This window comes from Lissotriton helveticus, chromosome 11 (assembly GCF_964261635.1).
Source record: "Lissotriton helveticus chromosome 11, aLisHel1.1, whole genome shotgun sequence".
Classification (NCBI taxonomy): Eukaryota; Metazoa; Chordata; class Amphibia; order Caudata; family Salamandridae; genus Lissotriton; species Lissotriton helveticus.
In genome coordinates this window covers 159,772,306-160,060,663 of record NC_136072.1, presented here as the reverse complement: position 1 = coordinate 160,060,663, position 288,358 = coordinate 159,772,306, and the positions used below count along the sequence as shown (strand labels likewise).

General features: G+C 44.7%; 1 protein-coding gene across 1 annotated transcript; it reads right to left on the bottom strand.

The window, feature by feature from the left end:
- Positions 1 to 98,247: 98,247 nt before the first annotated feature.
- SEC62 (SEC62 preprotein translocation factor) lies at positions 98,248 to 234,232 on the bottom strand. The gene is made up of 8 exons (XM_078666083.1): positions 234,080 to 234,232; positions 195,692 to 195,800; positions 156,819 to 156,924; positions 153,600 to 153,810; positions 146,469 to 146,567; positions 119,472 to 119,532; positions 113,969 to 114,088; positions 98,248 to 101,355 (listed from the first exon to the last, which is right to left on the bottom strand). The coding sequence occupies exons 1-8, from the start codon at positions 234,113 to 234,115 to the stop codon at positions 100,868 to 100,870; spliced, it is 1,230 nt and encodes a 409-aa protein (XP_078522209.1). The 5' UTR covers positions 234,116 to 234,232; the 3' UTR covers positions 98,248 to 100,867.
- Positions 234,233 to 288,358: the final 54,126 nt, after the last annotated feature.

Here is a 288,358-nt window from a genome sequence, read left to right as displayed (position 1 = left end):
TGGGCTAGTAAGCTAATGCATGTTGCAAGTGGTGTCCTTGAGCAAGAGTTGTGTAACAAGCTGTTTAGTTTATCAAGGTTTAGCAGGGTACATTAGTTTACACAAGATCATTCTACTTCAGCGCATATCATTCAGGCCTTGTCATCATTGAATTTCACAAAGCATGGCCAAGACAAAATGGGTTCCACATAAAATAAAACACACTTCGGGCCCGATTCACAGAACTAACTTAAGCCAAAATCCTAAACTTACTACCATTTTCGTATTCACAGAAGGCACTTACTCACCTTGGCATTCAGAGAAGACACTTACTCATTTCGGTATTCACAGAAGTTAGGAGTCCTAACTTTAGGACTCCTAAATGCCTTTTGTGAATACCGAAAGTCTTAAAGTTAGGATTTTTCTCAGTTTAGTAGTAGTAAAGTTAGGACTCCTAACTTTAGGACTCCTAAATGTCTTATGTGAATACTGAAAGTCTTAAAATTAGGATTTTTCTCAGTTTAATAGTAGTAAAATTGAGAAAAATCCTAATTTTAAGACTTTTCGGTATTGACAGAAGGCATTTAGGAGTCCTAAAGATAGGAGTCCTAACTTTACTACTACTAAATTGAGAAAAATCCTAACTTTAAGACTTTCGGTATTCACAGAAGGCATTTAGGAGTCCTAAAGTTAGGAGTCCTAACTTCTGTGAATACCGAAATGAGCAAGTGCCTTCTGTGAATACCAAAATGAGTAAGTGCCTTCTGTGAATACCAAAATGATAGTAAGTTTAGAATTTTGTCTTAAGTTAGTTCTGTGAATCAGGCCCTTCCACATTACCTACATTGCTGACACCCTGGCACCATGGTGCAAGGAAGCCTGCGTTAGTAAATGCAAACAATTGTGCACCAGCTCCGTGGAAGAGGAGATGAATACACAATAGCTTGTAGATACAGCACATTCTTGCCCTTTTCTTTTGGTGTCCGGCAGAGCAGCAAATAGGCTTGCAGCACGGACCTAAACAAAAATCTTGTAAATGTGCCCCATGGTCATCTGATGTGCATCATTTTTATTCACCCCCACACCCAGTGAGATTTAGTAGCTGAGTGGAGTTCATGTGGTCCCAATCTGAGCATTTGAAACCTGTGTGCTCTGACCCTGCATGCCAGGACATCTGTATGCAATGTACATTAATGCAGGTTACTATGCACGTGGCTCTTGAAATGTCCCTATGTATGTACATCCCATGGCCCAGACATGCCCCCCCCCCGCCCCCTCTCAGGTGGGTAGTTTCTCCTCTGACAAGCCCATTCCATGCCATGGATTTGCAGACTAGATTACAGTGCATGGGCCCAGGGGAGACAGAATTGCTTCATGATGCAAGTTAGAATGCATTGTCACAGTAAGGTAGGGCAGGGTTGAAGTATGCATACATGAAGTGTTGTTCCATTCCATGTTTTTTGCTTTGTACTCTGAGACTTGTAGTTCTAATGAGTGACTGTTGTACATTCCACTGCAAGTGCCAGTATGCAGAGAATGGTGAATGGGGGCTGGTGCTGCACTTCACACATGGAATAGTTATTGGTGGCGGAGCTGGACTGAGCTGTGCAAAGTGTAACTAGGCAGTGAGTTTTCCATTTATGTTATGTTTAACCATAGATGAGCCAGCATACTACCCTTTGGCCTGCAGACAGTGCCCTGGAGTCCTGTAACATAGCTGGTAGTGGCGGAGGAACGGGGGTGCAGTGGGTGCGGGCCGCCCCGGGTGTCATCCTTGAGGGGGGTGACAAAATGGCAAAATTCCATTCCCCCAGCTCTCTCCTGCCGTCTTCAGTGTGGCACCGTGCGGGTGGCAATTTGTGGATTCACCAGCAAGCCCCCCTTCAAGGAGTCCCGCCGCAGGGCGGCAAACGTAGGTACCGCCCTGGGCTGTCCCAGGTCTAGCTACGCTACTGATAGCTGGCTGCATTGCATGACATTACCTAGTTGCCCACATTGCCCCTTGTTGCAACGTACCCTGAAAGTGAAGCTTTCGTCTCTTTACCAGACGCAATTCAGCCCAACCTCAATTTTGCAGCAGTAGCATCAGATTTCCTTATGACATGGAGCACAAAATGCATCAGTATGTACAACGTCGGCTACCTCTTTACGCTATGGTGCGTCGTATTGTAAGTATGATGCATCTATGGCATAGGAATCTTTTTCATACGGCGGCGTTAGTGTTTTTTTGACGCATCGCTGCTTCAATGCAGCGATCACCATTTCTTATTAACATGCCCCCTGATGTGTGGGGAGTGTTAGACGTTATGGAGATGGAGCAATTCTCCTCAACTTTGGTGCTTGTGTACATGTTGGGATCTTCAGGAGTAAGTGTGTTGAGTTAGTTGTAAAGGGGAGGGAGTTAGGAGCACGGTTCCTGGAATGGGGAGGAGGGTGCTTGTGTAAGAGAGGGGGACGGAACGGTTTGCAGAATTTGTTTCACCTCCTGCTGGTCATCAAGCTTCAGTGTGATGTCACATTTCATTTTGCAGAGTGGATAAGAGAGTTTTGCTCTGGTAAGTAGTTGTAATAAAGTATGAGGTGAGCAATCATGTGAATCACATCTATGAATGGCTGTGATCCCTCAGTGGAGATGCCATTTTTGTAATATTGTTTTGCTAATGGTGGACTGGAAGGTTAGTTGACAGAGAAAGACTGTGTCTATGGGCATTGGTGGCTACAAAGAGGGTTGTGGTATGGTCCCTGTAGGTACTTTGATCTGTGTAAGTGTAAGAGCAGCTTTGTTCCATATTATGGTCCAGGCTACATATATTTATGGTGGCATTATGCTGTCTGATTCATGCCACAAGGGAGATGGGGTTAGTAGAGGAGTGTAAGCATGTGATTTCATGGCTATTAGTGTCAGTAGGCATGGAAGAAACTTTAAGGGCCTTCAGGGTATCAAAGCATATATTGATGAAGGAAGTTGATATCCACAGTACTGGATCATGAGCTCCTCATTTCCATACAAGATGATGTGGTGTGCACATTTCTGGGTATATTAAATTTAGACAGTAAGGGACTGATTTGGAGTTTGATGGATGGGCTACTCCATCAAAATCATGACGGATCTCCAGGTCACCTTACTACAAGGGCCATAGCATATAATGCACTTGTAATAAGCCGGGTGGCATATCCTTTGTGACGGAGTAGCCCATCTGCCAAAGTCTGAATCAGACCCTATAATTCTTCCTGTGAAGTGTTCTTGTTTTCTTTGATATTAAGAAGAAATCTCCTAGGCCCAGATGTAGGTAAATCTGATTTACCGACTCTAGAATACCGAATCTTACCGATTCGGTATTCTAGATTCGGTAAATCAGATGTAGGTAAAAAATCGGTAATTTTTACCGAATCTGTATGATTCGGTAATTACCGAATCGGTATTTACCGACTCGGTAATTGCCATTGATTCCTATGGGCCTACAGGCCCATAGGAATCAATGTCAATTACCGAATCGGTAAATACCGATTCGGTAAAATTACCAATTTTGCAAGGGGAACAGGGTGTCACTTTGACACCCTGTTGCACCCCTGATTTTGGCTTGTGTGCCATGTGACACACTTACACGCCCTTAGGGCATGTATGTGTGCCACATGGCACAGGTGCACGTGCACAGATGTGCATGTACACTGGGATTCGTTATTTACCATGCAATAGTATTACATGGTAAATAACGAATCAGTAATGGCCTGTGGCACTGTTTGAAGTGCCACCTACATCTGGATTTACAGATTCGGTATATTTACCGATTCGGTATTTTACAGAAACGGTAAATGTACCGAATTGGTAAATATACTGATTCTGTAAATCTAAGGCCCCCTACATGTCAAACACCAAATACCGATCGGTAACGGCCGAAATCGGCCGTTACCGACCGGTATTTGGTGTCCTACATCTGGCCCTTAGTGCACTGGCCCAGGAGGTAATTCCTTAAGTAAAAAGAGTAGGCCAGTTCTAGTGGATCCAAGTCTGATACTACAGTGCTTGTCACTTGGTTGGCCAACATGTCTCCTGTTGATTGTATCACTTTTTGATCTTGAGAAACAGGCTCAGTTATGAGATCGCCACTATTTGCAGCCATGAGATATCTCTCAATACAGAGAGCAGTTGAGGTAGTAAGATGTCACATTAGGTGTAAAAGGGTTGCTTCTGCATAACCTTCCATTCAGTTGACAGTATATTGAGGTGTAAAAATCACTTTTGATGCAACAACAGAATGAGTGTGGAAAATCTTTAGGAACACAAATCATATTTTAGGTATAAATATCACACTTTAGAACCAAAATCACCTTTAGGTTCAAATTCATCCCAGGGCAAGGTAGTAAGATTGTGCTATCACATTTTGGTAAAATCACATAATCAGGAGTATGGAAACTCTTTTAGGAGCACACAGCATATTCAGGAGGAATAAAACATTTAGATACAAAATCATATTTATGTGCAAAATCATCCTTGGTGAAATCTCAAAAGGAGTGTGAAGAGAAACTTGTGGCCAAACACATTTGCATACACAATTTCTTTTAGGTGCAAAATCAACCTTGGTGCAACATCAATAAGAATGTGGAAACACCTTTATAGGAGCATAAACACATTTAAGTCCAAAATTACCTTTGGGACATTATGAACAGGGCTATGAAAACACCTGTGGAAGCAAAAATCACATTTAGGTACCACATCAGTTTCAGGTCCAGGGAAACATGGCGGCGGCAGGTTGAGCCGCGGCAGCACTCGCTCCGCTCTTGTAATATGCGGTGAATTGGAGGATTAGACCTTACCTTTGAAGAGGAATTACCACTACCCACTACACATCTCGGATGAGCTAGCGTTTTTTGTGTACCTGCCGATCTTTTGCAGGTTTACCTCGGGTTTACCTCGACAAACAGCGGTGTCTCTCCGCCATTTCATTCCCTCCTATGTGTTTGGGGGAGGAGACTATCGCAGCAGCTTCTGCAGCAGCAACAGCGGAGCTCACCGGTGTCAGACGCCTCACAGCAGCGGCGATTTCAATACCGGCAGGTGATTCTGGGCAGCCGGTGCAGGAGCCCCCGCATTTGCCAGCGGGGGGGTTGATTTGGTTTCGAGCCGCCCTGGAGCTCAGGAGAGGCCGTCGAGTACGCGAAGCTCTGCCGGGGCGATATGACTCTACGGTAGCATCTTTGGAGCAGGCTGACCGACGCGAAGAGGAGATTCTGGAGGAGGAATTGCCCCAAGCCAAACAGCGATCCCAGCACATGCAATACAGTCGGCAGTGTAAAAAATGTCTCAGCGGTATCTGCGGTAACAGTGGGGAAGGGGCCAGTGGGTGCAATTCAGCTTCTTTGATTTTTGAAGGGGCGTCAGCCAACACGAGGGAAACCACCTGGGGGGGCAGAGGGAGGGGGAAAGGGAAGGTGAAAGAGGGTTTGAGGAAGAAATGTGCTTCTACCATTAGTAAAGAAGTAAATAAAACACCCATTTCCCAAAAACCGGAATCAAAAGGTACTCCCCCCTGCTTCTGAAGTCGACACAGTTACTAATATTACCGATTCTGGGGAGTTAGACTGCACAATTAATGGAGTGAGAGGTCCGGGCTTAAAGGGATTAAAATCTTATACTAGCACTGTTAAAAATATCGTTGCTGATACTGACACTGTTACTATTTCTGCCACTAACATAACCGCTGGAATAGATGATAAAAAACTATCAACTTTCTTAACGGGTCAGGTTAAGGCAAAGCGTTCATATACCCCTAAGGCAGCCAAAACGAAATCAAAGACCTTGGTCACTACCTCAAAAATAACTCCCTTAATGCGCTCCTATTTTAAAGTGGTCCCCCAAGTGGTGCGGTTAGGTAATAGCCCCCCCTCCCCCTTGCAGGGACGGAAAGAAGGAGATACCGTTCTTGAACCACGGAAGGCTTCTAAAGTGGTGTTAGGTTCTCCTACGGAGGATATGGAGGCTGTGGCGAGCACAAACGCCCTTACAAATGCCCTTACTACTGCTCCAGATGGCCCAGAAGGGTTGGAATTGCAAAACGAAACCGCTATCGCAACCGCTAGGCCCAGTGAAATTAGTAATATGGGGATCCATAATAACAGTGATAAGGGCATGGAAGTTAATGATGACCAATTGCTCTCCCCTACATTAGGAGAGGTTAGTCAAGGGGGTCTAGTCGATTGTCAGACCCCTATTAATTTGGAGCAGTCTATGTCTTCTGTGTCTTCACTGGTTTTGTTCAACCCTTTAGCCCCACCACTGCCTCTCGCTCCTCCGAGCATAGCAGCAGGGCTAGGGCTAGGCCTGCAGTCAGTCCTTCAAGAGGTAGGCTCAATAGCTCCTACTAGGGATCAGGAAGATCCTAGCTCTATCCATGATACCACCCAAGCCTTGAATATTGATCTGGTGTCCACACTGCAGGCCTCTTTCCAGACAATGTTTACAACTTTGGCGGCAGATATTAAAAAGGGGTTTGAGACTTCCGCATCCAATCAAGCTGATATTCGGTGTTACTGTCAATCGCTTGACAGTAATCTAGGTGCTCTTACCACTAGAACAGAAACGCTTGAAGATTCTGTCGCGGAAGTGAATATTAACCTGAGTGCCACAAAAACTGAACTAACTAACAAACCTCAGACAAGAAAATCAGAGCTTGTCCGATAGGATGGAGACTTTGGAAAATCATGCACGGAGGAACAATTTGCGAATTTTGAATATTCCGGAGGAGAAAGAGGGCTCAGACATTAAACAATTTGTGGTCTCCCTGTTAAAGGAAGCGTTAAGATTGGACATGTCTGAGCAAGAAATAGCTTTGTACATCCAGCGCATTCACAGAGAGCCTTTTCGAAAGAACCCTCAGAGAACAAAACCCAGAAAAGTTTTGGTCAACTTTCTTACCTACTCCCTTAAAGAAACCATTCTGAATATTGCATTAAAACAGAAGGTGGTAAATGCTAAGGGGTTTAACTTCCAGATCAGATCAGACCTGTCTAGGATAATGCTTGATAGACAGTGGGAGCTTGGTAAGAGGTTGGAAGCTTTCAGGAGTCAGGGGGCCGTAGCCCAGTTGGTCTTCCCTGCGGCACTAAGAGTAATGTATAAGAACACTATGCACAACATAAGAACAGTGCAGGCCGCAGACGAATTCCTCTTAAGTATGGGTAGAGGGTCGGAGTCTCCTAAGTAGTTTCGGTCTACTTCCTATACTATCTGCTTCTATGTTTATACTAGTTATTTCTCTATTTCTCTATTTCTCTATTTCCCTTCTCTGATCTTTTTTTGAGGCTCGGTTAAAATATCTCTTAAAGGGTTTAAGAATCTACACCTTGTATTGAGATAAAGAGATTAAATATTTTAAATACAATAATACAATAAATGTGAGTTTTATAGTACACCGTGAAATGCATATGTGCAAAGAATTTTTTTTTTTTTTATAAAGGGATGGAAAGGGGGGAAGAAGGAGGAAGGGAAAGAAAAGGAGACATAAAAAAAAAATTTAAAAAAATGTACACCTTATCACCTGTTAATATATTTCTGCTAAACTGGGTAATAATAATATATTCACTCATGATCCACTTTTTCACTCTAATTCACTTTAGGTCTTTCCTCTAAATGTTGGCACTTTGTTGGTGGTGGCGGGGGTTCATAGTGGAGTGCTATCTCTCTGGTAATCCAGATAGATAGAGTAGGGGTTTCCCATGGGTGGGGGGTCTGGGGGGGGAGGGTGGTTAGGGGGGGGGGGGAAGTAAAATTTGTCCTCTTAAATGTCCTTTAAAACAGTCCTTGGAGGGGAAAGTTATGAATATATACAATTCATTATCCATAGATTGGCAGTATTGGCCCTCGGTCCTGGTAATTCATTTTCAGTATAATGCATAATATACGCATTTTATCCTGGAACACTAATGGTCTTCGCACTACCCTAAGAAGAAACATTATCATGCAATACTTACGAGATTCCGTTGCACAAGTACTAGTGCTCCAGGAGACACATTTGGCAGAGGATGAAATGCAAAATTTGTTGTGTAAGAACAAATGGATAGACTTTGGGGTCATTACATCACAAACTTCGCACATTAGGGGGGTGGCCATTCTTTTTAAAAAATCTATCAAGGCAAGGCTAATTTCTAAACAGGTAGATCCTTATGGTCGATGGGCAATAGCTTCTGTTATTGTCTCGGGTTCAGCGTTCACGATAGTAGGGTACTATGGCCCAAACCAGGACGATCCATCTGTTTTAACCACACTTCTTTCGCAATTGTACCTATTCCCAGAGCCTGTTATCTTGGCAGGCGATTATAACATAGTATTGGACCCAGTATTGGATAAGTCACCCTCTAATAGGGCTAAAACATTATCCAAAACTAGGATGTATTTACTAAATAACATGAAAGCATTGAATTACATAGATATTTGGAGGAAACTCCATGGCTCTCAAAGGGGGGGTGACATTTAAGAACTATAATTTTCATCACCAGTCTCGGATAGACTTTATTTTGATTAGCCATATCTTGGTTAAACAGGTAAAATCAATCTCTCATTTACCTTTTCATCTTTCTGACCACACAGCCATCCTTCTTGAGCTTGACGCTGCTCCTAGGCCCTCTCTAAGAAATTGGTCTTTTGATAGATCAATTCTAGCTTCATCCAATATCATAGAAGCATTAATACAGGAAACCAAGTCCTTTTGGGAGATTAATCAGGGGTCTGCTTCATCTGGGATCACCTGGGATGCTTTTAAAGCCACACTAAGGGGTTATTTAACCGACTTATCCTCATATAAAAATAAGACCTACAGGGATGCAGTAGCCTCGCTTGAATTAGAGATCGCAGGCCTTCAAGAAGAGATTGATCTAAACCTAGGGTCCCCCTTAGTGGAGGTGCAAGACAGATTAAAGGTCTTGAAAGGAGACCTCTCCTCAGTTCTAAATGCTCGGGTCTTAGAGAGATGGGAGGCTAGTAAGTTGGCCCACTTTGAATATGGGGAAGGTGCCGGGAAGCTCCTGGCCTGGAAGGCTAAGACAGATAGGGTCCGAAACAATGTTAGTTCCATTTGTAAGGATGGAGTACTATACTCTGCAGATGAGGAAATCAGTGGAGCTTTTAAAAGGTTCTTCACGGAAATATATCAAGAGGATAAGAGGGTACAACCTAGTCAAGCAAGGGACTGGCTAACTGGTATATTTCTTCCGACCTTAAATTTAGAACAAAGGAATGCCTTAAATCGCCCTTTTACACAGGAGGAAGTAAACTTTGCCATCTCTAAAAGTAAAAAAAATAAAACTGCAGGTCCCGATGGGCTACCCTCCGAATTATATAAAATATTGTGCCCCATAATTCTTTCCCATCTAACAGACCTGTTTAACAGTATCCTAGTCGATGGTGCCTTACCTCCTGCATCTTGGGATAGGGCCTCCATAACTTTGATTTTAAAACCGGGTAAACCTACAACTAGCTGTGGGTCATACAGGCCGATCTCAATTCTTAGCATAGATTATAAACTCTTCACATCGGTCCTCGCAAAAAGATTGGGGGGAGTTGCAAACAACATTCTCCATGTGGACCAGAAGGGATTTGTAAAGGGAAGACAACTCTACCAATTGACTTACGACCTTATCGGAGCAATAGATATGGCCACAGTAGCATCTCTCCCCTTAGCAGTTTTTACCCTTGATGCTACAAAAGCTTTCGATAGGGTAAACTGGGTATATCTAGTAGGAAGTGTTGAGAAAGTTTAATTTAGGTGATAACTTTAGGCGAGCTATTAAATTACTATATAAAAGTCCTTCTGCTTCACTACTGGTTAACGGTGAACTTACTGAGCCATTTAACATCACGCGAGGAACCCGTCAGGGGTGTCCTCTCTCACCACTTTTGTTTGATTTATATATTGAACCTTTTGCTCAGTTAATTCGGGATAACTCTAATATAAAACCTTTTATTTTTGAAGGATGGGAGAAGAAGGTTGCATTGTATGCGGATGATGTTCTTATTTTTTCATCCGAGCTGAGCTCGTCCTTTCCTACCGTTATATCTATTGCGGAAGAATTCGGGGCAATATCCGGATATGAAGTGAATGCATCCAAAACTGATATTATGGTTTGGAATCATCCCGTACCGATTGTAGGGGTACAGCCCAGCTCTACCCTCAGATATCTCAGGTTAAACATCTATACTGACATCAATAAGATTGTCCCCTTAAACTTTGCTGAAGTAGCTAAGGAGGCTCGAAGATCGATGAGATTATGGTCTGCTCTCCCTATTTCCCTAATAGGCAGGTCTAACCTGGTTAAAATGACCATTTTGCCCAAGATTACATATCTATTCAATACAATCCCTCTTTTTTTGACCCATCTTTGATTGCCAAACTTCAAACTGAAATAAATAGATTCATATGGAATAGTCATACGCCTAGACTATCTTGGAAGAAGATTAGACGACGTCGAGAAAAAGGGGGCCTTGCAGCACCAGACTTGCAATTTTATGGATGGGCCTTCCAACTCTCACATATCAGGATGCTCTTAAAGGCCCCTAATAATGCTGGCTGCGGGAAACTATTTTCTGCACTTCTAAGGGGGGGAAAAATTGGGCCGACTAAGTTTTTATTAAAATTTGGCGACCCTAAGTATTTCAAGAAGGTTAAACTAAAGGTTTTAAGAGACCTGGCTAGAACATGGGCTAGTCTAAGACGAACACTCAAAGTGGATTACTATTCTGGTAGGGCCCCACTTTGGGATTCCCCAGGAGCGCCGTCTTGGCTTTTAGATAGCTTAGCTCTCCCAGTCAGAGAAGCCGGACTCACATCATGGGGGGAACTATTTGTTGAAGGAACTTTACTCTCATGGGAGACTCTGAGCTTAATTATAGGAACTCGTTTTTCACGATTTAAATATCTCCAAATTCAGAGTTGGTCACAGGCCTATAGCCAAGGAAGGGGTAGGTTTAAAATAGGTATCGATAGTAATTTAGTAACCCACCTGATGGATAAATCACCTTTCAAAAAAGAGATTACATTTTTGGTACAATCTTATTCTCGATGAGACCGATGGTGAGTTTCTGTTACCCCTCTCGCTTTGGGAAACCTATATCACCGACACCGATGTGGAAGGCCTGTGGCTAAAATCATTTAGGATTTTGGGTGAGATTGTTAAACCATCTTGGCTCCGCCGCAACCACTTGTATACACTGCATAGAGTGTATTACTCTCCATTGCGTCTATCCAAGTTCCCCAATAATGATCAGGTGGCATGCCCTAGATGTGGCTTGGTAGCTGCATCAGATATTCATATGTTTTTTGAGTGTCCGTTTATATCAATATTTTGGAATGAAATCTGTGCTTCTCTTTCGTTAGCAATAGGTTCGCAAGTTAGCCCTAGTCCTATGTTAATCTTCTTTGGTATTATACCAGAGCTTGACGGTATGTGTAAAAAACTGGTCTTCTATAGCTGTTTCCTAGCTAGAAGAGAAATATGCAGACGATGGAAAGATAAGACACCCCCTCTCTTTACCGATTGGCGTGCAGCAATGCTTCAGATGTCTAAACTAGACATGGCTAGAGAAGGTAACCAACACAAGAGAAGATTTTGGCTACTTTTGAATTGGTAATCTTAGAATAGGGGACCAAGGGTTTTTTTTTTTTTTTTTTCCATGTCCTATGATTTTGCTGCTCGTTGGATCGTTTATTCGATCCTCGTCTTTTATACACACCCAACAAGGGCGACGTCGGTTACAATCTGGGTTGTATTGAGCAGTATGCTAGTCCAGTTGGTACCATTCAACGATCATTGAGGTGTCGATGCTTGGCACTGCGGGAAAACCCGGTAGGATCCATGAAAGTCCCCCCCAGTTAATCTGGGTCAGTGTCTTAGGGCCATATGTATCATACTTCCGTTTTGCGAATTCCAAATAGCGAATTTTAAGGAATCGCTATTTGGAATTCGCAAAACGGTATGTATGTACAAAATCGCTATTTAATAGCGATTTCTTACCATTCCTAATTTGCGTTTAGCAAATTGCTAATCGCAAATTACCCAATCATTTCTATGGGCCAGGAGGCCCATAGGAATGAAGGGGCAATTTGCGATTAGCAATTAGCTAATCGCAAATTAGGAATCTTTTCAAGGGTGCAGGGGTGTCTCAAGAACACCCTGCTGCACCCCTGAAAAAGACATTTGGGTGCATATGGCGCACATACATGCCCTAAGGGCATGTATGGGCGTCATATGGCACCTTTTGTTTTTTGGAAAAATGATTTTTGAAAAGAATTCGCAAATTACCACCAACTAGAAGTTGGTGGTAATTTGCGAATCCTTAATGGCATTTTATGAATATTTTTTGTTTGATACATTGCATTTAAGGAATCGCAAAATTTGCGATTCCTTAAGTGCAATCGCAAAATAAGGAATTGCAAATTTTGCTATTCCTTATTTTGCACCAAATATGTTTGATACATACCATTTGTCAAATTAGCATTCGCAAAGGCCGAAATTCGCAGAATTTCGGCCTTTGCGAATGCTAATTAGCTTGATACATATGGCCCATAGTCATCCCCTCTATTTGTTCGTTATTGTTTGGTTTCCAAGGGCAAATATGAGGACAAAAAAAAAAAAAAGAATGTGGAAACACCTTTATAGGAGCATAAACACATTTAAGTCCAAAATTACCTTTGGGACATTATGAACAGGGCTATGAAAACACCTGTGGAAGCAAAAATCACATTTAGGTACCACATCAGTTTCAGGTCCAAACACCAATTCAACAGAAGCATGGAAATAGTTTAATTCCCAAAAGCATTAAGGCCCAGATTTTCAAAGATTTTGCATCGATTTGCGTCGCTTTTTGATGCATTGCAATATTTTGTTGGATATTTACAAAGCAACACAAATGTCAATCTGAATTGATTGACATTTCACAGCACATTGCGCTCCCTTGCATTAATTTGTGTCAGGGAGATGTTCCATGGGTGGTGCATAGGCGTACCCATGCGTCTACCGATGGATTTTGACCCAAACCCATATTTACAAAGAGCTGTAGACATGGGTTTGCATGAAAATGGTGCACCTGCCTAAGGCTGGCGTAAACAGGAATAATATTTGTATTTCTCCTTGTTATTTCCTTTTTGAGTGTGTGCTGCATTTTGAGGCACACATACAAAAAGGCAAAAGCCCACAAGTATAGTTTTTTGTGTGCAGAAGATACCCCTTCTGGTACAAAAACGATCCTGACCACAATGCAAGCACCATTGCACTCAGGCGCAAGGGTGCCTGCGTTGGTGTTATATATTTACAACAAGGGGTGGTGATGGACAGAGTCTCTGAATTAAGCAGAATACTCTCACCCAGTCAAGAGATCAGGGCTAAATCCAACACCGTTTTTTAGCTCATTGCACCATCCCAGTTTCAGAACCTGGCTGTATGCAAATTAGTCTGTCCCTGGCCCAGTGCATCATGGGAACAGGGCAGACCAGACTACAAAAGCCAATTCTTACACTGGGAAGGAAACAAGCTTCCGGGGACCGGTTTCTGGCATTTCAGCCTTCTTCGGCCCTGCTTGCTTGAATCCTGATGGTGCAATGAGCAAGGGACTCACATCTGAGTATACCCTTCCACGCTTAGGGTGGACAAAAATATTTACAACAAGGGGTGGTGATGGACAGAGTCTCTGAATTAAGCAGAATACTCTCACCCAGTCAAGAGATCAGGGCTAAATCCAACACCGTTTTTTAGCTCATTGCACCATCCCAGTTTCAGAACCTGGCTGTATGCAAATTAGTCTGTCCCTGGCCCAGTGCATCATGGGAACAGGGCAGACCAGACTACAAAAGCCAATTCTTACACTGGGAAGGAAACAAGCTTCCGGGGACCGGTTTCTGGCATTTCAGCCGTCTTCGGCCCGGCTTGCTTGAATCCTGATGGTGCAATGAGCAAGGGACTCACATCTGAGTATACCCTTCCACGCTTAGGGTGGACAAAAATATTTACAACAAGGGGTGGTGATGGACAGAGTCTCTGAATTAAGCAGAATACTCTCACCCAGTCAAGAGATCAGGGCTAAACCCAACACCGTTTTTTAGCTCATTGCACCATCCCAGTTTCAGAACCTGGCTGTATGCAAATTAGTCTGTCCCTGGCCCAGTGCATCATGGGAACAGGGCAGACCAGACTACAAAAGCCAATTCTTACACTGGGAAGGAAACAAGCTTCCGGGGACCGGTTTCTGGCATTTCAGCCGTCTTCGGCCCGGCTTGCTTGAATCCTGATGGTGCAATGAGCAAGGGACTCACATCTGAGTATACCCTTCCACGCTTAGGGTGGACAAAAATATTTACAACAAGGGGTGGTGATGGACAGAGTCTCTGAATTAAGCAGAATACTCTCACCCAGTCAAGAGATCAGGGCTAAATCCAACACCGTTTTTTAGCTCATTGCACCATCCCAGTTTCAGAACCTGGCTGTATGCAAATTAGTCTGTCCCTGGCCCAGTGCATCATGGGAACAGGGCAGACCAGACTACAAAAGCCAATTCTTACACTGGGAAGGAAACAAGCTTCCGGGGACCGGTTTCTGGCATTTCAGCCGTCTTCGGCCCGGCTTGCTTGAATCCTGATGGTGCAATGAGCAAGGGACTCACATCTGAGTATACCCTTCCACGCTTAGGGTGGACAAAAATATTTACAACAAGGGGTGGTGATGGACAGAGTCTCTGAATTAAGCAGAATACTCTCACCCAGTCAAGAGATCAGGGCTAAATCCAACACCGTTTTTTAGCTCATTGCACCATCCCAGTTTCAGAACCTGGCTGTATGCAAATTAGTCTGTCCCTGGCCCAGTGCATCATGGGAACAGGGCAGACCAGACTACAAAAGCCAATTCTTACACTGGGAAGGAAACAAGCTTCCCAGCTTTTCGGACGAAAATCGGCGATAATGTTATCGGCGATAATGTTATCGCTTTATCAGCAAGGTCACACTATCGCATGAATCATTGCCTTAGGGCCCATTCCTGTAACGCCCACCTTTGCATCTCTAATGAGATGCAAAGTGGGCGTTCCGTCCCAAAATAACTGGAGAAATGTCGCTAACCAACATTTCTCCAATTATCAAGAGAATCTCTAACCTGCTTAGCAATTCGAAAAGAAGCGCTAACCGCGCTTAATACAGCTTTCTTTACGCCTGCCGCCAATCTGACTTAGCCATGTAATCCAATGGGAGGTGGACTACATGGCTAAGTCCACCCTGCCCTATCAGCAAGGTATCACCTGTCACAGTGCAATTATCGCTGGATTTCCAGCGATAATCGCACTGTTTTGTGGCTAACAAATTATCGCAGGCTAACGCATGGATTTCTATCGCTTGGGAGGTATGCGTTGCTGATAGCACGCTATCTCCGCGATAGAATCCAGCTAAGAGCGCCGAGCAATAATTATCGCAGGCCCTTGCTGATATGCCCCTGAGTGAGTGTTTTGTTTTTTTGAGAATTTTTTAATGGCGGAGGAGAAAGGAATAACATTCTCTTGAGCATGGAGCTTAAATAGTATTCGACCTCTGATCCTCTGATTCTAAGACTTGTTGTTATCATAAATTTGTCTATAATATTCTAAACAATATTCTGCAGAATTATTAATTTGCTCCCATGTTTGCAAGGAAGGGCTCTATAGAGGGCGCAGATTTGTGAACAGTCGTAGGTAGGGATTAAGCCAGTGCAATATAGTTGATATGTTCACGTTGCATTAAAAATACATGTTTAGCATTTTCTCGATTGCAAATGCAATGCATGGCTAGAATGTTTTTGCACATGATAAGCATTTACGTTAATTTACTTATTCAGTTACACACAGCCTCCTGACACACATCTGCCTTCTGTTTAAAAATAGAACAGTCTTCAATTTCAGCCCATGGATAACCTTACACAATGTGTATTTCCGCTGTTTCAGGGTTTCCTTCGTAGTCTTGCTTTAACAGGTAGAGTCAATTGAAAATCAGCTTACTCGCAGACTGCAGTGCTTGATTTGTGCCGGTGTTTTTTCTGGTGCTCGCCACTGGCACTTATTTGTAAATATCAGAGGAAGAAAGGGGGAAAGAGGTCCCAATCTCTTAGTAACCATATTATTGAGTTGAATGTAGGTGAGGTGTTTGCCCTTAACAGTGGAAAACCCCCCATCCCACTGGTGATAAGAGAGTTACAAGGGGATGCCCACGATCAGTCTGTCTTTGCGGTCGGCAATATTGCCCTTTATTGCAAGTTACTAGAAACAAAACACTTTCCAACTGATACCAGGGGAATAAATTCATGTCCCTCAATATTATGGTACGCCCTGAGGAACCCCAAGGTCGGATGGCCATGTAAAAGGGGCGAAACACGTGTTGGCTGTAACTTGGTGTTGCTCACCCAAGAGAAAGTCTCATAAAAACTGTATAAAACACTTTTGCAAAAGATGAAACTGCCCTCTGGATTTTAACTAACTAAGATTTGCCCTGACACCCCTTTGGAACTCACTTATTTGTAAATTACCTGTACATATTGTCTATTAGACACCACCACATGGTGGTGCTGTGTGTGTATTTTAAAGAAGTGTTCATTAGTGGAGCATTAAACTATTTAATATAGCTTTAAAAAGTTATACATTTTGAACTTAAACCTACAGTTAAAAAGTGATGTGAATTGTGCCTGCTGCAATGGACTAGTGAGTAATACCTTGGGCCCTGGCACTTATTTTTTTTTTTTACAAATTAAGCACTGCAGCAGAGCATAAAATCTGGTGCATTTGAAAATAAGCACAGCACTTTGCAAGTTTCATCAGGTAGAGTGGAACCAGCTGAGTATGGTTGGGCATGGAGCGAGTACTGGTTTAGTATGCCCAGAGATGACGTTGCCTCCCTGCAAACACGGTTGTCGTCTCCTATCATTTCAGGTAGAAGGCCGCCTCACAGATATACAAAGATGCCGACAAGGGACTGTGGGGCATATTATCAAGCAGAGTGATAGGCAATTATCGCCGCTTTAGCGGACGTTTTCGGCCGCTAAGCGGTGATAATTCTATCGCCCTATGAGCAAGCTGTCGCTAACTGATGTTAGTGACAGCTTTTCAGCGACAGCGAGCGGTTTGCGGCCCGCTTTGCAAGTCAGCGATGTTTATCGCTAATGACATGCAAAGTGGGCATACCCAACCAGTTAGCGACTAAAAGCAGTCGTAACGTCGCTATCGCCTATTAGCAAGGCAGGCGTAGCGATGGAAATGTTCGCGCTAAGCCCGAATATCTCCAAATACTAACACCTGCCCAGACCAGTTCTTAGCCATGTTATCCAATGGGAGGTGGATAACATGGCTAAGAGCATTTCGTCGCTAATGCGTGAATATCGCTGTATTCTCAGCGATATTCACGCATTTCGCCGCTATCGCTGGATATTTTAGCACAATGGAGAAAAACGTTGCTAATAGCATGTTTTCTCCGCTAACATACCCAGCGATAGTCAGCGATAAAAAAATGCGCTAAGCGCATTTTGTGATAAATATCGCTATTCCTTGGTAATATGCCCCTGTCTTAGTAGCTGGAATATCCCTGCACCTCAGGCCTTTGGAGACATAGATACAATCAGAAACCAGCATTGGTTAGGCTGGTAGGTCTGCGTTGAATGTGCCACCACGTGCAGTATTAACACGTTACAGTGAGACACATGGAAGAGAGCTAGTGTGAAGGCACGGAGAGGTCTACTTTTGTAAAATAGTACCTCGTGCAGATCATTGGCTGCATTTGAATAGAGCCCCAAGGTTACAGTTAAACAGCCAATAGCAATAGGTGAGATGTTAGTACTCCAGTTCCCTGACAACGTGATTGGCAGTCTCATCCTACCAATGGGTGAACGAGGCTGGGTGAGGAAAGCCATGGATGAATCTTAGTGCAGTTTAAGCTGTAGGTCAATTCGGCAGTTGTGCTGTCAGAAGTCGGGCCTAAAATTGTGGAGACATTGTAAGCTATTTAGCACCCCTGCAGACACCTATTCTATGATGCTAGTGATGAGACTTTCCACCCCCCATTTTTCCACAGACCACACCCACGAAAATATTGACAATGAACACAACCTCCTGTAATGGTTCCAAACTAGCTACGAAAATGCAGGGCACCTATTGAAAATGGTATTTGGCAACATTAATTCAGTGTTTTCTTAGGTGAGGAAAGATGAGAAAAAGTACACATAGTCAATAAAGCATAACGAGAGTAAGTACGACCAAAACCTTGCTTGAAGGATGTACTCCTGGGTTTTATTTTGTTTAGCTATAGGGATAAGCAAAAAGGCAGACCCCGGTTGGGTTTTCTTTTTTACAATAACCCAGTGCTTAATTTGTAAAACAATAAGTGCTAGGGCCCTCGTCAGTAGGCGACCCCAACTCGCGCTACACATTGCTCTTGCCAGTGTTGCCAACGACAGTACCAACACAACTACTAACCATCACACTTCTATAAGTGTGATATTTCCGACTATTCCAGGAACCCAGAGCTATAGCTTGGGAGCAGGTTTTAGTAATTTTTAATGTATTTTGAATTAACAAACAACTGCTATTGTGTTCAGGACTAAATCAGACAAACAGCGCCACCAAGTGGCAGACAGCCATAAGTCCCGGTGTTGACAATTAAGTGCCAGTGCTGAGCACTGGAAACCACTGGCACAAATTAAGCAAGCACTGAAATAACCAGTAACCAGTCTCTTAAATCTTGTTTCACTCTCATCCCAAGGGACATCATAAGCCCCGTCTTGGTCCGATCCAGTGGTCGGGTGTACGTTGCCCTTGGGGCTTAGAAACAAGCACAGAGTGCCTATTGTTGCTTTCTTTGCCTGGTTACCAGTTTATCCGTTACCTTTTTGCTCAAGTTTCAACACCTTAACCGGGACCCAAGTGAGTGTTTGTACCAAGAAAGAACTTGTGGCAAGGTGTTCCTACTTTACCCAACCTAACCCGCCTCCCTCCTCCTAGCCCTCAGTTCCTCCCCGAGCTCTAGTCTCCGGTACAAAACTCCCCAACGTGGGACTTGCCTGTGGCCAGGACCCAGAGGTACAGCCGTGGCTTCCTGTATTTTTTGGAGAAAACATTTTATTGAGTTTATGTCTGACAATGGTATCAAGGACAACGCACGATGATGAAAAGAAATAGGACTTGTTATTCTAGAATAGTATAATTTATTAAGTCTTGTCTTGGAATATTTGGGTAAAAGTAAATTATTGGTGTATTTACTGCAGTCTTGGCAAGTAGGGTGTCTAAAAAGACAGGCATGTTAGCACACACGCATTCAATGCACATGCACGCTCAATTTGACAGGCGGCTTCAACATGTGAAACACCTGGCCCCTCCCCCACTATCCGTGCCTCTGGAAGGAGGAGGAGTTTTCTCTGACGTCATTTCCGTGCACCTGCACGAGGGTCCTGGATGCTATGGACAAACCCTGTCGGCAGGGCTTTAAGTGGATGAAAAAACTGGGGGGTCTCTCAAAGGGGTGTGGCCAATGAAATTAAGGATGCGGTTTAAACACTTATACCCTGAACATCTGTGCTTAGCATAGAGTGCCACCCGATTTGTAGTTTGCTGTTTCTGTCATTGCATTCAGATACATGATACAACAAGTAACAGCATACCTACAACAAGTCAGGACTATTGGCCTTGTCAATGGTTGTTAGTTGCATAAGATAAATAAGCAGAAACTATGGTTTGTATATAATATTGAAAAAGCTTCCACTTAAAGCCCTGGTGACACCACACAATGTTGCTGCGCCCGAATTTCGAAAAGAAGGGAAATCCAGAGAAAAAATGGCTCTCTTTAAAGGATTTCCCCTCCCCTACAAGGCGAACCTGGCATGATGTCATGCCATAACTTCTCCACTAGTGAGAAGTGAGCAGTGTGAGCAGGCGCACAGCAATGTGCCCGCTGTCACTGCAGTCCGGCAAAAGCGGACCGCCTGTGCCAGGGCACAAAACAGAGCCTGAAGGAGACCCGTTTCGAAGCCTTCTTTAACCCCTTGGCCGTGGCGGAATTACTGGGGCGCTAGGGGGCAGGGGGGGGGGCGCGCGGCGCCACCATGCTCGTGACAGAACCACTCCGTCACGAGCCGCGGTGGCAATGTGCTTGTGACGGAATGGTTCCGTCACGGCCCCGCCCGCTCAATGGAACGCTCAGCGCATGCGCGGAATCAGTGCCGCACAGGCGCAGCGGCCGGGCCGTGACAGAACCATTCCGTCACCAGCACAGCCCCACCGTTGCTCGTGACGGAATGCACGCAAGGGGTTAAAAAACTGCTGGTGCTCACCACTGGTGAGACCCGGCCCACTTAAAGCCCTGCCTGTCGGGTGTAAGGAGATTCACATTCTTGTTTTCCTGCACATGGCTTCCCTGGACCTCCACACTGATAATCTGCTGTGTTTAGACAAGTATGAGAGCTCCTCCTGCTGCCTAGCTGAAAGCATGCCTGGTCAACCACAGAAGTAGAGAAAATAACTGTTTATTTTTCTCTACTTTGGCGGTTGATCAGGCTTGCTTTATGCGCGGCAACACGTGGAGCTGACATTCAGTAGCATGGAAGAGAGAGTAGTTTATCTTTTTGTAGCATCACCTGGCTGAGAAACAGAAGCTGTGCAGAAAACAAAAGACAGTCTCTTTCAACAATGTCCCACCGTGAATTACGGTAACTTAGCACTCCAGAGAAGGTATTTTAAATATAATGCAACTCTATTATTAGCGTAGATCAAATGTCCAAGTTTCCATATAATACAATGAGCAAGTCACATTATTGTTCACTTCTTTATTGTTGATCTTCTTGTAGAAAAGTTTTTGATTGTGGCCATAGCCAACGCGTTTTGCCCCCCTTGGGACTTCTTCAGGGCTTAATTCAGTTCAATTTGTAGATGTCTGTTGGGCTTATGGTCCTCAAATAACGTGTAGAGATTGACCTTTAAGGTCCTGTGAACAATGTTGTTCCTGTTTGGCATTCTGTGCAGCATGCACATATTGTATAAAGTGACAGGGCTCAAGTGGCACAGCAGAGTGAAGTTGGTAGCTGGCAGCTAAGGAATATTCACTGAGCAGGTTTATAGTGGCAGATATGTGCCACAAAGGGAGCATTCTGATTGGATATCCGGCTCCCTAAGTTCGATTCCAGGTACTAACAACATTTATGGTGTGGAGAGTTTCCTGTCATCCTGGAGTCTGTGTGTCATTTTGGATGGCGCTGGGTCCTTCATCCTCAGTTCCTGACTTGAGAAACTGCCAGACTTTAACAAGTCAGCTTGGTGTCACTGTTGCTTACATTGGAGCATTACTCTCATTTCAGTGGAAGCCACTTTTGTTGTAAATTTTCAAGGCTGATGGAGTAAATCCTATCATGCAGTTAATGGTTGATAAACTGCTATATAATGACTAAGCAAATCTGGATCAATGTATGGGGAGCATCTTAAATTATAGCCTTATAGCCCGCCGTAGCGGGCTATACCGGCTATTAAAGGCCCGCTGCAGCGTTAAAGGCCCGAGCTGAAGGCGAGGGACTTTAGCAGGGCAGCGGGACTTTAATAGCCGGTATAGCCCGCTACGGCGGGCTATAAGGCTATTAGAACATTCTGCCACTAGCGGGCAGAATGTTCTAACAAATAACACAAAGCCTTCAGGGAGCGCTAGGGGATTGAAATCCCCTAAGGCTCCCTGAAGCCTTTGTTCACAGCCAGAGCTATGAACAAAGAAACATTGGAATGTTGGAGCTCCGGGCTTATACCAGCCATTATAAGCCCGGAGCACTCCATTGTTTTCAATGGAGCTACCAACATTCCAATGTTCTAATCAGATTTAATACAGGCATTTGTTGTTATAGTTCTCTAATAAAGTATACATAACAGTGGGAAAATTCCATGATGCATACATTTTTTTCCTGATTGTCAGGATAACGACTGCTTTTCTTTAACAATAGGGTTACAAATGTTGCTACTCTGTCTCATATTCTTAAAACAGGTGTCGCATGACTTGATTCTGGACAGTCATTCATGACGTTTTGCTCTGGTGTGTGTCTGTATATATATGTAGCATAGCTTATACATCATCTTACATTTCCTGATCAAAAGTGATGCTACTCCAGCAATAGTTCATTACAAATGGGCAAGTCCCAATGTTAAAGGCTCCTGCGTCAGTCTTACACCGGTTGTGAGGCAGGCGCAACATTTTGATGCAGTGGCATCCTAGAAGTGGCGTAGAGAAATCTCATAGATTTCACTTCACCACTTCAATGACCCTTTTTTGCGGGGGAACGCCCACCCTGCATACATTATACCTGATGCAGGAATAATGTAACGCAAGGCTTTACAAAGTGACACATCTTCTTTTTCACCTTTACAAAAAATGAAGCAACGGCGGCGCAAAAGGCTCATAATTAAGCCCCCAGATGTTTTAAGGAGTATCCATTTTGAAATGCAGATTTCTAGACATCTTCCTCCTCATCTCAAGTAATAATTGTATTCACAATCCCCATAGACCAGTATATATTCTCCCATGGGGGTTTGCAGGGTATAACAGATGATGTTACTTCTTGGGAGGATACATCTTTCTTTAGGGCCCATTCAGACGGGAGCTTCAGCATCTAAAGCTTGCTCCGTTGGGGCCAAACTGAAAGAGCCCTTTAAGTTGGCTCACCGGTGCGCGCAGTATACATTCCAAAATATTTTTGTAGACTAGAGGTAACAACTTCTATAACTGTTGCCAATATCCTTTAAGTTTTTAAAAATACTTTTTAAATACCAAGTTGAACAGAGGAATTCATAACAGAAGTTGTGCATGAACTGTTATAGTGAAAAATAGACTTCAGCAAACAATTAAAGTATTTTATCATTTTCAGGAGGGGTAAAGAGAGAGGGAGGGTGGAATAATAAGGAAAGACAATACTTAAATACAATATTTCGTCCTTGGAATTTGAAACCCAATATAAATAATCGAAATGGATTACAATATTGAAGTAATAATAGCAATGAAAATTAATAATCTTTTAAATAAGAAACAACGGAGACATAAGATAATTATGGTGATTGGAAGCTTTTTGACAATGTAAAATGTATAGATGGCATACAATTAGTAAAATGATTAAGAAATTAGGTTAGGAGTAACCATAACAGTTGGGCATTATGAGAATTAGAGCACTGATACATATATATATATATATAGTATTTATCTTCTGGTGGAAACAAACACAGTTCCACCAAGTCTTATATGATTATTTAAACAAACATTTCCAATTAATTGCAATTTTTTGGAAGGCAATTGCTAAGAAAATATCTAATAGTTTGCAATCCGGGAAGGTAGGAGAAAATTCATTAGTTAAAGTTCTTTAAAAAAATGTAGGATGATAAGGGAGTGCTGTAAATGGAATATTTGTTTGACTTGTGACCAAACTTTATGCCAAAATGTAAGCATATTGGGACACCAAAAAAAAAACATTTGCATGATATCACTGTTGGGAAATTTACAAGGCCAGCATTAAGATGAGGAGGTTAGTGAAAATGTTGAAGAATGTGTGAGGGTAAAATAAGGTCTGTGGTAAGTAAAGAAGAGGGTTTGAGTACTATTAGATGTTCTAGAAACGTTATTGTTAGATTTGGGGGTCTCTAGTTGGCACAGGTAGGTACCTTTGACAAATAGGGACCCTTGCCTCTAGTCAGGGTAAGGGGGTACACTCCTAAAATAACCCCTGCTCACCCCTTGGTAGCTTGACACGAGCAGACAGGCTTATCTCAGAGGCAGTGTGTGAAGCATTTGTGAACACATACAGTAATCAAGTGACAACACTACCGATGGACACCACACAGTTGTATATTAAAAATAAGTATTCTTTATATAGATTTAACACAAGATCACAAACAACAAAAATCCACAATACTGTACTTAAAGTGGTAGAATTAGCTTAGTTCTCTTTAGATCTTGAAATGTGACACTTTGAGTCAATGTACCGCGTTGCACTATTAGACAATATTTGCTGTTATTTACGAACCTAAGTGTGTTGCACTGTCACTTTAGTTCACATCTGATAAATTTGCTGCTACTTACGAACCCTGGGGGTATATTAGCAGAACCTCGTTAAATTATCGCCGTTTTAGCGGCAGGAAACTGCCGCTAAAACGGCAATAATGGGCTTGCTAATATGCGTTATAGAATTCCAATATAACCCCAGGTTAGATGTCCTGCACATCTAACCTGGGCTTCTATTGGAATTCTATAACGCATATTAGCAAGCCCATTATCGCAGTTTAAGCGTCAGTTTCCTGCCGCTAAAACTGCAATCATTTTAACAAGATTCTTGCTAATATACCTAAACCCCCAAGTGTTTTGCACGGCCACTTTAGTTTTGAGAAAAAGTACTGTATTTGTGAGCTGTTGTATTCTTTTTAAATGGAAAATGAGTTTGTATTTGCCGCGACAAGATGGATTTTATATGATGTATATATCTATAGGTATCTTTTATGTCCTGTCTTTGGAAGGACGAATAAAGAAAGAATTGAATTGATTAGGAGAGTCACAAGGCCAATTGTATGTTTTACCCACACATGTCTCAGATAAAAAGTAGAAAAGTATTAAGGCAGAATATGAATAACACCGGATTGAAAAAACTGTGATTTGATTTTATTTTCTTCTAAACCCTTTTCAAGTAACTCGACAGACAATTTGAGGAATATTTACAATGAAGTTGCGGAACGCGGTGATAGCCTCCTTGGCTTAACGCCACACTCCGCCACTTCAGAAACGCAGTGCTGCACCATATTTACAACAATATGGTGTAACCCTGCGTTTCCCTCGGCACTGGTGCTAAACTTATCATCCTAGCGACAAAGCAGGCACCCTTGCACCATAGTGCAAAGGTGTTTGCGTTGAGGGAAAGATTGTTCATGTGCAGGATGGTCTGCCTTCCTGCACATAAACAATCTTTAAATGGAGTTTTGTAACTTTAATGTGTGCTGCTTAATGCAGCACACATAGAAATTGCAAAACATCATTTTTTTAAATGATTCTTTATGTGCAGGAAGGGTCCCTGCTTGTTGTTACATGGTCCCCCACCCCTGGGACGCCGAGGGGAGACCTTGTGAGTTCCTAATATGTAAAAATACAAACAACAAAAAGGTAGATTATCACTTTTAAAGTGCACATACCACCAAGGTCGAGTTACCACCAAGTTTGCACACAATTCACTTTTAAAGACAGTCTGCAAAGCCAGGCTGCCTTTAATATGACAACAGGCACTCAACAGTGCCCACATGCAAGTGCAGGAAATTAGTCGGGCCTTTAAACTTCCATGCCCTACTGCATACTAGGGATTTATAGGTAGTTTGAACCCCCTACCCAAATTATATACTAGAGACTTATAAGATCTGTCAATACTAATTATGAGAATTTACTTTTAAAGACAGGCTACAAGGCAGGACTGCTTTAGACCAGCAAGCACATAGCTGCACACACATGTAAGGGCAGGAAATCTACTGGTCCCCTAAACCTCAGTGCTCCATTATATACTAGGGATTTATAGGTAGATTGCACCCCCTGGCATTGTTATCGATTAGGGACATATAGGGTCTGTCCTTGCCAATTGTAAGTGTACCCTATTAGACGCACCTTTTTACACATAACACTGGCCCTGGGCTTGTTTAGCAGAGGCCAGGGTACAGTCAGAGTCAGAATGCAAAGGCCTAATGCACACAACCAAAAAGTATAATAAATGAGTAGTAGTCTCTTGCACTATTCTGTGTCGAGTGGACACAATTATACGCAGTAATACATATGTTGCCAACAGAGAAACCAAAGTGTCTTTAGAAACAAGTCTTCTTTAATGTTCTTAAAGCCAGCCGACACGTGTTTCGTCGCATAACAATGCGACTCCTCAGGTATCCAAGCGGGATCCCGTGTTTTCAATGCCACTGGAAACATGGGATCCCGCTTGGATACTTGCAGCGCACTGTCATTGCTTATCACCTAGAAATCGGAACCTCACTACAAGGGAGCTCACACGCTCATTGATCAAACTGCAGCGGCTGCTGGTGGAACCCCAGGGGCGGAATCACCCTTTTCGAGCCTTACAGAGCTGCTTTCTCACCCGCCGCCCATACTGAGTGACCCACTCACGTTCAAATCAGGAACGATCCAGCAGAAACTCACACACAAGTTTTAGATCGGATCTTGGAGTCCGTGACTGTGACTCCTTTCTTCACCTGGTCTTGAGCCCGGCCGGGTTGGAAATATCACTGGCTTAGCGACCTTCTATTCTTCACCTAAATACCACAGCCCTTTGCATTTTGTTTTATATAAGTGTGCTCTTTGAACACACTCTTCAGAGGGGTTAGAGGGCTTATCCCCCCACCTGTGTGCACCAACACTTACTACCTACATCCCTTTTACAAGTTTTGCATCCACTTCAGTAGAGCGCCCATTCCTTCCACTAAAAACCCTTTCCTAAAAATTACAGTCAGAGTCAGCTACCACTAGTATCATTCAACAAAAAAAATGGGGGTGAATAGGGCAAAAGTATGACTATCTAACACATTCTTTTTATTAGAAGTTGGAGACACAAACACTGAGCCCACCCAGCCATGTTTGAGTTTTAAAGTTTCAGATTCAGTAAGGTAAGTTTCTTGAAGTAGGACTAAATGTTGATATGATTAGATAACACTCTCTTTCATTTGACAGGGTTAATAAATCCTTTTATATTCCATGTGAACTTCTCTGAAGGGTATAAGAATAACTACACATATAAACCATGAGGACTAACTTTTTTTTCACTTGTTTTTATTAATCACTGCTTCCAGCATATCCAGAACAAGGACATACATGTACACTTTCAGGATCTATAGCCAATATACATCCAGTGCTGTTAAGATGACATCCCATGGTTGTGCACGGACTCCCTACTCATGAGCCCAGTGACTCTCATTCATAGTAGCAGTACAATTTTGTTAACAATAGAACCAGCATCCTAAACGACATAGGAACAACAATAATCACAACAGAGAATCTAGATTCCCCAATGAATTCAACCCCTACCCCCCCTCCCTCCGCCCTCATGGCAGCGACAGATAGGCGGCACAGTAAATTCTTCAGCCACCCCCCTCTCCCGCAGGTCATCCCTCCATTATTTCCACGCAGGCGGTCCTGAGTGTATCCAGTGGATTGCTATCCACCATTTCGACTGGACCAGTCTTAGTAGCGCAAAAAGACCCTAACGAGCTCCCATATTTTGGAAGTGTCGGCGAAAGCTGAGGAGAAATCTTTTCTTCTGTTGGCCATGGCATTTGATATATCCTGCGAAATAAAGATCTTTCGTCCAGACCACATAAATTGTTTCTTAGCTTTGGCCCCTGCAAAACTTTCAAAAAGTCAGTGAATTTCGAAAAGAAGATGATAACTCCTCGAGGTTTAGTAGATTACGCAGAAGTTGAGCGACAAGGGCATAGTCTATGGGCCAGCTGAATATTGAGATTTGTGGAAGGATGTAAATCCAATAATTGTTGAACGAAAGATACCAAAATGAAACAGGATTATCAGCCTTTGTGCCCTCAGGGAGACCATAAATATTACATTATTGCATCTGTTCCTGTTTTCCAAGTCTTATGAATGTTTCTTTAACTGAAGAATCTCTTTTTCCAAAACTGCAATTATATTAGTTTCCAATGTAAGTCACTTGTTGCTCCACCAAAGATACATGTGTCTCCATAATTGACCTTTTATCATTGAGACTTTGGATGCGTTTGTTGGTCTTCTTAAAAAAAGGACCGAGAGATAGAATTTCTTCCAATAAGATCTCTAATGAAATCTGAGCTGTTGACTTTTTGGGTGATGGGGGATACTGTTTAAGTCTCTTATTCATGGAAGAGGGTGAATGAGCTTTGACTTAGGTTGTAGATGTAGACGTAGAATGAGAAGTAGCTGAGTGCACCATTTCAATGAAAGAAACCAAAGAATCCATCAAAGGACCTCTGAAAGAGGAGTCAGAGTCTGATGCTGGAATAAACTGTAGTTTGGAATGAAAATGCATTTATTTTAGTCTGCCCATTCACCAGCTGCACAAAAGGTCTCGTAATGCACTGATACCTAGTTGAAACACCAAATCTAAAATATGTTGAGTAAAAGTGCAAAATTTTTCCTACGAGGGATAGAACGAGCATCAATTCACAGCACAGTGTTGGACCAGTTAAGCTGTTAACTTAAAGATTTTATAATATTGTAAAGTTGCTTGCCAAATAGGCATAGTTGTTATAAAAGGGTGCCATCATTTACCTGGTATTATGAGAAGCATTAAACATGTTATTGATCTTGTGGGAGAATAGTAATATTGCACTCACACTTCATGAAAAATACCAAGCAGAGTTTATATTAGAAAGAGGTATCTAACTTGCAAATTTGTTGATGAAAAAGCACCATATTTTATAATAAATGCTGCAGGAAGGGGCAAACATTAAGAAAAACTATGTGGGTGTGCATTCGAAAGCACGTATGCAAGTTCATCATGGCTGCAAAAAATGGAGGGGGTACAAAATGGTGCCCGCGATCCCTCAGGCGGCAGCGCCGACAGTAAGAAAGGTGTGTAAAAGAGTTCACTGCACATATGCTTGGCCATGGTGCATCCTTTTATGATCCCCAAGTTAGGGAAATGGGTTTCCCAAGTTTAGTGTGCCGTTGGTCTCATAATCCGAAACAAAGTTTCTGATGTGGCGAGGAACCTGACGACCAGGCGGCCATCTTAGGTGGAGTCCAAGCCACGCCCCAATATCCTTTGAAAAGCATAAATGATTACTTTTATCTCACCATTAAAAAACGCCATTTTCAGGAAAACGGTTTATTGTATTAAAACCATGGAGGTGAGGTTTACCTACTGTTTTACCTACTCCCCACTCTCTGTTTATTGAAATTGTCTAGTACCACTTCAGGATAAGCCGGCGTTTAGATGTTTGGAAGTTGCTTAAAAGTTACTGACTGTTTTCCTGCTGATGGTTTCTCTTACAAGGACCTGCTGATTACAGAAGCAAGATTTGTTAGGGGTAAAATGGTCTTGAATCCAGCCGCAGCTGCTGCAGGTAAGTGCGGTGAGGCCATGTGGCCGGCTTGGGGGGGGGGGGATTTTGAGAGACAACAACAAGGGAAAATTAAATATATAATGAATTTTCCCTCGTGATCGTCTCTCGAAATCCCCTCCAGCCGGACCCACTGCTCTTACCTGCATAGCCGCGGCTGTTTGAATCGTTACTTTCTCATTGGCTCTGCTTGGCTCTCTGAAAGGTGTAGTATTTCCTTGTTTTTTAAGGTTTCCATAAAATGATTGAAAGACCGCAAAGCACAACACATCTTTAATAATATCAGGTACATCCTGAAAGATTACAAGCATAAACAAAATGGTTGAAGTAAATTATATGACACAAGGTCATTTCTAGGATAACTGTTTAGATGCGATCATTGTACTTACTGGTGCTAGAACGGGCCTCCAAAAAATCTCTAACTGCAGCAATCAATCAATCAATCAATGGTTTGTAAAAAGCGACTACTCACCCATTAGGGTCTCAAGGTGCTGGTGGGGGGTACTGCTGGTTCTTCTGTGTATGGAGGATCATTCAAAGAGCAAGGTCTTAAGGTCCTTCTTGATTTGGGTCAGCAAAACGGATTGCCTGAGGTGGAGGGGCAGGGTGTTCCAGGTCTTGAGGGCAAGGTAGGAGAAGGAACTTCCTCCAGTTCTGGGGTCTTGTGGATCCTGGAGACAGAGGCTAGGGTCCGATGGGCAGAATTGTCTGGTGGGTATGTGGAATGCGAGGCAGTGGTTCAGGTATGCTCGTCCTATGTTGTGGTGAGCTTTTTAGGCATGTGTCAGGAGCTTGAAGGTGTTTCTCTTGTTGACCGGGAGCCAATGGAGTTGTCAGAGGTGTTGCATGATGTGGTTGCAGCGGGGGATGTCGAGGATCAGTCTGGCGGCTGCATTTTGAACGTACTGTAGTTTCTTGTGCTGTTTCTGGGTGACGCCCGCATAGAGTGCATTGTCGTAGTCGAGTTTGCTTGTGGTGAGTGCATAGGTGACAGTCTTTCTGGATTCTGTGGGGATCCATCTGAATGTCTTTCGAAGCAGGCGGAGTGTGTAGAAGAAGGCTGAGGAGACTGAATTAATTTAGGAGTTCATTGAGAGGGATGAGTCCAGTAGGATGACATGGTGGCCTGCGTAATCTGTAGGGGTGGGAGGTGGTCCCTGATCGGCTGGCCACCAGTAGCCCCAGGCTGAAGGGGTGGGACCCAGAACGAGTACTTCGGTCTTGTCCGAGTTGAGCTTGAGGCAGCTGTCTTTCATTCAGGTGGCAACTGCTTTCATTCAGCTGTGGAAGTTGGTTCTGGCCGTTGTGGGTTCATTGGTGAGGGAGAGGATCAGCTGGGTGTTGTCGGCGTAGGGGCCGCAGCTGATCTCTGTAGATTCTGAGAGTGACGGGTGTAGTCTGAACCGCTGTGTCTGGCCGGTGAGAAAGGAGTGGATCGAGTCCAGTGCCTTGTGGTGGATGCCGATGTCATAGAATCTCGTGATTAGGGTGCAGAGGGAGACGGTGTCAAAAGCAGCCAAGGTCCAGTAGGATGATGGGTGGGGTCTCGCCTTGCTCAAGAAGGGGACATATGTCATTGGTGGTGGCGAGGAGTGTGGTCTCCATGCCGTGGCTGCTTCAGAAGCAGGATTGGCAGGAGTCCGCGACATTGTTTACTTCGATGGACTCGGAGAGTTGGGTGTTGATGGCCTTCTCGATGACTTTGGATGGGAAGCGCGGAGGGAGATAGGTCTGAAGTTCTTGAGGTCTGTCGGGTCTGAGGACGGCTTCTTCAGTAAAGGGTTGATCTTAGCGTGTTTCCATTTGTCGGGGAAGGTGGAGATTTCAATGGAGCAGTTGATGGTGCGGCAAAGCTGGGGGCCAATGGAGGCGACTTATCTGTGAAAGATGTGGTACGAGCAAGGATCTGACGGGGCTCCTGAGTGGGTGCTCTACATGCTCTTGAGCATGTCCTCTGTTCTGAGCGGGGTCCAGGTGAGCATGGACTGTTGGGGTGTGGCATTGTTGTGTGCGGTGGTGGCGGGCATGATCGCTGGGTCTAGGACATCGAAGCTGTCGTAGATCTGCCTGACCTTGTGGTGAAGGAAGGTGCTGAGTTTGTTGCAGAGGTCTTGGGAGGGTGGGAGGTCTATGGTCTTGCTGTTAGGCCAGGCAAACTCCTTGATGATGGCAAAGAGTTATTTGCTGTTGTGTGTGTTAGCGTTGATTCTGTCTTTAAAGTCTGTTTTCTTTGTGGTTTTGAGGAGGCGTTGGTGTGCATTGACGGCGGATTTGAAGGTTGCGTGGGTTTTCGGGGTTTTGTTGTTCCTCCATCTCTTCTTGAGTTGGCGGCAGGTACTGCTGGACTCGTGGAGGGCAGGAGTGAACCAGCTGGCTTTCTAGGTGTATTGCTTGCCTGGTCTCTTTTTGAGGGGTGCCAGAAGGTCGGCGCAGTTGGAGAACCATTAGTGGAGGTTGCGTGCTACGGTTTTGGCATTCGTTGGCGTTGGCGGAGTAGTTGTGCTGAGGGAGTCGATGAGAAGTTCTTCGTGGCTTTGCCCCAGCTGTGACGGGGGCAATAAGTGCGGTGGAGTACGGTGGGCATGGAGAAGGCAAGATGCACGCAGTGGTGGTTGGTCCAGGAGAGTTTGGTGGTGTGGCTGTAGCTGATGTTGCCGCTGGCAGAAAAAACTCGGTTGAGTGTATGTCCAGCTGTGTGGATTGGTGCTGTGACCAGCTGCTAGAGACAGATGCTGGCAAGGTTCTCCAATAGGGAGGCGGTGTTCTGGTTGCTGGGGTAGTCAACGTGGAAGTTTAGGTCTCCGAGTGGGATTTAGTCGGTGGAGGCAAGAGTATGGGGTGCGATGAGGTCTAAGATGGCATCGGTGAAGGGCGATCATGGTCCGGGGGGGCTTGTAGATGAAGGTCCTGCTGAGGGGGGTATTGGGGTTGTTCTGGATCTGGAAGTGGAGGTGTTCCATGGTCGATGTTTGGTCGTTAGAGTGCGTGGTTAGTCAGATGTTGTTCTTGTGGGCAATGGCGATGCCTCCTCCTGGGCAGCTGGGCGGTCTTTGTGGGTGATTTTAAAGCTGTCGGGGATGGTGATGGCGATGTCCAGAGCATGGGTTGGTCCAGGTTTCCATGAAGAGAGCGATGTAGGGAGTGATGGCGTCAAGGAGGTCCCAGATTTCCGTGGCGTGTTTGTGGAGGGATTGCACATTAAGGAGGATACAATTGACTCGGTTGGGTGCGCTGTTGGTCGACGAGAAATGCTGATGTGTTGGCGTGGGTGAAGGTGTGGTCGCAGTTCCAGCAGACGAAGGGTTCATGGGTCTTCTTCAGTGATGCTAGGTGGCAGGCGGCATGGCCTCCAGGGTTGAGGGCGAGGAGGGAGCTGGCGTCATAGCGGTGGATGTTTCGAGAACCAGGGTCCCTGGCCCTGGGCACGGTCCTGGCATGGATGAAGTTGCCTTTGTCACACCTTCGGAGTGCCAGCAGCACACCCGCTGTGCGTAGCTGTGCAGTGGCCACCATGAAGTAGTGCCGTGGGGGCTAGACAGCTGGGAGGCAGGAAAACATGAGAAGGGATACAGGAGGGGAGGCGGGCCATGGGGGGTTACAGCGCGACGAAAGCAGGGGGGAAAAAGTAGGAAAAGTGAAAAGAGGGCACAAAAGCAAAGCCCAGAGGGCAGAGGCAGTCAAGTAAAGGAGAGAGAAAAAGAAAAGAGCACAAAGAGAGACAGAACGATCATAGAGAGCAACAGAAGGGCAATGTCTCTGGTGGATACTCTGTCTACATGCAGATTCCTCACCTGTAGAACAATTGCCCAGAGGTCAGGCTGGATCCAGAAAACATTAAAGCCTGGATGCCATCAGTAGAGGGTGCTGGGCTCAGTCCGCACCGGAAGTGACATCAGGCGACGTACCTGACTTCATACAACACCCACTCCAGTGCATCAATGTCAGTGTCCCTCCATTTTTTCTAAGACTTTCAGGTGAGAGGGAGTGAAAATTTGTTAGAGTTTGTAGTACCAATATATATAGAAACAGTATGGAACCTTATTAACTGCACCCTAAGTTATCCATCAAAACGGGGACGCAGGCAGGTCTGTGAGGACTCTGCAGGCAGATTGAGCATCCAGCAGAAACATTGTTCTCATAGGTAAGTAACTTTCCTTCTGATGGATACTTCTACCTGCAGATTCCTCACCTGTAGAACAAATTTAACAGCAAGGCCATGCCAGCAGAGGGGTTGAAGAATGATTCATACCAGGAAATTCTGCAAGACAGTTCTAGCGAAGTACCTGTCTCTGTGTACCTCTGCATCAAGGCAGTAATGATTCGTAAAGGTGTACAAAGAAGCCCACACCGCCTCTCTACATATTTCCGCAAAATAGGCTCCTCGAGCCAGTGCAAATTGGTGGACTCAGCCCTTGTGGAATGGGACCGGATCCCTTCAGGAGGTTCCTTCTCTGCAAGTGCGTAGCAGATTTGAATGCAGAGTATGATTCTGTTCTGTTCTGAAATGACCTCTCCTTCTTGGCTCTACTATAGCCCACAAAAGACTGGTCATCAGAACAATATTCCCTGGTGCAGTCCAGGTAGTAATTAACCGCTTTCCTCGGATTCAATTGCTGCCACTGTGCCTCCTCCTTGGTAGGATGAGGTGGAGGGTGGAAGGTTGGGAGGATAATGGATTGGGCTAGGTGAAAGGCAGTGATGACCTTGGGAAGGAAAGAAGACCTGGTTTGTAACATTAACATGTCTGGGAAGAAGGTAGTGAACGGGGACCTCCAGCTCAGGGCCTGTAACTCACTGGCCTATCTAGCAGATGAGGTTTCCTCCTCCTAATCATCATCCTCATCCTCCTCCTTATCCCCCTGCCACCAAACTCTTCTTGTTTTATGGCTGTCTGGAAAATATGCACAAAGGTTGCTGTCGCCTAGGCCCAGTCGTGGATTGGCTGCAAAGCATACAGAGTCATAAGCCAAGAGAAATTACCACTTTCTGAAAGTGTCATTTCTAAAATAGTAACGGATCAGGAATTACTACTTATACACATAGGGAAATTCCCAATACTAGCCTAGGAGAGGATTAGGACTCAAAGTAGTGAGAAACAAAATAGGCTGTTTGTCACTACCATGACATGGCACACGATAAAGGCATATGTCCTACCTTTTACCTACACAGCACCCTGCCCATGGGGCTAACTAGGGCCTATCTTAGGGGTGACCTACGTGTAGTAAAAGGAGAGTTTAAGGCTTGGCAAGTAGCTGAAAATGCAAAGTCAATGTGGCAATCAACTGCTCATGCAAGCAAGGCAGTGGCACAAGCAGTACTTTAATTTACAGGCCCTGCGTATATGGGATACCACTTTAGAAGGGACGTATAAGTAAATCAAATATGGCAAATAGGTGTAAACCAATCATACTATGTTTTAGGGGAGAGAGCACATGCACTTGTCACTGATTAACAGTGGTAAAGTGCCCAGAGTCCTAAAGACAACAAAAAGAGGGTCAGTAAAATAGGAGGAAGAAGGCATAAAGTTTGGTGATACCCCGGCAAAAAGGGCCAGGTCTAACAAGCTGAAAGTTTGACCTCCAAATGCGTCCTCCAAGGCTCCATTCGATAGATTCTGGAGGGTGCAAAATTGCTGGCACTGAGCATTTTCTAAAGAGACGAATAAGTCCACCTGAGGATTGCCCAACTGGGAGAACATTTCCCGGACTATCTCCAGTAGGAGAGGCAACTCATGATCAGCAAGATAATGCCAGCTCAGGCTGTCGGTTCAGATGTTCAGAGACCTCTTTAGGTGACTGGAGGTGAGCCAGATCCTGTAGCGGTGTGCCCAAGACCACAATCTCAGAGCCTCCAGACTAAGGAGGTGAGACCCTTCTACTCCCTCCTTTCTTGTTGACATACCACATCGCAGTCATGTTGTCTGTCAAAATCTGGAAAGACTGACCTATGATGGAGAGGAGGAAGGCCTTGAGCACCACCCAAATTGCTCGCAATTCCAGCAGGTTGATATGAAGAACCTGCTTTTCCAGAGACCAGAGCCCTCTGATCTTCCAGATGAGCTTCCCATCCCAGGATAGAGGCATCCCTCAGTACCATAGTCACAGTCTGAGGAGGAGTAAAGGCCATCTCATAGGTCAGGTTTGCCTTATTGCCCGACCAAGTCACATCCACTGCAGCACTGGGGGATATCACAATGGAACCAGGCAGGTCTCCCCTGTACTTTAGCCATTGCCTGTGGAGGCAACACTGCAGGGTCATCATGTTCCAATGTGCGAGTGTGACTCAGAGAATGTTGGAAGCCAGCAGACCTAGGAATCACAAGACTCTCAGGACTGGAATTCTCACACCTGACTGGAAGAATGGAATCATCTCTTGAAAGTCTATTAACCTTTGTAGAGGAGGAAAGGTGAGGAGAAGGGTGGTGTTCAGTACCGACACTATGAACTGGATGTTTTCGGAGGGTTGCAGGAAATGTTCCCTCTAATTATTTTTGTCTTTGTGCAGAAGCAAAATGTTTGTGAGCGCGCTTTATCCAGCTGTGTGCGGGATCAAGATTCTAACATAAATACCTGCTTTGAGTTGTACGGCTCCCAGTAGAGATCACAAATCGGGATACCTACTGGGTTTCCCATCAATACAGTATATAGTGGTACAGAAGAGTAACATTTCTAAGCACACATATTTTTGGTGTTACTTTTTATTATTAGTATCCTTTACTTTAAATTACAGTGGGAAATAATATTGGTTAAAACCTAGATAACATTTTATAGAGTTTGCTCTCCTTCGGAATTAGGACTTCGTAATTATGACATCTGTGACAAAGCATACTATTAAAAGCACACAGGAATAATAACCTTTGGTCAAACGTAATGAGATTTAAATAACTTCACAGGGACGTTTTGGGGTCTTGTTTGTGGAGTTTTGGGGAAAATAAGAGGAACAAGTTGAAGTATGTTTGGTCAGTACATTGCGTGAAAAATTAAAGGCATTTAAATACAGTGGGACTTCACCTTGGTTCTGGGACTATTTCTGAGATCATTATTGAAAAATATATAGGACATTTAGCTGGAAACATGATCTTATATGGGTACAATGCCAACTTAGAAGCACTGCTTAATTTGGGAAAGAACATGTGCTGTGCCCACCTTTTCCACAGAAGCCTACCAGTACCACTGTTGAATGTTGGAGTTGCTGAATCCATAGGTTCTCTTCTCTCGATTCACCTCATGCTTCCTTCATCCACCACAGTTCTCTCCCCGCCCCTTTGTCTCGCTCTTGAAGGTTATCCTTCATCCCTTCTTTCTCCCTTTGTTACCTTTTTGATAATTCTGACAATTAACTTTTTTTTTTATTGTTTTATTGGAAGAAAGAAAGCAAAAGTTAACGTCGTACAGCTGCATCATCAAGATAAAAGCAAAAATAGTAGAGAAAAATAAAAAATACACCAACAAGTAAAATGCTAAAAGACATAGCTAATTGCCATGATGCACCAATATTAACTCTTCCACCTCCACTCATAATCACTTTTTATGACTGATTTGTAATATCTTTAGTCATACATTCTCCTCTACACCACACTGTGTGATTCTAGGCAAGTCACTTTACTTCACTGTGTCTCAGTTACCATATCATCTAAAGTATAAGTTCATAGACAAAGATTATCAAAGACATGAGGGGTTATATAAATTGACATGGACATATATTAAGTTTCTTTTCCGTGTAGAACTGAGCTGAATCTGACCCCAGTAGTAGGTTCTAATACCTTCTCATAGTATACTATGTGTCTGTGCCTGTGTATCAATAGTCAGGATTCAGCTGTCCTCCTGGTCAGTACGGATTTACATTGGCAGAATAGCATATGTTATTTGTGCTGGGAAAGATGGATTTGCTACAGGTCCGGACTGAGGTAGCAGCGAAGAGTCTTGAGCACTACTTAGCACCAGCATAATAATAACCATGGGGCATATTATCAAGTAAGGGTGTTACATTATCGCCGCTTTTATTGGCAGGAAACTGCCGATAAAGCGGCGATAATGGCCTTGATAATATGCTCTATGAATTCCAATCGAAGCCCATGTTAGATGTCTTCACATCTAACATGGGCTTCGATTGGAATTCATAGAGCATATTATCAAGCCCATTATCGCTGCTTTATCGGCAGTTTCCTGCCGATAAAAGCGGCGATAATGTAACGCCCTTATTTGATAATATGCCCCCATGTTTTTTGGGACATCGAACCTATATATCCACATATCTCTCTGCCTATCTACCCGAGGCAAAACAAATCTCCTTATCTTCTGTTTATTTCGAAAGCTTAAATAAACTTTACTTAAAACATTAAAAAGGAGTGAACAAAGCTTCTTTCAGAAGGGAAGAAATGAGAATGCATGTTCGTTTTACAGAGAAGCTTATTTAATGAGAAATATCACCATTCCAAAGAAACACCCGAAATCTCTCTCATGCATTTAGAAATGAAAACGTTACTTTGCAACTTTTTAGAAACTAGCCATGATGCTTTTCCTTTCTGACCTTTGAAACCTTTACAGTTTAAATAAAAGGAAAGCCTGCCAAATGTGGAACTGTTAACCAGCTCGCACACACAAATAACAGAATGCTGACGAAGACGCAATTATCAGTCATCTGCCACATGAAAAGTGCGCGCGCTGTAAATTAATCTCTGCGCGGCATCAAGAATGAAGGTGAGCGGCCGCGCAGGTGCGCACCTTAGAGGGAACTGTGGTTGCAGGTGAGATATGAGTTCGTTAATCATAAAGCTTAGGTAGAACAACAGAGACGTCATCAACTGCAGGTGGCACAACATAATCTCTGGCAAGTTGTCTTTGAGGAGCCAGTCATCCAGGTATGGGAAGATCTGAACACCCGACAGTCTAATATGTTCTGCAACAACTGCCACCAACTTAGCGAAGGCTTAGGGTGCCATTGTAAATCCAAAGGGTAGTACTGCAAATTGGTAGTTTGCATAACTCACCACAAAGCGCAAGTACTTCCAATGGGATACTTCTGATGGGACACTTCTGATGGGACTTCAGCATAGGGATGTGGAAGTATGCATCCTGCAAGTCCAATGAAACCACCCAGTCTCCAAGCTCTAACACCAGTAGAACTTGAGCTAGGGTCAGCATCTTGAGCTTCTCTTTTTTGAGACAGAAATTCTGTCTACTGAGATCTAGAATGGGGCAAAAGCCGACATTCTTCTTGGGCACCAAGAAGCAAAGTGCGTTGCAACCTTGGCCTATATCCAGGTCTGCTGTTACCTCCACCGCTCCTTTCAGAAGGAGAGCGGGCACTTCTTGCTGTAGAGTAGTCAAATGGTCAGGAGGGGGTGGGGAAAGAGGTAGGAGGTGGGATGGAAGGCAGAACTTGATGGAAAGGAAGGATATAACCCTTTTCTATCATTTGAAGGACCCACTGGTCTAAATTAATGGCCTTCCAGGCTAGAAGAAAATGGGACACCCAGCCTCCAATAGGCTCTGTGTGGGGTTGGAGTGACAAACTAGGCCTTCTGTCCTTGAGACACAGGGGAAAAAGAGGAGAAGGGTTGTAAGATGGATCCACAGCCTCATCTCCTACAATGACCCCTGTATTGACCAACAAGGCAGTTAGATTGTTGCTGGGAGAGATGGGTGCTCTCCCAAAGCCATGGAAGCGTCAAAAGGACTGAAATTCCTTAGTTGTTTGTGGCAAATGAAGGCACAGTAAACATGCTGTGGACCTTGATGCTTTGAACCTTTTCACCCTCAAATCTGCCTTATCACATTAAAAAAGGCATACTCCGTCGAAGGGAAGATCCATCAAATTGGACTGGACCTCAGAATAGAAAATATATATCCGAAGCCAAGCGACAAATAAAGAAAGAGGTAATCATGGCTTGAGAGACAGAGTCACTGATGTCAAGACCTGACTTAATAATGCGTCTGAAAGCATTTTATCATCGGTGATGACCTGCTGGAAATAGTCTTATATGCCCGGAGGGATTTGCAGCAGCATCATGGGCCATGTCCTACAATGCATGGTTATATTTGGACAGAAGACGATTGGGATGTAACAGCTTCAAAGCTATACTTACGGCAGAAAAGGACTTCTTGCCCAAGCCTATAGTCTTTTTCACTCCCTGTCCATTGGTACTGTGGGAAAAGCTCGGCCTATCTGCATACTGAAGCAGGGTGCCTGTATCACCAGGCTCTCCAGTGGTGGAGGGGTTGAAATGAATGGTGGGTCGCCTGGTGATAGCTTCTCTCAAGCCATCAAGACAGGGGGCAGTAATACCTCATTAAAAGGCAACAAGGTCTCCGATGTAGCTGAGGAGGACAGCAAGACCTCAATGAGGACATTAGTTTTAGCCGATGGGAACTGTAGATCCACAGCCTCTGCAGCCTTCAGCATAATTTTATGGAGAAACATCGCCTTACTTGTGGGAGGACCAGCAAGGTACTCCATGGTTAATTCTGGGGAAGTATCCAGGCCGCTAGCTGATGATAGGCCCGGAAAATCCTGCAAGGTATCATGTTCTTGGTCTTCATAGAGGAGACCTTCCACATGGTCCAAATCCGTACCATAAATTTCATGAAGGCATGCTCGGTAAGCCTTCTCTTCCAGTACTCTCTGTGCCTCTCTACAGGATTTAAGTCATGGTTCAACGTTGGTCTGTGGCGCCGGTGACTTACAATCCAGAGCCGGTGGTGGTGGAGGTGCATTGCTGGCCGGGAAGGCAGTTGCGGCACAGAGAACTGGAGCGCTGGATAAAAGCAGAGCAAGGGAGCAGGATTCAAAAGGGGGGCCCTGAATGGTATTGGCTGAAATGACATGAACAGTGGGAGCCATGCAGGAGCTATTGAGCCATGGGGCTCCACACGGTGTCAACACCTTTACAAAGGTGTTATACATGGCATTAAGGAATGTCGATTGATCCAAGCTTGTCATTGGGAATTCAGGTAATTGCTGTGTCGAAGGCTTAGACGTGGGAGCCAGCGCTGAAGTTTCCGGGTGTAGTGGGTTCTGTCCAGAGCCGGTCCTAGTGAAGGAGCGGGGCTGCATGGAGGATCCTCAGCTGGGGATTTGACCAACTCCAGATCCAAGGACAATGTCCCGTGGGAGTCAGGGAACGTCTGGGAGACTTACCTTTTGATTTTTTGTATTTCTTGTAGGGTCTCCTCCGCTTGGTGGATGAGGAGGATGGATTACTGAAATGGCTTTGAAGACTTTTCCAGCGCTGGTGGTTGTCCCTGGTCGGATAAAGCAGGAGAAGTACCTGTGTGTGGGGAGCACTGTTCCTAATACCAATAAATGCTTTTTAACAATTTACATCAAAAGTAGACACAAGACATCAATTAATAACTGGTTCAATAATGTCTATATTTGTTTCGCAACCTTGAAAAATAAATGCAAACTTTTTACGTTTGACAATGAACAATTGTTATGCAACCATTGCATACAACAATATCACATGAAATTTTCAAAACATAAATACATAGTCTTTTATGAGACATATGAGTATCTTCCCATTGATGACAAGATCTTGTAATTAAGCCCTAAGCATTTCGGGACTCTGGGGTCCCTTTCTCAGGGGCATATCTGTGGACAAACAAATACAAGCAATGTGTTTTATTTACATTTATACATGGAGGAATTTTACTCGTCAACAAATAGTTATGACAAGAGATCAAATCCGGATCGTGTGATATTGTAAGTACAAAACAAGCTAGGAATAAAGGGGCATATTATCAAGATAGGCGATAAAATTATCACTGCTTTATCGGCAGAAAACCGCCGATAAAGCGGTGATAATGGGCTTGATAATATGCTCTATGCAATTCCAATTGAAGCCCATGTTAGATGTGAAGACATCTAACATGGGCTTCGATTGGAATTCCATAGAGCATATTATCAAGCCCATTATCACCGCTTTATCTGCAGTTTTCTGCCGATAAAGCGGCGATAATGTTATCGCCTGTCTTGATAATATGCCCCAAAGTTGATGCACTGAATAATAAGTGAAAATTCCCAGAGAAAAGTGAACCCTGGTGGAGTGTAGTGCCTCATTGTTAATACAATACAAACTTGAGTGATGCTGGTGGCTCGTAGGAGCGAGGGGAAAGTAGCCATAAAGAGCTTCCTCTCCCGCTCCTTGATGGCCTTAGGGGTTCATAGTGAAGCAGGAAGAGCAAGATTTTAGATTTAGTGTCATGGGCAGAGCCCAAGCTCCACAAACCCTACAGGGTTTAAAACCAGATTTCTTAGGTGGAGACACGGGTACAGCGTTTAGAAATTTTGTATGATGAAAACTCCTCAGATTGAAGCTCGAGATCCGCTCCAAAGATGCAGAAAAATGGGAACTGGAAAGGGCACTTTATGGCCTTGGGGATGTCACCGAATGTCATTTCCGGCACCGACTGAGTCCAGCGCCCTTTACTGGTGCCATCAAGGCTTTGAAGTTTTCCAGATCCTGTCTGACACTTAGGGGACAGTTCTAAAGGTAAGGAATCTGCAGGTAGAAGTATCCATCAGGACAGTTTTTACTCCAGTATTCCAGTTCCAGGGAGTGGTCGATCAGGGGACCACAGCCTGATCTACTTTCCCAGATGATATGGTGCAGAAGCCAACAGGATTCTCGGGAAAGGATGGTTTCAAAATATGTCAGCATGTGACTGCATAGATCCGCAGCCTTGTAGATTAAGCTAAAGAGAACGCCCCAGGCCTGGTTTTTGTAGTTTCTCAAAATCCAAGATGGCTGCTGGTAGCAAAGTCTTGCGAGATAGTGTGTGCCATTCTTCTTCATATTGATGTATTTGATGTGGGCCTATCCTGGCATAACTTAGCTCACAGAAACTGGTGGAAGCGGCAAAGTCACTTACATTCCATCTTTACCTATTGGTGGCACCGCGGTGTACGTGGGCGAATTCGTTGTCTTGTCTGAGACCAAAAACACGACTGTCATGAAAATTAGTTTAAATATAAGCTGGTCTGCATTCGTAATATACAGGTAGAAACGCATTATAGCTTGGTTTGTATACATTATATATTGGTTCACTCTGGTAGTGTACTGGTTTGTGTGTAGTATATCCGTAGTAATGTACAACCTATATATTTTGAAAGCATTACATTGTGGTTAGCTGCTGTGGTTCAGTGGTTCACATGCACTGGTTTGCGTGAATACCACATTGATTTGCATGCATACATTTCATATACATAATATATTGATTCATTCTTCTAATGCACTGCTTTATATGTGTAATACGTTAGTTTAAATGCACAACCCATTGTTTTGAAAGCAATACTTACTGGTTTGCATAAACTGTTGGCTTGCTTGTTCGCGATACTGATTTGCATCCATAAAATATTCGTTGACGTGAACAATTGTATTGATCCCATGAATAATGTGTTATTTTGCAAATTCACTACACATTTTTTGATGCAACATGTTTTGTTTTCTAAACATTAATATACGGGTATATATTTTGGTATGCTCATTGCACGGTTTTATTTTCTCAATCACACTGGTTAAGGAACCACAAGCACATTGGTTTGAATGGGTTTTACATTTGAGCTTGTGCTTCTTGCATGGTTTGACAAAACACATTTTAGGGGGACATTATAGTTTGTCTAAGCATATTTTAGGAAGGAAATGACAGGACTAGCAATGTCTCTAAAGGATCAGTTTTCTTTTAGTCCTGGTGGAAGCCACTTCCTGTTAGCTATCAGAGACAAATTACTTGGATATTTTACCCATGATAATTGTTCACAAGCTGTAGAGTTGTTTTTTTAATAAAAGTACACATTTCTATTTGAGGATATCCACATAAGATTAAGTCATGTAGGATACGTAATTTTGTATAGATGATGTTACATGCAGGTATATCCCGTTACATATTGCTAGCCCACTTGATTTTGCTTCGTTTTATTTGGCAAACTGATTAGACACAAAGCTAGGTCAAGCTATTTCAAACGATCTGGTTTTGTGCCACATTCGATGGGGTTTTCACATTTCCGCCCCTTAGCAACTCATTTGCATATAAAATATAATAATAATAATTACTTTATTCGGCGGTATTCACAGCCATAAAAGATATACAGACAAAGAGTAAAAACCTATTACAAATCCATTAAAACAATATAAAATCACGGTGCAAGGTCGTGGAAGTCCCTCCAAACATTAATCCTGTCTCGAATTTCTTGATTTTAACACTGCTCTTAAAAAGTTTGGGGCATATTAGCAAGGGCATTATCGCCGCTTTAGTGGCACTTTTTGCCGCTAAAGCAGCAATATCTTTATCACCCTATGAGCAATCTGTCGCTAACAGCAGTTAGCGACAGCTTTCAGGCGATAGCGACCGGTTTGGGGCTATAATTATCGCTAATGACATGCAAAGTGGGCATACCCAAACTGTTTGTCGCTAACAGAGCTATTGCCTATTAGCAAGGCAGACGAAGCAATAAAAAAAGTCGCGCTAAGCGTGATTATCGCTAGAATCTAACACCTGGTAAAAGCATTACTTACATGTTTCTTCAATGGGAGGTGGATTGTCAGGTTAAGTCCCCATTGGCGTTAATGCGTGAATATCGCTGGATTTCCAGCGATATTCAGGCATTTTGCTGCTATCGCTGGCTATATTAGCACAATGGAGATAAACGTTGCTAATAGCATGTTTTCTCCGCTAACATATCCAGCGATAGGCAGCGATAACAATAAACGCGCTAAGCGTGTTTTGCGAAAAAGAGCGCATTTCCTTGCTTTTATGCCCCTTTGTGACAATAAAAAGCATGGAAACATTAGGCATGAGTTGTAAGTGCAAAAGGGCTACACGAGCCTGCCTGAACCCCACTTCTTTTAAGTAGGGTTTAAGATACAATTGCCTGGGATGGGTAAAAGATTTACATAAAAATACAAAATGTACGGTGTCCTGTGCAGACCTATTGTCGCGCCACAGGAACCTCTATCTTCTGTACGCAGAATCCTACTGGAGATGCCCCTAAATGATTAAACAGATTTAGTCGAAAACGGGTGATTAAAAATCTATCACTGGCACTGGTTAAAATGGAGAGATAAGTCTCCATGCCCTGTACTGATTTAACTAGGGCAAGTCATCTAACCGTGGGTTTACTGAATTCCATGCCCTCTCAATCTGTAATGGCTTTTTTAGAAAACAGATCATTGACCACATTTTTGTCCTGTTGCCTTACTTTGTCATACTTCGTAAACATGTCAACTCTTGCCAGGGCTGAGAGAGTTTCCTTGACATACCTTAGCCACAGGATTTAAAAAACTTAGTCAAGTGAGAGGCAATCCAAAATTACTGCACAGTTAAAAGATGCTTCCTCATTAGACCAAACACTCACCCATCACAACAGGAGCTTAACAGCAACTAGGTTGGATATATACTTAATGCGTAGCTCTTCATGTACAGTGTAAGCCGGGGTGCATCGCGGGACTTTCAGCATCCGTCTTAGAAATTCATTTTGCGACGTCTGTAATTTGTCAGGCACCATGTAGCCACAAACCTCACCGCTGTACAAGACCCTGGAGGTACAAAAAGACTGATATAATTTTAAAATCACCCATGGACTATCAAGTATCAACCACAATTTGTTACGATTTACCTGATCGAATGCCGCAGTGAGGTCCATAAAACCCAGGAAAAGGGATCCCTCTTTGGCGACCGTATATTTGGAAATTTAAAGATAAAGATTCAGGCACTGATCTGCTGTAGAATTTGCCTATACGAAAGACATATTGCACCTCCGATATAATTTGTTTGTTATATGCCCCCTCAGAAATCGGGTTTAATAACACCCTCCCTAGAACCTTAACCGTAGAATCAATAAAGGAAATGAGGCAATAGCAGTAAGGATTATCCCCATCTCCCTTTTTCAAGATCGGGACAATAGTGGCGTTAGACCATGTAGCTGGCATAACCACCGAAGCTTTGGCATATAATACTCTTGTAAGAACCGAAGCCCACATCTCAATATTGTTCAGGAACAAATCTGGGGGCATCCCATCAGGTCCTGGGGCCTTGTTCTGCGACAGTCCCTCTATTCGTATCGTAACCTCATCAAGGAGGAAGTTAATAGGCACCTCACAAGGCAAGGGCTGTAGATCATTAATGACTCCCTCCTCCTGACCATAGTTGTAAACAGTCTGGAAGTGAGCCTTCCATTGGTCTGGGGTAATATGATGACATAAGTTCTGCTTGTCCGGTTCAGAAAAACAGGGACTATTAATGACCTTCCAGAAAAGAGTGCTATCTTTTAAGTCGCTTGCTTGAAGCAACTCCACCCAAACTTGTTTTTGTAGCAGTTTCCTCAATTCCTTGATGGCTCTTTAATAATTACTCTGACAACTAGCCACCCAGGATCTATTACGTGGGGTCTGTTTCAGGGCCCATTTAATGTTCCTGTGCACCTTGGAACACTCACTATCAAACCATCTTGGGTTTCCCGAGCAGGTAGAAGCTACTGGGGTGGTTAGCAAACTTAAATCTGGCCCATAGGCCTTCAAATCAGCAAAGTAATAGAAGGTTGATTTGTAAAGTGATTGATGTAGTCGGGATACAAGCAAATCGTTTATGTATTTTTATAATACCAGTATTTGAACATTAACATGTTGAAAGAGGGATCTTTTGGGTCAGAAAAGGATTCATAGCATTATTCCCCAATAGAAATGCAGTCAGAAGAATTATTTGTGAGAAACTTATTATTTTCTACTTCAAGGTTTTCAAGTGGCAATAGGGGTTATATTGCTAGCACAGGTGAATGGGGTCACATCACCGACACATCGCACTGCCCTACTCTGTGCTGTGGCGCACCGATTAGTGTGTGATGGAAGCAGAGTGCAAAAATGTGCCATAACATAGCAAATATTCTGTTCTCAATGCAGGCATGAACTTACATCGGTACCGGGAACAAGGAATAAGTTAAATGTGGATCAGCTGCTTGAAGCCACTGATCACCTTTGTAGGTTTCGCCTGGCCGTAGCACTGCGCAGCAGTGCTCGCGCAGGTGAAATTTTATGATCCTACAGTGTGGGGCTTTCTCCCGCCTTCTCTTCCATTGGCTAGCTCCATAAATGGAGGCTAGCCATTGGAAGAGATTGGCTGTCAATCACTCTTTCCCCGTCAGACCGCGATTTGGGGCGTTTCCGTGTCTTTTTTTAAGTCCCACCCTCTCCTCTTCCCATTGGCTGGAATTTTACCTTCCAGCCAATGGGAAGGGGAGAGCAGGAAAAACACGCCCTTTAATAGACTCTTGCTCCAGCTGTAATAAGACATGTGACACACATTGTTTCGAAAATAAAATGTTGGTTATTTACCGTGGTATTAATTTTATTATCATCTTAGGCATTAGGCTGACATTGGTGCTTTCCTTCTCGGTGGCTGCTGTGACTTACTCTCACCTCTTACTAGTGTATTGAAACAGAAGACAGGCCACCGGAAACGCCTCATCTAACAAGTCCTCGGAAACATTTTTGTTTTGACAATGCTTCTTGGATGAGTTAATTTATGATTAAATTCAACTATTTTTTTTTTTTATTTCACAAAATTTTTATTAAATTCAACTATTTTAAGTTGTTTATTAAATGATTGTCTAACAAATAAAAATCTGTATATTGTGTCGTGACTCCAACTTTATTCTTGATAGGATATGTAATATTACCGTTTATACTCTTATTAATTGTGCAACTTGTAGCATGGCCGCTTACACGTTATTCCGCAAATCTGTCCCCACTATGAATGGGACGCGCCTACGGACAAGGGGTCCGTCGTACATTAATAGCCATACGAATGACGGACATCTGACGAAAAGGCAGTCAATAGGAAAATCGGACTCTTTCTTCTTTCCTCCAAATGGGCGTGCCTAATTCCCTTCAAGCAACGTAAAGACGCCGACAGGGGCGTTGCAGCGGGGAATCAACCAATCAGTATGCATGCTGTGGACAAAGGCTAGCACCTACATCACAATTATTAAAATAATTTTGCATGACGCAACGGCTGAGTGCTGTGTTTTTTTTCAACTTGCGACCGCCATCTTGTCCGGCGGTGAACGATCGGGGCCGCGGCAGAGCTGAGTGGAGGAAGGTGGCGTTTCCGACTTTGCCCCGCAATGCAGTAGGGGAAAGGAATGTCCGCTTGGGCTATCCGCAGGACTGTCCCTGAGGGGGCGGTGGGTCATTTAGTGGCCTTCCTGCAGTACCGGCGCGGCCGCCGACGGGAGAAGATGGGGGCCGAGGATGCGTGCCGGGACTACCAGTCGTCGCTGGAGGACCTGACCTTCAACAGCAAGCCGCACATAAACATGCTGACCATCCTGGCAGAAGAGAACCTGCCCTTCGCCAGGGATATCGTCGCTCTTATCGAAGCTCAGATCGCCAAGGTTTTTATATTAAAATAATTTTATTTTACTCTTATCTAATGAGCCCCCCTCCCCCTGTCAATGTGGGATATATCTGGTCGCGGGTCCACAGGGCCAAACAACATGGCGGTAGAAGAGCATGGCGCAATAGGCTCACCCCGTGCGCAGTTCTGGGGTAACACTGATGGGTCCTGAGATATGAGTAGAGGGATGCGCCCCTTCAGCCACGGAGAACTAGTCCGTCCTTCGGTGGTTCCTAACGTGGCTTTCACTCGCTAAGTAACACAGCTTGTGACATGATTCTGGTGGCTAACTCGTAATGTCTCTACCCCTTCTTCTGACATCTGAAGGCAGACGCCCCGCCCCCAGCTCTTTGAACTGCAGTTTTACAGTCCATCTCATTAGCAAGGGGTTTGGGGCCAGCTAAGTGTTAGTGACACCCCGTCCGTTGCATGTGTACTTATTTTGTCTGGTCCCCTGGAAAGAATGTGGGCTCTCGTATAAGCAACTATTTAGTTTAACGTGATGTTTCCATTTGCTTATGTTGTCTGTCCCTTCCGGGCAGTTCCTTATCGCCTTCCATTTTTAAAAGGTCTTGTTCACGAGGTTAGTCGCCACCTGTTGACAAGCTATTCTCTTACAACATCGTAAGATCCTTCCCGCTGTAGTAGGACCTCAGCGCCCACTGGCGTGAGACACTTATCTATGTAGTACGTTTTTATACATGCCTGGCAGCTGTCAACAAGTCATCTTCTAAATCTTGGGACTCTTCAAGAGGCACGGTACCTGGGGTTGTACCTTTTTGCTGAGCACTCGTCAGAAGCCTCTCCTTAAAGGTGTCACTACCCGTATCTTTAACCAGCTATCCCCAAACCTCTGCTGCCTCTTACTGGGTTTCATTCAGTCCTAAAATCGGGGTTTCCGGGGTTGCTGCTATCACTTACCCGTCATGTATGCACATGCTTCTCTGTTCCTAGTGTATCTCATGAATAATGGTTTTAAAATGTGACTTGTATTTAATCTGTTAATAAAGCCTATCAACTGTGTATTTGTCTTTTTTTATTTACTACGATGCACAGTGTGTGGGGGGGGGGGTGGTTTTCAAATCGCGTATGGCACAAAGTATTTCAACTGTTGTAATTCATGGTGCTTCTTTCGTAGGTGAGGAGGAGAGGTATCAACCTATGGACAGCAGGTAAAGGGTGGGAGATTCAGGGACCTTCCCTCCTAGTTTTGAGGAGGGGACGTGTTCAGAGGGCAGCAGACATGCATTATGCTTCTCTCAGAGTTTAGTGGAGGAGAAGACGTATACAGGACCTTTCCTGATGTTATAGGGAAGGAAGATAAGTGTTCAGAGGACTGCACTTTGGAGAGCCGAATAGATGCAATGGCTTCTCAAAGAGAGCACAGGATGCAAGCTTTTTAAGGTTCTTCTCTGATAGAGACTGGGAGGAGGAGCACGATTCTTCCCATTAATACGGCAGAGAAGGAGCATTGTTTAGGGATCCTCACTTATGCTGTGTTAGGGATTCGTGGACCTTATATTCTAGAGGTAGCAGAGGAGGAGAGGAGTTTTCTTGGAGAGCTGTGGGGTGCAGGGGCTTTCGGTCACAGAGATGGCTGAGGAGAGACAACGGAGGAGATTGTGAACGAAAAATGCAGGAGGCTTCTCTGTAGAGATTATGGAAGACAGAGCAAGAATTCCGTTTTCGCCTCAGTGGAGTCGACACATAGACTTTTCATTTGTAATGTTTTCTCTGCAGATTTTCTTTTGTCTTAGTTGCCAGGCCGGTTCCCCCAAAAACATTTCAGACGCTGTCACTGTGTCGGCTGTGTGTGTCTATGTGTGGGGCTGTGTGTGTGTGGGGGGCTCTGTGTGTGGGGGGTCTGTGTGTGGCTCTGTGTGTGTGTGTGTGTGTGTGTGCGGCTCTGTGTGTGTGTCTCTCTGTGTGGCTCTGGCTTTGTCTGTGTGTGGGGGGCTCTGTGTGTGTGTGTGTGTGTGTGTGTGTGGGGCTCTTTGTGTGTGTGTGGCATTTGCGAGAGACTAAGCTATTGGCATTGTAAATGACAATGCCATTTATTTATCTGTTTTTTAAAACCAACACTAAATAAAAATGTTGTCATTTAAAATGCCAATAGCTCTAACTTTTGCAATGGCGAGACCGTTGCATTGTAAATGCTTGTTTTTTAATTGCAGGTGGCAAACCAGCCTGCATTTCAAATGGGAATCCCTGAGTAACTCTAGTGCCTCCCACCCATGTAACTACCTCGAGAATGACTGAATGTGCACCACCTCTATGTGGTGCACATTCAGCCTCCTCATGGCCTGCGTCTAATATTTAAGTATACAAAAAGTGATGGATGGAACGCTTGAATTAATCTCAGACACTGGTAAGTACTCGGGCCACAAACCAGTCCATCATTATTTTACACACCATGCCACCTCAGTTAGGACCCAGCTATCTGCAAATCAAACTTGACCATGATCCAGTGGGAACAGTCCAGCCCGAACTACCAAACCAGGTCTTCTCTGATCCGCTACCCAGGACCGGTTTTGCCCTTATGGGCTCTTCGGCTGGGTATAGCTTGGTTCCAGTGGCTGGGCTCTTCGGCTGGGTATAGCTTGGTTCCAGTGGCACAGTGGGCACGGGACCAACATCTGGGCATATCCATCCCACTTACAGTGACATGTAAATCAGTCTTGATCGTGCTCCAATGGGAACAGTTCAGCGATGGATTGGGATGCGGCCCGAGCAATTGCCAATGGCTGAGATTAATTCCAGCATTCCATCCATTATATTGCTCTTTTTGTTTCTGTAATATAGCACAGGTACAACGGCAAGGGATTTTCTCATATGCCTGTCATCACACCTCATTTAAATCAGGCAAATCCCCATTGAAATTACATTGGCACACATTTACTGCAAGAATGATCTGTAAAATAGAAGGGGTCAAGTAAACATCTGCAGTCTCTACTTTAATACCAGAAAAGTGCAAATTGCAGGCACATAGGGTACTTTCTACAATTCTGCCCCAGATAAACTTTTCTCTAAACTACAATTGATAGTCATCTATCAGGGCATGGGCGTAGTGGCCTAGAAGATAGCTGGTGTTTACTGAACGCAGATCAATGCTTGAGTTTGCCAAATGTTTCTATTCTCTTAGACTCCAGCTCAGGTGGCATGGTATGGAAGGCATTGGGATTTACCTTACGGGAGAATTCCAGTGCCACCAAACTCTGCAGTGTGGGATGTTGTATGAAAAAAGCAGGATTGCCTGGTGCTGGGTGAAGGCATCGAGCAACCTTCATAGGCCTTAGGCCACTAGAAAGTGTGGAAACATGTTGGTGTCTAGCTTAGGGTCATAGGACCATCACAGCCTCAATACCCTACTATAGTGTTTTTACTCTTCTCTCCCACTCCAACAATAAAGGCTACTTTAGGAGTGGGTGAGGAATTTTATCTTTACAGTTACGCCCCATATACCTTTTTCATAAGTGCTCCCTGAAATATGGTTGAGCCCACATGGACCTTTAGGAGTTGGGGTGAGCCTGATAATGAAGCATGTCACTATCAGAGTGAGTGAGGGCTATATAAAGAAAATGGGTTTTCTCCCTTCTCTCCCATAGCTATGGGTTGGTTCCAGAGTTGTTATAGGAATTCTCAGTGCATCTCACTGGAGAAAGAACCATTATGTACAAAAAGACCTACGTTTTTCCCCTCACTTGTTCTTAAACCCTTCGACGCTCATGACGAGTTCAGCTCGTCATGAGGTACACCTCTCGTACGCTCATGACGAGCTGAGCTCGTCATGAACCGCGGGTTTTTTAAAACTTCAGCGCACAGCGGGAAAATGCGCCGCGCCGATGGTGTTAAGAAACGCTTAGCGTTCCTCCGAAGGGACACCCATTACATTTTGAATGTATTGAATAGGGAGGACATGTCCCTTCCTACCTCTTGTTTGAGGACCTCTCTACTCTTTTAGGGCCCCGGTGGGCCCCTCTCAGTATGGTATAGAAAGTTCAAATTCTCCAAGTATTTTTAGGAGGGGTTGAAAATAGTAACATTGAATTTCAGAAAGTGCTGCCTATTGGGTGTTCTGGCTCATGGTTTATAAGGTGACCCGAAGCCCCCCCCCCACGCACACAAAGGCAATACTGGACCATAAAACATGGTTACCCATTGTGTATCCTCTAAATATGCATTGATAAGGACAGCAAGCACATTATTGGCGTCAACAGCAAATAAGTCTCTCACACATACAGATTAGCTATAGCACATACAGCAGAAGTGTACACCCCCAAATATGGCATCAGAAGTACAAGCATCTTTGGCAATCACAGAACAAGTACAACCTGGACAGCAGCAGTGCCCTTTGCATGTAATGAACAGATACAATATGGGGATCAGAAGTGCAGGCTTGCAGGGACACACCCTTACAGGCACAACATGGGCCTCAGCAGTCAAACGTTTTCAAAGGCACACAGAGAAGGGATGTTACATGGGCTTAGAGAAGGTTTTATTTACTCCCACAGAGAGCAAATACCACCTTGGCATAATAAGTCTAAGCTTACCCCACACACATACACATCACATCGCATTAGGTGACTTGAATAAAGAAGGCTGTTCGGGAAAACGTTGAAAGGCAAATAAGCAACCTTTAGCAGTGTCTACGGCAAACCCCTGCTGGGTCAGAATCCAAAAAAACAGAAGCCTGTTAGACAACTTACCCTAAGGAGGGTCAAGGCATCAGTCCTTGCACTAAGCCACAAATTTGGCCCCACGACCAGAATCGATGGACTTGGTGGAAGTGCAGTCGACCACTTCAAATGGCAGATCAAATCCACTTAGTCGGCTCCATTTCATCTCCATGTATGGAGCAGAGAACATATGCTTAGATTCAGTATTTTGGAGTATGAAACTCCCCAAACCCAATCTGGTGTTACCACAATGCGCCGAGTTTGGTCCTGCCTGATCATCTTCAGGACTTATTAAATCAACAACAGAAATTCAGATTGCTGAAATGTTGCAACAAGGCCTTTTCAGTTCTGAGCCTTAGCTACTTTTCTATGAGGCTCTTGTGGAGGCATGGATCAAACCTCACTTAGAAACATTAGTGAACCATCTGACCAGCCTATGCCGCAGACCAGTTCTTGGGGATCCAGCCTGCTTGATGCAGCATCTGACTGCAGAGAACCTGGACGTTCAGGCATCTGCAAGTAAGGTGAACCGCAGCAACTTTCCTACTGATAGACTATCATTGAATTGATGATCTTAGCAAAAGTATTTTTCTCTCGGATAGTTTGGCCCATACGTCTTTGGGTCTTTTGTGTCATTATACACAAGCGCTGTGGGACATGGCGAGCAGGATCTTGCCCACTCATCCTCAAGAGTTTTGTAACACCTCCAAATAGTTGGTTCATGACGTTCAGCACTTGGCCTAATATATCTTCCTCCTATTTACACAAGTTAAACTATAAATAAGATAACATTTACAAATGAACCTAATGTCAGCACATATTAATACTATATCACAACTTTAACCTTAAACGGGGCATCAAATGCAAATGTCGATCGACAAAATCCTGTGTATATCTTAATTGATTAATTAATAAGCCTACAATTTGTACTATGTCGGTAGTAAGAGCATCCAGGTATTATTTAAATAATTCCCATCTGAAATAATCAAAGCTTAGTGTTAGTTAAGGCCTTGTTCCTTTGGTTCTATGCAAAATAGGGGAACCGTGATACCGCAAAAACTATGCTCTCTTCAGTCACGTTTCAATAGCCTTGCCGCTTCCCAATAGCCCCTCACTCCCATAAGGCTGCAGATGGCAATTATCCATTTCTCTTGCGTGCTATCTTATAAAAAGAACAAAAAATATAAAACATGCACTTCCATTTCAGCAGTTTGTGGGTAACTTGGGCAGTATTGTGAGTTGGTGGATATATTACACCATTTTGAGGTAGGAACTCTCAGCGAAAGGCCACCACATCTATATTGCACATATAGACATTTAGCTTGGAAAGGTTGAATTCTATCCATATAGGGCTCCAACCTCGGAACACATTTGATTCAAGAACAGACCGCATATGCTTCCCTCCTGATTGACTCTCCATGTTTGCTGTGTCACTTCCTCACAGTATAAGTGCTTTACTTTCTGTGCATCTGCTTTAGCAATCTGCGTGGGTGAAGTCCACAGTTCACTCATTCCTATTCTATTTGACAGTTCCCTTATTGCATTTAGGCAGGGAAAACATACATCCTTATCAAGAGCTAACAATTCCTTTACAGAATCCCTATAAATTGCTAACTCTTGGGTAGACCGAAGTCTAATCCAGTACAGCAAGGAATTAAGCACATCTATTGCCACATTCCCACTGTATGATCGGTGGGGAGTTATAGTCATAAATGTGGATTAGTTGGATTCAGTTCTAAACCTCTTTCCTCACAGCAAAGGCGTTTAATTTGGATTGGAGCCCCATTGGCGTTCCCGATATTAGCAGTGTGTCATCCGTGAACATTAATAACGGGATGGATGCTCCCGCTAGTTTAGGGGCATCATGCCTACATTCAGCCAGCTGTTTTACAGCTCCACTGATGTATATGCTAAAAAGTGTGGGAGTGAGAATGCAGCCTTGTCTCACCCCTTGATTACTATTAATTCTGTTTGTTATATCTCTTGCCATATTTCATCTCACCTTGGCATAGGATTTTGCTTGGAGAGCCCTCAGAATCCATAATAGGTCTCTTGGTATTCCATAGCCGAACAGGACTTCCCATAGGTTTTCCCTCGGAATCAGTTTGAATGCCGCTCTCAGGTCAAAGAAAGTGACATATAGGTTGTCTCGCCTCAAGGTGACATATTTCCAAGATACCTTGAAATGTAGGACCTGGTCCAAGGTACTAATCTTAGTCCTGAAAAATGTTTGTGCGTCTTCAAGGATATTATTCTCTTCTATCCAATCATTCGCCCTTAGCGACACCTGCCTGCAAAAAATGTTTTGTATGTTATCCAAGAGGCTTATAGGCCTGTAGTTTATGGGGTCATCTCTTTCCCCTTTTTGATATATGGGGATGATAACAGCTCCATGCCATGTGAAGGGGATTGGGTCACACTTTAAAATACCGTTACATACTGCATTTAAGTATAGGGACAAGATCTCTGGTTAAGATAAAAACAAGTCACTAGGTATTTCATCCAACTCAGGAGCCATGTCTTTTTTCATCTGTTTTAATGCTCAATCAGTTTCAGGTAAAGTAGTTGAGCCTCAGTTGGATTAGGTACTTTGATTTCCCCAAGGGTGGGTTGCCCCTCAGTCCCATCCAGTTCTCCTACTGGGGATCTGTTAGAAGTTTTTACATGATCCATTTCCTTGTACAAACTTCCAAAATGGGCTACCCATCTGGTTTTATTACTGCTTTTAGGTGATTGACAGTTCATGAGTTGACTGCGGTTAATATCCAGAAAGCCTTTTGATCCCCCGTTTCTAGAGCTTCTGTAATTGCCATCCATTGTTTTGCATCTCATTCTTCTTTACCTCTGAATAGGGCAATCTGGTACCTATTCCTCACCTTAACAATTTCTAATCTGTTGCCCTTTTTTAAGAATCTTAAAAGAGTGTGTTTCTCTAAGCGACAACTTTTCATATGCCAAGGAGGTGGAGTTTTTCGACAAGAACCTCTCCTCTGCTCCTTCACAAAGTATGGCCTTAATAAGTCCATTAGTTCATAGTGGATGCTAGCAAAATTAACCTTCTGAATATAAGAGAGATTAACCAGAGAGAGTTTTTGCACGAAAGATCATATAAATGTGTCAAATCCTCAGTGTTCATTAGAAATGCTTCCCATTTTACGTTTGTTAATTTATTAGTCATTTCCAACGGATACGTTATTATAGCAGGAACCAATTTTACATCTCTAACTAGGCCCTTAAAGATATTTGCACTTAATGCCTGGTGGTCACTGTCAGATCTTGGAATTACCTTCATGTCATGTAAGTCTGGCCATATATCATTATCCAATTGTATACCATATATTCTTGAGGTACCTATACCTCTTTTAAAAGGTGGACAATTAGATTGTGTATTACCATTTACAATTTTCAGGTCATGATCTATAATTAGGTCTACAAGCTGAGCTCTCACTTTTGATGTTTTCTTATTAGCAGACAAGACTACCCCCTGGGTGTTTTTGTTACAATGAGGATTGGTTTCTAAGGCATTACAATAAAGGGCAGCAGGTATTCATGAATTGCAGTCACACACTACAATCCGTAGGGCTCTTGGATTGACCTGCCCCATCAGATCATCTATTTTATCCACCAGGGGTGATCAAATGTTTGGAGGAACTGATCTAATGTACATATTAGCTAGAGCTATGTATTTTAGTTATGTTGAGGTAGTGATTTTAATTTCAAGGGCTTACAAATCTCTTGAGTTAGATGGAACTGATCTCACCTCTGAGGAAAAGTCTAAACTTAACCAGATCAAGAGTCCACCTGAAGGACGCTCTGCCAGGAATGGGGTTGCATCTTCACTAAACATCAGGAAGCCTGATATACGTATTGGGTTATTAGCCAATGTATCCTGGAAGAATTCAATGTGACGATTATCAATATAGGACCTGAAAGTTTTGATTTAATTCCTGCAACACTCCAAGAAAGCATATTTATATAGTCGCCCTTTGATAAGTCCAGCTCTCGATGTCAGTACAATTTCCGCAAGGGTGAGTCCCCATGTGTGAGTATATGCCCTTCAGGGTTTAGGGGTGCTTTACCTTCAGGCCTTGCAATAAGATTTGTATCTAAAAATATGTTATGCAATGTCCCTTCAGCTAAAGGGGAGAAGTTTATATTCCTGTTGTAAAGGGGTTTAAAGTCATGCTCCACCTTAGCATCTCTAAATCAATCTATATCTGGTAGGTACAAGAACTCCCTAGTTTAGGAATGATCAGTACATATCAGTGTTTTTGTTCCTTTGCACTAGTTAGGCCTGCTGATTAGCCCGGGGAATTCAGCGGTAGTCTTATCTGTAGATTACTATTGGGTCTAAAACACAGTTCAAGTGCAATTAACCCTTCTACAAGAACCTTGTTTCTGAGATTCACACCTATATAAGGTCCTCAGTAACAAAACATTCTACATGGACCATGTCCTCCCTTATCGATCTACATACCTCTTATACCTTATCCAATGGATTTACTTGTTTGCCAGTGCAGTTTTGCAAGTGCCACCTGCATTTTAGGGACGTTAATCATGTAGCCATCATACGGTTGATCAATATTGTTATTAGAGTTAGCATTTCTCTTACCTTCTTTACTACTTCGTAAGTAGTTATCACTCGATGGAATATCCAGCGTTAGGGACTTTACATTTTTGCAGTATGTGGAGGAGCTCAGACCTGCCTGGGAATATCATGGGCCAGTATCTTTTTTGCCCCACATACTTTTTATTCACATGTTTACCCCGATCTATATGTGAATTTCAGACTACAATATAGGTTGGTTGGGCTAAAAAGATCCCAGCATTGCCACCTTCCCTTAGTTGGATTGTCTCCATAACTAGGTCAGAGAGGCTGTCCAGCTTGCCATTTAATACTTAGGCCATTCTGCCCATGCTATCCCTTAGGCTTATTATTACAACCCTTATCACATTCAGTTGTTCATCTAGGCCCACAGTCTCTTTATCTTCATTTTTCTTTCTGTGGTTGTCCCCTTTGATTACACAAGAGTAGTTTCCTCTAGGTTCTCCAAAACTACATATTGGGTAGAGCACTCCACGTTAACTACTGTTCAGTTTGCTTCAGGGCCTACAGTTTCAGTTTCATAGGTCTTTATTTCGATTTTTGCATCTTAAAAGACAGTTTACATAAAAAAAATTAAACCAGGACGTATATACATAATTAAGAACAACATATTTCATACAGATTCCATCATTTTAAGACAAGAATTAAACCTTTGTTTTTAAAGACCTAATATTAATAGAATTTATTTTTAATAAAATCTATTTAGATTCTATGTGCTTGAAGGTGTCTAGCCCTAATGACCCAGGCCCATCCTAGGTACTTAGCAACAGATATGACCACAATCTCTGAGGTATTTGATCTTAGAGCCCACAATGCCTCCACACTCCCACCACAATTCAGCTTACGGCAAATGGGCCTGATCCATTTGTTCCTAGGAGCTGAGTAGGCCGGGCAGGCAAAGAAAAAATGACCCACACTCTCCTTTTGGTCATTACACCAAGGGCAGTACTCTGTAGAAGATCCGTTCCAATTCTTAGTAAAAGACCTCACTGGTAAAGACCCCACTCTAAACTGATGGTACAATTTTTTGTCCAGACTCCTGGTTATAACATCCCAATAGTTATCAAATAGGGGATCCAATTTTTGCATCAGAAATCGACCTGTTAGGGAGATGGTATCAGATAGTGCAACAAGTTGGGATCTAACAGAAGCCCAGAACAAATTTTTAAATTCTTTTTTAGAGGGAAACACCGTGGATCCCGGATTAGCCCACAATTGACTAAGTCCCGTACAATCTAGGATTGTTTTCACCTCCCGGAGCCAAGGGATATTGCCAGAGCCCATAATTGATCTCACTTCTCTCAATTCATTTGCAAAGAGATTTAGGTCCGGCGACGTCCAAATACGTCTCCACAGAGCTACAAGCCGATACCGTGCCATCTCATTGATCGGCTTACAACCCATATCTAACAGGAGGGATTTAATTGGTGTGGATTGAGGTAAACCCACCAATTTACGCAAAAATTTATTTCGAGCCCTTACTAGAGGGCTTAAATCCATATGACCCCATAAGTCAGCCCCATACAAAATTGCAGAACTGATTTTAGCTTCATAAATCTTTAGTGCGGGCAAGACCCTTTTGGTCAGGGACATTCTTTGCTCCTGGATTAAGCAACCCATCAAGCGTGCGGATTTTAAGTGTAGAGCATCGACCTGTTGATTCCAACGTAAACGATAGTCTAAGGTCACTCCGAGATAGGTCATAACATCTACTTGTTCAAGGGAAACTCCATTCATGCTAACATGACTTTTTAAAGGACGATTTTTTGTTAAAACCATAAATTTAGTTTTACTCACATTTATTTGCAGATCATTTAATTTACAAAAATCCTCAAATCTATTGATCGCCATTTGGAGACCTCTACGTGTCTTAGAGAGGATTCAAGTATCATCTGCAAAGATGAGCAATGGGAACTTTGTCCCACCTAAAATGGGTGCATCAGTTGGGGTGTCTGTAAAAAATTTCACCACCTGATTGATAAATAATAAAAAGAGAGTTGGTACCAAGACGCACCCTTGGCGGACACCCCTCATAACGGGAAAACTGTCTGTTACCTGGCCCTGTCTCCCCCATCTTACCCTCGCAAAGTTGCCCTCATGCAAACTTACCAGTAGGTCAAGAAGTTCAGATGGCAGCCCTAGTTTATCCAAAACAGCCCACAATTTTGCTCTGGGCACAAGATCAAAGGCGGACTTAAGGTCCACAAAGGCGGCGTAGATAGTCCCTCCGCCCAACAGCACCACCTTCCAGTAAATCAGGACAAATCGAAGTACCTGATCGATGGTGCTGGTGCCTGACCTAAATCCAGCTTGTAAAGGAGAGAGAATACTCTCCGTCTCCATCCACCCTTGAACCCTGGCAAGAACCATCCTGTCAAAAAATTTCTGCGTGGAATCTATGAGGCTAATGGGGCGATAATTACTGGGAATCGAACGGTCCCCTTTTTTAAAGATGGGAAGGAGTTCAGCTCCTTTCCAAGACTCTGGGATCCTTGCCCCCTGGACAATAGCATTAGCAACCTGAGTAATATAAGGCACCCAAAGTTGGGGATCAGATTTAAATAAATCAGCCGGGATGCAATCCATCCCGGGAGCTTTCCCTGCTTGGACCAACGGAGTGCAGACTCAGTGTCCTCATTTGTAAACACCAAGGGGGGACTAATAGATGAATACAATGAGACCTGATCCACCAAGGCATCACAAGTATCAGATTCCAGGACTTTAAACTGAGATGAAAAAAAGGCCACCCATGCTTCCGCCGACACATAATTAACAGGGGACTGTGTATCAGGGTGTCTACCCCATTTGACTACTTCCCAGAACTTAGTCTGGTTGGAGGAGAGGCTAGCCTCATATAAATCGGACCAATGGCACTCGTTCCACTCTTTTTTTGCATCCCATTGTACCTTTTTGTATAATTGTCGTGCCTTTTTAATATCATCAGTAACCCGTAATTTAATGGCTTTTTTAAGCCCACTAAATGCCTCCCTGCATTTTTTATTGTACCAATTCTTCTTTGCTGGACAGAGTGTCTTCTCTTTCCCATTCTTTGATGGTAAAGTGAGGAGTGCCTTCAATTTAATAAAACACTGATCGTGTAAGTCACCGATCAGGTGGGCATTTTCCCTACTGGGAGGCAAATCCAAAATGGCACTCAAAGTTAATGAGACTTCCGAGAATATGTCCTCCAACATGACGGGATCTGCCAGGATCCTACACCATCTAACTCTCCTTCTATCATTTGTCAAGACAGCCTCAGCGGTGACACAATTAGCTACAGAGGATCTACCTAGGCCACCAGGAAGTTTCAAGCTTAAGGACAACGGGTTGTGGTCGCTCTCAGGACGAACCACAACTACCATGTCTTCCAGAAGGGACCAATACTCCATTTTTAACAGAATATAATCAATTCTACTCCTGCTAACCCCGTAATCAAAAGTAGAAAGACCAACTCTGTCTGAAGTCGTGCGGCCATTGGCTGCTCGCAAACCCCATTCTAGGCACAGCCCGAGCCAGTGCAAAGCAGCCTCGGAACCCTTTTTTATAGGTTTCAGTGTCAGGCTCGGAACGTTCCATATAAGATCTTCCTCTGAACACGGATCCTCACCCACTCTCTTCAGGGGTTCAAAGGTGCAGTTTATGTCCCCAGCTACAAGTATTAACTTATCTCTCCCAATCGAATCTAGGTAACAGTCCAACTCATTAATAATGCCCGGGCTTCTCCCACCAGGGAGGCCACGAGCATATATATTAATAAGAAAAATATCCTGGTGGTTTTCCCTGCTTAATTTAATCCCCAAAATATCGGGGGTTTTTACTGGGATTTCCACCGGACTATAACCAATGGACTGCCTAACCCAAATTACTAGGCCTCCTGAAGCTCTACCTTTTGTGCCCTTGATAGCCGTTTTGTGAAAATTAAGAAAACCAGCTCGAAAAATTGGTTCGGGTGCCCAGCTCTCTTGGAATAATAGAACATCAGAGGGATCAACAAAATCTACCCAGTCATCAGAAGCTAACCGCCCCTTGAGTCCTGCAACATTCCATGATGCTATCTTAAGTACCGTATCCTGAGCAAAAGAAGCATCATGATTTAAAACCACCAACTTCCGACCTGAATCCCCCCATCAATAGACGATATGTTGTTCTGGGAGTTTTCCATCAGAATACTCCCATTAACATCATCCATCTTCAAGTTTCCCCCTTTCTGCCTATCTACACATATTATACTAAATGGTTCTACCACCCCTTGTTCATAATTACAAGAAGGACTCCCTCCACCAATACCAGGGCGGAGTCAATCAATACCCTCCAAACCAGAGTGTGCATCATAGCGATTATACAATAGTGGAAAAGATGGTATACATAAATCTCTATCTATTGGAAATTTCCCATGAATTCGTCTAGGCATCTCAGGATTAAAATGAGGAGTATAGGTTCTTTTGGGGTAAAAGTAGCTGAGACCCAATGTCTGCACATCTCCCATCCTCCCAAATCTAGCTTCTCTACGTATAAAATTCCCCACCCATGGTTCTCTAAAGTTAATAATGATACAGTCGCCTTCCAAGTCCTTCGGGCAGCGTCCCACCCAGTCTACTCGTCTTACACACAATATCTCCGGAGTAGAGGAAGGTGGAAGGGGTCTGTTTTTGTTTAACCAAAATATAACTTTATTCCTAAGGTCCCCATGGGATTCGGATGTTTCTTCCCTGAGAGTCGATACTCCTGTTAAAACAATTGTATAAGGTGTGGCCTCTGGGGGAAGATCAATACAGGGGAGACCCTGTTTATGGGCTTTCCGGGCCAAGCCAACAAAGTCATCAACTTGATTCACCAATGTTCTACTGTTTGAAGTACCCTTTGGAGACGAATTAGAACTACCCCTAACAATATTCGAAGTTTGGGCAGCATTAGAGGATTTTTATTATGTGTAGTGTCGACTTTCGTACTCTCACCCTTCGAGGTTACAATAGCAGGGTCATTTGGACGAATAATCGGTTGTTTAGCGGGAACCTTAGGTGGCCTCTTAGTTGTAACTGCCACAGCCTGGGGGTTTAATACACTAATTGCAGTAGACGGGGTTGGATGATCACTAGCTAGCTTTTTTAATGTATTGGTATTCTCTTTTACCAGATTTTCCAGAAGGTCCAGCTTTGAATTCATAAGTCTGGTACGTTCCAGTAAGGGGAACATAAGAGTTTTTATTATGATTTCCATTTTACTTAACAAACTATCATCTCTACAGGAACCATCAGAGCTCGTACTTCAAATTCCCGGTGCAATTTGAGAGGGGGGCGAGGGACTAGTTAAACCCAGAGGAGGCGGAGAGCAAGTAAGTATTTCGGGGTCAAGAGTCAACTGGTGGATACTATTTGTTTTAGATAATTTAGATGTACCCCCCATCTGAAGACCATTACCTCTCTTCCTTTTACAGGGCATATTCCGTTGAGACTCTCCTAAATTAAAATCAGGTTGAAATGTGCTAGTGTCTAGCACACTATCCCCGCCACTACTTTCAAAGGTAACACTAGGTTGTGAGCCACCCGCAGTTGAATTCAATCCCTCCCCCTCATGATGAACATCCACCGATACACACTCCACGATCCGTATGGGAGTAGTAGAGGGTGCCTGCAGGCAAGGTGGCCTAAAGAAGAACGCTTCCCCGTAACTAAATCAAGAGATAACCTTTTCTCGGCAAAGGCTATCTCCTTTTCCAAGATGAACGTAGCCCTAGTTAGGAAAGCGTCAAGGGGGCCAGTTATTACCCCATTTCCTGGCGCCCGAACAGGGACTTGCCCTTTCCCCACGCGCCGGTGAAGCCACGCAAGCCCCCTGATCCTCTGCAGCCGTGACGGAACCATACCGTGCACGTGCAGATATTTCTGCTTCAAGTATCCCTCAGGCCCACGGAGGAGACGGAGGTTGCGGTCCAGCATCCAGACGAGGCGGTGGAGGAACGCGGCGAGTCCCGACCAGAGCCCAAGCCGAGAGTCCAAGGTCCGAGGTATCCGGAGGCCCACCCGTAACAGAAGTCCGAAGTTCGTCCGTCCGTCGTCGTTGCAGTCCAGTCCAGTCCGAGGCCTTCCGTTCTTGCTGCCCGGTGAGTACCGTTGCTGGGGTAGTATCTAGATAGGGTCAATTGCATTGTCTCTGGTCCGTGGGTTTGGGTACACAGATCCAACACGAAGTGTTCACTTAGGTGGATGCGGGTCCTGACGTGTCTCTGTATGAGACCGGTAAGTTTCGTACTGTTTTAGCAGTGCATCTAGTTTCTGTTCTAGTCCGTTCTGTTCTCGAGAAATTCATGTATTCTGTTTTCAGTATTCCAGGTAGTATTTTGTCCGAACTGTTATCTTAAATGTCATTCATGTATTTCAATGTCGTGGTATGAATGTGTTGTTCAGTAATCATCGTGTTCATTGTGTATTGTATTGTGTGTAGACTCCAGCCCAGTCATGCCTCTATTTTCCAAGTTACGTCAGTTAAAAACTAGAAAAGGTCTGTTAGAAGAGGCAGTTCCTGTCCCGTCTAGGGACAGTCCAGGTCATTTTATGTATCAAAAGCATGGCATAAGTGCCATATTGTATCTAGATTTATGGGTGGAGTACACCAAACAGTTAGAAGAAAAGTATAGATGGCCCGTATCGGGTACATGGGATGCCGAGTGCATCATGCGAGTAGAAGAAGCATTATGGAAAAAGAAAGCCAGACAGTCACAGAAAGATGCCATCGAGTTATGGCGCAAAGAATCTCATAAAAGAACCGAAAAAGAAATCAGAAAGTCAGAATTAAGTCGAGAATCCTTAGAAAAAGCCCAAGAAAGGGAACTAATCGAAATAGGTGAACGAGTTAAAACCGAACAATCAGACAGACAGAGAAATGCCCTCATTAAGGGTATGTATCCTCTTCTTGCTGAGGGCTTGCCAAAAGCAACCCCGGAAGCACCATGTAATTTTCCGCCGCCATTAGTTCCGACCAAGCTACGTCACAAACCGGCCGCAGCTGATATTTTTCTCTCGTCCTATTTGGACGACACAGTCCCAGAATATGCAAATCCTGTTCCACCAGATCCTGTAAATAATGTAATTCACGGTCCTCCAGCCACCGGGGCACCTGTTACAGCACCTGTTACGGTACCCCCGGTCCAGCCCGTAGTACAAATTCCCGCTACATCAGTCACTCTGCCAGCACGAAGAGTATCAGTCGACGATTCCAGTTTAGGGGCCGCGGGAGGAGGTCCTCCTGGTACCCCGCCGCCAAATAGACGTCTAGGGGCAGTCGAGTTACATGAACGCGCGTTACAGCGTACGCCTAAATATCAGTTCATTGCAGAAATCAGGCGAGCTCTTACTGAATGCTGTTATGATCCAGTCCCAGGCGAGGATAGTATGGTTATATATTCCGTACGTATAAGACAGGTGTCCGAGTATTTGGTCACCCTACCGAATATGAAAGAGGATCTAGACAGAATGTATCGTTTCATTCGTACAGGACAAGATCCAGAAAGTATTGGTGAAGTCATGTCTCTCAGGAAATCTGAGATCCAGTTCATGTTATTAAAGTTTCTGATCAATTGTTTAATTAGGGAACAAGATTCCCCGACTAAAGATCCGAACGAAATGAAAATTCTGACAAGGTGGAGTGATAATTTAGCCGAGGGTAAGCACAAGACACTCAATAGTATAGAGAGTATGTACAAGAAAATTCGTAAAGAAATAATAAGGTTACACGAACAACGCAAAGAAGCTCTAGGAAGCGAGAAAGAAAATAACTCTTCTACTGAAGAGGTAGACGACGAGAATACCGCCAGAATAGCGTATGTAGGTAAACCTAGATTTCCAGACCGACAGTCACGCCTAGAACGCAAGGAAGTCTTTCATCTTCCAGCACCAGAACAAGGTTCTCTAGAACAAGTATTTCAAGCTACCGATCAAATTCTGAAATCACGAATCGGTTATAATGAGTTAAGTACCATGCATGAACAAGAACTAGCCCGATCAGCAGTCCGATGGATTACTGATTCTACCACTTTTCCAGACGAAATAGTGGCACAAATGTTTCTGAAACTACCCCCAGCCGAGCAGCGACTGGTGGGTATGTATATGATTCAGCACCTCATTACATTGTATGAGGGTCAACATTCTGATCCAGGTCCGTTACATGATGTCCTGAACGAGTTACTCCAGTATAGATGGAAAGGTTTAGGTACCGATTTAATTAGTGTCATTCTAGAACAGCGCCACAAATATAGAACGTTTTTGAACCCACATTTTGTTCATGTCTCACCTCCAGAAAGTAAACCGTTTTACATAGACAGACAGCATCCGTTACGAGAAGTACACCCAGTAAGGACAGCGGGTGGTGAAATGCAACGAGTATTTGTTTACACCCCAGTTACCAAGATGGAACTCTTAGAAATGAAGAAATTAATTCCCTGTCACGACAAAGATCCAGCAGGGTTCCACCGAGAATTAAAAGACATGCTCCGTATGGGAGAATACACGTATCCAGATATTATTAAAATGCTAAAAGTCCTGTTGCCTGCAGGCATATATGAAAAACTCAAGGAAAAGGATTGGGAGGTGGGAGAGAAAAAGATCGATTGGACAGCTCTAGAAGCTGAAGATAAGATACGAGTACCAGGTACCGGTCTTGGAGATAAATGTAAAGAATTACCTGAACTGTTAATACAAGTTTTGCCTAGATTATTAGCCACTAAAAAGGAAGACTGGGATGCAATCTCAGCCTGTAAACAGAAACAAGACGAAGACACTAGTGATTTTTATTCTAGATTTGAGAAATGTTTTATAATAAACAGTGGTTTAAAGACGAGTAGTGAGTCATACCCTCATCTTTTTGTTACTAAATTAGTCGAGAATTCAAGCCCACAAGTTAAGAATCGAGTTTTGAAAGTCGAAAGTACATGGCAAGCTAGTACCCCGTCCCAGATGTTACAGATGCTTCAGTACCACCAGAATAGAATCAGAGAAGAGCAAGAACACGAGAGAAGACGTATGAAAGACACGAAAATGAAAGTACTAGTTGCACAATCTGTTCCTCAAGACAGTCAGAAGAGGGGTCCGAATCAAGCCAGTCATCCTGTAGCTCCCGTTAAAGGGACATGCAATTATTGTAAACAGCCAGGTCATTTTATAAACGAGTGTGCAGTTCTGAAACACAATATAGCCACTGGTAAAACCAAAGAAAGACCACGTCCGCCTAGACAAGAACAAGTTTCACAGACTTCCCAGTTACCACAGAATACACCACAGACAGTTACAGCACCGCAGCCTATAGCTGCAACACAGCATGTTACACAGCAGATGTACCAGTATGCACAGTCCGAGTATCCAGAGTATCAAGCGTATTCATGAAACAGCCTAGAGAGGGAGGTAGGCTTGCCTCTCATCGAGATTCCTGTAGATCAAGAAGGTCCCTATGTACATAGTCAAGTATTAGGGAAAGACAGAAAGTTTTTGATTGATACAGGGGCAAGTAGGACTACTATCAGTCATGACGAGGTTCCAGGGGCTCCGCTCTCAGGCTCTAGAAATGTTTCCCTTGGATTTTCAGGAAAGCCAATTGTAAACGAGATATCAAAGCCAGTTACTCTAGAAGTTGGTCCATTGTCCCGAACTACTGATCTATTGCTTACGAAGTCATGTCCAGAAAATATGTTGGGTATTAAGACATTGAAAGAATTAGGTGCAGTTATATGTTGTTCCCCAGAGGGAATACGTTTGTTTTTGCGTGACTTCAAGGGTCACTATGTATTACGTGATTTTGATCCAAGATTACTGAATGTCCCGCAGCATCTATGGGCACAAGGTCCAACTGATGTTGGTTTTATGCAAATCACACCCCATCGTGTGACTCTCAAGCAAGGTATAGTCCTGCCACGAATCAGACAGTACAGATTGCCACCTGAGGCTGTAGCAGCCTTATCCAAAATTATTGACGAGCTCATTGTTCAAGGAGTGGTTGTAGAAACTGACTCCAATGTATGTAATTCTCCTATCATTCCAGTCATGAAACGTACTGATCCAAATGCACCCCCAGTATATCGATTAGTGATTGACCTTCGAGAACTCAATAAATTTATTATTCCCCAGTACCCAGTTGTTCCAGATATTTCTTCCCTATTGACAGCTATTGATTCTGAAGCTGTATTTTTTACTGTAATCGACCTTAAGAATGCATTTTTCAGTGTTCCAATTCATCCAGACAGCCAGTACCTTTTCGGTTTTTGTTTAAATGGAAGGAGCTATAAATTCACACGAGCTCCTCAAGGTTTCACAGAAAGTCCTAGTATTTACAGTCAAGCACTTAAGAGACAACTAGACAATATTCACATGCCAACTGACACTGCCCTGCTCCAGTATGTCGATGATCTACTGATCACAGCCCGTTCTGAACGTGATTGTGAGCGAGCGTCACTTACAGTTCTGTATTTCCTAGCCGAGATGGGGCACAAGGTGTCCCCTTCGAAGCTTCAATTCTGTGTCCAGCAAGTGATCTACTTAGGCCACTTACTGTCCAAGTGGGGTAGGCAGTTGACACCCGATCGTATCCAGTTAATAGCGAGTCTTCCACAGCCCAAGACACAGAAGGAGGTACGAGCTTTTATTGGCCTTACTTCTTATTGTAGACAATGGATTCCTCAGTATGCATTTCTAGCCAAGCCACTGATACAGTTAACGACACAGGAGGCAGCCGTATCGACTGTTCTCCCTTGGACATCTGAACATACACTTAGTTTTAATGAATTAAAGAAAGCTTTATGCCAAGCTCCTGTTCTAGCTACACCGAACTACAGTAAGCCTTTTACACTTTTTGTCACAGAACGTGATGGTACAGCATTATCTGTTCTTACACAAGATCAAGCAGGACAATACAAGCCCTGTGCTTATTTTTCGAGCACACTAGATCCAGTAGCCCAGGCGCTGCCTGCGTGCCTCAAGTCAGTTGCAGCCACAGCACTAGCTATCAGACAAAGTGATTCCATAGTATTAGGACACTCCTTGACAGTACAAGTTCCACACTCCGTGGAAGTTCTTTTAAACCGAACACAGACTCAGCACTTGACAATTGCACGTTTGACAGGTTATGAACTGACACTGTTCCAGCCACACATAGAAATCAGACGCTGCAACGTTCTTAATCCTGCTACACTGTTACCGTCAGTTACTTCACATCCTGCCACACATGACTGTGTGGAAGTAGTTAACACCATGACAAAGCCAAGACAAGATCTGACAGATATTCCATTACCAGATCCCGACCTGACACTTTATGTGGATGGTTCTGTATGAGAACGAGTACAGGAGAACTAGTAGCCGCGTATGCAGTGACTACTGACACTGAAGTTATTGAAACACACCGTATTGACACCCTGTCTGCTCAAGCAGCAGAGCTAGTCGCTCTGACACAAGCCTGTATACACGCCAAGAACCTGAAAGTTAATATTTACACAGATTCACGCTACGCATTCGGAGTCGTACACGACTTCGGAGTGCTCTGGCAGGAGAGAGGTTTCATGACTTCTCATGGAACCAAGATTCAGCATGGTCTCCTTATTCAAGCTCTGTTAGATGCAATACATTTACCGACATCTATCGCTATCATGAAGTGCAAAGACACCGACATCCGCTCTAGAACAGACTACTTGTATGACAGTTAAGGACCCTACTCAAGATGTCATAGATATCCAGTCACATGCTACTCCTGAAGAAATCAAGAAATGGTCCGAACAAGGAGGGGTCCAGACAGATCAGGGATGGTTGACGAAGGGTAGAGCCACATGGTTTCTCCCCGACTCAATGGTTCAAGTCATTATCAATACTGCACATAGTCCAGTACACTTAGGAGAAAAAGCCATGTTAGACAGTATCCAGAACATTTGGTTCAACAAGCATTTACGAGCTGCAGCCAAGCAGAAAGTCCGTACCTGTATGATATGTTGCCAGTTCAATCCAGGTAAAAGTGTCCCGGTGGAACAAGGTGGATTCCAGCCTCCTGACCACCCTTTTGAAGTCCTCCAGATGGATTATATTCAGATGGAGCGATGTCGAGGTTTCAAGTATGTCCTTGTAGTTGTATGCGCTTTGTCCAGGTGGACAGAAGCATATCCAGTCCCAGATTACACAGCCGCGACCACTGCCAAGCAGTTGGTTCGTGAATTTTTCCCTCGTTATGGACTCCCTAGGGTCGTGTATTCAGACAACGGTCAGCCATTCTCATCTGAACTCATGAAGCACGTTTCACTTTTGTTAGGGTACCAGTGGAAGTTCCATTGTGTACGCCATCCAGAAGCAGCCGGTCTCGTAGAGAGACATAATCAAACCTTGAAAATCCGCATCGCCAAAGTTTGTAAAGAGAAAGGTGTAGACTGGCTAGTAGCTCTGCCAGTCGCCCTATTCTATATGCGCATGGTCGCACATTCCAGATCAGGTCTGTCCCCTTATGAGGTCGTATTCGGCCGCCCCCCGAACATGTGGGGTACACCCAGACCCCGAAGTATTACAGATGTTTCCAGTAATATGCTGACAGATTACCTAGCTTCCTTGATGTCTGCCCTACACTCTTGTCGTTCACAGGTTGCCGCTGCATTTCCCGACAATACTGAAGTCAAGCCACACGAGGTCCTTCCCGGCACCCTGGTTTTAATCCGGAATTTTGATCGTTCAAGTCCGCTGGAGCCTCGCTGGAAGGAGCCGAAGTTAGTCCTTCTGACCACCCGTACGGCCGTGAAGTTGGAAGGCAGAAAAGGCTGGGTGCATCTGTCTCATGTCAAGAAATTTCACGGACTAAGAACTAAAACGTTTATTGACACTTCTACAGACACTTCCGAGTCCAAACATTGCCCTATTATCAAGGACTGTCCCGCTATGGACTTTGACTCAAAGCCCTCCCTGTTAGAGAAAACTCCGCAGCAGGAGTATAAAAGTAAGCTCCGGTCTAGTAAAATAAGTCAGCCAGTTTAATTGTCTAAGTCCCCCTCGGGTGAAACGGTTAGACAGGTATCTGACATGTATGAGATAGACCCCCATAGTGAGAGAGTTAGTCAAAACTCAATCCGATGTATCGTCTTTCTAAGTTTTATATTGTTTTTGAGTTTGATGATTACCTGCACAAGTTATGCATTTCATTTATGTTTTCCAATTTCTCATGTTAAATTTTCTAATGCTACAGTAGAGCACACGTTTAGTGATCTGCCTCCTCACGAACTATCCTATCGTCTTGCTATGCGCAACAATACATTTATCCGTATGTTACATTATTCACACCAGACCAGCAATGCCACTAATTGTTGGGTGTGTGGTCGACTCCCCCCTTTCCAGACACCGAAGGGAGTTCTGCCACTGTTTCCTTATCCGTTTTCACATAATGGTTCATGTGGAGCCTGGTCCATGTTAACGTCATCTTCAAATGATATGTCCCTTCTGAATTGTACATGTTTTCCAGACAAGCAAGGTCTTCCCCACAGAACAGGGTTAGATCTAGAAAATGAAGTTTACAATTTGGGTAATTATTCTTCGAATTTCATGGTCCTGAATGTTCAGTCTGATCCTACTCCAGACTTACCTGCAATTTCAGTACTACCAGTCAAGGGCGAATTATGTGTCCGAAAGAATGGTTCCGCACATGTAGGACATAGTGATTGTACTACTATTGTCAAGTATAGTGACAGTGGGAAATCTATTTTCAAAGCTTCACGTCATTCTTATTTTGTTTGTGGCCAGACCGCATATGTTCGTCTGCCCCTCGATTGGGATGGAACATGTTACATTGCCTTCCTACTGCCACCAGTTTTCCTAGCCCCATCCGATTATCATAGAGACACACATCTAGTACACATTAGACATAGAAGGGAGATCGAGTCCCCGATTGTCGATCAAACTGAAACTACTCTAGAACAGTATACAGATTTCAATAAAGGTTTCTTCTTCTTTATAGGACCTATCCAGAATAGTAAGTTAATACGTAGATTGACCAGAACCCTTGAAGCAGTAGTGAATGAGACTGCCTCTGCCCTAGGTAACTTAACGGAAGAGCAATCTGCTATGAGATTTGTCGTGCTCCAAAATCGTCTCGTTCTTGACGTCATACTGGCCGATAGAGGAGGAGCATGTAGAGTCATCGGATCTAGTTGCTGCATTTTCATTCCTAATAACGCGCCGTCTGTTTATTCAGCTATAACCAGACTTCATAAAATTGCCCATCAGTTACACCAGAATCCAGGCACCTGGACATGGTCCGGTTGGTTTTGGAGTATAATTTCTGCCTGGGGATGGAAAGTATTGTCATTTCTAGGTATTGCAGTAGCGATCATATTCAGTTGCTGCCTCTGTATACAATGTGGCCCTGCGATTTGCGGCATTTGTGCTACCTCTTGTATTCCTAGTCCTAAATCCCGTTCCAAGACAATTCGAGACGAGCAAATGATACTGTATGAAATGATAGATGGTATCATGAATATTGATGTTTCCTGATGGAAACGTAGTGACAAGGAGGGAATGTGGAAAAGTAAATTTTGCCATGTTCTGTGTCCCTACGTGTTCCCCATCTTATGTTATATGTGCATGATTAATATGCATATATATCCCTTATGATCGATTAAAGACGCAATTACAGTTGTGTCCAACTCTAGTATGCCAGTTTCCAGTTCTCGTGAAAGCTACGAGTATTAGGCCTATGTAAAGTTACGTTGCCACGTTTCTCAGTGTACAGGTTAATTCATTGTAAAATCCCCGTTTCTAGGCCTCAAAAGGGCCTGGACTTAGATTCAGCTCCTGTCTCCTGAACCCTCGCTGAGGAGCGATACAGCCCCCACCTGTATCCCTGACCATTCACTTACTTCCTGCCTCACAGTGCTCGGCTCGGCCTGGCTCTGCCTGCCAGTCTGCCAAGAGTATGTTATGATTCTAGTTATCAGTCCAGCCCTCCTTCTCTGCATTCCTAAGCTACTGAATCGCATCAATAGTTTCCGTCATGGTCTAGCCTTTACGTCTCCATGTAAGAGAAATACTGTATTAATGGTCATTTAATATTCCTCAACACGCACTACATGTAGAATAATGCATGCACCAGTCTTAGAGTCTGTTAGCCTTTACCCTGATAACTTTTGGATTCTATCAACATGTTCTCTAAACATCAGATACTAGATAGTGTTTAGGTACATGTCGCTCTGACTCTCCAGACTTCAGTCTCTTCTTCTAGCGCAGAAGTCATAGCCCCCAGCTTCTACCTAGTAACACGTCATTGTCAGTTTGCGCGCACCACTAGGTTAGAGGTCCCGGCTCCTTAGGTAGCCCCCTCCCTCCATGTTTCCGCCCCATTTATGACATATTCTGTTACGTTTACATCACATGTCTATGTACACGCCTCTTGTTACACCCACTTTATGCCTTATCTTTCGCGACTGCTACAAACCCCGCCCACTGCTACGCCTACTGTATGAACTGTAATGCAATTGTTTTAGTATATATATGTTGTGCACTGTTATTATAGTTAGCGCGCTCATCCCAGATCCTGCCCCGGCAGCTGCCGGGCCCTGCCATCCTATTCCCGTGCAGGTTGTCCTGTTCATGTCCTTTATGCTGTATTAAACCTGCAAACTCAAGATACCTCGAATCCTGACTCTTATTTATTGAGCTATCTGTTAATTAATTATTCCGAAAAATAGATCAGGTATTTAATTATTTATTTACCACATGATGTGGTAAATAAATAATTAAATACCTGATCTATTTTTGCCGGGGCAGGATCTGGGATGAGCGCGCTAACTATAATAACAGTGCACAACATATATATACTAAAACAATTGCATTACAGTTCATACAGTAGGCGTAGCAGTGGGCGGGGTTTGTAGCAGTCGCGAAAGATAAGGCATAAAGTGGGTGTAACAAGAGGCGTGTACATAGACATGTGATGTAAACGTAACAGAATATGTCATAAATGGGGCGGAAACATGGAGGGAGGGGGCTACCTAAGGAGCCGGGACCTCTAACCTAGTGGTGCGCGCAAACTGACAATGACGTGTTACTAGGTAGAAGCTGGGGGCTATGACTTCTGCGCTAGAAGAAGAGACTGAAGTCTGGAGAGTCAGAGCGACATGTACCTAAACACTATCTAGTATCTGATGTTTAGAGAACATGTTGATAGAATCCAAAAGTTATCAGGGTAAAGGCTAACAGACTCTAAGACTGGTGCATGCATTATTCTACATGTAGTGCGTGTTGAGGAATATTAAATGACCATTAATACAGTATTTCTCTTACATGGAGACGTAAAGGCTAGACCATGACGGAAACTATTGATGCGATTCAGTAGCTTAGGAATGCAGAGAAGGAGGGCTGGACTGATAACTAGAATCATAACATACTCTTGGCAGACTGGCAGGCAGAGCCAGGCCGAGCCGAGCACTGTGAGGCAGGAAGTAAGTGAATGGTCAGGGATACAGGTGGGGGCTGTATCGCTCCTCAGCGAGGGTTCAGGAGACAGGAGCTGAATCTAAGTCCAGGCCCTTTTGAGGCCTAGAAACGGGGATTTTACAATGAATTAACCTGTACACTGAGAAACGTGGCAACGTAACTTTACATAGGCCTAATACTCGTAGCTTTCACGAGAACTGGAAACTGGCATACTGGAGTTGGACACAACTGTAATTGCGTCTTTAATCGATCATAAGGGATATATATGCATATTAATCATGCACATATAACATAAGATGGGGAACACGTAGGGACACAGAACATGGCAAAATTTACTTTTCCACATTCCCTCCTTGTCACTACGTTTCCATCAGGAAACATCAATATTCATGATACCATCTATCATTTCATACAGTATCATTTGCTCGTCTCGAATTGTCTTGGAACGGGATTTAGGACTAGGAATACAAGAGGTAGCACAAATGCCGCAAATCGCAGGGCCACATTGTATACAGAGGCAGCAACTGAATATGATCGCTACTGCAATACCTAGAAATGACAATACTTTCCATCCCCAGGCAGAAATTATACTCCAAAACCAACCGGACCATGTCCAGGTGCCTGGATTCTGGTGTAACTGATGGGCAATTTTATGAAGTCTGGTTATAGCTGAATAAACAGACGGCGCGTTATTAGGAATGAAAATGCAGCAACTAGATCCGATGACTCTACATGCTCCTCCTCTATCGGCCAGTATGACGTCAAGAACGAGACGATTTTGGAGCACGACAAATCTCATAGCAGATTGCTCTTCCGTTAAGTTACCTAGGGCAGAGGCAGTCTCATTCACTACTGCTTCAAGGGTTCTGGTCAATCTACGTATTAACTTACTATTCTGGATAGGTCCTATAAAGAAGAAGAAACCTTTATTGAAATCTGTATACTGTTCTAGAGTAGTTTCAGTTTGATCGACAATCGGGGACTCGATCTCCCTTCTATGTCTAATGTGTACTAGATGTGTGTCTCTATGATAATCGGATGGGGCTAGGAAAACTGGTGGCAGTAGGAAGGCAATGTAACATGTTCCATCCCAATCGAGGGGCAGACGAACATATGCGGTCTGGCCACAAACAAAATAAGAATGACGTGAAGCTTTGAAAATAGATTTCCCACTGTCACTATACTTGACAATAGTAGTACAATCACTATGTCCTACATGTGCGGAACCATTCTTTCGGACACATAATTCGCCCTTGACTGGTAGTACTGAAATTGCAGGTAAGTCTGGAGTAGGATCAGACTGAACATTCAGGACCATGAAATTCGAAGAATAATTACCCAAATTGTAAACTTCATTTTCTAGATCTAACCCTGTTCTGTGGGGAAGACCTTGCTTGTCTGGAAAACATGTACTATTCAGAAGGGACATATCATTTGAAGATGACGTTAACATGGACCAGGCTCCACATGAACCATTATGTGAAAACGGATAAGGAAACAGTGGCAGAACTCCCTTCGGTGTCTGGAAAGGGGGGAGTCGACCACACACCCAACAATTAGTGGCATTGCTGGTCTGGTGTGAATAATGTAACATACGGATAAATGTATTGTTGCGCATAGCAAGACGATAGGATAGTTCGTGAGGAGGCAGATCACTAAACGTGTGCTCTACTGTAGCATTAGAAAATTTAACATGAGAAATTGGAAAACATAAATGAAATGCATAACTTGTGCAGGTAATCATCAAACTCAAAAACAATATAAAACTTAGAAAGACGATACATCGGATTGAGTTTTGACTAACTCTCTCACTATGGGGGTCTATCTCATACATGTCAGATACCTGTCTAACCGTTTCACCCGAGGGGGACTTAGACAATTAAACTGGCTGACTTATTTTACTAGACCGGAGCTTACTTTTATACTCCTGCTGCGGAGTTTTCTCTAACAGGGAGGGCTTTGAGTCAAAGTCAATAGCGGGACAGTCCTTGATAATAGGGCAATGTTTGGACTCGGAAGTGTCTGTAGAAGTGTCAATAAACGTTTTAGTTCTTAGTCCGTGAAATTTCTTGACATGAGACAGATGCACCCAGCCTTTTCTGCCTTCCAACTTCACGGCCGTACGGGTGGTCAGAAGGACTAACTTCGGCTCCTTCCAGCGAGGCTCCAGCGGACTTGAACGATCAAAATTCCGGATTAAAACCAGGGTGCCGGGAAGGACCTCGTGTGGCTTGACTTCAGTATTGTCGGGAAATGCAGCGGCAACCTGTGAACGACAAGAGTGTAGGGCAGACATCAAGGAAGCTAGGTAATCTGTCAGCATATTACTGGAAACATCTGTAATACTTCGGGGTCTGGGTGTACCCCACATGTTCGGGGGGCGGCCGAATACGACCTCATAAGGGGACAGACCTGATCTGGAATGTGTGACCATGCGCATATAGAATAGGGCGACTGGCAGAGCTACTAGCCAGTCTACACCTTTCTCTTTACAAACTTTGGCGATGCGGATTTTCAAGGTTTGATTATGTCTCTCTACGAGACCGGCTGCTTCTGGATGGCGTACACAATGGAACTTCCACTGGTACCCTAACAAAAGTGAAACGTGCTTCATGAGTTCAGATGAGAATGGCTGACCGTTGTCTGAATACACGACCCTAGGGAGTCCATAACGAGGGAAAAATTCACGAACCAACTGCTTGGCAGTGGTCGCGGCTGTGTAATCTGGGACTGGATATGCTTCTGTCCACCTGGAGAAAGCGCATACAACTACAAGGACATACTTGAAACCTCGACATCGCTCCATCTGAATATAATCCATCTGGAGGACTTCAAAAGGGTGGTCAGGAGGCTGGAATCCACCTTGTTCCACCGGGACACTTTTACCTGGATTGAACTGGCAACATATCATACAGGTATGGACTTTCTGCTTGGCTGCAGCTCGTAAATGCTTGTTGAACCAAATGTTCTGGATACTGTCTAACATGGCTTTTTCTCCTAAGTGTACTGGACTATGTGCAGTATTGATAATGACTTGAACCATTGAGTCGGGGAGAAACCATGTGGCTCTACCCTTCGTCAACCATCCCTGATCTGTCTGGACCCCTCCTTGTTCGGACCATTTCTTGATTTCTTCAGGAGTAGCATGTGACTGGATATCTATGACATCTTGAGTAGGGTCCTTAACTGTCATACAAGTAGTCTGTTCTAGAGCGGATGTCGGTGTCTTGTTAACTGGTATGTCTGGTGTCTGTGCTGTAAGCTTGGCTGTTCGATCTGCTAGATCATTACCTTGGGAAATAATGTCAGTAACTTTAGTGTGTGCTTTGCACTTCATGATAGCGATAGATGTCGGTAAATGTATTGCATCTAACAGAGCTTGAATAAGGAGACCATGCTGAATCTTGGTTCCATGAGAAGTCATGAAACCTCTCTCCTGCCAGAGCACTCCGAAGTCGTGTACGACTCCGAATGCGTAGCGTGAATCTGTGTAAATATTAACTTTCAGGTTCTTGGCGTGTATACAGGCTTGTGTCAGAGCGACTAGCTCTGCTGCTTGAGCAGACAGGGTGTCAATACGGTGTGTTTCAATAACTTCAGTGTCAGTAGTCACTGCATACGCGGCTACTAGTTCTCCTGTACTCGTTCTCATACATGAACCATCCACATAAAGTGTCAGGTCGGGATCTGGTAATGGAATATCTGTCAGATCTTGTCTTGGCTTTGTCATGGTGTTAACTACTTCCACACAGTCATGTGTGGCAGGATGTGAAGTAACTGACGGTAACAGTGTAGCAGGATTAAGAACGTTGCAGCGTCTGATTTCTATGTGTGGCTGGAACAGTGTCAGTTCATAACCTGTCAAACGTGCAATTGTCAAGTGCTGAGTCTGTGTTCGGTTTAAAAGAACTTCCACGGAGTGTGGAACTTGTACTGTCAAGGAGTGTCCTAATACTATGGAATCACTTTGTCTGATAGCTAGTGCTGTGGCTGCAACTGACTTGAGGCACGCAGGCAGCGCCTGGGCTACTGGATCTAGTGTGCTCAAAAAATAAGCACAGGGCTTGTATTGTCCTGGTTGATCTTGTGTAAGAACAGATAATGCTGTACCATCACGTTCTGTGACAAAAAGTGTAAAAGGCTTACTGTAGTTCGGTGTAGCTAGAACAGGAGCTTGGCATAAAGCTTTCTTTAATTCATTAAAACTAAGTGTATGTTCAGATGTCCAAGGGAGAACAGTCGATACAGCTGCCTCCTGTGTCGTTAACTGTATCAGTGGCTTGGCTAGAAATGCATACTGAGGAATCCATTGTCTACAATAAGAAGTAAGGCCAATAAAAGCTCGTACCTCCTTCTGTGTCTTGGGCTGTGGAAGACTCGCTATTAACTGGATACGATCGGGTGTCAACTGCCTACCCCACTTGGACAGTAAGTGGCCTAAGTAGATCACTTGCTGGACACAGAATTGAAGCTTCGAAGGGGACACCTTGTGCCCCATCTCGGCTAGGAAATACAGAACTGTAAGTGACGCTCGCTCACAATCACGTTCAGAACGGGCTGTGATCAGTAGATCATCGACATACTGGAGCAGGGCAGTGTCAGTTGGCATGTGAATATTGTCTAGTTGTCTCTTAAGTGCTTGACTGTAAATACTAGGACTTTCTGTGAAACCTTGAGGAGCTCGTGTGAATTTATAGCTCCTTCCATTTAAACAAAAACCGAAAAGGTACTGGCTGTCTGGATGAATTGGAACACTGAAAAATGCATTCTTGAGGTCGATTACAGTAAAAAATACAGCTTCAGAATCAATAGCTGTCAATAGGGAAGAAATATCTGGAACAACTGGGTACTGGGGAATAATAAATTTATTGAGTTCTCGAAGGTCAATCACTAATCGATATACTGGGGGTGCATTTGGATCAGTACGTTTCATGACTGGAATGATAGGAGAATTACATACATTGGAGTCAGTTTCTACAACCACTCCTTGAACAATGAGCTCGTCAATAATTTTGGATAAGGCTGCTACAGCCTCAGGTGGCAATCTGTACTGTCTGATTCGTGGCAGGACTATACCTTGCTTGAGAGTCACACGATGGGGTGTGATTTGCATAAAACCAACATCAGTTGGACCTTGTGCCCATAGATGCTGCGGGACATTCAGTAATCTTGGATCAAAATCACGTAATACATAGTGACCCTTGAAGTCACGCAAAAACAAACGTATTCCCTCTGGGGAACAACATATAACTGCACCTAATTCTTTCAATGTCTTAATACCCAACAAATTTTCTGGACATGACTTCGTAAGCAATAGATCAGTAGTTCGGGACAATGGACCAACTTCTAGAGTAACTGGCTTTGATATCTCGTTTACAATTGGCTTTCCTGAAAATCCAAGGGAAACATTTCTAGAGCCTGAGAGCGGAGCCCCTGGAACCTCGTCATGACTGATAGTAGTCCTACTTGCCCCTGTATCAATCAAAAACTTTCTGTCTTTCCCTAATACTTGACTATGTACATAGGGACCTTCTTGATCTACAGGAATCTCGATGAGAGGCAAGCCTACCTCCCTCTCTAGGCTGTTTCATGAATACGCTTGATACTCTGGATACTCGGACTGTGCATACTGGTACATCTGCTGTGTAACATGCTGTGTTGCAGCTATAGGCTGCGGTGCTGTAACTGTCTGTGGTGTATTCTGTGGTAACTGGGAAGTCTGTGAAACTTGTTCTTGTCTAGGCGGACGTGGTCTTTCTTTGGTTTTACCAGTGGCTATATTGTGTTTCAGAACTGCACACTCGTTTATAAAATGACCTGGCTGTTTACAATAATTGCATGTCCCTTTAACGGGAGCTACAGGATGACTGGCTTGATTCGGACCCCTCTTCTGACTGTCTTGAGGAACAGATTGTGCAACTAGTACTTTCATTTTCGTGTCTTTCATACGTCTTCTCTCGTGTTCTTGCTCTTCTCTGATTCTATTCTGGTGGTACTGAAGCATCTGTAACATCTGGGACGGGGTACTAGCTTGCCATGTACTTTCGACTTTCAAAACTCGATTCTTAACTTGTGGGCTTGAATTCTCGACTAATTTAGTAACAAAAAGATGAGGGTATGACTCACTACTCGTCTTTAAACCACTGTTTATTATAAAACATTTCTCAAATCTAGAATAAAAATCACTAGTGTCTTCGTCTTGTTTCTGTTTACAGGCTGAGATTGCATCCCAGTCTTCCTTTTTAGTGGCTAATAATCTAGGCACAACTTGTATTAACAGTTCAGGTAATTCTTTACATTTATCTCCAAGACCGGTACCTGGTACTCGTATCTTATCTTCAGCTTCTAGAGCTGTCCAATCGATCTTTTTCTCTCCCACCTCCCAATCCTTTTCCTTGAGTTTTTCATATATGCCTGCAGGCAACAGGACTTTTAGCATTTTAATAATATCTGGATACGTGTATTCTCCCATACGGAGCATGTCTTTTAATTCTCGGTGGAACCCTGCTGGATCTTTGTCGTGACAGGGAATTAATTTCTTCATTTCTAAGAGTTCCATCTTGGTAACTGGGGTGTAAACAAATACTCGTTGCATTTCACCACCCGCTGTCCTTACTGGGTGTACTTCTCGTAACGGATGCTGTCTGTCTATGTAAAACGGTTTACTTTCTGGAGGTGAGACATGAACAAAATGTGGGTTCAAAAACGTTCTATATTTGTGGCGCTGTTCTAGAATGACACTAATTAAATCGGTACCTAAACCTTTCCATCTATACTGGAGTAACTCGTTCAGGACATCATGTAACGGACCTGGATCAGAATGTTGACCCTCATACAATGTAATGAGGTGCTGAATCATATACATACCCACCAGTCGCTGCTCGGCTGGGGGTAGTTTCAGAAACATTTGTGCCACTATTTCGTCTGGAAAAGTGGTAGAATCAGTAATCCATCGGACTGCTGATCGGGCTAGTTCTTGTTCATGCATGGTACTTAACTCATTATAACCGATTCGTGATTTCAGAATTTGATCGGTAGCTTGAAATACTTGTTCTAGAGAACCTTGTTCTGGTGCTGGAAGATGAAAGACTTCCTTGCGTTCTAGGCGTGACTGTCGGTCTGGAAATCTAGGTTTACCTACATACGCTATTCTGGCGGTATTCTCGTCGTCTACCTCTTCAGTAGAAGAGTCATTTTCTTTCTCGCTTCCTAGAGCTTCTTTGCGTTGTTCGTGTAACCTTATTATTTCTTTATGAATTTTCTTGTACATACTCTCTATACTATTGAGTGTCTTGTGCTTACCCTCGGCTATATTATCACTCCACCTTGTCAGAATTTTCATTTCGTTCGGATCTTTAGTCGGGGAATCTTGTTCCCTAATTAAACAATTGATCAGAAACTTTAATAACATGAACTGGATCTCAGATTTCCTGAGAGACATGACTTCACCAATACTTTCTGGATCTTGTCCTGTACGAATGAAACGATACATTCTGTCTAGATCCTCTTTCATATTCGGTAGGGTGACCAAATACTCGGACACCTGTCTTATACGTACGGAATATATAACCATACTATCCTCGCCTGGGACTGGATCATAACAGCATTCAGTAAGAGCTCGCCTGATTTCTGCAATGGACTGATATTTAGGCGTACGCTGTAACGCACGTTCATGTAACTCGACTGCCCCTAGACGTCTATTTGGCGGCGGGGTACCAGGAGGACCTCCTCCCGCGGCCCCTAAACTGGAATCGTCGACTGATACTCTTCGTGCTGGCAGAGTGACTGATGTAGCGGGAATTTGTACTACGGGCTGGACCGGGGGTACCGTAACAGGTGCTGTAACAGGTGCCCCGGTGGCTGGAGGACCGTGAATTACATTATTTACAGGATCTGGTGGAACAGGATTTGCATATTCTGGGACTGTGTCGTCCAAATAGGACGAGAGAAAAATATCAGCTGCGGTCGGTTTGTGACGTAGCTTGGTCGGAACTAATGGCGGCGGAAAATTACATGGTGCTTCCGGGGTTGCTTTTGGCAAGCCCTCAGCAAGAAGAGGATACATACCCTTAATGAGGGCATTTCTCTGTCTGTCTGATTGTTCGGTTTTAACTCGTTCACCTATTTCGATTAGTTCCCTTTCTTGGGCTTTTTCTAAGGATTCTCGACTTAATTCTGACTTTCTGATTTCTTTTTCGGTTCTTTTATGAGATTCTTTGCGCCATAACTCGATGGCATCTTTCTGTGACTGTCTGGCTTTCTTTTTCCATAATGCTTCTTCTATTCGCATGATGCACTCGGCATCCCATGTACCCGATACGGGCCATCTATACTTTTCTTCTAACTGTTTGGTGTACTCCACCCATAAATCTAGATACAATATGGCACTTATGCCATGCTTTTGATACATAAAATGACCTGGACTGTCCCTAGACGGGACAGGAACTGCCTCTTCTAACAGACCTTTTCTAGTTTTTAACTGACGTAACTTGGAAAATAGAGGCATGACTGGGCTGGAGTCTAGACACAATACAATACACAATGAACACGATGATTACTGAACAACACATTCATACCACGACATTGAAATACATGAATGACATTTAAGATAACAGTTCGGACAAAATACTACCTGGAATACTGAAAACAGAATACATGAATTTCTCGAGAACAGAACGGACTAGAACAGAAACTAGATGCACTGCTAAAACAGTACGAAACTTACCGGTCTCATACAGAGACACGTCAGGACCCGCATCCACCTAAGTGAACACTTCGTGTTGGATCTGTGTACCCAAACCCACGGACCAGAGACAATGCAATTGACCCTATCTAGATACTACCCCAGCAACGGTACTCACCGGGCAGCAAGAACGGAAGGCCTCGGACTGGACTGGACTGCAACGACGACGGACGGACGAACTTCGGACTTCTGTTACGGGTGGGCCTCCGGATACCTCGGACCTTGGACTCTCGGCTTGGGCTCTGGTCGGGACTCGCCGCGTTCCTCCACCGCCTCGTCTGGATGCTGGACCGCAACCTCCGTCTCCTCCGTGGGCCTGAGGGATACTTGAAGCAGAAATATCTGCACGTGCACGGTATGGTTCCGTCACGGCTGCAGAGGATCAGGGGGCTTGCGTGGCTTCACCGGCGCGTGGGGAAAGGGCAAGTCCCTGTTCGGGCGCCATTATGTGGTAAATAAATAATTAAATACCTGATCTATTTTTCGGAATAATTAATTAACAGATAGCTCAATAAATAAGAGTCAGGATTCGAGGTATCTTGAGTTTGCAGGTTTAATACAGCATAAAGGACAGGAACAGGACAACCTGCACGGGAATAGGATGGCAGGGCCCGGCAGCTGCCGGGGCAGGATCTGGGATGAGCGCGCTAACTTTAATAACAGTGCACAACATATATATACTAAAACAATTGCATTAGAGTTCATACAGTAGGCGTAGCAGTGGGCGGGGTTTGTAGCAGTCGCGAAAGATAAGGCATAAAGTGGGTGTAACAAGAGGCGTGTACATAGACATGTGATGTAAACGTAACAGAATATGTCATAAATGGGGCGGAAACATGGAGGGGGCTACCTAAGGAGCCGGGACCTCTAACCTAGTGGTGCGCGCAAACTGACAATGACGTGTTACTAGGGAGAAGCTGGGGGCTATGACTTCTGCGCTAGAAGAAGAGACTGAAGTCTGGAGAGTCAGAGCGACATGTACCTAAACACTATCTAGTATCTGATGTTTAGAGAACATGTTGATAGAATCCAAAAGTTATCAGGGTAAAGGCTAACAGACTCTAAGACTGGTGCATGCATTATTCTACATGTAGTGCGTGTTGAGGAATATTAAATGACCATTAATACAGTATTTCTCTTACATGGAGACGTAAAGGCTAGACCATGACAGAAACTATTGATGCGATTCAGTAGCTTAGGAATGCAGAGAAGGAGGGCTGGACTGATAACTAGAATCATAACATACTCTTGGCAGACTGGCAGGCAGAGCCAGGCCGAGCCGAGCACTGTGAGGCAGGAAGTAAGTGAAGGGTCAGGGATACAGGTGGGGGCTGTATCGCTCCTCAGCGAACGTTCAGGAGACAGGAGCTGAATCTAAGTCCGGGCCCTTTTGAGGCCTAGAAACGGGGATTTTACAATGAATTAACGTGTACACTGAGAAACGTGGCAACGTAACTTTACATAGGCCTAATACTCGTAGCTTTCACGAGAACTGAAAACTGGCATACTAGAGTTGGACACAACTGTAATTGCGTCTTTAATCGATCATAAGGGATATATATGCATATTAATCATGCACATATAACATAAGATGGGGAACACGTAGGGACACAGAACATGGCAAAATTTACTTTTCCACACTTGCACAGATCTTTCTTTACCAGAACGTAAGGGCATGGTTCTCAATTACAACAGGGCCCCACAAGTAAAACAAACTAGGTTCAAAAAGTGAACTACAATGCCTACAAAAGAATTACATGCATTAAATAAAATGCAAGGGGAATAGCCCAGCCTAACCCAACCTCTGCCAACCTCGGACGGCCTCAGATGGGCCGCCCTTTGCCCGGGCTTAGCCCCGCGCTCAGTCCCGCACGCGTCCCGCGTACGCGTTGTAGTTAGTCCTATTATAGGGTGAGGCGCCGGCGGGGGCGGGAAGAGGACCAGCTGCGGCCGATCAGCGCCGCTGGGCAGGCTGGTCCTCGCAGTCCCGCCTCTGTCCGTGGTGGTGCAGGGAGAGTCAGCAAAGTCCTCTGAATCCCAGGCAGGACGTAGGCAACAAAGTTCCTGGGCCAACGAGTGGCTCCCGCGGAGCGGGGGCCGCGAGAAGTGGCGAAGTGGCCGGAATAACAGGAGAGGAAAGCAAAGTCCGTTACAACAGCAGCCCTCCAGCTAACACCAAAGGCACCCCTCCAGGGCCTACATTATTTAGTAATTCCTGCTGAGAATATACGGAGGGAAGTGGGGATCTACCAGTATGAGAAACCTCTAACTCACTGTCTTCTGATGGATTATCGAAGTAGGTTGCAATGCTCTTCTGTGTTTTAACATTGTTCCCGACTTCTCTTTTTCTCCTTCCTCCCTTTGTCCTTGATTTTGGGGGATAATAATCCCTCAACTTCCACAATAAGATCTATAACAAAATAAGTTAGTTTAACGTTTCAATAACTACACTACTAGGTGGAAACACTACACACAATGTGGCTCTACCACTTGGTGGTCCTACCTCCCTGTAGAAAGCACACTTTGAGGATCACAATGAGCCCTAGGCCCTTTTCCCACCGACTATTACAAGATAGTAACGGTCTTAAGGTCAGATCCCAGGGGGGTTGCCCTAGCTCTTAATATCCCTGACGGGTGCAGGACGGGTGGCCCTTGGCATGTGCTTTGCCTCGGCTCGTCCTGCACAGCAGGAAAGCGAAGAGCACTTTATAGCGCTGATGTTCCTGCCCCCTCTGCAATGTCAGCGCCTCTTGGCGCGATGTTTCCTGGGGCTTCCAGTCCCCGCAACAAGGAAAACAACCAGTGGTTATTTGATGCCATGCTTGGATGAGTACCTCCAGATGTTTCAGAGACATTCAGGCATCCTTGATGGGCATGCTGTTTTCCAGTACATGGCTCATAGGAGAGAATACAGACTTCTCCCTGGATCACTTTAAGGATAGCTAGACCACAGACTGTTCTCTTGAGCTGCTCTCTTCTGCCCATCAATTCCTCTAGAATGTACCTAAATGATTTGGGGGCTATTCTCTGGGCTACTCCTACAGATACAGATAGCACTCCTAACCTCTCCAGCAGCCTACACAACTCTTTCATGGCCCCAAATCCAGACAGATGCGGGCATACATCACGGACAACTGCAGATTCAGCAGTCTTTCTCTTCTTTGCTAGCTGGAGCTGCCACAAATTTGCTTTAGTTCCCTTTCTAATGATCTCTGGGTCTAGTAGAAGGCAGAATTGGATTTTTAACTGGCTAGCTCAATTGCCTCGAGAAAATGGGTCCTGCTGCTTTTTTAATTTGGTTACACCCTCTTCTTTTTGCACACACCCCTTATGAGTCCCGGTTTGTGGTTATGTGTCAGGGAGATATGCCCTACACCGACTAAACATATTCAGACACTCCTTGGCAGAAGGGTGATAGAGTTCTAGAGACTGAGAATGGCAGGGGTACAACTCTAGATACTTCTGAGTACAGGAGACTGAGACCAAGCTTAGATCTCATGTTTCTGAAAGTCTTTCTTTGGAAGGACAAGTTCAAGATACTGACTTTGTCCCAAGTCTTGTCTGCCCTGGGTCCTATAGCTTGGATTGTGTCTGTGTCCTTGGGTTTACAGAATGTCTAAATCCATGTGCCTGTCCTAAGTCCCCCAGTTTTCTTTTGGTTTATTGTAGGGTCAGAACACTACCAACTAACCATCTGGGCGTTTCTCTTCAATTCTGGACCCTGGGTGTTCACAAAGGTGATGTCGGTGATCACGGCTCATCTTCTAGGACGGGGGTACACATATTCCTTACCTCGACGATTGACTGCTGAAGGCAGGCTCACCTCAGTCATCTGTGAAGCATCTGTAGATGATAGCTTTGTGGCTGTTCACATCTGGGTTCTCCATCAATAAGTCAAAATCACATATTTAGATTGTGCACAATTCTCTTTATTGCAACTATCATTAACATGGTGGGTTTAAAGACCTTTCTCTCTCTGCAATGAGCCTGGGAAATTCAGACTATGATCCTGATGTTTCAGATTTGTACCCTGGTTCAGGCCCCAAGGGTTTTGAGGCTTCATGGTATCCTGTCCATGTGCATCCTGCTGGTGCCCCATTCCCAGTGACATGTGCAGGCTCTGCAGTGGAACCTTATCCTCCAATGGGGTCAACTCAGGAGGTAGTTCTCTAATAACCTCAGTTTCGGACAAGGCATCCAGAGTCCTTCAGTTGTGGGTGATGGCCGTCAACTGCTGGAGACAGTTTTCCTTGCCCCATGCAGAGCTCATGGCGGATATGGAAACAATATCTCTTTCTAGACGTGTCTAGACGATGCAGTGCTTAGTGGTCTAGGGTCTCAGGTGGTGCTGAAATACAGTATGAATCTCTGGAGCTGCATGCCATTCAGCTGGCCCTCAAAGACTTTGTGCCTTCCTTAAGGGTACGTTATGATGGGCAACACATCATGTGGTACTGCAACTGACTGGGTGGCATGGGGTCTTGTGTGCTGTGTCTAGAAGTGCAGAGGCTCTGGCGAACACAAGACCTTAATGGGATAGCCTTGACAGTCGATCACCTGCAAGGTTCTCTCAACAATAGTGCTGACAATCTCCACAGGCATCATCTTGCCGCTCACAAGTGTCATCTGCACTTAGCGGTGGTTTGAGACATCTTTGCCAAGTGGGTGTCGCTTGTGGAGATCTTTCTGCTTTCACAGAGAACATTTAGTGTCACACCTTTTGTGGCATAAAGTTTCCTCTCACCTGCAAACCTCAACCAGGACTCATGAATGCATTTAAACTTCACTGGGATTCCTGTTTCCTTCCTCTGTTCCCAAGTAAGGTATGTAGGCCACTGGCAATTCGAAGGTCCAGCATCAGTATTGAAGGCGGTGGCGCAAATTGTCTACCTTCTCTTTGTCATCCTTGATGTGGGGAACATGTTTGACTCTCGGCAGTGGTACAAGCCTTGTGGCATAGGAAGCATTGCAGAATCTTCCCAGGCCATAGGTTGTGCATCAGTGATCTCAGTGCAGCCTAGGCCAAGAACTAGCTGAACACAGCTCTGTAGTTTGGATCGGAACTTGAGCCTCTGGCACAGAGACTGGTGCTGAACAATCAGCCTGAGGCAAGGGTGTGGAGAAACAGCTGGTCGCCTGTAAGAAATTGGGCATATGTAGAGCAGGGCCAGTAAGTGCTGAGGAAGGTCCCAGGCAGATGCCAGATGGATACAAGAGTCACATAGGCATACCAGAACCAGCCAGAATAGCTTCTGCTTTGCATCTTTGAAGGCCACAATTTACAGCCGAGTCGATGATGGCATTGCAAATTTAGTGTGCATCGGGTCTATAATCAAAAGACAGAATGAAAACGGGTGTATGCCGACTGCGCTGCTTTTACTTGTAATGGCAACAGCAAGGAGTGAAATCCTGCTTGAATTTTTGTGAGATACATCGTGACTTGTCTTTCGAATTTGTCCAGCATTTATCCGAAGACAGGGACACTGAATGAACCTTGGGCTGCAACAGAGACTGATCCCACTACTTGTGTTCAGCGAAATACCTCTTCATGCTCCTAGATGGCCTTCAGATGCATCAGGGAGCATTTCTCACAGAACACGTCATGCTTGAGGGCCCACCATCAAAGATAGACATCATGTGTCTGTGACTTACATCTGCTAACTGCAGGCGCGGCACGGTTTAAATCCTGTCACCTTTGGGGAAGACATATTTCTCACACACTATTGTGTTGGGGATAGAGCTCAGGATTTGCATCAAAGAACGCCAAAAATAAGGCACTGGTCACTTTGCAAATGTGGCACCTATATGGCACGCTGCATCCTTTCTTCCAGACACAGGACGGATTAACTGCAGACCTCAGTAATAAGGATTTGGACCGCTTAAAATCTTAGTGGCATTCAAAACAAGCTGGCCCTGGGTTGCCGGAGTTGCAGTAATGAATGACAATACTTATGCTTGGGTGTACACATAGCTGTCCCAGCAAGACAGCTGAGCTGCCAACATATCTAAAAGAAAAGATTGAGTAGTGCACAGGTACTGATGGGATACCGAGAACTGTTGAACATTTCAGCAGTTCACACATATGGTTCACGCATCCTGTTCATTTAACTCTAATAGGCAGTTGCCCCTCTTTGAAGCGAATACCCATACAGAAACCATAGTAGTAATCCAGTACTTACCTAGCAAAATACTTCTAGTCTTTGAGGTCTGACATGGTTAGATCATACAGACTCAACATAATCTACGCAGACGATACTTAACTGATCCTCTCGCTCACCGAGAACCCCTCAGACAAAACTGAAGTACTGATTTTTGGGGGAAAAACCATAGCATGGAAACACAGCTGGTGGCCTCCAGAATTCTGACCTACACGCACCAACCATGCACCCACCCTCTGCATCATCCTCGGCTGCCAACTGACCATGAAATGACAAATCAATGCAGACACCTCCTCCTACTTTCACACACTTCACATGCTCTGCCGAATCTTCAGATGGATCCCAAACATCACCAGAAAGACAGTCACTCGGGCACTTGTCATCAGCTGCTTCGCCTATAGCAAAGCCCTCTACACTGGCATCTCTACCCAGCTCCTCCGAAGACTCCAAACCATACAGGACACAGCAGCCAGACTCACCCTGGACCTCCCCAAATGAACCTCCCCCCCCCCCCACCTGAAAAACCTCCTCTGGCTTCCCATTCAGAAGAGATGCCAGATTCTCACATATGCTTACAAAGCCCTCCACGATTTAGGACCTGTCTACATCAACCATCGACTGAACTTCCACCAAACCTATAGACACCTACCCTCCTCTTCACTCGCCCTCGCACACACGCCCTGCATTCATCACACCCGCATCGGGGTGTCTGCTTTTCCTACATCGGTACCAAGACATGGAACGACCTTCTCCTTCAGCTCCATTAAGCCCCCCTCGCTAGCTGACTTCAGAAACACTGAAGACTTGGCTCTTCGACGAAGATTCAGCACCCAGATACTCCTAGGGGTGTCAGTGCTGCGCTTTACAAATGCTGTAGGGTTGATTGACTGACATCTCAGCTTTCTTACATTTTATATGATCATAAACAACAAGTTACTTACCTTCGGTAATGATGTATCAGTAATAGACATAAGTAGTTATAGATTCCTTACCTTTAGAATTACCCCTAGCCGTCAGACTAGATCCGGAGACTTTTTCTTAAGTAGTACCCCTGAGCGTCAGCAGGTGGCGTCGGTCGACTCTATATCCGTCGTTGGCGTCATGGTCGTCGGAATGACGTTGCGGTGTCTACTTACAAGGTTGTATGATGGAACAACGCAGGGAAATGCATTTACAATGTATTTTTTAGCCCACATTTCTTTTTAGAACGCATCTGCTTCTATAATGCATGCTATTACCAGCCTGTGTGTGTGTGTATATATATATATATGTATATATATATATATGTATATATAAACATTTAATTGTGGGGGAGACCACCCACATCCCTCAATTTACCTTAAATGTATCAAATGCACAACTTGGTAAAAACCTCGTTCTACAGGCTGTTTCCCCAATTCTATGGCAGGACCAGAGGCTCGGATTCTGCTTTTCTCTTCCATTTTTATTGCTCAGCAGCCTTAAACAGTAAGATAAAGTAAAAGACAACAAATCCCATGAGGCATTTCAAAAACAAGAGACCATAGAGGCAGTCCTATACAAACAGAATCCGTGAAAAGCACTTCCTCTTTCTTCGCCGGTCAGCAGCCAGATAAGTGCCTTTCCTTGATTATGTGTATGTGTTGAGCATACTGGGTGGCATTGTGGATATAATTTAACGTGGCGGGTATCATTTAACACTTGTGCTATCAGCGCTTACTGTGTGACATTGCGGGTCTCCGCATTGCCCGCAAGGGTTCGGTGAGCCAGCGATCCGGAGAGTTTTCTTTCAGTAGCCATTTTGGATTTAGGCGAATGCGTGAGTTCATCGCGTCACTCAAGAGGCCGCTTATGTGGCCTTTCGCGCCCTGTCAGGCTCCTTCGTAGGCAGCTTTAAGGGGGTTCGGCCAGCGCGGTTGGGCTGTTCGGCCAGCGCGGTTGGGCTGTTCTGACAGCTCTTCGTGTCCTGTGATACGTCCTCACACTGTACGCGGTTGCTCTCACCCAGCGAGAGGGCGTGGCATGCGCACACTTGCCGAAGGTGGGAGGAGACGCTCCTCCACATTCCTGTCATTCCTCTGCGCGTGATGACAGATTCCTGCTGAAGAGCGGAGACAGTTTCCTCGCACCAGAGAGTGATTCAGTTAGTCATCGTAAGCTCTTCTTGGCTGTTCTTTCCTGTTAGGCCTGGCAGTTCTCGTAATTTTGTTCCAGTAGTGCAGTTTTCCCATGGAGCCTTGTACTTAGGTTGATTGTGCTTAACAAGCATTGGCACAACCAACTGCCCTCAAGGACAGTTTTTGTTTTTTTATTTTAAAATATAAACAAGCAAGGCAAAAAAAATGTTATACAAAGTACCAGTTCAAACGAGGAAGGAAAAGACAGTACAACAAAATCAGCAATCGGTATAAAGAAAGGGAGTAGTCAGAATGTGGGGTCAGGGGGAAAGTGGGACATCAGTGTTATCTACTACAGGCGGTGTACATATGTCCCCACGATAACTATTCCAAGGTCCCCACACTCTATGCCATTTCGGGGCCCGGGCCAAATACACCATTTTTTCCCGAACATACACCAGTCCATGTTTTCCTTCCATAATACGACTGTAGGAGGCCTCTGGGACCCCCACAACTGAGCAATATCTCGCTTGGCAATCATGGCCCCCAGGGTCGCCCATTGAGTCTGGGCTACATTATAATCCGTGGGTTCCCAGACATTTAACAAGCAGCGCCTGGCCTGCGGCAAGAGAACAACACCCGTCACTTCCTTCATTACCTCATGCACCCCGCTCCAGAAAGCAGCAACTTTATGACATTCCCAAATAATATGGAGAAATGTCCCTATCTGCCCACACCCCCGCTTGCACAGACCCTCCTCAGAAAAGCCCATTCGAACCAAACGGGGGCCCGTGACGTATATCCTATGGAGGATCTTAAGTTGTACCAGTCGGAGTCGAGCTGGAATCGCGACCTCCTTGGGAGAGGAGATCCCAGACTGCCAGTCCTCGTCATCTAACTCGAGGCCGTCACGGGTCCACAAGTCCCGAAGATGCAGTAGGAGGTTCGACCTATCGTTAATTAATTTTTTGCAGACAAGGGAGATAGCACTGTCAGGCACATGACCGTTCAACAATCTATCTTCAAGCGGGGACGACTCCGGAATTATCTCCCCCACTGGGAAAACTGACATCAAGGCATGGCGAACTTGAACATAGCGGAAGTACTCTGCGTCACCCACTTCAAACTCCGTCTTTAACATCTCAAACGATTACACCTGACCCTTAACCCAGAGGCCTCCCACCTTACTAATACCAATGAGGTCCCACTTATCGAAGCCCTTGGTCTTCCACAGTTTACCAAGCTTATCCGAGCCGAAAAGCGGGGTCATTAGAGTCAAGCGATCTTTCCATCCCATTGAACTAGTTGCGTCCTGCCACATACGTACTGCCGTCTTCGTCGGCCCCGACAAAGCCTTAACCACCGACTGAGTAGAGCGCCCTATAGTAATTACCCCCAGGCAACAGCAATCTATCCATAGCAAAAGCAGGGTTCAATTCAGGACCATACATACCATGATTAATGGCCCCCAATTGAGGCGCCCAATAATAACGTTTGATGTCAGGGAGAGCAATACCCCTGTCATACCACGGGAGCGTCAGTTTGGCAAGTGCAATACGAGGTCTACCGTCCCATATCAACTTCCTTTGAAGACCTTCAACTGCACAGAAATAGCTAGCAGGAACTATATCAAGAGTGCTCTGGAGAGCATAAAGAAAACGAGGCAGAGACATCATTTTAAAGAGGGCCGCACGACCAAGCGGCGAAAGCGGAAGCTTACGCCAACCCCCGACGTCCTGCTTCAATCTAGTCAAGGGTGGGAGAAGATTCCGTTCATACAGAGCCGCAGGGTCCAATGACACATAGATACAGAGATATTTAAACCCCGTCTGTGTCACCTGAATGGGACAGTTACGTGGAAGAAGAGGGACGTCACCAGAAAGAACGTATAGGTAGGATTTCGTCCAATTATTAATCAGGCCCGAGTTCCTACCAAAAGAGGTCAAAACATCGCACAGAACTATCAGTGACTTCCGGGGCGAGGTCAGATACAGTAAGATGTCATCTGCATAAAGCGAGATGCGATCTTCAAACTCAGAGGACCACTGAATACCCTTCATCGAGGGCTCCTACCGGATCCACGCAGCGAGGGGCTCGAGGGCTAGGGCAAACAGGAGCGGCGACAAGGGACAACCCTTACGAGTACCTTTCCCAAGACCAAATGGAATAGAGACACGACCATTCACAACAATTTGCGCGAGGGGGTCCTTATAGAGAAGCCGCACCCAGCCAATAAAACCAGGTCCAAACCCAAACTTAGCCAACACCGCCCATAAATATGGCCATTCCACGGTATCAAAAGCCATCGTGGCATCAAACGATGCCAAGATGGCCGGCTCACGCAACGTCGCAGCCCTCGCGAGAACGCCATGCAGACGCCTAAGATTCAGGGCAGTGTTTCTATGCGGGATAAAACCGGATTGATCCGGATGTCTCAGGGACAGTTTAAGTCATCCCAGAGATCTAGTACTTTCTTTTTTCCCCTATTGGGCATTTGATTAAAAAGTCGACTATGGCAGGTGAATTTCATACCTAGGAGGAGGCGGACCAGTCACTAATCCCCATTTACTTGGGGCTGGTGGATGCAATAAATGCATCACTGGAAAGGGTGGTTTCATCATCCCTCGAACCCCTGACCCGCCATATTATTGAACATACGGTCTGGCGCAGGGTGGTTTTTTCTACTGAGGGTGACTGGTCGGAGGCCTTTCCTCCCAATACTAGGGAGCCCACCAAGGGTAAGGGCAAGGCTAAAGCCCTGGATGAAGCTACCAAGGGTCGCATCTCACCTGACGCCGTTGAGAGGTTGCGCCAGGCTTACCTTACGAGACACCTGGAGGCTTTGGATCAGACTGAGGATTCCCAACTGGAGGGGACCCCCGAAGACGATTCCTGCCACCCTGTTGGGGAGAGGGAGGATGATTCAGATGCTCCTAGAGGAGTCTGATGAAGAACCGGGTCCGAGCAGACCTTGGCGTCCGGAAGGGGGCGCAAAATAATCCCGGTTGGAGGTATCTCACACTCAGGACTCGATAGATATCTCAGGTTTTCCGACCCGGAGGATACATACCACTCCCGCTCTGCGGACTGGATTCCCGCGCCCTTGGTGGCGTCATATGTTGCTAGCCGGATTCTGAAGCCGATGGACTAGGAGGTCCGAGGCTGCTTAAAAGGCGAATGTCCCCAGGCTTTCCTCCCTGGTAAGGTGGCGTGTACTCCTGAAATTGATGCCAAGATGGCCACCTTCATTGGCAAGTTTATTAAAGGACCCTAAAAAGGGTCTGGATTGATCCTGGCGTTCCCGCCAGGATAAGGTCCCGCTTACCAAGATCATGGATATGGCGGAGGATGCCAAAGAAACAGGGCACATGATAGATCCCGAGATCCTCTCAGGCTGGGCACAGAGCGCCAATTGTTTTCTGGGCAACGCCAATTGTGCATTATCGACGTTCGTTGCTCATTAAAATCGAATCAAGACTGGGCGAGCTAGCTTCTACCGAGGCCGGAGCTGTTACCAATGGGGGTCTTTTTGGAGAACCTTTTTTTAAAGCGTTATCAAGTTTTGTCAACATTTTTTCTTCGCTGGATAAAGCTCAACAGTCTATCAAAAAGGTGTTCAGCTAGCAGATTTTTGGAGGGGCCGGAAGAGGCAGGGGGCGCTCCTCCAGCGATCTGTATACCAACAACCCCCATAAGCTCCAGACTAAAAGATCCATGCAGTGGCAGGACCAGAAGAAGTTTGGCGGGTTCTATCCCTCAATAGGATGAGGCAAAGGCCGTGGGGGGAAAGGCTACCCCCGAGGAGCACACAACGCACCTGGTGGCCCCATCGGTAAGGCCTATCCCTTTTTTCCAACCAGAGGTGGGGGGAAGGTTGCAATGGTTTCGTCATAACTGGGCGGCAATTACAGGGGACGCTTGGGTGTTGCAAACGGTGGGGTATTTCCACATTGAGTGCCACGGGGTTCCCCAGCAACTCTCTTGTCCCAGACCACTGACCTTCTCTCACAAGAGTACCTATGGTAGTAAATGCGGAGGTTCGCAAACTCCTAAAGAAAAAGGCCTTGTCCAAACTTCTCTTCATCCCCACAGGTTCTTGAGCAATATCTTCCTTGGTGAAAAGAAAAACCAAGGGTTTCCGTCCCGTGATCAATCTCCAAGATTTCAATCAATGGGAGGTGTATCGCCACTTCACGATGGAGGGCATCCATCTTCTCAGAGACGTGTTACTCCCCAATGATTGGCTCGTACGGCTCGACCTAAAGGATGCCTACCTTACCATACCCATCTTTCCGCTCCACAGACTGTTCCTACAACTCCAGTGGGGCGGCCTCAGCTACAAGTATACGTGCCTGCCGTTCGGGCCTTCTTTAGCTCCTCTGTGTTTTACCAAGGTCTTACATCCAGCCATGGAATGGCTCCATGCGCAAGTGGTCCGGGTCATCGGGTACTTGGACGACATCCTTTTAATGCACCAGGAGAAACACACCCTGATATCGCAACTTTGTATGGCCCAGAACCTTCTGCAGAATCTGGGGTTCGTCTTGAACGATCAGAAATCGGTGTATACTCCAGCCCCCAAGAAAATTTTGGGGTTTGAGGTCGATACGGTCCGGCAGTGCCTCCGCTTACTCCAACAGAAAATACAATTGATACGCAGAGAACTTTGCCGGACTTTAGAGAGAGAGAGAGAGGTTCTTATAACGTCATTTAGCCTGGATCATTGTGCTTCTTTCCTACTCGATACAGGTGATCTTCCCAGTCCCATTGCATCATCGGGCTTTACAACGCTTGAAGATGCAGCATCTGCATTGCAGTCTCTCGTATTTGCAGGCGATTTCCCTCTCGCAAGAGGTGCGCAAGGAGCTCCTTTGGTGGCTCGAACACATGCAAGCCTGGAATGAGAGGGCCAAATTCGGATCAGCTCCAGACTTGGTGATCGAGTCAGACGCCAGTCGTCTTGGTTGGGGCGCCCACTGTGGAGACGTTAAAACAGGCGGGCATTGGTCCGAGCACGAGCAATCATTGCACATCAATTGCTTAGAGCTCCTGGCCGGACCCTTCGCGATTCGCAGCCTAGCGGCTGACAAGGTCTTGTGTGCCATCCTTCTAAAGATGGACAATATCTCGGCGGTACGATATATCAAATGTCTAGGGGCACTCCAAACTCTTGGCGGACTTGGCCAAAGAATTCTGAGAACATTGCCTGACTCACAATTTGTTGGTCACGACAGAATACCTCCCGGGTTCCCTCAACCAGACGGCTGACTTGTTTTCCAGGCAGCTACATGACTACAGTGCTTGTAAGCTGGATCTGGCCTTCTTCCGCAGGCTGATGGCTCGGTGGAGCCCGTGTCAAGTGTATCTTTTTGCATCATGTCTCAACTTTCAGATTCTTTGCTTCTTTAGCTGGCGCCCAGACCCTCTGGTGGAGGCGATGGATGCCATCTTACAGGATTGGACCCTGTTCCGTTGCTATGCCTTTCCCCCATTCACCATGATCTCCAGACTCACAGCTTTAATATGGAGGCGGAAGTAATTCTAGTGACACCACACTGGAGATCTCAAGTCTGGAACCAGTTCTTCTGGAACTTTCTATGGATTCTCCAATCCTACTTCCCCAGACACCTCTTCTCCTGACAGATGCTCAGGGCAACTTGCACCCTCTAGTTGGGAGGGCAGCCTTCATCTCATGGGCTGGAGGATTACAGAGGAAGTTGGAAGGTCCCGGGCCTTTCAGCAAGAGCTTTGACCCTTATCAGAAAGGCATGGGCAGAATCTATAGACAAGCGCTATTGATCCTCTTGGAAAAAGTAGTTTCGCTGGTGTGTGCGATAGGGTTTGGATCCTGTGGGGGCTGATGTGATTCACGTGGTAAACTATCAGAGTTAGTGGTTCAAGGCTTAGCCTACCGCTCAATTAATGCGAGTAGATCCGCCAACACCCCTTAGTTTGCAGGTTGCTGAGAGGCATATGCCTGTTGTTTCTCTTCGTCCAAAGTATTATACTTTGTCCAAAGTATTATTCTTTGTGGGATGTTAATAAGGTACTCCGTTTCGTGCAATCTTGGCAGGACAATCAATATCCTTCCCGTAAGGAACTGACAGGTAAGTTGGCGATGTTGCTCTGCCTGATCTCTTGTATGCGAGTATCAGATGTCCGAGCTTTGGAGGTATCGGCTCGCGTGTTCACACCGGATCGGGTCTCGATCATGGTCGCTTAGCGTACTAAGTCTAACACCAGACAGAGTGGTTAATTATCCGGCCATCCCAAGTTGTGTGTCATGCGATGCCTGAGGGCATATGAGATGACGATGTAGGAATACAGACCTCCCGGAATATCACAACTTTTTCTGACTCTCAGAAACCTTACAAAGCTGTGACAGCCACCACAATTGCCCGTTGGGTAAGGTGGGTGCTCCAGGAAGCAGGAGTCGATACCTTGGCTTTTGGAGCACATTCAGCAAGGGGAGCCATGGCGTTACATTTTTTTTTCCTTGGTGGGCACTTGGAGAACACCCTTAGAGCTGCAGATTGGTCCTCAAACTCCACCTTCAATAATGTTAGTTTTCACTGTTCCTTTTATTTCAGGATCGTATCAGAAACAAGAATATTAATGCACGTTGAATCTTGTGGTTAGCCAGAAGAAAGAGGAAGTGCTGTTCCCGGATTATGTTTATATGGGACTGCCTCTATGGTCACTTGTTTATGAAAACACTCATGGGATTTGTAGTCTTTTACTTTATCTTACTGTTTAAGGCTGCTGAGCAATAAAAATGGAAGAGAAAAGCATAATCCTCGCCTCCACGTCTTTAATAGAATTGAAACTTTCCTTCACGGTGGCTAGGAAATTTTATATTCAGTAATCCAGAGTGAAACCCCAGACTTCCACAGACATATTACAACCAAATTATGTTCCACTATTGCTCTTTCTCCAAGCGGAGAAAACACTGATTTAGATTGCAATTAGAATCTTTTCAAAATCTTTAATAGGGCAACGGACTGCTTCTATCATTCACAGATGAAGGATTTGGTAGAAATACTATCAACTTCAAATGAAGCAAGACCAGCACACAGGGATTTGAAAGGATCCTGGTGAACCCTATTCAAGGATTTGGCACAGCACCTGTTATAGCCTGGGAGAGTGCATGCAACAAATATGGTGACAGGAGAATGCTTTTCGATTCTGTGATTTTAACCCTGAATATACAAGCTTAACAGATATTTGCCAAGGATAGCTTTCATGTGATGGAAGAAGGCTCAAAGCTGAAAGGGAGAGGTCTCTACGGCAACATTAGATACTGGCTGACACATACATTTCCACTTACCTAATCTGGTCTTCAGAGGAGCCCATAATAAACCCTGTGTCCCCCGAGAATCTCCTTTCCCCATTCATAGCTAATCAGGGCAGAGTTGTGCGCAGGTCCTCCTTCAATGGACAGTCAAAGGGTACTGCCAGTGACACTATGAACTCCATTATGATGGACTAAAGCAGCATGTGGCAGATCACCCAAAACATATAAGGATAAAGAACAATCATGTGCTTGATAGACAAAAAAAACACAACCACAAAGTATGAGACTGAAAGCCATCAGGAAATGTCAAGGTACTGACCAGAGGGGTATCTGATAATTCCAACTGTCTAGAAAAAAGGAGAATTAAACGTTAGACAGGTCAGCATGAATGGGTCTGGGGCCACACAGGAGCAACATGAATGAATGGTCCGTTGGCCTCAAACATTTTACATGCTATTAGCACAGAATACTAACTAATGATAATTGTGGGAAATATACATCAATGGTCAGAGGAGTTTGCAACCATTATATTCTCATATTACTGACATCATTTGGAGATGTTGCAGGAAAAAAAAAACCTGGCAATCATGATTTTCGATAATACACATATACCACATTCCCACCAACATCAAGTACGCCTGTGAAGAAAGGGCATTTTCCCTATATTTCCAACTCTTGCTGAAGGCTGTTTGCTGCATCTCTATCACTAATGCCAATGAACCAGTGTTACAAAGATCACACAAATTTAGGACTTTACATATATATATTTTTCAAATAAAACCAAGAGACGTATTCTTTCTTTATTTACTGTGGCAGCCCAAACATAGAACCTTGCTGAATTACTACATTTGCCTGACATGACAAAAGCAGTGTATACTACGCTCTCCATATCACACTAACAAAGAAGAATGAGTTGCTACATTGTGGGCACTTTCATTGCTTAAACATGTGAATTTATATATATATTTTTCTGTAACGCAATAATACACTTCGGCTATTTCTAGGAATAATTCATGTATCAGATAAGGAATCCGTTGTTCATATAATATTATAGATTATCAGATGCGAGAACAATCAAGCCTTGATTTCATGTTTTCTTTTGTAAGAGGCCAAAGAAGGGAAACGTTTATAAATCCTAGGCATGTTCAAATTCAAAGAGAACAGTGAAATAGTTTTATATAAAGGCATTCAAAGTCCAAGTGGAAAGAGTACATTGTTGATTTTGTGCTTTCAAAGCATTTGTATTTGTTGCTTAACGCACAAATAATGATGGTGAGAGAGCTAGACCGTGACCTCTATGGCAGACAAGCAATGCTCTTATTTCTATACAAAAAGTGGTGAAGGAAAGGGGCTGTACATGATCGGTCCTTTACAAGGGTGTTTTGCCTTTAAAGAAACGTTTGCATCAAAAATGGTTCCTATCATACAGATGTCAGACCACAACAGTGAACAACAGTACTAGCCAACACGTAAAGCCGAAGGAGCCCAATTTTGAGGTTTAACATGAAATTTTTGAATCCGAAACAGATTCCTACAATTACTTAAAAATGTGCAAAACATAACTGTCATTTGTAACTAACAAACAATAAATATTCTGAAAAGCTCTGGCAAATAATTTTCTATTTTTAGAGATTTTATGAAATGTATTCAACCACACATAATACACACAAGTCCGCAAAGTTAAGAAAACGAACGTCTTCCTAGACAATTTTTGTGGCAGATTAGGCAAATCACAGATTTTGTTATTAACTATTCGTAAGACAGTATTCACTGTTACCGATTTCTGCTTCAGTTGGGAACACTTGATTAGAGTTCCCAATTAGATAAAATCGATGGAATTCGATATGAACGGTTTCAAACTAAGCATTGCTTTACAGTGACAGTTTTTTCAAATTACATTATATATATATCTACAATACAGGAAATGTATTGATAATTTGAGCTAGTTAAAAAAGCTTATTTTAGATCCCAAAAATAATTTTTAAAATGAGTCAGTGGCCCCTTCCAGGGAAACAGATTTTTGAGTTATCTGTGTTTGACAAAAGTCCTAGATTTCCGATTTGGGTGCCACAAACGCACACATTGCTTAAACTTCTGACAGAAGAAAATGAGGGACACTTAAGCCTGCTACTCATTCACATTTTTCTTAACTACATGGAATGTTGGCACAAAACAACAGCTGAGGTGAAAACATTTTCATGTTACACACAGATGCTTTCTGGGGTTCGAGACTAGACACACTCTAGCATGTATTCAATTATACAAATTTAGATTTTGATAAACAGGTTTCTAAATAATAACTAATAAAATAAAATGTTTGTTTTATTTGTAAATTATGTACACAATACATCTGTAATATGGTAAAACAGCCATCATTTGAAACTTAGGCTGTTGACTATATATTCTGTGGATGACACATTTTCTTTGCCCATGATGTGCAAACTAGCTTGGATTTAATAGGTTGGTATAAATGAGCTTACATCATGAACTGTCAAAGTCAACTTGTCACCAGCATGAACGTCTTCGGCAAAAGATCTGTTATTTTTGGGAGCATCTCACAATATTGGCTTAAAAACACTGCTAATAGAATTTTATTCATACGTAAATGTTGCAACACAAAACTGAAGAAAGTGCTTATGTTCAAAATGATAGTTTTGGTCAAAGATACAAACGTAAATGTTTTTACAAGTCCATCAGCAAAACTATATAAGTATTTTGAGATTACAAAATACTATCTGCTTTCAAAGCAGATCTAACAATCATCACAAATTTTTAGGATGTACTACTAATTTAATGTCAAATAGTAAAAGATAACCCTTCTAAATTGTTTTAAGAAGTGAGATTTACAGACACTACGGCTAAAAAAGCAACGATGGTAATTAGAAACGTAGGTGACAGCTTGAATGTGTACACTTAAATACAAAGGCTGATCATCTGATCCTAATACACAGATATTTCAACAGGAATAGAAAAAAAGGTTCCTCATGACCACAAAGCTAAGGGCCTTCAAAAGGACGATGGTAAAAGAAACAAAAAAAAGACACTATCTTTCTGTTAAGCGGGCCTATCTGAATTTGTATTTTATAGTGACTCAGGGAGAACAAGCAAATCAGAACTCTCAAAATAATCAATAACATAGGAGGGGGATATATGGTGACCAATAAAAATATATGTGGACAATCTCAATAACACTGAAAATATACTTTATGTTACCATGTTGCCTCATTTTAAAATTACTGTAAACTTGCATAAATTATTGGGAGCTTGGTCGACAATGAAAAGGTTTATACTTCTTAAATTTACTGAATTTTAAAGAAACATAACAATTCACAAATGTTGTGTGTACAAGTACATTTCCAAGATCAGCCAACTTAGAAAATCCAACCATTGCACATATTAAAGTCCCAAACCTATTGTGTAGGATTTTCATCAGGAGGTTTTGTTTCTTGTTCATCCTCCTCCTCCTCATCATCATCACAGTCCTCCTCGTCTGTTGGCTGATAAAGTTCCTCTTTTGTTATCATTTCAAAATCATTTCCATTTCCGCTACTGTGCTGGGAACCCTCATCCTCCCGCCTGTCACTATCCGTGTCTGACTGCCTCTCTCCAGCTGAGCCATCTGTCCCAGATCCTTCTCCTTCTGCTGCTTCTAACCTTTTCTCCTCCTCCTCCTCTCTTTTCTCGGTGTCAGACTTTTCTTCACCATCAGGTTTCTGTTGGTTTTTGGTCTCTGGTTTCTCTTCTTTCTTTAGGTCGGTTTTTGGTCCTTTGTATTCATGTGTGTACAGGGGTCTGAATGAGTCAATGAATCCCACATCTGCAGTCAGATTTGGCAAGAACCAGAAGTGATGCCGTCCTCCAGTTATGAGCCAAATTATGAGGAAGAGTATACATCGAGCTAAAAGGAATAAAATCCAAAGAAAAAGGAAATATGAATTTTTATGTAAAACTGCTAACATGATCAGACATATTAAAGGCCAATATACTTTGAAATCAAATAGGATTTACTCATTACACTGTCTCTTGTACTCCAAGTTCAATTTCTCCCTCCCTTTTGCCTGATAAAACGGGGCCTAGGCAGCAACGCAGCGGGTAACGTTTTGAACAGCAAAGAAAGAAAGTTGGCTAGTCGAGCTCAAGCACCCCATCTCCTCTTCCCCTACTCATATGCCAATCCTGTAGTAGGTTATCCACAAGAAAGGGGGTTTAGAACAATGAGGAGTGTAGTCACTACATTGAGTAGCTTCAATATGCTTTTTCATTCACAGTCAGCCTTTTTAGATTGATATACATTCTGCAAAAACAGATCACAAGGGGGATGCTCTTTCCAGTCAGATTTTCTTTACCTTACCACTACTTGGCAAACTCTAGCCCTGGCTTTACAACTTACAGTGCATAAACTCTTGAGGAAATATTTACTTTTGTTTTTTTTGTCAAAGTGCAAGCTTTGCAGAGAGGATCCATAGAAAAACCATTCACACTCAGTTTGCATTAACAGACTAAGCATGACTGTTCATGAAGAGTGAAGCTGCAAAACAGAATAGCATTTTAAAAGCCCCCTCCCCCGCCCCAGAGATCTACAGTTGCCATGGGTGCTTCCAAGGGTAGATTTACAGATGCAACAAAAGTATTTTCTTATTCCAAGTACAACTGTAATGCCCTCCTGAATTCAGGGTTAAGAGTGAGTGTTCTTTCAGTATCTGAAGTGAGACTCGGAATGTTGGAAGGAATATTCCCAGGTTCAAATAGTACAGTGACAAAGCCTTCATTAGACAAGGGTGAATTGAAGGACAATGTCTAAATAAAACACTGTCTATGGTTCTGCGTGAGAGACCTAGTGCAATTCTCTCTGCTCGTAGAAGTGACAGCATAAAAAAGCGGTCCTCATGTTGCCCATTTAATATCTGTGATTGTCATATTCTCAGATTGTATAAGCAGAATCAATTCACACCAATCAGGAAGGAGCACTCCAACTTTGTTACACAAGATAAGGAAATCGCTGAAATAGGTTTTAACAACTGCACTCTATAGAAGTCCTGGTTGAAAGAGTTTTCCAAAGCGAAAACACAAACCGGTCTTAGGTTTTATACTTGTTCCTGGTACATTGCTGGTTCAGAGGTAGACCCTGGAGGGCACAGTCCAAAGTTTTGGGAGCCAGATGATGAAACTCAGTGATTGACAGCAGAAATAAAACACAAGTCTCTCTTCCTGGAACGTGTACAGAGTCACCATAAATGCACATACTCTTAACTTCCCTCTGCACCTGATCAAGCTTTCAGGCGGAAGAAAAACAAATTGTGTTACAGTTACCAAAATCATGTGAACTCCTGGCTACCACATAATTTTGTTTGGCAATTTCAAGGTTAGTGGTAGGTATTTGGTGTGTTTACATTGACATGATCAGATACTAATTTGCTTGTCAGTGCGCTCCATCTGTACTCTGATGAATCAGATGTTATTAAAACATACTACTGTAGATCAAGAAAGGCAATGCTTAGTGGACAAGGAAAATTCCCACAAATGACTGGAAATCCAGAAGCAGAACTGGTGGAATAAAGCCCTTTTGAAGAAGGCCTTCCCAGCAAGTTATCCCGGTTCTTTTGTTAACCCTTTCGGTGGCGCCGTGCTGATGATAGAGCGGTTCCGTCATGGCCCGCCCGACGCGCCTGCGCGGCGCTGATTTCGCACCTGTGTGGCGCGTTCTATTAAGCGGGCGGGGCCATGACGGAACCACTCCGTCATGAGCACAGCTCAACCGCGGCTGGTGACGGAGCGGTTCCGTCACCAGCATGAACGCGCCGCGCGGCCCCCGGCCCCCTTAGCGCTGCGGCAGAATACCCGCCGCAGCGATGAGGTTAAATGTATGTAAGAAGAAGACACAGTTTTACTTGGCTAGAAAACAAACCTGGGTTGAACAGCAAACCTCAGAATATTTCTGAGACTCCCTGATACACCTCAGCAAAGAAAGAACTATCAATTCTAACCTCAAATGAGTAGCTACCACTATATGTCTAATAAAAATGTGTTGGGGAAAGCCAGGATAAGAATCACAAATGCTTAGTGTTACTATAATGCGGAGGAATAGGTTTTGTGAATACTAGACTACAGCACATAGTCAACCCTCCCCTATTTGGATAGAAGAGAGAAGGGTGAATGACAACCATTGTTTTGAAAGTCGATTTCAGGATAAAACGGTCTCAAGAAGTGAAGGTCAAAGATGGTGTGAATGCCTACACCCTGTTGGTCTACTGTAAAGAGTATAAATAAAATATCTGGAACATATGCTTCTGCAGTATATTTAGTATGGCTAATGAAGTTCTCTATCTATTTTAAAAATCTGTTACAAAATTGTTAAAGGGATGGAAAAGATCAGGTATAGGATGTTGAAAAAGTCTGAAACCTGGTACAATTATAGGGTACTAAAGTTAAGACTGGAAAAAATAGATATTATTTGCGAATTTGAGAAGATGACTAGCTTATCAATTTTCGAACAAACTTCCTTTTAAGAAGATGGCAAAGATTTCACAAACATCTCACCATATCTGTAAATTGCATCTCGAAAGGGACTACTTGCTTCGGACAGCAGAAACCACACTGGACTGAGCTCGAAAATTGATATTTACCTGTCCATAGCTGCACTGCATGTGTTACTTATTTCAAAGTAATAACACTCAAAAAACTAATCATACTTCAAGGTGTATCTATTAATCCAAGCACATAATCATGAAGAGGGTCTGAGGATTTATATATATATTCTTGTTGGGAGTATAGAGACCAGCACTTCTCTTTTTAATGAAGAAGGCTTTACCTCTGAGTCGCAGATTACAATAAAAGAGTTGCACTTGAATGAGGAATAAGAGGAGTATTACTCAGTACTCTCCTAATTCAGATGTTTTTTGGAGGGGAACTGGATGAGGTGACCCAGTAGTTTGTGGTCTTAAAATAGATACACCAAAAGGGCTCAGGTGCGTGCACCTAAACCAGTGTAGGCTTTTGCAGCATTTGGAGCCAGGAGTAGGAGAGCTGGAGGCACATACTCTATAATGGTGCAGCAACAAGATCACAGACTTAAAAAAGGCAATAGAGGTAGTCTGTTCCTTTCGACTGAATGGCTATGGAATCATAAAGACTCAGGAATCCTTACAACCTGGAATTGCAGTTAGCTTCCCTCCGATAGCACATGCTCATCACAGATTCAAAGTGAGAAGCCCATCAACACTTCATATCCTAGGGTGTGTATAGTCAACTTCCAAGTCATTTCTTTTTAGTCTTCCTCATGTTGCCTTCCTGAAAAGGACCAAACTGGGCAGGTGCTCTTCAATTAGGGCAAGCCCTAGGGGGTGTGTGTGTCTTGGGGGGGGGGAGGCTTGGTGGTTCGTTGAAAGCAATTAGCAGAGTTGTTACACTTATTTAAGTTCACTGGACTGGGAACAGGAGTGTGATGTAAGTTGAAATGAAATGCTGCACACTGATCTCTGGGAATTGCTGCTGCTGGTGTTTGTGAGCCAACATTTATCTAGTACTATGAAAGGACATGAGTATGTGAATGAACGAACGCACGTACGTAAGTAGGGGCATGATCTAGTAAATTGAATCTGGAAATTAATTATGAAAAGGGTTTATAAAATGCATTTTGCTAATCAATTTGGATAAGGATAAGTACATTGTTATAAAGGATTTAGAAAAAGAATAAATCAAAAAATGAATTGCCAAATTGTATTATGTGGCATAGATCACATTGATGATTAACATATTAGAAGAAATAAAAATTGAGTGGCAGTTTCTTTGTGCTAGGATTGTCTTATTACCATTCTCCCGAACCTGAAAATACCTATTGGGGTTCACTTGATTATATTTATAGTGCCTAAAGTGGTTACAATTGACAGATTTGTGAGTGAGCAAATACATGGTGGAACTTTCTGCTGGGTCCAGACTAAAGCTCTTCATCGTAGCAATGGGAAAACACCAGGTGGATACGTTCTAGGCTGCTTTTAACAGTGCTGGTAGCAAGTTTATAAACGTAAGAAGCCTGCTATCTATAATGAAGTCAGAAATAAGATCCCAGTTTACATGCTAGTTAATAAAGGTCAGATTCCAAAAATACCTCAAGTCTTCATTCATACTGGCATTCAATTAAAAACACCTAACAATGTTCCAAACACTTATTTATGATTTAGTCACCTGAATTTTTTCAGATGAGGCTACATCATATTTAAAAAAAAACAAGTATAGGCAATGGCAATATATCAGGCTTAAGCCCGAAAGACTCTTAAGCAGGGGTGGGTGAAATTTTAATTCCGCAGGCAAAATTGGAAGAATTTAGTAATTAAACGTTACTCTTGTAACACAGGCGGAATTAATGAGCACTGCTACGGATGCCTCTTTTTTTAGGTCGAGCCTGGGCAGCGCATACGCTGCTCTGTGAGGCAAGCTGTATTTGAGTATGGCTTGAAGCTCTGCTCATATTTTTCATTGGCTTGTGTCATTGTCCTTTGTAAATGCTGGCTTCTGATTCGTTAATAGGCTTGTTAGTCCCTACTTAGTAACACATTGTCTTCATTTGTAACCTTCCATGAGGACTGACACTTTTACTTCTGTTGTTACACAGTATGTCTTATTTAGTCTGTAAGCACTATTTTCTTTCATGAGTTTCTCGTACTGCAGGCACAACATGCTTTACTGCAACATTCAGCGGCAATGCTCGCTTTCACTTTCCAAGCAGCTCGGGACCCTTTTTAGCTTTTTCTTAGTGGTAGTCAGTTTTTCCTAATTCACGTGGTTTCAGCCTACTTGTGAAACCCATTGGGGATTCCCAGAAAGCTATACATTTCAAAAAGTAGATGTAATTCTGAATTCAGTAAGGAGTCATTTGTACAGATTTCTGAAGGCGTTCCCAAAGAAACTGTTGAAATAAAAAATGAAAATGAGCAGAAGCAAAAGCAGCCACGTGTACAACGTTATCTGTTATTTCCGATCATGATGGCAGATTTACAAAAACTATATACCTTTATGTCCGACAGACCATTTCGGTCACGTGGCTATATAGGGTTTGTAGGTTCTTCAAAAGCATACGATACTCAAGGCCAACAACTGAATTCGACCACACAATGATTTTTCATTGTGTACTTGCGATATGTCCATTAATATGAGGAAATATTAGAAAGAAAAATGGGTATGCAGGTAACCCATGCATTTCTGAAATATATACAAAATACTGAGTTTAGGGAAAGTAGTTATTTGTACACTTCCGTCTTTGTGCTTACCCATACTATCATGGAAAATACACAGCATTTTGCAAAATGACTTCTTTCTAACACACTGGCTTTCATTTGAGAGCCACAATGCAGTCAAATCCAATTGGTAATAACAAATGTTCTACTACTTGTTTCTACAGGTCTCCCAATAAACATGGTACCCCAATTGTGTGTCTGTCTTGTGCTTGTGACATTAAATGCCCAAAATGTGACCTGGAGACTTTACATTGCACCAAGCAAAATCAATACTTTTTTTTTTGCGAAATGTGGGTAGCTGCAGATTTTGGGCATTGCTTAGCCGACACCAAGAGAAACCTACCAAAACCAGACATTTCTGAAAACTAGACAAAAGGTGGAGTCCAACGTGGTGCCACTAGTGAGGATTCCCATTTACTCTGGTTTGACGCATCCTTTCACAAGAACTGGACCCAGTCAGTGGGGTATTGTTTTTATCAATACAAGTGGGGGAAATGCCTGGTGGTAGTAATTCTGTGGATCCATGTGGATTCTGAAAGTTTACGTCACTGATATGCAAAGAAAATGGGTGATTTTAGGCAATGCTTGAGGTTTGCTGGCCTCACGTAAGTAGATGGTGTGGGGGCAGATTGGGGGCAAACCTGCAACCTGCTCCCAGTGGAGGCAGAAAGAGTGATGTACCCTTTTTGGGGTATGGGCATAGCTGTGAGAATGGTGGGACACACGTACCCCTTCTTTTTTTGTTTAATCTAGTGTCTGGTGGGATTTCTCTCAACCTTAAAGGGACAGTGCTTTTTAGGAGTGTCCATGCCTATGGGATATTCTTCGCCAGGAAGTGTTTTAAGGCAGTACATCTGCTACATTTCAACCCATTTTTTATTTGAAAATAGTGCGTTTTAACATTATTTATTTTGCTTAAAAGAAAAAAAATCCAATACAGATGTCTTTATATAGACATTATTGGTTTTCTTTGGAATTTTTTTAAATTCCAGTTTAAAAGCCATTCGTGTCCTGCAAGTTGCCAGACATAGTAAGGGGGCTATTCACAAGGGTAAGTTACACTTGTGAGTAATTTACACATGTAGGTTTGCTAGTACACCTGTAGTAAATTTACTACTATGGGCCAGTCCCAAAATCAGAGTGTAAAGTTACTACAAGGTTTAGCCTTACACGTCTCCACCCCTGAAAAAGAGGGAGTAGTCAAATTTACAAATGTAAAGTTACCACTGCCAAAATTTCAGTTATTATAAGTCCAGCACCACAAATGGCCAACCACTGATACTTTAACACTCTTTAATAGAAAATAATGGAGGTAGGTACTAAAAATAAAAACCCCATAGGTAATAATGTTAACTTAAAATATTTAAAATAGTTAAAATATGAATAGGTATCATTTAATGTTAAAAATAATGTAAGTTTGTATCAAAATATTATTAAATTAGTTTTAGTTAATTCTATATATCACGTTTAATACCTCCTTTAGGAGGTAATTGTTTTTAAAGTAAACTTCATTTTTTTTTTATTATCTTTATTGGAGTTTTCTCATTTTATGCAAGAAGAACAGAACACAAATATCAACAGAAAAAAAGCATTTCATCACAAAAAGACAGAGGTCATATCTATGCAAAAAATAACATCGTGGAGTAACATTATTCAGATTCAGGTGAAGAAAAAGAACAAACCAACAAGAGAAAATTTATCATATATCCCCAATAAAATATAAGAGCAAGCTAGATAAAGCAACCAGAAAGAGCCATATAGTTAATCCAGCCCCCTTGAATCCAGTGCATTAACGGTGCCCAGATCTTAATACCCGAAGCTCTTTTTTTCCGGCCCTTCGTTCTATATATGGCAGATTCTATATTGTATGTAGCTAAAAGGCGGGCTTCTCCATGTGTCAAAGGCCGGGGGAACTGGATTGATCCAATCTTGCGTAATGCATGCCCGTATCAATGCCATACAGATAAATAGTAGATTTTTTTTTCTCTTCTGCTAAGGTGTCGGAGGTTACCCCTATTAGAACTAATTCCCCTGTCAATATAACTGTCGAACCAAACAGTACTGCCAAAAACTTCTAAATTGCAGAAAAAATAGAGTTAATTGAGGACAAAGAAAAAACATATGTAGTGCATCAGCTGAAAAAGCCCCACATCTACTGCACGATGTGCCCGCAGTCGTCCCCTATTTGGAAATTTTTGAATGCGTATAATATAAATCAAATATGGCCATATAATGCTGTGAGTGTGATCTGCCAGTGATCAGAATACTGTTCGCCAGAGCAATTGATTCCTCTAGATGAATAACATCCCTAACCACCTTTTCAGCCCATTTCTTTTCATGAGCCTCTATATCATCTGGGCAAGAAGAAATAAGCAAATTATAATAATGCCCAATCGATTTTTTACTAAACATGCTCTCAATAAGAGGAATCCTCCGTAAACCTTAGGTGTACAGTTGCGCTCTGCAACTGTACACCTAAGGTATTGAAAAAACTGTGGATTTGTAAATACTTAAAATAATCATTACTTGTTAAATTATATTTGCCTTGAAGATCCACAAAAGACACCAACTGATCATTCTGCCACAGATCACCCACATAATGAATTCCACAATTGCGCCATCTATTCATAACGTGATCTTGAAAAATCGGGGGAAGAGTGCCTGATGCTGAAAAAGGTGTGTACAACGAAATTCTCTGAATACCTAATTGACGCTATATTATTCTCCATACCCCGTATGCTGCTATCAAGGTCTTAAACTTAGTTTTGTTGAAGTAACTAGGCTCTATGATTTTAATCAAGCATCCACGTACTCTTCTCCTAATGCAAATTCATATATTGATGGTGAATGGCTCACTGGGATCCGTGCCTTTTCCCCAATTATCAGTGGGCTAATAAACTGTAATGCAAATGCCAGATAATAATACAAGAAATGCGCAATACCCCAGCCTCCCCTAGATTTTGGGAGTATCATCTTTTTATATGCCCTTCACTGGCGTTTATATACCTACAAGAATCTGGCGGCCATCCTTTCTAATTGTTTAAAACAACTGAGGGGAAATTCGAGAGGGATAGCTCTACACATATATAAAAACTTGGGGAGTATCATCATTTTTAGAACATTAACCCGCCCATATAAGGATAGGTGAAGATGATCTATACGCTCAAGCAATGAATTTGCTTTTTTCAAAACGGTATTTAAATTGAACTCTGGGATAACAGACACTGGAGATGTAATTTTGATACCCAAATATGTGGCTACGGACACTGTTTTAATCTGAGCCGGCGGATTCTGACCAACAAATAATATTTGAGTTTTTAAAATGTTCAGTTTGTATCCTGAGAAGGCTCCAAACTAGATTGATATATTAAGGAGATGGGAAGCGAACAGCGAGATGCACTATGCTTCTCTCTCCATCATCTATAGGGGCTTTTCAGTCCCTTTGCCTTTTTTGGGTGGGGTTCAGGGTGGTTGTGGGTGGGGAGAGGGGGGGCACTAGAGGGGGGTGGGGGTGGAATGGTGGTGGGGCAAGTAAGGACAGAACTGTTTGTTTTAACATAAGCATTTGCTGTAATTTGCTTAGTAAATATTTTTCTGCTGTGAGGACGTAGTGGTTAATAGAGTGAAAGCTTCTGTTTTTGATCTACTGTTTATTAATCAGTCAAAATATCAACGTGGGTAAATTAAGGATATGCTCATGGAATATCTGCGGACTTAACAACAGGAAAAAAAGAGGGATATGCTCACAGATAATTCAGAGCATGAGGATAGATATATTATGTTTACAGGAAACACATTTGACATGGAATGATAGACGATCGCTTAACGATTTAGGTATGCAAGTATTGGGGTGTACTCGTCAAGGCACTACCACAAGGGGAGTGGCAATCCTGATGAAGAGGAGTGGGGTGCTGTAAACGTACTAAAACTGATCAAGATGGTAGGTGGGTAATAATTGAAATCTGTATAGTGGGTAATGTCTGGGCCATCTGCTCGATTTATGGCCCAAATCTGGATGATCCAGAAATGCTGAATTTTCTTAACAGATTTAGCTGGCTGTCCTGCTCCCTTAATACTATGCGGAAATTTCAATATTCATCTCGAGGGATACTTTGATATAAGGAGTGATCTGACATATGCTGGCTCAAAGAAGAAGATCTATAAAGCTATAAGAGGTCTAGTAAAGGAATTAAAGTAAACTTCAGAAAAATAATTTTAATTCAAAATAAATTACTTAAATTTGTAATTGCAAAATTAAGCAATGTTGTAGCATTTGTTTTTCTTTAGTTATATATTTAAAAGGAACACAAAAATACATAAATATATAAAAATGAATTTACTTCATCAAAAAATATTTTTACACATTTTTCAAGCTTATAAAGATTTTTACTTTACCCTGTAGTTTACACTAAGAAGGAGAACTACCTCTGGTAAAATATAGGGAACTTTTCCCTATTCTTTACCATACCATGCTCTCTGCCCTTGACTGCGGAGTCTATTACATTTGCGTAACATACATAATCCTATTAGTGGTTGGGTAAGAAAGTAAGTAAAAAAAGATGCTTTATTGTAACACTGTTTGCAGCTTTTATTGCTGTAGATCACATGATGTCCACTCCCCTGCCACCTATTGTTGCGCACAACCATTAAAATTTGTCTTATTTGGAGTTTGACTGCATTGCCACACCGCTCTAACATTTCACTAGGAGCCATGCTTCAGTTTGGTGGTAGTAACTGTGAATGAGTGTTAATCTGCAAAAGGTAACTGTTCATGCTTCCATGTACCCGGGGAGGTAGGAAGGTTGCATGAGAATCTACAACACTTCAAGAAAAACAAGTATTACAGTTTAGAAATCTTTTTGGTGTACTTCTTTTTCTTTCGCAGCATGATTATCCACAGTGACAGTAATGATTTCTGAAGACCTGGAGGGAAACCCATGTGGTAGCTTTGTAAATGTTTGCGACTACAATGTCTAGAAATGGCACTGGGGCTCCCATTCTGAATGAGCACAAGGTATGCATGAGCGTGGGCAAACCATTGTTGACAGATCATATAGTCACTAAGTAATGTCAACTTTTGAGATTCGATTGGCCTGATGAGGTGGATCCGGAAAATTACAAGCAGTGCTCCTGTGCACCACTAGGTGGCACAGTGCGACTCCACATCAATGCTATTCTGCTCCAAAAGTGATGAATGGAGCTGCACACCCATGCGAGCTGATGTCAGTTCTTTTCATAAACTCTTCCCTCCCTCAGACACAGAGCCTATAAGCAGATGAAATAAACCAGTGTTCAGATTTCTAGCTCAGAAACCTTTTAGATAGAAAAGCCCATACTACAGATATTTTGTTTTTGGGGATGGGGCGGGTAATAGGTAAATTGCCTTTCATGTGGCCTTGGGGTCGCTCAAAACAAGGAAACCCTGCCAAACCCAAACTTTTTTTAAACTATAGAGACCTAGGAAAACGCAGCAAGTTGCGTTGCTGGAAAAAGACTGCCAGATTTCCATACCAGAAATGGCATGCAAACATCAAATATTGTTTAAAAAAAATCCTCCTATTTGTCTAAGGGGAAACGCCAGAATGTGCTGTCCACAGTGAATGTCCTATCAACCTGCATTGCTACGCTCCTCCTGATAAAACAGTATCCCAAATTGTGATTTATCATATCGCCCAGCAGCAGAAGCAGCTGTAAATGTGGCTATGCCAACTGCTATTTGGAGTTGCTTTCTTTTCCAGATATGTGTTATATGTAATGGCTGCAGTGTTTTGCCTAGAAGAAGGAAACCTATCACCCTCACAAGTATCTGAAATCTGAAGACTATATACCGAGGAGATTCTAAGAAGATGAAATTTGCAACACTTGACCAGTTTCCTCATCCATAAGGCCTTCTAACCATCAAATATTGGTAAAAATCTGAATTTCCTCACATTACATAAAAGTGGAAGAGGCTTTCAATGTCACTTAATACCAACACGCGCACCTGCATTTCACATGATAAAAAAGTTACCCCAGGAACAGGGCATTTAGTGTTGTATGGTTTTTTTTAGCCTCTTTTCACGCAAATTTAGCAAGGAGTATGTCTGTATATTAGTGACCTGGGATGTTTAAACACCCAGTATAACCTACCAAAGGAAACCTTTCTTTTAAACTTAAAGAGGCCCTCGACAATTTAAGGAGGACTCTACATGGATCACACAAACTTTTTGGCCTCATACTGCCCTGCAAATGTTGAACTCCGGCTAAACAGGCAATATTTCCTCACATGTTAGTAATGTACAATGCCAACATTTGCTGTCAACAACAAATGTAGTAAAGGTCTGCTCGCCTCCATTTCTTCTAATAAAAAAAAATTAACAGTCAAGAGAAACAAGAAAAAAAAACGGTGATTATGAAAGTCCATTTCGCAAGGGTACTGCATTGAAACGATAGCAGCTTTGTGCTGTTCCTTCCTCATACCATAAGAACATCGACAAATGTGTGCAGCAGTTAAAAAAAATAATCTGAGAAATCACGAGGCATAACTCTGATCACTGGTAGCTCATTCTGCAGCTTTCACCATATCAATGAAAGGAAGGATTTTCTATCAAGTTTTACATTTACATTAGTTTTACATTAGCACTACATTCTGAGTAAGAAAATCTGGCATGCTCCGTGCAAGTGAATCCTCCCTGGATCTGCTCAGTATCTGGTGAAAGAAATCATTTTCTCGTAAATTAAAGCACTTAATTCTCTTAAATTTAGGAGACAAAATCCACACCCTACATCAAGCGGGTACATACAGGTGGGCACTCCTTATGTGCGTATTCAGGATCCATTTAACATTGAACAGATATCGCAGTATGTACATTTATGGGGTTTCTTGTTCACAATCATTGTCCTTCGAAGACGTGGGCACTTTACAGCACCAGAAGCGGAGGGTTACTCAAGTTGCCAGAACAGTGCATGGACCAAGTCTTTAGCATGTAAGTAGAGCAGCAAATAAAGATACCAACAGTCAAGAACTAACTCTATTGACATACAGTTCAAGAATCATAGACAGGACATAAGGCCTATCCACTCACTGGCTTAAGGTGAACGGAGACAAAGTTAAGTAAATCCGCTAATGCTGACGTATGACGTATTTATCTTACTACATTAATACATTACCAAGGAAATCGATTTTCCTGCACCATCCATTAATAGCAGCTCCAGCCCGAAACAGCATACATCCCAACGTCTTGATAAAATACGTATGATTTAATCATAGCTAACAAGGTTACTAAAAGAACAAATGCTTACCAACAGCAAGGAGGAGAATGCTGGCTACAAAACATCCAGCACCAACACTAAGGTAGTAAACACCGACTCGCATTTCAGGAGGCCAGAGTGGGAAGAGGGTTGCAGCTATCACAGCAATCACTAAAATACAAAACCATGGAAGATTAGTGTGAGGCAAGAATGTGGCATAATGCAAGCACTATTTATGTGCACATGAAACATTACCTTCATGTTTACACCTCTTTAAGTAACATTCTGTTTACTAATCTAAATGCAGAACTTAAAAAAACTGAATATAAAAATGTTTTGTACAAAGCACTTTCTACTGGGGTTTAGCATTTTAATTAGGATGTAAATCATAGATGTTACTATTATCAAACTTAATGCGACTCAATGTATCGTCCTGAAATTGGTGAAGGGCTGAGAAGACCCTGTCAGGAATCAATACTGTAAGCTGAAGTCAGAAGTGAACATTTAGCCCAGCAGGATGTTAACCCCTTCACTGCGGCGGCTATTCCGCCGCAGTGCTAAGGGGGCGGGGCGGCCGCGCGGCGGGCGCATGCTGGTGACAGAACCGCTCCGTCACCAGCCGCGGTTGCGCTGTGCTCATGACGGAGCGGTTCCGTCACAGCCCCGCCCACTCAATGGAACGCTCAGCGCAGGCGCGGAATCCGCGCCGCGCAGGTGTGCCGAGCGGGCCGCGACGGAACCGCTCCGTCATCAGCACAGCGCGACCGCAGCTGATGACAGAGTGGTTCCGTCACCAGCAGGGGAGGGGAGGGGTTAAACTAGTAGGCTCTAAATAATGCTGTGCACTTTATCTCCACATACAAACTATCTTAGAGATGCCATCGGTCTGAAAGAGTTGGCATCACTTACTGTAGGTTTTTAAGCTATGAGAGAACATCCATTATCAGTGTTCTTGTAAATTAATGATCATAGTTGTTTTAATCAGCTAGCATGTCGCCGTATCCATAACAGTAAGGTTTAACCTTTTCTCTGCCAAGGTGTTTTCCGAAGCTATGTGGGGGAGCTGGAGGCGTTCAAGTTCATCTACCTCTTTGGTCTCTGTGATTACACAGAAATTATATAGGGGCAGTGTCAATACATTCAGGGCAAAGAAACATTCAAAACGTACATCAACATGCCATTGCACCCTGACCATATAATGAAAAACATCGCAATACTTTCATTTTTTAACAAATGTATACAATGTTTTGCTGCTTTTCTCAAATGGACAAATCAACAAGTTAATTACCTTCGGTAACGCCTTAGCTGGCAGAGACTATAGCCGCAGACCCCTTACATTAGAATTATCCCCAGGCGTCAGATTCAGAAATGTTTTGTGAGCAGTACCCCTGCGCAGCAGTAGGAGGCTTTGTTCGGCATTGTCCGCGACAAAAGTAACTTGTATGGTGCCTATATAGGTGCCACCCAAGCGCACTTCCATCATTTTCTTATCACAACTTTCCATGGCAGAAGCACGAGACCACAAAGAACATGGACCACTGGTGTGGAATAAATAGGGCCCCGAAAGAGGTCCAGCCTTGGCCCTAGAATTCTGTTCACACAGCGAGGAGGATGGGTGGGTTGGCAAGGAATCAGCAGCAAGATAGTCTCTATCAGATAAGGCGCTACCAAAAGTAACTAACTTGTTCATCCAATAGCAACTTTATCTTAGAGTAGATACCCAAGCAATACTACCATGGCTTCAAAAGAGAACTTAAAATCCATCTCCTCAATACATACTGGAGTACATGATCCTTTCAGAACCTGATATCTTGTGACACCTATTTCAGGTCATCTCTCTGCTAATCTGCCGGCCTTTACTTTTCCTTGTGTTCTCCTTATTGTTTACACCTGCCTTGCTCTCCATGGTCTCACTTGTATTTTATTCTCTAACTATAGCTTCTGTAATTTTTGTGTGTTCTGTTAACACTGGCTCTTGTTAGATTTAATTACGAGAGTTCCTCTCTTATTTTGTTTTCTAACTGTATGTAATCCTTTGATCCAATTTTTGTTGCCTTTCTTCTGATTCGATGTAGGATATTCTCATTTCCTCGATTGTATTTTGCATGCATCTTTTGTTCCATTGATATTTGCCTTTAACTTGCTCCTGTAAAGGGCTCTGATACCTCAGGGTCTAGCCAGCGCTATATAAAACCTTTAAAATAAATAAATAAATACCTCACGAAGGTGGAGCTGCGAAACAATTTCACATTAAAAAGTCCAGCAGGACCGAACGGGCAAAGTACCCATCCCTATGGACCTGACCGACCAGACAGTTGTGCTTGGTAAAGGTGTACGGAGATGCCCATGTTGTTGCCTGGCAAATGTCCAGGACCAGAACTCCGCGTGCTAGCGCAGTGATTGCAGCCTTGGCTCTGGTGAAATGAGCATGCAAACCCTCAGGTGGTTGCTTCTTGGACAGTGATAAGCAGATTTTAATGCAGAGCACAATCTATTGGGAGATGGTCCTCTTCTGATTAGCCTTCCTCTTCTTGCAGCCAACATGCCACACGAACAGTTGGTCGTCCACTGGGAAATCTGTTGGCCGGTAAAGGTAGAACGACAACACTATTTTTGAGTCCAGTAGATGGAGTCGCTTCTCTTCCTAAGAGGGAGGGCAGTGGGGCATAAAAGGTAGGCATAGTAATGGACTGCCATACATGAAAGGGAGCTCCAGTGTGAAGAACCAGCTTGTCTGGGAAGATAGTTACATATAAAGGCTTAGATTCAAGGCCTGGAGCCCACTGACCCTCCGGGCAAATGTTATTGTCACTAGGAAGGCCGTCTTGTTGGTAAGGACCCTGAGAGAACAGTTATAAAGCGTCTCAAAGGAAGGGCACATAAGAAATATAAGCAAGAGATTGAGGTCACACTGAGGCATGATAAAGGGTTAAGGTAGAGACATATGCTGGAGACCTTTTAAAAACCTATTTGCAACAGGGAATTTGAAGTGGGATGGCTGGCAACCATAGGAAGGCTGAGATGGCAGAAAGATAGCCTTTCAAAGTGCCCAATGCAGTGCCCTGCTGGGCAAGAGAAAGAATAAGCAGAGACCTGAGAAAGGGGAGCAGAAAGAGGGCAAACTTGCTTTTCTGCACACCATTCAACAAACTTGACCCAGAGGCAGGCATATGTCATCTTGGTGGAGGGACGCCTGGCTGCCAAGATAACATTGCAGACTTCAGGCAGAAAGTCTAAAGCTGTCAACTATCACCACTCAATCTCCAAACATGAAGGCGGAGTGTTGAAAGATTTGGGTGGAGAACACCTCCCTTCAGCTGCAACAGACGATCCTCCCGAAGGGGCAGATCGATCGGAGGACAGATGGCCATTCTGAACAGCTCGGGATACCAAACTCTCCAAGACCAGTCCGGAGCCCCAAGAATGATCTATGCCCGGTCGTCCCTGATCTTCTTCAGAATTGTGAGCATAAGTGGTATGGGAGGAAAGGCGTACAGGAGGCCTGAGCTACGTTCAAGATGAAAATAGTCTCAGTGAGAGCCACCTTAGAAACTCCAGCGCACAGAATTGCTGATGTTGTGTGTTCTTGGCAATGGTAAACCGATAAAACCAAAGCTCTCCCCACTGCTGAAAGAGACCCTGCACCACCTCCGGATGGAGATACCATTTGTGATCCGCTAGGCTTCTTTGGCTGAGTTAATTTGCTCTGGCATTCAGAGAGCCCGCCAAGTGTTGAACCACAGAGGATTTACCCTGACGTGCAATTAATCAATCATTTATAAAGCATGACAAATCACCTGTGAGTATTGCAAAGCGATGGAGATGCTGGGTGCTGCGTGGAGGTTCGCTCATTCAAACAACCAGGTCTTGATTTCTTTCCCAAATTGCTGGAGCGATGGGGTAGTTTTGAAGAGCAGGGGAAAGTTGTTCCAAGCCTTGGCCGCCAGGTGCGAGAACGAGCTTTCTCCGCCATTGGTTTTCTGGTCTGGGGGGGTCTCTGCTTATAATAGGGAAGCAGATCGTGGGTGTCTGGTTAGGTGGTGGAAGGTTAGGGGTTGTTGGTGTGTGCTAGCCCGTCGTCGTACAGGGCTTTGTATGCATGAGTCAGCATCTTGAACTGGCATCTATTCTGGATCTGGAACCATTGTAGTTTCTTAAGGTGAGGTGTGATGTGGGTTCTTCTGGGAAGGTCGAGGATAATAATAATAATAGGCATTTATTAAGCGCACAGTTACCCCAACGGGGTGTCCTGGCGCCATAGCAGACAGAGAGCGAGGCAGAAGCAGAAGCAGTGACTAGTCCTGGCGGCTAAATAGCCGGTTTTGAGAGACTTGCGAAACTCGAGTTCTGACTGAATCAGGCACAAGTGAAGGGGTAGTTTGTTCCAACGTTAAGTGACACCCACCTTGAATGATTTACCTCCTGATCTGGCTTTTTGGAACCTGGGGGTGGCAAGCAAGCGTTGAGTGTTGGACCGAGGGATCTGGACTGACAATATGGACAAAGTCTCCTCCTGAGATAGGCCGGCCCTAGACCTTCGCCTGTCCGAAAAGCTAGTGTCAGAGCCTTACATTCAATTCGCTTGGCGATAGGTAGCCAGTGCAGTTGTCGTAGATAGGGGGAGATGTGTTGTCTGAGCGGAACGCCGCAGACTAGACGGGCCGCAGCGTTTTGTACCGTCTGAAGTCTGCGGAGCAAGCCTAAGGAGAGACCCAGGTATAATTCGTTCGCGTAGTCCTGATGTGAAGTTATCAGAGCATGTCCCACAGTTTTTCGAGTAGAGTTGGGCAGGTAGTTAATGAATTGTTTTTCCGAATTGTTAAACGGGTTTAGAAATGGTTTGCACATCCTTGTTTGAATGGGCGTGTTTTGGGCATCCATTCCAAAAAGCGGTTCGTACCTTGATATATCAACGGTTATAAACTAATTCTGGTTTCAAACAATGGACCAGCTACCTACACCCAAGCTGGCATGGAAATTGATTTGCAAAGGGGAAGGTGTCCGCTTTGAATCTGATCCCCTTAGTGAACTGGTGTGCAAGTGGTTCAATGGCCTGCTTAAAAAATAAATCCGTTTTGAAGAAGCAATCACTGTGATGGTGGTCTGCTGTCCACTGCAGGCCAACATTCCTGTGGTTGTAGTCAATTACTAGGGGTCACAAATGGTGACCACCCAATGAATATTATTAAGGCTGGTTGGTGTGCAACCCCCTTTAATTCCGTATCTTGTAAACTGACCAGAAAGTACATAGGGCGGTTCGCAAAATCAAATTGCATGTCCAAAAAGTCCGTGTAAAATTTCAGCAAATGTAATCTTTGTATATCATGCCCAAAGGCAATTAAGGAAAATTAACCACATGTATAAGGAATACTTTTTCTTGGACTTGACTCATATTGGAAAAATAATCTTTATTTGGATAAATGAAAGGTGTCCCTACAATTAGCATTCTTAATATTAATGAGTTAAGCATCACTAGGGTAGTGATGCTAGAACCTATGCTAAACTCATAATAGAATTAGACTTCTATTTAAGTCTTCATGGTGTTCACACTTACCAAGTATAAGTCCCATCGCAAATGTCTTGAAATGGACTGGGTCATAAATCCACACATATACCTGAAATCATTTAAAAACATTTAAAAGTCAATCAACAACATTGGAGCAAAAAAGTTCAAAAATTTACCATCAAGCCCAACTTAAGTTAAAGTAAACAATGAAGTAACATTTAAGTGAATTATCTTTTCTACCACAACTGATACAAAATGTCACCCACCAAAGTTAAACAATCGTTGTTAGAGTCAATAGGACTATGCTATAAAAAGCTGAGCAATTTGGTTAGCCATTTTTTATGCCAAACTTTAAGAATGTGCATCAAAATGCATGTGCATGAATGGGCGGCAAAATTTCAATGGGTTTTCTACTTGAGAAAACCACATTTCAAGATGGCTGATTATGCACACAAATTTTTCTTACAGCACGCATGCTTTATGATGTGTGCGCACGTAATGCGTGTGCTAGTGATGTGATGCATGGGAGGGATTTTCAAATTATCATTCTAACACAGAAGATAGTAATGTTAGAGAAGTAAATAAACGTGACAATAGTGAAAAACAAGTGCACACACGAAAAGCAGAACAAGCATTGGCATAGCCAATAGGTCTCGCCTTTGGGAACTTATAAGTATTTAGTTATGCAGCACAATATCCATGGTGCAACAACATTAACTGTTGCATGGCTAAACACTTGTACGGTCCTAATGGTGAGACCTATTGGCTATGCCACTGCTTGTTTTCTGTAGTTTTAGATAGCGCAAACTCAGCCCTAATGTATTGAAGCGCTTTACATTAGCATCAATTATATTACACAAGGGCATATTCATTGTTGGTAGGAAGGGGACATGAAGTGATTTGCCCAGAATCACAGTATGTTGAGCGGGCGCTGAGACTCGAACCTGCTTCTCCAGCTAAAAATTCAGCAGCTCTGGTCGTTATGCCACATCCTCTCCCCTCATGGGAGGAATAGCACTTATACTGACAAAATTACACTTCGAAGCACCGAGAGGCAGCAGGTGTTGAAGGAAGGAACATGACAGACGGAAGAGCAAGGAATGGACTGGAGAGGTTAGAAGTGGAGGGAGGAAAACATGGGAAAGGGAAGAAGGGAACAGGAGAAAGAAGAGGGAGAAGAAAGAAGGAAGGAACTGTTGATGGGGAAAGGGGTATGTGAGAGTGAAAATGGGAGAATGCGAGACAAAAAGAGAGACCAGGACATGCATAAAGGGGATTGGGAGGCACAGGAGAGAGGAAAGGAGGGTATGTTAGAGCCAAGGAGGGAGGACAGAAGGCATGAGGGATCAAGAAAGACTAGGGAGGAACAGAAGATAGAGCAATGGACGAAAGATGCAAGATTAAATAGGACAGGCAAGGAGGGAACAGAACGGAAAGAGAGAACAGTGGCGGAACAGAGGATCTGCGAAGGCACGAGCGAAAAGCAAAAAAAAATAACAGACACACAGCGTTTCCCTTGAGGGAGCGAGCAGGGGCACCATTCTGTTTGCAAGATAATTACAAATCGATGTCGCCAAAGCTCGCTCCCGCAAGGGAAATGCCAAACGTGCACGTGTTGCAATAGAATGCAATGCAAAGCGTGCACTTTTTGGCCAAAAAAGCTGATCGATTCCAAGAGGTCCACTCCTATGCAGCGCATGGGCGCTGCGTAGGCGAGACCTAAAAAGGAGTCCGAAAAGGTGTGCAACAAGTGAACAGTGAGGAAGAGATGGGTTCGTCTGGGAAGTGGAATGCTTAAGATTGTGGATTCTTGGAAAGTATTTTAGTGAATGCGACTTCTGCCCTTGCACACTGATTGTGCAATACAGTGTATTTTTTCTCAAGACAACAGTGAGCAGCCCCTTTGTGTCTTGAAAACCAATTAAGCTTAATCTCACTCCAAGGTGGTGTGCAAAGAACTAGACCTCGAGACCCCAACTGCATTTCCTGAAATAAAGATAAAATTCCAGCCCTCTGCATTACTGGACCTCCGACCTTTCCATGCTCGAACACAATGAGCACAAGGTTGACATTTCGTACACAAGTATTTTCGAATTCCAAGGTGGAGACATGGAGCCTTAGCGACGTTTCTGGTTATTTACCGCCATAATAAATGTTTCCCGACCAAATTCTTAAAGATAGAGTAAATCTGGACGTCCATCCTTCCAGAGTAGAAGCAGAAGTATGATCGAATGGATACTGATTAGAACTGACTGGATCTTCCCCCGGGCCATGTCTCCCAACCAGTCTCCTTGTGCTCTCAGGCTAACTCTGCACTGCATAAAAATACAGAAACAAACCACCCTGCACTTTATGCAGATAAATGACATTTTAAAATAGCTAGAAAGTAAAGTCCTTCAACCTTCTAACTGATTTACTTAAAGTACAAAAAAATAATTTGTAAGTGTTTAATTGCCTTTCATTTGGTATGGAAGCGAGAAATGGCATATCAAGTTGTGCATTGTGTGTTTCTGCTTCAAATGCAACAAACCATGGGATAGTGAAGGAGTTTGTGGCCCCTACAGTATGTAGTCAGGCCCCAGTGGAGTCACAGGAGCTCTGTGACTCCCTAGCATACTTCTTACACAATAAAATCTCTAAAATTTACGAGAATTTCCCCTCGCCTGACCCTCCCCGCGAGGGACCGCAAAACCCGTTAGAAAGGACGGTTGAAACTGCAGCATGTTCCTTATGCAGCTTTTCACTAATTACAAACGAGGAGGTCCTGAAAGGCTTAATGACAGCTAAGTTTGGATCTCCGAGGGATATCTGTCCCCCCAGGATTATGACGCTGCTGGCTACCAGCTGTGTCCAATCAATCACAGACATCTTTAACCTGTCAATCCTCACGGGCGCGATCCCTCCAATATGGAAGGAAGCCTATGTGCGCCCGATTTTAAAAAAAAACCTCGGCGGATCCAGCCTCTCTTGGAAACTATAGACCTATCTCCCTCCTGCCTCTTTTCAGCAAGATCCTGATAGGGATTATTAACCAGCAGCTAAGTTCTTATCTCGAGGTAAACCAGCTTTTGGACCCTTCGCAGTCAGGTTTTAGACCTGGGTTCAGTACAGAGATGGCGTCTCTCGAGGTAACAGATTCGCTAAGACGTAGTGTTGATGCAGGAGGGTCAGCAATCTTAGTTCTATTGGATCTCTCCGCAGCCTTTGATACCATCTCGCACTTTAGGCTGGCGGAGAGATTCATGGAGGCAGGGATCAACGGAATGGCACTCAAGTGGCTTATTTATTTTTTTTTTTTTTCAAAGGCAGAGGCAGAACAAAATACAAGGATGGAACAAGGTACAATAGTAATAAAACAATGACACTCAATGACAAAATTCAAAACAAAACATATAACTCAAATACTGTCTCTTTAAGGGTGTGAACATGGTTAAATTAAATCCAATTGTCAATAGGAAGCCATAACTTCCTAGCAAATGACTTTTTTCTTCGTCCTTTCAGTTTATAAACTGCATTGTCCATTCGATAAGTGTCTAACAATTTACCTAGCCATTGTTCAAATGATGGTGGGTCAGCATCTAACCATCTTGAGGTTATACAAAAGCGGTAAATGGACATTCCAATGAAAAGAAAATGCTCTTGATCAACAGATAAACTCTCGGATGGAAAGTATACACCAAAGATAGTGACAGAAGGGCATAGTTTGATGTTAACATTGAGCAAATTAGTCAGAAATTTTTCTATCTTATTTTTATATACAGTGAGTTTGGGACAACTAAAGAACATATGACATGAGTCAGCTGCTAAAATTCCACACCGACTACAATTGATGCCTTTCGTAGCTTTCCATTTAGCAAGTTTAGCAGGTGTGTAATACAGATCCAAAGAGGCCATATAGTGTTGGCTTTTAAGAGAGCTGTTAATTAATACTGTATTACTAATCTCAAATGCCCTTGCCAGATCAATCCCTTCTATAGACAATTTCCTCTCCCACTTCTGGGCTTGTTGATCGAGGTCATCGTACAACCTATTAATCATCAACTGATAGATGGTGCCAATACGGGCATCCTTCCTACCACTCTCCAAGACATCATTAGACTCCATTACATCACTATGAAGAAGGTTTTTTCTTTCCAGGAAACTACGGATTTGTAGATACTTAAAAAAATCGTTTCTAGAAAGACCAAATGTGTTTTGGAGTTCAGAGAAGGACATTAAGGTCCCATCTAAGTACAGTTGCCCAATTAAATGAATCGATCCCAAACGAAATCCAGGAGTAGGGATACTTTGAGGAATCCCTGATGTTGAAATGTTACAACATATAGGTGTATAGAAATTATATTTAGGGATAATCCGCAAAGCTTTATTCATCTGTTTCCAAGCCAAAAAAGCAGAAAGAAAGATCTTAAATTTTGTTTTTTTATAATAGCTCGGCTCCATAAATATCAGTAGTAATTGACGCACATGATCACCCATAAGCATTTCAAAAATAGAAGGTGCCTTACAGATTTCGTTGGCATGGTCATGAAATAATAGAACTTTAATAGTTTTAAGAGTAATGGCCCAATAGTATAACCTGAAATTCGGAAATCCTAACCCAGCACGCCCTTGCGAGAGTGTACACCACTTAAGAGATCTTCTTGATCGACGATACCCCCATAAAAATCTAGACAGCATCCTATCTATTTTATTAAAAAGAGACATAGAAAAAAATAAAGGAATAGTACGAAAAAAATAAAGAAATTTTGGGAAGATTAGCATCTTAATGACATTGGTCCGTCCGAATAGAGATAAATGTAAGTTGTTTATCCTTTCTAAAGTCCTATTAGTAGATAAAAGTAAAGGGTCCAAATTTAATCCAACGATGTCGTCTATTTTGGGAGATAAAGTTACACCGAGGTATGTAGCAGTAGAATTAATTGGAAGATCGGTGGGTGTACCTGTTTTAGAGTGTATAATTTGGGTTTTTGAAACATTCAGTTTATAGCCAGAGAATTTGCCAAATTCGCTAGCAACTTCGATTATTTTGGGTAAAGCAATAGAAGAATCAGAGGTTACGATGGCCACGTCGTCGGCGTATGCTAAGACTTTGTGGTCTACTTCATGGAGTCGGACAGGAGGAATGCCAGGTTCTGCAATTAATCTGTTCAAATAAGGTTCTAAGTAGAGTGCGAATAAAAGTGGAGAACAGGGGCACCCTTGTCTGGTCCCCCTAGTGATAGAAAATGGTCTGGAAGTGTCAGTGCCTAGTCTTATTACTCCTTTTGCATTAAAATAGAGTGACTGTACAGCTTTAATAAATTGTAATGGGAAACCCTTCCATTCTAGCACCGACCAAAGGAACCCCCAGTCTACTCTATCAAACGCTTTTTCGGCATCGAGTAAAATCACTCCGACTGGGGATTCCTTTGCTTGGGCCCAATCCAACAGTGCAATAACGCGTTTAACATGATCTGTGGTATCCCTGTGTTTGATAAACCCGTGTTGAATATGAGAGACCAGACCGGCCATGACATCATTTAGTCTATTGGCAAGAATTTTTGAATATATCTTACTGTCTGCCGTGATGAGGGAAATGGGACGATATGAACCAAGTTCCTTTGGATCCTTATTCTTTTTTACAAAAACAACTATAATGGCAGTCGACCAAGAATCAGGAGGGTGATCTTGAAATGCTACATTAAAAATGTTTAGTAATTCTGCCTTCAACAGATGTCTAAACGTCCGATAAAATTCGAGAGGGATCTGATCGGACCCCATGGCTTTGCCGGCAGCTAAACTCAGAATAGCCTCTTCGATCTCTTCCCAGCTTATTGGCCTGGCAAAGAGATCGATATCATCTGTACACAGTGACAGTTGATTAGAGTTTTGGAGATAGTTTATAGGATTGAGAGTCTTATCGACTTCATTATTATCATCGTTATACAGCGTCTTATAAAAACCATGAAATGCGTCTAGTATTCCTGCCTTATTTCCTTGAAGGACCCCATTAATGTTTTTGATACATTGTATTTCATTAAAAGAAGATTTTTCGCGTAGACGCTGCGCTAAGATTTTCCCCGTACGTTCGCTAAGTTCATAACGTTCTGTTTTATATTGTTTAAATTTTGCGGCTACTTCTTCAGCAATGTGTGTTCGGAGTCCTGAGCGTTCAATAGTTAGTCGAATTTGTGCATCCTCTATACTAACATTGTTTTTACAGGCGGTGGATAATTCGAGCTCCGCCAGTCTAACCTTATTTAGCCTGTCCTTGAAATCTTTTTGATTTTTTTGCCTTCTGTAGTTAGCAAAGCTAATAGTCTCCCCCCGTACAACGGATTTAAAAGAGTCCCAGACTACCTGTGGAGAGGCAGAATCATTATTTATAGAAAAATATTCTTTGATGATTGTGACCATGAACTGGAGATACTCTTCGTCTAGTAATAAACTCCTCTGGAATGACCAAGATCTGTTTAGACTTTGACAATCGGTAGGGAATTGGATCTCAGCAATGATGGGATTATGATCTGAGATGACCTGTGGTAATATTTCAATACGGATTTGCTCCAGAAAAACTGAAGATACAAAAAAATAATCTAGACGGACAAATTTTCGATGGGGGGTAGAAAAAAAAGTATAACCAGGGTCATTATAGTAAAGCTTATTCCAAACATCGGTTAGCCCGTTACATAATACCAGATCTCTAAGTGCTTTATAAGCTTGAATCTTACGACCCATATATCTCTTTCCTAGTTTGATATTCCAATCGGCTGGTATATGGATATTAAGGTCCCCACACACTATTATCGGTTGTGTCCAAGTGGATAACTCTGTGTTAATAAGGTTGAATAACTCAGCGTCATCCAAATTTGGGCCATACAAACAACATAGAGTAACTCTACAACTCCCAATTTTTAGTTCCGCAAGCCCCCATCTCCCCCATTTATCAGAAGATGTTTTTACGCACTTGCCTACTCCCTTTCGCATACAGATAGCAACGCCTCTCTTGATACCCATTTGTTTAGATGTAGTCAAAACTTCTAATCCCAGATTATTCAGGAGAGAGCGTTTGTCCCATGAAATATGAGTTTCCTGAACACATAGCAAGTCAATATTCAGAGTTTGAAGCATAGTACGAAACATAGCAATCTTCTTTAAATCATTAAGACCATTAATATTAATAGTGCATATTTTCAGCCTTTTATACATTTCAAAAACAATATAGAATAACAATTATTGGCCATCATCACAAACATTTGCACCTCCATATTATGCATTATAAACATTATAACCATCCCTGTCTTGAGCACCTCAGCCTTAGTAACCATCCCTGTATTGAACACCTCTGCCTTACACCCCCACCACCCCCCGCTGCCCATACCCACCCCCACCCCGACCCCCGAGACCCCTCCCCCCACCCTCCCCACTATAGGAGGCACAGGAACTATTAGCTCCTGAAACATATGGATGCCGTGTCCCTGGCTCCTAGCATCTTTACCAAAAAAAGAAGAAAAATGAAAAGAAAAGAAATAAGAGAGGAGGAAAATTCAGAATTCAAACAAAATTCAGACAGATAATAAAAGGAGTATAAGGAGATTTAGGAACGAAAAAAGCATAGAAGTCCTGCATTAAGATAATAATTATTACTCAGTGTAATTCCTGAGCTTAAATTCTGAAATTTTCATATAACACGTATGAATTGGTCAAAAACGTTCAAAGGGAGTCTAAATACTCCTTAGCTTTAATTGTAGAAATGAAAAATTTTGTTTGGCCTTTGTATATAGTTTTAAGTTTTGCAGGGCCTTGAAGAAATACTGCTACTTCCTTCTTCTGAAAGTCAGGAATTAGTTGCTTCAGATGCCAGCGTTGAGCCACAGTGGCTTGGCAATAGTCTGGTCGCACGAAAAACTGAACGCCAAGACCATCCGCTTTCTTGTCTGGTCTTGCATTAACAAAGATGGCTTCACGAGCAAGAAAGTTATTGAATGATACCAAGATGGCCCTAGGATAACTTTCTTGGCCTTGTCGCGGTTTCCTTGCGGTAAAAGGGAATCTATGAGCTCGTTGTATCTCCCGAGCCCAGTCCCAATCAGTGATTTCTGGGAAAGCATCACTTAGTAGATTAATAATGAACCGCCTCGGGTCGCCTCCTTCTTCATTTTCAGGGATTCCCAAGAAACGCAAGTTACTTCTGCGGGCCTGGTTTTCCAAACTAGCTAACTTGTCAGATAAATCATTTTTTTGCATTTTGAAGTCTCCCACTTCTTGCCTTTGAGCCATACATTCCTCTTCCAGCACGGATATCCTGGCCTCTGCTTCAGTGACCCTATCCGCAGTCTCTGAGCATAATTTAATTGCACGGCGTACTGCATTTTTAACTTTGGCACATGTCATTTGCGTGCGTTGATTCTCAGCCTTACTTTCTGCCCTGTGAGTCATCATAGTATCAAATATCGTTTTCAGTGTGATCTCTGCAGTATTATCTGGTGGTAGAGTTGGGTCAGGTGAGCCATTATGATTAGGCCCAGGAGTTTCATCAGCAGCAGCAGAAACAGTAGCTACTAAATTAGGAGATAGAGAATTCACATTGTTTGATGGCCTAAGAGTAGTCTCTTTGCTCGCTGCACGAAAGGATCTTTTCTTCTTCAGCCTCTTTTTAATGATGGTAGCTGCGTTTACATTATCAGGGCTGAAACTACTCTCTCCGGCGGAAGATAAGGTCTCACAGCTAAGGTCTGCCCAATCTTTATTTACGCCTGTCGCCTCATCAGATGAGAGATCGGAGAGAGAATAAAAGTTTTCAGGAAGTTCCTGGTTATATTGCTGCGTAATAGTTTCTTTCTCAGAGCGCAGATCGCTAGGTAAATCGTTTGATACCAAAGATAATGATGGAAGCGAGCAAGACCGATTGGAAATGGCTCCAGCAGGGACTGCAGTTCCCATAATGCCCTTCCTCAGAGAGTCAATCGGTATCGGTATCGGTGTCGGAGCCATTATCAAAGTTGAAGGAATATTAGTATTATACTGAATACCGCCGCTAGTAGATGATTGACTAGAAAACTGTGTAGCAGTTAAATCAGTGCTTTGATTGTCCATGCCATTATCTATAGTTTTCTTTTTAGCGGCGTGCTTCTCAAACAGGTCAGGTAGTGTTTGTGATACATTAGATTTAGTAGCAGCCCCCTTGTTGGAGCTCTTACCCGGTTTTGTAACAGTTTTGCCAGGAATCAGTGGCGCTGCCTCTGCCATCGCGACCTCCACGCTCACTTGTCCCACGTCCTTCGGCTTGGACCCAATGTCGTTTTTCTTACTGCTACGTGTTGCAATGGAGGAGGGAAGCGGCGTCCTCTTCTTCTTTCGTGAGCCCCCTCTGCCAGGAAAAACGCTCCTCTGTGCCCAGCAGAGACAAAGTGTAGCGCGCCACAGCGGAGACCGCCGTCGGAGCTCAGAGAAGTTTAGTATCATTCGTGAACACCGCTTGCCACGAGGATAATTTGTTGCGAATGATAGTTTGTAGCAGTTTATCAGAGCTATATACAGATATAGCGTAATACACTTGTCTTCCACCAATTTTCGCCGGTTTAAAATGCACTAGCTCCGAGGCTTAGTCTAAGATCAGACGAACCCAGAAGAAATCGGCATTAGCCACCAGAAAAGCAGCCGACGCCTCTCTACAACTGTGAGGCTCCGAATCAGGTCCCGAAGGTAGTAGGCGGAAGTGGAAAACGCCTTTCAGTCTCCGCACAACTCGCGGCTCCGTATCTGCCTCTGAGCAGCCCAGCCCAGGGCAGCCTCTGCTAACAGCGGTAACGGCTCCGACCAGCCGGCCACAATCGTATTGCTCTGCAGGTAAGCGGTTAAGATGCCCCCGCTTTTAGAAAAATCAACAGAAGTCGCATAGAATCTCGAAGTCGACTCTTGTAATAATTAGACAGAAGAATTAACTGAATATCCTCCTCCCTTCACATCGAAACGCCAGGAGCGAGGGAGCTAGCTGCCTACACAGCCTTCCCCACGGCAGCCATCTTGCCTCTCAAGTGGCTTAACAACTTCCTCTCAGAGAGATTCCAAACGGTGGTATTGGGCCCCTATTCATCAAAAAATCACCTAAACAGAGGAGTGCCACAGGGCTCCTGTCTGAGCCCGACACTTTTTAATTTATACATGGCCCCACTGGCTAGGATTGAGGAGCAATTAGGCTTTGGTATTGTCTCTTATGCAGACAATACACAGTTGATCTTTAATATCGGATCGAATCCCGCTCTAGACCAAACTCGTTTTGCCAATGGGATGCTTACCATTGCGAACTGGATGACTGCAAATTATCTCCAGTTGAACCCGGATAAGACCGAACTGATGTTATTAGGCAAAGCAACAGACGTCTGGTCAGATGATTGGTGGCCACAAGAGTTAGGGACTGCACCATCACCCAAAGAGACAGTGAAAAGTCTGGGACTAAAGTTGGATCAAGCTTTAAATATGAAAGCCCAATATCGGCAATCACAAGCTCATGTTATTATGCCCTCCGACTAGTGAGGAAAATACTACCTTACATCCCGCTCCATCATCGGAAAAACCTAGTCCAGGCAATGGTCACCTCACGACTGGACTATGGGAATGCCCTACTGGCGGAAGTCGGGGAGACGCTTTTGGCTAAGCTACAGGTGGTGCAGAACACTGCCGCCAGAATGATCCTCAATCAACCGGCAGGTTCTCCCTCAGCGCCACTGTTAAGGAAACTTCATTGGCTATCAGTAAAAAAGAGGTCATTCTTTAAGATCTGCTGCCTGACCTTCAAAGCAGTCAATGAGATTGGCCCAGTGTACCTACGGAACAAGATACAGAAATATACCCCTAGTAGGTATCTGAGATCAACAACTCAGCATTTGCTACAGTCCCCGCATATTCGACTGGTCAGGACGGGAGGGAAAGCCTTCTTGTACCTGGCACCCAAGTACTGGAACCAACTTTCGCTGGGACTGCGCACTATGACGAGCTACAACGGTTTTAGGAAACAGTTGAAAGCTTATTTATTTTAAACTTAGAGTACCCTTGTTTCTTCATCTTTAGGGAGGTTGTCTTGGCTGGATAGCGCCGCGATGCCCCAGGGTGAGGTGAGTAATTTATAAACTATTAAACTAAACTATTAAACTAAACCAATCTCTTAAAAACTAATTTTAAATAAGTGTTCAGTAGTCTCAAGTCTTGGAAGCATCACATTCGCATTCTATCAAAGAAAAATGCATGCACTACCTAAAAATCATGACAACACACATGAAAAGCCATTATACTCGTCAACCTTAAGAAAATTGTGTACTTATGATGCAGATATATTTTGCAAGACAAACTAAGCAAAATATCTTCCTTTTTAGGTCTCGTATGGGGTGGCAGCGCATGCGCTGCTTGCCTTGAGAGATTTATTGTTAACAAGGACTTTCAGAAGAAGGCTTTAAGCCCCGCCCCTCATTTCCATTGGCTGGCGTCACCGTTTATGCTAAACGGTGGCCTGCCATTGGAAACAAGGGTTTTCTGTAGACACCCTTTCGCCTCCGGGCCGGACTCGGTGGCCTGCTTTGCGTCTGTCGCAAAGAACTTTCTTATCTTTATGGGGCCATGTGTTTCTAACATATGGCCCCATAAAGACAAGAGATCCCCATGCTCCGGCTGCAGTGCGGTCCTCTTTCACTTTCGGAACAGCGCTTTTTAGGTTTCGCCTGGCGATCCGCTGCGCAGCAGCGTTCGCGCAGGGGAAATCTTTTGACATTAGTATGTGGTGGCTGTCCCGCCTCTGTCTTCCATTGGCTAGCTCCATAAATGGAGGCTAGCCATTGGGAGAGAGAGGCGTCCGTCATTGTGCGAGGCGATTCGTGGGCGTTCCGTCTAATTTTTCTCATCCCGCCCCTTTGTGACGTCATTCCGGCGGTGGGCGGATGTTATTTTTTTTGGGGGGACGCCATGTTTTGATCATTTGCCGCCGGAAGATGTCCAGGTGAGTGCTGTTTTATTTTTCTTGCCTTCTTGTGCCCGTTCCCGCCCCCCCTCCCGAAGTCCGTTTGCCCGTTCCCGCCCCCCCTCCCGCTGTCCGTTTGCCCGTTCCCGCCCCCCCCTCCCGCTGTCCGTTTGCCCGTTCCCGCCCCCCCTCCCGCTGTCCGTTTGCCCATTCCCGCCCCCCCTCCCGCTGTCCGTGTGCCGCCCGCGCTATGCTGCAACCTCCCACGCCACTGCCCCCCGGCCACCGTCCCTGCGAACAACGGAGACATGTTTCCGACGGTATGATTTAAGCTGCCGGAAACCCGATCTCAAAGTGTCGGTAGGAGCATAAGTTTCTAAAGACAACACCGGATTCCGCTTGTTCTTCCTCCCGGTCCCTTCGTCTCACTCTTTCACGTTCTTTCTCCTCAATGTTTGCTAATGTCACGGGTGTTCGCCCCACCCCATGTTTGTCTCTTGCTCGGAGTCCGTTGAGGTACAGTAAGTGCCGGTGCTTTGTGCTGTCGGGCCCATCTGTGTGTCTCACGCCCTAATCACTCTTTTTATCCCGCGCGGATAAGAGACGGGCCGCCGCTCTCAGAAAAGCGCCAAAGTGCTTCAGGAGCTATGAGGGGGCGCGGGGTGGGGGTAACCATGGCGCCGTCCCACCGCCGGATCCTGCATTCCCACGGTGCTTCCAGGGGCCCGTATCTGTTTCTAGCCCGACTTTTCCGTAGGGGGGCGCACTGGTGGGCGATGTGTATACAAAGAAGTCAACTTATCAGGCCACGCCACTAGTGTTGGCCCTCATAGATGTCGGTCTGCCCACCACAAAGCTGCCACGTTGAAATCTCCCTCAGTTGCTAAAGGAGGCTGTGACCATTGTCTAATAAATGTATGTTCAAAGCTGTATTGTGGAATGAGAAATGCCCCCCTTACTGATATTCAGGTAATAAAATACATCAATGTCTCTTGGCGAGTCTCTCTGGCGCCACTGTACACGCTGCGCCCAGTGGCGTATCAGGAGGGGGGTGGTGGGGCGCCATATACTTGCCAGTCCCTCCCCCCCCCAACAAGTTCTGCCACCTACTACGCCACTTCTATTTACGCCCCCCCCCCCCGTTATAAGGTAAGCTCCGAAGTGAGCATGTAAAACGGGTAATTTTGAAAGTCGCTAATTGGCGCGTTTAATCGTGTGTAGCAGATTCATTCATAGGCCTTGTGTGTTCTCTGAGACTCAGTGTTAGGGAAAGGTGTTTAGTAGTTAATGGTGTATTGCCTCAGTCAGTTTCACTGTATTGTTACTAATGACCACTGTCTATGAGGTCGCCCGAGTGGGCGAAGCAAAGGTATGCAGTCCTAGAGTGCGGCTGGAGAGTCATGGGGGCATTGCATCTACTTTGACTTTCATAGCGTCTGTTGACCAAGTTTTCCCCTGTCAGTTAAATACTAAACCCTCTCGCCCACCATAACAATGCAGGGTGGGAGGGGAGTGGCTAGGGCAGGTGGATTAATTTACAAATATATTCGAAATTCTCCCTTCTTTATTGATGTGAGCACAAACACGCATACACTCACAGCAATGCATATTGAAAAAGAAGAACTACTCAACATATGAGCTCTTACACCTGTTTTTTCGATTATCAGCCCTCATGTCTAACAAGTAATGGGATCTTAGGTGAGAATGATGGCAGCACATTCCTGGGAGAGAATAAAAGTGACACGTGGAAATGTTATTTATTCATAAGTAAAAAGAAAAAAAAAGAAATGTCATGAGCAATGCCAATAGCTCTAACTTTTTCAAAGGCAAAACCATTGCATTGTAAATGCTTGTTTCAGCTGTAAGCAGGAGCTTGAAGCAGATCCCTTATTTCAGCTTTAAATGAGGTTTGATGTTGTCCTCGTGCCTTTTTTATGCATGCCTCGCATGCAGCACCCTTAGAAAACACACAGCCTGATTTCTCCATTCCCGCTTCACAATTTGCATGAAAACAACTAAGAAGGCTGTGGCGGCTCTGCAGCTGAGTCACTCATGCGCTAAGTGCCGGACGTGACTCACGAGCACTAGCAAAGCGGATTTCAGTGGCTGTTATAATAACGGTTGATGTCGTGTGTGCTTGCGTGTGAAATACAAGTATTTTTGCAGCTCGGCTTTTTCTTTTATTTACCCTTCACCCTCCTGAAATGAATCGCCCCCTGCTATTCTGGTACTGAGAATAAAACTCTCCTGATGGTCCTCGCTCTGCGGGGCATGCAATATTTGTGCTGTAGCACGTGAACTGTCGTTTCATGGACCTCCGAAGGATGAAAGTTCGAGCTTGCCCCGCCCTGATCAGAACCGGGATGTAGCTCACAGTCTTCTGGAGCGGGTGCATTAACCCTCTCTGCTAGTTCAACGTTCTTCTTGGATACTATGAACTGGTCAGGTTCAGTACCAGTGCACAGAAGGCAGAGCATCGGCTGTGTCTTTTGCGGTATATGTACTCTGCCATGGTCCTCCTGTGCATGCACAGGATAGGGGTTTTAAGGAAGAAAACAGAGAAGGGAAAGTAAAAAAAATAAAAGACGAGTGAGCATTGGACTGAAGGGGAGCAAACACTCCCGCTATATAATTGATGTCTAGGTGACGCGCAGCAGAAAAGTGGCAAGCAGTGATTGGTATAGCGCTACGTTGTCATTTGCAGTGATTCGTATAGCGCTGTCATTTTCGAGGGTCTGATTCTTGTGTGCAGCCACTGTTGGCGATTACACCTATCCATGGTGCCCTTAGTCAACACTTTGCCAGACAGGAGCCGCGGAGAGCAGGTAAACCCCACTTAGTTACTTGTATATAGCGCCTCTGAAACGGTCGCAATAGTATGTATGTTAAGTCGCCGTCATCTTCAGCGGTGGAAGAGCCATGACCCTTCCCTCTCCGAGCTGTGAGGCACATAACTCGCACCCGCAGTGTGGATAGCTATAAAGCACGGACCTAGCGCCAAGAAGCATATATTGGGTTGAGGTAGAGAGGATTGTGAGGTACAGCAGAGGCCGAGGTTGAGAGCAGAGCAGGGAGGTGCACAGTGAGGGGAGTAGGGAGAAAACGAGTTGCGGTAGCCAGTGACAGAACTAGATGTAGGCACAGAGTGGTGCAAAGAGATGAGGACACAAGATATATAGAGGCGGGGTAGAGCAAGCCATCTTGGGAGATCGGTGAGGGAGGTGAGGTACAGAGGGGTAAATACACTAAGATTCAGCAGGTGTAGAGGGGGAGAGGTAGAGATAGGTGAGGCAGAGGGAGGTGAGGTACAGATGGGTAAATACACTAAGATTTAGCAGAAGTGGAGGGGGAGAGGTAGAGATCGGTGAGGGAGGTGAGGTACATAGGGGTAAATACACTTAAATTTAGCAGGTGTGGAGGGGAAGAGGTAGAGACAGATCGGTGAGATAAGAGGGGGTGAAGTAAGAAGAAAATACATGATAGAAATATTTCTGTTTAATTTGAGACTGGGGGCGAGAGGGTTAAACTTGGGCAGGCTGGGCAACCACTCTTTGGCGCTCTTTACGACTGGCCCAGTAAACTGCAGCCACATGCAAACACCACAGGGTCACAATTATACGTGTGTTAGATGGCATCGCACCCATAAAGTCCAATCCCCAAATGAAATGTGAGCAGGTCCAATGTGCTGAGATTTACTGGGTACAAATGTCCAGTAAACACTGCAACGCACAGATTTACAAGCATTTCTTCCCAAAACCAGTCAGATTCATATCTCACACATTTTACGTTTGAGGGAAAGTACTTCCTCGTAGGATTAATTGCAGATTCTTACTTTCTAGGGGTTCAAATGCACGGTCGAAATTTTTGTTATTTTGGAGTTAATGTTTTGGCCGAAATTATTTTGATGTACGTGATGTCCAGTGCTGCTTCTCCTCCACTGATAATCCACAGAATGGCTATTGGAACAGATGGCACCTAGAAATCCTGCGAGTGTGTACCATGCCATCAGGGTCACTGGAAGTATGCGGCAGGGTGGGGGTCAAATTATGTGGCAGGGTTCAGTAAATTTTGTGGCAAGAAAATGCAATTTAAGCAGCACTACGCAGCACATTTTCTGACAATATTACTTCATTATTTTGATAATTTTAGGCTTCTTAACACTGCCTGGGTATTAGCTGTTCCTCAGTACCAAATTAGCAGTTTAATATGGCAATAAGCTACAGAACGTGACCAGTCAACCTTTGCAGAGGGCCTTCCCCTGTGTGGCAACACGGTTCGCTGTGTTTTTAACGTATGGGCACAATGGCGGCTGCTTTATTTTGTCGTATTAGCATGTTTAGCGTGGCTCACGCTTCAGGGACACCGTACTCAGCTTATTTATTTTAATTTAATACCAAGCAAGGCGCACACTTCATGGACACCGCTCTCGGTTAAATTTATATTTTTTAAAAATGTAATACCGAGTGGGGCGCCCGCGGTGTCCCCGCTCTCGGTTAAATGTATAATTTTTTTAAATGTAATACCGAGTGGGACACCGCGCTCTTTTTTTCTACTTAATGAGCGCAGCGCAGACACCACGCTCTGCAATGCAATAGGTGTTGCTTTTAGTATTGTAAATGACAATGCCTTTTAATTTTTTATAAAAGGCATTGCCATTTACAATGCCAATAGCTCCAAAACTCGCCGTTGCGAGACCTATTGCATTGTAAATGCTTGTTTGAACAGCAATGAAAAAACACTACAATGGGACATTTGTGAAACGCAAATGTGCTCGAAACTACTGTTCAATCACACAATCGTGGACGTCGATTAACTAAAATACCAGGAATAGTGGAAGTGACATGATGCACCCTCTCTCTAACTCAATGAAATCGCAAGATGGATCAATTGTCCTACCCTTAGCTCCTCAGCACCCTATTTCCTGATTCAGTGCAGGGTGAAGGGCAAGTCTAGCAAACTGTAGAGCGCATAGCGCGTGCTCAGAGCTACCTTCTGTTCCTGTAGCTACCTACATGTTCCCAAAGACCAGGGGTAGTAAGGGCAGGCCCAGATGGGCCAAGAAAAGGCCAGGAAGGCTAGCCTGGTGATCCCTAATTTACCTCCATATACAAAACACAGGCAAGTCTTGTAAGCTAGGAGGATTCCGGGGGAGGGGGACAACCCTAGGTAAAGGATCTCCACAGTAAAATAGGCAAACTATTGGATTTAACAACAGTGTCATTTATTTTTTACCCGTAGGAGAATGCCTATGAAGAATAACACATTAATGGCTCTTCATGCATACTGTCCTCATGTTATACAATGCTGTGCATTAAGAAAACAAAATAGAAGATATTTTTCACAATACAAATAAATATTCTGAATCAAGACGCATTTAAACATTTCAAACTACTCTCGACATTTCTAATCAGTCTGTAGTGCCGTGAGGAAAAACACTTCCTTAATCCAATCTGCTAAAAAGCTTTCAGCATTTCAAAGAGGTGTCAGATTCCAAATCTATCCTAACAAGTAGTAGGCGCCCTCTACTAGCTAAAAAAAATGCGTTCGCCTTGCTCGAGCAAGCAGCAGAAAAGGCAAAACAAGCAATGGGGTCGGGTTGGTGAAGGCAGCAATGGATGAAGAAAGTGGTGCGCACGCGTTTGGGAGAGCAAGCAGCTCATCTGTTTTCAATTATTGCGCCCACGTCTGGGCACGATAATTGGAAACAGATGTGGCCCATGCGCGTAACTGCAAGCCTTAGGCCATGGGCGGTTACACTGGCTGGGAAAGGCGGGACACGCGCCCGCCTTTACCCACTTGCGTGCTTGTGAAATGTCCTGGTCAGCTGCAAGAGGTCGTTTTCCTATTGCAGCCTGAAGCTCACTCACCTTCCTGGATGAGGTAATAGCCACAAGAAAGATTGTTTCAAAAGACAGGAGTCTCAGAGGAGAACTATGTAAGGGTTCAAACGGGTAACCCTTCAAGAAAGTCAAAACAAGATTTAAATCCCATTGAGGCATAACAAAGGGAGAAGGCGGACACCTATTGGTAAGGTCCTTAATAAATATCAAAACAATGTGAGATTTAAACAAAGACAGCTGATCCGGCAAACAAAGAAATGCCGGCAAATAGCTCTTAACAGTAGCCACAGCACAACCCTGCTGAGCCAATAAAACTGAAGAACAGCTGACAAGTGGGCCTTTAAAAGATCAATGGACCTCTCACCACGCCATTTAACATAATTTGACTATCTGTAGGAGTAAATAGACTTAGTGGAGTGTCGCCTGGACGATAAAATAACATCCACCACATCCGGCGGGAGAGAGAAAGAACTCAGGTAGCCCCGTTCAATCTCCAGACATGAAGGTTCAAGCTCTGGAGGTGGGGGTGTAGAACCTGCCCCTGCGACTGCGAGAGGAGGTCTGCCCTGAGAGGGAGACGGAGCAGAGGGTGCGATGAGAGGTGAAGTACATTTGTGTACCACACCCTTCTTGGCCAATCCGGGGCGATCAAAATAACTTGGGCCCGGTCTTGGTGAATCTTCTTCAGAACCCAAGGAATCAAGGGTATGGGAGGAAACGCGTAAAGGAGTTGTGAGCTCCAATTCATTTGAAACGCGTCCCCAGCGCTCCTTGCATCGGATTCTGGAGACTGCAGAACAACGGACAGTGCGCGTTCTCGTGAGTGGCAAATAGGTCCAACCGAGGAAACCCCCACATCTCAAAGATGCGATGGACCACCTCCGGATGAAGCAGTCACTCATGATCGGCCGAGAAATGCCGACAGACTGTCCGCACGAACATTCAGTACACCGGCTAGATGATTTGCAAACACACAAATCTGATGGTTCTGAGCCCAGGACCAGAGTCACAGCGCCTCTCTGCAGAGACGATACGACCCTACACCTCCCTGTTTATTGATGTACCACATCGCGGTAGTGTTGTCCGTCAGTACCTGAACCGACTGACTGCGAAGGGAAGAAAGGAAAGCCTTTGGTGCCAAACGTATAGCCCACAATTCCAGTAGGTTGATGTGAAGCAACCCTCCTCTGGAGACCAAAGACCTTTGACCTCCAGATCCCACAGATGGGGACCCCACCCTAGAGTGGAAGCATCCGTGATCACTGTGTCCACCGGCGGAGGAGGCTGAAAGGGCTTTCCTTGAGACAGGTTGCCCTGCACACTCCACCAAGACAGCTCTGCTGTAGCGTCTCTGGAGATTCTGACTGACTCCCTGAGATCTCTGTTGTGCCGATACTAATGCCTGCGGAGGCTCCACTGGAGTGCCCTCATGTGCCAGCGAGCATGACTGACCAACAGAATGCAGGAAGCAAACAGACCGAGCAGGCGAAGGACCATCAGGACCGGAACAACTGCTCCATCGTGAAACAAAGGAATCGTCTCCTGAATGTCGAGAATTCTTTGTGGAGGTGGAAAAGCTCGACATACAGTAGTATCCTGTACCGCCCCTATGAACAGGTTGCGCGGAGAGGGCACCAGGTGAGATTTGGGCACATTCATTGAAAAGCCCAAGTTGAACAACAGCTGAGCGGTTACTCGCAGAGGATGAAGCATCATATCCGACGACTCCGCCTTGAGCAACCAGTCGTCGAGGTAAGGGAAAATCGGGAACCCCAATTTCATGAGATGAGCTGCCACCACTGCCATCACCTTTGTGAAGACCCGAGGTGCAGTAGTAAGACCAAACGGTAGGACCGCAAACTGGTAGTGCTGTGACCCTACCATAAAACAGAGATACTTCCTGTGCAACTTCAGGATTGGGATGTGAAAATACGTATCCTGCAAATCGATCGACACCATCCAGTCCTCTTGCTGCAGCACCAGAAGAACCTGAGCAAGGGTCAGCATCTTGAATTTCTCCTGTTTGAGGACCTCCTTCTGGAGAAGAAGCAAATGGTCTTCCGAACAGAAACCTTGGCAAGGAGGGTAAGGAGGAGGAAACTCCCGAAAGGAAAGGGCATACCCATTCTCTACAAGGTTTAAAACCCAAAGGTCTGCCAGCAAACATTGGCACTCTGACAAGCGAGCAGCAGTACCCTCCTGGGCCATAACAGGAAGAGAGTAAACCTTGTACACCTAACACCACCCACCGGGAGGAGAAATGGTTGACACACAAGGCACAAAACCATAAGTGGTCACATGCCCCTAGTCTGAAGGCATGAACCAAGAACGGCAATAGAAGTAAGCCCAAGCCTCATAAAAAGTACTGCAGAACCAGGTATAGAACTCAATACTGCCTGTCGTAATGTACCACAATACTCCGCAATGGCCTTAGGGTAGAATCATTTAAAAATCTGACAGAGAAAACCCAACTGTCTATACTAAACTAAAGACCATCAGACAAAAGGTACTGGACATGCAGTGAGGAAGTTCAAAATAGTAAGCAGCATGCTACAGCCCAATTGGTATTTGCATGGCACATTCTACTACTACATTCAGCGGTAGGGCGCACAAAAGAAGTAGAGGTGCAAACCACTGACTAACAATAGAATCGCCGAGCCAGAGGCAGTTCTCACCCACCGACAACAGGAGACCATGGAGGAAGAACACAAGAACCTTACGTCTGAAGATTAGCCCAGACAAGGCCAACCCAAAGGACACGAGGACAGAGATATACCCATAAAATGGCAGAGCTAAATATCACAGAAATGACCAATGAGAAGGAAGAAGTCAAGATAGGTGATAATATACCAGCCAAAGCTTACAGGATCTATGGAAGGGACTCCACCAAACCCAGGGCATTGCCCCAACAATATTAGGCAAAGAAAAGTGCCAAAAATCCAGCCACAGACACCAAGAAACCCCACTCAATAACATACAAGGCTGCATAAGCACTAAATCTGTGTAAATGGGAGCGTGAAGCTCAGAAGAGACCCCCTCCAACAATAATGAGGAACTCCTAAAGCAAACCAGATCCCCTTTGGCACAAAGGAACACAGAAGGGTGGTGGTGGACGGCAATAAAGCTTCAGCATCCAGCAGAAGCCCTGAACAACCATTAGGATGCCTGCACAACCACTGTAATCTCTATACAAATGAAACCAGCTGCACATGATCCAAATGAGTACGCTCCAGTCTGCACCTCCCCAGGACATGCTCAGTCTCTGCTCCGATGGGAGTCCCACAAGTCTGCAACAGCCTGGGGAAACCTGGAGGGAATCTAGCAAGCACTACAGTAATGCGACACAGATGCGGCTACCGAGCACACTGTGTTGAGACCAGACCTAAGAAGCTGTTCAAGATCTGGAGGCAAAGTAACTATCACTGCGATCTCCCAAAGATCATGGTTGGAGCAGGCCAAGAGATTAGTAGCGTTAGAAAAGCATAAAGCCACTGCAACAATTGAGAACGTTTTCTTTACCATTGCATCAAGTCACTGCCATCTCACATTAGATGGACCAGATTAAGACCCAAGTGGAGAGATGATAGCAACCTGTGACCTAATGGGAATCGCCATACAGCATATTCAGGCTTCAGATTAGAAGACAGATACCAGGGTGATCAGCAGTAACAGCGCAGTCAGGCCGCTGACCACTGTAGTGAATGGCTAACTCTAAATACATGTAATGGCTCCGTCAGTGTCAAGTTTAAGGGCAGCAAAAAGAGGAAGGTGTAGTCTGGAGAACCTTAGTTAACAAAATTATCTTGACAGCTGTCAGGGGTAGCAGAAAATTCAAGACCTCTACAAACTTGCACAGAATGTCATGCAAAGAAGAACTGTCATCCAATAGAAGACCTGAAGCTCATTCAAGTTCGACTTGAGCTTCTGACTACCAGCCACTGGAGGCATTAAAGGACCAATAATAAACACTGAAAAAGAAAAGGTGAAAAACGCCTCCTTCACATCATCCATAACCTCACACACTCTCCCTAAAGCCATACAGAATGAAGTTGAGGATACAGAAATGTGAGGACAGAATTCAAAAACTTGAGATGCGAGAAGACATCACCAGGAGGAGTCCCCAAAGCTCAGCTTTATTCTGGCAGGCAGGACAGTCAAAATGTGAGGGGCCTGGTATGGCCCTGCGCTGGCACCATCGACACCAATGACGTAAAAGCTGGCTAGGCCTTAGGAGATACAGTGCATTGCTTCAGGCCGGGACAGAGCCGACCAGGTGATCAAAGTCAACCTGCAAAAAGGCAGAAGCCAATGGAAGAGGGCATAAGCACCGAACACGGTGAAGCTGACAAACTGCTCTAAGCCATGGACTTACAATTGGCCTGGAAACACCTTTGGGCATTAAAGCACGGAAGGAGTCGCAGGTTGCCTGAGAATCGCCAGCATGACCTCACTGAATGCTGCCACTTCAACAGGGTCAGCACCAGATACCAGGGGTGGAACTGGCTGTACTGGCATAGTGTCAAAACAGAGTTGGGTACTGGTGCCCAACCTCTACCACAGCCAAGCAGCAGTCAAATCCAAAGAAGTTGAAGTTGAGAATTGAGCTTAAACAGACTACCTACCCAAAGGTTGAGAGAGATTTTAGATGATGTCAGGCAAGAGGAAAATATCTCTGCTGGATATAAATAAAGTCTGAGGGAAAGTTATCTCGACTAAGATGACAAGTCCTCAAGTTTATCTTGGGGCACAGGATCCAGAATGAGACCAGAATTGACCGTGCTTACACAGGCCTCCACCATCCTTTGGAGAACCACCTGAGTATACAGGGTCAAGGAGGCACAAAACACTAGAGGAAAGCAGAGACATTCCTAACCAAGGGTGTCAGCGACAGGACCAATTCCAGCACTGCAACTCTTGAAAATCCAAAGAAATCTTTAGCCCATATCCAGTACGTATCAAAGAAAGAGGCTGTTGTCAGAGTGCCTGGTGGTACAGATCTGTAACATCACATCCGGAAAGGTGTCTGGGAGCCATGTTGCCCATTTACCAGTGCAGGAGAGCTGTTGCAAACTTTCCAGATGCAATTTAGCACTAGTGGAGGTGAGGAATCTTTGGTGAAAGTTACCTATTTATTTTGACTACGCATTTTTTGTGTCTCAAAAAACTACTGAATGATTTACACAAATTCACAAAAAGGATGCATTCTGGTACAAAATTCACTTTCACGCTGCCAATGATGTAACCTCCTACAGCTGTTTTAATGCAGCAGAGACACGCCGTTGCGCAGCTGCCTCTAGCACCTCTCTGTCTCAGGTAGGTGTTCGAGGCCCTTCCTCCTCCCGCAGGCTCCTGCCTTTGCATCATCCCTGGTGGTGCAGTGGGAGAGCCTTGCTCTTCTGCTGGTCCACTCAGCCAGCCTATTTTGTTTTCTGTCTCCGTTTGTCTTTTTCGGTTTGTCTGGTTTCTGTTTATTGTGCTTATCTATCTGTTGCCTTTTTATTCTTTTTTATCTTTTTCATTCTATTGTACCTTGTTGTGTCCTTTTCTTGCCGTTTTCTCACCGATGCTGCCCCTGCGGACCCTCCCCCCTGCCGGTTCCCACTCCCGCCTCCCAACTGTGCTCCGTCCTTCGTCCCCAACATAATGGCAGCCGCACCGCTGGCATGCCGAAGGCACGCCAAAGGCAAGCCCGCCTGAGTCTGCCACGACCAGACCGGACCAGCGGCAGGGATCCTGGTTCTCAGACTCCCCACCGCTACGCCTCAGCTGCCCTCCACGCACTCAACCCCGGAAGAAACAACAACGACCAGCTGTCGACACCTGACACCACCCACGGCCAGTTTTCCTACCGACACCCCCGCTGAACCTTCACAAACCTCCAAACCCCCACAGCCACCGCCCACCCTCCGGACGCCAGCACACCCGAACCCCTGAGATGCATCCTCCTCAATGTACATTCCCTGCATAGACACGCAGTTGCGATCTGGGACCTCCTCAACACCCTTTCGCCAGACGTCACCTTCCTCATGGAAACCTGGACAAACTCCGCCTGCACCCCTACATCACTACCGCCATCCCTGACGGATACAAGATCCACAAGAAGGACCACCCCAACCACCCAGGAGGAGAACTCGCCATTGCACACAGTAACTCCCTACTACTCACCACTTCCAGCACAAAACTCCTCTTCCCCCATGGAACACCTCCATTTCCAGATCCAGACCAGCCCCAGAACGACCCTATGTGGCACCCTCGCTTAGAGACCTCCCGGACCACGAACCCCGTTCATCAAAACCTTCATTGACCTCATCGCGCCCCACGCCATCGCCTCTATGGACTACATACTGCTCGGGGACCTGAACTTCCACCTCAACAACATCAGCGATCCGATCTCCAATGCCCTCCTAGACAACCTCGCCAACATCGGACTGAAACAGCTCTTCACCACCCCTAACTACAAGGGAGGACACACCCTCGACCCCATCTTCGCAGGAGGGAACAACATCCACTTCAGCCACACCACGCAACCCCTCTGGACCACTGCGTACACTTATCCTTCGATAAAACCACAGCTCACAAACCTACACCACGCCCTCTGTGGATAAATTGGAGCAACGGAGGAGCACCTCAATTTCACCCTCAATCACCATCCCCCTCCCACCATGACCAACGCCAACTCTGCAGTCAACGAACTACACAGGTAGATCACCAACTGCGCAGACGAGCTTGCCCCCCTTCGTAACTCCGACAGACATCGCCCCAGGAAAGCCACCCGGTTCACCACGGACCTCCGAGAATCGAGATGCTCCTGCTGACTTCTCAAGAAAGAATGGAGAAACAGCAAAACCCCGGAAGCCCGGACCACTTTCAAGAACGTCATGACAGAATACTACCATCAAACACACCAAAAGGACCTTCATCCAGGACAAAATCCTTTGTGTTGCTGGAGTTGGCGAGGAACACTTCAGCATCATTCTGGAACTCACCAAACACCCCAGCGAACCCTCAGACGTCACACCTTCCCAGGGCCTCTGCAACAAACTCGGATCCTTCTTCCATCTCAAGATCAAGACCATCTACAGCAACTTCAACGAACAGACACCAGACACCGAAACCACACCTACTCCCAGCAACGACAGCCAGCCTACCATCTCCGCCTGGACCCCGGTCACCACCGAAGACACCGTCACAACAATGAGCATTCACTCAGGAGCCCCCACAGACCCCTGCTAGCCAACACAGCTTCCACATAGCCGCCGCCACCATAGCACTCGAGCTACGATGCACCATCAATGTTACCTTCAAATCCAGCTCATTCCCTGACTGGAAACGTGCAGAAGTCAAGCCCCTCTTCAAGAAACCGTCTGCAGACCCAACAGACCTACAAAAATACAGACCCATCTCTCTCCCCTTCACAGCTAAAGTCACCAAGAAGATCACCAACATCCAGCTCACGAACTTCATCGAAGACAACTCCATCCTTGACTCATCCCAATCCGGATTCTGCAGCAACAAGACAGCCCTCCTCGCCGCCAAAGATGACATCCGCACTCTCCTAGACCAGGGACAGACGGGGGCCCTCATCTTACTAGACTTCTCTGCAGCCTTTGACAATGTCTCTCACCGCACTCTCACTGCACCCTCACCGCCAGACTCCACGACGCTGGCATACAAGGAACCGTCCTTGACTGGGTCGGCTCTTTCTCACCGGCCGAACCCAAAGAATCAGACTGCCGCCTTTCCTCTCCAAACCTGCAGAGATCAACTGCGGAGTACCCCAAGGATCATCACTCAGCCCCACGCTCTTCAACATCTACATGGCCCCCCCTCGCCGCCATCATCAGACAACATGGACTCAGCATAGTATCCTATGTCGATGACACCCAGTTCATCCTCTCTCACACGAAGGAACCCAACACAACCAGACTAAGCTTCCAGGAAGGAATGAAAGACGTTGCATCATGGCAGCAGCTATTGAAGCTTAACTCTGAGAAGACAGAAGTCCTCATCCTCGTACCCACCCCCTCAGCATGGGACAACACCTGGTGGCCCACTGCCCTCGGCAACCCCTCCACACCCACGGACCTAGCCCGGGACCTCGGCATCATACTCGACTCCTCCCTCACCATAACCAGACAGATCAACGCCGTCTCCTCCACCTGCTTTAACACCCTCTGCATCCTTTGCAAGACCTTCAAGTGGATTCCCCCAAATCCAGAAACACCTTCACCCACACACTCATAACAAGCAGACTGGACTATGGAAACGCCATCTACACCAGAATCAACAAAACCCTGCTCCGAAAACTCCAGACCATCCGGAACACCACTGCCAGATTCATCCTCGGCACCCCACGACAGGACCACATCACCCAGCACCTACGAGACTTCCAATGGCTCCCCATCAAAAAGAGAGTAACCTTCAAGCTACTCATTCACGCCTACAAATCGCTCCACAACACCAGACACCAATACCTCAACGAAAGAGTCTCCTTCCACGTACCCAAGAGATAACTCTGCTCCGCCGACCTCCCTCAACGAAACCCTGCGCAGCCATAGAGCCAGAGCGGGTGGAAGAGCCTACTCCTACATGGCGGCAAAGACCTGGAACAAGCTCCTGCTCAACATCAGACGTTCCCCCACTCTGCGCACCTTCAGGAAGAGCCTCAAGACCTGGCTTTTTGGTTGAATCAGAGCTGCACGTCCTTCCCCGCCTCCCCCCCAGAACCTTGAGACCCACACGGGTGAGTAGTGCAATTCACAAATCCCTGATTGAACATTTACATTGGCGTTTTATATGCACATCAAAATCAAGCCTTTGAAACATTTGGTGCTTATTCATTAAACTTGTCTAAAGTACTGTGATTCCAAAACCCATCTTTGATTGATCAACAGTCTAAACCATTCTACAGGGGCATTAGTAGTGCATTGGTAATGTGCATATCATCAACATTGTATTCCATGTACAGTTTTTCTAATTAGCCTAGATTACGTTTCTTTGGTAGCTATACGTTATGCACTATGATCACTCGGTTATCAGAAGCACAGTTAGGAACACACTGAACACATGCAGGCACAAACAAGAGTTTCCTAAATTTGGGTGAAGCTTAAAACTCTATGACAGAAGTAAGCACTTAAAGCTGCATCATTTAAGCACAACTGTTTGCAATTGCCAATAATTTATTGAATATATATCCACTGAAGGATAGGGTTCGCAATGCAAACAGCTTAGTTTGACTAAAGTACAAGGAGTTTACATAAAAGAGAGATACTTCACCTCATTGCCATCCAAGAAAACCTGTTCTTCATGTGGTTCAAGTTTAAATTTTCGCTTAGTCTCCTTTTTCTTGGGCGTTCCTGGGGTTTCATCCTGAGACTAAAAACAAATATGAATGGAGTAAAAAGGTATTTTTAAAAAAGCATATACCTCAATTGTTTTATCCAATAAAAAAAAACAAATATGTAAGAGGCTGTGCTCAATTGAAAATAATAAAGAAAAGTATAATGTGAGAGAAACTGGAAAGCACGGCCAATTCAGAAAAATGGAACTTGTATATTTCTGTAGACAGAACGGATAACTCAAAAAGAGTCATTCTCAACAGACAAGAGCACTTTACCTGTTCTGCTTACATGAATGCCATAATTAAAGTAGTGAGGTAAGATAAATAAACCTGCAGCGCAGATCATGTCAAAGAAGAAGAGAGACTGTGTATTTTATCGGCCCATAGAGTTACACATTCTTTTCCAGCAGCCATATGAAGAAATGGTAATGTACTTGTAGTTCTGATTTTGCACTATTAACTAATTTGCAGGAATCAATGAAGATTCCTAAAAAAAGGCAGAGCCAGGGCTAGAAGTAACTATTTCTTCTGCTTCGTAGGATCTTCACTGATAGTCATAAATGCTAGAATAAAGTAGCAAGCTAAAGAATATCATGGTCCCCATGGTTCTGGAGCATATGGAATAACTGTATGCAAAATGGGAGAAAAAGCAAGAAAGTGCAGATAGAGCGTCAACTAAAAATGTCTATTAGAGATGCTTTACCAGCACTAGAGTCAGCTTCGGGATTTGAATCGAACAATGAAGTGTAGACAGCTTTCCACATAGCTGCTTTACAATTGTCAAAACGAAGAATGTTTCCCCACCAGTTTGTGAAGGCAGCTTACCCTCTAGGGGAATGGGAGCTGTATCTCTTTGGTATGAGGTTATTAACCACTTGATAACACAGCTCATATGCAGGGTATGATACAACGGGGAATTGAATGTTCTGAAGTGGCCAGACCATGGCAAATATGACTGAAGTTAATTAAAAGTTGGGAAATGGAAGAAAACTTCAGGTTTTATTCAGACTAAATGTAGCGGTATGGAAGAATGTCATTCTCCTGACAGGACTGTAGCCTTTCTGTTGGCACCATAAACAAAACACTTCCATTTGAGCGAACAGCAAGCCCAAGTCTCAGGATGCTTAGGAATATCCATGCGTGACTAAGGAAGATCTGGATGTCTGTATTGTCTGATATCAGGAGCAATGCTACCAAATTCAAGGACGTCAGGTTCAGGTAAAAAAGATGACCCTGAGATCTGGTCAAAAGGTTTAATTTGAAGGCAAACCTCTGGAATGGCTTGATATACATTTGTAACATATCCAGATACCACTGCTGCCTTGGCCAGTCTGGAGCAATAATGATTAATGTTGCCTGACAACTCTGAAGTATTAATACAACTGTAGGTATCACTGGAATCGGAGGAAAGGCATAAAGAAATGTAAGTGACAAGTTTATTAAGAAGGCATTGAAGAACTATTCTGGGTCCAGTAGTCTTGACGTAAAGTCTTAGTTTTTTTTTTGTTTTGAGATGTGAAAATATCTCCAGGGCCTTGGCCAGGGCTCTGTAATTAAAGGTGGTCTACTTACCAGGAATCCTAAATCATGAAGCATATTTTCTAAGCTGAGCCTGAGAGGAAAAATCACAAACGAATTCCAGTCTATACTACCATAATGCAGTCCACTTGATTGCTCTTCTGATAGTTCTTTGGTTAAAGAGTGAAGGCTCTCAATTTCGCTACTTAAATGGTGCTCGGCTGTCAGGAAATGTTGAAACTTAGACAAGAACTGTTTAAAACAAATAACGTTCTTGGACTGACTTAAAGGTATTATCCATCTTTGCTTTCTGAGTTCAACTTCTATGATGGCTGACTCAGAGGGAGGAAAAGAATATGGTAGGTATCAAGAATACAGCCTTTGTGAATGTTTGTTTCTAGACCAAAAGCTGAAAGGATAGGTGGAAAGGTTTGTTTGTAGATTTCGCACAAATTACTTAAGCTAATTAAAATGGGATTACAAGCAGTACATGAAATGCCTTCATTCCTCAACTAAAACTATAATGCCCAGCAGAGTTATGAGATCTGGTGTGTGCTCTTATTTACCAAAAACATTTGTCCCTCACAAAGAGAGGAGACATCTGGGCAGCCTACACGAAGGGTCTGCAACCTAGTAACTACTACTTTTTAAATTCATGAAGAAAGTACTTCAAACAGAGTGTACCCAATGAAAGTTCCAAGACAGATCCTGTGTGTTGCACAATCTGTAACACAGAAAGGCTTGCACTCCACGGGTGTGTTTAGGACAAATTATTTATTCTTGATTATATATATATATATATATATATATATATATATATATATATATATATATATATATATATATATATATATATATATATATATATATATATATATGAGAGAGAGAGAGAGATAGAGAGAGCGAGAAGGAGACATACTTAACTTAAACATATTTACTTTTCTGTGTAAAGGCATGTGTGGTAAAGGCACATTTGTGCTAAAGGCAAGCATGATAATGAATTGCGTGGTAGAAGATGCGTGGTAAAGGCATTACGTTGGAAATATCAGCATTGTAAAGGCTGTCTCCAATCTGAGACACTCGTAATAGACCCGAAACAAGCCTCACTTGGCATCAGGGAGGAACACATGCTACCTAATCACCCTGCTGTAAAGTAACGGCTCTCATTGTTGCCAGGAGAGACATAATTTGGCTATGTAAGCGTAGCGAATCTCGTGCCTTGGCGCTTTGGAAAGTTGGACTCTATTAGGTGCATGCAAGCTGAATGAATTGTGTATAGGGTCCATGGTTGTCAGCGGAAATTTGACATGGTATGGGGCTCATGGTGGAAATTCTGAGAATTGGACTGATAACATGGGGAGCTGGCACAATCAACCCGGCAATGTTATTCTGATTTTATGAAATTGCAGTTGTGTGATTCTATGGTTTTGAAATGTTTCTATGTTCATATTAGTGCTTCTTTGTTGAAAGCACAAAAATAAAACTTTTTTTAACTCAATTGCAGCATGTGTCGTATATTTTGTGTAGCAGCGCTGACAAAAGTCTTAGAGAAGTGTATGTATGTAAACACTTTTCATAAATATGCAGACAACAGCCAGGCAATAAGTTAATGCTCTCTTCTCCAAACTTAAACTAAATTAAAGAACAAGGACACTGGTTCACCACTTATGCCCTGCAATGGACAGTTGATCACTTGGATAACTTTTTTGCTTTCAGATTTGTGGAAGCAAATTAAGGGTGCGTAATAACCTTGCTGAAAAAAGAGTTGATGTAGACACAGTAAAAAGAATTATTTTCTATCAGCCCCTTTTAGAAGAATTTGAGTCAACATTGAAATTCTGTTCTTAATGCCATGGTTACTCTCTCTGCTTTTCTTAAATACTAATACCATGTATGCATAGGTACTCATTAATGACTCAGCAGTATTTCCGCATTCCCAGTAATTCTAAGCTACATTTGCTTTAGAGAAAAAAATACTAAGGTCTTGGAGTACCAAGTACACTTCATTGGTCCAGTGAATTCTTCCTGTGTAAAGGATGTCTTCTTGTCAAAGGTACCTAGTAGCTTGTTGTATGGAGTTTTAGATTCCGAATAGAATTTTCCCGATGCATGCCCTTATATAGGTAAAATTCACGTTGCCCTTATATAGGCATAGAAATCAAGCCCTTATTTAGGCGTAGCCCATGCAACCCAAATACAGGCATGGCTACTTCCATCCGTTCACCAAACGTCACAAAGATTTCTTGGAAAACCAGCTTAAGCCGTTAGGGACTTCCCCTTGCTTGAATATTGATTTCTCCAAGAACTCAGTTAGTTTTACAATGAACATGTATTCCTTAGGGGTTCATTCATGTTGTTCATCTGCCCGACTTTACGTCAAAGATGTCATTCCTAAACACCTTCAAGGTATACATATACCTTCACTTGCTATGGCAAAGCATGGTGGTTCGGAGCAGTTAGACGACCTACTTGCCCGATGCAGCTCGCTACAGCAAGTGCTGAAGGAAGCCGACTCTCCAGCTGACGCACTGATCAGGAAGCTGCCCTCCTCTGCTGAGAAATCCAGCTCCAGTGTTTCCGACTCCCCTTGCGGGGTGTTGGGAAATCGTGTCCCGAGAGAGATATACCAGACCTCCTTCATTCTAAGGTATGGAACTGATAAGAACCTAGAGAAACCTTTGGTAGATTCTTGGCAAAACTAAACCTATGCTAAAGACCATACTTACTTCTTCCCACGTAGTAGACTTAGGTTAGGTACATTGGGGTAGGCGTATTTTAGAAGCACCAGTTGAGTATTTTAGCCTGTGTTATTTCTGTATGTATTTTTATATGGCTTAGAAACCATACAATCCTCTTACAGTATTATTTCATATTACTGTTTACGCTGTACGCATTATACTTTGCATTCTGCCTAACGATTGTAGCAGTTTACCTCTCTTGCATGAGAAAGAAGACTGTTCAATAAATCCTTTTTATTGAAAACGCCAGTCTCACTATTTCTCTGCAACTCTGTAGAAATGAAGCATGCATGATTGACTGAGTGAAATACTTATCTATTGTTTCCACGATATTGAAGATAGTTATTCCAGTCCTAGGGAAACAAAGTTGTCATGTTTATGCGGTTGTCAGAAACTAATCCCTTCTTGTGAATTCGAGAAAGTTTCTAGTGACCTCTGAGCTAGCTGGCACTCACAATTAAGTTTAGTATATTCGATAGAGACCTACTGACATAAGCCCTACGTCATATCTAGAGGATATATTATTTCAATGCACAGAGCCTATTGGGAATATAGGAACTACACTACAAGCTAATGAGAGGAAAAACTGAAAGAAAATGTCTTACTTTCTACACTCAGGCCTTCTTTTTTTTGTGTAACAGGGTTTATAAAACAGACTTCGTTAAGTGTATACACATGATCACTATTTTTTCCGACCTTAAACTGAAAATAAATGTATTAATGGGCTAGGATACTGATTCACACCAATGCCCTGCAATGGATAGCTGATCACTATGAAGCTTTTTTGTATTCAGGTTTCTTGAAGCAAATTAAGCGTGCATAGGTACTGTTCTGGAAAAACAGTTGATGCGGACATAAGCAGCCAATTGTTTACAGTCTACCTTTTTTTGGAAAATGTCATGCATTTTATGAAATGTAGAGCCTATTTCAACCTTGAAATCGTGTTCTCAATAGGGTTCGACCTCTATTTTTTTACCTTTAGTTAAGGAGAAGATGGGATTGTGAGTGAGCTTGAAAAATAGATGGGATGCCCAAAAAGTCACGAAATAGAAGTTGTACCCTAAGAAGATGGTCTCCAACTACCAACTGGATCGAGTCCTTTCTCAGCTACCAAAAAATGCATACATCATTCCCATACACAGGTTTCAAATGGGGCAAGGTCCTTGAAGGTATCACGGTTTCTTATGCAGCGTTGAGTTTAGGATAGACCCCTCAAGATACTGTATCTCCATTCTGTTATCTGTAACACCAACTCCACAGTTCACACTGAAAGAACAGACAGTTTAGTGACTTTGTTGTAGATGTCTATGTGGAAATAGTAGAACTGAGTCTCAGATACTGAAAAAAAAAACCTTAGTTCTAAACTCACGATTGTGACCAATTAACGGCCATCTCATTAGGACTCTTTTTGATCCGTGCTAAGTGCTATATAATTCCCCTTACTCCTACTCTTTTTGTTGGGCCTTCTGACATCTGCAGCCTCAACAACATTTTAGGGGACCTCATGAAATACTTCTTGGTTACAAATAAATTGTGGTTTTGGGAGGTTGATGGATTTACAAACAAAATTTCCTTCCTGTATCAGAACCCTCAGAATGAGGACTGTACTACCTGAAGTTGCTCAACTGTCGGGAAATCCATAATTGGCCCAAATGCATCTATTATGGTATTCCATCATGACTCGGTGGAATGCATTCATGCAATTATGCTTTCCTCAAGTTGTCACTCACGGTTTCACTTTTATCACCTATATTGAATTTGCCAGGGATTGCCTCTCACAAATATAGGGCTAGGTGAAGGCACCACATTTCCTTTCTTAAGTGGTTTACTAGAGGAGTGCTGACAAGCAGAGGTTTCTATTCTCCTGACATGCCCAGAGTCAAACACTAGGTGTAGAGTTGTGAGGTAGACTAAGCTCTCCAATTGATTTTCATGAACACTCAGCAACTGATATTATCATGCAATTTAAATGGCTTTATTCTTCTCACATTGACTTCTACATTGCAACTTCATGTCCAGAAGAGATTAGGAGACTGTTGTCATTTTGGGAGGCAAGTCTGTGAGAAAAGGTTTTAGTGGGGTTTCTGTAGTTTGGGGTGTGGGAGTAGGGAGTGATTTTTTTTTAATTGCAAAAATGTCTACAGTGCCTACATCTGGACGACTTCTGAATTTTCACAAGTCCCGCACCTTTCAGTATTTCCTTAGCTGTCTGAGAAACTCCTAATAGCAGGACAAGAAGAAGTGACGATGGAACGTGCATTCAAACTCCAACGTGTATAAACTATGCTTTATTCTATTTTCACAACTCACTCTTAGATCCCTCCTATTTTCATAGGGTAAAAGGACAGATTTGTGCACTTTCCAACATTTAACAGATTCATTTTGTACCCATCTGTGCCATCACTTCATGTGATGTTACTGTTTTGATTGTACATGGCTTTCAAGAAGGGCACCATAAAAAGCTTTTAGAAGCCTGAGTATGCGCTTATGTTTAAAGGTGATCCAAAATCTTACTTATGTTGTATTCCTCTATCCAGGCTAGAAGATGTTATGCCTATTGCTGAGCCCAATTCTTTCACAACGGCAGATGTTACGTGTACAGAAAGCATAATTAATAGTGCCCACAAGCAGCTGTGAACATTTGTTATTGCCTGTATATTTTTAATGATTAAGAATAATGATAATTCAAAAGCTAATTTCGAAGTGGTGTCTGGAAGCGTTTTTATCAATTGAAATAAATTAAACTTGAAAGCGTTCATCAGTTTGGTGAGCATATCAACGTTTTGCAAATGAAATTAAGAAATAGATTACCTTTTTACTTTCTTCTTTTTCAGTGTCCTTTTTCTTCTCTTTATCCTTCTTTGGCTTGTCATCCTTCACAACTTCTTTTTTACTTTTCTTTTCCTCTTCTTTGCCACTGTCATTCTTTCCTTTCTCTTTCTCCTTTTCCTTCTTTGTGTCCTTTTCAGGCTTCGTCTTCATCACTTTCAGAGCACGGTGAAAGAACTGCTTCTTCAAAAGCCTTAAATGAAGAAAATAGCAGAAATCAAAATCAAAGTGGCACTGCGTGAGAGGGATGTTGTAACACAGTATAGCTCAAATCTATCATATGATACCAAGTTTGGAGCTGCAAATATCACTAAACTCCTGTACGCCTAATTTTAGTAAGGAAGAATATTCAGCTTGCTATAAACTCTAGCTCAATCCTAGCCAACCCTAACAGATATTTCTTTTTTGGGATTGCACTTTAATGTCACTTTCAACAACTTACTGATGATATATTATTTTTTTACCCCGCAATGGGTTAAACAGAAGCTTTTTACAATTACTATTTTCCCCAATTAATATGATGCTCAGGTTCTTAGTAATTTACAAGATTACTCTTAACAGTAGTCAAATAAAATGGAGATTACCTCAAAGTACTCCTTGCTTGTTGGATGCACCATAGTAACTCCAGATGTGGAAGACACACCTTTGCAAATATTACTTAAAGGCCCTCCACTTGATCCCCAACTCAATCCACCACACTTTCGATCAAAGACCAGAAAACGAAACCAGGAAATGTTTTGGGACAGGGCACCTTCAAATCTAGCTTGAACATTTCTTGTTCAAGAAATTGAAAAGTAAAGAGTTTCAGAGTATGGGACCATAAACTAAGAATCCAAACAGTTGTTTCCAACAGAAGTATTTTAGGAATGTAGAGAAACCCTAGGCACCTGGATCACAAAGTACAATAGGGAGTACATATAGAATTTTTGATGAACCTTACAAGACACCAAATTTCTAACAAACCAGAACATGAAACATAGCAGCTTATACTTAATACACTTACACACTGGGAGCCAATGAATAGAGCAGAAACCATCAGATTTTGTTTAAGCAGTAAACATGCACCAGCATTCTGAACAAACTCAAGAATGGCCTATAATATAATGGAAGCGCAACGAATAATGCATTCGCAAAAATCAATTTCAGATTAATCAGAGACTACAATACCAACATAGGTCTGCCTCAACAACTAATTTCTGAATACCAGATAAAAATTAACTTGTACATAGTCCATAAAAGGAGGAGTGGATGGTAGCCAAGAGGCACACATACTAAGACTAGTCAATGTGGTTTTTGCCATATTTGCTCCTATCGCTGGGGAGACCAGCATCCTCATAGCAATTTTTAGTCAGGAATGAAGAAACCTATTCTAAACAACATCAGTTAGCCAAGACCAGCTTATAGCAGATATAAGATATACAAGACATTAGCATATCATTTTAAAAATCTAATTTTCACATTGAATCTCCTAACTCAAATATTACAATCTGATACAGCCAACTGTTAGAAATATCTACCAAAACTATTCAATACAGAGCAGCATGTAGATGTTTGTCAACAACACGGCCATCAGACAATCCAGTACAATTTGACAACCTAAAATTACCAAATTGGTATATGCAAAACAGAATTTACATAAAGCGAAAGATAAAAATAAACTCATCAACGTAATAATCAGTAAGGGAATGTAAGACAACTAAGATTGGTTAAAATACATACAAGTCCTAAAAATTAATAATGTATGGTTAGTGTATATATGCTGACATTTCTATACTTACCATGTGTATCATACTTTCTTTAATACAAAAGAGGAAGTTAGTGTCCAGTCCAACAAAGGGATTAGAGAGGGACTCCCATCACCCACAAGATATATCAGAATTGGAACCTTGAAACCTCAGGAGGAGTACATGCAGGCTCGCAGTCATCCCTACGGAATGTCACCATAAAGTGCAGCATGTACATGGGTCTCAAACAGACCTCTACTCTCCCGACTAATATGAATGACAAGGAGACCCTGTTTGCATGTGCCCACAGACCATAAAGGCAAGTAACCTAAAAGGAACATTAACCTGGGCAACCAATGGGCAAGCTCCCCTAGTGCCACAGGTTTATTTTAAAAAAAAGGCCCCTGCCCATTGGGTATGGATTAGCAGGCACCACAAAAAGGCCCCGCATAACATGGAGCAAAGTGGCATCACATACAGTCATTCAAATTAAGTGTACAGCTGGGATGAAGACCCACTCATCAGAGGATGGCTCTGATGAGAAACAGAAAAGCAGAAGGATGAACACCTGCAGTGGACTTGCCAGATTGTTAAGTACACAAGACGAGAAAAGGCATAAGCAAGAAAAAACAAACAAAGAAGCAGAACAGCATAGCTTTTCAACGTTGTGCAGACGATTTTCGCTAAGGGCACTACAGCTCATTTGTTAAGAGACGTGGCTGAGGTCTGATCAATGTCAGCATGCAACTGCCTACATACTGACTCCAGTAAAGTACAGTGCTTAGTGTAAATCAGCCACTCCCCCAAAAAAAGATGCAACAGAATATGTGACCTAGCTCTATGTACAGTTAAAGAAGGGTATGACAGTCGTACAAGAGGAATGCTCACACAGAACACCCTGGAGTATAGAGGAACTTATAAAGTATAAAACACTTCACACAACCACAATTCAAACTTTTTTTTAATGTTTTGTAAGTACAGTGGGTGAGAAATAAAACGCTTACTATATAATCCTATTCATCCATCAGCCACACCACCAGCTCAGATGCCATCTTGCAGGACTGACTCATAAAAAAAACTAATTTCCCTGATCAGGTATGAGGTAGGAGGAGCAGAGAGGACGCATTATACCACTCAGCCTGGCCCAACCAAGTCAGTCGAGCCCCTCTTCAGCAGAATGAGTCAATCAAAAATTGCCCCAATGAATTTTGGATACTGTCACTGAACAGACAGCATTTTTAGAGGCTTGTCACTACCTTCAAACACCTCAGGAACATGAACACAGGAGAAATGTTTTATGTTGAAAAGGGGGTGTTTTTGCCAGGGTATTTACCCTTCAGACTGCAAAAATATATTTTTTGGGCAGCAAAACCAAGGGATAAATAAGTTGCGAATTAGAAGAAACCAAACAAATACCTTCCTTATCTATTGCTATTCATTGGGACGGGTTTAAAAGAGAAAACAACCAAGGCCATACCTGTTGCAATAGTCAACAACCGACTCTCTTGTCGTAAATAAGGCTTCTTCACCTTTTTTAGCTTTTGCCCATTTGGAGTCCATCAGGCATTCCACTGCTTTCGAGGCTGCAAATACAAAAGTCACGGCATATAAAAAGCTTAAAGTATTGTATTTATCTCACGGTTTGCACAAACTAAGACATTTTGTTTTCATGCCAGCAAACTGAATTGCAGGTTCCTGTAGAGGGCTAAGAAATCCAGAGTAATATTTAAGGACCCGTGGGACAAAGCAGCAAGTGAAAAATTACAGGGGTCCTCTCTCTGCTATATAGGTACACATTAATGACTAAGCAGTATTCCTGCAACCCTAATTACTCCAAGCTACTTTATACAATCATTTAAAACAAGCATTGGCATAGCCAATAGGTCTCGCCTTTGGGACCTTATGAGTGTTTAGCCATGCAACAGTTGATGTTGTTGAACGAAGGATATTGTGCTGGATAACTAAACACTCATAAGGTCCCAAAGGCGAGATGCCACGGCACGCTGGTGGTGAGGTGGTGCTTTGCCGGTGCTGAGTTAGAGCTGCGCTGATGTTGAGGTGATGCTGCACTGGTGGTGATGTGGTGATGTATGAGTGCTGAGTATCTAACATAACAAGCTCAGTTAGGGGGGATATTGCAGTCTGCATGTAGCGGGCAGTGGTGCCAGGGAGATTCTTCAGCTTGAGATGGTGTTTCAGGGATATTTTAAAGATGCTCTGAGGAGACGCACAGGCTATGTTGAGTTGAAAGCTGTTCCAGTGTTACGGAGCCTGCAGTGGCAAAGACCTGAAACTGGACGAGGCTCCAGATGATGTCAGGCAATGATTGCTTTGTGATTGAAGGGGGCTGGCAGTATTGTAGAGTGAGATGGTCAACGCCAGTAAACGAAGTGCGTCCTGGATCAGGCCCCTTTGCCAGCTGGAACACCTTCAGTCAGCTTCGGTACCTAGCCATTAGTAGCAAGTAATCTGGGACCTGTAGTTTTGATTTTCAGCTATAAGGATGTGCTTCCGGGTCTCATTTCCAATTGCTGAACAAGGAGCTGTTGAGAGGAACACTGATAGTATAGGGCCTGTTGGCAAACCTTAAATGGGTGGATTTAAACGTGACACAAAGCAACCCAAAGAGAGAGTTAACGTGTTCAGCTCAACTCAAGCGACAACAACAGCATTGCACTCAATCAAACCGCAAGCACAAAAAATGAAAACAAGCGTCAAAATACAATGCAAGAACTAGCGCTAAGGCATGAACAGAGGCATTAAGGTACCAGCTAGCATGCAGCAGCACATTATCAGCTGAGTTTGTTTTGGGTGTTGAAATAGTGGCCCTTGCCCTGAGCAGTAGTGTCTGTTCGGGGAGGGGGCAGGGGGTGTTGATTGATGTAAAGTGGCAGACGGTCAGAAGATAAACTGCCCGAATGTGCTCCCTCGAACGGGAAGATCTGTATCTTGACTGCAGGGACAGTAAGCACAGCACGAAATAAGCAAACATAGCACACAATAGAAATATGAAGAGCATCTGCGAGCCAGCAGTCCCTCCACTCCTATTGGCCCAGGCACCGCCTGCCATGTCTGAGAAAGAGACCATCTGAGAAAGTGACTAGGGATGTTTCAACGAGGCGGGCATTTCTAAGGCAATGAAATTACTATAACACGCAATTTCCCATTTAAGAGAGAATGCCCCTGTTTTTTCGGCAGTTGCAGTGACATTCGCCGCACGTTTAACGTTTTCCTGAAGTTCAATAAACACATACACTTCTCCCTTATTCTGAAACACAATCTGCAGCCCGAGTGCCCTTGCACGCTGGCATGTGCCATGTATGCAAGATGTGTTACGCAACAGCCACAGCACCTGCCAGCGGGGCGCAGACACTGCCTTTTGCGCCGTCTGCACTTCAGCCTGTCCCAGTGCAGGCCACAGACAACATATGGAGCCTGTACTCAGTCACCCTTTAACCGCGGCCCATGGTCACAGCTGGGCCCCAAACCACTGGTGATGTCACTTGTAAACAAGGTACCTTTGGTGAACCAGGCACCGCCAGAGCAACATTGTTTGGAAAGTAATGCCAAGTGAAGGCAAACAGAAATCGAGAGAGGGGTATAATTCAAGAAGAAACAAACTTAACACGAAGATAACACAAACGCGGCTTCGAGGCTCAGTGCATGCACAGCATTTACCCTGCGGAAGGGAACAAGGGCGCCATCTGTTTCCAAAGCACGATAATTCCAAACAGATGGCACCGCTGCTCGTTCCCACAAGGCAAATGCTGCACATGCATGAGGGCTCATTGTAAACAGTGCAGAACATGCATGAGTTTCCACAAAAGCCCAGAGTGATTCCAAGAGGTCACTCCAAAGCAGCGCTAGCGTGTTGCGTAGGCAAGACCTAAAGACTAGTAAACTAATTATATTTAGACAAGGAAAACAATTAACAAGTAGTCCTATCGGTTAGATGTGTGTCGGCAACAGGGTAGAAGAGACTCCAGAATCTGATGGCAGGCAACTTTCAGAGCTCTAGAAAACAAGCATTTACAATGCAATGGTTTTGCCTTTGGAAAAGTTAGAGCTATTGGCATTGTAAATGACAAATTTTGTATTTATGTGCTGGTTTTGAAAACAGGTAAATAAATGGCATTGTCATTTACATTGCCATTCTCTCGCAAATGTGAGACCTATTTACGCTACGGACGAGCTCAGCAGACAGCAATTACTACCACACACACACACCCAGAGCCACACACACACACACACACCCAGAGCCACACACACACCCAGAGCCACACACACACCCAGAGCCACACACACACCCAGAGCCACACACACACACATGCATGTGTGCGTGCATGCGTGTGTGAGAGAGAGAGAGAGAGCTTGTATGCGTGAAAGAGAGAGAGAGTTGTAGTGAGAGCGGGTATATCCAGTCAATGAGAGGGAAGGCGCTCCGCGGCACCAGTTCTCATGCAATCTTTTTGTGTTTTAGGTATTTCAAATGCTGTGTTTTTCGTACCTCTGTAATATACACATCGAGGGACAAGCGTGGAGTAGAGCAGGAAAAGGTGTGAGGGAACGCACACACACCACCCTAGCCTTTCACAACCACTGCTGACTCCGCAGCTGCAGGAGAATCATTAACAGGCACCAGCCCTGAGCAGCTGGAATGGATGATGCACCACCACTGCTGGAGACTTGACCGGGAGCAAAGGCCTGCCTGCTGTCAAGCCATGGCCCTATTGAAAGCAGTGAGCACCAATAAATGCCTTACCGTGCATAACAGAAGTCAAAAGTGCTTCGGCACTGCACACTGCCAACACCACGCTACCAGTGCTGGAGGCCTGAAAGGGAGCAAAGGGGTCCTTGTATCATACCACAGTCAAGCTAAAAGCACTAGTGACGGTCTTACTGTAAACAGCAGGAGTCAAGGGTGCTTCTGCACTGCACACCACGCACTACCCCCACCACGCCACCAGTGCTGGAGGCCTGTCAGGCAGCAAGGGGTCCTTGTATCATAATAAAAGCACAAATGAAGGACTTACCGTGCATAGCAGGAATCAATGGTGCTTTGGCACTACACACCAAAGAAAGAGAGAGAATGCATGAGTGCCTGTGTGTGTGCACGCGACAGAGAGGGGGGGAGAGAGAGAGAAAGAGAGTGGGCGTGTGTATGTGTGAGAGAGGAAGAGAGAGCGTGGATGTGTGCGTGCATGTGTGTGAGAGCAAGAGCGCGCATGTGTGTGCGTGGGTGTGTGTGAGAGAAAGAGAGAGTGAATGTGTATGTGTGTGTGTTTGTGTGAGAGAATGTGCATGTGTGTGTGTGTCTCTGTGTGTGTGAGAGAGAGAGAGAGAGCGTGCATGTGTGGGTGCATGTGTGTGAAAGGGGGCGAGAGAAAGAGAGCAGAGAGCCTGCATGTGTGAGTATGCGTGTGCTTATAAAGGACATCAAAGTGCCGAAAGGGGAGAAAGAAGGGGTGACAAGAAGGATGGGGCGAAAAGGGAGGGGGGAATGCCAGAAGGGAAAGTGATCACGGGGGGGGGGGAGCACGCGAGTGTTGCACGCGCACCCGCTCACATGCACTGCAACTGTAGCCAGCACAGTGCATGCTGGACACTGAACAGTAAAGGAAGTAATATGCCAACGGAATGCTGATGTAAGGCATTAAAACGCAATATGTGGGATGTTGTCATGATCGGTTTTCTTGAAAAAATTGTTTTATAAAAGAAAGAAAAAAGTACAACATATTAAAACAAACAGGCTCCTTCCAGCCAAAGCAAACATCCGGTCTCCTAGAAGAAACATTCGAGTTTTCACAAAATCGTGTACAGCAGGCCAATCTTTGCAGAGTTTACCAGCACAGCCAGCAGAAACGCAATGCATGGAATTCGCCGAGGAATGCACTGTAAGCTAAATAAACAAGTGTATCACGAGTTTTAATTTTACTCACCATGTAATAAGCTGTTAAGTTTTTAGAACATTTTTTTGTGCCTCTGATGACGTTTTACAATGACCTGAGAGTGAAGTCTGTCCTGATACTAACCCGAGTATTGTTTGGCCCCTCCCAGCCTTGCACCTGTGCTCTTTCTATACTCCTTATTGGACTGTGCGGGCTGTGCCAGTGTGCTCGTATAGCGCTCAGCACCTCGGGATAATGTCTGTGCATAATTCTCTAAACCATATATATATAAATACATGCACATATCTACCAAGTCGGGTGTAAACCTTTTAAGCGAACGTTACTTTGCAGAGGTCGGTGTGCGGCAGTTGCAGGGTTAATAATTTGCCGTCTCCTATACACCCAGCAACTAGTGGAAGGGCACGCCTGGACGAATGGTGACAGGGCGCAGGGCCCCAGCAGCCCCCTCTAAAGAGGCCACGGAGTGGGGACGTGGGCGCAAAAGATGTGACCTCTTCATTGCAGTTCGTAGCCTCCGCGACTCGTACATTCTACTGTCATGTCTTGTGCCCCGATGTCTGTGTCCGTGGTCTGCAGGGGAGGGCGGTACTGCGAAGAGACCTCTGCCCCTATGAAGTAATGGCACACCGTAAACAATTATAGGAGAAGCAATCGTCTTTATTTGACAACCCCACAGCGAGAACCAAGCAGACCCAGAAGTGGAAGAATACCCATCATTCCAATATTGATAATAGAGTATACAATATGTGAAGAACATAAAGTAAACGAACCCACAATACTACACCCTCCCATAGCGCCGGTGAGGGAGAAGATCGGCGCTTTGCTCGACCGCTTTTGTCCCTTCATGTTACTCGTTCCGGCCTCCACACCTTCCCTTGTTAGTGCCCTGCCCCGGCGATGACTAACGCGCCGGGATCACCCTGCCCCGCCGCGGCCTCGCGTGGAAGATCCTGGCGGCCTTAGGAGTCATCCCAGGGGCGGCTTCGAGAGCTGCACTAGCATAGCCGCTCTGCTCTGCCCTGCTGGGGGTGGACCAGTACTGCCAGGTTGTCAAATCAAACGGGTCTTTTACTGCTATGACCTCGTCTTTATCTATAAGCTATCCAGCCCTTCTTTCCTCGTCAAATTCAGGTGAGTGCAGCGGTGATGCTAGTCGGGTACCTCACTAACCACAGCGCCACACCAGCTTGTTACTGTCTGCAAGCGCTTTGACACCTTGTCGGCACTAGAAGACGATAAACAAATGCTCTATACACGGGCCATGACGTCGGACACCTCCTGCTTTTTAATGGTTCATGACCGACTGCTGGGAGACGGTTCGTGTCGGGTGTATCGGGAGCAGTTTAGGGGGTAATGCCAAATTACTGACTGCTCAGGTCTCCGCTGCACCATGGATTGTTTAATTAGCGTCTGGGCGCTATACAAGAATAACTGGGGTATGGTTGAAGAGCTCGAGCACGTGAGGTTTAAAATCTTAAGTGATTAGAAGTTAGTGTTATTTTGTCCCTTTTTTCCACGCAGTGAAGGCTTCAGGCTCCACTTGACCAGAGCGCTACTGATTCAGTCAGTAGCCCAGCGGGGTCTGGCTGTGGCCCACCCACTGTGCCCCTTTCTTTGTCCGTGGTGTGCAGGGCCCCTGGGCGCATTCAGCATGATAAAAGGTACATACGGAGTGGGTCAAAGGTCGGCTCCTCCAATCGGTTTTCGAGGGAGGAGTTTATCGGGGGCCCTGGAACTGTTCATAGTTTACCCGAGATCGAAATCTAATTCCGATGCCGAGCTTCACTGATGGAGGAAAACACACGACTGGTAAGGCCGATTTGTTCTTGAGGCAAGAGAGGTTTGATTATGCAGCCGGCCTATTGATGGAGCTTGGTGATGCGAGTGTTTTTAAGATGTTTATCTGCGAAAACTTGTATAATCTTTTTGGACTGCTTTTACTGCTAGCCGCGGGAATTGTCTTCTCCCCTCGTGGCTGAGGAATCATTTGGCACCGCCTCAAAAGGGTGGCATTGTATGGCGGGTTACAGTTTTTGAGCTTGAGGCTCTACCCCCCCCTTTCTTTTAATTTTAAAAAGGGCAGGAACTGGCTCACGGATAGCGGGCGGGGGGGGCGGGAATGGACAGCGGGAGGGGGGTCGGGAAGGCCGCATGAAGCACACGGACAGGGGGGGGGCGGGAACGGACAGCGGGAGGGGGGTCGGGAAGGCTTCCTCCGTTGGCGGTCGGCCGCGGAATGGCCAAAACAAACCTGGACAACAACAAAAAATAAACCCCGCCCACGGCCGCGATGACGATCGGAAAGGGGTGGAGAGGGAAAAAATTGCGGGAACGCCCACGAATCTGGTCCGGCCATGACGGACGGATCTCTGTTCCAATGGCTAGCCTCCATTTATGGAGCTAGCCAATGGAACAGAGGGGCGGATTCCAAGCCACACTGTTTCTAACATTAGATTTCACCTGCGTGAAAAGCCTGCGCAGTGCGCAGGCTTTCACTTAGGCGAAACCTAAAAAGGGCTTGGAGGGGCAGACTACACTCTTTGATCTTGTGAAGCTCTCCAGGGTAAAAAATGTCTTCTTGTAGGAGGTACCTCATTGAGAATGAGAAGAAGAATTAAAGGAAAAGTTCTGACTTTGGATATTTAGGACATCCTCCTCTTTTACATTTAGTAGGTTTATTCTGTGAAAACTTGGCATTTATATGAAAGATAAATAAGCTTTTATCTTTCGCACCCCCAGAGAAGCGTTAGAAAACTACTGCCCAGTAACAAAGCCAAGCTACTGTTATTTAACTTTCTTCGAGTGGCTTTGAGGTAAGTGAACAAATGCAAGCCCTTACCAATATCTATAAAGTTATAGGAAAGAAAAATAGACAAGGGTCTCCATAAGAACTATGAGAGCGGGGTGAAAATCTGTTCAACAAGAAGTGAAAAATACGCCTTTGAGAATTCTTCATGTGGAGAAGCAACATAACAGAAATCAGAACTCTGGCCTAGAGGGAAACGGAAAGATAATAAATAAATCAGCCTTTCAGAAAACTCTATTTTTAACTCTATGAGAGATGCACAAATATAATCACCGATGCAACTAATACGTTCTGAGGAAAGAAAGAAACTAGCTCCATAAGGAATAGCCACTGCTTTGCTCTGCCTCGGCCATCTCTTATCAACTTACTATCCACACACCTCCACTGACTTCATGGCATTGCATGATGTAACTCTCTCAAACACTCTCCTTCCTTCCTCCCTTATTTTCATCTGACTTCCCTTTTTCCCCCACAACTGAGAAGGATGAAAGAAGTATCATATTATATCAACATATTGAAGTAGGATAGCAGGGGCCAAACTATCTGCTTCAAGCCCCTCAACATGACATTTGTGAGCATTTTACAGGGTACAGACAAGTGGGAGGAAAACTGTGATAAAAAGACAAAGTATTCAGTTTCAGGTAGGGCAAAAAAACTACCTAAAAACCATTCACAAATGTGATGCCCCACAGCAGCCGCACCACCTATACTAGCCTTAATGTCCTATCATCCATGACTCTGCCTTTTTTATATCGGTACGACAGAACACCTCAACAACTTAGTCACAACAGTTGCATTTACTCTCTCTCACTTTCTCAACTCATTTGCGGTTATCGTGTTATGAGAAGCAGAGGTTAGCAGGGTGACATATGAAGTGTTAGAGACAGTTAGCACAGTTTACGTTTTTCAGTTGGCCGACAGATTTGAGTAGCTCTGAAGTACCCTTTATAGTTCTTATGTTATAGCCTACTTAGCTAATTAGTGCACTGGCGGTCCATTCTGGGATATTTTCTTTAAAGTGTAAGGTCCTGAGCAGTCATAGGTTAAAGCCTTAGCGGTTATAGCAATGAAGCACCCTTACTTAAAACCCTGATTTGGCTAGACAGATAGGGTGTCTCTGTTGGGCTCAATACATGCCAGATGTCAACCTTTATGGACAAAGAGAAAACGAGGACTATCTTCATAAAGCCATGCGTACCAACACGAAAATGTAGAACTCATGGAAGGCCTTCAGTATCCCAAGTGGGATATCACTGTGTGGATACAGAAATAAAGCCAGGCCTAATTTTTTGTGCATTTGTCCACCCATTACAGGAGTGTATTAATAGGTTAAACTCATCTTCAGGCTATCCAACATTCATACAGACTAGGCAAACTGATGGAGAATCAGGGACTTCTGGAAACTGACAAATGTTAGTGGGGGCTGAACAGAATATAACATTGCCATCTGTCATTACTATCTAAAATGTGTAATGCAAAAGTACAGAGAATAGCCACACTTAATTGCCAAAGTGGCTTATTATCATGTGTATATGAGACAATCTTTTATGAGACTACTAGGCAAAATGTGTCTAGAAGAAGGTTAAAGGGATAAGATGGTTAGTGTGTCTAGTCATTTTTTTTTAATTAGGGCAACATTTGTGGAGAGATATATTAGTGCATGCTGAATGCAGTGTGTATTCTGGAACTAGAATGATTTTATTTCCCTCTCCTTTTTTCTTCCCTCCCATCTAGATTGGACATCTGTTGAGATATTGATAATAGAGGGACCAGAAGTAATTATCAATATTTTTCAAAGTTTGAATTGTCGAATGTGTGATACTAGGTATATTTGTTTTTTGCACAATCATGATCTGATTAGAGACCTAGTTTTGGGAGCACTAGGTTTCTTAGAGTTTCTCCTCTTTTTTTTCTGATCTTGCATTTGAAAGTAAGATTGCTGTGTCACAGAGTGTGCATCAAGGTGTTTAAGACTCTGGCATGCTCAATGGTTGAGGATCTATGCACACACAATACAACGTGGAAGTTTATATACTCTCACTTGGGAGGACAAGCTGCTGTTTTGAATGGAATCTACTGATACTTACCTGGCTGGAGCTCTTCACTAATGTATTTTGTAATTGCACAGTGGTGTGGGAAAGTTATGATGTGTTGCATAGAGTTAGAATAATGGTGAATCTGCATTATGTCATTTCTAGCCATGAAGAAGGTGTCGGTGATGAAACATGTGTGGGCTTGGAAAGGACAATATGGATCATTAAAAAGAATAATTGTACGATAACTGAAACGGACTGTTGTATTCATCAACTTGAAAGTGCTCAAGGGTCTTTTTGTCATTTTGTGAGATTTCCTAATTAAGAGTGAATTGGTGCTGCTCATTCCCTTTGGAGCACCCAGATTTATATGATAATGAAACATACTTTTGACAACACTAGGGAAGTAAGTCCTCACACCAACCAAACCACCATATATTGCTTCAACCTAAGGGCCAATGAGTGATTTTATATGTCTCAGCATTTTATGTTTATATATCATATAACAAATACTTGATTTTAAACTTTTTTATTTTCTGTATTTGAGGGTTCAATTAACCCACGTCTCTGGTGGCATCATGTTAGTACCTCCAAAGATAAATTCCCAGTTTGATAGCATAGAACGTATATGAATGACTCTCTCAAACAATCAAACCAAGATTAAATTAAGCTCGCTGCTTAGAGATTTACTTTTTAGTTCTGGCACTATGTCTGCTTATACCTGGGTGGTAGATTTATGAAATTATATTTTATTTTTAGTACTTGAGGTTTAAAATCAGCCAGAGCTTATTCCAGATTTTTTTTATTATTTTTTTAAAAAAAAACATTTTTGTTTGCATTTTTAAATTAAAACTCATCAGTACAGTCATTTCATTCTTTGTGTTTTTCCCCCCTACACCCTCTCCCACCCCTCCACACTCCTACCCCATTAGTCCGGTACATATCCCAGTAGTCCAGGTTTTGTGAGTTCGATACACAAAGGTTCCTTAGTGTCCCCATCCAGGCCAACCATGTGACATTCAAGCAGTTTTGCCATCAAGTGTCAGACTCATCTCCCTCCCAGCCCCCCATCCAATCCGTGATAATAGCGCCACCTGGCCCAAACCTTACGGAACTTCCTGGGACACCCTCTAGCTTTGTAGGCCACCCTTTCAGCAGCCATATAAAGATCTAAGCCTCGTCTCCACTCCTCCAGTTCCGGTGGGGTCGGCGACCCCCAGTATCTTGCTATATCCCTTTTGGCCACCACCAGGGTGAGAACCAGGGAGGTTAGGAGAGGGCGAGGAAGGTCCACGTCATTAGTCATTCCCAGAAGCACCAGCTTGGGCTCCTGTATAAGTGGGACCTCCAGTATTTCTCTCAATTCCCCAAATATGTGGTTCCAGTAGACCTGAATCACGTCGCATGCCCATAATACATGATAGAAATCTCCCCTGTGACTACGGCAACGTAAGCATGTGGCGTCTTCTATTTTCCCCATTCTCTGGAGTCGTACCCTGTCATAATACGTCCTATGTAGTACGTTGAATTGGATGAGACGTAGCCTGGACTTCAGTACTATATCCCAGTCTAGGTCATCCAGCTCTCCCACCTCCTCCCCCCATGTGTGTCTAAGTTTAGCCAAGTCTCCCAGCATATTGTTGGTCAGGGTTTTGTATGTAAGTGAGACCGCCTTTCCCTGGATCCGTTCCTGTAGGAGCCGACCCTCTAGGGGCACATATTCTGGGAGCCCAGGTAGGTGTATGTTCTGAGTTCACCAAGCATGACGCAGCTGCATGTATTTATATATCTGTGTGTGCTGAAGCCCAAACTCCGACTTTAGAGTCAGGAAGGTCTTCAATTCCCCCCTGGCGACCACATCTCCAATGGTGGAGATGCCGATGTCATCCCACCTCTGAAATCCCTTGAGTTTATGAAGTTCGGTCAGCTATTTGCAGTGCCATAGAGGTGTCTGCCGGGTGGGCTTCTTCTCCCAGCCAGTACGTTTTGTGGCCTTGTTCCAGGCAAGTAATGTAATAAGAGTCGCAGGGAGAAGACGTCCCTTTCCAGCGCCCCCATATAGATAGTGTAGTATGTTGTGTGGAAATAGTTTGTGTCGTTCTAGTGCATATGTGGGGTGGTCTGCCTGGGAATGTATCCAGTCATTTATAGGGGTCAAGTGTTCCGCCCAATAGTAGGCCTCCAGATTAGGTAGCGAGATTCCACCATTGTACTGGTGTCTCTGCAGGGTAGTTAGTGCTATTCTAGGTTGTTTACCCAGCCAGAGGAAAGCCCTGAGATCCGAGTGAACTCTAGGCAACAGTGTTTCCGGTAGTGGGTAGTATTCATTCTGTAGGGCGTATAAATATTTGGAGAGGATGATCATTTTATACATTGCCGCTCGGCCCAGGAGCGTGAGTGGCAACTGCCTCCAGCGGTCCATATCCGCTACAGAATTCAGCATGATCCTTCCTAAGTTTTTCTGCAGAGAGAGTTGTCTGTCAAGGGTGATGTAAATCCCGAGGTACTGAAAGCCTTCAGTGGTCGTGATTAGTTGTCCCGGCAATGTTGGCCAGGTTTCCCTGCCCTGTGGGTCGTACAGGACCGATTTATGCCAGTTTATTCGGTACCCGGAGTGCTCCCCATATTGTTCCAGTTCCATGAAGAGCTCTGGCACAGTGGTCTCCGGATGGGTAATGTACACAAGGACATCATCCGCATATAGGGATAGCTTCTCCTGTGTGGGGTCAGCATCTGATTTGGCAAACCCATGAATCTGTGGGTTTTGTCTAATCCTGGCCGCTAGGACCTCAATGGTTAGCGTGAAGAGGAGGGGGGACAGGGGGCATCCCTGTCGGGTCCCCCTCTGAATCTGAAATTCGCGGGACAGTTTGCAATTGACCCTCACTCTAGCTCGGGGTGTGGTATAGAGGAGTCGGACCCAGGTCCGAAATTTTGGACCAAAGCCGAATTTGAGCAGTACTCCCTCCAGGAATGGCCAGTGGACCGCGTCAAAGGCTTTTTCCGCGTCCAGTGAGAGAAACCAGTGCGGTGCCTCTCTGTTTCGCACCTCCTGCAGCCAGTTGTGGGTGCGACGAAGGTTAAACTTTGTGGCCCTATCTGGCAAGAAGCCAGTTTGGTCCAAGTGTATGAGGTTTGGAATCACCGATCGCAGTATTAGCGCTAAGACAGTAGCGAGGAGTTTCGCCTCCGTGTTCAGGAGGGAAATGGGGCGGTAGGACGCGCAGTCTTCGCGAGGCTTGCCCTCCTTGTATATCGGGATGATCGTCGCCATGGAGAGATCTGGTGGAAGCCTCCACTCCTGACAGGCTCCGAGGAATAATTTCCTCAGGTGGGGAACCAGAAGATCGGCTGTACACTTGAAGAATTCTGCCTGGAAACCATTCGGACCCGGTGTCCTCCCCGGTCTTAGTCTAGCAATGGCCTCAGAAATGTCACCTATAGTGAAGTCAGCCTCTAGTGTCGTGAGGGTGTCAGGGTCCAGTGATGGGAGGTCAACCCGTTCCATATACTTTAGGGCCTCCTCGCAGGTCCCCAGGTCTCTTGCCGTGTAAAAGTTCTCATAATGCACAGCAAAGGTATCCGCGATGTGTGTATCCAAGCTAACAAGAGCCCCGTTCGAGTCCCTAACCCGGTCTATCCATCTATCCGCCCGCTCCTTTCTACCGAGCCACGCCAGGAGTTTACCCGACTTATCACCCAAGTCATAAAGGCGGTGGAGGGTGGCCAGGTGTTGAGTCTTGGCCTCCTCCATTACCAGTTCTCTAAGCTGTTTCTGCTTGTCAACCAGTCGCCGGAGAGTTCCAGCATCCCTCAACCTCAGATATGTTTTCTCGATGTCCAAGATTGCTCGTTCTATTCCCGCTACTTCCCCTTGGAGTTTCCTGCGTTCCTCTCCTAACCTATTTTGTATCCTGTCACGTAGCACAGGCTTCATGGCTTTCCGAAGCAACGGTCCCTTCGTTTTCGGCTATATAGACTTTTACATCCTCTCTCACTCCTCTCAGTATCGGAGCTTTTTGGAGGTCCCATGCGGCTACACGCCAAGAGGCCACACTCGCCCTCTGATCGCGACCTAGTCTCATGAACAGTGGCGAATGGTCAGATATTCCTCTCGCCTGGTATTCCGCCGTCGTGTCTATCGTCAGGTACTGTCTGGGCATAAATATGTAGTCCAGTCTGGAGAATGCCTTATGGGCGGCTGAGTAAAAGGAATAAGCGTTGTGTCCTGGGTGTACCCATCTCCATACATCCGTGAGGCCTATGGTTGACATCAACCGAGCAAGGGGGGTCCGATTCCCTCTCGTAGCTGGTGTCCCTGTCCGGTCCCTCTCAGTTTCCATAACGTCGTTGAAGTCCCCTCTCACTATCTGGATTGTGTCTGCCGTATCAAGGAGTATTGTAGACAGAGTCCTAAATGTATTTGCCTGTAACTTGGGCGGTACGTAAACTGATATGAGAGTGTACGTGTGCCTGCGCCATGTCCCCTGAACCCCGACACATGTCCCCAATGGGTCTACCCAGGTGCGTGTTATACTAAACGGGGTGGTGGTTTTTATAAGGATAGCTACCCCTCTCGAGTCAGTGGTGTAGCCCGCATGCGCCAGCACTTTCCGGCGCCCTCTGGCTAAAAGGGGGCAATTGCTTCCCTTAAGATGGGTTTCCTGTAAGAAAGTGATATCTGGGTCCAATCTTTTCAGGTATGAGTTAACCAACCCCCTCTTTATTTTGTTGCCGAGTCCGTGCACATTCCAAGTCAGGACACTAACTCTTCCACTTTCTGTGAATGAAGCCGTTACTGCAGTCGCCATGTCAGGGTGCAACTAAGGCTGTGTGGATGATTTCCAGTGTGAGAGTGTAACATGAAGCATCAAGGCACATGTCTGTATTCAACCAACCATTCCCCCCTCCCCCACAACCAGAGTCCCTTCAACAGAGCTGTTTGAAAATCCCTTTCCCCACCCTTGCCTTCCCCCCCCCCGTCCATCCCATCCGTGCAACCATCGACCAATAGGACTTTCAGGTGGTAAAGGTCTGTCGCCCTCCCTGTGGAATACCCAACTAAACTAACCCCAGGGCTCTAATAAGAGCACCCGCAAAGTTAAGTGATTCAATGCAAGAAAGAAAAGTGGTTGTAACTTGCGTGTCCCCCAGCAGCGGTGTACTGCCGCCACGGATATCTAGTCCAAGCTTCCTCAGGAGTGGGAGTCTTGTGTTTCAATGTCTTGATCGACTGTTATGCCAGATGCCCCCTGTTCCATCTCCCGGTTTGCCTCGACTAGAGGGTGTAGTGAGTGGTCCGTTAATCCATCATCCTCTGACATATGCTCACAATCCATGATTTCTACCTCGGTGCCAGCATGGGGGGCCAGACCGCCGGGCCTGGGCTCCATCCCCGGTAGGTCACTTGCAGGCCCATCTCGGCCTCTTCCACCCCGACCCATCGCCTGGTGCTCCGGATAAGGTGACGGGTGTGAGCCTCGTCTCATTCTCGGGATTTGAGACCTTTGTGTTTTGGGCTGGATCCTCCGGAAGTTGGCCGCCGCCATTTCTGCCTGAATTCTGCGACCCTCCTCCTCGGCCTCTCGAAACATGGGGCGTTCCTCCAGCCACTGCCAGGCCTCCTCCGGTCGACCGAAGAAGTGGGATTTGCCTTTGTATATTACTTTTAGTTTGGCTGGGAAGAGCAGCATGTAGGATATGTGCAGATCTCGAAGTTTTGCCTTAACCGAGTCATATGATCGTCTCTGCTTCTGGACATCCTGACTATAGTCTGGAAAAATCATGATAGTTGTGTTGTCCAGTCTGAGTTCCCCTTTTTTCCTGGCTTCCCGGAGGATAAGGTCCCTATCCGAATAGTTAAGGAAGCGTGCAATGATTGGCCGCGGTCGTGCCCCCTCCACCGGCTTCATCAGCAGGGCCCTATGCGCTCTTTCAATGACGAAGCAGTTTGAAAATTGGGCCTGCGGGAACGTCGATCGTAGCCAGTCATATAAGAAGGCCGCCACATCAGTCTTTTCGATGCCTTCCCTAAAGCCCACAAAGCGAAGGTTGTTGCGCCTCGCCCTGTTTTCGGCGTCGTCCACCCTCCACAGCAGCTGTCTGTGCGATGCCTGTAGCTCTGCCATATCCTTACGGAGGGAGGTAATGGAATCCTCTGCTTCACCAAGCCTGGTCTCCGCCGTTGTGACCCTCTCAGTTAAGTTGCGGAAGTCTTGGCGGAGTAAAAGGACTTCAGAGCCCACCTCACCTATTTTGGTCTCCAGCGTCGCTCTAGAGTCTTGTATATCTGTCCTGGAGGCCTGGATTGCCTCTAGGAGCATGGCAGTGTCAGTGCGTGTTCCCGGCAGTACCTGGGTCGTCTCCTTCTGCGCTCGCATCGTGGCATAGCTCTCCATAGTTTCTTGCCTAGCAGGTCTCGCCGCCAGATCCCTCTTCCCCATGTCGGTTCTTGGTCGCGGTCGAGACCGCGGGTGGTCGTCAGACGGGCTGGGGAGGCCTGAGTTCGTGCCAACTGCCCCTAGCTCGATGCGTCTGCAGGCGTGATGTAGGCCAGGCGGTGGGAACAGGGTGTAGCTCACACTATCATCTACTAGTCCGGGTTCACGAGCCCCGCTCCGCCGTAATTTCCCCGCAGTGCTCACGTCGACGCAGTCGACCCCTCACCCGGCAGCAGGCCTCGCCGGACGTCACTCCCAGCAGCCGGACTCACCGGCCGTCGCCGCCCCACAGGTATCTGCTCACCGGGGGTGGGAGGGGGGCGGGGGGGCACCCGGTCGCACCGTAGCCAGCCGGACACTCTTTTGGATCTGGGTGCGAAGGTGCCCCGTATGCAGCAGGCTGCGAGAGCGGGGTATTTTATTTAATTTTGATACTTTTCTGAAATTAAATATTTTCTGAAATGAAAGTAAACAGTATCCAGAGTTTCTTCTTTTTGAAGTATTCTTAAAGTTATTAGATGGCCTTGCTTATGAACGCTTGTCTCATACTAAAAGAGGCAGATATTTAATAAATGATATATTTTCCATCCCTGATGCTTTTGGGGTGTCTGTCATGTGTTCATCTCTAATTACTTATCTTCCTTTTGAGTTTAATTACTAATCTCTTGTTTACAATGTGACTGTTGACAATAAAGAGACAACCAGATCTGGCTGGGAGATGTATATTTAGAAAAAGTTGTTCCTGTCATTTGTTGCACTATTGTAAAAGTTTTAATTGACCATCAAAATCCATTGCTTCCCATCTATTGGGAAAAGTCAATGTCCTACTAATTAAAGGGAAGTTATTTATCATGAATCAATTGACTTCGAAAAAGTTTAAAACATTTTTGTACTTGAAAAGGATCACAACCACAGCTTTGCAGCAAGAGTATAGAGCATTGATGCCAGCGGGGTGGAGAATGGGCAGGGGGGAGTTGGCGGTAATATGGATGTAGGTGAAGTGAAGCATAATTTCATAATGTGAAACCGGAAAAACTAACATTAATCCCAGCTTTCCCACTTTATTAAATTTTGTGAGGTCTGGCAATTGTTTTTCTTCATTATTTCAGATAAGAGGACCTCAAAATAAATGACTTAAGGATGTGCGTTGTACAAAACCTTCTCCTGTGTTTGATTTAATAAACTATATTGTTCATTTATAATAGGTACCCAGGTCACCAAAAGAGTGCACATAACAACTGGTTTGCCTCTTTAGTTCACCACTGACATTATTGTTAGGGAGGAGGGAAGAATTAATGTTTATAAATTCATCTAGTAAGCCATCACTTTTAGAATAATGCTGGTCAATGGACTGATATAATCAGATAAACTAAGGTGAAAATGTTCTGCAGGTTAATGCAATACACTTTTTGATTTTTGAAGAGATTATCATATTTTTACACTTTTGCTGCACAATATCTTTAAAAATAAAGATGTTCGCAAGAAAAATGATAAACAACCAATCAGCCAAACAAGTGTGTTTGGAGGGAACACTTATGCAAAAACTACTAACCATGCAAAGTTCCAGCCATTCCGTAGCTTTGGATGATACAAAGAAAAGCCCGTTTTGTAAACTGATTTCAAAAATTCAGAATACATGTAGTAAAACATGGTACACCCTCCACATTCAAGGTAATGGGTTACCACTGAGTTTTACTACCAGTTAGGATTTCGACCTCACTGGGATATCGTAGCCCTACCTAGTGTTAATTCATCAACTCTACGTATGCTCAAAATAGGCCATTTTGTCATGTTAGCTAACCACTCCAAACCATTCAACATCGTTGATCACCTCCCTGTACAGTTATCTAGCTCGCTTCCTTCCGGGTATAAAGAATTCGGGAACTAGCTTAGGTCAGTTGTGGAGTTCCACAAAGCCCATGCTTTTAGCTTGTACTTTTTAACATCTAGATTCAGCCACCTTATCAATGTACAGAGCAATGCTAACAACTTGAAATTCCCTGTTGACCACTTATGCTCTATGGTACGAAACATGGTAAAGGCGAATTTACTATTTCATTGTTTTGTGCAAAATGACCAAGTGCACTGAAGGAGTGGAACTTTTTCAGACATGAGCTGGCGCTATTTGATATACCTATTAATGGTGAGTGCCTGTTAAGTTTTAGAAAGCATACCTGTTCCTGACCTTACAACATAAGTGAGCCCACACACAAGCATTGAAGAAGAAGGAAAGTGGAGTGGATGACAGCATCTTGTCATTCCCAATACATTCTAAGAAGTAACTGTGTACATTTAAGGAACTGCATTTGCTAAAGTTGTATTTTGAAGGAGTAGTAAGGATGCAGGTTTGGGTTTCATATTTTTTAAATTTGGACCATGCATTCTAGGAGTTGTAGTGAACTGCAAAACATGAACTAGCAGCAACAGCATAGGGACAATATATTTGTTATTTTGGCACCAGAGGACTAAGACACCAGAACATGGATTGTGTTAAAATATGGTTTGCGATCAGGGAAAAGACGCAGCTAGCTGCGGTGGACAAGAAAGCCAGGACAGTCAGGTAAGTGTATGCTGTACCTGCCATACCTGTCAAGATCTGGCAACTGGGGGCAACCACAACTATTACTAGTTCCTGGAGGGTGTGAAGGTTTTAGGTACGAAGTAAAAAGTTACATCAAGGTAGGCCTTACAAAAAAAACACACACAGATAAGTGATTGCATGTATTGCGTAACAGTACAGGCAAGTTCGAGGGTAGGGGATTTTACCATTGGACTGTAGATTACTGTGAAAAGCTCTTCAGGATAGGGAGCTATGGGACAAATGTTGTTCCAGTCTGGAGCAGACCTTTCTTAATACTGTATATATAAAAATAACCTTTACATTACAATTACATTATTTTGGAACTATTATTCTAAAACGTGTGTGTGGGCTGTATAGGTTTTACATATTGTTTTACTATACAGACTGTTACTGGAAGCAATTTATATAATTTTTCACTAAATCAAAAGAAGCTAGTTGATCGTAAGAGCTAGCATTAAGCTGTTTTTACCGGAAAACCTGAATTCAGACAAGCTGCAGACGGTGAGAGATGTTTTGAAGAACAGAGGGAAATTATTAGTTGCACCAGGCAGGAAATTAAAGAACGGGTGGCGAAGGATGCTAAGGTGGAGAGGAAGGTTAAGCTTCCTGAAAATAAATAAATGTGTTGGTTTGAAAACAGCTGATGCCGAAATAGCTGTCTTCAATACAAACGAGGGGCATAGGGTGCAAAGGGAGAAACCTAGGAAGTTTCTGCAGGGCAGCCTTTGAAATGTCAATTCAAGATGGATATTCTTGATGTAGGAGAGAACATGTGCAGATTCGGACTTCAAACAAACATTATAATCGTAAGTGTTTAGATAATAGTAGTCCTATAACAGAGTTCTGCAAACGTTTTTGTGACCCCCACCCTGCCTCCCCTTCCCCTTCAACACCCGGAGTGAAATATATTCAAGTCGGTCCACCACCAAAACATGTAGGGTGAGGGTAGAGTTAGAGGGGAGATTGCTTATTACATTGCAAGTATTTTTCATATTTAAACTCAAAGAAAAGCCAGTATTTGCTCCTTTAAAACGAACTCAAAACACCATGATAAGAAGAAATCACTTTAGAAGCATTTCACAGCTGTTCTTAGCTTGTCCAAAATAATCGGGGCAACTAATGGCTACTTTAGAGGTTGTCAGAGCAATCAGACAGCACTGCCAAAGCAAAAAGGTTGCGTCTTGCATTTCAATGGTGTTACACAAACTTTTTGGCTTTCTCAATGCCTTACAGCCAACGCTATTCTGCATTGGCAAAAAGAAAAAAAAAAAGTTTATTTGCCAAAACGAAACATCGGCCAAAAGCAAACAAGCCCCTTGAACAGGCATGCGTCAACACACATGTATGCCTGATGACACTATAGAGAGTAACAGGGAACAGGGAAGACCAGCATTGGCATAGCCAATAGGTCTCGCTTTTGGGACCTTATAAGTATTTAGTTATGCAGCATAATATCCTTGTTGCAACAACATCAACTATTGCATGGCTAAACACTTGTAAGGTCCCAAAAGAGAGAACTATTGGCTATGCAACTGCTTGTTTACATTGCTGCTGGCAATCCTGCCTGATGAACTGCAGTGATGGCTGGTGTCAATTCTGAATGGGGTGGCCTTTAATGCAGTCTATTTCGATATAGCCACTATGACACCACTAATAATATTAGTGGCTTGGGATGATAGTCAGTGAACCTAAGTAGCACTTATTAAAGAAAAGGTTGGAGACCCCTGTACTGGGGTATATTTGCTCCTGGGAAAGTCTTATGAGAGACTGCAGATCCACATTTTCACTGGGAGGAAAGAAATTCCCCATAAAACAACTTATTTTCCTACACCCAATCCATTTTCTGGCCCTTGAGGAAGTTTTACTCCTCCCCCTGTCAAGAGAATGTCAATTTACAACGCTGGAAGAGATCGGAGAGAAATTGGTAAAAAAAAAAGTAAACATGTAACTTTATGATAATACAAACTCAGTGGTTGTGTGTGTAATGCTGATTTTTAAATGCCAATAAAATATGTTTGGAAAAAGAAAATACAAACTCAGTGGTTATTCCATTCCTATAACTCAGCTTCAAGCCCAATTCCAGCCCCTGTATGCAGATTTGTAGAAAGTGGCAAATTATCAGAGCTGTTGTGCTATACCAAAGCTGCCATAACGTCCCTCCTCGCTACATGGTAGACAAAATGACATTTTTTAACACAGGACAAGCACACTTTTGAAGTATTGTGCCCCTTGGACAAGTAGATATTTTATAAAATTCAAGCCAATAAGATGGACCACGCCGGCATAGCAGGATGCCCAGTTGTCATCTCTCCTAAATTAAGAAGCATAACTCTTGGTTGAAGGTGAAAGTGAGAAGTCAGCAATGAGGAATAAGTAAGTCATTAAGACTATTTAACTTTAAAAAAAGTGAAGAAACAAAATAAAATACTAAGCACAGACTATAGCTTCATATTTCTGCACAAGGAAAGCTGCACCGATACATTTATGTGTGTACAAATGGATATGCGCAGGTTACTTTTCGTTGTCATTTGAAACACTTGCAGATTCTCTAAGGCACTCCTGGAATTCTTCGATAATTGCTAAAAAATTGACTATATACCCAAAGCACAAGCCTACACATGTAAATGCCCCACTTTCCAAAGTGTATACAGAACAATATCCCAATTGGTATCATTAAACACGTTAATAAGCAGTATTTGATAAGGATATCTATACAGTATTATCCTAAAACAAACAAGGAGTCAGTTATTTAGTTCATGATAGTGCTAGAAAAGCATCTTTTTATATTCAAAAAGAAACGGGGGGTAGGGGCAGATAAACACAATTGGTTACAGCACTGTGTAAACAAATAAACATATAACGAATATCAGCCCATAGAGTAGTACAAGGTGCACGAGTGCAGTGGGTTGTGACACTACGGCAGCGCAAGTGACAGAGAATACAGCGTGAACGGCGCAAAGTGCAAGGTGCAAATATATACAGTGAAGGTACACAATGGTTTCCGGTTCAATAATGGTTTCTTAGTTCAGTATTCGTAAGGAGAACCACTGTGGAGGGGCGCCTGGAGTCTAGCTGTTTGGTCGACGGCGTTTCGATCCGTATGAATAAGGATCATCTTCAGGACATGTTGGGCTGGGTACAGTGCTGTATGGGAGGGAGGGAGACAAGGGTGGTTCAAATAACTAGGTAAAACTCATGTGAGGGAGAGGGGGCGGGGGGGAGGGGAGGGGTAGGGTATAGTGCTTACCGTGGATCAAGGATTGTTGGACCAGTGTCGGAGGAATCAATTAGAGTCAAGCCTGTGGTGGTCCTGATCCGGGTGGCACGTGGAGAACTGAAATTATATATGTATATATATCTCAGGCATGAGAGACGATTTAAAGGGGGGGTGTGTGGAGCGGGCCAGAGCACTGGCACTACTCACCAGCAGAATCCTGGAGTAATGGGTAGTCCAGGATAGGCAGGGGCCGTCAGGTGGCGTGAGAACGTCCACTTCAGCGGTGAGGAAATCAGTTATCTGGTGAGATGAAGGGAGGGGTGGAGTTGGAACAACGATCTCGGGGCATCAATTAAAAACCAAATAGAAGCGCGCTGGGCGAGCCTCAGCGTCTTACCTTAAGGCTGTCATCTGAATCACACGGCAAAGAGATGAATCTGTGGGGACAGAGAGCTTAGGTCAAAAGGGCGCCTGTAGATAACAAGCGGGAATCACACAGTACGGAGGGACCGCCATGGCGTCTTACCGTCTTCAATTCGGGCAGTGAGTTGAATCGAGTAGCAGCGCTCAGTCGCTATGGTGACTGGCTGCTTACTCGTGGTATACATATCGGGATTGGATCCGGCAGGCGGGAACGCCCACCGATGAATCGGAGACTTGGATTGGGTCCCGGTGAGGCATGACGGGTAGCGTCATTAGTAACCGGGATGCTTATCAAAACAAACCCACGTAGGAGTGGGAGTGTCATCGGAATGCCCAGTCAGCCAAAGTGTCCAAATGCTGGGAAGGGGAGAACAGCGATATGTGCAGCAGGTAGCATTAGGTAAAACATCGGGGGAGAAGTCCGACTAAAGGGGTGGCCCATTTCGGAGGCGCGTGACGACGTAGTAATACAGTCATATTGATTGCGGTAATAATATAAAATTATAAAGGGGCAACTGTATGTAGTGACCGTGGGTATATCAGACCAGGCCCTCGGTATGTAAGAGAGCCTGGAATCAACATTCATGTAATACACCTTGGTAATTATATACAAGTATCGACATTCACATATGCATTACATCATAAGAAGTTACATTGAAAGACCACTTGGAGGAGTGGTTACTCATCGAAGTAAAGGATGTACAGATGTTATACAGAAATTGTACATACATGCAATCATGAGCCGAGTGATTGACTAGTGAGTGGATTACTAAGGCAAGTAAACTACTTATCAATAGCTCGGAGTGAAAAATTGGGCTGGGGAGAGAGCATATAGTAAGGGGGGGTGTTTATATCAGAATGGTACTGTTCCATTCGTCAATAGTGTTCATCCCCTGGTTCACGGAGTCACAAAGAGTGATCCATTTGCTCTCACTTTTATTCAACAGTGTGTGAATGTTGCCACCTCTGGTTGGTAAAGTGATCTGTTCAATGACCTGCCATTTAAAGTCCGTGTCTTTGTGATTGAATAGCAGAAAATGCGGGACCATGGGTGATGTAGACACTTCACAGTTGATGCGGCTCTTGTGCTGTATGATCCTGTTTTTTATCATTTGTGTGGTCTGGCCGATGTATAGAAGGCCACACGGGCATTCAATTGCGTAAATTACGTTAGATGATCTGCAATTGGTATGACTCTTAAGGGTCTGTACCTTTCCTTTGTATTGGAATGTCTTGGTGTTCAGTGTCAGTTCGCATACAGAGCAGTTTTGGCATCTGTAATGTCAGAGGACCGGGGGCAGTCCCCATGCTGCAGTGATGCTGTTTTGTTCAGGTTTTTTCTCCGGCCAGGTGATGGCTCGTACTAGATGTGTAGAGAGATTGTCACCCCTTTGGTAGGAGAACAGAGGCTCATCCTTGAAGGGGGCGAATGGACGTAAGATGGACCAGTTTCTCTTAATTATTCTGGCTACCTCGTTGCTGTTGGGGGAGAATTTAGAGACGAAGGGGATTCTCTTCAGAGGTTGTTTGGTCTGAGGCGCGAGAAGATGTTCTCTGTGGCAATACCATGCTCTCTTACGTGCCCGAGTGATTAGTTTTTTTGGGTATCCGCGTGTGAGTAGCTTCTGAGTCAGGACATCTGCTTCCCTGAAATAATCATGGCGCCATTTGCAGTTGCGCCTGAGTCGTAGGAACTGCCCATAGGGCAGGCCATCCCGGGCAGGCCATCCCGGAGTCCTCTAGGATGGTAGCTGGTGTACTGCAGCAGGGTGTTTCTTTCAGTCGTTTTTCGGAACAAACGGGTACCTAATTTACCTTCTTCGGCATGGATGGTCACGTCTAAGAAGGGTAGGTCATTTGTTTTACACTCACTGGTGAAACGTAGGTGATCTTGGGATTGATTCAACCAGTCCATGAAGGTTTTTAGGCGTTCTCTTGTACCTGTCCAGAGTAACAGAATATCGTCGATGTAGCGCCGCCAGAGACGAATATTACTGTAGAAAGGGTTAGTAGGCTGGAGGAAAATCATTTTTTCGAGATGGTGCACATAAAGTATGGCAAAATTGGGGGCAAAACAAGCGCCCATTGAGACTCCTTTAATCTGTAGATAAAAAGTGTCATCGTATAAGAAGTAGTTGTTTTGGAGGGCGATACGGAGTAAATTCATAATGAATTGTGTAGGAATTCTGGTAGGCAATAGGCGCTGCTACTCGATTCAACTCACTGCCCGAATTGAAGACGGTAAGACGCCATGGCGGTCCCTCCGTACTGTGCGATTCCCACTTGTTATCTACAGGCGCCCTTTTGACCTAAGCTCTCTGTCCCCACAGATTCATCTCTTTGCCGTGTGATTCAGATGACAGCCTTACGGTAAGACGCTGAGCCTCAGGCATGGAACGACATGAAAGCGCGTATGAGGAACTAATCTGAGGCTCCGCCCTATGGAAGGCTCTGACCCCAGATTCTGGCAGGCTGTTGGAGGGGTGGAGTAGAGATGTCTGAGAGGTCCAGTTTAACAAGCCCAGAAGGGTGTAGTGCGCGCGCGCTCGTGTTGCTGGTCTGAGTGGTTCGCGTGCCCATGTTGCTGGTCTGAGTGGTGTGTGCTGAAAGTTTAAAAAAAACAAGCCCGGGAGTTGTGTGCGCACGGAAAAAAAAACACGCGAGTGATGCGCGCGAAACGGAAAGTGATCGCATGCTGCAAGGGTGCTGCGAGCGCTTAATGGGCCATGACAGAAAGCCAGATGGTGCCTGGGCGCGTCCCAGGGCGCGAAACCACAAGCTTTAGGCCTTCGTCAGATTTCTAAAGCCCACTTACTAAATGTCTCGCCAGAGCAGCGCATGCGCTGGCTCAGGCGACACCTAAAAAACATAGAGATAAATGACAGGAGTAGCAGGTTCAGAGGGAGAAGCAATGGAGGAGCTGGGTGTTGGAGATGTAAACAACATTTTTTTTTAAGTATGAGGCAGGGAAAGCAATGGACAAGCTTTGTTCAGAAGAGCAATATAGAGATATGCTAGCAGAGCCATTTCAGGTGTATGTGTTCTTTGTTGTAGGACCTGTACGTGGTTGTGAGTGTGTCAGGGTATGTTGCAGAGGTGGTTTAAGAGACAGTGTTGGTGTGCAAGCATTACCAGAGATAAGGATTCAAGAAGTGGTAGGATAATCAAACAAAAAAAGCATGCAGCGGATTTTGCGCACGATTACACAGAATGTTCCTTTTATTGGTGTTGGTGGATTTTTTTTAGCATCTAGGTCTGTTCCTGTCTGTCAGCTTGCTGTGTAAGGTAAATATCACGTGCACCTGTAGCAAAAGAAATGCTGGGAACATGTAATGGAAGAGAATACAAAGGGTCAGGTGGAAGTATGGCACCACAACTCATTGGCACCGAGTAGAAATCAAAAACTAGCATTCTGAAAACAAGAATACCAACTAAATCTGTAATAACGTGTCTGACAACACTTCAAAATAACTTACAGACGACACACAGATTAAATGAAATGTAAGGTGTAATGAATGTTATGAATGACTTTCTAAAGCACTTTGTGTACATCTTGGTGCTGAGATGAGGCAAACCACAGATAAACCCACCACAATAAAGGAGTGTAGAGTGAGGGAGAGAAGTGAGAGGTAAAAATAGTGGGCAATAGAAAGTGTAAGCACAATAGTAGGGTATTATCAATAGTTCTTTTCTGGTGGCATAAGTTGCTGCTCCTTTGGAGGCCCATATAACTGAAGAAAGTTGGGTTTGCCATTTTGAGCACATTTATAGTTTCCCCTCTTCTATCTCCAGTGGTGGATCTGGAAACATCTGAGGGATTGCTGCTTTTTACTTCTCTGTTGAGGAGGTAAGGAAGGGAATATTAGGGCTGTCCAAGAATGTGGCTCGGGCCTGATGGGTTCCCACCACACCTCTACTCTTCTGATGTAGAGGTCTGGGTACCCGTCCTTACGCCCATTATTAACGCAGCAGACATCGCACCCCCGCTACCCCCTCCAAGGTCTTGGGCTAAGTCTATCATTGTACCAGTTTTCAAGAAGGGTGACGGAGATAGTACTCATTGTTACAGGGCAATTTATTTGCTTGATTCGGTTGTAAAGGTGGTAGGATATGTCCTTTTGGACAGACTTTCACGTGGGCAGCTGAAAATAATGCTCTATCCGATGTTTTGTACGGGTTTCACCTGGGGTGCTCAACGACTGATCAATGTTTGAATTTGTATCCGGTATTAAGCAAATATGTTATGGTTTGAACATTTCTAAAGCGCATGTAGAACAACAGGTCTCTTGCCGCAGAGTTATGAAGTCACCATTTGTGAAAGTCTGTGTCTAACTATATACTTGGATGAAAAGCCATGTTTTCAGCTTTTTTTCTGAAGCACATGTAGTCTGTTTCTTGTCTCATTGTAATGGGCAGAGAATTCCAAAATTGGGGTCCTTGTATGGAGAAACGTGACCACCCTGTCCACTTACGTCTGAATCTAGGAAACACCAATAGATTCATATGCACAGATCTAAGAGAGCGTTTCGGGGAGTATCTATGAATCCTTGAGGATATATATTTGGGGCCTATGCCATGAATAGACAGAAATATGATGCAGTCGAACATGGATCGCTGCTCCACTGGGAGACAGTGAAGCTCCTTCCTCAGAGGCCTAACATGGCAGCACCTAGTTTGTTGGTATATGATTCTGGCAGCTTGGTTTTGTATCAGCTGTAGTTGATAGTTTTGGTTGCACGGAAGACCTAGATAGATTGCATTAGCATAGTCAATTTTTGACAGGATCAGGGCAATAATAATTTGAATACTGGCCTCTCTGCTGCAAAATCTTCAAATGTTCCTACATTTCTGTAACTGTAGAAAACAGGAGGAAGCGACCAAACTTATCTGAAATCTCATGGACAGGTCTGTGTCAATTAGTATGCCAAGGCTCTTTACAGTGCTCTTAGGAATAGTTGCAGAGCCGAGCTCCAGAGGCCAATGAGCAGGGGTCCACTGGATTAGTTTATTGTTGGGGATAATAATCTTGGTTGTTTCAGAGTTGAGTTTTAATTGGTTTCAGTTCATCCAGGTCCTAATGAACAACATGGTGTTCCTTAGAGACTCCTTGGAGTCAACTGAGTCATTGATAGTAAAGATCAGCTGCATATCATCCGCATAGTTGTAGATTTACCTTCATTTGTTGAAGCATGAGTTTTGGGAGCAAATGTAGATATTGAAAAGCTAGGGAGACAGAGAGGAGCCGTTTGGTACCCCACAGTTCATGCTAACAATAGCAGAGCTGGGGGGCAATAGCCAAACTGACTGATTTCAATCCTTTAGAAAGGATTTCAACCAATGTCAGGCTGCACCTCTAAGACCCGCTGCCACATTACGATCCATCTGGATGTCATGATCAACTGTATTGACTGCTGCAGTTAGATCCAATAGGATCAAGGCCGGAGTGCAGCACTCATCAGCCTTTCCTTTTAGGTCATCCATAACAGATCGGATGATGGATTCAGTGGAATACTGTAGCTGTAGGTCGTTACTCTAACGATTTAAAAGTCAGTCGCCAGTTTTGGGCTCAAAGGGGGGTCCGGCAGGGTAGTATTTTAGTCCCATTTCTTTTGAATCTTTACATAAATAATTTGGGGCATGTTTTATAGGACTTAAAAGTAGATTGCCCAAAAGTGGGGCAGCACTGTGACGGTATGATTATTTGCCGATGACGCTGTCCTCATGGCCCAGATCGCCTGGGGCTTGCAGGCCCTGTTGAATTAATTTGTCAGTTTTATGGAGGATTTGGATTTATCGATCAATGACAAAAAGTCCTACATGATGGTCATGGGATCTCGATTCACCAAATCTCAGACTTTGAATGTCAGGCCCAAGTTAGTACCAAAGACGTGCATTTCAATATTTGGGAGTGCTTTTTGATTCAGCTATGAACTGGCGTCCTTTGGTATGAAAAAAAGGGGATTTTATCAGAATGAATGGTAAGGTTATTAATTTTGCTTCACAGATGGGTATCAGACCAGCAAGGAACCTTCTACAGATCTACAGGCCCAAGTGTATATCCATAGTAACATATGGGAGTGAGATCTGGAAATAAATTACTCAGGACGAGTTAGAAATGGTTGAGAATACGTTTTTGGACTGTTTTTGAACGTTCCACAAGGCACCCCGGCATTTGTAGTGCAGGAAGAATTGGGGGTGCCTTATTTATCGAACATTACAGCTTTTTGCCCTCTTTCCCTCAGGCTGAAAATTTAGTCTAGCACCGAAGGAGTATGCAGTTCCTGTAGGATGGAGAAAGAAGAGAAGGAGGCTAGGTTGGTCAACACCCTTACTCAGAAGTGGAGTGTGGGTGTCTCCCAATTTGGGAAGTGGGGCCGTCACACACCCATTTAGGTGTCATGCTTCATCATAGGGCTGTAATGCCTGAGGGGCACCCTATGGGGGGCTCTGTGTCGGAGACCTTATTCCCAAGCCGTATAGGTGAGGCGCGTGTGAGAGACCTAGCGGTGTAGATGTGAGGAGAAATAAAATGAGACGCGGTGGTGCTTCAAAATTGATTAACACCAGAATAGGTATACTCATGTACAATCAATCTGTCAGCGGAGACACCTGATGATTTGCACTGCACTCAAATTTATATCTTCAGAGAGAATAGAACCAAGCAGGCTTAGGACGCGATAGATTTGTGAGAACATGATTTTCAATTCTTGAGTGCCTACAGCAGGAAAACCTACATCCTGCTGTACCACCGGCGGTACCTACTTTAATTCAAAGCAAAACAATCTGCTGCTGCACTGCATTACAATACAGGAGGTGAGGCTCCTTGAAGTTCTCCACATACAAAAATTCTGCCTATATGAACACCATGACCAAAGAGCCAAATGGGACAGCTAGCAGAGGAAACCGCTGTTTTTAGGTTTCGCCAGCACAGCGCTTGCAAAATCTTTTATTTTAAAAACCAAACTTAAAAGGGGCTTAGAGACTGCCCATTACTTACCTTCACTTACAACTGGCAGGCTCCTATGTCACTTTACTTACCACTGGCTGGTTCTCATATCACTTGTTTCCTTGCTTCCTATTGGTCATCACATCCTTCTTCCCTCAGTCTCCCTCTTAGGATTTGAGTCTTCGTGGAACCTGGACCAAGAACTGCTTCCGGTGACCAGTGTCCTTTCACCGCAGACACTCTTATTTTTCAACATGCACTCTTATTGAGTACATGTCTCTGCAGTCCCTCTTCTTCACCCCCACTTTTTCTTCAACTGATAGGTCTGCTCATTTGTTGGCTGTTTTCTCATCGTCTCTGCCTGTAGCCCACAGAAGGCAGCTTCGGCATGACCAAAAACCACAGAACAGTGCAGGAAATACAAAACCAACTGTTTGTTGTACTTCTGCGTGCATGTGTTCATGTCTGACAAGGAACCTTTCCGGCTTGCTTTCTGTCTAGGTTTTTTTAGGCAGTCTCCTTCCTGTATGTGTCTGCTTTATTTCCTTGTTTTCCTATCTTGTGACTTTAATTTTTGACTAAAAAGCTCAGCAACAGTGCAGAAATCTGCAAAAAAGAATATTAAAAAAAGAGCACTATGACACAGCCAGCACTGACCGAGTCTCATCGTTTTTTTATTTGTTTTAACCATGTTGCTCAACAGCTCAACTGCTGTGCAATATGTAAAAACAACATTGACAAAGCCAACAGATTTCGTAAAATTGAAACCTATGGAAATTGCCTATGCTTGTTCTCTGTTTGGCGCCCAATTCAGGATCGCCATCATTATCAAAATGAGAAGACTGCTCAGGTGCAGGAGTGATAGGAGCAGCCATCTTTGGAGTAGATGCCAAACACAGACACAGTCTCCTGTGTCAAAATTCACTGAATGTCTCTGCAATCTAGCTGACTGCAGACATGAAAGCTAGATAGTAGTAGCATAAAGTGTGTCTCCCTCATCTTACTGGGTAATTTTCTAATTTTTTTTTTTTTTTAAAGTCTTGACAGCCAAGCTGCACAGAATTACATGGGCTGTGGTTGAAACCAAGAGCAAACACACCTTTAACAGCCTGCCAAACGTATAGTTAAATTTACGAGTGGAGAACAATGTTATTACTATGTATAGCATCCAGACTGAGAAGTCCAAAGTTTTTCTTTGGCCCATGCCTGTAACAATGGGTCAATTATCCTGCAGATCCATGAGCAGGGTGGTACACCGACGCTAAGAGGAGGTTCTCTTGTGTCTCAGCGCTGAACATAAACATATGCAGAAGGCAGAAGTCTAGAGCAAAATGTCCTCACTCGGATGCTGAAGACAACCACTGGCTATCCTTGTGGGCTGCCGTAAAATGTGAACAACACTCGCAGTAAAGTCAATGGCTGAAGAAGGCTGCTCACTTAATTTGGTGTACTAATGTTGCCTTGTGGTCTGACCCAAAAAGTGAATAACTAAAAAAAACAAGCAATAAGAAGGTTGAAACAAAGACCCTGCTTTGATAACACAAATATGTAGAGAGAGCTAAATATGTGTATCTCAGACATAAAAAAGTTATCTGATGTAGAGAAGTGGAAGAATACAATTTATCTACTTGAAAGGATGGAAAAAACGTATGATCTAGGGCAGGTACAAACACAAGAAGAGGAAAGCCACTGAATAAGAAGCAAGCAAATTAGATAAACAAGAAAGCAACCACCGACAGGCAGTATGCTGAAGCAAAAACCACTGTAAACATTGGTAAAGGCCACAATAAGTTTCGATAATTGCGTTTGGCTGGCTGTAGGAGAGACATGAAAGGAAGTGTGCATGTTACACAAATTCTTGTTCATGCACCACACCTGGCATCCAGGATCTTTACAAGCCACAACGGCAACAGAAGCTGGCATGCTGTTTAAAATATTTTAAGCCACAGCTAGAAACAATCCAGAAGGGGAAGATCATGCTGGGTTAAGCCACATGTATTCCAACAGAGTACCTCTCCCCAGGGCAATAACCAAGGTTTCCTGGAGTCAGCGTATCATAGCTCCCTGAAATGAAGGAGCCTTTGCCCCCCCCTTCCTCTCATCCGATGGGTCTACGGCCATCAGAAGATTCAGCTGCTCTGCATTTTATAGAGGAAATTGAGCTCCTGCACCTTAAACCTTTCCCCTAGGCCAGCAGTTGTTAACCTGTAGACTGGGTACTCAGGAGTTACGCGATTGCTCAGAAGGTTAAATAATATTACCAGATTAAGAAAGTATATGCAGATAAAGGAGCAAAATGTAAAATTGGGCATTTTAACACGTTAAATAAATATAAAGGAATCTGAAATTGGAGGATAAAAATTAAGTTGGTGTTCTCAGGCTGGTTTGAATGAGCACTGTAAAAGAGGTAGAGCACTGTAAACGCCTCAAAACAGAACACAATATCGACAATGGGAGGCATCAGTTGAATTTGGAAAATCCCCAACCTTCCAATTAAAATTACATTTTGATTATACTTGTTTGTAAATTAAGTATTTCATCAATTGTGTACTCGTTAATTTGACAAATGCTTTTTTTGTATTTTTGTGTATTGTTTTGTGGTTCCGATCATTATAATTGCTTATGCTTGGGTCCCTGACTTCCAGTAATGACTCAGTGGGGGTCCCCGGAATCCAAAAATGATTCAGTTGGAGTCCCCGTTTTTTGGTAATTATAATTGGGATCCACGGAAGTCAACAATAAGAACATCTGTCTTAGGTTATGGCTTCATGGGCCCCAACATGTTTTTCAGGTACATCCATGAATGGCTCATATCCAGTACAGTTTTTTCTTTACATTCTGCAGCTTGTAGACTTGATTTAATAATGTAACAAACAAGGCTGCAAATGCCAGAATGAAACGACAATACATGGGCTGGATAAGCTACTCATGAATGAACCAGGCAAACTTGAGCTTATGGCCCCAGGTATCTATCCGCTCTTGGCTTTTAATGATGAAAAAAGAACCTATCCTCTACAGTCCACCCACGTGCCAAACCTTGTACAGAGGCCCAAGCAGTCTGCTGCTTCGTGATCTTTTAGGTAAAATGGATCCACTGCTCTTAACTCGCATCCCTGTGCTATGGCACCAAGGCTCCCACGCAGAAACTAAATTGAGCCCCTGCAACTACCAGTCCTCCCATTGTCCTGTCTCGGCGGACCTTGGCAATAAGCCCCCTTTGAATCTTTATGATAAGATTGACTGCCTACACCTCACCCACTTTCCAGGATAAGGATCTGAGGCGCTCATAAGGCCGGACACTGTGCAGATCTGCATATGAACCCTGCTGCCATTCTGACTTGGTGGACGCCATGAACCTACCCGCTTCAACAACAACACCAAACTCATCTTCCCAAAGTGACCATCTCCCAGAAAGACAGACAGCCAGGAAACAAGCTGAATGTGGGCATACATCAAGGTATTTTCTTTTTCAAATTTTTAAGCAATTATTCAGGGCGACTATCCTGAGACTATGGTACAAAGATCTATCAATGTTGTTTAAGGAATTGCAACCCTTTGGAGAGACTGAAAAATGTGTATGTGAAATTGTTTTACATTAATTTCACTTGAGCAGGTTTGGCTGCTCTTTTTAGTTTGCCAAGTTTGTTATTGTTTAATGGAAGCAAGCTAACTGCGATTTTTACATGCATCTTTTCTTCAATTATATGTATGGAATCTGCCTTTTCCGCAGGGTCACCCCTGAATTATAACCATTTGGTGGACCGTACTGTACTGCTGATTTTTAGATTCTGCACACTGGGGCACTGCTGTTTTGCAGATTGGCGTATTTAACTTTTCTATAAAACCATCGTATACGGTGCAGTAATACAACCAGGGCGTGAAAGATTAATGGACTGCAGTGCTAACTGTGCCATCCACTAGTATGACAAAACAAAACAAGGCTTCAGGCCTACCTTGTGTAGCCTGACTCTTGCAGTGTAAAGACTGCAGTATGCCCTGTCAAAATAACTCTTGACAGGAGAAAACATCCTTTTAAATATTAACTCATCCCTATGTAGGCCTTGCAGCTCACAAGGAAGGGTGGATGGCATTTAAAAGTGGGGCATGCTGAAAACTAATGTTACCATGTCTCTACAGTGACCCGGACAAAAAAGCTATTTCACTTTGGCAGGCCTAGAAAAAGGATTATTAAGAAAGTTACCCTGCCTGAAGTTCCAAGAAACTCATTTGCATTAACTATACTGCAACTCCCAGGCTGAGCTCAGCTTAGTATAGAACAAGAAGTGAAATTCAGCGCAATAGCAAATAATAGGCTGACCCGAATGGGCAGAGATGACTCCTCTGAACACAATAATATAGTGGAAGTTGTGGGCATCCTGTGACACCATACCGTCAATTCCCGCTTGACAGGCATGTTGAGCCAAATGCAACATTTTGGGCACTATTGGAAGGGAGAGAACAGGAAGTAAAGGCAGTCCTTTTGAATCCTGTGTGGTTGCTTTAGGGCCCTGCATGTTTCCTACCATGGTTCTGTGTCTAGGTTTGTTATGGGTATAGCGCCTGCCTCAATTTGGATTTTAGGGCTAGCTAGACATGTGAGGACACTGGCGATTTCCCTATGACAGACCGGCATATATCCCTCCCACCCCCCACCCCCATCATAGCCCGGGTTTAGTGTGCCCGAAGACTTTCAGCATCTTGGAAATGCCCTGACCACATGGCTTTTTAGGCCTGCTTGCAGTGAGGCAAACGAGCTACTGAAAATGTGGGTAGGGTTAGCCACGGGAACTTTTACTTCAGTGGTTGGGGAGTGCCAAGGAGTTGCCAATAGCTGTGGTCAGGCATAAATGTAGCACCCCCAGGGACTGTCTTCAGAACGCTTTCTAGACCTGTGGAAGATAAGCAGAGGGTTGGACCTACTGTCTGTGACCTGAGAGGAGCTCTGAATGACAGTACCTGCCTAGACTTTTACCCAGGACAAATAAACGGACTCCAAGGGATAGGAAGCAGACCTCACATGTGGCTACAGTGAGACAAAAAGCTGTAAGAGGCCTTTTTCTGAAGTAGCAAGCTGGCCCGTGGTAACTGGAACTAGACTGGACCCGGCAGTTAGCCTTTGCCCGACATTCTATGCATCTCTAGGTGCCTCCCCTATGGTTGGGGTGGGGGGGCTCCCAGAGGAGGGTGGATTCGAAGTGTATTCCTGTGGATTGGGACTTAAAGACTAGGGCAGAAGGTAAATACTTTGAACAGGACGAACCTGGTTAATTGAATCAGACCCACGCTCCATCTCAGTCAGCTTGAAATTGGACTTAGGTCCCCATCTACCGCAGCCATAAATATTAGTGGGAAACAGGTAAGTAAATATTTATTGCATATGGTTAGTTAAAACCTTTACAAAATGGAGTACAAAACAGTATACGAACTAGCCTTGGTTAAAATGCATTTACACTCTTTAAAAAACAAGTTCTTTTTAAAAACAGTATTACATCGTCTGTGGCCTGAGCCTCACCTAACATATCAGTCCTTCGGACTGGGTCCGCACCATTTTTTCAGTTTTCTGGATTAGGAGGCTTGCCTTCTGTAAGAATTTGGAGGCCCTACAGGCCGTTTGCAACTGGAAACTGTTCAGTGCTAGCATAACGGCAGGCCTGCATGTTCTGATTTGATAAAAACGAAATATTTGTAATAGGTAGTAACGTCTCAAACTAGCCAATGATGGACAGATGCACAGAATGTGAGTCAGTGTTTCTTCCGAACGGCCACAGAGTCTGCATAGGGATGTTTGCCATGTTTGCTTCCATGCTGGGGTCTGATCCTTTGTGGTGTAGGTGCCCAGACGTATGCGTAGGAGCATTTGTTGTGTGGACGGTGTTATATAGTTTACTAGGTATGGTTGTGGGGCACTTCTCTCATACGTGGCTAGCACCGTCCAACCATGTTTTTTCTTTGCGAGGGCGGCTTTGTCAACAATCATGGATTTTTGTTTTGCTGTACTGTTGGCTATTTTATTTAAGGCCATAAAGGGGTGGTTTGTATTCCATGCCTCTCGCATATTAAGTTGTGTCAGTGCGTCTTCCAAAGATGTTTTCCATACGTTTTTTGCATTTGTTCGGTTGTTAATTTCGCACCAACAATGGCCCATCAGCGTGTCCTCACTTGCTGCCCTTAATTTCCAGTTCATTTTTAGTATCCCGGCTTGCCTGACTTGATGCTGATTTGAAAGCCCGAATTCCAGGCGTACTTCCGCTTGTGATACAGACCTTGGTATGTGAAAGATGTATTTGAACAGATTTGACTGTTGTAAGTTCAAGAAGTTTGTGTCTTTGCCTCTGAATAGCTCCGAACCATACGTGAGAGGGGGGTAAAAACTTTGCCTCAATCACTTTCAAGAGGTAATGGTTGGAGGGGCTTTTCAATTTTGTTTTCAGTAACATTAGAGCAAACCGTAGTTTATTGGACTGCGCTTTTCTATGCAGTTGGTGAGTTTTTAATGACCAGCTTGAGTCGACCACTACCCCCAGGTACTTGTAAGAGTTACTTGACTCTATAGTGTTACCCGCATTTGAAGGGTTGTCGCCCTTGCCGGGATGAGAAGCAGACGATCTTTGTTTTATTATAGTTAATTTGCAAGCCATTCGCAGAGATGTATTCATGCAATTTTGTGATGGAGCGTTGTAGACCCAGAGGGGTCTGGCTGCAGAGAACTATGTCGTCGGCATACTGTAAGCTCCTTATTTTGTATTGAGCTAGCTTTGGCGGGTCAGTTTGTGTCTCCGCAATGCGCTTGTCAAGGTCGGCGGTGAAGATGTTGAAAAGGGTTGGGGCTAATACGCATCCCTGCTTCAGGCCGATTAGGGTGGGGATTTTTGTTGTTGTTCTATCTCCAGTGCCTAATTTGATCTTGACCCAGGTGGATGAGTATAATTCTATTATTGCTCGTAACAAGTTAGGAGGAGTGCCTCAATTGGCCATCTTTTGCCATAGGATCTCCCTTGGGACAGTGTCGAACGCCGCCTTTAGGTCTACGAAACAGGTGTACAATTTTGTTGACCTTTCCTTTGCTCTTTCGACGAGGAGATTTAATGCTAGAAGTTTACATGTGGTGTTGGTTCCGGGCCTAAACCCCGTCTGGGTGATTGGAAGGATATGTTTAGAACTAACCCAGTCTTCCAGATCTCTCAGGAGATTAGATGCGTAAATTTTTGCCTCCACGTCGATTAGAGCGATCAGCCTATAATTGGCTGGGCCTGTTCTTGCACCTGCTTTAAATATTGGGTGTAAAATGCTCCCTCTCCATGATGTAGGAATGTTTCCTGTTTGAAAGGCATTGTTGAACAAGGGAGTAAGGTATTCCGCCCAAAAGGATTGGTCAAATTTGAAGAGGCCGTTTGGCAAACCGTTTGGGCCTGGCGCACCTTTTGACCGTAGTTTTTTGATGACCATATGAACTTGGGATGGCGTGAACCGATGTTCTTCGCAGTTTTGGGCCGCTTCTTGATTTTCGTATTAGTGGGAAACAGGTGTTTTGGCACTACTTCTTGTCAAAATTAAAAATTAAAATACTCTGTTCCCCTTATTGGATTTTTGTTATTTTGTTGTTTTTACTCTTTTTTTTTAATTCATTTTGAGATTTCTAATATTTTTTTTAACGTTATTACTGTTTTGGTGCTGCATAATTACTTTACTTATTGCCCTAGGTTAGGCCCGTTTGCTCTGTGTCATAACTACCAGGGCATTGATCTGGTTAATTGAGCGACAATGAGGGTTCATCCTGACTTGGGTTGTGATTATTCCTTGGAATGGAAAGTCTCCCAACCCAAATAATAATCCAATTTCTTACAACAGAGGTTCTTAACCTTTTGACTTCTGGAGAGCCCAATTAATCATTAATGTAACCCGGGGACCCCAACCCCTAATCATTATTTGAATTCAGTGACCCCGCACTGAGTCATGACTGCTAGACGAGGGCCCCAGTCTAAGCATTGTCTATGATTTGAACCTCAAAAAAATACACACACAAATGCAGAAGAAAAAACATTCAAACAAATACAGAAATGATGACATTTTATTTAATTCACTAACAATTTTTTTTTAAATTATTTTAATACGAAGGTTGGAGATTTTCTGAGTTCAATTGAGGCCACTCATCAGCCATACTATATTCTGCTTGATGCACTTGCACTGCTCCCACAAATCAATCTGAGGACTCGAATTACATTTTTAGTCTACAATTACAAATTTCTTCACATTTACAGTAGGTTTTTAAAATTTCAATTGTACATTTAGCTTCTTCATTTATATACACTTTAATAATCTGTTATTATTTAATTTTCTAAATAGTCACGGACCCACTGAGAACACTTTGCGGACTCCCTGAGGTCCCCAACCACAGGCTAGGAACCACAGTCTTACAACATTGATCGATATTTTTCTCCCATAGAAAATGCTAATATTTTAGTGGTTGAAAAAGATGTTTGCTGGATTTATCAGAGGTACAAACTGGACAAAAATAAAGTTGTGTTCTACATGTAACTATGAATTGGGTAAGACTATTGTATCACATTGCCCTATAGCGTTTTCTACATAGAGTGGGATTGGCCCCCGGATTCCTTCTATGCTAATCCTGTCTTTCATAAGTGGGAGGATGGAAGGGGACAAGGTTTAAACAGCAACTCCACTTGAGCGGTTTGGCTTGGTATTCTTATAGAATAATGATTTTAGAATGGGACAGGTAGTTTGGCCTCAAAGGTGTCCAAGCAAGAGATTACGGTCGCTGACGGAACTCTTTCTTTGGCCATTCAGAACTGAATTGCCGACAACATTGTGAAGATGAATGGGGAGTAGATGGAGGTCTGATCCTCAGAGGAAATAATCCTCACTGAAATATTGGGTTGTGGCCCACCCAGTTGATACCTACGCCTTCATCTAGTGGTGGAAAAAACAAATCTTTGTATTGCTTACGATTAGGAACTTTTCAAAAGTTCGGCCTCAAAATTTCTCTATGCTGCTTCTTGAAACTTTGTCTCCCACAGAAATCCTTGCAGTTTAATGCGGTTCTGCAAGCAAAAAAAAAAAAAAGGGGGCGGTAGCACCTGCATAGCTTTTTTGCCTGGACCACTGGATGCCGCAAGTCACAGCTGCCAGAGGACAAGAATCAGACAGATCAATGATCCCAGAGTACATAGTTAGGCTCACTTGACGAGTATGCAAATTCGCTCAGGTGTTTACAGTGCAACATGCTCTGCAATGGTTTCCTGTTAAACAGAGGAACTAGTTCTAGGAGGTTTTCCTTATTCAAAGTGACTTCTATAAATAGTGTGTGTCAGAAATCCTTGTTGTTAATGTTTCTGCCAGGTTTCTCCTGTTTAACTCGCAGGCCCTGCTCTGAAATCCATGCTTACGAAGACACTAAGCGGAGGCAGTGATTTCCAATTCAAAGAGTAAACTTGCAGCATTGTCACTTCGGCTTATGGCCTACCGCAGAATTTTCTGGAGAGTAGTGAACAGTCTTACTTTGTTAGTTGTTTGTCCCTCTCTAATGTGCTTTGCCATTTGTTAGTTTATTTGATGCCTCCTACTGGGATAGCCCCTTGCACTTTGACATCTTTCTGGTGGTATTGAATCTAAGTGGTCTTTTGCTAACCAACAGTTTATGCCTTAAGGACATATCAAGACCAAGCTATTAGCATGCATAACTGCATATAACAATAGCAGACACTTCTTTAAACACTCTCCACCATCAATAAGAGCACAAGGTGGGTTAAATTAGATATATAGTAAAATAACCCATAACATACGAAACCAGCACTAAGCCAGTATCTCCTTTTATGGCAAAACTGTAGAAGTACAAACATTACAGAAGAAGTTCATATTGAAAAACATTTCAAAATAAATATAAATTCTGGCCCTACTACTGTATCAATTAGGACCTAAGAAAGAAATATGCACATTTCCCGGGGATATTCTATACCATCTACTGAAAAGTAAGGTACCTATAAAATAATCCACTCTGTGGCCCATCATGTTGGTAGACTTGGTTGGGCAGTTGAATCGCAGGTATTTAGCCACAGCTTTTTCATCTTTGGTTGGTTCACCAACTTCCTATAAACACAAAAAGGTAAGGAACCAATTAGTTTCACAAGTTCAAACCATACTGTCGGATTTAGTACGGTGAAAATAAAATACCATATGCTGTGTGTTTAAATAAGACCTAAACAGAAAGGCAGATAACTGGAGTAAATAAATAAATGTGCCTTTTATTTCATTGATGGATTAAGACACTCATTAAGTCATCTGGCACATATTTTGTTACTCATCTTTGCACTCATGCATCTATTCACTGACTCATACCTGCCTTCACCTTCTGACACAACCAGAATAAAACACACTCAAACTCAAGAATACATGCCAAGATAAATTAAAAGAATACAAGTAACAAAAAGAAAACATGCTGCTTTCTAAACACGGTGGGCATATGCTAACAACAAAGCAGGTGTCAGTCTTGCAGAGGTATTGTAAATAGTCTATTGTCATTTTAAAGTTCCAGCATGGCCGCCACATTTACAATTAACTTGTTGCCAGTCTTGAAATGTTAAAAGAATAATACACTATGGTCAATATTCCATAATGGTTTAGAGGAAGTGACCAGGCAGGATAAGGAGCAAGGCAGATGAAATGAGAGGCAAGCAAGTAACTCGTTACCACTGCCCGAGAGCTGCATGTATCCTCTTAGGAAATATTAAAATAAAATAAGAGGAAAAGCAAAGAAATAAAAGGGGGACTGTATTAGGAGAAACTGAAAACTAAAGCACCAGTCAAACAACAGCCCGGACTCTGTAGTTGCACTCATTTTTAGGTGGACGCACACGTGATCAGAAAATGTCATCATTCACATGGCAAAAGAGCCAATGACTGATGTTGCTTAAACCTTTACCCCATGCAGCGCAGTGCCATGGGCATAGGTAGTTTAAATGACACTGAGACAGACCAATGGCAGAACAGTGCAGACCCAAAAGCACTCCGCAAGTCTATATGGATAGATATTTATGTACGTATTATTTAATTTATTATTTTGACAGCCAAGAAGAGATTCAGGAAAGACTCATTACAGTGCAAATCTATCCCTAGTGCTGGTAAGAGGTGGTAAACAACACTAAAGTAATTCCCTACAAAGGTAGTCTGACATTTCAGGTAACAAAAAACTCAGCTATAGGCTTTAATAAAGCAAAATAATAATCCAGCGAAAATGCTTATTAACTTTGACTTATGATTTTAACAATCAATATGCAAGGCCTACTTCCGTTTATGGCAACTTTTTATAATAGTTCAGTCCGAAGGCATCCGAAATATTTTTTCTAGTGATCCAATCGGGCTTCTAGCTGTTACCATTCGTTTGTCACCATAATCAAATGAGTCCTCCTGTACTAAGCGTCAGCCTTCCTACAAGGAAACCATCAGACATACAGGCACAAAATGACATAGTATACAAAATTACAGTTGCCAATGAAAAACAGAGGGTCTAACAAGGATACGAACAGGGAAAATCTTCTATAATACGGTTTGTCAGAAGAGGTAACCAACACCAAAACCCTTACCTACTACAGTAATCTATGAGATTCCATGAAACAAAATAACCAACTGCTGTTGGCTTTAATGTTGAGTGCTGAAAATCTACTCTTAAATGTCTATTGACTTTACCATATGTTTTTCACAATCAACATGTCAGGTCCACTGTCGTTATAGTAGCATTTCATTATAAGCAATCAGACCTATAATCTTTAACATTTGTCACCAAAACCAACTCAGACGTATTGTGCTGCTCATAAGACTTCTCACAAAGCAATCATGAGGTATACCGTAATAAAATTACATGTACAAAACACAGTTGTCGAAACAAATCCTAACTAACACAGTCAAATACTTAGAAGGATTACCATAGTCAGAGGCGCAACTAGAGCCACATTTCGGGGGGGGGGGGGGCGCTAAGAAAACATTTCGGGGTGGGCTGAATCTTTAGGCAATCGGCAGAGTCGAGCTGCAGGGGCTCTTAGAAGGGGTGAAACAACCACAAAGCCCCATTAACATGCACAAAGTCTTTTAAAGACCTGTGAAGTGCTCGGGAGCGGCTGTGGGGGGGGGGGGGGGGGGGGAATGGGGCTGAAGTCCTTTGAGGCCAATGGGTGTTGCGCGCCTGACCATAGTGCAAATCGACAATCCTCAGTTTGTTTGGGGGAGTCACCAACACCAAAACCCTTACCCACTATGGTAATATGCAAGAATACTTGTAACAAAATACCTGTCTACAAGCTTTAGCTCAGTGCAATAACAATCCACACTTAAAAGTCTATTGCCTACTTCTTTAACTTTCCATTATGAAACGATCACACCTGAGGAATCGGACATCACTTCTCCCAGTGAACCGATAAGGCCTCTTGCCTTTACCAATGATTTGACGCTTTAGAATACAACCCTACTGACAAGAATCATCACCGTGACGGGGGCGCACATCCGATATGGCCGCACACCGGTGAGGCTCTGGGCGCCCGGTGAAGAAATCCGACATAAATGCGTATATATGCCTGTCCTGTCTCTTCGTTGATACTGACAAGCGCAAGCCTAAACGAGCGCGCACTTAGGACCCGGCCCCCCGGCCCCCGCTCCTACCTCGGCTAGAGTTCCTGGCAGCTGGTCCACCCAATGGGGTGGCCGGCCGCGTAAGCCCTTCCGGTGCATCCTGTGACGCGTTTCCGGTGGGACAGAGGGCGGGGTCAGGGGACCTATTTAGGGCCCGGGGGCAGTGACCTCTGTCTCTTAGCCCTCTGTTCCACCGGACCGGTTGCTGGTCGCGGAAGCGTCCTCTCCCACTTCCCGCCTTTTCTAATTTAACTTAATTTAAATCCCCATTCGAATCGAGGCGGAGGTCGGCAGATCCTCGGGTGGCAGCGAGTCAGCACAGCAGTTCCATGGCGAGGGACGATGAGGGAAAGAGCGTCGAGGTCGGAGGCCGTTCATCTCGCCAGGTGAGGAGTCGGGTGTGCTCGGGGGCCTGGGTGCAGCCGCGGAGTTTCTGTAGGTAGTGCGGGGACTAGGTTGCTTCGGTGGTCTGCGGCTGCCGGCAGGGCCCTGGGCTCACGGGCTCCTTTCTGGGCGACGTGGACGGTCGGGGGTGGGGACCGGGTGCGGGGATCCCCTTCCCTTTGTTTGTATAAAGTTTTAATTGAGGCCAGAGTAAAGAAAGTCAATATCAGCCAGACTTTCGATAATCCGGTCCGTTTTACTATATAATGTAACTGGTGCTATGTAAGGCGCTCTGATTCACTATTCATGTTCACGCTATACGAACTGGGGATGTGGGTTCGAGCCTCGGAATCCACGCTAACCATCCTGTGAGTCTGGGCAAAACATTTAATCTCCCAACAAATGATTGTGTCCCTATGTAATGTAATTTATGCTAGGTAAGGCGCTCGGATTCATGCTTCACGCTATTTAAAACCATAGCTGCCAGGGTTTCAGATTGCTATGTGTGACGTTTTTAAACATTGATTTAATGTGTGAGGAATGTTGCTGGTTAGTGGTGTGTACGCAGGGTGTCTTGGGGCACATACATTAAGACTGGTGTTACAGGCAAGACACGCACATGCCCATCTGGGTGACGAGTGTACACTTGGTGAACTGTTGGTCATAGGCGACCGAAAGCAGCTACCTAACCTCTGCTCTAGAATTTATGACACGGAAAATGCGTCCTATTTCATATGGAATAATGAGTACGTAATTTTTAGTCCGGATATTGGTTGAGCCACTTCCCTCTATCTTCATGCATGGAGGGAAAGATAACCTTTTAACCCTGCACAGCTTTGCATTGCCTGTTGACGAGATTTAGGCGGTGCAAATGCTACTTGTGTACACTGGAAAATTATTACCTCTTCGTCCCATGCCTTTACCGTTTAACATTACATTTGATTAGACATCTGTTGTTCAGCCCGAAGGTACGCTGGGGTATACGCATGCTTACGTTATCTGTAGGGGCCTGGTACCAGCTGTCAGTTGACCTTTAGGGTCGGCTAGTCTAACAATGAGCAGGAATAAAAAGCCATTGTAGCGTTTTAAAACAAATGTGTTAAAGCTCTGTGTGTCCCGATTTCCCCCGTGTCTGCCTGTGTGTTGAGTATACATTCTGTGGCGGCTCTTACCAAATAAGGAGAAGTAGGGCGGGGATGAATTCCTTTATCTGAAGAGGGAAGTGCGGAGAACATGTCTAAATGAGGCGCACAAGGGGAAGTACACGGCAATAGTGCAACTTGATGCGGTCTAGTCACTGCCTGGCACCATTGGTTCATAGACTTTCTAGATCCATGCTAAGGAGAAATTCCCTAATCAATCACGTTTCTCGGCATCACCTGGTCAGGCACTGGTTGTATTTTCAAGGTTGGATGAGCACAGCACAAACCTGGTAATAAGGGGGGCACGTACTTTGGTTGCCACTCATAATAATTGGTTTTAAGCACTTTCATTACAGAGTATGGTACTGTGGTTGTTGTTGTATTTTATGAAGATATTTCAATAGCGCTAACTACCCCTGGGGGAGACTGAGGCTCTTACCTGCATGGAGAGCAAACTACACAATTTTAAGGGTGCTGTATTTGTTTTGTGATAAGAGAAAAGTGTCTGCATTTATGATTTTGTCCCGTTGTACAAAACTTGTGCTAAAGGAAACATGCTTCAGTAGTGTTTTCCCTTTTCAGACAGATATCTCTGACAACAACGAGCCTCACATTTCTAATTGGGGGCCCAGCCCGGTAGGGTTGCACTACCTTCCACAAATCACAAACGACTTGTTCTTGCTCCTAGCTCACTAAATGACTTTAAGGCATTAGCTAGGTAGATGCGAATGAATATGATGGACCCCTTAGGCAACAGCCTTCAAAGCAGCGGTCTTGTTTGAAGAAAAACGTACACACAGTGGACCTGAAAGCTAATACATCACGACCGTCCTCAAGGGCTTTGCGTTTACATTAGTGATGTATTTCAGGAGGTCGTTTCTCACCACTATGATATGAACCGAGTGATCTGAGACAGTGCTACCTGCTTCTGGTGCCTGAGATCCCCCGGAGAACCTGTGGGACAATTTGCCGCCTCTGCTTTGCTGCCTGAAGAGCTGCTGTGCCGCCCTATTCCCTGGCCTGCGAGCACTCACTGTTGCTTGGGCTGCTGCTGGGCCGTGGACACTACAATACTCCCCGGTCCCCCACGAGGTGCCAGGCCGCTGCGGCCTCTGCGGGGACTGTCCATCTGCCTTGGCGGAACCGCTTGGAGCCAACCCGCACCTTCTCCATACCGGCCCTGTTCCCATGAGGTGAGCCGCGCACCAGATCCTGGGTGCTCCGACCTCCCCCAAGGCACGCTTCTCCATAGCGGCGTGTGCGGCGGCTCTGCTCCGAACCCCCTCCCGAGTGACAGGACGTCTGGGCCTGGGGGTGGATGCCCGCCATATTGACTTGTGGCGTATTCCTCCCGCATTTAACTGCTCCTTATCGCGCCGGAGGAGGACCAACATTGCTTCCCTGTTCGCGCTGTGTGCAGCGCTTTAAACTACTATTCTCCCTCGGCGCCGCATTTTTGTCACCAGCGCCTCGAGGCGGATTTGCGACAGCCTGCTGCTCTGCGCCTTTGCGGATTGCTGCTGTGAGGAGGGGTGGGGGGCATTGATCGGTCCCCCCCCCTGCTGTGCTTCTTCTTTGTCTCATTGCCACCAAGCCTGCCCCTGGACACTAAGCCTCCCACTTCTTCTTTACACTGCATAGTGCGGTGTGGGCCACGTCTGGAGGGGTGTAATATTGGTGTGGCTGGCCCCCTCGCGCCCCGTGGTACCTTTGGGCGTTACAGCTGCTGCCTGCCTTTCTGCCAGCACTGTGCTCCCCTTCTACTAGCAGAGGCAGTCCCCTAACAGTTTCTTCTGGTATACCAGCTCTGCAGACTCTTAGCCACCACCTTAATTTGCACCGGACCTTGCCTCTGCCCTCACACTGCTTACATCGTGTGCCAAAGACTTTGCCATTCTGCACGCTATACGCAGCTCACGACCCCCCTATGCCTGCTGCCTTCATAGATACGAGGGGATTCGCCAGGGGCGCCCCAGCTGTGCACAGACGGGCGGGCTGACCGGCCGGCCTGACATCTCTACTCCTACGGTCTCACTCAGTAAACGGGAAGTACGGACAATGTGCCTGGCCCTTGGGATCCTGTGGTCTACTCTCCTCTCTTTGGGCTTCGAGGCTATGGGGAAAACTGACGCCCGACAACCTCGGTTGACGTTTGACTCCGAGAAAGCTAACACACGCTCCACCTCGGTTGACTCTGAGACATCTTACATGGCGCCTGGACCGCCTGCCTCACAATCCTCTGGTGACGAAGTTAAGTCACTTCTCCTAGCGGTGCAGCACAGCTTGACAGACTGGTCTGGCAAAATGGATTCCATGAACAGCCGCCTTGACTTTCTTGTTCATAAAGTCGACAAGCACGACGGACAACTTAAAGAGGCCGAACGTCGCATCTCTGAGACGGAAGACACCACATCTCAACTTCAAGCCCGCGTCACGACAATGGATAAGTTGCTGCAGGTTATCGCGGGCAAGAACGAGGATATCGAGGCGCGCGGACGACGCAACAACATCCGCCTCATTGGCATACCCGAATCGACTAACACAGGCCGTCAAGAAGACTATGTTGAACGTCTCCTGAAACGCTGCTTTGGCGCGGACTCCTCACCACACCTGGTCGTGGAGCACGCCTATCGTTCCTTGGGGCCGCACCTGCCCCAGGTGCCCCTCCTCGACCTATTATTGCCAGGCTGTTGAACTTTAGAGACCGCGATGTGGCACTACAGAAAGCTCGCGAAACAAAACCTCTGCAATTTGACGGCAATGCCTTTTCAGCTTATCCAGAATTCACCCTCGCAGTTCAGGAGGCGCGTCGGAAATTTCTACCCGCGAAGCAAAAACTTCGGAAGGAGAACATAGAATATGCACTCCTATACCCTGCAAAACTCCAGATCTTTCACGACGGTAAACACATCATTTGTGTAAATCCACAACAAGTTGACGGCTTCTTGAAGAAGCTGGCTCGTGAATCACCTCGGCGCAATCAGGCATCTAGACCCTCCTCGCCGTCCGACAATTGAACTTTCACCATGATGGAGGTCTCCCTGTCACCTGACGTCACTTGTCTTGCCCTCTGATCCAGTGAGGCACATGGCGGACCCATGATCATCTACAGCTGGCCACTGCGCAGGTTATGCCTGTCACGCTCCTGAATGTTTAGTGACGGTTCCTGTTCAGATAAGTGTTCTGGGTGGCTCTGATGGGCGTGACCTTCATTGGTATATGTGTTGCAACCAAATCTCTGAACATTGGACAGGTACATTTACTGTTTCACCGGGCACCCCTCTCCCCCAAGCCGTTGGTCTTCCCTCTGGCGAGAGGACATGGTTCTCCTATTCCCTCCTGGGTGTATTACATAGCGTTGCTGGACATGTGAGTGGGTGTATTGTTATCCACTTGCTGGGAATCTGGGACAAGGGATGGGCATGCGCAGGGCCGTCGGTGATTTCAGCATGTGTGCGCGCACGTTCACCCATCTCCTGTCCCACTTCCAGAGCAAGTCAGCCTCCCGCAATCAATCACACACGCACACAGACACACAGACACCCCCCTCCCCCTGTGGACCATCCACTGTCACCAGGCCGCAGGCGGTGTCACTCATGTCAGCTGCTGCAGAGACGATCCCCTACGTGCTCACCTGTAGCCAGTGCTCTCCCTCGCCCTGCTAGTCAGCAGCATGCAGGTACCAGGGACACGGTACGGGCTGCCTTACGTGCCTAGCTTCTTTGCCACGCCTGCTGTACATCAGTCTACCCGGGGCTCACCTCATGCCCAGCGGGTAACTGGTCACTGCTTACGACTGCTGGCAGGGAGTGCCCTCAATGCGGGCTTCACTCTCCCCCCTCGCAAACATCAGGGATGCTGCTGCACTCAGGTCCAACCCGCTTGTCGCCATTCTAAGGGTGCTAATGTTTTGCAGAACATCTGTTACAAGATGGGGTTTCACTGAGTAATAGAACCCGCTCATTATTCTGTCAGTGAGACCAAAAACATATTTTAAAATAGGCCTTGTCTTTATGCTCGGGCGCATCTCACAATTTAACTCACCTTGATGATTGCTTTCACTCTATCTATCGCCCTCACTCTAGCTATCTGTCTATCGATCTATCGCCCTCACTCTAGCTATCTGTCTATCGATCTATCGCCCTCACTCTAGCTATCTGTCTATCGATCTATCGCCCTCACTCTAGCTATCTGTCTATCGATCTATCGCCCTCACTCTAGCTATCTGTCTATCGATCTATCGCCCTCACCCTCATCTATCTGTCTATCGATCTATCGCCCTCACCCTCATCTATCTATCGCCCTCACCCTCATCTATCTATCGCCCTCACCCTCATCTATCTATCGCCCTCACCCTCATCTATCTATCGCCCTCACCCTCATCTATCTATCGCCCTCACCCTCATCTATCTATCGCACTCACCCTCATCTATCGCATCACAATAGCATCACTCAGGGGCACCACAGCATCACTCAGGGGCACCACAGCATCACTCAGGGGCACCACAGCATCACTCAGGGGCACCACAGCATCACTCAGGGGCACCACAGCATCACTCAGGGGCACCACAGCATCAATCTGTGCAACCATTCAACAACAACTGGTTCAAATATGTTCTCTCAATGTTTCAAGCTTTATTACAAATGTCACAAAAAGATGTTAATATTTCACTTCTGTTCTTGGATTTTCGTCACAATAAAATACACCGAACATAATCTTCACAAAAGTTATTTACAAAAGTTTAAGCTATTGCCATTATAAATTACAATAACTTTTATTTAAGTACTAATTATTAATTATAAAAAAAAATAAAAAACATTGTTATTTGTAATAACAATACATCTAAGTCACGTAAATACAACACATATTGCATTACAAATCCTATAGGTGTCACATTTGCAAAAGTTATAACTATTGGCATTGTAAATGACAAAGCTATTAATTTCGCTATTTTCAAAACCAACATGAATAAAAAATGTGTCATTTACAATACTAATATCTCAAACTTTCCTAATGCGAGACCGATTGCATTGCAAATGCTTGTTTATACTGCTATTCACTGGCCTTACGCCTACGTTTCTGGGTTACTGCAGTTTTTTGTTCTTTTGGGTCTTTTCGGGGCGGTTGTGGTATACCGGCACGTTTGGGGTGCTGTTGTGGGTGGACTGGGTTTTAAATGATGACTGTTCTTCATTGCTCCTGCACAGATGCTTTGTGTGGTCGGGTGGGCTAGGTGGGGGTGGTTTTGGGATAAAGGTTGTTGGGGAGTTGGGGGGTTCTTTTGATGTTTATTGCACCGTCATGCTTGATGTACATGCATCTTGGACTGTTGCTCACCACATAGGTACACACCATACTGCTTTACATTTGCCTATGTGATAGTTCCTCACTTCTCACTTTCTTAAGGCGACACACCCTAAGACCTTAGGCAGAAAATTGCTTACATGGAATGTTATAGGTCTCTGTGACCCCCGGAAACGAAGAGAAATTTTGGCATATTTGGACCGCCATCAGGTGCATATTGCACTGCTTCAAGAGACCCACATAGACCCCCGTTCGCCCACAAGTTTTGGCACCAGATGGGCCTCGGTCTGCGCCTTCTCCTCTTACTCCACCTATTCCAGGGGCACCGTCATTCTGATAAAAAAAAAAAGAATGCGCCGTTCATACTGGGTGGCACATACTGCGATGAATCTGGCTGCACTTGTGTAGTATGGGGTACTCTATGCACACAATCAGTGGCCCTGGTGTGTAGCTATGGCCCTAAGCAGGACGACCCACACTATTTCTCCACCTTATGGGGCCGCATATTGGATATGGGGACTACACATGTGGTTTTGGGGGGAGGGTGGGGGGGGGGGGGGGATTTTAATATAGCATTGCACCCAGCAGTGGACCGCTCCAACCCTTTGCCTAACCATTACACCAGGGCACGTGAAACGCTTCTGGGGATACTGGAGGAACACGGGCTAGTGGATGGCTGGAGTTTTACACATCCCGTGGGGAGGAAGGGCACATACTATACCTCTGGACATGCCACTTAGTCTTGTCTCGACTACTGGCTATGCTCCCGGGGTGCAGCGCCTTGGATTCAGTCTGTAACTCTTCTCGCCCGTACATACTCTGACCACGCTCCTGTGTGCCTTGAGATAGTTTCCCCCCCTCCCCCAGTGGAGTGGCCACCCCTCGCTTCTGGCGTCTCCTCCCGGAGTCCCTTTTAGATACAGTCTTCCAGGCTGAACTTGGGGAAGAAATCAAAGATTTTTTGAATAGGAACAAGGGCTCTGTAAACCTTCTTTCCACACTCTTGGAGGCTTTTAAAGTCACCGTCCGTGGCATAGGCATATCCAAGAGCGGTGGTGTCCTTAGGGACATTAGACGTAACTTGCAACACCTCGAGGTCGAGATACGGCGGCTAGAGGCTGACATGTGGAAGGAGGGTTCTGGAAATCGTAGAGCACTGCTTGGAGAAAAAATGACTGACTACGTTACCACTGCTGACCGAGAAGTGAAATTTTGCGGCAAATACTTCACGGCTCGCCGATATGGGGAAGGGGGAGCGACCCGGCCGGGCTCTAGCTGCAGAGATTAAACAGCCTCGCTTCTCCAACTTTGTGCTGGAAGGACGGCGTACGACATAGGGACAGCCGTGTCATATTCCACACATTTACCTCATTCTACAAGAATTTATATAAGACGCATCGCACTTCCCCACCAGCCTTCACGCCCTTATTCGGCGACATCTATTTGGGATGGTTGGGGGACACACAACGTACGTTTTTAGCCGCGCCTTTTGAGGATGACTAATTAAGAGAGGCTATTATGCAGATGGCCTGCCTGTGGATTTTTATAAGTTATACATCGAACAGCTACTCCCGGTGTTGAATGAAGTCTTCCTGGTAGCCCAGGAGACCCAAATCCTTACGCCATCCATGAGGGAGGCCCTAATCACCTCATTGTTAAAGCCAGGTAAACCCCTGGAACGTTGTGAGTCCTATAGACCACTGTCTTTGCTGAACACAGATACCAAAATTCTTGCTAAGCTTTTGGCGAACCGACTGTCTCCTGCTAGACAAATTGGTCCTTCCCGACCAGTCAGGTTTCATACCAGGCAGGGCGACGTCACACAATCTCCGCACCCTTTTTTATCATCAAGCTGGCCCTGGCGGAGGACTTTCTGGACGCCTCCAAGGCCTTTGATTCTGTAGAATGGGATTATTTATTCGCCGTGCTTCAATGTATGGGCCTACCAGTCTGTTTCCTCTCCTGGATTCGCTTGCTGTACACATCGCGAGTACTGATTAATGGACAAGCTTCACCATCCTTCACCTTACCGGCGGCACCCGCCAGGGGTGTCCCCTCTCCCCCTCCTTTTCGCCCTCATTATGGAGCCACTGGCAGCGAGAATTAGACAGCACTACCAGCATATAGGTCTTCGCTGTCTGCTACGCCCCATCCTCATATTCCTATATGCTGTTGACGACACCCTTTATATAAGAGACCCCGTCAAAATTTTATTCCACTTATGCGTGAATTTGTAAGATTTGGTGGCTTATCAGGCATTAACATAAATTGGTCCAAATCGCAAATCTTCCCCTTGACGAGTGCTGCTGTTCCCTTTGAGATGGACTATCAAATAGTACGGTGCAAGGATGAGGTCAAATATCTTGGGATCAAGATCACGACGAATTGCGAGGAACTCATTTGCCTCAATTATGGTTGCGCCATGGAACACATTGCTAGTTGCATCACCCGCTGGATAGAGTTACCCCTGACCATGGCGGGCTGCATTTCCCTTATTAAAATGGTCATATTACAGAAATTCCTTTATTTATTGCTTAATATCCCTTACAATCCCGGGCGCCACTTCTTCTGTTCCCTCCGGTCAGAACTGACTAGACTGATGTGGGGGGGGGGCAAACAACTCTGTATTCAATGCACACGCTTGCACAACCGTACGAGCAGGTAGGCTTGGACATCCCAAACTTTGAGTTGTATTACATCAGTGCACAGGCACATTTTGCTCATTTTTGGTTCCACCCTCCCCGTTCCACCCCTCACGTAGCCGCTGAGCATTGATTATCTGATCCCATCCCGTTGGATGGTGTTATACTGTCTAAAGGGGTACCTAGTGAGACAGAGCCAACCTCAATTGATTGCACAAACGCAGCCTGGGCTTGTATTCTCACACATACGTCTGCACCCTATCTTTATTCCTCTCTCCTTCCTTTGACTTACCACCCTGATGTGGCGTTGCTGCAAGAAGGCATTTTTAGAAACATGGCACGTAAACGGAATATTCGCACCTGGGGGGGGATCTCTTTGATAACGGTAAATTTCGCACTCTCCAGCAGCTATGTCATGATCCTCCACCCTCTACCATGGACACTTCTTTGTATGCCCGCCTCAGGCATGGGGTGCAAGCGTGCCATGCCACGTTCCCCTCTGAACCGCTCACCCTGCCGCATCTGCATCGTGTGCTTCCGGCAGATGGCGCTAGTCATCTGGTGTCTATGCTTTACCGTTCTCTGTACGTCCATCATGCATATCCACCTTGTACTTCCCGCGCTAAGTGGGGATCAGAGCTGGGTCAGGAGCTTACTGATGAGCAGTGGACATATTGCTGCCAACAGACAGAGGGGGTCACCTCGAACAGCAGGTTACGCATTATCCATTACCGTTACCTTCAATGTTATCATACTCCCGTGCGGCTACATAGGTACGGTTTACGAGACTGACAGCTGTGCCAGGCGGGACAGGCAGATTTCCTTCATCTTGCCTGGGCGTGTCCTGGGGTATGAGACTACTGGCAGCTGGTATTTGATGCTCTTGATTCTATGACTACTGTACCCCTTGCTAGGTCCCCACTCACTGCGCTCCTGGGCTATTCTGCACCCCTTCCTGCCACATACAGAAAGTTTGTTTCTTTCAGCCTGGTCCTGGCGAAGCGGCGTGCGGCCTGCAGGTGGGGCCGCGGCCGTGCGCCTAAATTCAAGGAATGGTTGGGAGATATGATCCTTTGGCAAGACCAAATTTGCACATATGCTGACTTATTACCTCGCTCGTCACAGCCCCGGGATATATGGGGCCTGCTACAGTCCTATTTGCTGGAACATCCTCTCACTGTTGATTCCTAAGCCTGCGTGCCAGGTATGTGGTGCAAAGATATTCTTGCCATTCTTGCGATTTCAGGGGTGGGACACACAGCCCTGTATTGTTGCATATACCATCATACACTGAGTAATACACCCCGCTTCCTCCATGGTTATCAGATGGCCTATATATGCAATGCAGCTCTATTGCCTTTACATCTCATGTGTCGTACATCTTCAAATGATGCATCCTTGAACGATGATAATGTAATTCGCTGTACCTTATGACTGCAATACTTGTACTTTGCGGATGGCTGTTTAATAAAAGATTTTAAATTTTTTTAAAAAGGAATCACCACCGTGACATTTTACTCCTAGGGTTCTGTCAGAGTGGGTGACCAAAAGTCTGAGATTAAATGTAACAAAATGCATCTTTACAGCTGTAACATGAGATTACAGTTGGTTTGTCTGAAGGGGTAAACACACGAACTCCTCATCTACTAGGGTAATGCTGAAAATGCCATGCAACAAAAAACCTGTCTGTTGACTTCAATTCAGGGGACTAACAATCCAGCCTTAAATGATAATGGACTTCAACAAATGCTTTTCACTATGAACATGCCAGGCATACTGTCATAACGTTTCATAATAATCAGGTCAATTGGCGTCCTCAGTGTTGGGTCACCATAACCAAGACTGCTGTACTGAGTATAAACTTTTCACAAGGCAACCATCAGGCGTACAGTCATACGAGTACACATATATGCAAAATCACAGTAGCAAAATACTATCTCTCCTAAGAAAGCCTAACAGGGATTATTGTAGCGTATATACTTTATCCCCACGGTGTGTTCAGGTGGCTCACCAACACCAAAACCCTTGCCTCCTATGGTAATCTGTAAAATCAAATCTAACAAATTGCCTGCCTACAGGCTTCAGCACAGCATAATATCAATCATCAAAAATATATTGCCTTTACCACATGCCTTCACAATAAGTAGATAAGTCCTAACAGCATTGGCATAGTGTTTCATAATAAACCGACCAAACCTATGAAAACTCGCAAGGGTTATCACAAGGAACCGATGAAGCCTACACCCTTTACCATTGGCCTTACATGTTACCCAATATCAGCCAATTCAAGTTCACAAACTGGCAACCATCATACATAAAGTTATAAAATTACAAATATGCAGAAAAATATAGCTTACAAAATAATGTACAACCCCACTCCAATGAGCCTAAAAAGAATCATCACATTGAAAATCTCCAGGGTTTAATGCCAAAACCCTACTCTATTACTTTAAGATGTGAGATTCCATGTAATAAAATACCAGTCTATAACGCCTGTAACATAATGTGATAACCAATTGGCTTTACAAATGCTTTTCGCAATAAATAAGCTAGACCAACTGCCTTTCTCGTAACGTTTCATAATAAGCAGCCCAGACGTATTGTATCCAGCATAACATTTTGCAGAACGACAAATAGGCCTACAGCTTGTCACCATAACAAATTCAGGCACACAGTATTGAGCCTAAACCTTTCCATGAGGCAAAAGGCATAACATTAGAAAGGTAGACAAATTACAGTTGGCTAAGCAAAATACAATCTCTCCTAAGAGGGCCTAACAAAGATTCCCACAGAGCAAACTTTTTATAGCCATGGTTATCCAAGCCCTTGCCTACTACAGTAATCTGTGAGATTCAATGTACAAAATACTTATCTGCAGGCTTTAAGCTAGAATAGTAACAATTCACACTTAAATGCCTATTGACTTTAAACATTTGCACATGCCAGTGCCTTTATGATAGCATTTCATAATAAACAGATCAAGCTTATAGCCTCGATCACGGGCTTGCCACCATAACCAGTTCAGTCTTGTTGTAGCCAGTATAATTGTTACCACAAGCCAAAATATGCAAAACAAGCAGTCTTTTTAGTGGAAACACACAAATGTGGTCCTACAAGTATGTGGCTGGAGCTTAAGCCCCTGTTTCAGTAATACTCTGAAGGCTCTTTTTTGTTGACCACGTAAGGTCAGCAACAGCGGCCAGGTTAAACCAAACCTATCAAGTAGAGTAGTGCCCCATGGCATCCCACACTACTCAAAACACAAAACAGCCCTCTGAAATCTAAAGTGAATGAAGGAAGGGGAGGGTGCAGGAACTTCAATACATTCCTTAGGACTGCCCTCTTCCCATATGTGCTGCCCCCCAAAAAAACCATTGTAAATTAGCTGGTTATCAGCATTACAATGCCATGTGGGTACCATTAACATTCAAGTGGAAAGAGCAACACTGCTAAAGTAGCTAGATTAATAAAGTATATCATATCTTTCTGGAGGGCAAGAACATTTTCTGCGGAATAACACAACTTTCGCACAATCGAAACATGTAGTCGGGTTAGCAACATTTGGGCAGAGCCAAGGCCCTTCTCTTGAAAGTTCCTTTTTAGGTTGATCATATTACGTCTGGCGACAGTTGCTCTATTATGCACACCTAAATAAGTGGACAGTGTATTCAACTGATACAAACCTATTTATTGGTGCTCACTGGGCATAAGCTCTCATGGGTGACCATCGTGAAATGGGTAAAAGCGTTTTTTATGATTGGCCGATAGCACAGCGGGTACAAAAATATTTAAAAATAAAAGGAAAAGGAATTTGGAGATGGGTATGGGGCAACAAGCAGGGAAGGGTGAGGAAAACCCAATGAGCAGAAGTCCGGGAGCTATATATTTTTTTTTTTTAAAGTGGGGTGGTGTGGTTAAGGGAGAAGCAAAAGACAAGCTAGGGCAGGAGGAAGAGGAAGCAACATACTAAGTAAGAGCGCATGCGCTACCACGGAGTGCCTAATGGGGAAAAATAGTTCCCTGAATGCTAGTAACGTCAGCAGTGGAAGTATACAAGTCAAGCAACCTGTTCACTACCAAGCCCAAAATGCTCCTGGGCAGGACAAAGAAAAATATGAAAGAAAGTCCTTGAAGAGGAGACAGCTTGAGTAGACAAAAAAAGTCATCCTATAATGAGCTAGGTAGGGGCTGCCACAAAGACCAATCTCTGAATATTGGAAACAATAAGTCTGACCAACAGCGTTTAATTTCTGTAGCCTAGCCTTAAAATCAATAAGTTCATGTACAAAACTAAACACAAACTTTTCATGTTTCGAAACAGAAAAATAGAAAGCTGTTTATGCCTGTTTTAGGGAATTAATTATTGCGATACCTCAAGATGATTCAAACGTAGGTGCATAAAATACAGCTACTCATATATTTCAATAAAGCTGAACAGATGTCGCTAATGATGGCCTCTCATGTTGTGTTGGAGACAGTGAGTGAAGTTGAAAAGCACAAAGCTCAACAATGTCAAGAAGACGGGCTGAAATATCACGTGACGCTAATCTATTAATGAGTAATTTGCGAAATGTGTCCTGATAGAGCAATCTATACAAATGTAATCATTGACTAGGAAAAACAAACTATTTGCTGATGTACATGGAATACCAGGAATATGCTACTGTATTATGCTTGGAGAAATGCCAAAAGCAGGACGGTGAGGTGCCACATGGAGCTTGCTGCAGCAACAGTGTATCATATATCTATATGACTACATAGACCAGGGGTTCCCAAACTGTGCGCTGCGGCACCCCGGTGCGCCATCAATGCTAGCCAGGGGCACCGTGAACTGATGCACTTTATGAAACAATTATGTGCTGATGGTGCCAATTGATCTTATGACCCAATAAGAAATAAAGGTTTAAAACTGTAAATTGATATAATTGATCTTTTTGTTCATTCTTCTGTTACTGGATCTCGTTAAATTGCACAACAGTCACATAATTAAAACATACAGATACCAAAACCCTAATTTGGGATTTTCATCGAGGACTACGCTATTCACACAGTATTTCAAAGGTTCTGACGCCACCTACTGGAAAGTGATTGAATAATTTTCAAGTAAAACCTCTTCTTTTTGTGCAATATACATAACACGGTGATTTATTAACTACTGTGCTCGGTTTTTCCAATGCTCGACATATGGGGTACCTGCTGGTTAGAGGGGAAACTGCTTACATAGATTTAATAGAGAGGGTTGGCCACTGGCACTGTGTAAGCATCTTAGGTTTATCATTGCGCAAGCACATTCCTGCGCGCACGTTGCTGGTTGCCTTCTTTTGCACATCGGTGTGGATCTGCTTTTCTCACCTCAGAAAATGTGTCTGGCATGGTCTAGCCACTATTCTTAGGGTCTGCTGAGGTCTATTGTTTTGTTGATGTTCCCCTCCATGTTTCCTTCAGATTGGCCAATGTATGCCAAATCACTCTGGCTCCAAGCAGAGCATGTAAAGCTACTGCCTGCTTACAGCTGCTTACAGCTGCTTACTCGTATAATCTCGGAAATTTGTATTTGCAGAGTACACATCCCGTGCGCTTCTCGATTCTGTGTGCCACCAACAGTGTGAAGACTTTCGCGAACAGCATGGCTTATCTAGAGCTGCACCGGAAAAAGGGTTAGATTGCTTCACTTTTGAGGTTTACTTCGCAAATTGTATCTAACTTCGATTCGTAGTAAATATGTACAGCCAAGTGCTGTTTCTGACATTCCCAACTAAAGATTTTGTTTTGTATTAAAAAATCGTTATATTTTTATTTTGTTACATCTATGATTATGCTACCTTCATCGGCTTCGTTCCAAGTACTGCAGAGGCCAGGCTTACATCACACCAGCTCCCAAAAAAAAGTAACATAATGGGAAGCCACAGCCAGGCCAATAGGTCGAGGGAGCCCGGGGGAAAAAGTTTGGTAACCACGGACCTAGATACGGACTAACTCAAAACTACTGTGTACAAATTATTTGCACATGTAAAGTAACTTAATCTTTTGCCCTGTCAGTACAGTGAACAATAAAGTACCTTTGTTTTAGACCAATATTAAAAAGCTGTGGGAAGAATCATGTTTTTATTTAGATATCAGGCAGCCATTAGACTGCTTCAATGTGCTACAATGAAGCGGTGGATAAATGGGGTAAAGGGTATTCTAAAGAAAGACCGGTTCATAGTTCCAGATTCCATATTAACAGTCAAAAAGATGGGTATTGAGCACCCTCCAGAATTTGAGGCAGTTGTGTTTAAGCAGATATGGAGAGCAAGGGCTTTTTAGAGGGCGAATCTACCCTCTAAAAACAAACAGGTCTCAACCGAAACAAGTTTGGAGGGAACAGCATAGTTGGTAAGTTAGGACGACAAAGGCAATATGAAAATGAAGAAATGGCACCAGGCCACTTTATGAGTGACATAGGATCTTGAAATCCGCAGACACTGAGGAGCTGTGATCCAACCTTTTCTAGCAGAAGATTAAGTGAAGTGTGTGGTTTTTGCCAAATACCATAGCAGCAGTCTAGCAAGGAAGGTACGGTGAGTTAGTGCCAGTGCAATACTGTGTAGAGTAAGTAGGAAGGAAAAAAAACCTTAACAGAAATCTTGTCTATTGTATTGTCCTCAGTTATAAAGTCTCCTTCTAACCTATAGGCAATTCCAACCAACAGCAGCAGAGCTAATAGAATAAAGGTAAGAGGAAGCGGAGAGAAAGAACATACAGGAGATAAAGAGAGGAGCAAACAGTGGCTGGTGTACATCTGTACAGTTTATAGGGACCTGACAATGGTTTGATGTGTTCTCTCTGCAACCACTCCCATAGAAAGCGTACATAATATATTTTAAGTGAAAAGAAGAATGTTAAATCTACATATCTGAAGTGAGAGCTTTCTACTTTGATTTTTTAGGGATTTATCACACTGTTTATAAAACGAGTGTTGTAGTCACAGGAAGCGTTAGCATAGCATTTCTGCTATGAGCAACAGAACCACGACAAGGTCCTTCCTGGGTCTGTTGAACAAATGTGTTGAAGGAAGGCTCATCCATATCAAGAACTTCATGGCAGAGCTGGTAAAACTATGACCGTAACATATCACCTCTGTTTTAGCCCACCCCATACCTGATTTCAGAACACGGCCAACGTATCAAGCTACGTTTTTTGAGATACAATATTAAAAAGAAGCCTCATTTCAAGAACCTAAGTGTCTCACTTTAACTTCAATAAATGGCAGTTCTTCCTATTACCGAGTAAAAAGGGTGGCTTCTTCAAACATGGCAGCACTTGTACTTCCAATAGTCAAGAGGAGGGAGGTCCATGACATTGTTCAGGGCCAAGTCTCAAATAACCCAGATACAACACAGGTCTAGTATTACAACAGACGTTTAATAACTTTTCATGCTTTGCCTCCAGAACGTTCGTGCTAAATTTAAGGGATGTGATCTCTTAAAATCACAAAGTGACACGGGTACAGAGAATTGGCAGAATTTCAACTTTTAAAAGGTCTGATATATATGTTCAATGTCTGTTAAATGTTCTGCCTCGGTTGTGAGGACCTTGTTAAGTTTGTGTACATATTTTATTACATCCATAGCTTGCAAATAAACGTCAACTGCTGAGTGCTAAAGGATAAATTACAGAATCAGCTTGTATCCAAGATGCCCTATGGTGAAGTGAGAACCCAGTATGTTACATCAGTCTATTTAACGCTCTATTATGGGACGGGAGACTGTCTGTTATATTTATTATGTGTACTTAATCTGGTACAAGTTATTACCCTTTTAGCTGTTCCTCAGAAGAACTTCAATCAAGGTAGTGTGTTGTTTAGCTGAACAAGTAAAGCATAAAAACCTCACCTCGTGTGACGAGGGCACTTCATATCTCAACCCGGAGACGGGAACATCCGGTCAACAGAGTTAGTAAGAGATCATGGCGGTTATGTGTTACAGTGTTAAGCAATCACACAGGATAGTTTAAGTTCAGAGTCAGAAATACTATTATCCTTTTGGAGTCAGTATTTTAAAAAGACACAAGCATTTATAACAGTCAATTAATCGTACCATGAGCAAATAAGTATACATTAAAAAATTTTTTAAAAAATCAGTGCAGAAAACAAATAGGTTCGCAATTTATAGGACGATGGTAGTAACATGCACCCATTAACCCATACTCAGTTTGAAATGCGCACATTTTAAGCTTATAAACTGGGAACCAACCATAAACTATTTCAAGAACTTAAGCCTGGTGTGAATATTTTGGTTGAGGTGAAACTAAATATTAAATCACTGTGAGAAAAATAAATACAAAGTATTATGACTCTTGCTACTGGTCAGCGTGGCCTGCGATTACTATGGTGGTCATTACACTGTAGGTAAAATAGAGAGGAAAGGAAGGAAATGCTCCAATACTTAAGTTACAGTCCAAGCCGCCAAACAGGCGTCAATTACCCAGCGTCAGACCCCGTTTGAGGGGCCATAGGCAAGACAAGAGTTACTGGGCCCCAACCATAGCAGCTGAGTTGGTTTGCTACTCGAGCACTGGGGTACAGTTTACTACGGCTCTGCAACCTGGGCCATGTACACATCTTTATGCACTGGACTCTCAGGGTAACATGGGCTAGCAGTCACAGGCTTCTCAGTGTGGGGAGTATAAGCTCGGGACTCAATCATCCAACAGCTACAATAAATTCATGGGCCAGCCAAGTGCTTATCAGTTTTAGATGATAAATGATGTTTCAATCTCACAGCAGTATTCACTAGTACACAATTCAACCCAGTATACAGTGTAGTGATCCTGGGTAAACCTCTAGTGGCACTACGCAAATTATCTCCCACCGTGGTGGCCATAGAAGAAACTGCCCCCAGCAATTTACAGTAGAAGCAGGACTATGACTCGGGTGTAGATTTGAGTGTCCCAACAATGAGTAATAGTTTGCTCAAAACTTACCCCTGATGAAGTAATTCAGTCTCTTTGTCACAAACACTGCAACAGTCGGGTGCAGTCACGCAACAGCTGCCAGGGATGCTGGGCACAGCTCATGTCTGTCAGTTCACAACCACCAATATTAGTCTGGTGTTAGTCAGGGATCCTAGCACCACTGTACAACCTTTGATTCAGGTAGCTGTGGCCCAGTCCTGGCCAGTGAAGTCGCAGAGGCAAATGCAACTACTGACCAGGCTGATGCGAACACCACAGCAGTTACAGTCCCAACCAAGTCAAGGCACACAGCACTGTATTTGTAGCACTGTCTGGGCAAACGCAAACACCATAGCAGTTGCAGCCAAGACTGTGCCAATGTGTGGGAGATTCAGGTGATGTCCCTAGACAACCATAGGCGGACTGTCAGACCGACATCAGCCCTTGTCACACAGAAGTCCTCCGAGTACTCTGCGGAGCACTTACTTTCATGGTCATGAAGAACTTCAAACTGAAACAAAGTGGGGTGTCTGGGTGCCATTTTATACAGATTTCCTGACAGGGGATGATAATCCACCGTGTCTAACTGCAGAACTGGTTTGAGGTCGTTCACTTTCAAGTGACTATCAGGTGGCTCGACAGACAGCATTTGTGTAGAGTGAAGCATTTGTGTAGAGCGAAGCTTATCACAACTTGTATTACTGGGGCTGTCTCCAACCTACAACAATGAAGTGTGAGGTTTCTGCACCTGATTATCAACAGCCTCTCTAAAGCAATAATATGGGGTAGGGCCCAGGCACCCAGAAATATACTCACCCTGAACAAACAAAAGCTGTAGTCTCCACCTTCAGCCCTTTCATCCACCATAAGGCTGTGTTCAGGAAGAAATAATCAGCACCCCTTGCTCACAAAGTTTTGGGGGAATTTCTAAATGTAGCCAAGTGTACACCCTCCTCACTTTGGTGACTGGCTCTCCATCCACCAGTTACAGGAATGCAGACAATACCCTTCCGCTGACTGAAGTAGCTGTCCTCATCCCCCATCTTCTCCATGCTAAAAGAGAGGCATCCAAAATGGCTATGACTGGCTTCAGAACTCAGACTCATATGCTCACAGAATCCTACTACTACAAACATGCACTCGGCATGGACACAGTATGTCAGTGCAAGTATCTGGTTATTCATAGAACAGTAGAACTTTACATGAGTGGGCCATCCTCTCATTAACTCAATAAAACAAGCATTTACAATGCAACGGTCTCGCCTTTGCAAAAGTTAGCGCTTTTGGCATTGTAAATGACAAATGTTTTATTTATGTGTTGGTTTTGGAAACAGATAAATAAATGGCATTGTCATGAGCAGTAGAGAGTGAGTAGTAGAGAGTGAGTAGTAGAGAGAGTAGTAGAGAGTAATAGTGAGTAGTAGAGAGAGTAGTAGTGAGTAGTAGAGAGTGAGTAGAGAGTAGTAAGTGAGTAGTAGAGTGTGTAGTAGAGAGAAGTGAGTGTGTAGTAGAGAGTAGTGAGTGTGTAGTAGAGACTAGTGAGTGTGTAGTAGAGAGTGTGTAGTAGAGAGTGTGTAGTAGAGAGTGTGTAGTAGAGAGTGTGTAGTAGAGAGTGTGTAGTAGAGAGTGAGCAGTAGAGACTAGTGAGTGTGTAGTAGAGTCGTGAGTGTGTAGTAGAGTGGTGAGTGTGTAGTAGAGTGTGTAGTAGAGTGTGTAGGAGAATGTGTAGTAGGGAGTGTAGTAGAGTGTGTAGTAGAGAGTGTGTAGTAGAGAGTAGTGAGTGTGTAGTAGAGAGTGTGTAATACAGAATGTGAAGTAGAGAGATTGAAGTAGAGAGATTGAAGTAGAGAGATTGAAGTAGAGAGATTGAAGTAGAGAGATTGAAGTAGAGAGATTGAGGTAGAGAGATTGAATTAGAGAGATTGAGGTAGAGAGATTGAAGTAGAGAGTGTGGAGTAGAGAGTGTGGAGTAGAGAGTGTGGAGTAGAGAGTGGAGAGTCTGTAGTAGAGTGTAGTAGAAAGTAGTGAGTGTGTAGTAGAGTAGTAGAGAATGTGTAGTAGAGTAGTAGAGAGTAGTAGAGGGTGTGTAGTAGAGTGTGTAGTAGAGCGTGTGTGTAGCAGAGTGTGTAGTAGAGTGTAGTAGAGTGTGTAGTGTAGAGTGTGTAGTAGAGAGTGTGTAGTAGAGAGTGTGTAATGTAGAGTATGTAATGTAGAGTGTGTAATGTAGAGTGTGTAATGTAGAGTGTGTAATGTAGAGTGTGTAATGTAGAGTGTGTAATGTAGAGTGTGTAATGTAGAGTGTGTAGTAGAGTGTGTAGTAGAGTGTGTAGTAGAGTGTGTAGTAGAGTGTGTAGTAGAGTGTGTAGTAGAGTGTGTAGTAGAGTGTGTAGTAGAGTGTGTAGTAGAGAGTGTAGTAAGTAGTGACTGTAGTAGATAGTGTGTAGTAGAGAGTGTCTAGTATAGAGTGTGTCGAAGAGAGTAGTGGCTGTAGTAGTGAGTGTGTAGTGAGTGTGTAGTAGAGTGTGTAGTAGAGAGTAGTGACTGTAGTAGAGAGTGTGTAGTAGTGTGTAGTAGAGAGTAGTGACTGTAGTAGAGTGTGTAGTACAGTGTGTAGTAGAGAGTTGTGACTGTAGTAGATAGTGTGTAGTAGAGAGTGTCTAGTATAGAGTGTGTCGAAGAGAGTAGTGGCTGTAGTAGTGAGTGTGTAGTGAGTGTGTAGTAGAGAGTAGTGACTAGTAGAGAGTGGGTAGTAGTGTGTAGTAGAGAGTAGTGACTGTAGTAGAGTGTGTAGTACAGTGTGTAGTAGAGAGTAGCGACTGTAGTAGAGAGTGTGTAGTAGAGTGTGTAGTAGAGAGTGTGTAGTAGAGTGTGTAGTAGAGAGTAGAGTGCGTAGCAGAGAGTAGTGACTGTAGTAGAGAGTGTGTAGTAGAGAGTGTGTAGTAGAGAGTGTGTAGTAGAGTGTAGTAGAGAGTAGAGTGCGTAGCAGAGAGTAGTGACTGTAGTAGAGAGTGTGTAGCAGAATGTGTAGTAGAGAGTAGTGACTGTAGTAGGGAGTGTGTAGTAGAGAGTAGTGACTGTAGTAGAGAGTGTGTAGTAGAGAGTGTGTAGTAGAGAGTGTGCAGTGATTTGAGTTTTACATCAAATTAAAAACGGGAACGGAACAAACTCATCCTATACATTATTGTGGTAGGTGCCCACGCATATAGGGTTAAATGATGCGTTAGATGCCACAGGTCCCACCAACACGCTTCCTTTATGATAGGAGAATGCCCAACATCGCGGAGATTTGCTCTCTGCTCTTCCCGGATATTTGTATTTTCAAATGTATAATGTTATCCTGCTAAACGAAGACGATGCTCAAACTATAAAAGAAGAGGGTTTCACAGATATGTTAGTCCTTCCGGGCAAACGAAATGACCCAAAGAAAGATCAAGTGACAGTTTAGAGCTCCAAGTGAGTCTTAATAAAATCAGTGTCTGGAACGCATAGCATCAAAAAACGAGCGGGGCATCAAACTGCAGTGTCATTCAATCAAAGCTTCAAGGCTTCTGAGCGCTAGCCGAGAATTATTTTTTGTGAAGCACTAATCACTGTGGAAGGTGCCCCTGCTATCCCAGATGTGAGAAGTCAGTCTGATATGAAAATAAGCAGTATTTGGAATGAATGTATTTGGCAGGGGGAAGGTGGGGCGGCGCAAGACCGTACTGACGAGTGAACAGGAGCCATTTTGTACCGAGTGATTCTGCCTGTGTGCATGTAGACAAACCAGGCAGCAGCATGAGCATGTGATTCGGTAAAATAACAAGCATTTACAATGCAATGGTTTTGCCTTTGTTAAAGTTAGAGCTATTGGCATTGCTCTTGACACTCTGAAGCTCCACTCTGCACTCTGAAGCTCCACTCTGCACTCTGAAGCTCCACTCTGAAGCTCCACTCTGAAGCTCCACTCTGAAGCTCCACTCTGAAGCTCCACTCTGAAGCTCCACTCTGAAGCTCCACTCTGAAGCTCCACTCTCCACTCTGAAGCTCCACTCTGAAGCTCCACTCTGAATCTGCACTCTGCACTCCGAAGCTCCACTCCGAAGCTCCACTCTGAAGCTCCACTCTGAAGCTCCACTCTGAAGCTCCACTCCGAAGCTCCACTCCGAAGCTCCACTCCGAAGCTCCACTCTGAAGCTCCACTCTGAAGCTCCACTCTGAAGCTCCACTCTGCACTCTGAAGCTCCACTCTGAAGCTCCACTCCACTCCGAAGCTCCACTCCGAAGCTCCACTCTGAAGCTCCACTCTGAAGCTCCACTCTGAAGCTCCACTCCGAAGCTCCACTCTGAAGCTCCACTCTCCACTCTGAAGCTCCACTCTGAAGCTCCACTCTGAAGCTCCACTCTGAAGCTCCACTCTGAAGCTCCACTCTGAAGCTCCACTCTCCACTCTGAAGCTCCACTCTGAAGCTCCACTCCGAAGCTCCACTCTGAAGCTCCACTCTCCACTCTGAAGCTCCACTCTGAAGCTCCACTCTGAAGCTCCACTCTGAAGCTCCACTCTGAAGCTCCACTCTGAAGCTCCACTCTCCACTCTGAAGCTCCACTCTGAAGCTCCACTCTGAAGCTCCACTCTGCACTCTGAAGCTCCACTCTGAAGCTCCACTCCGAAGCTCCACTCTGAAGCTCCACTCTGAAGCTCCACTCTGAAGCTCCACTCTGAAGCTCCACTCTGAAGCTCCACTCTGAAGCTCCACTCTGAAGCTCCACTCTGAAGCTCCACTCTGAAGCTCCACTCTGAAGCTCCACTCTGAAGCTCCACGCTCCACTCTGAAGCTCCACTCTGAAGCTCCACTCTGAAGCTCCACTCTGAATCTGCACTCTGCACTCCGAAGCTCCACTCCGAAGCTCCACTCTGAAGCTCCACTCTGAAGCTCCACTCTGCACTCTGAAGCTCCACTCTGAAGCTCCACTCTGCACTCTGAAGCTCCACTCTGAAGCTCCACTCTGCACTCTGAAGCTCCACTCCGAAGCTCCACTCCGAAGCTCCACTCTGCACTCTGAAGCTCCACTCTGCACTCTGAAGCTCCACTCGGAAGCTCCACTCTGAAGCTCCACTCTGCACTCTGAAGCTCCACTCGGAAGCTCCACTCTGAAGCTCCACTCGGAAGCTCCACTCGGAAGCTCCACTCGGAAGCTCCAATCGGAAGCTCCACTCGGAAGCTCCACTCGGAAGGGGCAAAGATCGGAGCATCACGGAACTAAAACAAATATAAACAAGGCAGTGAGTGCAGCACCGCCTTAGCAGTGGGATAGCAGCCTTGATAACATCGGAGCAGCCCCTGCGCCCGGCCTCAAAACAATAAAGGCAACTCTAGAATGCAGATTTACCTGTATCCCGCAAGTGATGTACGCAGATGGGAAAGAAACAAATAGCAACCTTGGAGAGCTGGCGGGGCAGGCAAACACAGCATCGGGAGACGCAATATAAATAAAATAACAGCTAGTATCAAATTATACAAAAGCCCAACGTAACGAATTGCTCAAAAAAGTCAAACATCATGTGTACATGAAGACGCAATATAAATTAAAAAAAAAAACAGCCACCAACAGATTAAAGAAAAGCCCCTCCATAGCGGATCGGTAAATAAACTCCAAACGCATCTGTTTATGCAGCATCACACAACCATCGGGAGACGCAATATAAATAAAATAACAGCTAGTATCAAATTATACAAAAGCCCAACGTAACGAATTGCTCAAAAAGTCAAACATCATGTGTACATGAAGACGCAATATAAATAAAAAAAAAAAAACAGCCACCAACAGATTAAAGAAAAGCCCCTCCATAGCGGATCGGTAAATAAACTCCAAACGCATCTGTTTATGCAGCATCACACAACCCACATGCCCGTAATATTAAACAAACAAGTGATAGCCGCAAACCTTATCATTTAAATTAGTTAAAAAGCCGTTGTCCGAGCACCCGTGAATTGCCTGAGAGCTGGGGTACAAGCCTTCGCCAATGCAGAACGGGCACAGAGAGGCAGCCTGCTGTGGCGGAGCGCAAAATGATGCCCCCCCTGCAGAATGCGAAGAGGCCCCGAGGCTCTTGAGTATAAAGCATGCCTCGCAGATATGTAATGAGCTTGGGCTGAATAGGATCCCCCCGAAAGGCTGCAGGGTTTCTGCATGTTAGCCCCTAAAGAGCGGTAACATTATTAAAGCCGGTTTATGAGGTAATGGACAAAGTAAATGACTTCAACTAAAAAGGGTGTAAAAAAGGGCCGTGTCTTGATTTCGAGTGCTCGATCGGTTTATGAATTATGTGATGACTCGGTTCAGATATGGGGTCCAGGATCAGTACATATCCAAACGCCTTACGCTATCGGCTTGGATAGAAAGTATTGTAACCAAACTCGAGGGGACTTCAGAAGTACAGTGCCATAAAATTCAGCCATCAATGTTTAAAACTAAATAAAAAGGTAGCGTCCCAAAAAAATAAATAAATAAATAGCGCCTTCGGGTAAAGTCCGCGCTATATAAAAATGCATAAATAACTAACTAAATACATACCGCAAATCACTGCCGTCACTCTGCCGGCCTGCGACCAGGAAGTCAGGCAGGCCGGCGCGTCAACAGGAAACAGGAAGTAGGAGGGCGGGAGCCTACCCCGCCTCCCACGGAAGAGCCGCGATTGGACGGAGCCGCCGTGTTTGGAGCACCGGAGCAGGCAGGAGCCTACCCTGCGCCCCGGTGCAGAAGGAGGTAAGAAGAGTCCTGCTGCCGGGCCCTGCAGCTGAGGAGAGCCGCCGCACGAAGGAAGCCGGTGAGTGCGTTGCTGAGCGGGGAAGGGGGAGGCGGGGGGCGCGGGGAAGGGGGAGGCGGGGGGCGCGGGGAAGGGGGGGGCGCGGGGAAAGCATGTGCGGGCGGGCGGGCTTTGTATGTATGTGTGCGTGCGTGTGACTGTGGGGGAGGGGGGTGTGTGTGTGTGAGCGAGTGTCTGTGTGCCTGTATGTGTGTGCCTGCGTGTGCATGCGCTCGCCTGTGTGTGCGTGCGTGCGTGCATGCAGAGGGGTGGGGGCTGCCTGCCTGCGTCTGTAAAAGCAAGGGCTGTGAGTTACTCTGCGCATGCGCGGGGGCAAGCCTGTTCATTCCAAGCCAGCCTCAGCCAGCCTCGGGAAAAACGAAAGTAATAAAAAAGCGAAACTGACACTGCCACTGCAGACAATGCTGCGCGCTCCCGAGGTGAAATCCGGCACTGAAAACGCTCGTAACACTTTGGTGTCCACTCTCCTAAAAACGGATCACATTAGTTGTCGAGCTGACAGCATTCATGCTTCGCATGAATGCTAACGTCAGCTCGACCTAAAAATATAACAGTCACTATTAATCTTAATAAAACTGCATGCTGCCACTACCAATCAGTGTGTTAACCAAGGGCAGGGACAGTAGCCCTCTACCCACTATGAGGGCGCATTTGGTGCATCCCACCAGGTCACATGACAGGAGTTGGAAATCGCACAGCCAGTCGCAGGCCTATGCCCATTTGCTAGATTAATGTGCCACCATATACCATATATACAAGCAGTCAGGCACTCAAGGTGGGTGAACACTCCTGTATACCAACGACATTCTTGTTCAAGCACCCAGTAAAGCAGATCAATTTTGCTTTAATGTGACTAGCCAAGTTCTACTACAAAGGATAAGCGACTGAGCCAGGGCAAAGTAACCCAATAGGGTGAAAGACTACCAACTGAGCGTGCTCACTACCACTTCACACAACCACCTTGAAGACCATCTGCTGATAAACACCTTGGTTGACAGAATCTTGTGATACTATTAAAGTACCACATTTTTAACCTGCAAGCTTAAGAGTTTTCCATTTAAATACTGCCTTCAAAAATTCAGAATGGAATGTTAGTAGCTCTGAAATGAAAAAGTGTCTTAAAAAATATATATTTTTTAAAAATTCCTCTCAAGCATCGTGTGGATTTTTTGTGACAACTGGCATAAACTAAATAATCCCACTGTGGTAATGTTTGAATGCAGCTGTAGCTGATGGTCTGATTAAACTATGAAAGATTGTGCAAATGAGGGTAGCATAATGATAGTGAAAAAACATTTTATACATGAACAGGAACTATTTTCCATCCCCTGCTTGTTTACTTAGATTACGGGTCTGCCCTAAGAAGTCCTAGCGGCAATGACCAACTTTGTGACCTACTAAATGTGAACATGTTGGTCAAGAAGCAAGACCTCCTTTTACGCTGCGACAGGCATAAGGACTGGAAAATGCAGGATAATATTCTGTGCAATGTAACCACAACTAGGATTAGAAAATTAAGCAAGTCTTTGGGTTTAAAGACTTAAGACATACAATTTTAGGAATTAAATATTTGCTCATTCTTTAAAAAGACAGTTTTGGCTTTAAGAAAATTCAACCACCTAACGTACCAAACTGCGGTGTCAAGAACCTAGTACGTCTGCTTTGACACAATCTAAGACTAGTTGGCAGAGTTCTTGAATATCTGTAGTTCATCTATCTAAGGTACACAGGGGTTTTCGTATTTTTAACTGGTCATAACCCATAGATTTTCGGGAACAATGGAACCTTAGCCTCAGTCTCCAGTGATGTAAAGCACAGAATGTACACATAAAAAAAGAAGCATTTGCAATGCACTAGATCTCGCATTTACGCGAGTTTAAGCTAATGGCACTGTAAATGACAATGCCTTTTATAAACGAAAGGCATAGGCATTACTTAACTCGCATAAATGTGAGACCTATTGCTTTGGGTCTATGAGTGACTATGGGGTCTATGAGTGGCTCTATGGGGTCTATGAGTGGCACTATGGGGTCTATGAGTGGCACTATGGGGTCTATGAGTGGCACTATGGGGTCTATGAGTGGCACTATGGGGTCTATGAGTGGCTGCATGGGTTCAGGGTGATGGGTGAGTGGCTGTATGGGTGTGCGAGTGGTTATGTGAGAGTGGTTATGTGTGTGTGTGAATGGCTGTATGAGCCGGTGAGTGGCTTTGTAGGCATGCGAGTGTCCAAAGTTTTGCACAAAATGTCTACCCAACTGATTACTCTCCAATTGTTAATTATTAAGTGCTAACACAATTGGTAAATGTCTAGTGCATATACTACACTACTGCACAGTGGACCAGGAGGCAATGTCTCCAATTACCTCGTGTGCGTTGAATTTCAGCAATATGATTGCTCCTCAAACCGCTGTCTTCCAGATATCTGTGAAAATATTAATCCTCCAATAAGGAAGACGTTGATACTACAGAAAGGTGAATCTCCATCAAACAAGGGTTTTCCTCTTAATTATATGAAGTACGTGCTTCTTTGGTGGAGATGTCCTCATATTCCTCAGCCCCAAAAACATGTCACCAAAATTGGCAGGAAATGTGCTCGAGGGGCTTTTTGCTAAGCTATCCAGTAACCTGGGAAGAGGCAGGAAGACATTTGCATACTAAGGAAGGTGGTATGGAGCCAAATGGGCGGAGCATGCAAGTTTTTTTGCGCATTTGAATACTCATAGTAATTTAAAGGAAGAACCATACACACTGCTCTCGCCAGGAGGCGACAAGAAAGAGCCTACTCACCACAATCCTGAGGACTGAAAGATTAAAATAATTCAAAACTAAGCGCGGCACACCAAGCAATTAGTAAGTACATATTGGGGTACATGTCTTTAAAACCTTAGACATTAGAACCGAATCCTATAACTAAAAGTATATATTATTTTCTGTGCAGATTCTCTGATGTAATACAGAGCTGAAGTGGAGGTTCATCATTTACAGTGACCCCAGGGATACTTATCTGGTACCCGAAAGATAAACATTTATAATAAGTAAGATCTGTTTATGACCATTCTTTCTAGTAGCCCGCTAGATATAAAAAGATTTTTTTTTTAAGTAGAGTGCCATTAATTGTATGTATTTAATTTGTAGAAAGAAGATTCAATGTTTTTAAACCATATCGTCCTGAGGAAGGTGTTCTATAAAAACGAAGCACCAAAACGCGTTGACATACGGACCTTTTTTATGTGTATATAAAAAATGTTTTATTGAAATGATGTATTGTGAGATATGTACTGATTCACTATGAATTTTACCAAAATTGAACATGATGTTGTTATTGTGAATAATATGTGTAATTGATTTTAATTGATTGTTAACAAATATGCATCTATTTCTGAACTTCTTTTAATAAAAAGTATTAAGATACATACATGATTATGTTGTGATTATAATGTCCACACAGGGCTTTGTATAATTCAAAATTGGCCTAAACAAATGGTTTTTGGAAAGTAATGTGAGTATATGAGTTGGAACACACAGAAAGGAATTTCTTTGTTTTATTGCACTTTACATTAACACCAGATACTTTAAACAAGGACACATTCATTTTTGTAGGCATTGAGATGCCGAAACTCAAACCCTTACACCATATTCTCTTCCAAAAGGACGTCATTTTTTTGAAAAATTGAATGTTGGTATGTGCGGGGGTTCACTACCCCACTGCAAAATAAGCGGCTGGAAAATTCAGTGTAACCAGATTCAACAAGATTATGGGAACAAAAATAAAAAAGCATTAGCAAAGCCAGCAGATCTGAAACTGGTGGTCAGATTTTTTGTTTTGTCAATGTGTGACTTGTTTTGGCATGGTTTTTGTAAAACCTTATTGGGGTGGGAGCTGCCGGGCCCTCACCACTATAACAAACAGTGGAAAAACAAAGATTGTTTTTGGTCTCAAAAAGCTCACACTGCCACGCTAGTTACTGGCACATGACAAAACTACTGTGTGTGCCGATATGCTCCTTGTGAAAAGAGCAGACTGCGGTCACTCACAGTGAAGACAGCCGATACAGAGACAGAATTTTAATAAATGCAAAAGATCATGGTCAACGCCAGACCAAATTAGGGGCCCAATTATTAAAGAAAATCTCAAAAGTGCACCCATTGTATATGTCCTTGCATTAAGTGCAGCTATACGGCTTTCATGAATTCCCAATAATTTACAGAAGTAGGACAAGAATTAGTACTCCTAGAAAATATTTGTGAACTGCATTTTAGCAAGATGCAAATATGCATGTGTAGATTTGCTCATGCGAAAATGAGAGTCTTTTCAAGGTCACTTTCGCTCCAACAACTTTTTTCCCCATCTGCCATTGTCCAGAGTAAATTTCCAACATTTCTCAGTATGGGAAAAGAATAGAGAACAGTTGTTGAAACCCCTTAAAACATGCAAGTTAGTAGGTTTGCAGACTCAAAGGGGCATTCTAACCATGGAACTATTGCTTACCACTAACGTGAGCCCCAGTATGTAGATCTGCAGAAATGTGGCAACATAAGGGGATTGCAAGTATTCAAACACTACTATGGTATATGCCCTGGAATAATCAAAGGCTATATCGAGCTCTTATATAATGAGATTGCTGCCATAGTTTGTCGCCTCACTACATGGCACCAAAGGGACAAGTGGATTTTGTTACAGCACAAGTAGATTTATGAAGCAACCTGCCACATGGACACGTAGATATTTGATTAAATTCCACACCCTTGGAGGCAGTATGTTAGAAAACACATTAAGATACGTAGATGTTTTCCTCAGACCCTTTGTACAGTCCTTTCCCACACATCAGGGACACAGGTGATCTTTTAAGATTGATCAATGACATTACCTGGGAGGAGAAATACATGTTGTTGTGTCTAGATGTGAACGGCCTACACACTTGCATTCCTCAAGACTCAGGAATCAGGGCCAAAAGACACTTTTTGAGAGCTCGGTCCTTATCTGATCTGCTTCACACCAAGATGCTTCTTGATATGAAGTATTTATGTACAACAAACAATTTTTTCATTTTTGACTAACAAATCTATAGGCAAACCCAAGGGATGGTGATGGAAGCCTGCTTTGCCCAAAGCTCTGCAGGTTTATACCTGGGGTGGTGGGAAGAGCAGGTCGTCAGTAACATCAGTCATTTTGACGACCACGTCATCCTGTGGGTGTGCTATATAGACAACATCTATATCTGGAAAGGTAACAAGGAAGAAGCCTATGAATTGTCATTATATTACATGACAACTCTTTGAAACTCACATTCACCAGTCACATGCATCAAACCAAAATAGAATTTCTGAACCTACAACTAGAAGTCAGAGGCACAAAACATGAAAGCAGTCTTTTCTAAAAAGAAACGGTAGGCAATAACCTGCTACATGCAGAAAGCTGCCACCCTAAGAACCTGATGCACAGTATTCCATACAGTGAAATGCTGTGAGCAAAAAGGAAGTATAGTTCTGAAGACGCCTTCCAAAAAGAAAAGAACACGAAGTGTAGATTTCTAAAAAGAGTGTATTCTAAAAAAAAAGTGATAAATCAGACCTGTGAAAAAGTAAATAAGGTTGAAAGGGATGAGTTATTGACTTGAATGTTAGTAGCACCTCAGATATACAACCAGTAAGGTTCATTACCTCTTTTCAGTCAGGCGAGGGAGGTTAAATGTAGCCTCAAGAAATTTTGGGAGGTTTTAAAAACTGACCAACATCTGGCCAAGCATATTAATGACGATCCACAAATCACATTCAAAAAAGAAGTTTATCCCTAAAAGACACCTTTAGCCATAGTTTGGTGAAACCCGAAAATGAAGTAAGCAACATACAAGGATTCTTTACATGTGGTGTTTGCAAAGTCTGCAGATACAGCCACAATTGTAAAACAGTCCAGTGGTCAACAGATCACCAGCCATGTGTGATAACGAAATACCTAACAGGTAATTCAGATCATTGTGTCTATACATTATGGTGCAAGAACAAGTATTACATTGGTAATACTATTCACGGAGCAAAAAAAAAAAGTGTTATAACATGTGAAGGCAATAAATAAAGAAGACAAACAATATCCTATTGCCAGGCAGTTCAAAATGAAACGTAACAAAAACACCAATCTGTTAATATGTTGTGTGTTGGACAGGGTCCCACTTTAGGAAGGAGGCGGCAAAAAAACACAGGAGCTAAGAAGGCTTGAATCAAAACTTATCATCAAGTATAGCATCCTTCACCCAAAAAGACTCAACTTGGATGATGAACTGGCAGTTAATCTAGGTTAAATATGATGTTCGGTAGATGCACTATTCTCTATTATTGACAGAAAAACTAATAATAAAAAATGATAAAAATTCTGAATTGTACATTGCTGCCCTTTGTCTTTTCCTCATATGGTCTCGGAACCAGACAAACTGGACCTAATTCTCCAGGAGGTACGAGAATCCAGAAAGTCCATAGAGCAACAAATTGGCTCCTTGACAACAGGACTCTTTCTCCTGAAAGCACACCATGCCAAAACTTGCCACCACCATTAAAGACAACAAAATCGCCATAGCTGAATTAGTACCGCCACATAAGGAACATGCAACGTAACTAACAACTGCCACGCCAGGGGACGGGACTGCAGGAGCGGGTTGACGATGGAGAGGTAAGAGAACGACGAAACAACGTCAACATTATAGGCCTCCAGGTACGTTGCGAGGGGCACAACGCAACCAAATTCATGGAGCAGTGGTTCAGGAAACATGTGGCCGGCCACAGAGGGCCTTTCAGACTTTGTGTAGAGAGGGCACACAGAATCCCAAAAGACCGACCAACAGCGGGACCCATGCCCCGCCCTATTATCGCCGGGATATTAAATTTTAGGGACCGAGACATGTTACTTCAGAAGGCAAAAGAGGGGCCCCCCATACAGTACAAGAACCAAAGAATGTCACTATACCCTGACTACACGATGCTCCTACAGAGCAGAAGGTTCTCGTACCAAGGGACCAAAAAACTTAGAACTCTGGATCTTAAGTACGCCCTGCTCTTCCTGACTCACCTGAAAGTCATATATGATCAAAAAGCAAACTTTGACACTCCAGAGGAAGCTGATACTGGCTGGAGATTATGTTCCCCCTGACGACATCTGGGTCCTCCACGCAAAGTATGACTCACAGCCAGAAGACACCGGGATCTCGGAGATCTTTGTAATAACCTTGCTCACAAATCCCAGGGTGGTAACCCTACTGGGGAGCAGTGTGGAGGCGATAGCAGCGGCAAGCACCTTCAGAGACATAAACCTCCACTCGGCATCTGAATCATCTGAGGAGAACACTGCTCACTCTGACTCAGAAAACAGTATTACTTTGTTTCCTAATTTAACTCGTCAGACTGCAGACGACTTGCTGGGCTAATATATAGTTTTTTTTTGGGGGGGGGGGGGAGAAATCTGACTCACCCGATGACTCCTCCGGTTGGTCGCTCTACAAAGGTAACCGGTAAGATATCTGAGAGCAGCAGCGCGCACCACATTTTCCCAGCTTCGGCATTACTACATTGACATATGTATTGGGTCTGGGTAATATGGCCTCCAACACCCCAACCATCCCTATGTACAACATAGGAAGCACTCCCCGGAATGCGAAGGCACCTTGTAACCTGTTTACAGTTGACACTGTTGTGCTATCAGTTTGGACCAGTGTAGTTATAACACCGGACCTAGTATTTCAAGTTAATTCAAGGGAGTTCTGGATTTCTGGATCACCCCACACACTACGATTTCTCATATCTGCCCTGGTACCCCGTCATACTGACTGCAATCCACGTAGACACTTGACCACATGCCAGACACATATACAATAGTAACCTGGAATGTTCGGGGGCTGGGTTCCATACACAAACGTCTTAGAATGAATGCACAACTAAACAGATGCAAGGCTCACATAGTGTTCCTCCAAGAATCTCACCTCACATACTCTGAAGCTACAAAGACGTGTAAGAAATACAAAGGTCAAATCTTTTCCACATCATACTCGGCCTTTGCGGGGGGGGGGGGGGGGAGGGAGGCAACAACATGGGGTCTCATTTGTAGCCTTAGAACAACGCATAGAGCCGCAGGGTTGGCATACCTTAGTGCGAGGAACAATGGATTGCGCGCAAACAAAACTGTATCTTGCAGTTTGCATGCAGGCATCTGATGACAGTTCATAGCTGACTGTGCTACCTTAGGATTGTACGATTAACTGCAAGTAACAAAATGATCTCTGTGACAAAAGCGGAAACCCACTAAGATCCATTGTTGATGTATGTCATCATTATTCAATGGCTCACATGGAAGTCCATAAAGATTACAGATTCAATCTCTTGGTTACAGTGTAGGGCAAGACACAGCCTGGTTGGTGCTTTGCATCCTCACATGGTCCTGCATAAACTACCTGTAGACGTGAGGCAATCAGGCAAAGAAATCCCAGAGTCCACCATGGTGAGAATAACTACATAAAGTGAAGCTATCCTAGGTATGTTGAAGGGACCTTACTTCATGGCAAGGCCTATCAGTTATCAAGGACCACTGACAAGCCAATGTTCACAGAAGGAGAAGCTGAAAAGGTGTCAATTCACAATGAGGGGAATCTAAATCCCTCTCAAAAGAGGACAGCTGATAGCCGTCCTTTCAAGAAGAGATGTGCAACTTTCCCTAAATTAGAGAGCCATCACTCATGACAAAATGCATGAGGTAGCCTTTAATATACAAAATAACGGCAGAACAGGGAATGACAACGATTACAATTATTTCCAAGAAATGTTGATACATGATAATAAGAGAAGACATAACTCAAAGGAAGAGAACATTATAATTATATTAATTATACATAGCAAACAAATGGCATCCTCTGATAAAGAGAAACATAAGCAATACGAAAATATCTTCAAATGTAATCATAGACAAAGCAGTAAATATAATATAACGAGTCTTTTCAAGAAGTGATGTGCAACTTTCGCTTTCTAAATTAGACAGCCATCACTCATGACAAAATGAATGAGGTAGCCTTTAATATACAAAATAACGGCAGAACAAGGACTGACAACGATTACAATTATTTCCAAGAAATGTTGATACATAATAATAAGAGAAGACATAACTAAAAGGGAAGAGTAAATTATAATTATATTAACGATACATAGCAAACAAATGGAATCCTTTGATAAAGAGAAAGATAAGCAATACGAAAATATCTTCAAATGTCATCATGGAAAAAGAATTAAATATAATATAATATAGTGAGTCGGATGAATTGCGAAGGAAGATTTCAAATAGGTTAAAGATTGAATGTTTACAATATCTACCACACTCGCACCCTATAATTTCGTTCAATACAGCCTCCTGGAGTTAGATGCAACAACAATCACCATAACTACACAAAATGAAAAATGCCATAGACTAGTTCAATTGCGTGACAAAAGCGAATTGCATCCTTTACGGGGGTTAGAACACAGCCAGAAGCCGCTGACAGCATCCAATAGGACTCATACTTTCTAACATTTTGTTATAGCATGTATTAGACATCGACTGTACATTTAAAGAGACAGCGGTTGATGGCTGGTCACGGATAACGGTGCTTGCACTTGATTGCAGTGTTATATGAGAGGTAAGAGTCAATTTAATTATAGGATATATCTGCACTTCGTGCCAGAGATAGCATCTAAAAGTAGCGGGACTTTTCAGCAGAGCTTCTGGCCATGCAAAGGGACAGCACAGTGATAATTCAGCGGTGCTACTGCGCCTATACAGAAAGGGACAGTGACTTTCCAGCAGATTTGCTTATCAGTAGAATAGCACAGGTATTACTCAGTATGGCCATTCCTGCCCGATATACACAATGGGCAGAACTGATACGTTGTTTCCATTTAAAGTTTTGCCATCACGCACCCATTTACCCAGGTAATATGGATATTGACTCCAAACCGTTTTGAGGAAGCCAGTGTATGTTCCACAAACACAGGGCAACGTTTGGACTCGTGTTGGTATCTGTCTGCATTTCAAAATCTGGTGATGTGGCAGATAAACAGGTGATATATGCCAGTGACCTGAACTGGACACGCTGTACTTAAAAGACAACATTACAAAGTGCACATTGGAGGCCGATGTGAGAGGATAACGGCGTCATGAGGGAGGACAGCTATCTCCACCACCCATCCAAGGGGTGCAGCTGTGACTGCAGGCAGGATTGAGAGTGGGGGCACAAGAGTTAGGGAGGGGCTTTACCCAAACCGAAGTGGAGGTACTAAGCTGGTGGGTGCGTGGGTCTGCACGGTACAACGCCCCCCCCCCCCAGAAGTCACACTGCGGCACACAGCTTGGAGGGGAATTCCAGCAGGAGGACGGACCCCTGATGCGAGGTGGGTAGGTGGTCGTCACTCGTAAAGCAGCCGCCACCATGTTCAAAGGTTCTCTCCCCCTTGCGCCAAGAGGGCTCTCCCTTGCATCCCTCCACCAGTGAACATGCATGAAGGGAGGAGCGGCCTCTGTTTACCTGGCTCCGTTTCTTCTGTCTTCGCCGCTCCGCCATCTTTCTCACCGTTTGTCTGGAGCGTGACGTGGAGCCGACACAGAGAGGAGGGCGGCCGCAAGTCTCGCGAGAGGTCTGCTGCAACAATCGTGAATAGCGGCTAAGTCACCGGGTAGAGAGGTGGCTGTGTGACGTCATCCAAGACCATGGTGACACCACAGCGATGCTTTCCAGGATCCCACCTGCCCCGTCGCCCCCAATGAAGTCAGCTCCAGATCTCACTGCCAGCCCCCATAACAGGACTAATAGGGACCGCCCATATTTATTTCTACTGGGCGAGAACACCCTAGCCTAGAATATCCTATTTATTTATTTTATTTTTATTTAATGCGATTTTATATAGCGCGAACTTTACCCGAAGGTGTCAGAGCGCTTTACATAAGAACCAGTTGCAAAACATAAGGATATAGGATTACATGCGTTACATAAAAGATACAAACAGAAAAAAATGCAAATGTACAAGATGTAAAGTCACACAAGGAAGAGATAAAAACAGAAAGAAAAATTACAAATGCACAAGTAGTAAAGTCACTCAAGGGAGAGATACAAATGGATATAATCTAAGAGTCACATAGGAATGGTAGAGAGTACAAAGGTCTACTGCATATACTAGTGATTAGAGTTATCTCTCTCTCTCTCTCTCTCTCTCTCTCTCTCTCTCTCTCTATATATATATATATATATATATATATATATACACGCATAGTAGATTTTCTCAGGTCAAGACCCAAAAACCCCCCCCAAAAAACAGGAGAGCAGAGTTCCATTAAGTGGGGTCGGAGGGGGGACGCAGTCACAGCACCAAGGGAGGGTGGGAGGGATACAAGGGTATGGAGAAAAGGCAAAGCAGAAAAGAGAAGAAACATTTGAGGATCGTCAAGGGGGAAACAAGGGAAAAGGGTAAAGGACGAGGGAATTGGCAAGATGGTGGGTCAGGGTCCAGAGAAAAGCGGCTGAGAACAGCAGCATAATGGCAGCCAGGACAAAAGAAAAAGTAAAGAGGTCCATGAGAGTCCGTGGCAGGACAGGCCGCTCCGATGAAGAGTGTTCTCTGGGGGCCTGGGGTGGGTATGTTGTAGAAGGGGCTGCGGTGTGCTAAGCATTATAGGTTGGGACTGGAGGGTAGACATGTCCAGGGTTAAATCGCAGGACCGCCATCACTCACTGCAGGCTCCGGTTTCCACAGGCTCTGGTTTCCAGCCATGGATTACACTGGAGCGGTTCCTCGCAGGCTACTCGCCACAATCACCACTCCTCCTGGTCGGAGGGGGGAGAGCCGCCAGCTCAGACTCCACAGCAGCGAGGCATCTCTGCCCAACCTGCGGCCATGTTGGTAAAGGCTCAGTGGGCGATCCCTCCAGAAACTCGGAGGGTGCAACATGCCACGATTACGATTAGCATCCTCTAACGCACTGATACTTAGAGTAGTGCCCGCGGGCAGCATTAATATGGCCCCTGGTCAACAGAGGTTTACTCATCTCAGCACGAACAATACAATTTTTTTTATATGAACAGGGAGGCATTTATTTAAATGGTTATTTGCGTTAGAGAAAGGAAGTAACTTGGGAGTCCTGCACTGATCAACTTTTTAGCAACATCTTCATTTTAAAGACATCTTGCAGCATAAGTCTAAAAATATGATAGTCTCCAAAATTCAAAAAGTTAATTAATTTAAATGCAGATCTTTTCACCATAGTTCATCAGATTAAATCAGTGTCCACTTATATGTGATAATAATGAAAATGAAGGGAAAGTGAAATAAAACAATTGCCTAGGATCACACAATTCAATAAAGTGGGGAAAACAGGATTAATCCTAGACTTTCTGGTTTTGCGTTGTGCAATTCAGTCACTAGAAGTATATGCTTAGTTTCCTCTATACCCACCCAACTGGCATCAGTACGGCCCTCAGTCCCATCACAGACCAAACTTATTGTCCCCTGGAAAAATGTTTTGGAGTACCCGTGCTCTAACGCATACATGCCAACCCTCCCGATTCACACGGTAGACTACCGATTTCAAGGCTAGTCTCCCGCCTCCCAATTCCTTCATGCACATACCCAATTCCTCTGCGGACTTCAGCTGGCAGGGCCTGGTATTGTGTAACTGCTAGTAACCTGCTCCTGCAAGCCAGTGCACAAAACGTGCATCATGCTTTCTCTGCCTGCCATTGTGCTTTCTCCATGCTTCTGACAGATAAGAAACAAACCCATACATTTTCATTTCTTATATCCGATCCTGCAGGAGCAGACTGTAGAGCCCATACATGACATTAACTCGATTCAGGCCACAATAAAGTCAGCAAGGGAAATACATTCCCCAGATTTATTTTTAGAAATCTCCAACTTCTCTCTTCTAAAATGTTGGCATGTATGCTAACGTTTGAAATGGATCCAATTCCATTATTATTTTGGAGGGTCATCTTGGAGACAGAGACATTTGTTTAATTAAATATTGAGGTAAAATGTGAGTAGGACCATGAGGATCATTTAAAAGGAATGCTCAGTGGAATCACGTAGCCCTAATTTAGAGGGTATTACATTTGTTGTTAGTTAAAAATTATCAGCTCCTCTTGTTGCCAAACATAATGCTATGAAAACTATGACACCACCAATGCTACCTGGGTTGCAGTTGATCCCATTTATTGGTAATTACAGCTTGTAGACTGTAGCGTTCTCCCCGTTCCAGAAGCATGAAATAAAATATCCCATACACGAAGCTCTGGATTATACATCTTTATTCCTCAGCATACAATCACATCCTGCTTCTTATTACATCATAACCGCTAGTAACCACACCTTAACACCTCCCAGCAAGCTACACAATTCCTTGTTGAGTTCACCTAGAACCGCAAGGCTCCTAGCACACATAGTCTTACAACACTACATCTCTCCCCCTGTTAAATGGAAAGTACAAACAATAGTCATATCATATTTCTTCAATAAGGCGTTGAGGCGCTTGCACTAGTCGGCCAGATCAAGTGGCATGAGATGGTAGACATGCATCCTGATTATGCACTGATGTCACAGGTTTTGATGCTTGATCTGGACTGCCAGGCAGGGTCGCCTCATTCATAATTGCATAGCTGACGATCTTTGAGATAGGTGCTTAAGGTGTGACAAGTCCCTTGTGATGGACTTTCTGGGATGATGCGCTATCACCTTATATCCTTTGCACATCACAGCCCTCCGAGGATTGACATCAAATTGAGTGTGTTTTTTCTGCTTTCGTTTCTGCTTGACCCGGACCCAGTCACCTTCATCGAAGGCTTTTTCCTGAGCTCATCAACGATGATCGCTACATATTTTCATCTGGCATTTACGAAAAGTGTCCATGACACAAACCTTATCAGCATTCAAGGATTGGTCTACTGTCCACTGTGGCAGTTTGGTTCCGCTGGCTCTCCCAAATAGCAAGGCGGCATGACTCTGACCAGTTGTGGAGCGAAGAGTTTAATAATAGGCACGGAGGGCTTGACACAGGGCCTGGTTTAACTTGATTCCCTCAGTCGATGCTCGTTGAATTACGCGTTTGAGGGTATCCATGAATCGTTCCAAAACAATATCAGCTTAGTGCCACAAAGGTATGCTCTTCTGATGCTTGACATTTAGTGTGACGAGAAATTCCTTGAATACTTTGCTATTGAACACTGGACCATTGTCAGATTGGAGAATGGTGGGGATACCCCATGCTGCAGAGATGTAATCCAGCCGCTCGATGACCTTGTCATGGGTAGTTGACGATGACTTTTCTGCTAAAGGAAAACGTTAGTAGTAATCAACGACTACTATGATATGATGTCTGTTTTCTAAAGGTCCAAAGAAATAAACTGCAATTGTTTCCCACGCAAGTGCAGGAAGGTCATACATTGTCAGTGGGAGTTCTACACTTTGGGAGAAAGGCAGTTACAAAGATGGCAATCTTCTAGTATCCTCTCCAATTGTTCATCTACATGCAGGAATTACAATGTGTCTCTTAGGGCACTTTTGATGGCTACAATGCCACAATGTCCTTAATGGGCTAGTTCAATGACTTGCTGTCTAAGGCCTTCAGGTATGATGATTTGTGAGCCTCTCAATCCAACACCTTCCTTAGTAACAGACAGTTCATCCTGTACATTCTTGAATTTTTTTAATTCAACTTCTTCATCGAAAGGTGGAGCATGCTCCTTCCAAGACTGAGTAGAAATAATGTCTTTGAGGATAAGCATTTGATTATCAGCATTAGTAGCAGCAACAATCTGTTCAATGGAGAGGGCTTCTGGCGTGCTGGACCTCACAATGATGTTAATTAATGTACTCCTAAGCTGTGTTGGATGTCGAACTATGCTGCTGTAACCGTACTCATGACAAGGAATCAGCAGGGTTCCGGTCTTTACCCGGCTTGTGTACAATTGCATAGTCATACTCTTGCAGTCTCAACCCCTACCTCTAAATGCGAGGGGGCATCTTGGCTTTTTTGGGGGGGTTTCCAAAAATAGTGAGCAGCACTTTGTGATCTGTAATGATAGTGAAACGTTTTCTATATAGAAACACATGAAAATAATTGCAGGTCCACACTACAGCCAGACTCTCCTTCTCTGGCTGTGAATAGGCATGTTCTGTGTCAGACTGGCTTCAACTGGCATAGGCCACAATGTGTCTCTGAGCATTCGGATGACTATTATGTTGAGCAAGGATTGCCCTCAGCCCCAACTTGTTAGCATCGACTGTGATACCAGTATGTAACTTGAGGTCAAAATAGGCCATCTCAGTTGCATTTTCAATCACATGTTTTATAACTTTGAAGCTTTGATCACATTCAGCAGATCACTGGAAAGGGACATCTCATTTTGTAAAGTTTCTCAATGGGGTACTCACAGTACCAAGGTCACAAAATTACCTTGAGCAACAACTGGCCATGCTTAAGAAAGATCGAAGTATGGTGACATCCTGTGGGGGGCAGGTAGCTGACAGTGCTCACACTTTATCTGGGTCAGGTGTCATTCCCCCATCAGAGAAAATGTGGCCAAAGAATTTCAGTTTGGGCTAGTGAACTCATACATTGCTGCATTTAGAATGAGACCTGCATCAGCAAGTAACTGGCACCCTTGCATGTGTGTGTATGTAATGCTCCTTTTGCATTGCACCAAATACCAGTATGCCATAACTGTAATTAAACTTGCCTGGCAGTTTGGGCTGGACTGTTCCCATTGGGCGCAGGGTCGAGACTGATTTGCATATGGCTGGGTCCAAACTGGAAAGGCATGGTGAGCAAAAAAAACGATGGATTTAGGCCCAGATCTCTGTACTGGGGTGGATGTATGACATTGTTCTGCATTCTGTCCATCAATTGTTCTTTTTGCATTTGTCACCCCGAGTGGGACGGGTATGCCTAGACGTGGGTCCTGTGCTCTCCATGCCTCTGGAGTCAAGCTATCCTGGCTGATGAGTGCTGAAAGCCCCAAACCGCTCCTAGGATGCTTGTTTCTAGTCCAGGGAGGACCTGGCCTGGCAGTTCGGGCTGGACTGTTCCCATTGGGTGCAGGGTTAAGACTGATTTGCATATGGCTGGGTCAAAACTTGAATGGCATGGTGAGCAAAAACACAATGGATTTAGGCCCAGATCTCTGTACTGGGGGAATGTATGACATTGTTCTGCATTCTGTCCATCAATTGTTCTTTTTGCATTTGTCACCCCAAGTGGGACGGGTATGCCTAGACGTGGGTCCCGTGCTCTCCATGCCACTGGAGTCAAGCTATCCTGGCTGATGAGGGCTGAAAGCCCAAAACCGGTCCTAGGATGCTTGTTTCCAGTCCAGGGAGGACCTGGCCTGGCAGTTCGGGCAGACTGTTCCCATTGGGTGCAGGGTCAAGACTGATTTGCATATGGCTGGGTCCAAACTGGAATGGCATGGTGAACAAAAACACAATGGATTTAGGCCCAGATCTCTGTACTGGGGTGAATGTACGACATTGTTCTGCATTCTGTCCATCAATTGCCACTGACAGCATCAAAGCCTGCCCCCTCCTCCTTTCCAGACCTCCCCTCTTTTTTCACCCCGACTTTTGTAGTCTCTGTGTCACCGAACAATCGGGCCTTTGGACTGGGTGTAGGGAAAAAATGGATACTGTTGAAGTGACTATACACACACACACACACACCATTTAATCTAGTACAAACAGTTTATTTGGGAACACCAGAGGTGGCATGATTCCTCCCTCGCCAGCCACGGAGCAACTGACTCAGGGAGAATCCCAAACACCGAACATTCAGAGAGTAAAGAGGTAATGACCTCACAAAGCCTCGTGAAGTAAAGTACTACATCCCCCCTTCTACCCCACAAAAAACCCCACATAAACATAAAAATGGAAAACAAGGGAGGAAGGATAAACAAAATGAGAAATTAGGTAAGGAATCTCTACAAATTTCCAGGAAAAGCAATACATTGAAAACGCAATGAGGAATACATTTTCCATGCAACAGAGAGGGAGAAGCCCACAACAAAGAGCACTCTTTCTAAAACACCCTCACTCCGTTTGTACATACTCTTCCAAATACCGTGGGGGGCTACGCAGTCTGAAGGAGTGAAATACACTCGCTCTATTATGGGCAACAGAGCCCTCAGAATCTGAAGCAGAACAGTCAGCCAAACCAAGAAGATGAGCATCACCTGACCCACATTCTGTGCAAACACTCCTGGTCTGGGCTCTCCTGCTAGTGATCTCATCATCAGACATCAGCATGAAACTGTTCAACCTCCCTTGCAGACTGGACGCATCAGGGCCAATCCCTTTATTCACCAGCCCTCCAGCTTTCTGATATGACACCACTCTGCGTTTGTTCCATTTGTTGCCATTGGTGAAGATCACATAGTTGTCAAATACTTGTTTAATCTTGAAAGGACACCAAAACTTATACAACCCTTTGCAAACTCTGCCATGCTTAATCTTGACCAAGTCCCCCACACACACGCCCTTGTCATTTGCTCCATTGACCTTCACAGCAGTCTTCTCATGACATGAACCTGTGAGCCACGCAGGATTTAAAAGGAGAAACACCAGTGACACCATGCACAGTGGTGCGATCAATCACTCAATCAATCAGGGTATTGTACTCACCCATGAGGGTCTCAAGGCGCTGGTGGTGTGGGGTCTACGTGCTACCCAAAGTGCACAAACCTCAAAGGCCACCGCCCGGACGCCCAATAATATCGGGCATCGGGTCTCTGCTCGAACCCCTCTCCACCTTCGTAGATCATTTTTTGAGACCCATGGTCCACGATATGCCTACATACCTACCAGATACGAAGGATGTTTTGAAGATTCTACCAGACGTTGAGTTTGATGCCAACCTGGATCTCCTGGTATCCCTCGATGTAGAATCTCTCTACACGTCAATTCCCCAAAGGGAGACCCTTGATGTGATTGATACTTTGCTACGAGCGCGTGATTTAGACTCAATCACTCCGGTCTCTTTCATCATGACTTTGGCCAATCTAGCGATGACCGAAAATTACTTCCAATTCGAGGACTCCATGTATCTACAGGTCTCTGGGACCAGCATGGGCAGCGTTTTTGCCCCTAGCCTGGCGAATCTCTACGTCCATCGGTTCGAAGAAGAAGTCATCCTCACCGAAACGAACCCATTTTTCGCCTCGCTACGTCTATGGAAACGTTACATCGATGACGTCCTTGTGGTCTGGCGTGGGACTGTGGACGAGCTACAAACCTTCCACGTTTGGTTAAACAGCAGAAATGAATTCCTCCGGTTCACAGTTGAACACAGCAAAACACATCTGGCTTTTCTGGACCTCAAGATCAATGTCACCTCGACTGGTCTTCAATCCGAACTCTATCGGAAACCGGTGGCAAGGAACTCTCTGTTGAGCTACGAGAGCTGTCACCCAAAAGCTCTGAGAGACAACTTGCCTTACGGGCAATTCCTGAGAATACAGAGGAATTGCTCGACCAAGGAGAGTTTCTTCAATCATGCCAAAATATTGGAGAGCAATTTGCTCGAAAAAAAGTATCCCAAGCACTTGATACGAAGATCGAAAAAGAGGGCGTTCAATAACAACCGCGAAAGCCTCCTGGAGCCATCGGTACCCAAAACACAAGAACCCCGGATTACCTGTGTCAACACGTTTGGCACTCGTTCCAATCAGATTCAGAAGATCATAAAAAAACACTGGGGCATCCTCAACACGGGTAATGACAGGTTGCCTCCCCCGCTGTTTGCCTTCAAAAGGGGCAGAAATCTAAAGGACCAATTGGTCCACACTAGACCAAGATCAGTGACCCCTAGAGCAGTAGGAACTCTCTGGGACATGCCAGCCGTGACAGGTCACCATCCCTGTGGGAACTGTGCTGCATGCCCGCAGACTGCCAAATCAAGAACTATTGACATTGGGGGTGGGCGTCCGTGGGAACAAAGGCGCTTCACCAATTGCAATAGTCAAAATGTCATCTACCTGATAGTCTGTCCCTGTGAGTCTAAATACGTGGGGATGACAACCAGAAAAGTAAAGACACGCATTTCCGAACATAAAAGTACCATCAGGTGTCGGAAACAGTCCACCAAAATGACCAATCACTTTCTGGAGGTGGGACACGGCCCAAATGATTTTCGTTGGACTGTGCTAGAACAACCACTGATACCAAACCACGTGACAGATATAAACAAGTTTCTGTTTAAGAAAGAACACAAATGGGTGTATACCCTTAACTCAGACAAGGACGGGTTGAATGATGACATCCCGTGGATGTCACTCTGACAAGTACTCCCCTGTAGCAATCTGAGGGTGGACTTCAGAGATATACACTCCACCAGGGGTTTGGCACTAGTTCTGACCAGAAAATGGGCTACGTTTGCCCACTCCTGGTGATGGTATCTACACATATTATCATCACCCATAGATCATCCATAGATTGAATATGAATCTCATCTAGTAGTGTGGATCCTATTATGAACAGGCTACCATTGATGCACTATTCATCATGGCACTACATATCCCACAACACCCCAGTTGTGCATATCAACAATCAACCTGCCAGTGAGGCCTGCTGGCATTCTAAAATTTAATGATAAATTTGACGTCTAATCAGACCGCAGTGCCATCTTGAACAACTGCTTGCGTAGCTGATCATGTAAATATAATGTATGCTTAATTGATCATGCAAACAAAACGTGCAGAATTAGGGACTATGTGTTCTGAAACCATCGGATTACGGACTACATGTCCCAGAATCCTTTGGGGTCAGGGGATGTAATGGGACACGCCCACTCTAGGAGGTAAAACTGTTGCTGTTAGCTACGCGCGTCACCTCCCCTTACAGCCAGAGGGACGCTGGAAGTACCGACGGACAGGTAAGAGATCACCTCTCTCTGCCTGCCCGTCAGCGATCGCTGAAGTCTGCTGCCACTGAATGCGTGCGTTCTCCTCACAACCGCACAGAGCAGGGAGAGCTCGACAGCGCTGAGCGCGAGTGCCTGTAACTGGTCATGCTGCCTTCCGCTCGAAGCGTAACTCACTAGCGCTTGCAAGGTGGGAGAATATATGTCTTTCCACCAACCCACTGTGGCAGAATACACACTGTTATAACTGCTAAGTTGCGCTGTAGATCTGGGGCATTGTTTAATCGCGTGTTAGTCCAAACGCGACCGAACCCTGATTGAGACACAATGATAGACGCCAGGAATTTCTCTGTGGCTTATTTAGAAGGCTCAGGGGGACTGTTTGTGACACAGAGTCATGGCCGCTTGTGTACATAATCCTAAACAATGAAAGTTAACTTCGACATCTAATAACCATGAGTCACTGTAAGGCGGTGATCTGGGCTAACACAGATGCCTTTTAAGCTTCAATTTATGAGTGAATACAATCGTTCTTCTTTTAAGAACAACCGACAAAAGACATCCTTCCCTGCAAACGGAGGTCTCGCTTTTGCCATGCTATTAATTTCTGCCGAGGCCCTAGATAGGGCATATTGGCCAACTGACCCGCAAACACGCCAGAAAAAGTTGTGATTAAGTGTGAAGTCAGCGGTAGCTGACATGTCTTTGTATGTCTTTCTTTTTACATTAGAGCGGTGCTTCAACTACCTGCGCCGTGAGCCAGGTGAGGTGAGGCAGTACTCTCCTGCACTAAATGGTAAGTGAGAGTCCTACTACATATCATCTCGAGGTATTGTGGTTATATGTAGGAATAAAAGTACTACAGAGAGAATTGCATTATAGGTTCTCTTTACAGATATGATATACCATGAAAGTGTTTTGGATATCGTACATATACTAATTGTATGTTTTTCTTTGTTTTCGACTATGTTTGGTTTACACCGGATTTCTCAGCTGGGAGAATGATTCTTCACTAGTACCCAGGTGAAATATTTCCTTTTTATTTTTTCTAACACATCACAAGCAGTAGCGATACAGGTCCTGAGGAATGCAGTGGATACCTCTGTGATCCAAAAATCTGCTGAAACATGTCGACCAACCTGTTGGTAGCTATTAGGTGAAACTACCAATTTCGCTCTTTTAAACTCTTAGAAACACTGAGGTCAATCAATCAATCAATCAGTGACACTTATATAGCGCGCTACCTACCCGTAGGGTCTCAAGGCGCTGGGGGGGGGGGGTGCCGCTACTGCTCGAACAGCCAGGTCTTCAGCTTCTTCCTGAAGGCGAGGTGGTCTTGGGTCAGGCGCAGGTCGGTCGGGAGGGAGTTCCAGGTCTTGGCGGCCAGGTAGGAGAAGGACCTTCCTCCCGTAGTCGCTCTTCGGATGCGGGGGACGGCGGCGAGGGCGTGGTTGGCTGATCGGAGGTGGCGGTTGGGCGCGTAGAAGTTGATTCGGCTGTTGAGGTAGCTCGGACCCTGGTCGTGTAGGGCTTTGTGTGCGTGGGTGAGGAGGCGGAAGGTGATTCTTTTGTTGACGGGGAGCCAGTGGAGGTCTCTCAGATGTCCGGTGATGTGGCTGGTTCGTGGGATGTCGAGGATGAGTCTGGCTGAGGCGTTCTGGATCCGCTGGAGTCTCTTCTGGAGCTTGGCGGTGGTACCGGCGTAGAGGGCGTTGCCGTAGTCCAGTCGGCTGGTGACGAGGGCCTGGGTGACGGTCTTCCTGGCCTCGGTGGGGATCCACCAGAAGATCTTCCGTAGCATGCGTAGGATGTTGAAGCAAGCCGAGGAGACGTTGTTGACTTGTCTGGTCATGGATAGGGAGGAGTCCAGGATGAAGCCCAGGTTGCGTGCATGGTCTGTCGGTTTGGGTGCGGTGCCCAGGGCGGGAGGCCACCAGGAGTCGTCCCAGGCGGAGGGTGAAGAGCCCAGGATGAGGACCTCCGTCTTGTCAGAGTTCAGTTTCAGGCGGCTGGTCGTCATCCACTCGGCTACCTCTTTCATCCCTTCGTGCAGGTTGGCTCTGGCGGAGGCGGGGTCGTTGGTCAGGGAGAGGATCAGCTGGGTGTCGTCGGCGTAGGAGATTATGCTGAGGTTGTGTTTGCGTACGATGGCTGCGAGGGGGCTCATGTAGACGTTGAAGAGGGTGGGGCTCAGAGATGACCCTTGGGGGACGCCGCAGATGACTTCGGAGGCTTCTGACTTGTACGGTGGTAGGCGGACTCTCTGTGTTCTTCCGTCGAGGAAGGAGATGATCCATTCCAGCGCCTTGTCCTGGATTCCGACGTTGCTGAGGCGCTGTACTAGGGTGCGGTGGCAGACAGTGTCGAATGCCGCGGAGAGGTCTAGGAGGATGAGGGCCGCTGTTTCTCCATTGTCCATCAGGGCTCGGATGTCATCGGTGGCGGCGATGAGGGCGGTCTCGGTGCTGTGATTGGCTCGGAAGCCTGACTGTGAGGGGTCGAGGGATCCGTTCGTCTCGAGGAAGGCGGCCATCTGCTTGTTGACGGTCTTCTCGATGACTTTAGCTGGAAACGGGAGGAGCGAGATGGGGCGGTAGTTCTTGAGTTCAGTGGGGTCCGCTGTTGGTTTCTTGAGGAGAGCGCTGAGTTCGGCGTGTTTCCAGCTCTCAGGGAAGGTGGCGGTGTCGAAGGAGGTGTTGATGATGTCCCGCAGGTGGGGTGCGATGACAGCGTCGGCCTTGTTGAAGACGTGGTGAGGGCAGGGGTCGGTCGGTGATCCGGAGTGGATGGAGTTCATTGTGCGTATGGTGTCTTCGGTGCTGATCGGGGTCCAGGCGTGGAGGGTGGTGGTGGGGGGTGGTTGTTCGGTCATGGTGTGCGTTGGTTGGTTGTTGAAGCTGTTGTGTATGTCCGAGATCTTGTTGTGGAAGTATGAAGCGAGGGAGTTGCAGACGTCTTGCGATGGGGTGATGTCGTTGTTTCCTGCGCTGGGGTTGGAGAGCTCTTTCACGATGTTGAAGAGCTCCTTGCAGTTGTGTGCGTTGTTGTCCAACCGGTCCTTGAATGCTGTTTTCTTGGCGGCGCGGATCAGCTGGTGGTGCTTCCGGCTGGCAAGCTTGAGGGAGGTCCTGTTGTCCGGTGTAGGTTCCCTTCTCCAGACTTTCTCGAGGGCTCGGCAGTTCTTCTTGGAGCTCTTGAGTTCGTCGGTGAACCACGGGGCTTTCTTGCTGCCGGGTCTGCTGGGCGGGGTCCTCAGCGGGGCGAGCTCGTCCGCGCAGTTGCTGATCCACTTCGTGAGGTTGTCGGCGGCCTGGCTGGGGTTCGCTGAGCTGGCAGGAGGGTGCTGGCTCAGGGAGGTGGCGAGCTGGTCTGCTGTGATCTTGTTCCAGCTTCTGCGGGCGGCCTGTTGCTGGTGGCGGTGGGTCGTCGTTCTCGTGAAGGTGAAGTGGACGCAGCTGTGGTCCGTCCATTGAAGCTCTGTGGCGTGGCTGAAGTCGATGTCTGGGCTGGAGGAGAAGACTGCGTCCAGTGTGTGTCCGGCGAGGTGGGTGGGGGTGGACACCAGTTGATTGAGTCCAAGATTGGCGAGGTTGTCGAGCAGAGTGCTGGTGTTGCGGTCGTTGTTGTTCTCCAGATGGAAGTTGAGGTCGCCTAGGAGGATGTAGTCAGCGGAGGGGAGGGCATGCGGGCTGACGAAGTCGGCGATGTCCTCGCTGAATTGTGTGCGTGGTCCCGGGGGTCGGTAGATCAGGGTGCCTCTGAGGGTGGTGTTCGGGCTGGTGTGGATCTGGAAATGCAGGTGTTCGGCGGTGGTCAGGGTGTTGTCGGTGCTGGTCGTGAGACGGATGGTGTTCCTGTGGATGATGGCGATGCCTCCTCCCATCTGGTTGGCGTTGCGGTCCCTCCGGACGATCTTGTAGCCCTCTGGGATAGCGATGGCGATGTCGGGGGCTGAAGAGGCGTTCATCCAGGTCTCCGTGAGGAAGGCGACGTCAGGGGCTGTGGCGTCTAGGAGGTTCCAGAGTTCGATGGCGTGTCTGTGGACGGAGCGGGTGTTGAGCAGGATGCACTTGAGGTGGGTGCTGCTGGCGTTCGACTTGGTGGGTGCTGGTGCTAGGCAGGTCCGGATGCAGGTGAACTTGCAGGCGTGGCAGCTGAAGGGTCCGTGGGTGCGCCGTGGGGTGGCTTGATGGCATTCTGGGAGTCGGCCGGTGTTGAGTGCGATGAGGGTGGCGGCGGCGTACGTCAGGCGGGTCGGCCGGGGTCTTCGGCGGACAGGGGTCCTGGCGCTGGTCGCGATCCGGTCGCGGACGGGCGTAGACGGGCTTACCTTTGGCGCGCCTTCGGCGCACAATCGGCACGCCCGCTGCGCGTGACCGCTGCGCGTTCGCACGGTCGCCATTTAAGGCGAAGTGCGCGGGTGGGCGGAGCAGCTGGGAGGCGGGAGCGGGGAGGGAACAGAAGAGAAAGGGGCGGGGCCAAAGGCAGTGGCGGGAAGCGGGAGCGGAGGGCGGCGATCAATCAGGAAGGAGACTGGGCACGGCACAGAGGCTACAATGAGATAAACAGGCACAAATTACGGGCAAAACAAAGAAAAACAGCTAAATACACGAACAGACGGCAAAAACAAACAAGCACAAATTACGGGCAAAACAAGGAAAAACAGCTAAATACACGAACAGACGGCAGAAACAAACAAGCACAAATTACGGGCAAAACAAGGAAAAACAGCTAAATACACGAACAGACGGCAGAAACAAACAAGCACAAATTATGGGCAAAACAACTGGAAAACCAGGGGGGAGCGACCACGGCGTCAGCGAGGTCGCTCCCCCCTGGTTTTCCAGTTGTTTTTCACTGAGGTCTGTAATAAATAATTTTTCCTCATAGTTATCTAATTTTATATATCACTATCCTGCACTTTTTGCACTTTACCACACCCCCTCGCACTGCTTTTCAGTAGCTCCCTGTGACCCAGTTATACCATCACTGGTCCTTATGCTGTCGATATTGACTATACCAAAAAAAACATCCTTCATGGTTAGAAGGAACCCACATGATGAAAAGGGCGCTGAGGAAGAGCTACTGATGGGTATTTTTCAACAACCACGAATGATGTACCCTGATTAGTGGACTATTGCCACTGGTTCTCACACATAGTCGTTTCCTTAGAAATTCGTTTTTTGACCCTCCACTATTATTTGTATTTTGTTCAGTTACCCCCGGGGAGTATAGTGCTGAGTGGTCATAAAAAATAATCCCTGAGACCCAAAATAACCCCTGTTCAATTAATGCTTTTGTGCGGCCAAGGCCGCGGGTCTATTGCTTTTTCACCCCCTCTGTGAGAGCTTGATAGACATTGACTATACGTACCTTCACTACTTCTTTCTGTGTGTGTAAATTGTGCGGTCATAACACCATCATGGCAACTAATCTTGGCCTATTCTTTGATGAAGCAGAGATTCAGTCCATCTTAGACGAGAATCCTAGTATTCTGGACAACATACCCATTCCTCAAGTAAGCACCGATGAAGGTTGGGCAAAAATGTTAACTATTAAAAAGAGTCAATCACGTATTTGTGTCCATGGCTTGGTAATGGCTGAGTACCTACGCGGCAATTGCGCGCCCAGTGGACTAATTGTGACTAATGTTCCTAGACTCTTCTTGGATGACAAAGAGTTCCTGAATAATTGGTATCTAATCGCGTGGAAATGTACCCGCGATTGGTTGGTGCTTATAATTAAAACAGCGAAGAAAGCGGCCGATAAAATCTTGGTCGAGATTCAATTACTAGAGGGGCAGATTAGAACTACACTCTCGAGCAAAATCTTCACAAAAAATCTAGATGAAAATAATAAGGCCAACAAAGAATTCAGAGATTCAATTCTATTTAAGAAACTAGAGAAGTGCAAAAAAGACATAGAGAAATTTGCCACTGAGAAAATCTATCCCTATACAAGTGACTCCTTTGTCCCTCCGGTTTACAACACAAAGGGTCATAAAGGAGGGTCAACTTACGGTACTTCCAGCTCTGGCGATGGGTCTAGTGATTCAGACTCATCTAGCCTAGGTAGTAACACCAACAATAAGGGCCGAGGGAGAGGCAACCGAAGAAACTGGAGAGGACCTGGTCAGAACTATAGCCAACCCCAGTTTCCACCATGGTGGCAACCGAATCCGTGGTCTCAGGGAGCCCCCTTCCCACAACAGATGATGCCCTTCGGTCCCCAGCAATTCTTCCCTGATTTCAATTCCCAGTCTTTTTTAGGACATGGCAGGGGGAGACAAAGGGGGAGGAGGAGAGGACAACAGCAGAACCAAGTGCAGTGGAACCTCGCACCTCAGATGATGGGCCTGCGGAATGGGAAACAAATACCTCAGGATCAAACGACAGCGACAACATCAGGAACGACCTCGTGATAAATCTCAGTTCACGAACACTCTCTGAGACGGAGCTGAAAATGCTCAACAGAGGTTTGGGTTTTGTGGCCACCAATATCGGCGACCCTTTCCAGACTCAAATTGAGATGGGGAAATTCTTTAGGAAAATCCGTCTACATTTCCTTTTCGCAAAAGACAACGAAGGCGGAAGAGATCCAGCATTGATGGACCAGAATACGGGTTTGAAAAGACCCTCCACCTTCAATCCACCAACTACAGGACTTCCAGCTAAGGTAATGGCCTTTGAAGAAGCGGTGGATAGCGATATAAAGAATCTGCTACAACAGAACAGCAAGCCCTTTGTCAATTTCCCTAAGAAAGAACAGGTAGCTCTAAAAAACCTTACCCAGGACTCTTCGGTAGTGATCAAACCTGCCGACAAGGGCGGAGCTATAGTTGTCCTTGACACTACCACATACCGTGAGGAATGCATTCGACAACTTAACGATGTGAGATCATATCGGAAACTCGTTGAGGATCCTACCGAAAGATTGTCATTGGCCATCAAACAATATGTTGAAGAAGCACTTTCTGAGGGATGGATAACATCAAAGGAGGCATCATACCTGCAATTGGCACATCCTGTTATCCCATACTTCTACGTGCTACCCAAAGTGCACAAACCTCAAAGGCCACCGCCCGGACGCCCAATAATATCGGGCATCGGGTCTCTGCTCGAACCCCTCTCCACCTTCGTAGATCATTTTTTGAGACCCATGGTCCACGATATGCCTACATACCTACAAGATACGAAGGATGTTTTGAAGATTCTACCAGACGTTGAGTTTGATGCCAACCTGGATCTCCTGGTATCCTTCGATGTAGAATCTCTCTACACGTCAATTCCCCAAAGGGAGACCCTTGATGTGATTGAGACTTTGCTACGAGCGCGTGATTTAGACTCAATCACTCCGGTCTCTTTCATCATGACTTTGGCCAATCTAGCGATGACCGAAAATTACTTCCAATTCGAGGACTCCATGTATCTACAGGTCTCTGGGACCAGCATGGGCAGCGTTTTTGCCCCTAGCCTGGCGAATCGCTACGTCCATCGGTTCGAAGAAGAAGTCATCCTCACCGAAACGAACCCATTTTTCGCCTCGCTACGTCTATGGAAACGTTACATCGATGACGTCCTTGTGGTCTGGCGTGGGACTTTGGACGAGCTACAAACCTTCCACGTTTGGTTAAACAGCAGAAATGAATTCCTCCGGTTCACAGTTGAACACAGCAAAACACATCTGGCTTTTCTGGACCTCAAGATCAATGTCACCTCGACTGGTCTTCAATCCGAACTCTATCGGAAACCGATGGCAAGGAACTCTCTGTTGAGCTACGAGAGCTGTCACCCAAAAGCTCTGAGAGACAACTTGCCTTACGGGCAATTCCTGAGAATACAGAGGAATTGCTCGACCAAGGAGAGTTTCTTCAATCATGCCAAAATATTGGAGAGCAATTTGCTCGAAAAAAAGTATCCCAAGCACTTGATACGAAGATCGAAAAAGAGGGCGTTCAATAACAACCGCGAAAGCCTCCTGGAGCCATCGGTACCCAAAACACAAGAACCCCGGATTACCTGTGTCAACACGTTTGGCACTCGTTCCAATCAGATTCAGAAGATCATAAAAAAACACTGGGGCATCCTTAACACGGGTAATGACAGTTTGCCTTCCCCGCTGTTTGCCTTCAAAAGGGGCAGAAATCTAAAGGACCAATTGGTCCACACTAGACCAAGATCAGTGACCCCTAGAGCAGTAGGAACTCTCTGGGACATGCCAGCCGTGACAGGTCACCATCCCTGTGGGAACTGTGCTGCATGCCCGCAGACTGCCAAATCAAGAACTATTGACATTTTGGGTGGGCGTCCGTGGGAACAAAGGCGCTTCACCAATTGCAATAGTCAAAATGTCATCTACCTGATAGTCTGTCCCTGTGAGTCTAAATACGTGGGGATGACAACCAGAAAAGTAAAGACACGCATTTCCGAACATAAAAGTACCATCAGGTGTCGGAAACAGTCCACCAAAATGACCAATCACTTTCTGGAGGTGGGACACGGCCCAAATGATTTTCGTTGGACTGTGCTAGAACAACCACTGATACCAAACCACGTGACAGATATAAACAAGTTTCTGTTTAAGAAAGAACAAAAATGGGTGTATACCCTTAACTCAGACAAGGACGGGTTGAATGATGACATCCCGTGGATGTCACTCTGACAAGTACTCCCCTGTAGCAATCTGAGGGTGGACTTCAGAGATATACACTCCACCAGGGGTTTGGCACTAGTTCTGACCAGAAAATGGGCTACGTTTGCCCACTCCTGGTGATGGTATCTACACATATTATCATCACCCATAGATCATCCATAGATTGAATATGAATCTCATCTAGTAGTGTGGATCCTATTATGAACAGGCTACCATTGATGCACTATTCATCATGGCACTACATATCCCACAACACCCCAGTTGTGCATATCAACAATCAACCTGCCAGTGAGGCCTGCTGGCATTCTAAAATTTAATGATAAATTTGACGTCTAATCAGACCGCAGTGCCATCTTGAACAACTGCTTGCGTAGCTGATCATGTAAATATAATGTATGCTTAATTGATCATGCAAACAAAACGTGCAGAATTAGGGACTATGTGTTCTGAAACCATCGGATTACGGACTACATGTCCCAGAATCCTTTGGGGTCAGGGGATGTAATGGGACACGCCCACTCTAGGAGGTAAAACTGTTGCTGTTAGCTACGCGCGTCACCTCCCCTTACAGCCAGAGGGACGCTGGAAGTACCGACGGACAGGTAAGAGATCACCTCTCTCTGCCTGCCCGTCAGCGATCGCTGAAGTCTGCTGCCACTGAATGCGTGCATTCTCCTCACAACCGCACAGAGCAGGGAGAGCTCGACAGCGCTGAGCGCGAGTGCCTGTAACTGGTCATGCTGCCTTCCGCTCGAAGCGTAACTCACTAGCGCTTGCAAGGTGGGAGAATATATGTCTTTCCACCAACCCACTGCGGCAGAATACACACTGTTATAACTGCTAAGTTGCGCTGTAGATCTGGGGCATTGTTTAATCGCGTGTTAGTCCAAACGCGACCGAACCCTGATTGAGACACAATGATAGACGCCAGGAATTTCTCTGTGGCTTATTTAGAAGGCTCAGGGGGACTGTTTGTGACACAGAGTCATGGCCGCTTGTGTACATAATCCTAAACAATGAAAGTTAACTTCGACATCTAATAACCATGAGTCACTGTAAGGCGGTGATCTGGGCTAACACAGATGCCTTTTAAGCTTCAATTTATGAGTGAATACAATCGTTCTTCTTTTAAGAACAACCGACAAAAGACATCCTTCCCTGCAAACGGAGGTCTCGCTTTTGCCATGCTATTAATTTCTGCCGAGGCCCTAGATAGGGCATATTGGCCAACTGACCCGCAAACACGCCAGAAAAAGTTGTGATTAAGTGTGAAGTCAGCGGTAGCTGACGTGCCTTTGTATGTCTTTCTTTTTATATTAGAGCGGTGCTTCAACTACCTGCGCCGTGAGCCAGGTGAGGTGAGGCAGTACTCTCCTGCACTAAATGGTAAGTGAGAGTCCTACTACATATCATCTCGAGGTATTGTGGTTATATGTAGGAATAAAAGTACTACAGAGAGAATTGCATTATAGGTTCTCTTTACAGATATGATATACTGTAGGAGAGTAGGGTCTGCAATCCTATGATCACCCAGATTTTTGCTTTTTGCTGCACTGGTTTACGACTTTCCCTGGCTGTGGGCCTGCTAATCAGACCCACAGCCTAGCTGTTCTCTCTATCCAAATTGTACTCAGGTACTGAATTGGCACTGGGCCCTCTCCAAGTCCCTGTACCCAGGGCTGAGGTGTACCCAGAAGTCTCCCAGGGGCTGAAGCATGTATTATGCCACCCCTGGGCTGACTAACTAAACTGACACAACTGGCTGCACGACAGCTGGGGCAAGGTGGTGTACTCACCCTTTGCTTTAGATATAGTATACCTATATCTAACCCTAAGATGGACACACAGATCTCCTATCAGTCACTCCTATGGCAGGCCTTAACAATCCTGAAGGCAGAGTGCTTGGAATCGTGTGAGATGGTGCTCTGGCATGAGCTGAGCCTGTCTGCGGCTTTCGGGATCCATCCCTTAGCCGTCTCCATGATATCGCATACCATATACTCTTAAGTGCATTATAATCCTCGCGGTTATATGCCAACTCTGGTATCGCTTTATCAAAACATGTCGAGTAAGGTGTCATACGAATTGGAATACTAACCCCTCGCCAATTCTGGCGACGGGGTTAGCATTCCACCCTTCTAGAGGGACACGACATGCATGTAACCTATAACCCGGTTAAAAGTCAGACAGAGCCTTAGCATCCACAAAATGGATGCTGCCACCGAGACACAAGTCTGCCCTCCTGCTGCTGGGAGTCCTCCCAGAGCAGGAGATAAGGACAAAGGGTTTCCTGCCAGGGGCGGTGCCAGCACCGTCCCAGACAGGGTTTTGTGTATTGTAGGTAGGCAGGGCTTCAGAGGAAGGTGACTGCACGTGGCACCCCGGTGCTCACTGTGCATAGGCTGGCTTAAACCAGTTCCAGGGACACTCCAGACCCTGTGCTGGGGAAAAGCCCGCCAAGGAAGTGGGTGTAACCACCCCCCTCCTGGTCCCACCCCTAGGGCAGGACTTAGTCGCGTGCCAGCCCCCTTTTCCAAGATAAAGGTAGAGACTGGCCCCCTTCCAAATCAGATCATCTTTGGAATCAAGATACCACTTTCCACGAAAGGACTTCACGATTTCTTCCTCAAGATTCTCCCTTGTGGCTAAGGAGTAGTCACCCTGCATCCGCAGGCACCATCTAAGAACACCGCGGTCTGCTGCACGTCCTTCCTCCGGAATCCGACTGCCCAGCTCGACGAGACCCGGCTTCCCTGGCACCTCTGACCTCTACCCACCTCTACAGCACAGCTGAGAACCGTGGGTGCGACGAGACCTCGAGGGACCGGCCATCGCCAAGACTGCACGACTTCTGCACAGCAAGCCCACCGAGTAATTTCCTGGTGAGTGCTTTGGGGTCCGAGAAGCCCCCACCCTGAGCAGCTCCAGCACCGAAGAGCAGCCCCCCCAGCATCTCCTCGATCGGCGTGGGGCCCTTCTGCTTTCTGCTGCTCACCGCGTTGTTTGGCTACTAGCCCGCTGGCTTGTGGCCTTCCGAACGATGCCCGACGACAACACTGCTGCTGGTCTGGTTGCTCCAGACTGGCCCTTGCTTCCCTCCAGAAGTACCCTGGACCCTCCTGGTCCGGCTAAGACGCCATTTTAGGTCCACCGCGTGGGCCTTGCATTTGCCAAGACTTGTTGCCCAATCCTGGGTCCAGCGACGTCGACAGCAAGAACCTTCGTGGGACAGCTCGCACCTCCATCCTGGTCGCCGACAACGCCTCCTGGTCCGAGAGACTGCAGAGCCCAGCAGCGCCCACTCACCTGACTGCGGTGACTTCGCCCGGTGCCATCCTGGTGCCCACTTAATCACTGGCTAGTGATTCAAGAACTTGGTCCCCTCTGCTTTCAGGTTTCCTTCTTCCTTGATCCAGGCTTGGTCGCCTGCCAGCAACTTCCTTCTTCCAGGCTCCTGGCCCGGCAACGAGATTCCCGACGTCTTTTCAGACCTATGCAGCTGCAGCCCCTGGGCTAGGTAACTTCGGCACTTCGGTGTCCCAGCATAGCCTCACTATCCAAGGGTCAGGATCCACTGTCGTTTTCTCCCTACCAGGTCGGGTTCGCCCGTGAACACTAACTTTGCCTTTACTAGCTTCCATAGACTTTTTCCCGCATCCCGCGTGAGAGTGCACACTCTGCACCCGAGTCCCCTAGGTCTCCTAGAAGTAATCTAACGATTCCCTAGTCAAGTCCTAGCGATTCCAAAGCCTATTAGTACTGTACTTACCTGCTAGTAATCTCGCATTCCACTTTTAGAGTATATGGTTTTTCGTGCCCCTCGGGCATTTGTGTATAACGTGCTAACTTAAGTATTTTCATAAGAGTTTTGTTGTGTGCTTAGCACCCTGTCCTCATAAAGAGTACAGGGTTGTTGTGATTCTAATAAATACATTGTTTATTTTCATAACACTTGTGTGGTGTCCTTTCACTGGGTGTTCAAGGGGTAATGTGATGGTAAAACAGCTGGCTTAACACGCCCTCTAGAGTCTTAGCCTTAGACTGCTCGTATCCATGCTACTAGGATAGCTGGTCTATAAGGTTGACTTACAACCAATCATCAATAAGGGTTGTTTGGACTGATATATAGTGATCACTAGAATAGTGAACACTGCACATCAGGCCAACTTCTCACATTGGTGAGCAGCGGTTGGGATTTGAGCTTGCTGTTGTTTTACCACACATGCCCTAAGAATATCTTGTGAAAGATCACATAAGTACTAAAGGTACATATAACTTAGCTTAGAATACTCTGAGTTCTACTGAACCAGCTGTTGTAGCTCCTAGGGCCTAGCACACCCTAAACTACAACTCTAGCAAGGGATCAGTAGGCAAACATATAGTGTAGGTAAGTGCACCACTTACACCTCACTAGAAAAGCATGTCTACCCAGGGAGATTCTACTGAGACTCCCCTGGTCAGTGTTGACCCTCCACAGGTCACTTCAAGATATGCAGCTCTCAGTTTCCAGGAGATGAGACAGATCTGTGTCTCCAGAAAACTGAAGCAGGGGTCTAACCCCACCATTCCCTTTCTGATAGGTCTCTTAGAGACATATGATGCCAGAAAGCTTTCTCAGTTACATGAGAACATGCCAGCCTTAGAGGGAACCTCTGGGGATCCAGACCTCCCCAACACTGCTACTGCAGTTGAGGAGGAGGAGGATCAGGAGGAACTCTCTGGGGATGAGGTAGACAAAGGTCTTGAGGTAGTCAGAAGGCTAACCAGGGCCAACTTAGACTTACTTGGGCTAGGATCTGGGGGACCCCCAGTACTAACCCGAAGTGGGCCTAACCTTGGAGTTAGGAGAGATAGATCTCTTTCTAGGGACTCCAATAGATCTCTGCACTCTAATGCCTCTTCTCAGGGGAGAAGGAATCCTCCACAGAGGAGATTTACTTCCCCTCAGAGAAGGGAGCATGAAGCTAGGATGAGACAAGCTGAACTGAGGATTGAAAGGGAAGAAATTGCCCTGGCCAAAGAGAAGCTTGCCCTGGCAAGAGAGCAGCAGATGAGTGGGTTAGCTCCCACTGGTGGCAGCAATCTCCCAAGAGATAGAGAGAAGGGTTTAGATACTAAACACCTGACTAAGATAGTGCCCCCCTTTAAGCAAGGGGATGATATCCAGAAATGGATGGCTGCTCTGGAGAGGGCCTGCACTGTGCAGTGCATTCCCCAGAGTCAGTGGGCAGCTATACTGTGGCTCTCCTTTGATGGTAAAGGTAGAGATAAGCTCCTCACTACAAGAGTAGAGGATGCTAACAATTACCAGGTCCTGAAGAATACACTGGTTGATGGGTTTGGTTTAACCACTGAGCAGTACAGGTTGCTGTTCAGAGACACCCAGAAAACTCAGTCTCAGGACTGGTCTGACTTTGTGGATTGTGCCACTAAGGCTTTGGAGGGCTGGTTGCTGGGTAGCAAGGTTACAGATTACACAGGATTGTATAATCTAATGATGAGAGAACAAATTTTAAACAATTGTCAGAACCAGTTGTTGCACCAGCACCTTGTTGATTCAGATCTGACCTCTCCCCAAGAATTGGGAAAGAAGGCAGACAGATGGGTCAGGACAAGGATCAAGCAGAACCAGAACCAGAACCAGGGTGGTCAGAAGAAAGCAGACCAGAAGGGTAATGCTAAGAATGAGCAAAATGACCAGAAGTCTTCACCAGGTCCCCAACAAACCAAAGAGGGTGGGGGTCAGGCTTCCCAGAAGAAGAAGACTCAAGAAGGCCAGTCAAAAAGGTGGTGCCAGTACTGTAAAAGTAAATCTCACTGGTTTAGTGAGTGCACCAAAAGAGGAGGACAAACTCCTGCCACTACAGCCCCTAAGGCAACTGCACCCCCTAGTACAGTCAGTAGTGGTAGTGTACCTCCCAAGGCATTAGTTGGGTTAACCTTGGGTACTGAGGGGTCTGACAACTTAGTTGGCACACTCACTCAGGCTGTCCTTGTCTGTACAGGGGATATGGATATGTCCCCTGAAATAAGTCCCAATACTTTGGGCAAATACAGGCAGACACCATTGATAAATGGCAAAATGGCTCAGGCCTATAGGGACACTTGTGCCAGTGTCACCATGGTGACACCTAACTTTGTGGACCCTGGACAGATCATGCCAGGTACTGATTTCCTGGTGACCAATGCCAGCAATGTCACTACTAGTCATAGTGTGGCAATTGTGGCTTTCTCCTGGGGTGGAGTGAAGGGACAAAAGAAAGTTGTAGTCAGTTCAGACCTCCCAGTTGATTGTTTGTTGGGCAATGATTTGGAGTCATCACAATGGTCAGAAGTGGAGCAGAGGACTCACATGGAAATGTTAGGCTTGCCAGCACATGTGCTTGCTGTGACTAGGTCCCAGGCCAGAAAATGCCCCACTGAACAGGTGCTGGATCCTGAAATGATGGACCAGACACCTTCCAAGAAGAAGAGCAGTAAGGGTAAGGCTTTGCCTTCCCCCTTGCCCCAGGTTGAGGATCAAGTCTCTGAGGAGGCTGATCTGGAAGAGCTGAGGGAAACTGAGCCTAAAGAGCTTGAACTTGATCAAGTTGAGTTTCTGGGCTCAGGGGGACCCTCCAGAGCAGACCTGGGGAAGGAACAGTTGAGCTGCCCTTCCCTTGAACCCCTCAGACAGCAGGCTGCTGCTGAGGCTGCAGGGAATGCCACAGGTGCCCACAGGGTATACTGGGAAGATGGACTCCTATACTCTGAGTCAAGAGACCCCAAGCCTGGTGCAACCAGGAGGCTGGTCATCCCCTTGTCTCTGAGAGGTTTCCTTCTCACCTTGGCCCATGAGATTCCCCTTGCAGGTCACTTAGGTCAGACAAAGACTTGGGACAGGCTTGTCTCACACTTTCACTGGCCCCATATGAATGAGAATACCAAGGAGTTTTGTCGCTCCTGTGTCACTTGCCAAGCCAGTGGTAAGTCAGGTGGCACAACAAAGGCCCCCCTCATACCACTACCTGTGGTGGGGGTTCCCTTTGAGAGAGTGGGGATTGACATTGTTGGTCCAATGGAACCCCAGACAGCATCAGGGCACAAGTTTATACTGGTGGTGGTGGATCATGCCACCAGGTATCCTGAGGCTATTCCCCTTAGGACCACTACAGCACCTGTAGTGGCAAGAGCCCTAGTTGGAGTGTTCTCCAGAGTGGGTTTCCCTAAGGAGGTCGTTTCTGACAGAGGTACAAACTTCATGTCAGGATATCTGACTGCAATGTGGAAGGAGTGTGGTGTGAACTACAAGTTCACCACACCCTACCACCCACAATGCAATGGGCTTGTTGAGAGATTCAACAGGACCCTGAAAGGGATGATTCATGGACTACCTGAAACTCTTAGGAGAAGATGGGATGTCCTGATCCCCTGCCTCTTGTTTGCTTACAGAGAGGTCCCACAGAAGGGGGTTGGCTACAGCCCTTTTGAGCTTCTGTATGGACATCCTGTAAGAGGACCCCTGTGTTTGGTGAAGGAAGGATGGGAGAGACCTCTCAAAAAGCCTGCAACCAACATAGTGGACTATGTACTTGGTCTCCGCTCCAGGATGGCTGAGTACATGGAAAAGGCATCTAAAAACCTTGAGGCCAGCCAAGAACTTCAAAAAGCTTGGCATGACCAAAAGGCTGTTCTGACTGTGTACCAGCCAGGACAGAAGGTGTGGGTGCTGGAGCCAGTGGCCCCAGCAGCTCTGAAAGACAAATGGTCTGGGCCCCACACCATCATTGAGCAAAAGGGAGAGGTTACCTACTTGGTGGACCTTGGAACTCCCAGGAGCCCTCTCAGAGTGCTCCATGTTAACAGGCTCAAGGCATATGTTGACAGGAAGGACATGAGCTTGCTCATGGCCACAGATGAGGGACAGGAGGAAGAGAGTGACCCTCTCCCAGACCTGCTCACTCAGAATCCTGATGATGGATCAGTTGATGGTGTTGTCTTTTGTGGCAGCCTCACTGAACATCAGCAACAGGATTGCAGGCAAGTTCTGCAATCCTACAGACATATGTTCTCTCTGACACCCATCCAAACTGATTGGTGTACCCATGATGTTGACACTGGAGACAGTCTGCCTGTCAAGAGTAAAATCTACAGGCAGCCTGATCATGTTAGAGACTGCATCAAAACTGAAGTGCAGAAAATGTTGGAGCTGGGAGTCATTGAGCCCTCAGATAGCCCTTGGGCTAGCCCAGTAGTTCTAGTGCCAAAGCCTCACACCCAGGGTGGTAAGAGAGAGATGAGGTTTTGCGTAGACTACAGAGGCCTCAATGCAGTCACTAAGACTGATGCCCACCCCATTCCAAGAGCAGATGAACTTATAGATAAATTGGCTTCTGCCAAATTCTTAAGTACATTTGATTTGACAGCTGGGTATTGGCAAATCAGGTTAGCTGAGGAGGCCAAACCCAAGACAGAATTTTCTACCCCTGGTGGGCATTATCAGTTTGTGGTAATGCCCTTTGGTTTGAAAAATGCACCTGCCACCTTCCAAAGGTTGGTGAATCAAGTCCTCACTGGGCTGGATGACTTCTGTGCAGCTTATCTTGATGATATTGCTGTCTTTAGCTCCACCTGGGAGGATCACCTGGTCCACCTGAGGAAAGTGTTAGAGGCTCTGCAAAAGGCAGGCCTCACTATCAAGGCCACAAAGTGCCAGATAGGGCAGACACAGGTTGTATACCTGGGCCACCTTGTAGGTGGAGGCCAGGTTCAGCCACTGGAGAGTAAGATACAGGCCATCAAGGACTGGACTCCTCCAATCACCCAGACTCAGGTTCGAGCTTTCTTGGGCCTGACTGGGTACTATAGGAAGTTTGTCAGAAATTATGGGTCCATAGTGACCCCTCTTAATGACCTGACAAGCAAAAAGATGCCAAAGAAAGTTCAGTGGACAGCAAGCTGTCAGAAAGCATTCAATGACCTAAAGCAGGCCATGTGCATAGCACCTATCCTAAAGAGTCCAGATTACTCCAAGCCATTCATTGTCCAAACAGATGCTTCTGAGTTGGGTGTGGGGGCTGTTCTGTCTCAACTGAATTTTGATGGTAATGATCAGCCTATTGCTTTCATTAGTAGGAGGTTGACACCCAGAGAGAAAAATTGGTCAGCTATTGAGAGGGAGGCCTTTGCTGTGGTCTGGGCCCTGAAGAAGCTGAGGGCCTACTTGTTTGGCACTCACTTCACCATTCAGACAGACCATAAGCCCCTCTTGTGGCTAAATCAGATGAAGGGTGAAAACCCCAAACTGCTTAGGTGGTCCATTTCCCTACAGGGGATGGATTTTACAGTGGAGCATAGACCTGGTACTGATCACAGCAATGCTGATGGGCTCTCCAGGTATTTCCACTTAGAGCAAGAAGACTCACCTGGTCAAGGTTAGTTTATTGTCCCAAAGTTTGGGGGGGGGTCATGTAGGAGAGTAGGGTCTGCAATCCTATGATCACCCAGATTTTTGCTTTTTGCTGCACTGGTTTACAACTTTCCCTGGCTGTGGGCCTGCTAATCAGACCCACAGCCTAGCTGTTCTCTCTATCCAAATTGTACTCAGGTACTGAATTGGCACTGGGCCCTCTCCAAGTCCCTGTACCCAGGGCTGAGGTGTACCCAGAAGTCTCCCAGGGGCTGAAGCATGTATTATGCCACCCCTGGGCTGACTAACTAAACTGACACAACTGGCTGCACGACAGCTGGGGCAAGGTGGTGTACTCACCCTTTGCTTTAGATATAGTATACCTATATCTAACCCTAAGATGGACACATAGATCTCCTATCAGTCACTCCTATGGCAGGCCTTAACAATCCTGAAGGCAGAGTGCTTGGAATCGTGTGAGATGGTGCTCTGGCATGAGCTGAGCCTGTCTGCGGCTTTCGGGATCCATCCCTTAGCCGTCTCCATGATATCGCATACCATATACTCTTAAGTGCATTATAATCCTCGCGGTTATATGCCAACTCTGGTATCGCTTTATCAAAACATGTCGAGTAAGGTGTCATACGAAATGGAATACTAACCCCTCGCCAATTCTGGCGACGGGGTTAGCATTCCACCCTTCTAGAGGGACACGACATGCATGTAACCTATAACCCGGTTAAAAGTCAGACAGAGCCTTAGCATCCACAAAATGGATGCTGCCACCGAGACACAAGTCTGCCCTCCTGCTGCTGGGAGTCCTCCCAGAGCAGGAGATAAGGACAAAGGGTTTCCTGCCAGGGGCGGTGCCAGCACCGTCCCAGACAGGGTTTTGTGTATTGTAGGTAGGCAGGGCTTCAGAGGAAGGTGACTGCACGTGGCACCCCGGTGCTCACTGTGCATAGGCTGGCTTAAACCAGTTCCAGGGACACTCCAGACCCTGTGCTGGGGAAAAGCCCGCCAAGGAAGTGGGTGTAACCACCCCCCTCCTGGTCCCACCCCTAGGGCAGGACTTAGTCGCGTGCCAGCCCCCTTTTCCAAGATAAAGGTAGAGACTGGCCCCCTTCCAAATCAGATCATCTTTGGAATCAAGATACCACTTTCCACGAAAGGACTTCACAATTTCTTCCTCAAGATTCTCCCTTGTGGCTAAGGAGTAGTCACCCTGCATCCGCAGGCACCATCTAAGAACACTGCGGTCTGCTGCACGTCCTTCCTCCGGAATCCGACTGCCCAGCTCGACGAGACCCGGCTTCCCTGGCACCTCTGACCTCTACCCACCTCTACAGCACAGCTGAGAACCGTGGGTGCGACGAGACCTCGAGGGACCGGCCATCGCCAAGACTGCACGACTTCTGCACAGCAAGCCCACCGAGTAATTTCCTGGTGAGTGCTTTGGGGTCCGAGAAGCCCCCACCCTGAGCAGCTCCAGCACCGAAGAGCAGCCCCCCCAGCATCTCCACGATCGGCGTGGGGCCCTTCTGCTTTCTGCTGCTCACCGCGTTGTTTGGCTACTAGCCCGCTGGCTTGTGGCCTTCCGAACGACGCCCGACGACAACACTGCTGCTGGTCTGGTTGCTCCAGACTGGCCCTTGCTTCCCTCCATCGGAGAAGTACCCTGGACCCTCCTGGTCCGGCTAAGACGCCATTTTAGGTCCACCGCGTGGGCCTTGCATTTGCCAAGACTTGTTGCCCAATCCTGGGTCCAGCGACGTCGACAGCAAGAACCTTCGTGGGACAGCTCGCACCTCCATCCTGGTCGCCGACAACGCCTCCTGGTCCGAGAGACTGCAGAGCCCAGCAGCGCCCACTCACCTGACTGCGGTGACTTCGCCCGGTGCCATCCTGGTGCCCACTTAATCACTGGCTAGTGATTCAAGAACTTGGTCCCCTCTGCTTTCAGGTTTCCTTCTTCCTTGATCCAGGCTTGGATCCATCGAACTTTTCTTCACTGGTCGCCTGCCAGCAACTTCCTTCTTCCAGGCTCCTGGTCCGGCAACGAGATTCCCGACGTCTTTTCAGACCTATGCAGCTGCAGCCCCTGGGCTAGGTAACTTCGGCACTTCGGTGTCCCAGCATAGCCTCACTATCCAAGGGTCAGGATCCACTGTCGTTTTCTCCCTACCAGGTCGGGTTCGCCCGTGAACACTAACTTTGCCTTTACTAGCTTCCATAGACTTTGTCCCGCATCCCGCGTGAGAGTGCACACTCTGCACCCGAGTCCCCTAGGTCTCCTAGAAGTAATCTAACGATTCCCTAGTCAAGTCCTAGCGATTCCAAAGCCTATTAGTACTGTACTTACCTGCTAGTAATCTCGCATTCCACTTTTAGAGTATATGGTTTTTCGTGCCCCTCGGGCATTTGTGTATAACGTGCTAACTTAAGTATTTTCATAAGAGTTTTGTTGTGTGCTTAGCACCCTGTCCTCATAAAGAGTACAGGGTTGTTGTGATTCTAATAAATACATTGTTTATTTTCATAACACTTGTGTGGTGTCCTTTCACTGGGTGTTCAAGGGGTAATGTGATGGTAAAACAGCTGGCTTAACACGCCCTCTACAGTCTTAGCCTTAGACTGCTCGTATCCATGCTACTAGGATAGCTGGTCTATAAGGTTGACTTACAACCAATCATCAATAAGGGTTGTTTGGACTGATATATAGTGATCACTAGAATAGTGAACACTGCACATCAGGCCAACTTCTCACATATACCATGAAAGTGTTTTGGATATCGTACATATACTAATTGTATGTTTTTCTTTGTTTTCGACTATGTTTGGTTTACACTGGATTTCTCAGCTGGGAGAATGATTCTTCACTAGTACCCAGGTGAAATATTTCCTTTTTATTTTTTCTAACACATCACAAGCAGTAGCGATACAGGTCCTGAGGAATGCAGTGGATACCTCTGTGATCCAAAAATCTGCTGAAACATGTCGACCAACCTGTTGGTAGCTATTAGGTGAAACTACCAATTTCGCTCTTTTAAACTCTTAGAAACACTGAGGTCTGTAATAAATAATTTTTCCTCATAGTTATCTAATTTTATATATCACTATCCTGCACTTTTTGCACTTTACCACACCCCCTCGCACTGCTTTTCAGTAGCTCCCTGTGACCCAGTTATACCATCACTGGTCCTTATGCTGTCGATATTGACTATACCAAAAAAACCATCCTTCATGGTTAGAAGGAACCCACATGATGAAAAGGGCGCTGAGGAAGAGCTACTGATGGGTATTTTTCAACAACCACGAATGATGTACCCTGATTAGTGGACTATTGCCACTGGTTCTCACACATAGTCGTTTCCTTAGAAATTCGTTTTTTGACCCTCCACTATTATTTGTATTTTGTGGGGTCAGCCACTCCATTCAATTGAAGAGCCAAGTCTTGTGGGTCTTCCTGAAGATGTTTAGAGAGGGGGGGCGTCTGATGTTGATCAGGAGCTTGTTCCAGGTCTTGGCCGTGATGTAGGAGAAGGCTCTTCCACCAGTTCTGGCTCTGCGGATGCATGGGGTTTCGGTGAGGGCAAGGACTGCAGATCAGAGGTTTCTCTCGGGTATGTGGAGGGTGATTCTCTCATTGAGGTATTGGGGTCCTGTGTTGTGGAGGCATTTTTAGGCGTGGTTGAGTATCTTGAAGGTTACTCTCTTTTCGACGGGGAGCCAATGGAGGTCTCGCAGGTGTTGAGTGATGTGTTCTTGTCGAGGGATGCCGATGATGAGGCTGGCTGCGGTGTTCTGTATGGTTTGGAGTTTGCGGAGCAGAGACTTGTTGATTCTCACATAGAGGGCATTTCTGTAGTCCAGTCGGCTGGTTATGAGTGCATGGCTGATGGTCTTTCTGGATTCGGGGGGGATCCATTTGAAGGTCTCGCGAAGGATGCGGAGGGTGTTGAAGCAAGTGGAGGTGAAGGCGTTGACCCGTCGGGTCATGGAGAGGGAGGAGTCGAGCATGATGCGGAGGTTCCAGGTGTGGTCTGAGGGGGTGGTAGGGTTTCCAAGGGCAGTAGATCACCTGGTGTTGTCCATGGCGGTGAGGGTCCGAGGACGAGGACTTCTGTCTTCTCCGAGTTGAGCTTCAGGCAGCTGCTGCTCATCCAGGATGCGACGCCCTTCATTCCTTCTTGGAAGCTGAGTCTGGTGGTGACAGGATCTTTGGTGAGGCAGAGGATGAGCTGGGTGTTATCGGCGTAGGAGACTATGTTGAGTCTGTGCTGTCTGATGATGGCAACGAGATGGGCCATGTAAATGTTGAAGAGCGTTGGGCTGAGTGACGATCCTTGAGGTACTCCGCAGTAGATCTTTGTGGGTTCAGAGATGAAGGGTGGCAGTCTGATTCTTTGGGTCCTGCTGGTGAGGAAGAAGGAGAGCCATTGGAGGGCGGCTCCCTGTATGCCGGCGTCGTGGAATCTGGCAAAGAGTGTGCAGTGGGAGACGATGTTGAAGGCTGCAGAGAGGTCGACTAGGATCAGTGCTGTGGTTTGGCCTTGGTCGAGGAGGGTGCGGATGTCATCTGTGGCGGCGAGTAGGGCGGGCTCAGTGCTGTGGTTGCTGTGGAATTCGGATTGGGAAGGGTCGAGGATGGAGTTCTCTTTGATGAATTTCGTTAGTTGAGCGTTGACGGTCTTCTCAGTGACTTTGGCCACAAAGGGGAGGAGGGAGATGGGACGGTAGTTCTTGAGGTACAAAGGGTCTGCCGAGGGCTTCTTGAGCAGGGGCTTGACTTCTGCACATTTCCAGTCATCGGGGAAGGTGCCGGTTTCGAAGGTGGTGTTGATGGTGTGTCATAGTTCCGGTTCAATGGCAGTGACGGCCCTGTGGAAGATGTGTGGAGGACAGGGGTCCGTGGGTGCTCCTGAGTGGATGCTTTTCATGGTCGATTCGGTGTCTTCGGTGGTGGCTGGGGTCCAGGTGGAATTGGTTGGTTGGCTGGTGTCGCTAGAGAAGGAAGTGGTGTCAGAGTCTGGTGTCTGTTGTTTGAAGTTGCCGTAGAGGGACTTGATTTTCAGGTGCAAGGAGGAGCTGAGCTTGTTGCAGAGGTACTGGGAAGGGTGAAGTCCGTAGCCTCGTTGGGGAGTTTTGTGAACTCTTTGATGATGCTGAAGAGTTACTTCGAGTTGCAGACGTTGGCGATGATCTTGTTCTGGATGAAGGTTTGTTTGGTTGATCTGATGAGATAGTGGTATTCTGTCAAGGCGTTCTTGTATATGGTGTGGTCTTCTGACGTTTTGCTGTTTTGCCAATTCTTCTCGTGATGTTTGCAGGTGCGTCTGGATTCTTGGAGGTCGGCGGTTAACCAGGTGGTCTTTCTGGGGCATTGTCTGTCGAGGTTGCGAACAAGTGCACGTTTGTCTACGCAGTTAAAGATCCATCTGTGTAGTCCTGTGGCTGCGAAGTTGGTGTCGGTCGACGTGGGGGGCATCGCGGCAGCCGCTGTCGTCGCATCACTGAAGAAGTGTGTCGCCGCTGCTGCTGTCGCATCGCATCACCGAAGCACCTCGCATCACCAGCGAAGAGTATCACCGTCGTAGCAGACGCCTTCGCATCACCAAGGAAGCGTGTCGCAGGGCCTGTCGCTGCTCAAGAAGATTCGTTGAGTACAGCCGTTGGGCGTGCAGGCATTGTTGTCGCATCAAGAAGAAGATGCCATTTTGTTTCATTGCACCGGATATTCATCGCATCACGGGGAGCGGGTCGCACCGCCACGGAAGGCATAAAGAAACCGATGCATCATCTCCCCACGCGGAGAAGAACTGACGCATCACCGTCCCCTGTGCAGCAGTAGGGAACCGACGCATCACCGTTCTTGTGTGTAAGGAACCAACGCATCACCTTCCCTGCAACACTTTCATTGTATAGCATTACGCATCCAAAGGTACATTGAGCATAAAGTGTTGCATTTACCATCTAAAGAGAAGGAGTAGTTTCTGTCCTGTAACTCCAGTTCTGTAGTAGGGGTATCTCTGTTATAGTCATAATCTAGTGAATAGTCCCGCCCATGTGCGTGGACCCCGGAGCAATCAAAAATAATCTCTTACAGTGTCAAAAAATGCAGAAATGCATAGACACTTAAGAGAGAATTTAAAGACAGATAATGCAGCCAAAAAAGGCTACACTGTCCAGTACTTCAACTAGAAATTCCACCACAAAATCCACAAAACAGCAAAGCCTGTACAGATTTCCCTTGCTTAACAGCAAAATCCCGCAGGAATGATAGAGAGAAGAACCTGGACAGACAAGCCCCATAGGCTGCCATTATGTGGCTTAAATAGGATACTGTGCCTTTAAGGAACCTTCCAGAACCTTCTCTCAGTATCCCAGAATGCATAGCAGGTCCAACTTAGTTTCAGTTCTTTTTGAAGGCGTAACAAACGCCAGACCTGTAGCATTATGCACCTGAACAAATCTCCACCGGGGAGGCGGGAGGGCGCTTATGACTATAACAGAGATACCCCTACTACAGAACTGGAGTTACAGGACAGAAACTACTCCTTCTGTAGTAGGGGATCTCTGTGTATAGTCATAATCTAGTGAATAGAATGGCAAGCCCATCCCCACATCAAGCGGCGGTGGAGAGCATGAAATTACGCCACTATTGTGCGAACAAATTCCGCAGCGAAGCCTGCCCAACCTGAGCGTCTGCCCTGGCATCAGTGTCCAGGCAGTAATGCTTAGCAAAGGTATGGACCGACTTCCAAGTGGCCGCCTTGCAGATCTCTGCAAAGGGAACATTACGAAGCATAGCTGTCGTGGCAGCTTTGCCTCTGGTGGAATGAGCCTTAGGTTTACCCACTAAGGTCTTATTAGCTTTGCAGTAACACAATTGTATGCAGGACACAATCCACCTCGAGATGGACTGTTTAGAGGTAGCAAGACCTGTCCTGACTGAGCCATAATTAATGAACAATTGGTCTGACCTACGAATATCTTTAGTCTTATCAAGATAAAACTTCAGCACCCTCCTCACATCCAGGGAATGTAAAGACCTTTCCGCTGGAGATGACGGATTCTGAAAGAACGTAGGCAAAGTGATAGTCTGATTGATATGAAAATCAGAAACAACCTTGGGAAGAAACTTAGGGTGAGTACGCATAACAACCTTAGCAGCATGAAAAACAGTATAAGGTTCTTGGCAACACAACGCCTGAATTTCACTCACCCTGCGGGCCGATGTAATGGCCACGAGGAACGCCGCCTTCCAGGACAGGTGCTGCAACGAAGCCTTATGAATAGGTTCAAAAGGCTCCTTCATCAATCTGGACAGCACCACATTCAAGTCCCACGAAGGCGAAGGAAGCCTGACAGGAGGGAATACTTTCTTCAAGCCTTCCAAAAAATCTTTGATCACAGGGATCTGGAAGAAGGAAGTCTGTGAAGGGCCTTTCCTGTAGGCAGTCAAAGCAGCCAGATGAACCTTAATGGAATGGACATTAAGGCCCGACTGCGCCAGATGCAGTAGATATGGAAGGATGACATCTTCCTTGCATGTCGTAGGGTTAAAGTTCTTAGACTTGCACCAGATGCAAAACCTCTTCCACTTGTAAGCATAAGAAGTCCTAGTGGAAGGGCGTTTAGCCTCCTTCAGTATGTCCATACAATCCTCTGGGAGATTCAGATGGCCATATTGCACTATTTCAGGAGCCATGCCGCCAAACTCAAAGACGAAAGGTTGGGGTGCACCATCCGCCCCCCGAACTTCGTGAGAAGGTCCGGCCTGCACGGCAGCTTCATGTGAGGAAGGAGAGACCGGTGAAGCAGGTCCGTGAACCACCACTGTCTGGGCCATTCCGGGGCAATCAGAATCATTCTCGCCCTGGATTGGGACAGCTTGATGAGAACCGCCGGAATCAGGGGAATTGGTGGAAAAGTGTACAGAAAGCTGTTCGACCAGTTGATCCATAACGCGTTCCCCAGCGTCCCCGGCTGGTAGTACCTGGAGGCGAAGCCTCGGCCTTTTCTGTTTTCGGCGGTGGCGAACAGATCTACGTCTGGAGTCCCCCACCTTGCGAAGACTTCTCCCAGAACTTCGTCGCTTATGACCCATTCGTGGTTTTCCTGAATGAGCCTGCTCAGTTCGTCTGCCTGAACATTCTGCACACCTGGCAGGTGGGTGGCCGTTATCGACAGTCCTCGAGCCAGAAGCCAGTGCCAGATCGCCTGCGCCTCCTGCGACAGAGTGCGCGATCTCGAGCCCCCCTGCTTGTTGAGGTAATACATCGTTGTCGTGTTGTCTGTCTGAACAAGCAGAGAGTTGGTCTGAAAGGACGGGTGAAAAGCCTTCAGCGCCAAGTGCACAGCCCTGAGTTCCAGGAAATTGATGTGGTACGTGGCCTCCGTCTGGGAGCACGTCCCTTGAATCTGCAGGTCTCCGGAGTGCGCTCCCCAGCCCTGGAGAGAAGCATCCGTCACGATAGTCTGTGTGGGAATGTCCTTGTGGAAGGGAACCCCTCTGAGAAGATTCTCCTTCGAGCACCACCACTTCAGAGACTGAAGAGCATGTAGAGACAGTCGTATCTTGTCGTCCCAAGATCCTCTCCTCTGGTCCCATTGATCCTCCAAGCACTCCTGCAGCGGTCTCATGTGCAGCCGCGCATGTGGCGTCAGGAAGATACACGAGGCCATCGATCCCAGCAGAGAAGACACCGTCCTCACTGTTGTGGATGGAGTAGACATGAGAGCCTGAGCCTTCCGAAGGAGTGATAAACGTCGCTCCTCCGAAGGAGACACGCTTGCTGACAGCGTGTTGATGGAGGCTCCCAAGTACTGGATGCACTGGACCAGAGTCGGGACAGACTTGGACATGTTGATGTGCAACCCCAGCTTGTTCAAGAGAACGCACGTCCTCTGGAAGTGTGCTTGAGCTTCCGAGAAGGAGGAGGCCTTGATCAACCAATCGTCCAGGTACGGGTAGACAAACACCTTGTTCTTCCTCAGGTGTGCCGCTACCACTGCCATGCATTTCGAAAAGGTCCTGGGTGCAGACTTCAGCCCGAAGGGAAGCACCGTGTACTGATAGTGATTGGTGCCGACTTGAAAACGCAGAAACTTCCTGTGTTTGCATGCAATAGGCACATGGAAGTATGCATCCTGTAGATCTATGGCACACATCCAATCTCCTCGTTGCAGCTGAGGGTAGATCTGATGCAACGACAGCATGCGAAACTTTTCTCTGCGAATCCACTTGTTTGCTTGTCGCAAGTCCAGAATGGGCCTGAACTCGTTCTTGTCCTTCTTGCGGACGAGAAAGAACCGAGAGTAAAGACCTCTTCCTCTTTGAGACAGAGGTACGTCCTCTATCGCCCTTTTTCTCAGCAGGATGTCTGCCTCTGCCTGGAGCTCGCGCAGCTGGTACTGCGAGCTGACCGGAGGGATCGATGGAGGAGGGCTGATGAACCGAAGACTGTATCCATTGCAAACAATATTCAGCACCCACTTGTCCTGAGTAATTTTTCTCCACTCTGCCAGAAAAAATTGAACGCTTCCCCCCACCGGAGCGGGTAACGGACGAGGGGGAAGTAACCGCTCAGGGTCGGGACCCGGCCGGGCCCTTGGTCGCGGTAGAGGACTGCTGTCTACCTCTACCCCCCTGGCGTTTCTGGAAGGGCCTTCTGTACTGCTGCTGTTGCGGCTGCTGCTGATGCTACCCAGAAGACTGTCCCCTTCCTCGACCCTGCGACCCGAACCGTCGCTGGAACTGGCGGTAGGGTTTCTTCTCCTTGGGCTTCTCCAGGCCCACCGCCGTCAGGGTCTCAGCCTCAGCCTTCATCCTGGCCATTTCATCATCCGCGTGTTTCCCGAAGAGGGTATCTCCGGAAAACGGCAGATTCGCCACACGTTGTTGCGCCTCAGGCTTAAGGGAAGTCAACCTGAGCCAAGCATGGCGCCTCTGGTTTATACCGTGGCAGTATCCATGCGCGGACAGCAGGGAGATATCCGCCGCGGCACTAATGGCCTGGTTAGAGACCAGCATCCCCTCCTGGACGATCTCCATGAAGTCCTCTCTGCGGTCGCGAGGAACGAGGTCCGCAAACTGCTCCATCGAGTCCCACAGCGAACGGTCATATCGTCCCAACAGAGCCGAGTCACTGGCGGCCTTCATCGTTGTGGAGGACGTCCCACACTCCTTCCGTCCAGCCGAGTCCATCCAGCGGCTCTCCTTATCAGGAGGCACAGTGGATGCAGGGGAGGTGGCATGGAGCTTCCGAGCCGCTGTCACGATCACCGAATCCGGTGTCGGGTCCTTTCTCAAGAAAGCTGGGTCCGACTCTGGAGCTCTGTATTTCTTGATGAGCCTGGAGGGCGCAGACTTCACCACCGCCGGTGTCAGGAAGAGCTGTTCCGCAGGCTCAAGGAGCCCTGGCACCAAAGGCAGTAGGGGGCGAGACAGGTGTTTCTTATGTAATGTCTCAAAGATCACAGAAGTTGAAGGCTTAGGAGCTGTAACCTTGATCCCCAACTTCGCCGCCCCACGCAGGAGAACCTCCTGAAACGTACCAATGTCATCTACTGGGGACACCCTAGTCTCCGGTGAATCAGATAACGTTGGCGAGTAGGAACGGGTCCCCGAGGTAGAACGGGACCGGGACCTATGCCTCCTATGGCGATGCCTGGATCTCGACGAAGACCCGCGACCACTCCTCGATCTGTCTCGTTCACCCGAACGAGATCTAGATCTCTTGGGCCTGGGCCTGTCCGTAGGCCTCCCCGGGTCAGACGCCTTAGGCTTCGGAAGAACCTTTGACTTAGGAGTCTTCTTCGGGGGTGTCGGGTACTTGGGTACCGACACCGATCTCGGCGGAACCGGTGGAGGAGGCGTAACCGGAACCGGGACCTTCGGAGCCGGCAGGGGAGGCAACGGGGGAGGGGTCGGAGCCCTCGGAGGCGGACCCCTGGGTAAAGGAGGCGGAGTAGGCTTCTTCGGGGTATACACCACGGAATACGCCGTTCCCGGAGAGCCACCACCATGTCCAGACTGTGGGGAGCCCCCCACAGTCCTGGGCCTGTCCTGACAACCTCCTGACGCCGAAGACCGGTGCCCAGACATCGAATGTGGGTCCTTCGACGGCGATCGGTCCTTCGGCGTCGACCGTTCCACACTCCTCGACGTCGACCGGTGTCTATGCCTCGACGTCGACCCCGACCAAATGGATGAACCGCGAAATCTCGACGACGAGCGATGGCGCCTCGACGGCTACCTCGACCTCTTAGATCGCCTCGACGTCGACCTCTTAGACCGTCTCGATGTCGATCTCTTAGACCGTCTCGACATCGACTTCCTCTGCGCCGGAGACCTCTTCCGTCTCGACGGCGACCCTGACGACGAGGATCCCCTCGACGACGATGACTTCGACGACGAACGGCGGTGTCGCCTCGACGGTGAGCGCCGACGCCGGGTCCTCCGATGTCGTCCACTCGACGCCGACGTCGACGACGAGGAAATCGACACCGGCTTCGACGGCGGCCTGAAAACGTCCCTCGACGTCGACGGGCGACGTTTTCTCAACCCAGAGCCCTGGGGAGATCGGGAACTGGCCGTGGACCTTCCTCTCGACGTCGTGGTCATAGCCACTGACCCAGACGGAGATTTCGGACGAGAGCCGGACTTCCTGCCCCTGGGGAGCCCCCCAGAGGCCTCAGCATGGGCAGAAGGAGCCCCTCCAGACCCACCTCGAGCCTTCAATCTTCTTTCTTCAAGTCCCTGAAGTCTGATTTTTCTCCTGTCCTTCAGGGTCCTTCCAGAGAAGCCTCTACAGATCACACACTCCTCAGGGATGTGGAAAGAGGGAAGGCAGAGGATACAGACCTCATGGGGGTCTGATTTGGCCTTCTTCCTGGAGCACTCCGGGCATTTATCAAATAATGCAGGCATTATTGACAACAAAAGAGTGCAGAAACCCAAGAAGAAAGTCACCAAAGTACTCTGAAAGCACAAAAATCGAATTTAGTGCAAAAAAAACCAACAAAACCCTTGAAAAGGGAGAGCTCAATGCTCCAGGGTCCTGCTTGCAGGAGCCGGAAAAAAGAACTGAAACTAAGTTGGACCTGCTATGCATTCTGGGATACTGAGAGAAGGTTCTGGAAGGTTCCTTAAAGGCACAGTATCCTATTTAAGCCACATAATGGCAGCCTATGGGGCTTGTCTGTCCAGGTTCTTCTCTCTATCATTCCTGAAGGATTTTGCTGTTAAGCAAGGGAAATCTGTACAGGCTTTGCTGTTTTGTGGATTTTGTGGTGGAATTTCTAGTTGAAGTACTGGACAGTGTAGCCTTTTTTGGCTGCATTATCTGTCTTTAAATTCTCTCTTAAGTGTCTATGCATTTCTGCATTTTTTGACACTGTAAGAGATTATTTTTGATTGCTCCGGGGTCCACGCACATGGGCGGGACTATTCACTAGATTATGACTATACACAGAGATCCCCTACTACAGAACTAAGCTATTTCTACCATTTTTTAAGTACAGTATTGTGGATCTTTGTCGTTTGTGGTCTTGTGTTAAGTCTATATAAAAATACTTATTTTTATACTACAACTTGTGTGACGTCCATCTGTAGTGTTGTCACCGGGTTACTGTATGTGTCCAGAAATGCTTTACACACTGCCTCTGAAATAAGCCTGTCTGCTTGTGCCAAGCTAACAAGAGGGCGAGCAAGAGTTATTTTAGGAGTGTACACCCTTACCCTCACTAGAAGCAAGGATCCCTATTTGGTCAAAGGTACCTACCTCTGCCAACTAGAGACCCCCAAATCTAACATTACCTCTAACTCTGTCTCTCAAAATCAGTGCTATCTTAAGGATTTGTAGGGTATCGGACGTGACATATTTTTAAAGTTTCTGTGTGAAATGTAATATATGTTTTAGTATTGTAAGGTATGGTCAGGCTACTCCTGGTGTATGTGATGATTTTGGATTGTGCTTCAGCATCATGATCTCATTGAGTAGAAATGACGCCTAGCCCCATTGGCTGGCATTCACCAAGATTTCGGTCCACAAGGATAGGTCAAAATAAGGCACATTGATGGTTTCTACTGTGCATAGTCTGATGTCTTCAAAGCTGCTTGGCAAGTTTGTGACCAATGAAATGATGTCCCTTTATGGCCATATGTCTCTGTGAGGTACTTAAGGATGGAAAATTATGTATGTGCCTTCTGTAATATTTGGGCATACCCAGAAAAGAGTGAGTGTACAATATATTGAAGAAGGCTAGTGGTAGCATCCACCTTTTTACATCTGGTTTCATGCCTTCTCAAAAGAATATATATCTATTGAATATCAGTGACAAGTGACAGAAATCATATTTCTGCAGTGACTGCTGCATAAACTTTCACAAGGGCATCATTGTGTTCTTGCTGGGACTTTTACAACACTAGGATATTGCCTTTCTAATTTAACCGTTTGAGTACACCTTGAACCAATTTTTTATTTCCATTTGAAATACTTAAATTGCTGGTGATATTCAAAAACTGGATTGTTTATTGCAACATACCCATAAGGGTGACAAAAGTAGTAATGTAACACATTCTGTAATCTGTGGGATGTGAGTGTCGCAATAAAGCACACCCTTTTTTGCTGCCCAGCAGGCTCCATAAGATGTTTAGCCTCATTGGTTTACATGTCGTGTTTGCAATTTCCATATTGAAGCATTAGAAGGAGGAGGAATTTACTGAACTAAACATTTTGCATTTTAGGGATTCGATAAGGATTACACTAACCTCCCAAAATTGTTTCTGCTTTACCAAGGTGGTGAATAATGCCTACTAGTGGTAGAATAAGATCAAATAGCAATATGGAGGATGTGGGGAGCCAGGTTTCCTTGAGGTCACAGTTTTGAATGAAGGCCCCTGTTTTTTTTTGCAACTCCATATAAGATGATGAAGGGAGGCAATAACAGCCTGTCTATCCCCGCAATCGCCCCAGCTCACAGCCCTATTCATGACATTTATGCAACATGCAGTAAAGTTGCTGAAGGCAGTCTCTGTTAATATGTTTTAACCTCAGCCAGTGCTTAAAAAATAAAATAAGTTCCAGGGCCTTCATCAGGAGGTTGCAGCAGCTTGCACCAACCATTGCCCCGTCAACGCAGCCTTCACAGTACCTACACAACTACTAATCACCACACCGCTACAAATGGTCAGTTCAGACTGTTCGAGGCTCCCAAAGCTATAAGAATTACTTGGGGGCCAGGTATTAGTTGTTTTTAATGTATATTGAATTAATAAAACAACAATTGTTTTGCTTATCTCTAAATCACACAAACAGCGCCACCATGCGGCAGCTGTTATGAGCAACGGTGTTGACAATTAAGTGCCAGTGCCAGGCACCGGAAACCACTGGCTCAAATTAAGCACTGAACTTCACCACAACAAGACTCTGATTAATTTAAACTGACTGAGGTCAATGAAAACATTACTCGGACTGGTAAAAACTCTAGCTACTCTTGATGGTAGCAGTTGAAGTACTAAGAAAGTGTGGCACTTAGAAAGCAACTAGGCCATATTTAGTATAGCTGAGCACAAGGTTATCCATTGAGAACTAGCACTAGGAATATTTTTGCCATCAGCTGGTGGTCTTGAGACTGGGGAGTAGTGAGGTCAATAGGCCTGCATGCAAGATGAATAACTTCAGAGCACTACCACTTTATAAGCGTGTTTGCACTGAACTGTTAGAACCAATAAGCACTGTCACTTTGCCTAGTTAAGCTATTTGTGTAAACTGATGGAGAAGATTAATGGTCCCCTGAGACAGAATTTATTCTGCCTATGATAGCTCTTCTATTTATACTTGATCCCGATTAATTTAAAAGAATTGTATTGTATGTCTTAACTAGGGTAGTTTTTTTTTCTCTGCTTATTTATTTCGCACTTTGTAACTGTTTTAATTAATTGTACAATAAACTAAACTCCAATGAGGGCACACATGGAAGGTGAGTACACAAACCTACAACTCAAGAGTGCAGCATTAATGTGATGTATAGGGAATAAGTCACTGGGTTGAGAGGAGGTAACTCTTCTTAGGTTGCAGGTTGCAGATTGATCATTGATTTTGTTTTGGACTTTTAGCTTTGGAGATTGTGGTAATGGAATGTTTTGTGGAATCAGTGGTCCCTGATTATTCACTGTGTGGGGTGCATTACAGACAATTCAATTGAGGGATACTCTAAATCGGTTGGTTGGTGTGCGTGTTGGGTTCTTGAGGAGTAGGTGTACCAAGTGAGCTGTCACAGGGGATGGATGTGTCAAGAGAGCAGTTCCCACGAGGAACTTGCCTGTAAGAGAGAGAGAAAGAGAGACCAGAATGATTTGCAGACATTTTATCATGTTACGAAGGTGATCCAGCTTCAGTTTGATGTCAAGCATTTCATTTTGCAGCGGGGATAAGAGTTCCATGACATCAGGAGTTTTAAATGTTTAATTCTCACAATGAGTCATGTTAATAATGGGGGTCTCTAGTTGGCAGAGGAAGGTACATTTGTCCAAATAGGGACCCTTGCTTCTAATCAGGGTAAGGAGGATACACACTTTAGATAACCCCATCTCACCCCCGGTCTGTAGGGGAAAAGCAATGCTCCGATTCTGAGGCAACTCCGATCCACAGGTGATGCATTGGGAAAACTTGCCGCACAAGTACAATGCATGGAAATCCAGGATGCGGCAGCGATAGATCCGGCGGCGTCAAGCAGCGATGCGTCAATTTCTTCAGCCACGACCCCTCAATGCATCAGTTCTTGCAGCGGTGACAGGCGTTGCATCGGTTTCGGCAGTGGAGCTAGGATGCGTGGAAATTCTTCTCACACTGTGGTGCTGCGTCGGGAAAAACTGCCTCAAGAAGAGCAATGCATCGATTTTCTTGTAGTTACGTTGCTTTTCAAGCTCCCAATAGTAGAAACAACCTCCAAAGGCCCAAGACAGTCACAGCCACCTACTGGCAGGTCAGAACTCCGAGCAAGGAAGTTCAGGGGAACTGCTGGGAGTGAAGTCTTTGTGTCCCTGAGACTTCAGAACAGGAGGCAAGCTCTACTCAAACCCTTGGAGATCTTCTTCAAGCAGAGGACACAGCACACAGCAAAGTCCTTCTCCTTGCTTTGGCAGAAACAGCTACTGCAGGCCAACCCCAGACACACAGCAAAGGGGCAGTACTTCTCCTCAGTTTGTCCAGCTGTTCTCCTTGGCAAAGTTTCCTCTTGATTCCAGAAGAAGTCTAAAGTTCAGGGGTTTTAGGTCTAATACTTACACCCTATAAATGTCTTTGTTCTCTCAGTACACGTTACTAGGAACTTACCTGTAAATCAAATATGCCAATCAGGGAGAACCAATTGTAACAACAATTTACACAGAGAGCATATGCACTTTAGCACTGATTATCAGTGGTAAAGTACCCATAGTCCTATAGCCAACAACCACAGGTCAAAGAAAATTAGGAAGAAGAAGCAAAAAGTTTGGGGATAACCCTGCAAAAAGGGCTAAGTCCAACACACCCCCTTCCAGCCTAAAGTCAGGGTAGACCAATCCAAACCTTGATAGGCTTTCCTGCTTGGGCCATATAACATGGAACTGGCTTGCAACCGCAGGGGTCTATTCCCTTTCTACGCCTTCCTGAACCTAGTTGGATCCCTTCATCCATATTATCAGATCCCACTAAGCTGACCCATGGGGAACCCTTCTCCTCCTGTTAGAAATGGGGTCTCTCATTGACAGTCGGTATGCACCCTGTCCAAGTAGGGACCTTACTTTAGTCAGGATAAGGGGATCACACAGCTGAGACAGCCCCTACTCACCCCTTTGGTAGCTTACTCGAGTAGTCAAGCTTATCTCAGAGGGCAATGTGTAAAGCATTTGTACATACACACACAGTTACACAGTGAAAACACTACAAAATCAGTGCACACCAGTTTAGAAAAATAGCCAGTATTTATCTGAATAAAACAAGACCAAAAAGACAAAAATCCAACATAAAGAAATAGATATCACTTTTCAAAGGTTCAATATGTCTTAATCCATAGAAATCAATAGATGCAAGTGTTTAAGCACAAAGTGATGGAGCGAGATAGAAAACAAAATTTTGTTTAAACTCGCGAAGTCACATTTCCATAACATGAATAATAATATTAATGATTTGTGATATGTCGTGCTAATACAACTTAGATTAAACTTTACACATGGGGGGACTAACATGTGTGCTCATAAACGTGCATAATTGTTGCATCTTTTTGTTCGTGCAAAATAATAAAATAATTTATTGTTTTCGTTTTTGTCATTACTAACTGCTGCAAACTTAAAAGAAGCATGTGCTTGTTTTGCTTTTCCTTGTCTGTGTGATGTCATTTCTACTATTCTAGGTGCATATAAGTCTCATGGAATAACGGAGACTGGTAGATATAAACGCTGCTTTATTTGTTTGCAATGGCTAGGTAACATTTGGATTAATCGGGTGGGTTAATTAATTAGTAAATCTTGGGGTGGATACAGAATCTACATTATTTCTTACATTAATACTTTTCTTGTGTTTGTTTTATACTAGAAATCATAAGTTGCCTGCTTTTGGGCCTAGTCACTTGAGTCGCAGAAAAGAGCTGACTTGTAATTCTGCAAAAATCACGAGACGCCCATTCTGAATTAAAGCGTTTATCAAAGCTGCATTCACAAAGCAAAAACTGATGTGTTGTCATCATTCTGTCGGACATGGCCAAGGTCGAAAGTGAACATTTTGTCAGCCTTAACTTGGCATCCGCGGAAGTTGCTTGGACGTAGTGAGAACAAATTTGAACATTTGTTGCAAACTCAGGAAGCTCCTGGTTTCACGTGGAAGAGACAATGGTCTTTATGAAACATGATCTAATGGAACTTTTTGAAAAGTGGGTGACATGTCACTTGTCACTCTCAGCCAATGGGACGTCGAAGATTTCTGAAAACTTTCCTTTGCGTGGTTTAGTTAGCGTAGAAAGGTATAAAAAGTCATGCCCCTAGGGATGGGCTGGCTGCTGCTTTCTGACTTTCCGATGAGGGTGATGTGCTGTCGGACTTTGCGTGGAGCACGTATGAATCCTCAAAGAACTTTCCTTTAATTTCTATCTATTTAGCTCAGTTAGGGAATTAGGTTTTAGAAATGCTAAACTTTAAATATTCACTTTGATTTTGATTCACTTGCTTAAATTGTATTTTTCTCATATTTCTTTACAATCATGCTTGCTTTATTGCAAATAAAATTCATTTATAAAACTATCAACTTATATACCATAATTTAGTAAATAAAATCTTACTTTTGACAAACAAGCTGGTCTTGGTTATTCAGAAGTGTAGGTTACTATTAGCTAGATCACGTCGCCAATGGTGGTCATTTAAATGGTTAAGTTTTATTCTAATGACAATATTCCTTTCGCAGATGTATAAAATGTATATAGTTTGTAGATAATGTGTATATAGATTTAATTTGACCACCTGATTCAGTAGGCCCAAAATATGTCAGGTTTATAAATGGGTCCATATTTAGTATAGAATTTTGTTTATAGGTTATGAAGTTGGGTAGCGTTGTTTATAATATATTTTCTATAGGCCGCTGGATCAATTCTCTGGTAGCAGAAATTGATGGTTGCTAAGAGTAACCAAGGTAATATGGTGGTTGCTAAGGGTTACTAAAGTATTATGGTATGGAAATAGGATCGATGTTTTAACACATGTTGAGTTCGTTTTTTGTGCTATCTGTAAGCTATACCGGTATAGATTGTGTGGCGAGAAATTAGTCACGCAAGCCATCTGTTCTGTTTGTAGTGATATCGCCGAGTATCACAAGAGGTATCGCCGTGTACCATAGTGTTGTCGCCGAGCAGCACAGTTTTAGGGCTAGGTGTGAATCTTGTATAGTGAGGGTTTTCTAAGAAATTAGAGCAGCATGAGAATAGGGACAAAGCGCCTTCCATAAAACTCACTGTGATAAGAGTATTAGTTATATCCGAGCTTGAGTGAAGGGTAAATTAGCGTCGGTGCATGATTATCTATAAACAGGTTAGAGTCCTGTACGGGTACATGTTTCATATCTATAAACAGGTGAGAGCCCTGTACGGATAACGTCGTTATTTTGCTAACGGTGCATGATCTCTATAAACAGGTGAGAGTCCTGTACGGATTTCATGTGTGTTTGAAATTAGGGAAATTTCAGTGTGAAAGTGCGAGTTTGAATTGTATTTTATGTTCAAGTGGAACTCTTAGAACTTTCACTTCGCGGTGGGTTCAGAGCAAAGCGAGTTCATAATTATACGTGTTAGAAGGGTGGGGTAAGGTTACTCTACTAACAATTGAATATTATCCTTAGTGTGAATAGCGCCGTCTATTCCGAAGTGTGGATACTTGAATGTATGTAAACTATCCTAAATAGTGAAACGAACAGATGTTGTCTTTATAGTCATTGTTAAGAATTAATTTACACTGAAAAGTGTTCTTAAAATGGCGCTGTGAAAAGATTTTGTGAAGGAGGGGTAAGCGCCAGGAGTGAGAAACGAGAAACCGCAGCTGCTGTGTACGTCACAGAGCCGCGCTGGGATTGGGTGACCTACGTCACAAGCTATATTCTGATTGGCTCTTGAGTCTCTGACGGCCTGTAAAAACTCTAAATTTATTGGTTGAGCAGAAAAGTGACGTAGCTCAACTGTCATTGGCTTGTTGGTGTGTTTCGCGCACGGATTGGTTGTTTTACGGAACATCCCGGAAATATTTTACGAACGATTTTGTGAATTAGATTTAACTCTTAAAAATGAGTTATCATTTTAAACATGTTGAGAAAAAGCCAACATTATTTCAGAAGTTTAAGAATTTATTTTCACCTGACAAGAAAATCGAAACGCGAGGTGGTAAACTACTTCATAAGTACAAAACACCTGCAGCGTATATGGAAGGTGAATATGGATATCATACTGTCTTATGGTTCGATAGTTGGAAACGCTATACTAAGAACGACGGTGTTTTAACTTGGCCTGATGATGGTTCATTTAATGTAAAAGTCTTAAGAAATTTACGAGAGAAAATGAATGCTCTTGTTCCGAAACCGAGACCAACTCAATTTGAAGCTTTAGTTGAGTGGGAAGACGAGATGTATCAGTTACAAAGAGAAGCTAGTGGAATTAAAAGACCTTCTAAAAATCCACCTTGGAGAAGAGAAACTCATGAAGATAGATTGCGAATGTGGAGACAGGGAAACATGAGTGAAGGATTGTATTTAATTCATGAAATGGTAATGGGTACTCCTACAGGGAAATCTATGGAAAATGAATCTGAGGATGCAGTAATGGAAGAAATATATACAACTGCTAGAAAGAATCAGCCTTTGAGACCTCCTAGATCATGGTCTACTCCGGTGGTTTCTACTGAAACTTCACCGAGTGCACCTCCAATTAATGAAGCTCCTAAACTTTATCCAAATAATTGTGAAATTATTGAAACTCCTAGAAGACCAGAATTCGAGAATGCTCGAAATGAAGGTAGACATTTTACAATGGCTCCAAGAGCAAGAGAACCTCCAAAAGATTATTCAAGAGAGGCAAGAAATGTCGAAGACGTTGATTATAATGAATATTTAAGATCTAAAGAAGAATTAATAAAAAGAATGACAAAAGGCATGGAAGCTGTGACAGTTCCAGTAACAATTGGTCCTGTTCAGCCCGTATTTGATCAAAAGGAAACAAACAAAACTGGATTAACTATTCCTTTAAATACAGAAATTCAAAAGGCTGCTGAAAAATTTTATTCAGACTTATCTGAAATAAACACTTCTAAATCGAGAATGCCTGATTTAACTTTTAATGAGGATTTATCTCCAAAAACACCAATGGGTGCTATATCAGATATAGGGAGTCCTGAAGTCAGGGTAACCACACCAAAACTTGATGTGGCCAAATTAAAAGCGAATATCGAAGAATTAATAATTGGAACAATTGGTCCAGATAGTTTAAATTACTATCGAGATGATGAACTACTGTTCATTTGCAAAAGCATTCAGTGGAAAACGAAAAACAAATATGATCAACTAGAAGATCTAGCAGCAGAACTTGAAATCGATGTGAGTAAACAAAAGAATTTTGCGAAACATTACAGATTAGACTTTTCAGAAAGTGACATCGAGAGCTTAAACTCAATGGGAAGAATAGTTCATATTAAAGATTTGATTGTCTATATCAAAAAGCTAGGAGAACTGAACAAATGGAGAGTAAAATGGACGAAAAAGAAGGAAGATGAAAGATTGGAAAAATTGTCAAAACAATTTCCAATGAGAGAAATTGCAGGTGGAGGATATGTTCATGTCCCTTGGTCGAGACAGGACATTCTGTTATTCACAAATGACTTTCCGAAATTGAGGGAAAAACCAGTTGAGTGGTACAGGCAAGTCGATAGATTTATCAAAGTATCAAAAGTTCTGTGGATTGATTTAGATGGATTTTTTGACATTGTCGTTCCATCAGATCTTTGGACAGAATGCAAGATATCGATTAGTTGGCCAAAAACAGAACCTGAGCGAATCAAAGAAACAGGTGCTCCAAATCCACTTGTAATGGATTTTTATGAAAAAGTAATTGTTTGGATGAAAAACAAAATTCCACCCAAAGAAGTCGATTGGGTTAAAATAGAAAGGACAGAACAAGAAACAAAAGAATCAGTCCATTCTTTTTATGAAAGACTACTGTTAATCTTTAAACAATACAGTGGTTATGAAAAATTAGATGAAAAAGACATGAGCCATTTTGTCTATAGATTTGTTTATGGACTGAAACCTGAAATTGGAGAAATGATCAGAAATAGTATTGTCGGATGGCAATCACTATCTGTAGATGATATTCTAAGAAAAGCAAAGTATTGTAGTGATGAAATAGAAGTAAAACAGAAGAAGCTGAAGGAGAAAGCCATGTGGGCTCAAGTAAAAGTGGCTGAGCAACAGATTGCCAGCATGGGTAATAAGAACACTAATTTTGTTCAAACTGGAAATACAAACCAGATACAAGGAAAGTTTAAAGGTAATAATTTCCCAAAGAAATTTAGCCCAAAGATTGAGGAGTTGAAACAAAGATTACCTTGTTTTAATTGTGGTGAAATTGGACATTGGAGAGACGAGTGTCCTCATCCTCCTAAAAACTTAAAGAATCCCTTATTGAATCCACAGATGCAGAATGGTGTTGACCTGCAGCGACAGCTACAGATGCAACAGGGGTTAAACGAATTTAATATTCAGCGACAGTTACAGCAACAGCAACAACAACAGATGAATAATCGTCAAGACCAATTGCCACAACCACCTTTTCCGAATTGTGGGGGAGTTCAAAAATATAATCCAAACGTGGGATTTCAGGGAAGTGAACAGGTAATAAAACCACAAAAACAGCAAAAGCAGCAAAGGGTTCAAATGCAAAATGCTTCACAACAATTTTTATTAGCAGAAAGTCAAGACAGTGATTCTGATGATTATTGTTGACGGTGCCCGAGAGAGGAGGAAGAGTGTGTTGTTGGAGCCACTCTTGAGGTTGACCAGTCTGGTCCTTTTGTAAACGGGAAAGTTAATGATGTAGACATCACTTTTCTAGTGGACACTGGTGCTACCCGTTCTACTGTTAGATCAGTGGAAATTGAAAACCTACCTCTCTCTGGGGATACCATCCAAGTTGTCGGAGTAAGTAATCAACAAATTAAAACTGACTTAACTGATCCAGTACCAGTTGAAATTGGAAATTACAGAGATAAACACAGATTTGTGGTTTGTAATAGTAGTCCAGTAAATCTATTGGGCAGAGACATCCTATGTAAAATGAATTGTAGAATATATTGTTCTCCTGATGGAGTTGAGTTACAAACAATGGAGGAAGATGGTTTATACAGAATGACAATGATGATGATGGAAGCAGAAGAAACAAAATTGTTTCCTGCATTTGAAGAAAAAGATTTACCTGAAGAACTCAAAGAAAGAGTGAAATCTGAAATATGGGATTTTACTGGAAATGAGATGGGTCTGATGAAAAACGTAGATCCAGTAAAAATTACATTGAAACAGGGAATAGAATTTCCAAACACTCCACAATATAAAATGAAAACAGAAACAATTGAAGGTATTACACCTATAATTGAAAAATTAATCAAGCAAGGTGTATTAAAAGAAATGGAAAGTAGCTCTTGTAATTCACCAATTATGGGAGTTAAAAAGTCTAACGGAACATTTAGAATCGTACAAGATTTGAGAAAGGTTAATCAAATTGTCGTTCCATGTTGTCCTGTGGTTCCAAATCCAGCAGTAATTCTATTTCAGATTCCACATGATGCTGAATGGTATACAGTCATTGACCTTTGCAATGCATTCTTTACTGTTCCCTTACATCCAGACAGTTATGAAATCTTTGCTTTCAGATTCCAAGGTAAGACCCTCGGATGGTCAAGAATCCCTCAGGGCTATACAGAAAGTCCTTCAATTTTTAACGAACTGTTAAAAAGATCATTAGAAGACCTAGACTTACCTGGTAGGTCTACGCTAGTGCAGTATATTGATGATTTGTTAATAGCTGCAAAGACAAGAGAAAATTGTGTAACAGACACAATAATTCTGTTAAATCGCCTTGCAGAAGAAGGACATAAAGTGTCCCCAGCAAAACTACAGTTTTGCAAACAAGAAGTAAAATATCTTGGTCACAGAATTGCAAAGGGAAAAAGACAAGTAACAATAGAGAGAATAAAAATGATTCAAGCAATGTTACCACCAAGAACACAAAGACAGGTCAGAATGTTCTTGGGAATGGTTGGTTACTGTCGACAATGGATAAGTGGATTTTCAGTAATTGCAAAACCACTACAAAGACTGACAAAGTCAGATGTAAAAGATCCAATTATTCTCAATGATGCTGAGATGGACTCTTTTGAGAACCTGAAAAAGAGCTTATGCCAAGCTCCTGCTTTAGGTATGCCAAATTATGAGAAAGATTTCGAACTGTATTGCAGTGAGAGAGAAGGATGTGCATTATCTGTGTTAATTCAGAGACACGGAAATTTAAAGAAACCTATTGCATACTTCTCTGCAGTTCTTGATCCAATTGCTAAAGCATTACCAGGTTGTTTGAAAGCAGTTGCAGCTACAAGTATCAGCCTCGAACAAAGTGAGGGGATCATTATGGGATTTCCTGTGAAAGTTTTTGTGCCTCATTCAGTTGAAATATTACTGACAAGAGGTAAGACTCAACATCTAACAAGTAGTAGATTGACAAAGTATGAGAAAATCATACTAGGAGCAGATAATGTTTCGATTTCAAGATGTTTAAATCTGAATCCTTCTACATTACTGCCTGATTCTGAAATTGTTGATGACATTGAAACAGAACATGAATGTTTAGATGTCATGGAATTCTGCACTAAACCAAGAAAAGACATCAAAGACAGACCTTTGTCTGAATCGGATTTTGTCTACTTTGTAGATGGGTCATGCTTAAGATCCGAAGGAGGTGTCTTAAAAGCTTCATATTCAGTTTGTACAGTCGTAGATGTTGAAGAAGCATCATGTCTTGAAGGAGTTCGTTCAGCACAGGTGGCTGAATTAATTGCTTTAATTCGTGCATGTGAAATATCAAAAGATATAAGAGTTACCATCATTACTGATAGTCAGTATGGATACGGAGTTGTACATGATTATGGACAACTCTGGTCACAGAGAGGATACATGACATCAGCAGGATCACCAATTAAAAATGCAGTTTTCATTAGGAGATTAATTGAAGCAATACAATTGCCAAAAGAAATCGCCATTGTTAAGTGTGCAGCGCACACTAGAGGAACTGATTATATTTCCAAGGGAAATGCCTTCGCAGATGAAACAGCTAAATACTGCGCAAGGAAAAATTATTCATACAATCGGGAGAGGAGTAAAGAAACTGATTCAAATTCATTAATGCTAACAACTGTTGTAGAAACATGGCATGAGATTAGAGATTTACAAAATGAAGCAGAAGATGAAGAAAAAGACTTATGGTTAAGATCAGATTGTAGACCACGTGAAGAAGATGGAGTGTGGGTTTACAAAGATGGCAGAGTAGTCTTACCAAATTGTTTGATTGCTGACATGGCCAGATTATATCATGGTCCAGCACATCTCGGAAGAGATTCTATGGTTAGACTTTTCAGAGAAACATGGTTCAATACCAAGTTTAGAACTATTGCTGAATCTTTTTGTCAAAGGTGTTTGTCATGCCAACAAATGAATCCAAACAGAAAATCAGTGGTGGGGACAGGAATAATTGGTCGAGAAGGTGGTCCCTTTACCAGGTTACAAATGGATTTCATTGAAATGCCCTTACACAATTGTTTGAAATATGTGCTTGTAATTGTGTGCTTATTTTCAAGATGGGTAGAGGCTTTCCCTACACGACATTGTGATTCAATTACAGTGGCAAAACTAATGCTCAGAGAAATCATACCAAGGTACGGTTTTCCAGTCACTATTGAGAGTGATGGAGGAAGCCATTTTGATAACAAACTGATGAAGTTAATTTGCGAAGCTTTGAGCATTGAGCAGAAAATACACTGTGCATACAGACCAGAGGCATCAGGAGTAGTTGAACAAATAAATGGAACAATTAAAAACAGAATTGGAAAAATGTGTCTTGAAACAGGTATAAAATGGACTGATGCTCTTCCACTTGTTTTGATGTCATTAAGAAGTACACCAGATAAAAAGACAGGTTTGAGTCCTCATGAAATTTTAATGGGAAGAGTTATGAGGCAAGCTTTTGTACCTGTAGGTAAACTGTTGAGCATAAATGACAGTGCAATTTTGGATTACTGTAAAAGGTTATCTGATATGGTAACTTCTGTGTCTAATCAGGTGGGAACTGAAGCTCAATCAGATGAAAAGGTTTTGACACATGATCTGAGACCTGGCGATTGGGTCAGAACGAAAGTACATCGGAGAAGGAATTGTCTAGCTCCTAGATGGCAGAAACCTAGGCAGATAATTTTGATCACTACTAATGCTGTAAAGTGCAGAGGATTGAAACGTTGGATTCATCCTAGTCATACTATTCCAGTACCAACTCCTGAAAGTTCTGATGTTGAAAGTGATACCACAGACGATTCTGATTCTGAAGCAGAAGGCGAAACAGAAGGTGAAATAATTCCAGATTCTGAAGATCGACAAGAAAGTCGACATCTGGAAACTGTGCCAGTGAATGGAAATTTGACAAGAAAAGACTTGGAAATAATTGAAATAGATTCTGAAGGTGAAGAGAATCTGTTAAAAGGAAAGATAACTGAAGATTCGGTTGTCTCCATTGAAGACAAAGAAGCAAAACAAAAAGAAGTTTCAGACCAGGAGAGTATCGAAAGGCAGAGAACAAACTCTGAAGTAAGGAACAAAAATCCGAAATCTGGGAAGTTGGGGGTAATTGAGGAAGAGGAGGAGAACGAATTACCGAGTACCAGTGATGGAAGACAAAGTGAAGTTCCTGAAGGAGTGAAATTGCCGAATAGAGAAGTTCCTGAGTCAATTGAAATTTCAGACTACGAAACTGAAGAAAGTGACGTGGAAGGTGAAAGTGAAAACAGAAAGAAAAGGACTTGGAAGTCAGAATCAAATAATTCTGAACCAAAGAAGAAGTACGTGAGAAAAGCAGACTACTGGCCAGGTGGAAGATTGAGAGTCAGATTGATCAAAAAGCCAAAAGAACAAGTTGAAGAAATCAGTAGTCAAAAGAGTCCTGGAAAAGAAGTTGGAGTTGGAAGAAAAATTGAAGTGATATCGAGAAAAGGAAAGAGAATAATAAGACCAAACCAAAAATACAAGTCTCCTGAGTGGACTT

Bases quoted from the DNA above. Each gene is read 5' to 3' on its own strand.
- SEC62 (XM_078666083.1), bottom strand. From the start codon at position 234,115: ATGGCGGAGCGGCGAAGACAGAAGAAACGGAGCCAG. The intron at 146,568-153,599 runs GTAATCTATTTC...ATTTGTTTTTAG, and splicing joins AAAAAGAAGAAAGTAAAAAG to TCTCAGGATGAAACCCCAGG. The intron at 101,356-113,968 runs GTAAGCATTTGT...TATTCCTTTTAG, and splicing joins CATTCTCCTCCTTGCTGTTG to CTCGATGTATACTCTTCCTC.